The sequence below is a fragment of the Protomyctophum parallelum genome, assembly GCF_964188405.1.
Source record: "Protomyctophum parallelum genome assembly, chromosome: 17".
NCBI classification, from domain to species: Eukaryota; Metazoa; Chordata; class Actinopteri; order Myctophiformes; family Myctophidae; genus Protomyctophum; species Protomyctophum parallelum.
Genome location: NC_139719.1, coordinates 33,301,912 through 33,508,976, shown reverse-complemented (window position 1 = coordinate 33,508,976; position 207,065 = coordinate 33,301,912). Strand labels below are relative to the sequence as shown.

Here is a 207,065-nt window from a genome sequence, read left to right as displayed (position 1 = left end):
AATTGTAATGCATTATAAGTATGCTTATGCATTTACAGACAGATGCAGAAGTGTCACCGAAGTGTCACCGAATGTGACACTTCTGCTGGGTCTAGGGAAGCACAATACATCAATACATCAACACAATACAGTCAATTTTGGTTATGTATTGTGCTTCCCTAGACCCTAGGCAGGCTTCCAGGAGGCGTGTTTTCATGGAGTCCTCTAGAGTGCCACAGGTCTCCTAGCTGCTGATGTCAATCACATTGTTAGACTGTCAATTACCTTGTCAGGCTGTGCCCCCAAGGTAGAGAGAGGGGAGTGGGTAGAGGTTATCTTTTATTTTGTTAGTTTTGTTTCTGTTAGGTACGTGAGGCTATTTGTTTTAATCTAAAGCCCAAATCACACCAATGCAACTACTCACAACAACTCCTTGCAATATGCAACATATATCCCCAATGGCAGTTGCAAGGAGTTGCATTTGTGTGGCATACCTTAAAACTGTTTTATTGGCTGTTGCAAGGAGTTGTGACTAGTTGCAACTTGCAAGGAGTTGCAACTGGTGTGGTTTGGGCTTCATTTGTATCTTGTAAGCAAATATTAGAGCTTTCATCTACTCATCTACCCCTCATCTTACTGTATACGATGGATAGAAGTGTATATTTGTAGGTCTAAATGGAGGACCCTGATGTAAACAAGTCTTAGTGCTTTTCTGGTTTTATCCTCGTAGCAGTTTTTGTATTGATCTGTACTTTCGTTGAAATGTACCCAGCTGTTAATACAATCAATCAATCAATGAATACTGGATAACTCACCCCGGTGAAACTGTTGTGTCAGAGAGAGGTCACATCAGGATGAATGTCACCTCAGATGCTAAAACACCTGTTGCACCAGCCTGCTTCCTAGTTTGTGTAACTATATTTTGTCACTAAAACAAAAATCTGAGCTCTGGGAAAATGTCTGCTTTCCTCCTCATTTACATCATGCTTTACACTTCAATCCTAAACTGGTTTTCCATCCTGTTGCTATTGCCACCATCAAAACCCAACTAAATTAACCACAGTGCTTATTGTCGAACAGTGTAATAAGCATTGGTGTGGGGCTCTCCCCAAAGGCTTGCTGGGAAGTCCTCTGTCATTGGCATACCTTGGGATGCCACACAGCCCCCAACGGAACTCACTGACTGTACCCAGTATAGTACCCAGCTGAGGATCCACAGTGGGCTATATTGACGCCAACAGCGAGGACTTGAGGGTTGTGAATCATGCCTGAGCGAGCCAAAGGCAAGCTACTGTATAGGTAGGCCATATAGGTAGGCTTACCCGTGCCGTCATTGAACATTTCCTTTATCTGTAAGTGTGTGTCAAAGGAGAAGGACCCATTAAGCACCTTAAAGGGTATGTGGTTTGTGTGTCTGTGTGTTGCTGAAAATAGACCTGTAGTGCTTGGTGCCCATGCAGTGCACTGGGTAAATAATGGGAGAAGGCCCTGAACATGCTGACCACACCATTCAGGATATAGAAGCGTGTTTCTGCAAATATATGGTGCAATGAATGCTGACAACACAAGATCAATGATGTTTGATCAAGTATGGCATGACAATACCACCAACCAGAGATTCCCTCTACTTTTACATTCAGCATTCCCACTTCCAGGCTTTGGTTTGGTGGCAAGCTCACTTGCAGCACCCAGTTCTGCCACCCCTTGAAATATAGGACGGAAGATGGAGGACAATATTAGCTTGTTCCTCAAGTCTTTTCACTGCCTCCATTTCCAGACACTGAGTCCCACAGGTCCCCAAGAAATAATCAGTAATAAAATTAATATAAAACATATTGCAATCTTTCCTTCTCTCCTCATTGAGAGCTTGTAGATCTGCTAGATGTTTGGTGCGCGACACCATAGTATGATGGACGGAGCATAACATATAGGCATTAGAAAATGGTGGTTTACTGTTCTGTAGCAAAGCCACAGAGTTCTCGCCCTGATGAAGACTGTCACCTTATGCATCAATCCTGACTGTCAGATTTATAGCATAGGCCTACTATAATTTCAAAGTAACAACTATTTACAACTGTTGATGACTGATCTGCAAGTATAACTATATGGACAGAGAGAGAGAGAGAGAGAGAGAGAGAGAGAGAGATACATTTAATTGCATTGTTGTCGTTTATATTTTTTTCTTACAGACTTGTTTCATGTCTCTGCTTGCAGTTTAACCACTTGAACCCTACTGTTCCTATACTGATGAACATTCAGCAGAAATAGCAGTACAATCTCACAATCTGTCTCGATGCAAGGCGTTGTGAGCTTGTAGATTGGCTATTTTCTTTTGTAATAATGTTTTTATTGGGCATTTTGTATATGACATAACTTCAGAATATCATTGACAGATAGAGTAATTTTGTGATATAAAATGAAAGAAATTATAATAGTGACAGGTAGTGTTAGTGTGTAGAATTATTTTTGGCAAAGGACCTAGTATGGAGCCCTGGCTGGGGCACCTGGGTTGACTAAGTATAAATGGTTTAAGTAAGTTAAAGGTTTGTTGAATGGGACTATGGGAGCCTAGTTTAGCTCAACTCTTGGATGTTAATTAGATCAAACATCAGACCCTCTTAACAGTAAAGAACTTATTCATAGATAGATGGATGATCTATGGTCTAACTAAACTAAACAAAGTACCCGGCCAGCCTAACGGTCCGGGCACCTAGGCTGCTAATCCAGACTGACAGCGTGTCGTGGGTTCGACTCCCGATCCCGATGACCTTTGCTGCGTGTCACTCGGGGACGTCATATCGCAAACAAAGACAAGCGGACAGACAGGTGTGGTATCTGATGGAACCACATTTCATTAATATAGCCAAAATAATTGTTTTAAACTAAAAGTGTTACCCTGAGTCTCTTGTCTACCCTCATGGGTGAGAGAGCCAACAGGACAGACGTATAGGCACCATGTTCACAGCTTGCACTCTATGGTAAATAGCTATATGCCTACTTTGATCTAGCTTGTTGATAGCAGCATCTAGACTAGAGAGGTCTCCTGTTGTTCGATCTTCCTGTGACTTGGACCATTTGGTTTGGGTGTCAAACGACTGTCTGCTTGAGCTATTCAAATGTGTATTGAGCTTCTTTATAAGCTAGCCAGAACTGTCTGTCTACTGTCTAGGTGTGTGAGTTGCCCACAAACCGTGAGGCTGTTGGGGTGGGTGCATGGCTCTCAGGCCATGAAGCTGTATTTGTCTCTGAAAATAAATGGAACTCCGGAACAACCTTCATTTGCCTGTTTGCGGTCGACTTCATTCGACCGCAAGTATTTAAGTCAAGTCTTTATGTCTGTTTTTGGGCTCTATAGAGGTGAGAAAAACACTCTGATATAGACAGAAAGACGGACAGAGTTTGGATCCCAGCCCGGGTTAAGGTCTAATTTCTCTTTTGGGTCTTAAGCTAAAACGTATGTGAACCACTGATCTATGGTGTCAGTACTATATGACATCAGCACTGTGTGTCTGTCAGCTCTGTCTACGTATATTTCTCAATGTATCGATCAGCTTGTTCAGGTTTCTTACATGCTTGGAAGACCTGTGTATTGTATCAGTATGGTTTGTGACAGTCTGTCTATCAGTACCTGGCATTGCCTGTGCTATTGTGTGGGTGGAATAGGCTCTTTGCTCTCCCTCTCAATATGTTGTAGAGTGACACGTTGTCAGCTTGTAGATCACCAATACCTGTTGTCAAGTAGAAGAGAAGAACCATATCACTACCCGGTCGAAACAGGTTGGAATTTTGTTATACATTTGTTATAACTTTACTTCTAGGATCCTAGAAGCACCTTTTTTAAAAACAAAATCAACGTCTAGGCTAAACTTAGACCGCTATAAATCCTTTCGTTTTTAGACCATTTTATGACTACTATTGCTCAGTGGGATGTTTATGCTGCATGTGTGTTGGCTCTCATGTGGCTTTCTAGAGACTATAGACAACCTTTTTTCCATCAATGGTTGTATATCTGAGAAGCTCAGTTGAAAATGTTGGTAGGGTAACATTCCCCAGGGTTCTATCTTTGGTCCTTTGTTGTCTTTGATTTCGTATTCATGATTTGGCTATTAACTGTAAAAAGCATCTTATTATATTTTATTTTCATTTCAATTAATTTCGCTCCTATGCCACCAAAATATGGAACGCCCTACCAACAGTCATTAAGACATGCGAATCCCTTGACTCCTTCAAAACTGCTCTCAAAGGGCACCTACGGACGGCTGCAATTCGAAACTAGCCCCCGTAAAATCTGAATTACCCACCCCTTTCCCCCCTCACTGTATATGTTTCTTTTCCCTTTTTACCTCCTCTATGATGATTTCCTGTTTTGACTAGTTGTGTATATTCGTACGTCTCTAAATGTTTTGATGAATTGAAAATGGTGGGCCCTATTGTAAACAAGTGTAATGCTTTATGGTGTCTTTCCTTTGCCTTACTATCTGTTCTTTTTTCCAGTTTTTATGCAGGTTTTGTGTTTTTATGTGCCTGTGTCTTGTTCTTAATGAACGTTTTATAACTCTTCTTTCTTTCTTTCTTTCTTTCTTTCTTCAACGAACTCTTCCGTTAAGGATTCCACATAAGCCTGTATATATGGGCATCCTTCTTTTCTTGCACAGTAACTGGTATAAATCAATAGCCTATAAAAATAATAATAATTAGTTGGCCAACAAGAGATGGAACAAGTTAATCACAAACTCCACATGGCCATTATTCCTACAGGGTGGAAGAGACACAACAACAACAACAACAACAACAACAACATGTGAACAGAAGCATCATAATGCTATAAATCTGAGTTTGCTGTCGTTTCATGATAAACTATCCATGAATGAAATTAATTGGTTGAGTGATTCTACCAAACAGCCACAAGATGGCTCTGTATGCATTGAAATGCACTTACTGTATGCATAGACTATAATCTGTAGTAGACAGGAATATATCCCACCCTTTTCACATTGGCTAGTTACAGCGCCACCAACAGGTGGATCTGTTGTTGTTGTTGTTGTTGTTGTTGTTGTTGTTGTTGTTGTTGTAGTAACGACCCAGCACACTCAAACAAAAGAACTAGGCTGATGACCCCCCTTGGGCCTAACTCTCACTATAACCTCCTCCCCCCCCCCTCTCTCTCTGTTTAAAAGTACAGGAAAAATCTCAAAGTACAGGTAAAAATATAGTGTACAGGTAAAAATCTCTCTCTCTCTCTCTCTGAGAGAGACGGCTCGCCCCAAGCCGTGGATATCCACGCTGTGGGGCGAGATATCCACGGATATCCCAAGCCGTGGATACTCAGGTTAGGGTTAGGGTTAGGATATCCACGGCTTGGGGCGTGGATATCTCGCCCATGTTTATTTGACCTTATTTCTCATTAGAACATTTAGAATCAATGTTGTTTGTCAAAACAGAACATTTAGAACCAGTTTTGTTGTTGTTGGTCAAATGAAAAGTAAGCATGTATAATGAACTGGTAGGCCTATAAATCAATATAAAATAATAATAATTAGTTGGCCAACAAGAGATGGAACAAGTTAATCACAAACTCCACATGGCCATTATTCCTACAGGGTGGAACAGACACAACAACAACATGTGAACAGAAGCATCATAATGCTATTAAATCTGAGTTTGCTGTCGTTTCATGATAAACTATCCATAAATGAAATTAATTGGTTGAGTTATTCTACCAAACAGCCACAAGATGGCTCTGTGTGCATTGAAATGCACTTGTGCTGATCAGAGGCAAATACTGTATGCATAGACTATAATCTGTAGTAGACATAACTGCTTTTGCGAAGGGGGTGACTAATATAATAATAATAATAATTATTATTATTATTATTATTAGTAGTAGTAACTATGAATTTGTGCATTTCCCATCACTGTGTCACTCCTCCATGGTGGCGTGACACGTCACACCACCATATATGGCTATCTCCATATGAAGATCACGACACTGACCTCATCTAACACTAGATAACCATACATGGAGAAGACTGGATCATCAACTAGATCTGCATTAGAGCCAGCCAGCAACTCTACTGTATATCTGACCTCAAACCCTTAGATCTCCATATATGGAGTTGAGCTGTTTTGACATTCCATATGTTGATCCTTCCCACCTGTCCATACCGGTAAACTCAAGACACGCTCCATATACTGTATGGCTAGTACATAATTCATTCCATATGTTGATCTGACCCGCATGCTGGGTGACCCTGCATGTGACCCCACATGTCACCTAGCAGTCTGCAGTCTGCCGTCACTCAGGCGGATGTGTGCACGTCCTTGCCCTCGCCCTTTATTGCGAGGTCACTTCTCGTCTTACTGGTAGTAGTAGTAGTAGTAGTAGTAGTACTAGTAGTAGAATATTCTAAATTAATAGGATATACAGTATATATATATTACGAGTAAGACGCCCTGAAAGAAGCAAAAGGGCGAGGTGCACGTGCACCGTGCACGCATCCGCCTGGGTGAGAGCAGACTGCTGGGCAAGCGATGGCGCTTTGTCATGGGGGGTCAGATCAACATATGGAATGAATTATGTACTGGCCATATGTATGGAGCATGTCTTAAGTGTACAGGGTTTGATGAGGTCAGATCAACATATGGAATGTCAGAACAGGTCAGCTCCATATATGGAGATCTAAGGGTGGCAGCGGGGGCAGTGTCTTGAGTGTACAGGGTTTGATGAGGGCCCATATAGGGCCGGGCCTTCATTTTCGGGCCTGTTGAGAAACTCTAGTTTTAACGCGCGGCTGCACTAATAACTGCGCCCGTCTAGAGTTTGAATGGACAGGTATCACTCAAAAGGGAGACATCGAAGAGGAAGGACAGGTGGAGAGGGATCAACATATGGAATGTCAGAACAGGTCAGCTCCAAATATGGAGATCTAAGGGTTTGAGGTCAGATGTAGAGATGCTGGCCGACTCCATATATGCAGATCTAGGTGATGATCTAGCCCTCTCCATGTATTGCCATCCAGGGTTTGATGAGGTCAGTGTTGTGATCTTCATATATGGAGATGGCCATATATGGTGGCGTGACATGTCACGAGGCATGATGTCACGAGGCGTGACCATATATGGAGGCGTGATGTCACGAGGTGTGACCATATATGGAGGCGTGACCGACCAACCAACCGACTGACTGACGGGAAATTCTGGTTTTCATAGTAAACAATTATAAAGTACTTTGTGTAATTATAAATAAAAGACCCTTTGCTAAGATCATTGATTGATTTCAGCCAGCGTTTTACCCCCTGAAAAGGGGGGGAAAGAAGAAATCCAAATTAGAATGAGGGGGAAAAAAATGTGAAGAGACAAAAAAGGGAGACCACGACCTTTTTCACATTTTAATTTGTCAGACCAGCCTCCCTCAACGCAGCTCATTTTGGAGTAGTTAGCTACTGTAGGAGAATATCATATGGCAGAACAGAACCCACATCTCCTTTCCATTTGGGTCTGGTTCTGGTAGCCTTAGCTCTGGTAGCCTATACTGCAGTGGTTGAGGTTCCCAAACTTTGTCATGTCAAGGACCCCCAAATTGACACTAATTAGCCCGCAGACCACCATTTGAAAGGATATGCCAGGGTCCCCCATAAGAGAACATTTTTATGGTTTATGATTCTCAACCATTTTAATTTCAAGGCCCCTCAATTTGATATGCAATAGGCTATGGACCCCCATTTAATGGCATTTCTATCTCTGAGACCCCAATTTGTATTGTAATATCAACGTTAATTTAACTCTGAGAGTGTACAAATTTGGTTCCATTTGTACACTCTCAGAGTTACAGAGTAGACCCATACCGGCTTAGGGCCCATTTGGTTACAAACTATGGGGACCCCCTGGAACTGCCTCAAGGACCCCTGGGGGTCCACAGACCCCACTTTGGGAACCACTGGCCTACTGTACATTCTATTTATCCGCTCTGAATGTGCAACACTATTTCTGCTACACACGACCATACAGTAGTTTTTCTCTTCCTTGAAATTACGCCTGTGGTTTCCGAGGCTATACCTACCGTACCAAGGCAGGAACTTGGGAACAAACTGGCATCACAGTTATACTAGCCTACAATTTATTACAGGTTCCGTTTAGGGCCCCATATGTGAATGTCTGGGTCCAAGCCAACTAATTAGTGCATCCCATTTTGTACGCTGTTCTGACAGACGAGGGTGGTGGCAGGAGGTGTGGGGTTTGGGCGGAGATCTCCACAAACCCAGAATAGAAAGAGAGAGGGAGGAAGTAGCTACTGAGTCTGAGATGCAAAGCTCAAAGTGTCAAACACATTGACTTTGACAGCATTGTGTTCCTGCCAAAAAGTAAATTAAACTGTCACATGGGGGAAATGAGCAAAAATCTCTAACTGGAGGGAGCCACATGTTGATGGCTAGTACTGATTCAAGTCTCTCACTGCACTGGAAGGAGGATACTTGCTGGTTGTGGTGTGGAGGTATTGATGGAAGTAGACAGCATTTGTTGAATTCATCAGATTTGGACACAGTGAAAGGTCAGTTGAAATGTTAATGACAGAAATCTGTTCACTGAGGTTGGAGTTGGACTGTGGATCAGAGCTCCCATGAGTATAGATAGACTAACACAAATTAATTCCTGTCAAAACATTGCTAATTTCTCTAGTGTGAGACGTAATTGGACAAAGTATTAGTTGGTTTGCTGATTTAACTCATGTTTTCGCCATGCAGTAAATCATAAACTGCAGATAATTAGTGCAGTGTAGAAGAAAAGTGAAGAAACGTTAGACTAATAGCTAACGTAGGCCTATGCAAGTAATTTGAACTGTAGTTAATCAATGTGGCATAATGAGATCTCAAAAGGGGGATATTATTTGAAGGCATTTTTACAATTTATGGACAATTCACAAATGGCAAGCTAATAGTGACAGTAATATTGGTAATTTCTGCATAGGCCATGCCATCACCATCAAGGGCCTCTAAATACTGTACACATTCTCACCAAAGTCTATGAACAGGACCCGAGTCCCGAACAATCATGGATAATTAAGACACAAACATTATTTTCAAATCCCATGTAGAGTGTGGTGTCTCGGTCCGGGACCGCGTGCCACGGGTAGGCCAGGGAGAGAGAGGGAAAGACAGGCGGAGTGAAGCGCTGTCAACTTGGACTGTTCCTGGAAGGTCGGTATACCAAATCACCTCTACCAAATCAGTGACACCTGTCCTGTGTGACAACGCCCAGGCAGTATATAAGCCTCTGTCCTCCTCATTCCCTCAGAGACTCTCCCTGGTGCGTGGTGCTCGGTAAAACAAGCCCTATTCCCTCTAACACAATTCCATATAATGTGACATAAATAGTAATTGTTATTTCTCATCTTGCAGGATCACCGCTTGGATGCTTGGTAGTGACCGTTGGGCTCTGAGGCGCTTTCCCCCTATCCCCTTACCAGTGAGACTAAAGATTAATGAATGAATCTTACCTTTCCGTCTGAGGAGAAACCCCGGTAGCCCCCCACCCCCCACACCTACTGGTCGACGATCCATCTGGGCCCTGTAAGAGAAGAGACTATTAATTAATTTGCATTTAATTAATATCATTATTTTTGAGACAGAAGAAACCTAAGTTTGCTCCAAAGTTCTAAATTAAATCCTAAAGTAAAATCTACTTATCACCTTGGAGGTAAGTAGGGATCCCCCCCTGTCCCCCTGCAAAGAAAGAAAGACATTGACCTACCTAATGACTTACCTGATGCTCCATTTAACTCCTGCTGTGGTTTAATATACTGAGAAAGTGAGAACTGTTACCTGGTTTCCTTGTGTGTTCCTTGGTGTGACAACAGTGCTCCCCACAAGAGAAAGAGCAGTGTTATATGTCAAGTTTGCTGTATCTTATTATTTGTGAACCACAATTACATGAGGCTACATGAAGCAGTGGTGGACAGTAACAAATTAAATTTGACTACTGTGCTTAATTAAAAAAAAAGAGTATCTGTAGTACTTTACTACTAAATACTTTCACACCACTACATTTCAAAGATAATTTGAGAGATATTGTAACTTTGACTCCATTTGTAGAAAGGAAAAAAGTACCACTTATTACACTTATGTGTCGCATGTTATTGATAAAGAAAATTATACTATTTTTTGGGGAAAATGTCTAAATGTCAATACTATAAAAATAAATACGTAAGTATTCTTAAAATGTATGGTGCATGTATCTATATTTGACTCCAGTATTGAGGTGATTAATAGTCATGTGGAGTAAATGGCAGAACAACTGATAAAACAGAATAAAGTATTCTCTGAATTAGTTGGCTATGATGTCATGCTCGTTTGGATGGGAGTAGAGCTAGTGTTGACTCACTTTGGCGGCGGTAAAGTGTCAGCCCTGAATCATCAGATGAACAGCAGGTCGGGCCGTAGGGAGAGCATATGCAACTGCCAGCCTTATTTTGCCAACCTCAAAACAGCCCAGATCAAACAGCAGATGTGGATAACATCCTGCACTATAGGCTATGCGTCAAGTTACCATATTTTCAAGTCAATACATTGACTTGTAAAGGATTTCTCCATTCACAGCCTTTCATGGATGGCTGTCTGACAGAATATAGATTTCAGAAGAAGTCTCATGCATTCTACTCACTCATATGAACTTATGAAGAGCTCACATGCACTGACCATGCAATCGAAGTCAACCGGTTTCACCAAACTCAGTTCCATCATGTCATGTTGTCCAGATTGCACCATACACACACTGCTAGTGTGATCCCATGCAAGATGTTCTCTAGTGTTTAGCAGCATTACTCTTACATCTATTTGAATTATCCGTATAGAAATAATGTTTTTTGAGGTGCGTTAGCGCCTCCTATATATATACAGCTTTTGTCCTCACAATTGCCATCAATATTTGCCATTGACAATGAAAGGAGAAATTGGGTCAAATGTCCGCCAAATATGACGTAAATTTGTGGGAACAAATCATGAGATGATGTATAGTATGATGATGTATAAGAGCTTCACACGGGTGAAGTTTTTTCTTTTTATAAGTAAGACTCAGAACCAACAAACTTTCATTTAACCAGCAACTCTCTCTCAACACCTGTTGCCAAGGCAACCTGGCATGACATCATATATGGATACTGATCTAGGCTATGGAAGGCTACCACAGGTCTTTATGGAACTTCCATTATTCATACATTACAGTTCATAAACACATCCTACTCTCTCCATATCTAGCTTCAAGCTCACTTCTATGCCATTTCTTTGCATACTGTTGGCAGCGATGTCTTCCCAGGTGTACTGTTACCTCAAGCATATTTCTTGGCCTCATTAGCCTGGCCAGAAGAAGTGTGCCACTGCAAGGACAGAGTACTTTTCCACCGCGGGAAGGAGGGAACGCCACAACAACCATGATGTGTCAGATCACTTTAGACGTGTGCAGTACAGTTCTCATGAGCATAATGACATTCCTATGTGATAGGAAAGGACAGTATTGCATATTATACAGTGTCATGAGTGTGCTCATTTGTGTGTGTGTGTGTGTGTGTGTGTGTGTGTGTGTGTGTGTGTGTGTGTGTGTGTGTGTGTGTGTGTGTGAGTGTGTGTGTGTGTGTGTGTTTGTGTGTGTTCATTAGTAAACGCTATTTGATTTTGGTCTGTGCATATGTGCGCAAAGCGCATGCACGTGCAGTCCCCCTCCGGAGGACGATGCCAGGGTTTGACATTGATAAATGATGAGGGAAGGTGATGGTCTAATGTTCTCTCTCTCTCTCTCTCTCTCTCTCTCTCACTCTCAGTTTCTCGCAGGGACAGTGGCAGTATTCTACCGCTTCTCCACCACAGCCTCCAAAGACCCTCATCAGCATTCAACATGCATCATCAGTTCACTATATCCACTCACGTGAGCTTTCCATACTCCAGTGTGTCTCTCTCTGTGCTTGCGTGCGTGCGTGCGTGCGCGCGTGTGTGTGTGTGTGTGTGCGTGTGTGTGCGTGTGCGCATGCGCATGTGCGTGTGTGTGTGTGTGTGTGTGTGTGTGCGTGCTCTCCCAGCACAAATTGTGCCCTCTTCTCTTAATTCATCTGTTTCATTAAACAACCACATTATGGTAGATGGAAATATACAAAAGTAACCATTTCTTTTCGTTGAAAAAAATAAATAAAGTGAAGGCGCCTCTTGTGTGATCACTGATCAGAGTGCTAAGAAGAGATGGTATTTGCGGCTGGGTTTAGGATTGCAATATTGTATTTAGGTTAATGGTGACCGAGGCTTTCTGGCTGACCACCAGATGTGTGTTGGATTATCGATCTAAAGTAGTGCTCCACCGTGCTGTCATCTCCCTCACACAACTGCAGAAACCTCATTCCCTTTCATCGCTCATCGGTGGACTGGTCACATACAGTGATAATTTAACTCCAGGAGTGTACAAATGGATTACTGAATGGGGAAAGGATCCACTTGGTTCCATTTGTACACTTTGAAGTCAGATGTTTGCTGTGCACATGATACCAACTTAATTGCACGCAATATTAGCCACGTCCCCATTGTTGGAGCAACAATCCTAAAGGGTTAACTACAGACAGAGGATCAGGAGGAGAGGCACAAGTGAGAGAAGCCTGGGCACCAAGTCGATTGTTCTCGGAGGCATGTTTGATAACCAGTTGCTATGGCAACCAGCTACTGTGGTGCACCTGACCTACATATGTGCTGTATGTATACAAACACACATTAACCATCTGTTATCGTCGTTGCACGCGCTGGCTCATGGGGAGTTTCTCACTGGCTGTCTCATCACAAGATCATCAGAGCTTAAAGTTCAAACAGGCAAAGTGACAGGATGGATGCGCTGCTCTTGAAATCCTGCAGAGAAGCAAAGCAGTCTCAACCAATTTGAACAAATAACCCGCCTCCTCCCATGTGCTTTGAACACATATTGACAGACTGCAAGTCAATATGTGATTTTAATGAGTTTTCAGTTGTAAATTGTATTTTGTAGCTGGCAAAGAATCGTTATAATTTAGGATAGTACTGAGTAATATTATTAATACCATTGTTATTATTGTAATTGTGTGGTCTTGAAGATCTATATTATATCGAATCTTTCTTTTTTCAAGACCACATCATTAACTTTCATGTGTTTTTTTTACAAGCATAAATACAGAGCGTGATGAGAATAGCTAAGTGTTGTCATTGTCAATACTCAGAGGTGGGGAAACCACACTCTGAGGGGAAGTAGGCCTACAGGTCAATTTGTTTGTTCCTTTCTGTCTGCTTTCAGTGCATGCATTTATTATAACCCTTCTACACTGCAACCTTTGCTGTTAAATCCATGAATTTGTTATTTTTAACAACACACAATTTTAGCTGGTTTGGTTAGGATGCCAGAGCTCGTGGGAGTAATGCAGCAACCCATCTGTCATGAAAAGTGCCTGGTAACTCCTATTTCGTACCAACTCATACTCTCCCATGCACTGTCAAAATCCAAACTACTGTTTCCACAGTATTGGTAGTAGCTCACCCAACGTAGCCCAAGGGTTATTTATACACTACACCAATCCAGTGTATTTATAAATAATATATTTTCACCCTTCAGACTGTAAATAGCTTGTGTAGAACTATCCATTATTTATTTTAGACTGTTTCTAATTTAGGAAATAGAGCGAGCATGCTGATTGTTTATCAATAATTGATAAATGAGAGCGGGGGTACTGAATTGAGGTGAATCACAAGTTCAAGTGTTTGTTACGATTTATCTTAAATCGGACACTATAGCTGTCATGATCACTGAGGAGCTACAATTGTAAGCTATATTGCACTAAGTAGAGTGCATATACCTCCACAAACACTATTCAACTGATAGGATGTACAATTTCCACATGAGATTATTTAAGTTTTAACTTAACCTTTCAAATTGTTAGACTTTAATTAACTTTAGTAGTCTACTGATCAGTCTGCTGATCATTCCCAGATTCAAGATTCAAGAAAATACATCCATCAGTTCTTATCTCTCACCTTGACCTAATTGTTTTATGGTTGGTGAAACGCATTAAGTGTGTACTTTTTATTGCTTTACTGCTGATGTTTCCTCCATCAGGCGCCCTGGCTGGCCAGGGGGAGGCAGTTTAGAGACCAGGATTCCTTTTAAATAAACAAATAAACCTTCATTGATCTCTCCAGGTAGGATCATTCACATCATGTTTCTTGAAGATCTGGCCATATATCCATTTTCATATTATTTGTCTAACAGTATGTTTTTAGGGGGATGAGTTCTGTTGTTTATTCCATTAGTTCTTAAAATGGGTCATGGGACCGCCAGGGGTTACACAGCAAATTGCAGAAAAGTAACTACTTAAGCCTTATTTAAAAAATTGCACTTGCGACACGTTGTGAGCTTATCGATTTAATTTTATTTTTGCAAAAACATATGTCCACCAAGTGGAAAGTGGTTTATTTCACTATATAATTCCACAAGGTTGAAGGAGGTAATCCAATGAGAGTATGTATGCATACGAATGACTGTTCAGATCATAGCTTTCTCTTTCCCCACCTATAACTGTGATATTTGGTCAAAACAAAAAGTTTTTTGTTAAGCGAGCTTGCCAGTGAGAACTACTGATTTAGAAGGCATTTATAGAATCGGTCTCAGGTCTTTGTTTATATTTGTGGGTCCTTGATATAAAAACATTTGAGAACCTTCCACTGGTTTACTCCATAAACAAAATATACAGTACAAAAGATTGACCCCAAGCCTATTGCATAAGGTCTTAGTGACTATAGTCAGTATATGAAACACCTTCTTTTGCCTTCAATTTTTCAGATGTCCAATATCCTTCACAGAGTGCTGCGTAATTCCTTCTTTTTCTCCCAACACTTCTCTCCTCTCCTTGTTTCATTGATTCTGCCTAGACAGGGCAGGGTACTGTGGTCCCTTGTGGGGCATGCAGCGTAATAAATCTAATTCCTGTCTACATGGAGACTCATGGGAGGGTTCTGGCCCACTTTTCACCCAGACAAATATATCCTCAAAATGGCAGAAAGTGGGACAGAAAAGGGGCATAGAGGTACAACTGATGAAGTATACATGCCAAAAGCTACAAGGTTTTGCTATCCCAGTTAGGCTTTGTCTGGAGCCAAGTTTTCATTTTTAGGACAGTGATGATATGTCTAAATGTGCTTTTCCATTTCAGCCAATTGGCATTCTAATGCAAATTAAAGGAATACTTTACATCTTAGTTTTTCTTGCCATTCCTTTAGGTAGAAAATAGGTATCCCACGATAATAATAATAGTCCGGCAGCCGAGGTGGACGGGTGGGAAATTTAGCATATAGTCTTTTTTATTGGTCTAAAATATTGTCTATATACATATATTCATGAATCATCTTGCTGAATGGCACTATTGGGCAATTATTTTAATGGTGCTCATATAGCTGAAGTTCAGGAGCAGGCCCTCCAATGCAGCTACCTCCACCTCCTATCAAGCCACCTCCAATCGGGTCACCTCCACCCGTGTATTTAAAGCCCATCCAACCCCCGGTTCTCCCCCCGTTCTCGCTTTCGTCGTCCCACCCCCCCCATCCTAATTCTCATAACATCTCCTAACAGATCCCTAAGGGGGGTCTGACGTGCCTCGGGAGCATGCCGGATTCCTGAAGCTTCCCCACCTCGGCTCAAATCCCAGACGCCGCCGATGGCCCGTCGTGGTTCCATCACCCCACCGTTGTGTTCATAATCATGTCCTTCCTGTTTTCAATAAACCTGTTAAATCTTTCCATTGGTGGTGTGGTCCTTGATAGTGAATAGGGATTTCTTGTGACCCTACCATTAACATCCTATGGCAGGCAAAAATGTCAAACTTTCCTTTTGCTTTAAGTAGCATGTGACATGTCAAACTGGGGGTTTTCATGATTCTGAATCCATTCCAAGCATTAGTTTTGCACAAAATACACCGCTAAAAACGGCCATAGACGTCATGACAAATGTGATGAGGTCAGCTCATTTTGGGCCTGTTTTCCTATGTTTCATATTTCCCAGGAACATTCCATAACCTTTACAATCGAGAAAGAAATGATTTAAATTTCTTACTAATACAATAGGGCTGCAACGATTCATCGATTCATCGTAATCGAATCGATTATTCAATTAGTTGTCAACTAATTTAGTAATCGATTAATCGAATCGGCAACTAATCACTATTCTTTTTGCAATTTATCATAGGTGATTTCCGTGCACTTAACCATAGTTTTTCCAGTGTTAAGTGTAAGTAAAGTAAAAGAGAAGTGAGCCATCTCTCTTCTTAAACATGGGGTGTAACATGGGGTATTGTCACATTTTAACATGGGGTACTGTCACATTTTAACATGGGGTATTGTCACATTTTAACATGGGGTATTGTCACATTTTAACATGGGGTATTGTCACATTTTAACATGGGGTATTGTCACATTTTAACATGGGGTATTGTCACATTTTAACATGGGGTATTGTCACATTTTAACATGGGGTATTGTCACATTTTAACATGGGGTATTGTCACATTTTAACATGGGGTATTGCCACATTTTAACATGGGGTATTGTCACATTTTAACATGGGGTATTGTCACATTTTAACATGGGGTATTGCCACATTTTAACATGGGGTATTGTCACATTTTAACATGGGGTATTTAAATACAACGACCTACAGCAGAAAAGGGTAGAATAATAGAACTCTTCTTATAATCTCTTTCCCTGAGAATTTATAACAATTAAGAGACAGTCTTCTGTGACTCACTTCCTGCCTTGTAAAGGGTGAAAGAACCTGCCTAATGATGTCCCAGCTATCGGCATAGGCTGTTCTTCTGTTTCACATGCAACTTCCATCCGGATCTGAGAACATAAAATTCTCAAAGCTGAGATAGAGGCTCAGTATAAAGTGTTGCATTGCCACAGCTCACCTCTGCCCCCCACAACCCAGCTCTACTCCCAAACACTGAGGACAATCATGAAATGTCAGTGTCATTCAAGTTCTTTGTGAATATGTCTCCACACACTTTTTAACAATTTATTCGTGTCTGCATGCATGTCTTTTAATAGAACACAAACATTATAGGTGCAGTTACGTTACATTCACAAAATCAATATGGACGTCTCTTTCACTATACAACAAGATTGTATAACACGCACGCACGCACGCACACACACACACACACACACACACACACACACACACACACACACACACACACACACACACACACACACACACACACACACACACACACACACACACACACACACACACTCATGCCTTATTTATATAAAATATATACAGTAGGTAACATGTTGCACAATATGGAGATGCCATTAGGTTTGCAGCGTAGTGTAACCCAGGTTTATATTGTATGTTTGTATTTGTATCTCTGTTTGTATGGTCACGGTACCATCTGCATCAGTACACATGCATTTGTATGGTCACGGTACCATCTGCATCAGTTCACAGCTCATCACACCGATCACTCACTCAGTCACACCAGTTTGGAATCAGCAATCATCACCACACCCTAGTATAAAGCACAGCACTTTTGTCTCAGTCAGTGAGGTGCACATCACTGCCTGTGGCAGGTCTGTATCCCTTCTTCTACAAACAGTTTTACCATTTTACGCTTCATTACAAAGCATTATATTAACACTGATACTGATGATTGGTTTTAGACCTCCAAATACACACTGGTGAACCGAACTGAGGAGCTGGATGAGCTGTAGAACTTGAACTGAATCGGTGAGTTCATTGTTTGAAATGTTTTGTTGGAAGTTTAAAACTTAAAGGATTATTTGATTTGACATTTGTAAATGCTTGTTTGATTTGTATGCTTGTAGATCAGCTACTTTGATTATTTTGATAAGATAGGTATTTAATTTGGCCTTTTTGTGTTCAGGCCAGGGTTTTCCCTTTTATTCCATGAAACCCCATGAATGATGATGATGGAACACAATGTCGAGCTAAGTCCCAGAACGAGAACCTGTATCCCCCCCCCCTCCCCCATTACTACTCTCAAACACTGCCTCACATTACCTCTCTGACCTTGAAATGACTGACTTTGGACAAACTATGAACAAGTGATTGAGTCTACTTTTGGGTTGAATTACTCTGATTTATACCTGCATTGTTGTTTATTTTGTTTCCTTCAATAATAATATCTTGCATAATTTACAGTGTCTTGGGTTAATTATGTTTTCAATGCAAACTCCTTCCACCATACGCCTACTGACAGCAGTACTGGTCCAACATATTCTTTATCACCAAGTATATGCTACAGTAGGCTTGCATCTGTTGCCAGCTGGTGAGCTGAGAAATGGGACAGGAGAACAGGGAAATGTAGCCTGTCATGCTATAAACCCTATACTTTAATATCACTGAAGCATTTTAAGGAACACAAGTGACAGCAGTGGCCTGTTTTATTTTTCTTTGCTATTCTCTAGGGCTGGTATTGTTAGTCATCTTTTATCAGTGAGACAGGTATGAACAAAACTAAGCAATGTACGTGGAATAGGTATTGTGTACTGTACATTGTTGTGTACTGTACAAACTATATTATTTTAAGCTATGTCAGACACTATCTCACTCACTGGAGAATTGCGGCTAGTGGAAAGTGATGAGGGGGGAATGTTGTGCCACTTACAACAGATGAGTGCAGATGACTCAGTACTAAAGATAACTGGTATTGTGTGATAACTGTGACAGGTAGCCTAATTGTTATGATGTCATTCGTTCTACCAATCAAAAAGCCTAGCTCATGTCTCAGTATCTAGTAAGACCTGTCATACACACTCTCCTCTCTTTCTTCCTTCTCTCTCCACTGTGCCGTCAGATAATCCAATAATGCCAAACCCATTCAGGATGGGAACCCCTTTTGGGGTTCTCGTTGCTATCTACAGTATAGGCCTATAGCAACATTCGGCCTCAGTCTTAAATGGGTTAAAATGATCATAATAGTAGGATGTATTGCTCATTAGACCCTACCGGACCAAAGTGATTTTAACCAAACTAACATTGCCTTCCTTAGTTGAACCCCACACACCTTAATAACCAAGTGCGGCAGAGTGTCAATCCGCTTGTTCATTATCGAGCTGCATTCGAGCACGTCAAAACTAGCGGCTGTCAAAGCAACATAAGGCGCACATTTGCTTTTGCAAGATTGGCAGCAACTAATCCACTATTTCCAGCGTGTCACGTCCAAAATAGGACAGGCGCCTCCATCCTGTTAAAAGCATGCATAGCTTTAAGCATTAAAATGACAAGGGATACATTGCACCACGTAACTCCAAGATCAGCTACTTTAAGCCCTGCAAATTTGTAATTCAAGGCATTGAGGTACTCTCTTCAGTGGCGTGCACAGACATTTAGAGGGGCAGGCACTCAAGTGAAAAAGGGCACCTTGTGCAGCGCGTGGAACGGGCTGGTTGCCTTAATAGTGTGAGATTTATAGATTTTGGGGCCTAAATAATATATTAGAAGATTTTTATCAATGTCACCATGATGGTCCACATACTGTACACTTTATACAGTGTACAGTTTCAAAAGGGCACATTGCTGAGGGCAGGGCACCCCCTACTGTCTATCTGTGCACGCCACTGACGCAGTCACCCATAAGCTAAGTCACTCCATCACTTTTCATAGGGAACTGACTGTGTACAATACATGTGCGAGAGCTGCGCAGATCTGACTGCAGCCACATATGGCGTGTTGCAATTTGGTATCATTGCAAAAGTAAACAAGTCATGTACCACATTGAATGTTGTATAATCTTAATTAATATAGGCTACTACTGTATATGGCCCGATCAAAAGTTATGGTGTGTTATTGAAGTTGAAAGGCACCGGTTGTCACTAAAATCAGTATTGTTCATCCTCCTGGGAACAAGGCAGTGCTGCGTTGCACAGCAAATGCCATTGGAATCCAGCCAATATGTTTCGAGATAGGCTATCTAGTTTTGGACGGACTGACATTGCCATCCACTAGCCTACTGGGACCAAAGATAGATCAGAAATGTAATGTCCTTGTTGTGGGGTCCCGAGAGATGAATGGATATTGCATTAGCCACATATCCACAATATATGCCTGGTTTAATTCCATCTGGAGAACTGTCTCTCTTCCCTCACTCAATTTCCTATCTCTTTACACTGTCCTTTAAAAATCTTTAAAATCTATTATTGTCTCCACCAGGCCGAAGGCATGGGGAGAGAGTATGTTTTGCCGTGTGTGTGCGTCTCCAGTAACCCGGTTGATGCCCCAAATTTTCCAGAACGGCCTGTTATAGCGCCACCAGGAGGCAGACTCTCGATTCTGTCCAAAAATCCAGCATATGCCACCCTTTTCACATTGGCCTGTTATAGCGCCACCAACAGGTGGATTTATGTAAAACACATTTTTGGAACAAAATGCCTAAAATCATCAGAAGAAATTGCACCCTTTTCACATTGGCCTATTATAGCGCCACCAGGAGGCCACAACCTGACCTGCCCTGGTGGAGACCTGTGCCCCGAGGCGCACTTTATCTAGTTATTTTTCTTTTTTGGGGAGAATTGTACCTTCCAGCAATTGGTTTCATACCTTGCAGAGTTTAGCTAAATTACTTCCCAGACACTTTTTCTGGATTTATAGACTTTATAGCAAAAACAGTTTCCAGTACTGTGATTGCAGAAATTATATGAGAAGATGCCTTAATGTATGTGTATGCCAGCCACTCAGCATTAGGTCTCATTTTGGTTTCTTCGTCCACTCAAATGATATTAACAAAGTCTTAGCGGATCAAAACCATGTGTGAAAACATTTTTCCCCATTTGACCACAGCTCATTTCCCCGTTGCTGTCTCCAGGAGCACACAGCTCGTACTACAAGGCATGCGTGCATGCTACACTATGCATGAAGAGTTACTGTACCACAATTAGAATGGAAAGCCTCCCCTCTCCAAAGTGACTTTCATCTCGCTCTCTCTACCTTTGCAGTGTGCTATTTATGACTTGCACACTGGTGCTGCATGCACTGACCAAAAGACTGAAGCCACCTCTTTTGTTGGACACAAAGGAAACCTGTATTCACACTCTGTGCTGAAGTTGCCGCAATCTCGATCAATCACATCAGAATGCGTACCTTCATTCTGTATTTCTTTCCACCATGTCTAGTCATATTGCACCCTTCTGTTATCTTTGTGTTCAACCTGATGTTTTGACAGCTGGAGAGATATGCCAGCTCGCTTTGAAGTATGTTGTGATTGATGGCTGGTCATTAGCATGGAGTGTATTTCAGATGGTTAATGAGAGAATCTGTAAGCAAATAACAGGCACAGGTGTGTTGTTGTCTCCACCAGGCCGAAGGCATGGGAAGAGAGTATGTTTTGCACTCCGTCCGTGTGTCTGTCTGTCTGTCTGTCTGTCTGTCTGTTAGTTACCAGCTAATCTCCAGCACCGTTAACCCGGTCGATGCCAAAATTTCCAGAACGGCCTGATGTAGCACCACATTTTATTATATTACTCCTCCAGATTCTGTCCAAAAATCCAGCAAATTGTTACACACTATCTCTATATGTGTTCAAGACGAATCTGTCCGATATTTCATATTCCATCCTAACTGGCTAACATTGGCTTTCAAAGTTTCCCGGATTGGCCTGTTTTGAACAGAAAGCCTCAAATAATGAACGCAGCAAGCAATTTACGTGAAATCTTTCACAGACTTTCCTACTAGGCTGATGAATATATCCCACCCTTTTCACATTGGCCTGTTATAGCGCCACCAACAGGTGGATCTTTGCAAAACCCATTTTTAGCTGGTAGGCAACAAAGTATTATGCACACCTGTATGCTCTGAGGCGGGTGCGTAGGCAGGTCTCAATGTATTCAGAAAAATGCACACAAAGTGCACAAAGACCCACACACCGTCTGCACTTGCAATACGAACTTTATTGCAACAAAATGCCTCAAATCATCCACTTGCCATCCAAGGCGTAAGAAGAAATGGCACCCTTTGCACATTATTGGCCTATTATAGCACCACCCTGGTGGAGACCTGTGCCCCGAGGGGCACTTCATCTAGTTTACTCATGCAATACACGCGAGCGCGCGCACACACACACACACACACACACACACACACACACACACACACACACACACACACGCAGTAGTGTGTTTACTTACTGTTTTACCTATGTACTGTACAGCACTTTGTGGCAGCTATGGTTGTTTTAAATGTGCTATATAAATAAAGTTGAGTTGAGTAGTACACTTCATGCATATACACTAACTAAGCATGCATATGCATGAACGCATGCACAGACCACTGAAGAGAATGGGAGGACATAACCATGAAATTACCATTATTCTCTGCCGGCTTTAATGTTCGTCACCATTTGTTATGGAAAAGTCCTGTTGGATCCGCCTAACATCAAAGCAAGCACCTCCTGCAGTAATTACTAATTACTGAGCATGAAGAGGAAGCTCTTGTTTCACAGAGCCCAGCTCAAATCTCTTTCCATCAGCAACACATGCACATCTTTAACACGTTGAGGGTTTGAACTTTGCCCTTTATAGTCTTTACAAGTACATTTGTAAAACCTGCAGGTGTTGAATTGTTCTAATTAAATATTTGCGTTGTGTATTAATTTATTATTTGCCTACTGTAGCCTATCGGCTGTGTTGCTATACTCCTACTGAGACTACACATGTAAAAACAGTGACTCATAATGATATAAGGGCCAGTATGCTTTTTTAATACCCCCTCTAGTATAAATACAATCCCGGAGTTGGCGTTGTAGGACTTCTGGGGTCATTGGTAGGACTGGGTTAAACCCTAATAATACGTAGGGCAGGGAGTAATCTGGGTCTGAAAGAGAGAGACATAGAGATGTGGAGGGCAGGGAGTAGCCTGGGTCTGGAAGAGAGAGACTAGAGATGTGGAGGGCAGGGAGTAGCCTGGGTCTGGAAGAGAGAGACTAGAGATGTGGAGGGCAGGGAGTAGCCTGGGTCTGGAAGAGAGAGACTAGAGATGAGGAGGTGGAGGGCAGGGAGTAGCCTGGGTCTGGAAGAGAGAGACATAAAGATGAGGAGGTTGAGGGCAGGGAGTAGCCTGGGTCTGGAAGAGAGAGACATAAAGATGAGGAGGTTGAGGGCAGGGAGTAGCCTGGGTCTGGAAGAGAGAGACATAAAGATGAGGAGGTGGAGGGCAGGGAGTAGCCTGGGTCTGGAAGAGAGAGACATAAAGATGAGGAGGTGGAGGGCAGGGAAGAGAATGGACCCTTATTTTGCTGTGTAAGGTCACGTCTAACTCATAATCCCCCTCACACATCTGCATATTCAATCACTGCTGCCTAATGAGTTGTACAAATTTAATCATGTAAAAGGTCATTATGTACAGTAAGTGCACTTCTTGGTGCTGCTCATTAGCGTGCAAAGGAAAGTGGACTTGTTTTTCCATCAACAAAGCATCCTGGTTTTGAATTCTTCAAACCCAGGATGGTTTTTGCTAACTGAGTTAGCAAAAATCAGACCTGTCAGTGTTTTGAATGACGCGTCTGAAGTGAGTGGTGCTGTTGGGGTGTCTACTCTGTACTATTGGTTGTCGGACTATGTAGACTGTACTGTACTGTACTGTCATGCACCTGTGCATGTACTACACCGTAGTCTGTACTGCACTGTACTGCACTGACTAAAAACTCAGCTTCCCATCATGCACCTGTGCACAGTTTGAAGCTCAACAGCGCCACTTTGTCAAAATTGTCACCTATTACTGTACTCTAAACAGACATAGGGACCACAGACAGACATTGGAGTGGATGCACCATTAAAAAAAAAAAAAAAAAAAGACCAGTAGGCCTATCAAGTTTATCAGTTATATTCCAGGGCTAATGAAACTGAAAATACATTGTCAGGTTGGGATTTCAATTTGAGCCAATGACGATAGCCATGCTCACCCCGTACTCTCTTACCTGGATGAGGGAAACAGATGTGTAATGCTGTTTGTGGACTATACAGCTCAGCATTCAACACTATAGTTATTGCCAAGCTACAAAATGGTGAGAACATCAGGCCTGAAAGGAATATTCAGTGATGTGCGTGCGTGCGTGCGTGCGTGCGTGTGTGCGTGCGTGCGTTTGAGGCCTTGCAAGAGCTGGCCACGTGCATGCTCAGGTTTGTTTAAAGTTTGTTTACTTGTGTGCATGCACATGTCGTGTCCTCTCACAAGGACTCAAGCAGAGAGTGCCTCTGTCCTTGTTTCCACTCTCGCCAGGGATTGCCATGTCCTTCCCACTACCCCACCCTGCCGCATCAGGTCTGTCTGTCGAGCAAAGTGGGTCAGACAGGGATAGAAAAGCGGACTGTAAAGAGGGACACCATCCTGGATAGGATCAGATGGCCTTAGCACATTGCTTCTCAACATGTCGGAACAACAGTCAACAGTCACAGAAATGTTCTCCTGCACATAGAGCTAGCGGACTGCTCAGTCCGTTGTTTGGGACTGCACCCCAGGCAGTATGGTCTTGGGTTGGATGGGACAAGGGTGGGGTTGTTATCTTAAAACTGCCATAAAAGGTTTAGACTTTAAATTGCATTAAAGCTCTAATTTGTTTTATAGTGACTAAATGTTAATTATGTTGTCCAATCTGTATGGAAGAGTATGTTAATACAATATTACATACACAATACAATGCATGGGGTGGTTGTATTTTGTCTCCCTGCTCTTCAATTGAGCTGTCACTGTGTCTACTGTAGGTTGGACATGACCTTTGACACAATCCTGTTTCTGGTTGGAGCGTTGGACACAAAATTATATTTATCTCCAGAGCAAGCAGGCAAGCTCTATTAGCTAAGCTGGGACAAATCTGGGACAGGAAAGTTACATTCTGTAGTGCAGCTTTAAATGAATGCATCGCTTTTTACCATCAGCGCCGTCATCTTCTTTGTTCATGCTAGTTCTGAAGAAAACAAATATTCATCTCACTTCTCAGATCACAGACATGTGTTTGCATGTCATGGATGCATGTGCCACCATTGTTGACACTGATAACCATTTGAGCAACCTGTATACTGTGCCACTATCATGTATGTTAGCCCTTCCCTACGTATGCTCCCTACGTATGCTCTCACATCTGCCGTGATTGTATTTATAGTAACTTAGCACGAGTGCCATGACTCGATCAGTGTCAGTGTGCCAAGGACAGATGGTATTTTGTCTGCACAAGCCACATCACTTTTATTTTTTCACTATTAGAGCATCTTAGAAGGAGCAAAAGGAGGGGGAAAATGGAGATGAGTGGAGGAGCATATGAAAGGGAATATCATTTCCCTGCCTTTCAGGCACAAAGCTTGGATCTCCATATATCATCTTTTTATGTTTTTTCCATAAATGACTGCCCTATTTATGAGTCTTGCGTAAAATTAGTGAAAACAACCTACTAGCTCATGTAACGCAATGCAACACATTGTGAGTTTAAAAAATCTGCTATTTTCGCTACTTTTGAAAGTTTTGAAAATGTCTGTGGGTTTTATAAATGATAACCCTCCGGTTATACAGCACCTATTGCACCAGTTGTCAGAGACCCATTGCCAGAGTCAGAGTACTTATGCATGACCTATTATCGTATTAGAGAACAATCTGTGACGTCAGTACTATGACATCATGTTCATGACATCAGGGATATATAGGCCTACAATATGGGCATAAAAGGGACAGAATGACAGATCTCTATACATGGGTATCAAAGGTACACAGACAGAGTCAGACAGACTAGAGATTTGTGGATTTATCTATATTGCCGGACAACCGCCAATCTGACATCACTCCCTCGTGTTCTCGATCTGTAAGTGGATCATTCCAGGAGGTTCTCGAGTTTCTGTATGCATGCAGGGGACACTCTCACAGACAGACAGACACATATATAGAGATTCCGCACCAATTTATAGTAACCAGTAATGTAGTAACCACAGAGATTTTAAATGATAACTACATTGGATCAATTGGAACAGAACAGAACAGTACAGAATTCAACATGATACTGGTGACTTAGCAGCTATATAGTGTCAAAAGATAGTTATTAGTTAACATGCAGTGTATTAAGAGTTTAATCCTGTTTTTAAGAAACATATCTAAAATTAATAATTTGAACACCTGCTGATCTAATGACAATAATTCAATTTCTAATACATGAAGGATTCTGCTTAAAACCAGGGGTTGGTGATTGCTGAATCAAGGAAAGGCTTCGATGATGATGAAGTATCGCACCTCCAAACTCGTTTCTGTATGTGTTCACTTCTTTCCATCATTCTCTGTGCGTATACTCTTTTATTCTCCCCCTTGTATACCCTCCATCTCTACAGTATGCCTCTCGTTAGCTTCTCAATGTGGAGCTCCTCTTTTAGTTCCATTCTCATTTGTCCCATCACACCTCACACGCTGCTCCTCTTCGTGGATGACGCCCTCGGTGCTACAGTTTGTGTTGACATCTTCATGAAGGTGGTGTTTGTTGAATGAGAGGGGGAAATAGGCAATGGTGTTGTATTCAGGGGGAGAGAAAGATGGAAGGAGACAAGTGGATGGGAGTAAGAGCAAGAAGGCTGGGAGAGACAGATGGCGCAAGGGAGCATGTGGGAGGGGGGTGGATTGATGTATGAATGTTTGTAGGCAAATATATTTACCCCAACAAAATGTTTCAAATTGATGTGATGTTGTAAAAGAGACCAGATGGGGGTGGACCCATTCATATTCAGCCTCTCTTGTGTAATCTTTTCAAAATTACATTTGAGTGGATTTTGAAAAGTCACGAATATATGAACAAATTATTTTACCATTACCTCTGGGCAGCTATTTGCAGAGTGCATGTTCCCATAATAATAGCCACGAGCCTTTTTCCCCCAGAGTAACTTTGATGACTGTGGCTGAATACTAATCCACCTGCAGTCCTTCCTCTTACCACTAGGGCCCAGCGCTTCAACATTGGAGTGCCTAGCTGGCCCCTTGGTACATACGCTCCAGAGGCGAAAGGGGCGTCTGCCGTCTACCTTTATATGTCTATGGTATTCCTGGTCTCTATACTGCCGCCCCTGGCCAGCCAGGGCGCCTGATGGAGGGGAAAGGAACTGGTTGGAATAACGCGTTCCTTCCACACGCTGGCTACATGCATCGGATACTCCCCCCTGTCAGGTGAAAAGAAGTGGCTTGGACTCCTCATGCAAGGTTGACAGAGTGTAGCGCCCAAGATTACATTAGAATGTAACCCTAATTATTAGATAATTGACACTGGTAGAAAAAAAATTGGTTGCAAAAATCATGGAATAAAAAATGAAAACTGAATTGATTGATTTGATTGAAGAGCAATCCTATTTTCCAGAGTTTGTGTATAAATTGGTGCCGTAAATTCATGTTAAGTTGTTGGTAAAACCTTGGTATGTCTTACTCCCTATAAAATGGAGCCTGCACTGCAGGTTCAATAGTGTGGTATATAGACCCAAGATTCTGAACCCCTAATTGCTCCCGATGTGCAGGTTGGTGCCTTGCATGCATGGTTTCCCCTGTCATCGGTGTACTATGAATGTGTGTGTGAATGGGTGAATGTAATGCACATCGCACAATCTATGTAAAGTGCTTTGGATAAAAGCGCTATATAAATGTACCATTTACCAATTATGAGTGTCAGTTTGTTTGGGGGAGAGCCAGTAAACCATTAGGGCTTTTGGAGAAAAAAGTGAATTGCCTGTTATAGATTAGGATTGATTAGGATTGATTTTTAAAATTATTTTACTTGTCTATAAAGCTCTCAATGGTCTCGCACCTCCGTACCTCCGTAACTGCCTACCTAGATATGTCACTAACCGCCCCCTCAGGTCCTCCAATGCTGGCCTACTTGAAGTGCCTAAAAGAATGTGCACAAAAAAATATGGTGAGGCAGCTTTTTGCTTCTACGGCCCAACAGCCTGGAATAAACTTCCATTCGAGCTCAGACACGCACCCTCTGTAGACATTTTTTAATCTCAACTCAAGACTCACCTCTTCACTCTTGCTTTTAGTTGAGTTTTACTATGCACGTTCCTACCCTGCCCTGACTGATTTGCTGCATGTGGTGTTTTTATTTGTTTTTATTTATTTTATGTTCTTATATTCAATTTTGTTCTTTGCCATTGTTCTATCATTTTAACTACTTGTGTTTTATTGTATTATATTGTTGTGTCCTCTGTGTGAAGCACTTTGAGCTGCATTTATGTATGAAAGGTGCTATATAAATAAAGTTTATTATTATTATTATTATTAGTTAGTTAGTTAGCCTTCAAGTGTTATTTTCTTTTCTTAATTTTAAGTCTTATTTGTATTCTTGTTTTTAAGGCCATCACTATATAGAAGTGTTCATGCTGCACATCTGCCTTGCCCTTGAGTACATAATACCTCCTTACTAAGGTATCTTACTAATACCAAGCAAGTGGAACACATATCACTACAGACCTCAGATTTTTACACTGTCAAATTAAATATTTCAAAATACTACTTTTAATTTATAATGGATTGTGTAACGAAGACTCTCACTTCCAGTCATGTTGTTGGATCTGAGTAGTTGCTCATTAGATATTTAGTCCCCATATTTGGGGAATTACGGATATCCGACTAGGACGTTGGGCTATAATATTATGACATATCCGACTAGCACATTGGGCTATATGACATGACAATCCCTATTTTGCCCGAGGCGACCTAGTACTGATATCAGATAGATGTCATCGTGTCAACCATAGTTGGAGAATATACAGTATAACCAGGGTCTGCTCCAGGTTAGAGGGAGAAGGCTAGGCATCCTGGTTTAAGTTCTAATCGGACACCACTGCAGCGGGTCCTAACCTAGGCAACCAGCAATAGAGCTTTGAGCTATTTTATAGATTGAATGGTTTCAGGCCAATACATTTCCGATCTTGTGCTGAATCAAGAACCATCCAGACTTCACAGGTCTACTGGTACAGGTCTGTTTTCTATTCCCAGAAAACAGAAGGTCTGCTACAACTCTGAAAGACAAAGCTGAAGACCTTTTTGTTTGCCACTGCCTTTTACTTCGGTATTTTAATCATTTTCTTCTGAACTAATTATCTTTCCTTTATTCTGTTCTTATTCTTATTTTTATCTATCCAATCATTGCTGCTTGCAGCTATTTTTCCACATTAATACAGAAAAAATGATCAGTGTGAGGGCATGACACTGCTATACTCCATTTACAGAAGGAAGGATACGCTCAGATCCACTTTTTTTTTAAACCAAACACCTGGTATATGCTGACGTAGCCAAGAAATTGAGGCATGGGAACATCTTAACCTATTTAAAATTGGCTTCTGTGTAAGCATATAAAGAGGTTATCCTGAATTTAGGCTAAGTCTATGAGCTAATTGTTTGTGTCAAGTACTAGTACTTGGAGTTGTTGGAGTGCAATTTAAAGTACTCTATTTAATGTGTGTACCTGTTTCCCCTATAGGCCATGTGAGCCATGAAAAGTGATATATTATGATCGGGATTGTAGAAGTCTACACAAGATTCGATACACCACCAAGATACCCATGTACCCGTCTAAATACAGTACTTTCTTAACTCTGCCACCCCTTTTGTCAGACGTGCTTTGAAAGACTGGTGAGAAACTAGTAGTAGTAGTACAGTACTTTGGTGTGATCTTCCACAGGACAAATATATCATTTTAAGCCATTTTCAAAATATGTCAGTCTTAAGTTGACGATGGAGCTCCCCAGACAATCTTGCTGTATATACAGTAGGTTTTATTATTTCAGTTTGCGTTGACAAAAAACATACTTATTTTGAGTAACAGACCTGATTCTGCCATCCACCTACTTATTTATATCTTTCTGAATCCAGAGCAAATTTTGGTGGGTATGACTAAGTGCTGACAGCAAAATAAAGAAACAAAGATATTGCCTTTTGCTCTCTGTTGAAATATCATAAATATCTATCTGACAGGAGAATGCTGCATTTTGCTGGCCCTCTGATTCAATCAGTCTCTTGGTGTACTATGGCAGTGAACCCGGCCCCCCCCCCCCCCCCCCCTAATGTCATGGCCCAGGTTTTGATAAATGCTCCAGAATCCCCTGTGTGATGTCAGGCTCTGGTGATCGTGACCTTCAATTGTTCTCTCATGGTGACCCCATCGGCTTATGCGTGACTGCTAATGGGTGGTGAGCAAAGCTGCACCTCACTAGAACAATGTGTATAAATAGAAGTGTGAGAACAAAGTGTTTCTATACAGCATGGAAATTAACGAGCGGGTCTGTTATAGCAAGTCAGTTAAAAAAAGTTTTTTTTAAAAGCAGCACTATGTAGGCTAACTTTCCTATTCTACCCCAGATTTGATGTTTTGAACCAGGTTTCCTGCTTAAGTGATGACATTTATTGAGCTACTAGAGCTTAGGTGAGACATGACCTTTTGCTTTGACACGATCTAAATGTCTCAATAGAAGAGCAGGGAGACTAAATACAACTAACGGTACCCTAAATGTATACGTTATATTGTATTAACATACTCTACCATACAAGTACAAATTAATTTAATTAGATAATGTATGTTCTCTTTGGCTGTATGAAGGTCACAATGACGTGCACTTACTAGAGCTAAAAACAACGCTCAGAACTCAGTATTTTTCCGCAGTGTTGTGCCATCTCTTACTGCAGCCAAATTACAGTTAAATGGTTTTCTGGTCTTTCCATTTCATTCATAAAAGGGCTCACTCTCTTTAACCATTTGTGTGTGTGTGTGTGTGTGTGTGTGTGTTTTTGACTCACGCGTTCCACACCACCACAGGGAGTGCAGTGCCCGGTGACGAGTAGGTTCGACCCACGGTTCTCCAGAACCGCCACAAAAGGCCTCTGCCCGAGCATTTTCAACTTGCATCGTCCAAGTATACAGGCCAGTGCCCAACGGGCACCGCTGTAGAGGCTCCAACGCATAATAACTGGGTGGGGCATGCATTTCCAACTTGCATCATTCCAAGTAGGCCAGTGCCCAACGGGCACCGCTGTAGAGGCCCCACGGGCACCGCTCTAGTTATAATAACAATAAAAACACTTGTACCCAGTCATATTGCCACTTGTTCCAAACATTGCGATGAGTTCTGATTACCTTGGTGCAGTGGTTTCACATAAACAACCACTTCAGATTTAATTGGGCCTGATCTCATCACTCATCACTTTCAAGAAATCACCAAGGGTGTCCTTAATAAAACCTTGCAACCATGATCCAAAATATTAATAACAATTGTGGAGGGGAGCAACTTTTTCTCACACAAAAGCAGACCATTCTCAAACACAGATCCACACAATACTGTACGTATCAGAACCAAAGACACCACGGACGGCTGCAATTCGAAACTGGCCCCCATAAAATCTGAATCCCCCACCCACCCCTTTTCCCCTCACTGTATATGTTTCTTTTCCCTTTTTACCTCCTCTATGATGATTTCATGTTTTGACTACATAGTTGTGTATATTCGTACATCTCTAATTGTTTTGATGAATTGAAAATGGTGGGCCCTATTGTAAACAAGTGTAATGCTTTATGGTGTCGTCCACTCACAGTTAACAGTTGATTGTATTGAGTTGTACTTGAAATGTACTGTAATTCTGCAAAGTGTTAATAAATCAATCAAACCAACATGCCATGGAGGAAAGCAGATTTATTACACAGCTTTAGGCTTTTTACTTTATCGAGAATTATTCAGGGTTTTACAATGTATGTATGTATTACATTAAGTCACATGTTTAAATACAAAAATATATCAAGGCATTTTTTTCCCCTTATTATTTTTTATTATTTGTTTATTTATTTATATTAAGTGCCATGGTGTCAGTTTCTCTTTTCTTGAGTCAAGAGTTCTTTGTCTTTTCAGTTCAGTTTGTACACAGCTTTACAGCATCTAGGCCTGTAAAGTTCTGTGCAATGTTGGTGAGCAGTGTGCATAAGGTCAATCAATATACATTCTCTACCTCTCTTGATCTCTGTCAGGGCAAAATTTGCCATTGGGCCAGTGGGGCCGTGACCCAGGGGCCCTTGGCTCTCAGGCTCGCTTCAGGGAAACTGGACCAAGCAGTACTGGGTTTGAGGCCCTGGCAAGGGCTCCTGTCCTGGGACCCTTCATTGGCTGTTAAATTTAGGTAAAAAAACCCCAAACAAATCCCGGCCCAGGGTCCCTCGGGTTAATCCCTCCCTGATCTCTGTGGTAAAAAAAACATTCATCTGTCTTGTAGAGGGAAGTTCTCATCCTTTTTCATTGCTTTGTGTTTGAGTTTAGTACATTCCCATACCAAGTAGTAATGCAGGCAGTAATGCAGGATGCTCTCGGTAGTTCCGAAAGCATAATAAATTTAACCCAACCCTATTGTTCCTTTCTCCGGCTAGATTGTTCCTGTCTGATAGTCTGGAGGAAGGAGCCTCTTTCCATGTTCCAACATCTGAAACAGTCCGAAATTGGGATAATACGAACTTTGATGATTAAAAAAACATTGAGGGGTGTAAGTTCACATCTGCTTCGCTCGGCTGTCCACACATCCCGTTGCATTGCTTTGAGGTGAGTACAATTCCCATACTAGGCAGTGATCCGGGTTGGGGGGGGGGGGGGAAGAGAGAGAGACACTGCAGGACTCTTATATAGTTTTCTTAAAGTCTGTTTTTCCTCCAAAGAAACTATGGCAGACATTCTAGGCCTAAAACAAAATAGGACATGAGGGTTAAGACTGAGATTAGTACTTTTTTTTCACACTCTTAATGATATTCGATGCAAACTCATAATAAACCCCTGCAGGGGACAATGTGCAGTCCAATTTGCAATCAGCTCCTTATAAGTTGGCTAGATCTGAAGCAGCTGGACCTTTCTTGCTTGCTTGGGCCAGCCATCTTAACTCCTGCCCTTAGATAAACCCTTAGATAGCATTTCTGTTGGCTTAGATAGCATTTGACACAGACTTATAGCATGTTATGTAGACAGCACTATAATTGTATTGTATATAGTCATAGCACGCCATATGTGTATAGCATAGTAGTAAATATGTATAGTTTATATGTATAGTGTATGTATAGTTTCATTATATAGATATTCCACTGTTACTTTCTTAGCTTACGCATGTTTCATGATAAATGCTTTTATGTGATGTATTCCCATGCTTTTGTTCTTGCTTAAATGTAAGTCGCTCTGGATTAAGAGCGTCTGCTAAATGCCTAAATTGTAAATTGTAATTATCCAAACCGCTCGCTCTCGCTATCGCTATCGCTATCGCTATCGCTATCGCTATCGCTATCGCTATCGCTATCGCTATCGCTATCGCTCTCGCTCTCGCTCTCGCTCTCGCTCTCGCTCTCGTCATGGTCGTCGTCGTCGCCGTCTCTCTCTGGCTCTCTCTCGCGCTCGCTCTCTCTCTCGCTCTCTCTCTCGTCGTCATCGTCGTTGTCATCTTCGTCGTCGTCTCTCGCTCTCGCTCTCGCTCTCGCTCTCGCTCTCTCTCTCTCTCTCATCGTGGTCGTCTTCGTCGTTGTCGTCGTCGTCGTCGTCGTCATCTTCGTCGTCATCTTCGTGGTCGTCGTCATCGTCGTCGTCATCTTCGTGGTCGTCGTCGTCGCTATCGCTCGCTCTCGCTCTCGCTCTCGCTCTCGCTCTCGCTCTCGCTCTCGCTCGCTCTCGCTCTCGCTCTCGCTCTTGCTCTCGCTCTCTCGTCATGGTCATCGTCGTCATCGTCGTCGCTCTCGCTATTGCTCTCTCTCTCGCTCTCGCTATCGCTCTCTATCTCGCTCTCTCTCTCTCTCGCTCTCGCTCTCTCTCGCTCTCGCTCGTCGTGGTCATCGTCGTCATCGTCATCGTCGCTCTCGCTATCGCTCTCTCGCTCTCTCTCTCGCTCTCGCTCTCTCTCTCGCGCTCGCTCGCTCGCTCTCTCTCGCTCTCGTCGTCGTCGTCGTCATCTCTCGCTCTCTCTCTCTCGTCGTGGTCATCTTCGTCGACGACGACGACGAGAGAGAGCGAGAGAGAGCGAGACGACGACGAAGACTCTTTTGCCCTTCTTTTGCCTGTCTTTTGCCCTTCTTTTGCCCCTTCTTTTGCCCTTCTTTTGCCTGTCTTTTGCCCCTTCTTTTGCCCTTCTTTTGCCCTTCTTTTGCCCTTCTTTTGCCTGTCTTTTGCCCTTTTGCCCCTTCTTTTGCCTGTCTTTTGCCCTTCTTTTGCCTGTGATGGCAAAAAAAAAGCGATGGCGAAAAATGGCGAAAAAAAAACGATGGCGAAAAAAAAGCGATGCGAAAAAAAGCGATGGCGAAAAAAAAGCGATGGCGAAAAAAAAGCGATGGCGAAAAAAAAGCGATGGCGAAAAAAAAAGCGATGGCGAAAAAAAAGCGATGGCGAAGAAAAAGCGATGGCGAAGAAAAAGCGATGGCGAAGAAAAAGCGATGGCGAAAAAGCGATGGCGAAAAAGCGATGGCGAAAAAAGCGATGGCGGAAAAAGCGATGGCGGAAAAAGCGATGGCGGAAAAAGCGATGGCGAAAAAAAAGCGATGGCGAAAAAAAAGCGATGGCGAAAAAAAAGCGAGACGGTGATGATGATGATGGAGATGATGATGAGATGGCGAAAAAAAAAGCGATTGCGGAAAATGGCGAAAAAAAAAGCGATGGCGAAAAAAAGCGATGGCGGAAAAAAAGCGAGACGGTGATGATGATGATGGAGATGATGATGAGATGATGATGAGATGGCGAAAAAAAAAGCGATTGCGGAAAATGGCGAAAAAAAAGCGATGGCGAAAAATGGCGAAAAAAAAAGCGATGGCGAAAAAAAGCGATGGCGAAAAAAAGTGATGGCGAAAAAAAAGCGAGACGGTGATGATGATGATGGAGATGATGATGAGATGGCGAAAAAAAAAGCGATTGCGGAAAATGGCGAAAAAAAAGCGATGGCGAAAAAAAGCGATGGCGAAAAAAAGCGATGGCGAAAAATGGCGGAAAAAGCGATGGCGAAAAAAGCGATGGCGAAAAAAAGCCATCGCTCTCGCTCTCTCTCGCTCTCGCTCTCGCTCTCGCTCTTGCTCTCGCTCTCTCGTCGTGGTCATCGTCGTCATCGTCGTCGTCGTCGTCGTCGCTCTCGCTATTGCTCTCTCTCTCTCGCTCTCGCTATCGCTCTCGCTCTCGCTCTGGCGAAAAAAAGCGATGGCGAAAAAAGCAATGTTGAAAAAAGCGATGGCGAAAAAAAAGCGATGGCGAAAAAAAAGCGATGGCGAAAAAAGCGATGGCGAAAAATGCGATGGCGAAAAAAGCGATGGCGAAAAAAAAGCGATGGCGGAAAAAAGCGATGCGGAAAAAAGCGATGGCGAAATAAGCGATGGCGAAAAAAGCGATGGCGAAAAAAAGCGATGGCGAAAAAAAAGCGATGATGAAAAAAGCGATGGCGAAAAAAAAGCGATGGCTGAAAAAAGCGATGGCGAAAAAAAAGCGATGGCGAAACAAAAATGATGGCGAAAAAAAAGCGAGACTGTGATGATGATGATGATGGAGATGATGATGAGATGATGATGAGATGGCGGAAAAAAAAGCGATTGCGGAAATTGGCGAAAAAAAAGCGATGGCGAAAAAAAGCGATTGTGAAAAAAAGCGATGGCGAAAAAAAGTGATGGCGAAAAAAAAGCGATGGCGAAAAAAAAGTGATGGCGAAAAAAAAGCGAGACGGTGATGATGATGATGGAGATGATGATGAGATGATGATGAGATGGCGAAAAAAAAAGCGATTGCGGAAAATGGCGAAAAAAAGCGATGGCGAAAAAAAGCGATGGCGAAATAAAAGCGATGGCGAAAAAAAAGCGATGGCGAAAAAAAAGCGATGGCGAAAAAAGCAATGGCTTTTTTTTCGCCATCGCTTTTTTTCGCCATCGCTTTTTTTTTGCCATCACAGGCAAAAGAAGGGCAAAAGACAGGCAAAAGAAGGGGCAAAAGAAGGGCAAAAGACAGGCAAAAGAAGGGCAAAAGAAGGGGCAAAAGAAGGGGCAAAAGAAGGGCAAAAGAAGGGGCAAAAGACAGGCAAAAGAAGGGCAAAAGAAGGGGCAAAAGAAGGGCAAAAGACAGGCAAAAGAAGGGCAAAAGAGTCTTCGTCGTCGTCGTCGTCTCGCTCTCTCTCTCTCTCGCTCTCTCTCTCTCTCTCTCTCTCTCTCTCGCTCTCGTCGTCGTCGTCGTCGTCGTCGACGAAGATGACCACGACGAGAGAGAGAGAGCGAGAGATGACGACGACGACGAGGAGAGCGAGAGAGAGCGAGCGAGCGAGCGAGCGAGCGAGCGAGCGCGCGAGAGAGAGAGAGAGCGAGAGCGAGAGCGAGAGCGAGAGAGAGAGCGAGAGCGAGAGAGCGATAGCGAGAGCGACGATGACGATGACGACGATGACCACGACGAGCGAGAGAGAGCGAGAGAGAGCGAGAGCGAGAGAGAGAGAGAGAGAGAGCGAGAGAGAGAGCGATAGCGAGAGCGAGAGAGAGAGAGCAATAGCGAGGACGACGACGACGACGATGACGACGATGACCACGACGAGAGAGCGAGAGCAAGAGCGAGAGCGAGAGCGAGAGCGAGAGCGAGAGAGAGCGAGAGCGATGGCTTTTTTTCGCCATCGCTTTTTTCGCCATCGCTTTTTCCGCCATTTTTCGCCATCGCTTTTTTTCGCCATCGCAATCGCAAACGATTGTGGAAAATGGCGAAAAAAAGCGATGGCGAAAAAAAAGCGATGGCGAAAAAAGCGATGGCGAAAAAAAAAAAGCGATGGCGAAAAAAAAGCGATGGCGAAAAAAGCGATGGAGGAAAAAGCGATGGCAAAAAAAAAGCGATGGCGAAAAAAAGCGATGGCGAAAAAAAGCGATGGCGAAAAAAAAGCGATGGCGAAAAAAAAGTGATGGCGAAAAAAAAGCGAGTATGATGATGATGATGATGATGATGATGATGGAGATGATGAGATGATGATGAGATGATGATGAGATGGCGAAAAAAAAAGCGATTGCGGAAAATGGCGAAAAAAAAGCGATGGCGAAAAAAAGCGATGGCGAAAAAAAAGCGATGGCGAAAAAAGCGATGGCGAAAAAAAAGCGATGGCGAAAAAAAAGCGATGGCGAAAAAAGCAATGGCGAAAAAAAGCAATGGCGAAAAAAAAGCGATGGCGAAAAAAAAGCGAGTATGATGATGATGATGATGATGATGATGATGGAGATGATGAGATGATGATGAGATGATGATGAGATGGCGAAAAAAAAAGCGATTGCGGAAAATGGCGAAAAAAAAGCGATGGCGAAAAAAAGCGATGGCGAAAAAAAAGCGATGGCGAAAAAAGCGATGGCGAAAAAAAAGCGATGGCGAAAAAAAAGCGATGGCGAAAAAAGCAATGGCGAAAAAAAGCAATGGCGAAAAAAAAGCGATGGCAAAAAAAAAGCGATGGCGAAAAAAAAGCGATGGCGAAAAAAAAGTGATGGCGAAAAAAAAGCGAGTATGATGATGGAGATGATGAGATGATGATGAGATGATGAGATGGCGAAAAAAAAAACGATTGTGGAAAATGGCGAAAAAAAGCGATGGCGAAAAAAAAGCGATGGCGAAAAAAGCGATGGCGAAAAAAAAAAAGCGATGGCGAAAAAAAAGCAATGGCGAAAAAAAGCGATGGCGAAAAAAGTGATGGCGAAAAAAAAGCGATGCAAAAAAAGCGATGCGAAAAAAAGCGATGGCGAAAAAAAAGCGATGGCGAAAAAAAAGTGATGGCGAAAAAAAGCGAGTATGATGATGATGATGATGGAGATGATGAGATGATGATGAGATGATGATGAGATGGCGAAAAAAAAGCGATGGCGAAAAAAAAAAGCGATGGCGAAAAAAGCGATGGCGAAAAAAGCGATGGCGAAAAAAAGCGATGGCGAAAAAAAGCGATGGCGAAAAAAAAGCGATGGCGAAAAAAAGCGATGGCGAAAAAAGCGATGGAGGAAAAAGCGATGGCAAAAAAAAAGCGATGGCGAAAAAAAAGCGATGGCGAAAAAAAAGTGATGGCGAAAAAAAAGCGAGTATGATGATGATGATGATGGAGATGATGATGGAGATGATGAGATGATGATGAGATGGCGAAAAAAAAAGCGATTGCGGAAAATGGCGAAAAAAAAGCGATGGCGAAAAAAAGCGATGGCGAAAAAAAGCGATGGCGGAAAAAAAGCGATGGCGAAAAAAAGCGATGGCGAAAAATGGCGGAAAAAGCGATGGCGGAAAAAGCGATGGCGAAAAAAGCGATGGCGAAAAAAGCGATGGCGAAAAAAAAGCGATGGCGAAAAAAGCAATGGCGAAAAAAGCAATGGCGAAAAAAAGCAATGGCGAAAAAAAAGCGATGGCAAAAAAAAAGCGATGGCGAAAAAAAAGCGATGGCGAAAAAAAAGTGATGGCGAAAAAAAAGCGAGTATGATGATGGAGATGATGAGATGATGATGAGATGATGAGATGGCGAAAAAAAAACGATTGTGGAAAATGGCGAAAAAAAGCGATGGCGAAAAAAAAGCGATGGCGAAAAAAGCGATGGCGAAAAAAAAAAAGCGATGGCGAAAAAAAAGCGATGGCGAAAAAAAGCGATGGCGAAAAAAGTGATGGCGAAAAAAAAGCGATGCAAAAAAAGCGATGCGAAAAAAAGCGATGGCGAAAAAAAAGCGATGGCGAAAAAAAAGTGATGGCGAAAAAAAGCGAGTATGATGATGATGATGATGGAGATGATGAGATGATGATGAGATGGCGAAAAAAACAGTGATGGCAAAAAAAAAGCGATGGCGAAAAAAGCTATGGCGAAAAAAGCGATGGCGAAAAAAAAGCGATGGCGAAAAAAAAGCGATGATGATGATGATGATGATGATGGAGATGATGAGATGATGATGAGATGATGATGAGATGGCGAAAAAAAAAACGATTGCGGAAAATGGCGAAAAAAAGCGATGGCGAAAAAAAAGCGATGGCGAAAAAAGCGATGGCGAAAAAAAAAAAGCGATGGCGAAAAAAAAGCGATGGCGAAAAAAAAGCGATGGCGAAAAAAGTGATGGCGAAAAAAAAGCGATGCAAAAAAAGCGATGCGAAAAAAGCGATGGCGAAAAAAGCGATGGCGAAAAAAAAGCGATGGCGAAAAAAAAGCGATGGCGAAAAAAAAGCGATGGCGAAAAAAAGCGATGGCGAAAAAAAAGTGATGGCGAAAAAAAGCGAGTATGATGATGATGATGATGATGATGATGGAGATGATGAGATGATGATGAGATGATGATGAGATGGCGAAAAAAACAGTGTCCTTCTTTTGCCCTTCTTTTGCCTGTCTTTTGCCCCTTCTTTTGCCTGTCTTTTGCCCCTTCTTTTGCCTGTCTTTTGCCTGTCTTTTGCCCTTCTTTTGCCCTTCTTTTGCCCTTCTTTTGCCTGTCTTTTGCCCCTTCTTTTGCCCTTCTTTTGCCTGTCTTTTGCCTGTCTTTTGCCCTTCTTTTGCCTGTCTTTTGCCCTTCTTTGTCTCCACCAGCCGAACGCATGGGGGAGAGTATGTTTTGCACTCCGTCCGTCCGTGTGTCCGTCCGTCCGTCCGTGTGTCCGTCCGTGTGTCCGTCCGTCCGTGAGCAGCTAATCTCGGCCACCGTTAACCCGGTCGATGCCACATTTTGCACACACACTCCCTGGATGCCAACCATGAACCTCTGCCCCAAACTTTCCAGAACGGCCTGTTATAGCGCCACCAGGAGGCCGCTTTGTGCAAAACAAGTTTTTGCACAGTACACCTACAGATTTTGTCCAAACATCACGCAAATTGGTACACAGTCTCTCTACAGCCATTCAACGAAACCGGTCTTTCAGATTTCTCACACTCCATCCTGATTGGTTAAGATTGGCTTCCAAAGTTCACAGGACTGCTCAGTTTCAAACAAAATGCTGCAAATCATGAACACATCGCGTGATTTCCGTGAAATTGTGCACCCACATTCCCACTAGGCCGAGGACGAAATGCCACATGAACAATTTCAACTCAGCCTCAAGGTGGCGCTATAACTGGCCGAAAAGTGTTTTTACCTCTGACTGCACGGATCTGTGGATAACTTTGTAAGCGAACTCCCTAGAGGCCAAGGAAAAACCTTTGTCTGGAATTTTTCACATCTGCTCTTTATAGCGCCACCAGGAGGCCGACATATGTAAAACACATTTTCTATTATTACTCCTTCAGATTTTATCCAAATTTCACGCAAATCGGTACACATGATCTCCATAGTCATGTGATCAAGACAGGTTTGTTTGATTTCTCATATTCCATCCTGATTGGCCACGATTGGCTCCTACAGTTTTCAGGAGTAGCAAATGGCCACAACTCCTCAACGCAGCGTCCGATTGCGATTAAACTGTGCACGCATATTCCCACTAGGCTGAGGAAGAATCCTGGTGGAGACCTGTGCCGATTGGCACTTTATCTAGTTTGCCCTTATTTTCCCCTTCTTTTGCCTGTCTTTTGCCCTTCTTTTGCCCTTTTGCCCTTCTTTTGCCTGTCTTTTGCCCCTTCTTTTGCCCTTCTTTTGCCTGTCTTTTGCCCCTTCTTTTGCCCTTCTTTTGCCCTTCTTTTGCCCTTCTGTTCATCGTCGTCGTCGTCGTCATCGTCATCATCGTCGTCGTCGTCGTCGTCGTCGTCGTCGTCGTCGTCGCTCTCGCTCTCGCTCTCTCGCTCTCGCTCTCTCGCTCTCTCGCTCGCGCTCGCGCTCTGCTTGCGCAAGTAATAAAATAAACCAAAAAAGACAAATGTCCATTATGTTTGACCAACGTTGTGTGGCTGCTGGTGTGGCCATCACACTCCGACCTATAGAAAGTTGTAGAATTATGTAATGGCACAATATTTTCACATTCGGGAGTGCAGCCTAATATAGGGCCTATACTATAGGCTTATTATGGGGGTCCTTCACATGAAAATGTTTGCGAACCACTGGGATATAATAGAAACTATTGGATCATTCTCATCCATCATTCTCTTTGATGGATCGCAGCAGTCAGTACCATTACAAGACAAGAGCATGGAAATTGATGTGCACATCCACATTTGTAGTGTGTGTGTACTGTCTACCATACTAGCACATGATGGAGTAGGACATTGGAGGAGAGGAGGTGCAGAGGGTTTGACGTCAGAACTAAGGCCTCTTCATTAGCTTCCAGTTTAATGGCGCATTGAGACCGCAACCAGGGAATAATGTCTGACAACAAGAGGAAGACTAAAGATGGAGGATGTGGGCAATCAGTCATTTGTTGCAGGACCGGGTGGGGAAAGAGGACTGCTGGCTAAATCTGTGCATGTGAGAAAGGAGAACAGCTTCTCTCATCACACAGCAGAGGGTGAGAAGGAGAAAAGATAATCTGACATTGTTCTGTGTCCCAGATACTTGCAGCTATATCTTGATCAGTGTGGCTTAATTAAAGCAAACACAAATTTGTGACAGACGCCGGTGGTTTTGGAACAGAAGAAGTTTCAACTTCACGAAAGCCGGCCTGCCTATACTTTTTAAAATGCGGTTCCTTTTATTGTCTTCATATTTGTCTCCACCAGGCCGAAGGCATGGGGAGAGAGTATGTTTTGCACTCCGTCCGTCCGTCCGTCCGTCCGTCCGTCCGTGTGTGTGTGTGTGTGTGTGTGTGTGTGTGTGTGTCCGTCCGTGAGCAGCTAATCTCGGCCACCGTTAACCCGGTCGATGCCAAATTTTGCACACACACTCCCTGGATGCCAACGATGAACCTCTGCCCCAAACTTTCCAGAACGGCCTGTTATAGCGCCACCAGGAGGCCGCTTTGTGCAAAACAAGTTTTTGCACAGTACACCTACAGATTTTGTCCAAACATCACGCAAATTGGTACACAGTCTCTCTAGAGCCATTCAACGAAACCGGTCTTTCACATTTCTCAGACTCCATCCTGATTGGTTAAGATTGGCTTCCAAAGTTCACAGGAATGCTCACTTTCAAACAAAATGCTGCAAATCATGAACACATCGCGTGATTTCTGTGAAATTGTGCACCCACATTCCCACTAGGCCGAGGACGAAATGCCACATGAACAATTTCAACTCAGCCTCAAGGTGGCGCTATAACTGGCCGAAAAGTGTTTTTACCTCTAACTGCACGGATCTGTGGATAACTTTGTATGCCAACTCCCTAGAGGCCAAGGAAAAACCTTTGCCTGGAATTTTTCACATCTGCTCTTTATAGCGCCACCAGGAGGCCGACATATGTAAAACACATTTTCTATTATTACTCCTTCACATGTTATCCAAATTTCACGCAAATCGGTACACATGATCTCCATAGTCATGCCATGTCCTACATTCCTATCCTGGTGGAGACCTGTGCCCAGAAGGGCACTTTTTCTAGTTGTAAAATGTTACTGGTTCCAACTTCCAATGAGTTATTGTCTCCACCAGGCCGAAGGCATGTGGGGAGAGTATGTTTTGCACTCCGTCCGTCCGTGTGTCCGTCCGTCCGTGTGTGTGTGTGTGTGTGTGTGTGTGTGTGTGTGTGTGTGTGTGTCCGTCCGTGAGCAGCTAATCTCGGCCACCGTTAACCCGGTCGATGCCAAATTTTGCACACACACTCCCTGGATGCCAACGATGAACCTCTGCCCCAAACTTTCCAGAACGGCCTGTTATAGCGCCACCAGGAGGCCGCTTTGTGCAAAACTAGTTTTTGCACAGTACACCTACAGATTTTGTCCAAACATCACGCAAATTGGTACACAGTCTCTCTAGAGCCATTCAACGAAACCGGTCTTTCACATTTCTCAGACTCCATCCTGATTGGTTAAGATTGGCTTCCAAATTTCACAGGAGTGCTCAGTTTCAAACAAAATGCTGCAAATCATGAACACATCGCGTGATTTCCGTGAAATTGTGCACCCACATTCCCAAAATCAGCCTCACGGTGGCGCTATAACAGGCCAATTCCTGTTTTTAGCTATAACTGCATCGATCTGTATACAACTTATGTATGCACACATGGAAAAACATTGTACCTGCATCCCTCCAACACGAACCTCCGGCCCAAATCTTCCTCAACAGCCTGTTATAGCGCCACCATGAGGCCACAACCTGACCTGCCCTGGTGGAGACCTGTGCCGATTGGCACTTTGTCTAGTTTGTAAAATGTTACTGGTTCCAACTTCCAATGAGTTAAAACAGAAGGACTGACCTCAATTCTGTCAATGAAACAGGCTATAAGCCTTCTTTTTCATACAAAGGGAGGTTTTGATTATTTTGTGTTAATTTTCTCAAGATCCATTTGAAGATCCATGCTGTGATTTATCTTTGTTTCCTCTGCCAAGGTAACCACTCAGATTATCCAATCAAGATGATACGAAATTACCACTTGTGCTAGAGTCACCAGCTGGTGACTCTAGCACAACCCCTGTAATCAGTGAATTACACTGACATGAGTCATCCGATCCCTGCCTATAAACCACTGCCAGCTATTCATGTCTCACAGCTGTACGACTTTCATTAAAGAAACTCATTAGTGTATAATTAAAAGTAACGACAACTGATTATGAGAAGTTCTCTTCAACAGTTACTTTGGGATCTTGCCATTTCCAAAACAGTGTGATGACAACACTATATGGGTGCACATGCAGGCACACATTTGTGTCAAGAGGCGGCAAGAAAACCTAAACCAGGCGTCTCTTCCTGGTTTTTAAACAGTTTGTTGGACGGAAATGACACTAGTGCGCCTCTTCAACTTGTAGCGTCTGCAAATCGTTTTTGCCGACGGCGACGCTACAAGTTAAAACTGTGTAGGTACTAGTGTCTTTTCCATCCACCAGCTGTTTAAAAACCTGGATAAAGAGACGGCTGCTCTAGGCCAGGGGTAGGCAACCTTTGGCACCGGTGCCAACATTGGCACTAAGGAGGGTGATCACTGGCACACTGGCATAAGTGTGAGAGAGAGAGAGGACTTTTTGGTTTAAAATAAACTATTTAAACTTAGTTAAATAAGTCCCTCACATTTGTATGTATACAGTAAATTACATCCTGCACATACTGTAATTATACATTCATTAAAACTCTGAACTCTGACTGGGGAGGGAGTCTGGGAGATGCGTGGGTCATTGCTCTGAGACTAATGATCATCATAACAATGTGAAAAAAAATATAAAAAATAAGGATATTTCCGTGGACAATCAAAATGTGTTGGAAATGTTGATGTGGTGTCATTCAAATTAATGTTGACATGGCACACTGACTATCCAGAAAATAAAAACATGGCACTTAATTCCAAAAAGGTTGCAGACCCCTGCTCTAGGCGTTTGTTGACGCGGAAGTGTGCCTGCCCTGCATGCACCCTAACTGAAAGTTTAGCTATCCAAATTGTTGCTGCAATGTTTACTGAATTGATTAAGTCAGTGGTTTTCAACCAGTGGTCCGGGGACCCACCGTGGTCCTTGAGGAGGCTCCAGGTGGTCCCCAGCTAAATGATGGACAGTTGGTAGACTTGGTAGATTTTACACTCAAGAGTTACATTATTGTTAAACACATGCATCACTTAATTTCTAAGAAGTCTACACAATTAGATAATGTAAAATAATTGTTATTTTGTTCAATGTTTGCCAACATCATGGAATTGTGTGTCAACAATAACAATATATTCTTTAGTTTTTTTCTGAGAGCCAAATCAAATGGCATATAAATAATGGGCCTTGATATGAAAATGGTTGAAAACTACTGGATTAAGTTGTTAAGTTTTGGTTTTGTGATTCACCAATGGGTTGTGGAATCTGGAGGACTGTCTTATAGTTTCGCTAACTATTGTTGACCACAGAGATATGTTGGTACGTATTTCTCCATCGCTAAAGAATAAAGAATAATAAGTTGGAATAAGGTTAAATATTTGGCAGAGAAAAGTATGTCAAACAACAACATGCTTGCACAGCATGAAGGCCTAAACTTCCAAGTGGAGCCCTCAAACCCTTTTAGTTGAATATTTTTCACACATTTAAGGCATCGATGATGACAGCCGTTGCTGGGTGGTACAGGCAGGTCGCAAGACCCCCTCCAGCACACTGACTTCAAAAGCATAAGAAAAAAAATCTGCCATGGTGGTTATGGAGAGTTCCCTAGGCACTGGCTCATTCGGAGCCATAACATGCTTCACAAAAGGATCAAACAAGATTCTTTAGCAATCATAGCATTCGTATTATTGCCTTTGGATTCTTACAGGAACACAAGGGGCTGTATTTTGCGTGTCTTAAGTATCAGGTCTTATTCCCTAACTTGAGTAAACTATAAAGACCTGGAGGCGTGATCAATGCTCTTTGGCCACTCAGAATAGCCAAATGGCATTGATCACCATCATCATCTCATACTAGGCCCCACCCTCCTGTTTCCTCTACTCTACACCATATCTCTTCACCCGGAAATTGGCCATCGCAATTTGAGCATGTAGATCGGCTATTGTCACAGAATGTTCACATCCCAGAATAGGGATGCTGGGGCTCATGTGGTTTGTGTGCTATTTGGAATTATTTGAAGCCAGTATTTTGCAATATGCAAAATAAGTACAGCAGTAGCCTATACAGTAATGTTGCCTGAAGGTACAGTATAGGCCTAATCAATGTCATTGATTAGGTGTTAAAGGACGACTACACCCTATGTTCATAAAATGTTCAAAAATAAAACCCTCATTAATGCTCATAATAATATGGCGGCATTTCTGTTTCACTCTTTCTCAGAGGTTCAGAAACCTGCATACCAGTGACATGATCATCGATGGGGAATCCAAGCTAATAGAAACTGCATGCTTTCTATTCCAGGGAATTAGCATGCTGTAATTGAATACCCTATTATCATGAGCATTAATGAGAACCAATTATGAAGATGTCGTAGACAAATCTGAGCGTGTATCCGCATTGTAACATATTGTGGGGCATCTTCAAAGCTGATCCAAAATCAATATTCTTTGCAGAATCAAAATGTTCATAATAGAAAACATTTACATGTACGATTCATGCCACTACAGTGTACAACATCTACAGTATATTTTATAGTATTCAGCACACACCGCATCGTTCCATGAAGAGCCTGGCAAGGAGAGCTGAGACATGATGAATTGTGAGAGGCCGTCGCTCCTGCTTAGAGTACTGTCAACAAATGCAAATGCACACATACGCCTGTGTCAACAAGTAGTAGTATAGTTCTGAAACCAGCCTTTGGAACGTAATGTAAAATGGTCAATTCTTCCTTATTGGGATCTCCTTGGTTGCTATGGCAATAGTGGCAGACGAACAGACACTGCCTGAGACAATGTATGGAAAAGTTTAGCAGCACGCACACATTTGTACGTGATTTGCACACCACACATGCCATCTATTAAATCTCACGCTTAGTGTAATTTGTTTATACCATTTTCATTGCTTGAGTTTTTTTGCATTTTCTATACTAGCCACATTTGGCTAAATCCTTATAGGTTATAACAGATAGACTACAATATGAAGCAATGATGCATTTATGTGCTCTGTGTATTGCTGCTGAAGGCAAAAGCTATAACAACCTGATTACCGGGTGTGACAAACCTTTCTCAGTTTCTATTATGATTTTTCATGTAGAATCTAATTCTGCCTTGTACATTTTTTTATCGCATATAGTTAATGCTGATTAACATACTCAGCAGGTCGTCCAATGATCTTCCTGTCTACATGTCGAAGTGTCCTTGGGCAAGACACTGAACCTGCCTTGCCTCCAGTGGCTGCCACCATTGGTGTGTGAATGTGGGAAGTGAGGATGCTGGCATTGACTGTTCGCCGCTTCACCTCCCAATGTATGAATGAATGGACCATTGTAAGTGCTTTGAGTAGGCACGTAGTGCATAGAAAAGCACTATAAAAATGCTATCCAAGTTAAAATCTGGGTGACACACATGCATTCACACACAAATATATGCATGCATGCGTGTGCTCACACACGCTCACATTCACGCAAGCGCACACACACACACACACACACACACACACACACACACACACACACGTCACACACACACACACACACACACACACACACACAAAACATTGGACTCCTGCTTGATGCATCAGATTTTTGTCTGGTGTCTTTTTTATAAGCATGCTCTCATACTCATACCCTTCTTTCTCTCCCACTTGCTGCTAAAAAGACTGACACGGAACAGTATACTTTATGACCCTTTCTAAATCTAAGCCCTTTCCCCCTCTCTCTCACTCGTGCCGGTTCTCTCCAGCTGTGATCAGAGGGAGCAGAGCAGAGTCTTTTATGCACAGCCACTAACAGGCTAAGATGTGACAGAGCATGGAATATCTCTCTGCTGACAGCCCCTACCATGAAGTGTTGCTGATTCCCATTAACAGACCAAGGCCCCTGTTGCTAGGGTTTCCCCACAGTCAAAAGCACCATCTTTTTGGGAGCTCTGTTACAGTCAGACATGCAGCCTGATAGAAATGTGAAGCTCACCGTGAATAATGGTGATGCAGAATGAGATCGTATGGCAGGGAGTTTACAAGACAATGTCGGTCCATCTGTCTGTCCACCACTATTGGTGCCAAAATACTTATCTCGAAAATGTCTGGCTGGATTGCCATGGAATTTGCTTTGCATCATACTCCACAGAGAATAGTGCATTTATTTGGGTATAGCCGCATTCCCTTTCTTGTAGACCAAAAATTCTACTTTCTACTATTCAGCTATTCACAACGAAGAATTTACAGACACAGTACTGTACATTTGTGGAAATGCACATGTCTATTGATTCTGTTTACAAAAGGATTTTTTCCCCCTTATCTGGCTTTGAAAAGAGCAGTGATACAGTAATATAGTAATATTAACAGGGAGAAGACAGCAGGCAGTGGCACAGCTGGGGGGGTAGAGTATGGCAGCTAGAGAAAATAAAGGTTCCCAGTTCCATCTCGGGCTTATAAGTGTCCTTGAAGTAATACAACCCCTAACTGCTCACGATGAGTGTTCATGATTTCCTCTGCCGTCAGTGTTTGAATGTGTGTTTTAATGGGTGAATCTAATGCATTGCACATCACAAAAGATTGTTGGATAAAGAGAAAATACTACATTCTGTCTGTCAGACTACAGGTCTGACTGTCAGATATAGTGAGCTGACAGCTCTGGTTTCCAACATTAGTCCTCATTTAACATCTGATATTGTTGAGACCGCTGCATCCAGACAGATAATTTCACGTAGGTTTACACCCATCCTACTTTCTTGACCATCTACTGGAAGCTTAATTACCACCAAGATCGTCTTTTTTTTTTTTTTTTTTTTTAAGATATTTCTTGCGGCTTACGCCTTTTATTGATTTTTTGAAGGGACAGACAGTAGGCTGACAGGAAACGGGAGAGAGATGGGGGGATGACATGCAGTAAAGGCCGTGTCGGGCTCGGGAGTCGAACCCGCGGCACACTGCGACTGGATTACCAGTCAGGTGCCCAGACCGTTACGCCACGGCCTGGGCCGTCCAAGATCGTCTTAAAGCTCTGGGTTATACCCACTAGTATCTACACAGAACATGCAAACTAAAGCCAATTTATATTTGATGCCTCAGCTCATGAACCATTGCATCCATTTCTGTCTCCAGCATGAACTATGGAATGCCATTTGCAAATAAACAGTACAGAAGCCCAGTGGCAGAACTGTTCAACTGTAGCAGCCCTTTAACAGCGGAGAACAGGGTATCACATGGGACAGAGCCCTGGCTGACCTTTCGTTTCTTCTGCACTGTCTGAACTGATTAGGCTTGGCGGCAGTAAGGGTTAGGCAGCATGTCTAAACTCCAGCCCATTTATGTTCCAGCCCAAACTCCTCGACCTTGACAAGACAACCATAACACAATGAATTAGGGGTGGGTGGAGTTGATTTTTCCTATCTGCAGTGTCATATTCTCTCTGTCCTTCAACTCATTAGTTTTTGAGGGTGCAAGATAACTCATATCTACAGTAGTTTAATTGGGCTTGCAGGAGGACGTTGGCTTATTGAAGTAGTCCCGGAGGTCAGTCTCAGACAGTAAGCATGGCAGACTGTAGCTCTGGTCCATAGCGTTAAGGACTTCTTCCTTATAACGCTATGGACCAGAGCTAGGCAAACTGAAGCCTTGGGAAATTACATGTGATCTGAGCAACTCCAGCAAATATGTAGCTTTAGGGTGTCTTAAGTGCTGTGCTGGATTGACCAAAAATGAAAGCATATTTCTAATTTCAGACAATAATGCTCACTGCTCAGAAGCAGCAAGTTCAAGTACACAAATTTATTTTAACATATATTAAAACATTTTATTTCTTCTTTGTGTTAAAGACATGATACAATATTTACATTAGGCTATACAATACTTGCTGGCAGAAAAGCCAACATGTTGGATCAAGACAGGACTGAGGTAAATGGGAGGCTACTCTCTAGAGCTAAAATACTTTTTCTTTTTACATTATGCAATACTCGCAATATTCATTGATTTCTAACTTATCAGTCCATGACAAACAACATTACACTTGTGATGACTCCTAACAGTGATAGTATGCACATGGTTATTTAACAAAGCAGAGAGCTGCTCATATTAAACTCACTTGTCAAGTGGAGGGCTACATGTAGTCTATAGCGATGATATGCATCATATGCATTATATGTCTATCTACTCTAACCATGTCTTTATCTACCGATTCTACATGTACATTATTGCACAGACAGAAAGAAGTATTAGACATAAGGCAGGCCTACTTCACAATCCTACATCCTACTGAGGGACTAGTTCTCCACCAACAAAACACATCTCATGAATGAAGTGAATAGGGGTCACATTAGGAGAGTGGTAACAGTCAACATATTGTCAGGTCTTTGGGTTATGGTTAATCAGCGACCAGCGATTCTCAACCTGTGGGCCGGGGGCCACTGTGGTGGACCGGGGGCCACTGTGGTGGGCCGGGGCCCACTGTGGTGGGCCACATATCATTTAGCAAAACACTAAGATTTGAATGATATTATACCACTACTAAAAATGAATGAATGAATGGAAAACAATATGAAGTTATTGTATTCTTTCTTTTAATTGTGATGCGGACAAATGGGGACTTAAAGTATATTTCATTAGTTCCATTGATCCAAGCCACAACACAATCATTCAAATAAAAATGCCTTGAAAATGCATGCAGCCCTCCCATCTCACCACTTAACACGTTACACCTTAAATCGTCAGATTAGTGGGCCCTGATCCAGAAAAGGTTGAGAACCACTGGATAAAACAGATTGAAGATGGTGAATGATTGAGAACCACTGGATAAAACAGACTGAAGATGGTGAATGATTGAGAACCACTGGATAACAGACTGAAGATGGTGAATGATGCAGAAAAAGTATAAAAGTATAAAGTATAAAAGCTATAGCTGTAGAATTGTGTTTTTGTTTAGCACAAATTAGAATTAGACCTAATGTGCATACAATGATCTACAATACAACATGGTTATGAAACCATTTTGTAAAACACAATGACAGCAACATAAGAATAAAGTGTTTTATCACTGTGACTGTATTTTTAAACTGTGGTCAAAATAGGTCAGTTCAACATATGGAATGTCAGAACAGGTCAGCTCCATATATGGAGATCTAAGGGTGGCAGCGAGGGCAGTGTCTTGAGTGTACAGGGTTTAATGACGGCCCAGGTAAAGCCGGGCCTTAATTTTCAGGCCTGTTGAGAACTCTTCGCCGGCTGCCGGGACAAAAGAGAGACATCGAAGAGGAAGGATGGGGAAGGATGGAACAGGTTCTGACATATATGCTAATATTGATGACATCAGGGATCTCCATCCCTGATGATGTCACACGATGTCACAAGACCTGGGCACCATTTATGGGGGCTTTCCCCATGTATGGGGATTTTGAGTGATACACTGACAGGAAATGCACGATTCCATAGTTAACTGCGACCTTCAGTCGCAATTCTTTTTTTAACATAGGCAATATCTTCTAATGGCTAGAAGTCAAAATAAAATTTAATCTTTAAATGATTACATCTTCATCAAACCAATTTATTATAGATCAGAGTGAGTGTGAAAGAAAGAGGAGATGGCTGCTGTGAAACAGAGAAGCACTTACACATGTCACTACAGAAACAGAGTTGATGGAATGTCAGGGTAAGAGTGTAGAGGTAAACAGAGAGTGGGATCCTATAATCAATGCCAATACATGTGTGTGTGTGCGTGCGCGCGCACGAGCGTGCGTGCGTGTGTGCGTGCGTGCGTGCACGCCAAAATAATTCTTAAATGTGAACAGATTTGACGTAACACTTTATGAAAAGGGGCTCTTGCAAAGCACAGCACAGACGAGGATCAATAATCCTGACTGCACCATGCGCAGAGGCTTATAACAGAGGTCATTAACCCCTCCAACATATGGCTGGGCTCTGCTATTAAAACACACATGCGAGAGGTCGGGAGTGGAGGGCAGATGAAGGTGAGCAGACGTGGTGAGAGAGAAACACTGCAAGGGGTTCTCTGGCCTCCAGTGTTTTTGCCACCACTCTGCACAGTGGGCTTTTTGCTTTAATTGATGTAATTCTACTGACACGAAGGTAGAGCGGGCGGGGCGCAGCTTATTGACGACCAGGAGGCACCACTGATAAGATTCAGGAAATGGAGGTCACTCAAGACGAAGGTAATGATTCAGGGAAAGGGAGAAACGAATGGCACACACTCATCAATCAGTACAACAAGAACTGCATGGATCAATCCTGGACGTCTGCAGCTGCTACCATTATTGTACCATGTGAACTTACAGTACATCTATACAGCACGCTTTTTGTACATTTTGATATACTGTACATATTTTTGTTTTATTCTGTTGCTACATCCAATGAATCCCCCCCCCCCCCCCCAAAAAAAAAGAAGAAGAAGAATAGAAATAAATAACTCCACAGTGAAATCCAAAATGTTAATCTAGCTTTGAGAGTGTAACAAGCACATGTTGAAGCACATGGCATTGTATGCCCACTGGGCTTGCTGGCCAGTGCCATGTTCATCTCAGAACTAAATTATCAAGATTTTGCTGTGTGCTAACTCTATAACCCCTTTCCCCTTAGAACGTAGAGCTACATGGTTGACTTACCTGACATTACCGTGTACCATTAGACCTGTTAAATATTTATGGTAAAAAGCTATGCACATCACTTCAGGGTTCTGGGTTAGAAAAATGAATAGAATTGCACACACACATGTTCCAATATTGGAACATATAAGTGTGCCAATTGCATTCCTTTTTGAAGTATATATTTATAGTATAAAGTCGATGTTTTTTCTTTTCCATAACAAAATCTTGTGCTTTATCAGTTTGCGCGCGCATGCGCACACACACACACACACACACACACACACACACACACACACACACACACACACTCAGCAGGTAGAAAAAAATTCTTCCCCTCATGGTGCTTCACAGTTCACACTTCCAAAACAAACAATCCCTGTATGGGCTCCAAGGACGTCGAGATGAACGTCACTGACGGCAGTTCAAAACATAAAGAGCTTCGTTCCCGTCAGTCATTGGTTTTCCTTGGAAATGGTGGATCAGTAACTTTTGACATTTAGAAGATTAGAAGCGTGACACAGGAAGTGACCTGCTGAAATGTCCTGAGATGCTGCCTGACATCAAATGTCTGCCTCAGTCCAGACTGTAGTGGTAGCAATCAAATATCAAAGAAAACTGCTACATTAGGATTTCATTTTTCTTTTGAACTTTTATCCCTTGAAAGACATGATCTCTCTTTTCTATTCATTTTTATGCATTTGAGGCACCCATCTTTGCTGAGATATGCCACTTAAACGTACTTACAGTAAATATGTCAGTTTATCCTAAGATCACAGGACTCTTTACCACATAGTATTACCTGTCCATCTGTAGTTTGAGCCTCCCCAAGGAGTAGAAGTACTAGAATGACTAGAGAGAAAAGAGATCTAGTAGTGATTGAGATGTACTTTTTTGCTTCGAAAAGGTTATCATTGTTCCTAATTCTGTAATTATTAGTACTGCTACAGTGCTCGAACAAAAGCACAAAATGGCACCATACGTCGCTGGGAAAAAGAACATCAGTGGAATCAAACCATTAAAGGAGAATTCCATGCTAAAAGGCTTTCTTCCCTTTATTTGTAGTTGTTACGTCCCCAACAAAGAGGTCCAGGTGTTATTTTGTGCAAAAGCTCCTTATTGGCTATTTCCCCTACCATAAGCCTTAAATGAATTGCATTGAATTGAATGGGAATTGAATGGGGCTATGGGGTGTTGTGCTAATTCATTTATTTCCATCGCTCAAAATTATATGTTTTTTGTATATATCCTCTCTTCATAATGTAAATAATATCCCAAGCGGCACAGTTTACTACTTATTTCAATGGAAATAAGCAAATTAGCACAACACCCCATAGCCCCATTCAATTCCCATTCAATTCAATGCAACTCATTGAGCGCTTATGGTAGGGGAAATAGCCAATAAGGAGCTTTTGCACAAAAAAACACCTGGACCTCTTTGGTGGGGACGTAACGACTACAAAGAAAGGTAAGAAAGGTAAGAAAGCATTCTAGCATGGAATTTTAAAGTGTGTGCCAGTCACAAATAGTCCAGAATGGTGGACCATTGGGTCCACCATTCTGGACTATTTGTCTTTGTCTGCAGCTCCGGATTCGTCACTGGGCTCATCCATATCATATCAATGTTCAAAACACCTCACCACCTTACAAGACTCACAGACTCCATTGATCCTGCTGATATGCTCACACACAGATCTCAATGGCTGTGGCCATCACCATCTGGCTCTTATTCTTCTCTCGGCCTGGGGAGTGGTGCTGTCCACCAGAGTCCTCCCTCTGATGAGATAGTGGGTCGGAGAGGACGCTGCGCTTAAGTGGTGCCGGGCGCAGGCACGATGTTCCCGGAGGGGTGGATGGATCTGTGAGTCTATGAGTCGCGCGTGAAGAAGAGGAAGACGGACAGCTCCCCATACACACCCCTGAGCTTGACCTTTCTCCTCTCTTTGCCCGACATGATGCTCGCCGCCGGAGCTCACTGACCAGTTCGTATTTGACGAAGCAAAAGACATCTTTGACTCCGCAGCGTTTCTCTGGCTCAGCGGCCAACAGCCTCTGGAACATGCGCAGCGCATCGTCTGTGAAGCGACGCCATTGAGACGGGTATGTGCCCGCAGGGCACCCCGCCTTCTGCCAGCGCCGGAACTCCTCATAGAAGGCGTCAGCCGTCAGTGCCGCCTCCCAGGGGAAGTTGCCTGTCAGCATACAGAACACCAGCACACCGAACGCCCACACATCCAGACTAGTGGTCACTAGGAACCCCTCAGATCGGCTGGCGCGGCACACCTCCGGCGCTGTGTACGGGATGGTGCCACTGACGCGCTTCACGCGGCAGCCCACGCGGCGGGTCATGCCGAAGTCAGCCAACTTGACGCGGCGGCACTCACGGTCGAAGAGGAGGACGTTTTCGGGCTTGACGTCCCGGTGGACCAGGCTCTTGCTGTGCATGAAGTCCAGCGCCAGCCCCAGCTGCTGCATGCAACGCTTCACCATCTCCTCTGGCAGGCCCACCTAAAGGAAAGAAGAAAGAGAGTGAGCATGAAAGAGAGGTTTGATAAATCACAGGAAGAGAGGAGAAAAACAGGGGATGTGAAACTGGCGGAAAGTTGATGAGACAGCAAAGAATAAATGGAGGCGCACTGTAAGTATGTAGAAATAAATCCATTCAGCATTATGTATACTTTAGCTATTGAAAAATATCAGATCTACAAGCTCGTAGCGCGGCACTAGATCTGCTATTGATTTGAGAAATCATGAAAATGTTCACTGCGTTTTTAACTAAAATCTTTGCTTCTGGGGGAGTCACTGGAACAACATATTTTCAGATGGGGGTCCGTGGCCAATTACATATAATGTTTGGGGTCAAATGTTTGAGAACGACTGACATAGACGTTTTTCAGAAAACTGTTTAGAATACATTTGTAGAATCGTCCTCAGGTCTAAATGGTTAAAGGGACGAGAAGGGAGAATATTACACATTATAAATAAAGAGATAGACACGTATTGTACTGTATTGGTGCCGTTGCTTGCATAGATTGAGAATTGGGGTAAGTGAGGGTGCAGAGAGGAAGAGTGGGATGTGTACAGCAGAATGCCGAAACAAAAGGTTCTAAGATTAGACTGCTCTCATTTTTAACAAATCCGCAGGAGGACCTTGAAATCAAGGTCGAACCATCCGGAACGCACTGACGAGAGCTCCGCACCGCATGAAACTCTGGGCCTGAAACAAGGCTCCAGTCCCCTGGAGAGCTTGTTAAGCTGCAGCGCTCACAACATGGCGGTGGATTGGATGGAGCGGTTCTGGCTGAGGATGGACGGTTACTGGTGGAAGGAAGCAGGAGAATCAGGAGTGGGGGCATGCATGATGGTGGTACTACCTGGGGGGGAATGATGTCGAACAGATCCCCAGCAGGGGCATATTCTTGTCCAAACACGTAGCTGTCCTCGGTTTCAAAGAGCACATCCAGGATTTTGATGATGAATGGGCTGCAGCCGAGTGATCCAGTTAGGCTGTACTCCCGCAGGAAACTCTTTAGCTTTGTCTTGTTCTTAGTAACAAATTTGAGGGCCATCTTGGTGCCTGAAAAGTACCGCATACACAACAAAAAGCACAGACAGGCATGCATAACATTATATTTAATACTTATTTTGCAGTGTATCAATAAACACAATAAAAAAATAATTGAATGATAATGTTGCTGACATAACAGTAGTTCTACTCAAAATAACAACCTGTTGAATATCGAAACTGAGTTATCTGATGCAGAAAATGCTACAAGTTTATGTCAGCTGTTATGTTCATTCTTGTGCTCACTCACGTGTAAGTACACACACACACGCATGCACGCACGCACGCACGCACGCACGCACGCACGCACGCACGCACGCACACACACACACACACACACACACACACACACACACACACACACACACACGCACACAACCAGCTGTTCACTACCACAGCTGCTGATATACAAGCCTAGAGTGCTCACTCAGCAGTCAGCACGTTTAATCTTTAGTGCCCTCTACCTCTACTAAGACTTTACAATGCACTCTTTATAGCTCGCACTTCAACCTGAGCTAGGACTCTGGCAATTATAGTCTTACAAACATTACCAAAGTAAACCAAACAGCAGCCATTTTCATTTTACTGCACTGAAAAGGTTCTCTCTGCACTACAGTGCCTTGAGATGGGAATTATTTCAATATTGTGAGCTATTCTGATTTGTCTATTCGGATCTAAATGTACTGTATTGTATTTAATAAAATCAAAAACATATTTATTTATTTAGCCAACCATGTAAGAACAGAATAACGTACACTGTCAAAAGACATGAAAACATGGAATTAATACATTGTATGAGAACTTTCTCTCCTCGTCTGACCCGTTCCCATTTCACCCGTGCACCTCACCCTGTGTACGATGCGCCACCAGATCCACCTTGCCGTAGGTGCCTTTGCCCAGCTCGCGGATGTGCTCATAGTGTTTGGCTACGTCTGCTGCTGACAGGGTAGTGATGGCCAAGGCCTGCATGTCCTCCACAGGCACCCCTTCACAGTAGGCCGTCTTAGATCCAAGTCCACCACTGGCCACGTGACCTGGCCCTGACGGAGATAGGGACAGGCTCGCCTTGAGGCCCTTGACGCTATGGGGCACGCTGAGAAACGGGAGAGGCACAGTATTGTATTAGAATGCTACTTTACTCTATACTTTTAGTATACTGACTTTTATAGTGTAGAATAGATAAATGGCACAAATTTAAAAAAAAATATATATAAGGGAAAAAGAGAAAATAAATCCAGTTTTATTGGTCAGTTTTTATGATTTTTGTCCTGTTTTTGTGTTTTAGTTTTATGTTTGTTTTTTGCCTCCTGTTTTTGTCTGTATTGTACTTTGTCTGTTGCTCCGCTTCCCCTTTCCCCAAGAGGACCACAATGGAAACAAGCCTAACGGTTTCTTGTGACTTTATCCTTTTGAAAATATATTTTTCAATAAAGTATTCAATCTGCTGCAAAACAATAGTAAAAACGTTTTACAGAGTTAAATGAACACTGAGTAGTTTTGCATGCATCCGTGTTAGGTGATGGTCATGGGCTGTATGTCTTTTGAGTGTGCGCTTGTGCGTTTGTGCGTTTGTATATGTTTGTGCAACTTATGTTTACAGTTATTTCTGTAACTTACATGCCTATGTGACTGTGCAAATGAGAGTACATCCCACAGGGAGACTTTAGGCACAGACTACAAACCAGGAGCGGAGCGACTCTGAACTGCTGATAGTGCTTTATAGCGGCATTGTACGGTTGGGGGTCTTTGTCACTGCACTAGAGTCCTATGCTGGGCTGTTGTGGTGTCTGTCTCTGGCAGGTGAGAAAGTAGGGTACCATGGCAACACAGAATTGTGTAAAATTGTCACGTGTAGGTGAGGTAAGAACCCAAACGCAGGACAGCCAGGCACGTAGTGTTGGAAACCATTAAATGGTGTTTTAATTCAGAAGTGAACATGAAATAACTTGAAACAGACTGAAACAGGTGACAGGATACAATTGACTCAACAAACACTGACTGGGGAACAAGACTGATATACACATGAGGGTTGATTACAAAATGAGACACAGCTGGAGCAAACAAACATAGAACCATGAAAACTAGACCAGGGAACAAAACATAGCAATACAAGACCTAGACTGTACAATAAATGACAAAAGTCTGTGACTGTGACAAAAATTGGGGGACAAAAGCAACAAAAAAAAAGATTGGCTATATAAAAAAGGAAGATAAAAGAAAAAGAAAAGATTCTGCCTTTTAAAACAAAATATATTAGTGTGGATGTAGTCTTAAGTTAACCATTCTTTAACAGATGTTAATTTCCAGCATGCAATTGATGCAGAGACAGGATCAACAGGGACTTGGTTTGTGTTCTTGGTAAATGTATTGAACTTCCTGTCCCTAGACCTTGTTTTCACCAGAGCTCCCAGACACTGCTCCCTGTATGGCTATAGCTTCAGATATCAACACTTACTGGCAGAGCACTATTGGAAAATCAATAACCGCAGGAGGAAGTTTGACAAATGGAAAAAGCTGACAGAGTCGAGGTGTGTATCTGCTGGTAAAGCAAAATATGTCACAGATTATCTATGCGTGCTCGTTGCAAAATTGCCATACTGAAATGTACTTCTGTCCAATTGATACTGTGACAGCCTGAACAAAAGGCATTATTTAGTTCCGCCTGCTAAACACATTTGGCCTGTACAGTATTGTTGCTCTGATCATTTCAGTCAACTTGCTGAATTAAAGAAAAATCACAGCAAAATAGTTACTGCTGATTCAGTGATATAACCACTATTAAATAATAGGGCACACTGACCCCAATCTCGAGAAAAAGAAAATAAAAAGAAAAGAGAGGGAAATCGCAAGCTAAGGATTGGGTCAGTCACACCAGGTGATGTTGAATGATAGTTTCGTTAATTCACGAAAAGGGTTTGTTGCAATTTGTACTTGCCTGCACCAAAAAGGGACTTATTTTTAAGAAAGGTTGATCTAACGCACAGACAAAATGACCTCATCCACTGAGTCTGTGTCTGTCTCTACTGAACACATGCACATTATATTCACACCACACACAACACATACAAACATAATAACACAACAGATGACCAGCCCAGACAATTCTATCCTTTCTCTCCTTTCTTCAATCAGCCTTTGTTCTACTCTCCTCTTAACCAATAATAATTGAAACAGCAACTGCATGGCTGATTCATGAATACACAATCAGTCGTGTCTGCTCTTGTCATTTTCATTCCATAAATAGACACTGGTACACCGCTGTCTGTGTCAAAAGATTACAACGCCTTAAAATACAAATAAAAATACAAATGCCTTATATCAGCATGAGGTGCTGTATGAAGCCATTGTTCAGTCAGACACTAGAGTGTGTTACAAACTGGAATGCAATTTAAAGATTTGCACATTACTCAACTAGCTTGTGGTAAGAATATGATCAGCATAAATTACATGGGGGAAACTAAAATAGCATACAGCAGCTTTCTCCTTTGTTTTCTTGGCTCCTGCAATCTTAGCAGCAAGAATCATTAAAAAAAAGAGAACACAACAGTGCCCTGTGCTACTGTATGCGTCTTCCAGGATCATGCATTCTACAAGATTTTATCATAATAAGCCTATAGGATACGGTCGGTTACATAAGAGGTTATGAATATCTAGCCTGCCCATGCTGATACTGCCCATTTTATATAGCCCACGGCAAGTCAACATAAGTGCCTATCATTATTCAGAACCTCATTTGTGCTCCAAGTTTGGGGATTAAACATTTAAACTTGACAGATAGACCGGGACCAGATTTCCCAAGACCACCCACTCTGCTGCCTGCACCCACCTCCCCCCAATTCCTCCATCACTCAGAAATGGATGAAGCACCATTTGTTTACTGGCACTCGTCCAGCTTTGGCGGGCTGTACGTGCGTTCTGGCTCCACAGGCGTAATGCACAGCACTTTGGCACAGAGCTTAATCACATTACTCAGCTCCCAGAAAGACAAAGGCACCCCACCCCCGGAAGGAAAGAGAATACCCCCAGACGCTCATCGAAACTGATTATTCCTTAAAAAAAACAAAATAACATGACGAGTGCTCTTCTCTGCAGTTGAAGTGACGTAAAATGGGGGCTTCTAGGAGGTGGCACTTTGTAGGCGCGTGGATAAAGTTAGGACTTTGTGAAAGGCTTTGTGCAGGTTTGTGCGTGAGAAGAGAAGTTTGTGTGTGTGTGTGTGTGTGTGTGTGTGTGTGTGTGTGTGTGTGTGTGTGTGTGTGTGTGTGTGTGTGTGTGTGCGTGCGTGCGTGGCTGTGTGCGCGCGTGCGCGTTTGCGAGATTGTGTGCGTGCGTGTGTGTGTACACAGTGTATGTGTTTCTGTCAGGGTGTATCAGGCCGGCAGTGACATTCTATCAAAGGTCCTTTGTATTCCTATTTCTCCACAGGGAGCAGCTGGGACCCTCAGCATGCCTTGGTGGTTGTTTTCAACCAAAGCCAATCCCCTGAGCAAGCTAGAGTCACAAGGTAACATGGACACTCACCCCATATAAAAATTAGATTTTTTTTAACTTACTGTACTAGATTCCAAATTACCCTTTGGTATTTTAGATTTTTTTTTCAGAGATTGATTGATTGATTGATTGGCACAGATTCATACAAAAGGATTATTTCCGATTATAATCTTAATGCACCTTCTATTGTGCACTTGAGCACCAAGGTTGTTTTAGCCTTCCACATTTGTCACATTGTCTATCCATTGTTCTTGTTTCCTTACATGAGGACTATTAAATTTGAGTGCCTACTCAGCCCGGCTTAAAGGTTGTGCTGATAAGAGAGAGCCATCTGAACTTGCACATGTAATTGGAATTAAATCACCTTTGCATTACCATGAGAACCATTTCCCCAGTTAATTGAATGTAGATGGAGCCTTCAAGTGGATAATTCTCATCCATCACACTGTCATATGAACCTCTTATGGGGATTATGATGGTGTATTGCTTGAGATATCGACTGAGCTATTTGACCTCCCTAATGCAAAATGCATGAATAATGCAATCATGGTTGCTTCTGACATTCATCACTATACATAGACATCATGCAGATTGAATGCAAAATATTAACTAAATACTGTAGGAACAGAGTTTTCTTCTGTAAAGGTCTTGGGCTGTTTGTTTCAGACTTTGATATTGTAATGCACTTTCATACGTGGGCATAAGAATTATGCTGCATCTGTGATGGTATTCATGAAAAAACATGTACACATAATTTATATAATTTCAATATGTCCATTTGACAATTATCTGTTAATCCCTGAAAAGAACATCAGACACTGTACTGCAGGGGTAGGCAACCTCAGGCACAGGTGCCAACATTGGCACAGGGGAGGGTGGTCACTGGCACACTGGCATAAGTGTGTGAGAGACGTTTTTTTTTTAATATTAAGTATTCAAAAAAAGTTTAGTCTGTGAAATGAAGTCCCCTCACATACACCCTGCACATAATTCTACGTTCACTCAAACTCTGGGCTCTCTGCACACTGATTATCAAGGAAATTAAAACATGGCACTTCTTGTCAAAAAGGTTGCCGACCCCTGCTGTACTGTACTGTATGTGCTTCGATGGTTAGGCATGGGCATGGCACATCAGAACTAAAGTACGGTAGGGTATTTAAATCTATCTGAACACAAAACCATTTGAATCGATTACATCAATTTGATATGTTTCATTCATTTCAACATAGAATTGTTTATAATCGTGGTTTTCAAAGATAATCACGATTAATTGCAAATGAACCATTTTTTAGGCTTTCGCCTTTATTTTATATTTTTTATAGAGGGACAGACAGTAGGCTGACAGGAAATGGGGGAGAGAGATGGGGTAAAGGCCGTCGGGATCGGGAGTCGAGCCCGCGGCGCACTGCCAGGCTCGGTGAGCCATGGCGCAGGACTATTACTACTGTTATTAAAGTGGACATATGTTTGTTTTAAGCAAACTATGTCTATTTACTATTGTAAATCAATTGAATAACTCAAATAATGACACAACTCCACTTTCCAGAAATCCTCAAATGGTACACCATTAGCATAAAAACAAGCTGAGCAGAAGGACACAGTGATCTGCAAAATGTAACATTACTTAGTAATATGAATACTCACTACTCACACAGTTTAGTGCCCACCGTTATGCTTATAAAGGTTCATTGCATCCATTAAAAAACATTAACAGAAAATAATGGACCTCAAACAGGATTATTCTAAATAAATAAAAAATAAAGTGAGCAGAGGATATTGTAGCCTGGTATACCTGTTTTGCAAGTTGTAACTAGAAACAGTGCACAGGCCGGGTTGCCGATCTGCAGGGCCCGCAAGGACGCAAACTTTGTTCTTAGTTACTGGGAATGACTTTTGAGCAAATGAAACAGGTTTTTAATATTTCACAGTCAAACTTCTTTAGGTATTTACAAGTACGTAGCTTTGTTCGAAAATATTTCTCTTTGACAACTCCACCAAGTACTTGGGTAGACGAGTGTTTGAGTTGGGATCCGGTTGACAGGGGCATAATTTCTAGGCTATATGACTGCATTCAGAGGGTGGCTTCCCCGTCACTTGAACGTTTGAAAAGAGCATGGGAGGAGGAGTTGCGTATGGACTTACCAGATTTTACCTGGCAGATGGCAGTCTCGCTGGTACACTCATCCTCAATATGCATTAGACATGCTATAAGTGGTCGATAGAGTGTATGAGGACAATTAAAAAAAAAGTAGGGTGGCATTTCTTCATTGGCCTAGTGGGGAATGGGGATGTACACTGTACAGTATCTGCAAAGTTTCACAATTCATGATTCATGATTTGAGACATTTTGGGGGTCACAGCCAATCTTAACCAATCAGGATGGAATATGAAAGAAAACGACAGATCTGTCTTGATCACATCACTATAGAGATAATGTGTACCGATTTATTTAACGGTAATATAACATCGTCTCACAGACATGGAGAGCTGTGTCCTAAACTACGGGTACCACAAATGGCCAGAAAAGCGATTAATCACGATTAAACTAATTAATCGATGAATCATCCTTAAAATGTGGTGATCCTCTTCATCACTGAAGAGGTCAAGCCCTCCCTCTTCCTCATCCTCTTTTCTGTTCTCAGCTATTCATGAGAAATGTAAACAGGGGACTAATGAAAGAAATAATTAGATTGCAGCCTCTGCTTTGCATCTTTCCCGCCTCTCGATGCTGAACTAATGGACTGGCTATACTTTCATGGCTGTGGAGGACTCGTTCTCAGTGAAGATTGACGCCCAAGACAAGACCGGTGAAGACCGGTGTTCCAATTATGGCTCAAATACAACAGCTGACACATATTGTGATATATATTGTCTCTCTCGCTCGCGGAAACTGTCTGCATGCTTGTCTTTCTGTTTACGGTTGGGTTGCATCAGTCAATTATTGTATTATATAGAATAAAATAAAAAGCGTTGTTTTGCGTTGATTTATGTTAAGTATTTGTTAACAATAACTGTTCCAGCCTAGTATGAACATGCGGTTATGACTTATGAGTCAGCTTAGTAACAAGCAATTTTATATTTTACTTACTTAAAAATAACCTTCAAGTTCAAATACATCTTGGGATTTTACTGTGTGCCAGGCTCAGTGAAAAGCCAGTCAGAGTCTCCTCACACAAACAGTTTCCTTTGCCCTATGCAGCAGTCATCCACTCAGGGGTAAATAACTGAGTCATCCACCTTAAAGCCACTGAATAAGTGAATATCACATAAGAACAACAAGGAGGAGAAGAAGAGGAGAAGAAGAGAAGAAGAAGAAGAAGTAGAAGAAGAAGAAGAGGGGAATGAGGAGAGAGAGAGAGCTAGTGAACTCACAGCCACACACTTTGGCAAATCCTCATCCCTCCACTCCATCCCAGCTCTCCATCCTAGCAAGACCTCCTGCTAGGACTGTGCATGTTGTGTGACCACATGACACTCCCCAGCCCCCAGACACCCCACCCACCCTTGTTTTCTCGCTTTTCCTCTCCTTAGACTCCCAGCAACTCCTTCTCTTTGTTAAACACCCTGCAGAAATGCCACCTGCTGAAATGTCTTAACAGGCAGGCAGTAGCGGTCATCCATTGAGAGACATCTCTCTCTCTCTCTCTCTCTCTCTCTCTCTGTCACGCACGCACGCACGCACGCACGCACGCACGCACGCACGCACGCACGCACGCGCGCGCGCACACACACACACACACACACACACACACACACACACACACACACACACACACCACCCACCCACCCACCAGCCAGGCAGCTACGCCTGACCCCTGCCAGGACATACCAGCAGATGTGAAGCTATAACCCAAGATTAAACAACCACAGAGGATTCAAAGACAGTCAGAGAATAGGGTTTTGTTGTCGACACTGGACCATGTTTATCACAATGGCTATATTGCAAAACTGCAAAAGGGAAATAGAGACAAAACTGTATTATCTGTCATCATATACTGCATGGTTACCAGAGCCTTTGTCACAACTTCTAATTGTTAAAGAGGTGGTTACTGTAAACAATTAGTCTCAGGGACCGTGCCAAAGGTTGACAATGATAATAATTATTATTATGGTCAGAGTGATCGTGTTATTTTGTCGCAATGGAACATAAGTACGCTAAGGCTAAGCTATAGGAACATCATAACCCCCCACCCCCATCAGAAGGCTTCTAATTGGGAATATCCATGAGAGGACAAACAGAAACATAAACAGAAAAAGACATCTGGCAATAACCAAAACATCCCTCCTTAATTAAGTCACGCAGACAGCACAGGAGGCTGGCTTCCTCCCTAACTTCATGGGATGTTGAATAATGGCGAAGTACTATTAAGGGGCGAGGGGGGTGTCACTGTAACTGATACAAACTATGATACATGACCATGGTTACAGGATCCTCTACCCTATTCATACAGAATGCCCTGATGTTGATTGTTGAGAATGCTGTGCCGAGGACTGCAATCCAATCCACTCTGCTTCAATCCCATCCGTTACTCCGCTCCCCATTTCTCTGTCTCGTTCTTGCGCTAACTCTCCTTCTCTTAGTATCTCTCTCTCTCTCTCTCTCTCTCTTGTGAAGCATAGCTTCTCCTGCAAAACAACCACCAGCCCAATATGTCATCTCTTTTGTTTTCATTGTTGAATGAGCATTTTCGTGCATGCATGTCTGCATGATAATGTGTGTGCGTGACTGTTCACATAATGTTAACAGGATAGCAAGCCTTGTACAATATAAAATTGTTATTAATTATGTAGTGTGGCTATTTTCTGGCATCTGAGTGAAACAAGATGCCTTCTGTAATGTAGGACAAATATCAGCATAACTTTGTACAATGAGGTATAATATTTGGCATGTATAATAAAGGCAAGATAACTTTGATGAGGAATTTCACTTGAATTTTGGATACTCTGGAAAAACAAAACATGTAAATGCTGCTCTCACAGGCATCACTTCTAGTTATTTTGTAGCAATAAAATGTTTTCTAACCAAAAGGAAATCCATCTGTGTTGACTATCATCTTTCATTTATAGTCCATTACCAGGCAGCCACCGGTTTTTCTGACTGCTTTCATAGGGCTACCTCAATATATAGTGCTATGAGTGCCCTCACTGTTGATCTAATGGCCTACATACTGAGTTACAATTACATTTTAACACTGATATGGAGAATGTACCTGCAAGCAAGTCCAAATTATTTCCCAGTTTAACCTTCAACATAACAAAATTAATAATTTATTGGCAAATACAGTGAATAATAGTTACGGCTTAAAATACCATTTCACTTGATTGTGTTTTTTTTTTACTCATTTAAAAAAATAGTCTACCGGTATATTGACTAGCATTGACTTATTCATTGAATTAAATATTAGGCCTACAGGCTATACATTCACTTGTTACAAAATCTCTTTGCAAAAAATAGCTGATCTAGCTAACAGCTACATGAAGCTGCAAGCTTGTAGATCTGGCTAATGTCACAGAATGTTCACCCCAAGAAATGGGGGTTTTGGGGCACTATATGGCATCATTGGGTTTGTGTGGCTCAAACTTAAAAGTGTGATTGCCTCCGTCAACAGTCAAATAAAAGATGATACAGGTGGTGATGCTATTTTATGGAAATGATTTACAATTAGCAGAGAATGGCATTCGCTGCATTTCGTGTGTAGTGGGCTATAGCAGCTGACAATTGTGTAATATTATTTTCTACGGTCAACATGGAATATATATGACCTAGTTTTGGAGGAGAGGGTGTCACTCACCTGCTGGCGACCTGCTGTCTCTCTCCTCCATGGTCCTGCATTCGAGCGGCGCGCAGGTCACCTGCGCTCTGCTTGCGACCAATTGATCCACTGGTATACTGTCTGTATCTGCAGCAATGGACCGTTGTTGTTGTCTAAATATATGCTTTTTGTTTTACAGCATTTTACGCATACAGGGTAATGCGTGAATTATCGGTTTGTAGTTTTTTTTTTTTTCGAAATATGAGCGGCAGAAAACAAGATCACGTTTGCTTCAGTGTTTTCTTTCTGTCCGTGATGGCAAATCTTAAATGGCACATGTCCTTTTCATGTTTTGTGCTTCTCTTGCTTTATATCCGTGCGTAAAAGCGCGCTTCTGACTGATGCTCCCTAGTCGGTGGCTAAACGAAATGCCACTTGAATCATCAACAGCAACTCAACTCGTGCTGGATGGCGTGAACCCAAGGCATGCAATGAGGTCCCCCGATTATTCTCCACATGACCCAATTCAGCAGCGCGTAGTGAAAGGGATTTCCATTCCATTCATAACCACCATTGCACTCTCCCGCTTGCGTGGGCAAAACTATACTAGTTCTAGTCCTTTCAAATCCCTGGAGCATATCCTTGTGTCACCAAATTGTAATCTGTATGTTTTTGTCCCTTACTCCAGCGGGACTCTGGTCGTGTTTGACTCTTGCTTTTAACCGTACCTCCTCTCTTGGCGCTAGACGCTAGTCAGTTGGTTGGCTCATTCTCATTGTAAGCTTGCCTCATAGTCACCACCTTCTGGCAGTGATATGGTTTCACATGTACTGGGTCCTAGTGCCTATATAAATTATGCCCCCCCCCCCTCCCTCCCAAGCACATAAAAAAGGCCAATAAAACGTTTGCTTTTATTTCATTCGATGGAATGAAAAGGCTGCCGCCTGTCTGTCTGTCTGTCTGTCTGTCTGTCTGTCTGTCTGTCTGTCTGTCTGTCTGTCTGTCTGTCTGTCTGTCTGTCTGTCTGTCTGTCTGTCTGTCTGACTGTCTGTCTGTCTGTCTGTCTGACTGACTGACTGACTGACTGTCTGTGGACAGCTAATCTCAGGCACTGGCAGGGACAGATGAAGAATCGCAGGTGTAGAAACAATCCTCCCTGCATGGGACATTAAGAATCAAGATACCCATGTTGATCTTTCATTGTAGATCGATGAACCATCTACCGCGGTTCAGCACTACCGTCGATGGACAGCGACGTGCCAAATACTAATTACTCTTTAAACTCATTAATAGATAAAGCAGATAGAGTGGCACGCACATATATGGGGAATCATAGACGCAGTTGCGCAATTGATAAAACATTGAGTCCCATCCCCATCCGCAAGCAAGTTAATTCTTTCTCCATCTATTTGTCCTCTCCTCTGCCCCAGTCAGTCTGCAAAAGTCCATATTATGGTATATAGATAGCATTTGATTCTAGCTGTTATAGTTTCATTATACCCATATATTCTACTGTTTTCCGGATGTTTTTCATTTTCAAGTAGGACCCCCAAGGCATTGGATTTTGACAAGACAAGTTACTTGAAGTTAGTCAGGAATCAGGATTGGGATATGGGTTCGTTTCAGGTGGAACTGCATTTCCCTAAATGCAATAGGTAGGTAGAGGCTCTGGCTCGGCTCAATGTGATTGGTCAAATTATCAGGGAGTATGACGACGGCATGACGCTAAAAACATGCGCAGTTACTGAACAATACATAACCTTGTGCATTTATTTTAGCTGCCCGTGTCCCTGTAGTGCAAAATAACAATTTCCAATGACATTCTTTAGTTAACATTAGTCGAAAATAATGAGCAAATACATTTTTCCAGTTTCTGTTTTTGGATCAGTCATTGGGTTCGCTGTTTTATTGAAGTGAGTAAGCGGCAAGCACATGGGTCTACTTAGCCCTCTCTCGGCTTGTTGTTACATACAGTATGTACAGTATTTCACATACATGAACATTTACGAAGTATAATTAAATGATCACAGGCATTCTAGGTCTAGGGTCTACTCTATAGTTGGTACATTTGACTGGTGGCAGTGGTGGCATCATGCTTCATACTTTGCCCCTTTCATTAGACTGATTGAAAGCAAGGCTAATAGGCTATGTTACTGTGTTACAGCATACCCTACGTCTACGATTCATATAATCTAACTTGACGTAATATTTCTTAATTTGTAGGAACCATGTCACTGGAGGTATGTGTCCTAGCAAGTCTACTATTAAAGGGAAGACTGTGATCATAACAGGGGCCAACACTGGCATTGGAAAAGAGACAGCCAGAGAACTGGCACGAAGAGGTATGGAAATACATATATGTTAATGTGTAATGTCAGTCACAATAGGGTGGGGCGGTGGGCATTGTGGGCGCCTCAATATTAAATTAGCTATTTCGTCCAAAATGTAAAAAATAGACCTACATTTACCCATTAACTTTAATAACTTATTGTTTATGGCCATATCTGGCTAGTCACAAATCATTTATACCATGGGGTCTTCAACCGGGGGTCCGGGACACCTAGTGGGTCCTCTGGGTTTTTCATTATGTTTTATTAACCTCTTGAACCCTCTCATCCTTTTTATGGGGGGACCATTTGCCGAAGAGAGAAGATCTCACAAACCCATCGCGATGCGTTTTGAGCTTGTAGAAGGTTTATGTGGTTAAATGTCATGGCGATGAAGGTGATGTCATACGAACAAGTATGTGAAATCTATTAAACGGTTATACGTCAAAACAAAATGTAGTGTGGGTTCCCTGCATCTCTCAGCTAAGGAGTCCTTGGCCTGAAAAACATTGAAGACCCCTTATCTATACTTTACATTAGTTATTTGATATTGACATATGACATATGGTCATTAAAACACATGTTTGTATGATTTTCTCGCCCTATCTAACACACCTGATACTGTCACGGCAACAGGAGGTCGAGTCATTATGGGATGTCGGGACATGGAGAAATGTGAAGCTGCAGCCAAAGAGATACGTGGGAAAACCCTGAACCCCCACGTATATGCTTCTCACATTGATCTGGCTTCCATTAAATCTATTCATCAGTTTGCAGAGAGAGTCAAACAAGGTGAAGGCCTGACACAATTATTACATAATTGCCTAATCAACATTATTTGAGATCAGTGTTTCCCCTAGCCAGAAGTTGTGTCTGTGTGTGTGTGTGTGTGTGTGTGTGTGTGTGTGTGTGGGGGGGGGTGCTTTCATTTCCCTTGCTGCCCGCCCGTGTGGCCCACCATAATAATGCATTTACCTATAGGGGAAACACTGGAGATAATAGCAATATAACAGCTTTTTACTCCTTTATTTGTTTTTTCTTGTTGTATTGTAGAGGAGCAGCGGGTGGATATACTAATAAACAATGCAGGGGTGATGCGATGTCCCTCATGGAAAACAGAAGATGGTTTTGACATGCAGTTTGGTGTGAACCATTTAGGTATGCTCTCTGAAATTATTAGAGTAAGGATTCAAGGAGGCAAGATGTCTAGTGTACAAATGTAACAATGTACTTGTAAGGGTCCATCTTGGTTACATTTGTATATTCTCAGAGTTACAAATGAAAAAGGATTGTACTGTATGTAGACGCTTTGATAAATAAAATTAATAAAATTAATAGAATATTGAAATAAACTTTGATAAAATGTATTGAATGTGACCTATTCAGCACCAGCCTAGCTGATGAACAAATCTCTTTGCATGAAATATATTTGTTAATATTTACACATGTGTGTTAACTGTTAAGTATCCCTTTTTTATATAAACGTGTCTATAAGTAAACTCACTATATCCCTGACACCCTGTCCAACACTGGAAATGACTACTGCTGTAAATAGTACTAGTAGAGTAACAGCATTTTGTATTACTTTATTTCAGGACATTTTTTGTTGACAAATCTCCTGCTGGATAAGTTGAAAGACTCCGCCCCCAGTAGAGTGATCAACCTGGCCTCGCTCGCCCACATTGTTGGAGAGATTGACTTCAGCGACCTGAACTGGGAGAAGAAGAAGTTTGAAACAAAGAAGGCATACTGCCAAAGCAAGCTTGCAAATGTTCTCTTCACCAGAGAGTTAGCCAAGCGGTTAGAAGGCAAGTCTTGTGACTCTCAGCCATGTGGGTGTGTGCGTGTAGGAGTGAGGCCTAAAGTATATATTCCTGTTTTATAATCACAAATTGGAAGTCTCTTCATAAATATTTCTTGTGTGTGTGTGTGTGTGTGTGTGTGTGTGTGTGTGTGTGTGTGTGTGTGTGTGTGTGTGTGTGTGTGTGTGTGTGTGTGTGTGTGTGTGTGTGTGTGTGTGTGTGTGTGTGTGTGTGTGTGTGTGTGTGCGCACGCACGCGCTTGATAATAATAGGTACTGGAGTGACTGTGAATGCCATACACCCTGGGGTGGTTTCCACAGATTTGGGGAGACACACTGGCCTCCATCAATCCCAGTTCTCAAGCTCGGTACTGGGTGAGTAACCTGCTTCTTCACTAGCTGTTTGGTTTTGAGAAAAATCCACAATCTCATTGCCTCTGGGCAAATTAATTGGAAATATGCTGCATTAAAGGAGAATTCCATGCTAGAAGGCTTTCTTACCTTTATTTGTAGTTGTTACGTCCCCACCAAAGAGGTCCAGGTGTTATTTTGTGCAAAATCTCATTATTGGCTATTTCCCCTACCATAAGCCCTCAATGAATTTAATTGCACTGCATTGAATTGAATGGGGCATTGGGGTGTTGTGCTAATTCACTTATTTCGATGGAAATAAGCGAATTAGCACAAAAACCCAACCCACATTGAGGGCTTATATTAGGGGAAATAGCCAATAATGCACATTTGCACAAAATAACACCTGGACCTCTTTGGTGGGGACGTAACAACTACAAATAAAGGTATGAAAGCCTTCTAGCATGGAATTCTCCTTTAACACAACTATTCATTAAAACCTAATCTCATAGGACTCAATATTGAACATTGTCCCATCTGTTAGAGTAGTCATTTCACTTCCAAACCTTTCATCTTCCTTAGGACCATTTTTCTCTCTACTGGTGAAAGGGCCAGAGCTGGGAGCGCAGCCCAGCATCTACCTAGCTATTGCTGAGGAGCTTGAGGGACTCACAGGGGGCTACTATGACGTGATGACATTAAAAGAACCAGCACCCCAGGCCCTTGACCAGGAGGTGGCTCGGAGGTTGTGGGAAGTAAGTGCCAGACTAGTGGGTCTGAAGGAAGAGAAGGGACAGGCTAGCAAGCCCATGCCACCACCACTAGATGACAGAAGTACAGCTCCACAAACACAGGGACAGAGCTTGCAGTCAAATGGACCTCCAGTTAGTTAGTTTGTAGTGCAGTAGGCCTGAGACAGCAATGAATGTCAGACCTGTAATAACAAGACAATTGTTTGGTACTTCATATGTTCCTGCATCAGGATGATTTTGTTCAAGTTGTCTTGTTCAAGTGTGATAAAATCCCTCTTTGATATTGTTTTTGTCCTGGACTCAATGAGAATAAAATATGGCATTGATATTATTGATATTTTTAAAAGACATGCATTATGCTAGCTATCTTATCAACTCCATATCTGTAACCAATTTGAATAATTTAGGTTGAACATGAACTATAATCATAATCAAAGGAACATGGGCCAATACAGTGCAACACAATTAAGTCCTACAAAGTAACTAGTTTACCATGTAAATATCAAACCTGGCATCAGTCTGAACAACATGCCATCTACAGTAAATAGAGTCTGCAGTCCTGACTGAGTGGGCGGTCATTACATTAGGGAGAATAATCTATGATGCTTGGAGCAATGGTCAAGTATTCTGTGAGATTATCTGTCTACCAGCACGCCCATTTCCTATTTCTATTTCACCTTGGTATCAATACTCATTTAGGCATACGTGAACAGGGTTGGGAGGGTTACTTTTAAAAAGGAATCCCCTACAGTTACAAGTTACTTGCTAAAAAATGTAGTCAGTAACGTAATCCCGATTACTCCATTTAAAAAGTAACTACAAGTTACTTTCAGTTACTTTTCGATTACTTTTAAGTAAAACTCAATTTAATTAGATAATACAAGTTTTACCATTGATAGACAAGAATGTTGAGCCTATGAAATTAAGATAAGGACAACTGAAATATGGTTAAGGTCATTTCATTGTTAAGAATTTGACCTCTCTGAACAGTTACATTACTGTAGAGTCATTGTGTCAACTTATAACAGATCATAAGAAAAATGCATCTTGACCTACAGAACCATTTTGATTGTTTGATTGACAACAACCAACAACTTTGACAACCAACAACTTTGACAACCAACAACTTTGACAACCAACAACTTCATCCATGTGTGGTCAAAGTGGCAAATAAAAACTCTTTTTGACATTCCTGGCTGACACTCATTTAGATAGACATGGCATGAGTTTAAAACATTGACTAGACAGTAAAGACTAATTTATATAGTCTACAAATAACTCACCCCTATACAATTATATTTATACCCCGTAGGCTACTCTTTAAATAAAAAGCCTCATTGTATTTGACCTAAAAGAGAAGACTGCGCTACCCATTATTTATCCCTAATCCAATATATCATATGCTCTCCTATTTAGTATCTCTGCAGTGTTGCCTGGTCTGATTATTATAAGCCACATTGGTTGCTTGTAAATAATGGTAGAACGGTTGTGAGCTTGTAGATCGTCTATTTTCAAATAGCCAACATATATAAATATGCACATTGTTTAATGGACGATATATATAGCTTTGAAGTGCTCGTGTGGCCTTTTATAGTCGCTTCTTTTGGGCTTGTTTTCATAGACCTGGTTGCTTATTTCTCTCGCAAATTGGCAACACCGCCAGCAGCAGCCTCCACTGTGAGGATTTTACACAGAGTCAGAGAGGTGCGCGCTGCGCTCAACTCCAATCCATTCCGTTTGGTGTTATAATAATTTATAACTTGTTTGTAAAATTAATGAGGGGAAGGGGAGAATGTAATCCTCATGTAACCCCCGTTACAACACCCCCGTTACTGTAATCCAGATTACACATTTTAAAATGTACTCTAAGACGTTACAGTTCCTTTTTTTTTTTACTCTGATTACATGTAATCCGTTACTTCCCAACCCTGTACGTGAATATATTCACGTATGCCTAAATGAGTATTGATACCAAGAACAAGAACATATATGTTCTTGTTTCTCAGGTCATATTCCCTATATGGACCCACAAAGAAATGTTTGTCAGATAAATAAATATATTTATAGGTATAGTTATTTAAAAATCACACCAGTGTGACGTGAGGGGCGCTTAATGTTTAACTCATGTTGATTAGGTGATGTAATGGTCATGTAAAACAAACTGTACAAAACAAACATTAAATTATCTTTATTGTTAATTGCATTTAAGTTCTGTGTTAGGGACAAGATGATGGCGACTCATCATGCCTGTCTCACTTTGCACTGAGGAAAAGCCAATATGTACTGAAATGTTTGCAATCTATGCACCTTTGCACTGTTTGTAAAGCCCTGTAATGTATGAATTTGAAACATTTAAAATCCAGAATATCTGAAAAAAATGATATTCTCTGTTCTGTGTTCTCAGTCCACATTCCCTTGCATACAAACCTACACAACAGTGCCACTTGGCAGGGAACTGTGAAACTACAGTTGAGTAGGTGCAGAGGAAAGCCTTGATTCATTCTATCTACTGGTATTGTTTGTGGAGTTTCTGAAGTTCATGAACCGTGTATGAATGATATCAGTTACACAACAACTCCTGGTTTCACATCAGTTTTTTTTCAAAGAAAGGCCAAAAAGAAGTTACTAACATGTGCATTATTATCCATATTCTATCATGGCATTTAGGAAATATGCTGCTATTTCTTTTGCTTTCTGTTTTGGCTTGTGTAGCTATGACAAATTATAATAAAGGAAAGGTGAAAAAGATACAGTACGTATATACGTTTTATGACCTGTAAGTAAGCCTGTGTTGTGTTGTAAATATTATCATTAGACTACTTAAAATGGAAAAGCTTTTACACAGACCAAAAAAAGGGAAATGTTAGCATATCTGCAGGCTTTACTGCAAACTGCAACTCAAATCAACTGAGATATAGGCCTATCTCTTTCATGGGACTCCTCACTCATGTCAATAAATCCCCAAATTCTACAGCTCTAACACAAGGCCATTCGTTATACTAATGCACACAGATGAACATCGACCATGTGAAACAGATAGCTAGACTGTTTAAATTTGGGGTCAGTTTACCACTATAAGGATCCTGAGTGGTGCCATCATTGTTATTGGAGAGAGCTTGATCAATATCAATGAGTTTACCTTGGCTCTCTTGCTGGGAAAAACAGACCATTACTGTTGTAAACGTCCTCGACTTTAGATTTATTCTACATGAACAATTCCCAGAGCATCTAAGGTGCACTGGTCCCAGACGGTCAATCAATAGGCCTAAACGAAAATATTATGACTTTCAATGTTTAGGGGATATAATTATTTTCTCTAGAATGTTTCTAAAAATGAAACATGACAATAGGCTTAGCTATTTGAGAAATATGCATGCTGTCAAAAATGACCTTGTCCATGAACACCTATCCTGTATCACCTTGAACACATACATAGCCTACTACACCACAACAGAACTTCATTACCCATAATGCATCACGATTTATGATTTGTGAAAGAACTATGGTCCAAAAAGTGTCCAAAGTACACTAATGTTTCGTCAAGTGTGTTCTCAACACGCTCGTCAAGTCATACTTTAGTATGAATTTTACTTCCGGTCAATGGATTTCAAATTAAGATAGAAATTGACTAAAACAATAATGATGTGACCTTTGACCTAACCAAAAAACCTACAACAAATGTAAATAAATGTCTGTTCTATTAGGGAAATATGAATTTTAACATATGCCTACATTGTATTTGGCATACAGTACAGTAGGCCTATATATTTGTTTTTATTCCAAATCTTTATCCCACAATTTTGTAACACCCAGTGTCAATTATCTAATGTAATCCTGGAACTACAATCCCTCTGCCAACCTGGGGAGAGCAACGGACAGACCTCATGCTTTCTTCAATGCATGCGGTCCAAGCCGCTTCTTTTTACCTGACAGGGGTGAGTTTCCCCGGTTGGACGTACATGTTATTCCAACCAGGCGACAGCATTATCGACTGTGCCACTGTGCCCCCTCAGTAGCTGCGGGGGTCAATGGGTCCTACCTCAAATAGACACTATCCTAGTGTTTTAAAAAACACTATCCTAGTGTTTTAAAAAACACTATCCTGGTGTTTTTAGAAACACTATCCTGGTGTTTTAAAAAACACTAGGATAGTGTTTTTAACCCAGGCTAAAAACACAAGGATAGTGTTTTTAAAAACACTATACTAGTGTTTTTAAAATTTATCTTTTTTCAATACTCTAGAGAATACTCTTATTTTGAAGATATCGTCCACCGGAAGTCTTATTTTTGCTAGCTTAGATTTCCCAAAAAGACACTGGCTGTATGGCCAGATTGACGGAACAGAAGCGAGACAGAAGCAACGATTTGTTTTCATTGTGGTAACAACAACAAGCTGTATATAAACGGTCAAGAGTGTGTCGTCTTCTGTCGTAGTATTTGATCGTGTTTTTTGTTCTGTCAACGGGAGATTGTCGTTGTCCTGCGCTTGCTTGCAGGAGGTAAAAGTGACCTGATTTGTGCAACTGAATTTACAAGTTATACCTTTTTTTTTATTTGACCTCACCGTGTAGCATTCTACACACTGGTATAAATAGCTTGAATAGTTTTTTCCACCGAAATCAGTTTATTTCTTTTAGAAACGTAAAAATGGCAGAGCCACAAGTAGGAGAGTTAATGCCAGAGGATGTTGACACAGACGACTGCATGACTTCATACACCCACATCTACAGTCCAGATCTATTAAAGTAAGTATTTAGTGCACACAATTGCACACAATTATTGTTGGCTATGGCATCATAATGAAATAAATAACACATTTGGTCAAATGTGAAAAGGTGTTACTTATGAATTAATGATAATGTATGCAATGTAACTTTTTTTTAGGGATCAAGTTGCTTTTATAACTGGTGGAGGATCTGGAATTGGTCTACGCATAGCTGAAGTATTCATGAGGTAAGACCTTTTGCCTTTGCCTCTCTGCTGGGGCAAGTAGTAGTACTGCACTATTATTGATGATTATACCTCTCCTCCTCAGCACTCTACTTGTAGAATGCTATTTCCGTATTGCATATGCTACAGAAACAATTGACAATTGATGGAACATTATGTAGTTTTGGCTATAGTATTGATGACATAGTGACATAGATTACAAATGTCACTTGTGCATTTTGTACTGTAAAAGGCCCCTTCATCCATGTGGCACCTGACTTTGCCCCCAGGCTTTGCTATCGAGCCATGCTGTTGTCTCTTAGCTTGTACAGGTTTGAAGTTATGTAAGATAAAACATACCCCCTTTGTTAGAAATACTAGCTCACGCTGAAGTGGATGGAGATTTTTTAAGAGACTAGCTTCCTTAGAAGAAGCTAAACAACAAAATCTGCAGAGTTAATGTAACTCTGGAAGTGTAAACACCTACCATGGATTTGATTGTGTATATAGTCATTGCAAGTGCAACATGACTAATTTGCCCTGTTAACCTTTTACCGCTTGATAATACTCAACCTTTCCTGCACCATTAGCAGAAATTTCACCTGCGTGCGCACCATTATCACCTTATGGTTATCATAAATATTCACAATGGTCACCTGACCTTTATCGTGTGTGTGTGTGTGTGTGTGTGTGTGTGTGTGTGTGTGTGCGCGCACGCACGCTGTATATACTGTACATGGGCGATTTTCACAAAATTACTGCTTGTCTGTCACCCTACTTAGTACTTATCCAATCTGCTTAAGTACTACATTCCCTTTCCAGCCACTTTAATTATGCCTTTTCACATGATATATATTTATTTTTATAGTATTTACCTCTTGCCTTGAGCCTAATTTATACTTGTCGCACAGCAGTGCCACTCAACAAAAATAACTATTTTCTTTTTAATTTATACTGACTAAGTATAAATTAGTCTTAACGCATTTTAAACAGATTTATTTTATGTCTTTCAGGCATGGCTGTGACACAGTGATAGCCAGCAGGAACTTGGACAAGCTCAAAGAGGTCACTCTTACATAAATTCGGGAATATATAGGTAAAAGGTTTTATGAAGCTAGTCTGACTCATTGTGACCCTGTCCATCCCTTTAGGCAGCCAACAAGTTATCTGCCGTGTCAGGACGCCGTTGTCTCCCTTTGTGTATTGATGTCAGGCAGCCAGAGACGATTGCTGCTGCCATGGAGGAGACACTGAAAGAGTTTGGTCGCATAGACATCCTCATTAACAGTATGTAAATGTAACTATCTTTCTGTTTGTGGTAGTCAAATAATTGGGTGGGACTCTCAAGCTTAAACCCACACAGTGACACTTGTCACTAGCATGTTCTTCATTTTACAACACCCCTATAATAAAAACATAATGCTAAGGTTTCCCATATGGCAATTAGTGCAAATGTGTTTGGATCAAGGCTGACTTTTGAAGGTTTTAGTTGAATCATTAACTTTATAATCAAAGCTGCATCTATTCTTATCTCCTATCTTTACGTAATGCAGATTCTCTCTCCAGTATTACACTATAGATATAGAATAGATGCTTAATTTCAATATGACATACAGCTGATTGTTATAATTATAATATACTGTACTGTATTACATGATTTGGGGGGTTTAACTTGGTAATGATTATGATTATGTAAATTCTTTGAAAGATGCTGCTGGGAATTTCCTCTGCCCCGCAACCTCCCTGTCCTTTAATGCCTTCAAGACTGTCATGGAGATAGACACCATGGGCACGTTCAATACCAGCAAGATGGTTTATGAGAAGTGGTTCAAGGTACTGTACTTTTCATGTCAGTATACTTGTGCATGCATTACATTGTTTTGATTATTTTTATAAGCATCTGTGTGGAGATTCTCCTTTTACTCTGAGAACAAGCTGGTTCATCTCCTGTGCAACACTGGTCTGGAATTTCAACCTTTGGTGCTATTTTTTCTGATAGATAGTGATTGTCCCATCATTGTTTTGTGCAGGACCATGGAGGCAACATTGTGAACATTTCAGCAACACTTGGCTACAGGGGGCAGGCCCTCCAGGTGCATGCTGGCTCTGCAAAGGCTGCAAATGGTAAGAAAAAATAACCACTTTATTTCCATTATATTATGTAAAGTTATAACTAGAAATACCACATCACGGTTGTATGCCTCTTGCCACTTGCCATTTGCCATTTATATAATTGTATCTCTCTGTCCAGACTCAAATTCTATACGGTATGTATATTGAATAAAGGCTGAAGAAATTGAATAGTGACCATGTTTTTGTTAGGCCACAGTAAGTGACCACCTACTTCGAATCAGCGCATCCTTGAGTGCAAGTGGAAATGTATTCCAAATATCATGAAATTATAGGAAAATAAAATTGCCACATCCAATCTTGTTATTCTTGAACAGGTTGAATGCCTACAATGTACGGCGGTCTAATAGCCTAGACTGCCTTTGAACAGCCACTGCACCAACCACTAAATTGCTTGTCATGAAAATCCACTTTAAAAAGGTGTAATCGCTTGTTATAGTAAAATATTCCGAGGTGCCGATCACAACAACACTGCTAAGCACCTTTCCCATTGTAAACAATAGGGACTGAATTTCCCATAATTTGCACGCCGGCGTGACGGACCTTTTTGCAATGACGTCATCAAAACACGTCTTGACGTCATCAAAGCGCGTCTCATATCCCATTCTGTCCGGTGGATTGCCCGTGTGGATTAAATAATGAAAACACAACTCGGGCAACTCGTGAATCGCAGGGAAAGTGTTCTACAATTAATTAACTTGGGCAACTCGTGAATAGAAGTCAAAGTGTTAAATATCATGAAATTCGAAGTTGTGAGATATTGTGTTCATGAGATTGGGACAGATATGAGGTCACAGTGACCTTGACCTTTTGAGCACTTACAAGTGGACATTTCTGTTCATGAAATTCCCTCAAGGCGTTCGTGAGATAAGGTTGGGATGGACGGACAACCCGAAAACATGAAGCCTCCGGCTCCAGCTATCTGCCTGTGGGGGCATAACAATAAGATGGAGAATCCTTCAAAAATAACTCAGTTGTCCATTTCCTTTCTACAGATGCCATGACCAAGCACCTGGCTGTGGAATGGGGTCCTAGTGGCGTCAGGGTCAACACAATAGCGCCAGGTCCTATCTCTGGCACAGAAGGCTTCCGAAGATTGGGTGAGGATTTCCCCCTATATAGGACTCATCACTGTACTCTGTACGCCCTCGTGGGTTGGTATTCCTTAACGTCTCGCAGGTTGCTACATTGGTATACTCTCATTTATAAAGCCATTCTTGGTAACCTCCCACGTTACATTGGTTCTAAATTTGAACTTGTCCAAAACTCTCTCAACCTCAGATCAAATGGTTGGTTACGCTATGTCGTGCCCCCAACTAAATCTGAGGCTTGGAAAAAAAGCATTGCTTATTTCGGACCCATGTCTTGGAATGACCTACAGTCCAGACTCAAACTGGCTGCTGTGATTCCCCTAGTGAGCTTTAAATGGATTGCCATGGGCACACTTCCCATACATTGCTCCTGCTTTGACGTATAGCAACTGTCTGCTTGCTTTTTTAGTCAACTAGCAATTTCCGTTGCTTAGTTTTTTTAGTCCTTATTGGTCGCGTTCCTGTTCTCCCTTTTAGCTTCATCGGTAGTGGGTACTGTATTTATGAGCATTGTATGTCTGTCCTGTTTTTTGTTGTTATTTTTTTGTTACTGGCAGAGTTGTGTCACTTATTTTGCCTATTGTTCTGGCCAGTTCACACTTGTAAAAGAGACTTCAGTCTCAATGTGGTTTTTACTGGTTAAATAAAGGTTAAATTAAAAAATAAATAAAAAATGTGCTTGACACTATAATATATCAGTGCAGTGGAATGATTTTTACTGTCATTCATTTTACTAATGTTTTAATATGTAAAGACTAGAGATGCCAACTATGTCAGATATTGTTTCTTGACAAATGGAGAGTTACTGGTTGTAGCCTACCGTTGATACTGTACAATATACATATTCTACTTGCTTTTGTTCAGAATGGATTTTATTATTAGTTAAGTGGCTAGTAAATAAATAGACCAACTAATTAACTTAAAAGTTTAAACTTTTGTTGAACAATGTTTAAATGCCTCAAAGGCGGCCCTAAGGGTGAAGCTGCTGGTGCATTCCGGTCCATTCCGCTGCAGCGGGCGGGCAACAAGACCGAGATGGCCCATGGTGTTCTGTTCCTGGCCAGCCGGGCCTCGTCCTATGTGACCGGGGCCATCCTGGTGGCGGATGGCGGGGCGTGGCTGACTTCTCACAATGACGTGGCCATGCTGTTGGGTATACTCTCCTCTAAATCCGCTAAACTCTGAACCAGGCCCCTCCTCTCCTCCTCCTGAACACAGGTGTGTAGGAGGAGGCGGAGCTTGAGGTCTGTACGAAAAGACGATGTGAAGAATGGGAGAGAGTGTTCTGGTGAATAGCATCAGTAAACTATAAATTGATTCTGAAATCAATGAGACTATTGTTGTCCTTCCTTGCAGTCATCTTTCTTAAAGTCAGCCTAAGCTGAGGAAGTTTACAGAAACCTGTAGTTACTGTATTTGATGTGAAAACAATGTGACATTTGCTCATCTATTTGTCTTTCTTTTTTTCCTTTTAGGTTTTTGGTCAGCTGAACAAAGACACAAGTAAACAGAGAAGTTGATATTGCAAATCAGAAACCATCTGTAAATCTAATGTTCTGTTGATGGTCTTCTCAACCTAATACTCCTATTGTAAGGTTAAGGGGTTAGATAACATGAAAACGAAAGTGTCATCTACACCATAGGAAATATTTTGCATTGTGTGTTAATTAGAATGTTGGTGATGGACCAAATATGAATGAAGTCATGAATAAGTCAACTCTCACTGTACTGTCCAAGTTAAGAATCAATTCATTCTTAAAATATAACTTACTCTTCAGTGATCTAGCTTGTAATTATGCACATTATTTGTAATTATTTTACTAAAATGTTCACAATCTCCATGAATAAATATTTTATAATTACAGTGAATAATTATTGTAGTTTATTGCATTATCACAGATAATTTGGTCCGCCTGTGATAGTCATTGTTTTCTCAAATACCCAGATCAGATTGTTGAGTGAGATAAATGGTTTGACAGATGAGAGGCGCTACTACACACCCACACACACACACACACACACACACACACACACACACACACACACACACACACACACACAATAAATCATTGCATATACGATATACAGGCTTTTATTTCTCCTTTTGCAATTATTTGTTCAAAGTGACAATTTAAACAGGTGGTTTTAATCAAATAGCAGGTTATCATTATGACAACCATGGGCAATGAGCTGTGACATGCCATATCATAGGGCATAACACGCCAAAAAGGTAAACAACATGAAAGTACAGTAAAGCATTTAGGCTAAAAGGATAACTGGTCATTGTATGTGTGGTCGTATTCAATTCACCAAGTCAGGACATAGAATAACAATATCATCAACAAATAAATAAGTAGGTCTTGCAAGATACCTCTCTTAATAGTTTTGATCATTTCAAGTGATCTTAAAAGTAAGTATTCTAAAAACTAAAAGTAAGGTTGCTTGTTAGGAGCTGCCCACTGCTGCTATGCACATTATATTCCACACGGGGGAGCTATACTATAGCACTTTACAAAAATGCATTCATATTTTGTTGATCAGAATTATGCCTATTTAACATAGCTATTTAAAGACTTCAAGATGATACCAAATTCTCTATTTGTGTAAAGGAAAACTGGTACACAACCCCCACCAAGTGACCAGTTGAACTATTAACACTGTATTTGGTTCATATAGCAATTTCCAACTGTTACTATGTGCGAAAGGGACTGTTATTCTACATCCATCCACGATGTTCTTCGCGTAAAATGGGAAGATTCATGTCCTATGAGGATTGTGATGCACATATTACACATTAAAAGCTAGCTGTGTGTGTAGGGTATACACCACTCCACGCAGGGGTGTAGCTTGCGAAAAAGCAGATCAACAAGCTAAAACTGTACACAGTATTTATTTTAAAAGCTTGTAGTCGTAGATATCTGCTATTTTTGGCACGCGACACCGTCGTACCACGGAGTACGTACCGGCTTTAATATTATTATTAACCCCAGTGATACTGCGGTGTGTGTTGTGCGCATGCGTGAAACGTCAGCTGTGTGTCTGCGGCTGGAGGAGGAGGATGGGGACACTGCCGCTGCTGCTGATGCTGAGGAGAGAGGAGAGCGTTCCGTATTAACTCACACTGCCATGGAGCTTTCTGCCGCTACTTCACCGATACGATCAGTGGCACCCATGTCGTCGAGTCACATCTCGTGTTTCGGGACGAGGAGAACGTGAAGGATTCGGCGGAAAGAAGACAAGGACGGCTGTTTTTAACCCACCATAGTCGGGCCTGTCTTGTCTTGACGGACACAGGTGGATGATCCTTCTTGGAGTCAGTTCCTTCGAAAGCGGTTCACAGGAGATCAAAGCACGGCATCTAAAATGCGGATCTAGTCGTCGGACCGCGTTTACACCCAGACCGTACAGCGGTCTTGGCACTTTGACTTCACTGAGTTTAATCGCAACGCTGTGCTTGTTATTTGAGATGAGGTGGAATGTTTGGCGAGCTAGCTGGCTAACAAGCTAATTTCGCTAGCTGGCTAGCAGCTGTATTCCCGATGACAGACGAGAAGTAACGGGATGCGCGGAGGAAGAAATTAATATTTACGTATGTTTAGTTAGAAGGTTGTCGCATTGTAGAACAACTTCAGTTACTCGCTTTGCAATGAAAGATTTTCAATCCTAACTCGATCTTGACTCCACCAGCGAGCTCCACAGTGGCCGCGCTGTCTGTGAGGGATAGATGATGAGCCATTTGTTTAGTGCGGATCATCAACATTATATTTAATGTTTTGGTTCTCACCTGATCGGCTTATTTGGGTGAGATATTTTTGGTGTTATAGCAGTGCTGTTTTGAAAGGTTGCTTAGGTTTCAGGGCACGTGAAAAGCATGTTGACATCAGCTGTTTGGCAGCAGGAGAAGTTGGCACCATCCAGGAGTGGACTTGCCATGACACAGTGGAACATAGAGAGTTAGAAACAGATTTATACGTAAGTGAAATATCCATGTCGATTTTACAATAGTGGATTTTAATGTACAATAATGTTATTCCCTTTGTCCGGGTAACTGATGTTACCCACAACACCAAATTGTATAAAGTCAGGTGTATTTTTCCACCAAATTAGACAATGGTATTGGAAGTCAAACACGACTGATTTAAGATTTATTTTTAAAGTTGACCCATGCCATCAGTCATCATGACAATAGTTAGACTGAAGAAGTGGATTTTGACTTTGAGATAAAACGTTTCCAGTGTTTTCTGTGGAAAAATCCATACAAATGGAACAGACGGTACTGTCTGGCCCTGTGGGGCATACAGAGTGGGAATCAGAACCCCCGTCGCCCCTCAGGTTTGTCAGTCTGGATACAGACAAAGGAGGCTTGTTGCCTCAAAACACAACTGGTCAGACGGGACTGGATTTCAAAACTGTTGATCAGGGCAAAGCACCTCCAACCATTGGAGATGTTTTCCAGGAAAACAAGTTCAATTTAGACAGCCTATTTAGGACACCCAGGTCGCATGGAGAACATATAATGCAATTGAAGGGAGATCAAGCCAGTGACTCCAAAGGGGATTTCCTGAGTATCCATCAAGAGCAACTGCCTTTAACAGAAAAACCCACACTGGCCTGGCTGTTTTCTCCCAGTCCTACGGATTTACTCTGGGAAAATACTGCCTGTGAGGAACTGAATCCAATACAAGATGCTAGTGACAGTGACACATATGCTGCAAGTAGCCTGGGGGAGCTAATAATCCTTAGCGAACCATCTTCCTCCTTAAAGAATTCAGATTGGACTTCTGACACCAATAACACAGATGCTGCCTCGTTGTTGGTAGATCTCCTCTCACCCTGTGAACACTCCCCGGCTTCTCTCACCCCGGAACATTCAGGTGAGCTCAACCCACAGGGTGTCAGTGACGACCTGTTCCTTTTATCACTGGGGGAGAAGGACATGGGCCTCCCTCCCTCCCTGGGTGGGGAGGCTGTGTCACCTGAAACTGGGGACAAAGGTTTATTCCTCAAACCCATGACTGATCTGCCTATAACCGGTAACATGACCCCACTCGGTTTGCCTCCAAGTTGCCTCCCACACGCCACTGTCCCTGCAAACTGCATTATTACGCTGTCTGAAGTAGTGGAAGGATCCATGCCTTTGTTGGATGTTACAGATGTTCCTGATTGTCACAGCAACCTCAGCCTCTTCCCTTCTAATCCCACTTCTCTGAACTGCACAGATGCATCGCCAGCCACTCCTGCAGAAAAGTTAGAAGGGGAAAACACATTGACAACTTTCACTGAAAATCTGTCTTCTGATAACCTAGTCGAAGATGTCTTGTTGTCCCCTCTCTGTTCCTTGCTGATCTCAAACTCTTCAACAGAGCCCTCGGCCTCGACACCCAGGGTGTCCTCGGATAGCGATGCTTCTGTCCTTGGTGAATTGCCTAGTGACTGTTGCTCTGCAGAAAATGGTGAGGATTTGATGCCAAGCAGCAGCATTTTATCTGAACCCAAACATGAGGTAATGGCTTTGGATCTATGCCTGACCTCAGGTGAGCTCCACAATGAGGAAAAATGGGATGTAACACCACCCGAGGGTATACCAGACGATGCTGTTCCTGATTTCCAAACCGAGCAGAGTGACAGGGAGGTGTTGATGCACTTGAACCTGTTTGGACAATCAGATGACTGTCACGAAACGGATACTTTTGATTTCCCAGCTCAGGAGTTGAGTGATTCTTCTTCTCCTGAGCCAGGATGGACTACGGAGGAAACAGTGGATGCAGTTTCCCTCTCTAATATTGTGTCAGACCCCATGCACATGGTTTCTTCCACCAATCTGAGCGACAGAGATGTATCCCCACTAAAAGCTGTGTTTGATGCTTTGGACCAAGACGGAGATGGCTTCGTTCGCATTGAGGAGTTTATGGAGTTCGCTGCAGCCTATGGGGCAGATCAGGTGAGAATTCCCCTAAATTCTTGCGTTTGTATGTGCACGTGCAAATGGTGCATTTATATAAAATGGTGCATTTATATAGCGCCTTTATCCAAGGCGCTTTACAGAGATTGTGCATTACATTCACCCATTCATACACCGATGGCAGCGGAAACCATGCAAGGCACCAAATAGCACATCGGGAGCAATTAGGGGTTCAGTGTCTTGCTCAAGGACACTTCGACAGTAACTCTGGGGGAGCCCGGGTTCGAACTGGCAACCTTACGGTTACCATCCAGGCACTCTACCCCTGAGCCACCGCCGCCCCACAACATGCATGTACGCACGTTTTCTTTATTGCCACCAAGACAGTTATTAGATTATGCATGCTAAGTGATGTTATATAGCAGACCAAGTGAATTCCATTTACCTAAATGATTTATCATTGATTCCACTCTAACTCAGTCTTCTGAAATGCATCCCTTTGATGTCACCATTTAAGTGTATCAGCATACGTATGCAGTCATATTTATGTGTTTTGAAATGGAGATACCACAAGGTGATAAAATAAAGAAAGGAGCCATGTCAAAGTTGGTCATTTTAACTGAAGCTAATATCTAAGCTAAGTTAATATCCAATTATATTAAAATATCAAGTGCTGTTCAGGATGTACAGGTATACTAACCTACAACTTGGTCTCTGATAAAATTAGGGTCCACATCATACCTGTTTAAATGTTTATCTTCTGTTGAATAAGTGGTGTGAGGAGGGAGGGTTTATGTTACTTTGACAGATAATAAAGCACACTAGCACAGGAAACCTGATCAGTGCCAGGGCTCTCGTATACACTTATAATCAAGCTGTTCTGTCTATGCATGAGAATACACAAGGCTCAGCTCTTTATATTAGGTTTAGGCCTAATCAGTGGAAACTCTTACCAAAAACATTCTTCCCTTATGCTCACTATAGTATAAAGCAGCTCTCAACTGGTGTTTATAGGGTTTGGCTAATACTCTTGACATATTATAACCATGCTTGGATTAGTGCCTAATCTATATTTGGTTGGTGTTGAAGAATTAGGATTCAGGTCAGCATCCAGATTAATCTGTGAAAAACATATTGCCACTTGCCAGGAATTAATTATTTCAGGCCTGTTACTCTTCCATATGTCAAATGACACACAGCCATTTATCCTTTGCATATTTAGTGGGTGAGGGGATAATCGCTTGTGATCTGAATAGGCTAATGCCAACCACCCCCTCAGGCTTTCTTCATATTCTTATTTCCACATTGTGAATATGGTCAGTTCAACAGCAAATCCATGTTGAACAAAGACAGGTCGGTGTCTCTGGTGGTTTGATTTGCATTCATCCTCTTCCTGGTTAAATTGTAGGCTTTATTTGTGTACATGGCCATCGACTCATGATCCGATTCCTTAGTTCAGAGTAGAGTGCTGGGTTACATGGTGTCTTAATGTAAAAGAAGAGCTGAATCTGAACAGATTATTGTCATCTGCCACACTCTCACAGGCCCAGGGACATTTTAAATGATGTAATGTTCTTGCTGGTCAATGTGATTGTGATTATTGAGTTTACCAGAACAAACTAGACTAGTTAAAGAAAGAAAATCCACCATTTGCAAATATCAGTAAAGGACTTACATCTTACATCAAAGTAAATGTTGATGTCACCCGACTCTCTCTCACACACACACACACACACACACACACACACACACACACACACACACACACACACAATCAATCAAGTGTAAAAATTGACCTGCAAGGTCAATGTTTTGCATTGGAAGTATTTTTTAATGCTACTTTCAACTAACAATTGGCACATTATTTTTTATTTTTTACTAAAGATAATCACAGGAATGTATCGAAAATACTAATTGTAACCTGTCTTCAAAATCTGTTTTTGAGTAAAACAGTCTGAAAGCATTTGATATGATGCATCTAATTATATAAGATGTGTGTGATGTGTTTCACAAATTCACATGCTTCCAAATTTCATCTCATGGCTCACAGGTTTAGCAGCCCATTTAATTATGTCTGGTGTTCAAAACTTAAAAGCACCCATGAGTGCAGTTGACAATTTTAGCTTGTTATCTTTGATTCATTGATTTGTGTATTATGATGAAACAAGTCATGTATTGCCTACCAACGCTAGCAGATAGGGATACCAGTTATAACACTAATATTGAATGGGTTGTTTTGCAGTGCATACTAGTACATATTAGACATAGTAAGTAATATGCAGCGGAGATACCTGATCAGATCTGCCAGATTGGTCTCACAAAGTTGCTTTTCCCCCCTTTAGAAATGTGTGTAGTGAATAGTGAAGTTCCTGCACAGCAGTGCCCACCACAGAGACTAGGTGATTTTCATCTTGGATTTTCAAATGGCAAATCAGGACAATTTGATCAATATTATGCCAGGAGAACAACCAAGCTTGTGTCATATACCGTAATTTCCGGACTATAAGCCGCACCTGAATATAAGCCGCACCAGCCAAATTTAGGGAAAATCACGTATACAAGCCGCACCGGACTATAAGCCGCACCGGACTATAAGCCGCAGCTACGTTAGCTCAGAGCCTGAGATGGTTCTGCGTTAGCTGTAAAAATCCATAGATTAGCCGCACCGTTGTATAAGCCGCAGGGTTCAAATCATGGGTAAAAAGCTGCGGCTTATAGTCCGGAAATTACGGTACTCATATTTGGAAACAGTTTCTGCTATGACTCTTGTTTGCTGACTGTCTAGTCATTAAAGCCATGCCTTTAATTCCCTCATTCCCAGTTCAAAGTACCCCTGTGTCAGGTCTACCCTGTGCCCTGCCATAGGTACCTCTGGCTCCCCACAGATAGGGCATTTGAAAGGATTAAGAGTAGAATGTGTTTTCCCTGAGTCAGAGGATCCGTACTGTCTGACTCTGACCATGACCCCACTTTGCAGTGATGGAGAAGGGCTTTGCTCATTTACAGCACAGAACCATATCATTTCTATGTCTTGTTATATGGTGGGAGGTACATACAGTATGATAGGAATTTCTCTCAGTTCAGAGGTCTAGGATGCTGTATTATTTCCATGGCATTTGGTTTCTGTGGAATTTACTTGCTGCTGTAATGTGTAGTATTCAGAGCCTGATAGTTATAGTACCTTTTCTCTTCCCAGAAAGATTTGTTTTGTGTGCAGCTCTAACAAGATTGTGCAGAAAGATTACGTTGTGTATGACGTCTGGGCTCCAAAACCTAGTGAATCTGCGCTCTTACTCTTACAGTCACTGGTTCTCAGATTTCTGTCCTTCCGTGACTAAGGGAGAGACAGAGGCTTAAACTTTTTTTCCCCTTCATTAACAAATTTCAAGCAGCAGACAGACAGACTTATTTTCAGAATTTGAAGAATGCTATGTAATGACATTGGGGTGCACTTGGTGTTCATTATCCTGAGAACATCGGGAAGGATCACTCTAATCTTACAAGGTCTCCACTCTCCACCCAATTTTGAATCCCGTCAGGTACAACCGTCGAGACACAAGGAAGCTGTGGGGGGAAGTTTGTACAACAGACGCAGACAGTGGAATTTTTAGTATTGTTGTGGCCCCTATGGGGCAGAATTGAAAGCACTTTGGGGATTATTAAATGATGTGTTTGGTGTTCTGTTAATGATATTTGTTGTAAGAAAATGTTGTGAATGTAATTGCCGGAAAACGGTATGGAGTATCAAAACCCCTTTTGTGTTATTGTCACATGTTGCATGAGGACATTGTGCCTAATGTGGTGGACACGATGTTTCCGCAACAAGCTGTGGCATTTGTAGCATCCGCCTTCCCCTGGAAGCGCTGTGTTGTTTACAGACCCCTAATGTGTTTCTCGCGGGATGCAAACTGGAGACCTTCTGTTTTCCAGGTGGCCCCTCTACCTACTCATACCTAACGTGTCAAACTTTACCAATACTTGTATTGTAGGCTTTCTGCCAAATATCTTTGTAGGAAAGAGGGATAAATAGGTGTTGTTTGTAGTCATCATACCCCAGGCAAGCACTATAGGCACAGTCCAATGAGTCCATACCTGTTTCCTTCTGTACCACAGAGTGGTAGATTGCATTGAGGTGTTGATATCAGATATTTGCATGCATGTCCTGAACATTGTGTTTGCACCACTGTGCATAGCATGCAAATGCCCACCCCAGAACCATTCCAGGAAGAAGCACAGCCAGTTCAGTGAAATGGAACTAACATGCACGCAAATTAATATGTAATGCAAATTCTATATGCATATGCATTGCATCTAAATATTGCCACAGAGCAAGTATCACCAAGCAGAAGCTTATACTACTGAAGTTATGTTACTGTGTTTACTAAAGTATTTCATATCTGTGAGTAATGCACTTCCTGTGTCCTCTGAATTGACACGTCACGGGCAAACAATTATATTTCAGTTGTGTAATCAAATATCAAGCATAAACATAAGCTCAGTAAAGAATATCCCAGTAGGCCCAGGCCGTAGCGTAACGGTCTGGGCACCGGACTGGTAATCCAGTCGCAGTGTGCCGCGGGTTCGACTCCCGGACCCGACACGGCCTTTACTGCATGTCATCCCCCCATCTCTCTCCCGTTTCCTGTCAGCCTACTGTCTGTCCCTTCAAAAATCAATAAAAGGCGTAAGCCGCAAAAAAATATCTTAAAAAAAAAAAAAGAATATCCCAGTAGTTTAAATGTGTTCTACCATCAGTATAAAGTTACATTGTGGTGTCAGGAAAGCAGCCATTCATGATTTAGCAACTTATAAGTTATAAAGTATTTGATATGTTACTTGGAAGTACTACTTGTATGTCATTTTCTGACAGTTGTCTTGTAACCTTCAATACATGACCATGATCCATCAACAAACACTGTTCTATGTTTCATAAATGACAGCAATCACTGGTTCTCAGAGGTGAAATGTCATCCAAAAGTGAGGGCTCTGCTGTACAGTATCTGGGAATTCACTGGCTTGAAAGGAGAATTTCAAACTGCCACTCATGGGATTTGTCCCTGATTGTGCACAAAGCCCTTGGAACTGCATTGTGGTCACAGCTCTGTTGTCCATCCAGAGACCCCACCCCTCTCTGGCCAGTGTGGCCCTCTGCTTTTATGTGCTGCCGCTCTAATCCTCAGTGGAATGTCCCCTGGCCTGAAACCTCCCCTCTCCTGACCACTTTTGTGTGTCTGGATGCATGTTGTATTTGCCATAAAAAGATGCATGCACAAGGCCTGTCTGACCATGTAGTACTTTTGCAGACGAGTTTGGCTTACAGCCATGTGAGACAGTTAACAGCGTTTTGTTCATGAGCCATTTGGGGAGGAAAAAAACACTCCCAGTCTCCCACCAGGGGTATTCATCTCCCTGGGGTTAAGTACAACAGTGGTCTGTGTGCAGGCGGTCAGGCGTGCTCTGGCCGGCACTGATTAGACACAACGAGAGAATACAGAGAAAACAGTGCCTTCGCTGCTCCGCTAAGTAGTGGAAGGACATTATTAGTCCAAGGAGGGCAGCGCTCCAACAATTATCATCTCTTGCTATCCCTCTGTCCTGTTGTAAGAGAAGGCCAAAATTGTCTCTAGGATATTTTGTGGTTATGTTTAGAGTAGACACATGTGATGCGTTTTGGTCATTTTGTAGTTACTCAACCTAATTCAACTGACCATTACAATAATATTACTACAGAAAAAGTAAAGTATTGGTTTGCAGTCTGATTCTAAGAAGAGGAGGAAAAGTCATCCTCTGCACTTTGTCGTTGAATCGTACGTAAGGTAACAAATGAGTCCCCTAGTGTTTCTCCCCTTACCTCACCTCGCCCAGTAGAGATGTGTCTTTTGAATTGTGAGCAGAGAATGGAATGAAATTATTTCCTGTGTACCATGATGTAACTTTCCGAGGTGGGTAAATGAGAGCTATGTGACCGGCTTACAACCCCTGATGCCATTTTAAATATCTCCTCCTACCTTTGCTCAATTTAGTTTTGAAACAAGAACAACACGTTCCAACCGTTTAAACCCCCATATTTCTCACACGACGCGACCACTAAACCATAGAGCCCACCTACAGTAGTTTATGGGGATTTGCATGGCAGAGGTGGGTCACAAGAGCAGCCTTGGTGCAGAATTCTAACAGTAACGTTGTGGTGTTAACCACCATGCAGGCAGACAGAGCCATTCCCCCTCCTCTGTGTTTCTCACTACAGCTGGATTTAATTCATCGAGCTGAGATCAGCAGTCGTAAGAGTCTCAGGAAAAAGTCAATGTAAAGTTTATTAGGAGTTTTAGCAAATAAGCTGCATGAGTTGGAGCTGAGCTTTGGTAAGTAGATCAACTTGTGTGTGTGTGTGTGTGTGTGTGTGTGTGTGTGTGTGTGTGTGTGTGTGTGTGTGTGTGTGTGTGTGTGTGTGTGTGTGTGTGTGTGTGTGTGTGTGTGTGTGTGTGTGTGTGTGTGTGTGTGTGTGTGTGTGTGAGTGTGCGTCAGGCAAAAAACTTAGAAGCCCAACACAAAGTGAAAGTCTCGTGAAATGACCATGTTCACATTGTGTGCTAACTTTCTCGGGGCTCAAGTGAGTCTAAAACCACAGAAACCTCACCCCACATACTGTCAGGCTCCCACCCAGCTAATTTTGTCAATGATACACGGCTAAAATGACAGCATAATGATGAGTTAGTGAAAATGTTGCAATGTACCACATTTGGCTCACTCTGTCATTTGTGCAAACACATTTTGATTGCTAGGGGCCACCGCTAGTTCTCCAGATATAGTCATAGGTCTACTCTAGACTCTATGCCATACTACCCCCCCCCCCCCCAATTCCCATTCAAGTCAACGGCAAAAACAATCTCTATGACGTATAATAAAAATCACACCCGTGTGAAGTGAGGGGCGATCCTATCATCGTATACAACACATATGACGGCAAATTATTTGTGTAGGACGAAAATAGACGATTTGCTCGCTCTTATCGTCATGCAATATTATGACGTAACATGTCGATTTTCTCAGTCACATTTGACGTGAATTCTCCATTCATTGTCAATGGCATTAAATGTTTGTGTTAGGACAAACATCTCTATAGCTGTAGGTAGGATAATCAATAATTGGAAAATGCAATATTTGGGGTGTATTTGTATGCACGCACGCACGCACGCACGTGCGCACAGACACAGTTTGCGTTACTTCTTGTGCTGTTTTTCTCTGTGAGCATCTTCACTTGTCAAGCTTTTTGCACTGACTAATACGGTGACACACTGACTGTAACTAAAGGACACTTTATTCCTTTATCTTCGATAACCGAGAAAAAAAGATCACACTCGTGTGAAGCGAGGGCCGTTCTTAAAACCATACATCATCATTATGTGATGTGTGATTTCAAGAGCGGAATGAATGTGATGTGACATTCCGTGCTCAACCAATCAAATCATCACTATGTGGTACACACAGACACACAAAGCTGCATGGCATAGGAGGGGCCGGCGCCCCTCAAAAAAAAGAAAATCACACCCGTGTGTGTCAAACAGTTCAACACGAAAAGGCCGTCCGAAAAAGAAAAAAATCGTTTTTAAGCCTGTTTTAAAAGACTCAATGGTCTGCGGTACTGTCAGGTCCATATAATATGCTGCCCAGCAGAAGGAAGGCCTGGTCGGTCCCCCATGGAGTACATAGTTGGTATAACCTCCAGTAGGAATATATTTTCAGATCTGAGGTTGTGGGTGGTTTTTTGGAGGGTTGACATAGGGTAGGTAGGGAGGGGCAGTTGTGAGTTATAGCGGATGCCCCAGACCAACAAGTCAAAGGCACCGCTCACTTCACACAAGTGTAATTATTTTTGCCGTTTTATTAATTTGTCCGATTTGAGGGGCCCCTCCTATACACAGGTTTAATGTTTGTCTTTAGTTCAAAGTTTGTTTAGTAAACGTATTGACAATGAAAATTTACATCATGTGTCGTTTACGTCATATTGTCTCTTTATTGTTAATGGCGTTTAATGTTTGTGTTGGCACCGTTTGTTTTACATCACCATTACATCACCTAATCAACAGAGTTAGACTTTAATATATTAGCGCCCCTCACTTCACACAGGTGTGATTTTTATTATTTATATTTCCTTCTTTATCGTAGGCACGCTTTTATCATGTCGTCGTCGTTGGGTTGTTATTGTTGGTTGTCATGGCTGCCAGTTCCCACCTGATGTCGTGTGTGAGGTCCGACTGCTCCAGACCGTACTGAATAACTGCTAGCTTACATAATGTCTTGAGGCTAGGATTGAAGTCTAAGACATACAGGTCATCATAGGTGTTACATCCTCCAAAGAGGATGATACGATCTCCCACCATGCAGCAGAACAAATTATACGTTGGACATGGTCCTTTCCCCTTTGGCTCAACCTTCTTCCAGGAGAAAGTCTCTGGACTGAATTTCCACACATCATTGAGGTTCTCAATGTTGAAGCCACCAAATATGTACAGCTCTCCATTGTAGGTAAATGCTGAATGACAGTAGCGTTGTACTTGTTTTGGATGAGGCTGTGGAGATGATGTGCTCAGCCAGAGGTTGGTCTCTGTGTCAAACACTCTGATGGTGTTGTAGTACTGACCCCCACAGCCCTCAAATACAAACATCTTTGTCCCGATGATGGTGGCAGAGTGGAGCCATGTAGCAGGAGGTTGAGTTCCTCTGGTGTTAATGAAAGACCAGACCATTGTGCTGGTGTCCAACTTGTACATGTCATTAGTGGATCCAGTCAGCTTGGCCCATCCTCCATGGATAAACATGGCCTTCTCCAACACACAGGCTGAGTGGTAGTACCTCTCCTCTGGAACAGTGCCAGAAACCCTGGGTTTGAACCATCTGTAGGTGTCAACATCAAATGCATAAAGCACATTGCAGTAAGGCCTCCCTCCCCAGATGTAGACTGTATCTTCAACCAACACAGCTGTGTGGCCACAGCGCCTGGATGGAACCTCTAGGTGGCGTCCTCCTCTTGCTGGCGGCGTCCCTGGGGTCAGCTTCCTCCAGCATAAAGGCACTGTGTTGAAGACGTGAACATCAATGGTATCACTGTCTCCTCCAACGCAGTACAGCTTGTCCTGCAGCACCACAGCTGCATGGAGATATCTGCCTGGTCCTCCTTTCAGATGGACGGTCCAGCGGATCATTCTAACATCAGGTTGTTCTTCTCTGTCCCAGAATGCAGTTCTGTATCTCCATCTCTGTCCCAGAATGTAGTTCTGTCAACCACACGCTACCTCTTATATCGCTACAGTGGTACAAACGTCATGTGATGCCTCTGGCCAATCCGTGAAGCTGGTGTGTTGCGTCAGCCATACAGTAGTCTATCTGTGTCCGTCACTCAGGGAAAAGGCTCCAGTTTTCAGTGTGACTCTGTGTGTGTCTATCATAGAGTAATAAAAGGATAGAGACCGAACCGTTAGCCTCTCCCCCCCGCTATTCATTTCAATAGAAGTTGCTCAGTGGGGTTTTGAAGCACCCGGAAGACTGCTGGAAGCACAATTATAACTCATTGGCTCGAGCGAGCGGAAGTTTAGCCTAGCCTAGCCTAGCCCGGACCTCAAATTTGAGGTCAGGGCTTACGCACGTGACGTCATGAACGTCCGTCCACCTCCATGAAAGTGCTGCAATTCCACATTTCGCCAGTAGGTAATGGCAGCTTCAACGTTGGATAGCCTTACTGGGGGCTTGGTGTCTATGCCATACATGGGCAACTGGCGGCCACATGCCGCCCTCACCATCACGTAATGCGGCCCGCAGGTTAATATCCGAGGATTTCAATTCAAATATAGCAAAAGTAGCTGATCTACAAGCTCAAAACCTGTCGCAGTTTGTAGATCGGCTATATTTGCTACGACACTAATATGCAATGTTGCCCACCCCTGGTCTAGAGCAGCGGTCCCCAAACATTTTAGGCTGTGTTACCCCCTGTTACCCCCTGGCCTAGCTGACGGCTGACGCACCCCCCAATGCTCAGTCTCATTGCTGCTCTATACATCTCCGTACAACAGTGTTTACCGGATTTTGCCGCTTGTGTTAAATAACACCGTAAAACCGTCCTTACCCTTTTCATGTCATGCACCCCCTAGAGGGCGTTCGTGCACCACAAGGGGTGCACGCACCACATTTTGAGAACCCCTGGTCTAGAGCCTAGCCCTAGACTCTAGAATCCTGAATCAGTTACTCTAGAAGACCTGAATCCTGGATGCCAGATAGCTAAACATTTTCCTTTTTTCTCCCAATGTAGACATGCCAATTCCAAATTTTACCCTCAGTTGGTTATGTGGGACGCTGTAGACAACCACGTGTTGCCTCCGATACACATGAAAACGCTGACAGAGTTTGAGGAGTGTATTTGGAGAAACATTGCTATCCAACCTAGTTCTTTTTGTGTGGACTGACCAACCTGTTGATAGTTGCTATTGGTAGTACAATGACAGAGATAATTCCTTTTTTGTCCTACACAAAGGTTAAATTCCCATTGACAATGAATGGATGATGTAATAATAGAATGGATGATCTTATAAGAGCGCCCCTCACTTCACACGAGTGTGATTTTGTTCATTGTAGCCCCCCGGCCAAGGCGGGATGCACAATGTATGATTCAGAGCCTCTATCTTGCCTTATCCCTAAACGTTTTAGCAATTTTTTACTATTTTGAAAAACAAGCTCACGTGTGGCTAATTGAACAATTTTAAAATGTTTTTAAAATGGTAAAAAAGAAATGGCATTGGCAAAATAGACATAGTCTCTCTTTGGTTCGCTGGTGAAGATCGTAGGATACTTTATTCTGAAGACGACAGTGGCATAAATATTATTATTTCCCTGTACCTACTTGTCAAATCTGAAATATGTGATGTTTGGTCAGGTCTCTTATTGTTGGTACAATAAACCATTTGATTCTGATTACAGTCAAACAGTGATGAAAGGGTTCCTTGTATTCAATTATTTTTGAGCTTTTAATAAATGTAGCTGTTTTATTGTGCAGTATTTCTCAGTCATAGCTCTTCTGTTATTTATTCACTTCATACAGATTGAAATCAAGTGAGCCCTGCATGCTATCACCTTGTGTAAAGTTCATTACAGCTAGCAATCTAAAGCATCAGGCAGAAAACATTTGATCACAACTTACAAGAGAGATTATTGTCAACTCAACTGTTCACAACATGGGTTTTGAATGTTTGTGACCATATCTCTTTCAGGTCAAGGATCTGACAAAGTTCTTGGATCCCAGTGGCATGGGAGTGATCAGCTTTGAAGACTTCCACCGTGGAATCACCGCTATTAGCAATGGAGGTGAGTCATTTTAATGATGTACTTTTTTCAAAGCTGGGTGTGCTCGCTAATGTATATCTACAGTGAGCTCAGCACGTTTGCAGATCACCACATGGCACCACCATAGGACAAAATCACGGAATTTGCACATCCTATCCTGTCTCTGAACTTCAAGCTACTTGACCTTTGGCAAAAAGGGCCTTTCTGTGTGGAGTTTGCATGTTCTCCACGTGTACCCCAGGGTACACGTGGAGAACATGCAAACTCCACACCCCTAGGGCCTCTCAAAAACATGCAGTAATCCTGGTCTCTAAACTACCTCCCCTGGTCAGCCGCGACGCCTGATAGAGGGGAAAGGAACTGGTTGGAATAGCGTTATCCTTCCACACGCTACGTCCAACCAGGGAAACTCCCCCTTGAAGCGCCCAGGATTACACTAGACTAGACAATTGACACTGGGTGAAAAAATGCGTTCGTGGGAAATCGTGGGATAAAAGAAAAAGGTGGAAACAAAGCTGCTGGACTTGTCAAGCAGTCTAAAGGTGTTGTAAAGGTGTTGAGACCAGGGTCCTTAAACAGTTAAATTGTACTTTAAAAATGGTGGAAGAACCCTGGTTGAGACACTCAAGGCCGCAGGTGTCTTAACATACAGAATGCTAGCTAGCCTGAAAAGAGTCGCTCATGAAAGCAGGTAAGCAGAGAAACAGGAACCAGGCCTAATTTAGACTTGGTTGGATACCGGTGTCGCACATTGAAAATACAAGCTGACGATGCCTCTCGGGGTGAAATGTTGTGAGCTTGTAAATTGGCTCTTTTTGGCGAATGACTGAAATCAGGCATAGCCCGCTGGCCACAGAGCTCTCCTTGGAGCTAATGAATGCTATCTGGCTCCATCTTTGCCAATGCCTTAGTTCCCCATGGTGTCCCACTTGTCCACGCAATATGCTCACTACAATTTGTCTGCAGAGTCAAAAGGACGGTGTTGTAAGGGAACAGAAAGACTGACCCATTTCCTTTGTTACCGGATTCAATATGATTTCCCTTTCTAATTTCTTGCCTTCCTGACCCATTTATGAGCTTTAAATACATTTGTGAGTACAATGGGTGCTGGGTGCAATTCATCATGGTGTCCTGACAAGGTAGTCATCAGGTCTCACAGGCTTCATCTGAGCCATTTAAAATTAAGACGGAGAAAAGAAAAAGAGACCGCAGCCTGACTCAGTTTATTTTCACTGACGAGGCCCTCCCCTCGTCTCCCATGTAAATCATGGAGTCACTTTAAACTTTTAGGCCCTCATTTATCAATCAAGTGTAAAATCTGCCACAAATTCGAGTGCAGGTTTCGTAGTACACCCACGTCTCCACGGCATTTATAAAGTGATCGCAAACAGCTGACCCTTCCTTAATTTCGTTCTCACGTTAATAAATGTCACGGCTGAATTTGATCTGGCACGCCCTAAGAAATCAAGCCTCAACCTCGTTTTTGCGACCTGAACCACTGCTATACGATCTGGAAACCATGGTTACCGTGCCTTTCTGCCCGCCTCACCCCCCTCTCTCATACACACACACACACACACACACACACACACAGACGCACACAAGCTGCACGCACACGCAACTTGCAAGCCCAACTAACTGGTGTGTTGTTAAATAAATAAACAACGAACACCTGCATGAATTAAATAAAGTTGTAGGCCTACCCTGTCTGTTCCCTCTCACCTCGCTTGCCTTGCTGTCATGTCCACGCACGCACGCACCTACATGACACATTAAATAAAGCTGTCTGTTTCTCCTCTCGCTTCGTTTCCCTTGCTGCCCGCCTCACCCCCCGCACACATATCGCAATGTTTCACTGTGTGTTGTTAGTTGTATATTAAATCATTAAAGTATTTTTAATTGAATATACAACAAGATATATTAGTGAACGAAAACCTGAACCTGTGAACCATAATTAAATAACAAATAGGCACACACACGCTGCTGTTTTGCAGGTGCTCCTCCTGTCCAGTGTGTCTGTCTGTCTGTCTGTCTGTCTCTCTCTATCACAGTGGTCCGTCCGTGACCAACTGACCATGCACGTTCCGACGTTCGACAGTCTATTTAGATTGCCTCGCAGACGTTAGTCACTGCAGTGGCCGCCGGCCGGGCTGTCAACTGTCATTATATGAATGTGCAGCAAAAACCGTATATAGCCTCATGTGGCTGGTGGTTGCTTGGCTGGGTAATATACCTATATATCTCCGATGCAGTTCCCACTTGCGCTGGGAGCCTGGCACGGTACATTTGGCATTGAGCGACGCGTCGGGTTTATTATATTGCATATACCGTAAGAAAGACATCGGCCTTCATGCTGTAGATTAGGCTACAGTAGGCTATACCACGTTGGGACTGCTGCACTATACTCTCCAACGTCCCGTCATGGAAATATTTCAGCACAGACAGCCCAAATCCTCGCATGTATGCGCTCATGCAAAACACTGTTTAAATGGCTTAAGCATCTCTTGCAACATTGTTTTTAATTGCGCGATTTTATCTCCTACTAATTTCATATGACACATGTATTCCTTAACATTTTTATTTATTTATTTTTTACATGTAGCCCATATACATTATACATACCTTTTATATAAACATTTTAGGAGTGAATACATATATGTTTAGATGCCTGTGACAGCCTCTCAGCAGTTCAGACAAGGCTGCTCCGCTTGTGTAAAACAGAAAAACAGCGTACGCCAGCTGAAGAGTAGACGTGACTATTTGTCCTACTCAAGTTCAATTTCAAGCTTTGCCGGAAATGTTAAATGCCGAAAATGTCGGTAATTTCGGCGTGCGCCCATATTTTGGCGTACGCACGGTTGATAAATGAGGGCCTTAAAGAGTATTTTCCATCTCATACAACTGCTCGCAACATGTCTGTGGTGGATTTATATACATCGCAGCCACATTGCCTCTGGCCGTTTTACATCATCGCAAGCGACTGTTGCCCGGTGGCTAAAGTGACATCACAACAAAGTTTCATTTGACAGCACTTGCCTGGCAGTGTTGACACATCATGCAGGTTGTGTTGAGATCATCACAGTGTTTGCCTCGTTCCTTACTCTAGCCCCATTGCCATTGATTTGTGTAACTCGTTTCCCAGGGCTTTCTGGGTTACACAGCTCCAGTTACCCGGGTCATTAATACATAATACACTGGAAAACATTAGACCTACAGACGCATGGGCCGTAATAGGCTAGGTTTCAGAGTGGGAGTGGGGGAGAGAGATGGGGTTTGAGCAGAGTCCTATTCGCCTGAATTATTCACTGCCCCCTCTTGCCGTCTCTCTTTCCTTTTCCCTCTCTTTTTCTCTGTCATGTATGATAAATGTAATCTTAGCTATAGTATATAGTCTATACGTACGTCAGTGGAAGCTAAGCAACAGCGCCGTTATGTAGTTACTACATAACGATTTGTAGTCTGTCGGATCATCACCTGTTACATTTGCATTAAGCCACCATGATCTTTGTGTCTTTCTTGAACAATTGCAGCTAATCAGGGAATTCCAGGAATGAGTATTCATGCTTACATAAATGGAGAGGAAAGTCATAGAATTATTAGAAAAAGTATAAACTTGTAGAAGCAGAAAACCTTGCCCCCAAGCAACAAAAATATTTCACCATTACTCAGATTTCAAATAATGTCATGTTTATCTTTCATAGCTTGCTTGAATAACACATTTTCTTCTTGTGATGTTTTATATCTTAATTATAAATGTATTTTTTCTATTTAACCAGAAGTGAAGGTTGTTTTCTACCTTATTACTGTTTATTAATCTTTGGGAGGAAAACAACAGTGATCACATTTAGAAATAAGTCACTTTATATAATGTAGGTAGTGAAGGTAGTGACCCTGTGTGAAGTTCAGAACACTTGTGCAACTTCCCAAGCCTTTCACACACTGCTGCCAGAATTCACCCGTCTATAAAAGCAGTATGGAGATGTTTTCCTTGGCCTGGTAGCACCAATTCCCCCCGTTATCTACTCTGGAGTGACACAAAACCTGTTATTCCAGTTCCCAACTGGCCAGCCAGTTTCAATAGGAATTTAACTGTGCCCCACCTGAGCCTCTACCTTTATCTGCTTGCTTCCGCACTTGTTATTGGCAAGAGTGACCTTAATAAAGACAACCCCACAGGCTATGGAAATGCCGCATCCCCTGTGGTGGCTGTGGCATGTCTGGAACAACAACAGTTGATCAAGAAACCAACCACTGGACAAGTTGAATAGAACTTGTCTGAGCCATTGGAGAATCAAGCACCCCTCTGTCCTTGATTACTTTTTAAGTTGTGCCCAGAGGCTGCAGGCCCGTAGCCCAAAACGGTGCTGACGTCCTCTAGCACAGCCGCATTCAAAGCAGGCTCATAATATTCAAAATGTGCTGTAATGGCGTAGGCCTACTAGGAGTTTTGAAGCACCTCCCAGTTACGTAAGACCAGGGTGTACAAAACACTCAGGTTCCAAGTGCGCACTATTTGTGTTCCATTCCCTTTCAGCAGGGTGTTATTCACAACTCTGTTTACTAGATACAGGGCGCCGCGGTGGCTGATAGGAGTCTATCCCACGGCTCCGTCTCAGGTTTCACCATTTGTGTGCAGGTGCTCTCTTTAACAGAAGCCTTTATTGGCATTGTTTTATGTAGCCACATACACCCAGTCACATGGTGCTACTCTGCCCTTGATATATGAGTTATAAAAGTTACATAATGTTGACTGTTAACACTAAGCATAAAGTCTACCTTTACCGTTTTAACATCAAAGTAGGGCAGCAACATTAACTCTTAAAAGGATCCCTGGCTAATTATAAACATTATACTTGCCCTCTATAACTAAAAATAAATATATAATAAATAAAAATGCAAACATTTGCAAATATTTTATTTCTTTCATAAAAAGAGAATCACTCAATAGGAACTGCTCAATGTGTGGCCCAGCCCTATGGAATGTATGGAATGCACGTGCTACAGTAATACAAAGTATTTAAAATATCGCTTTGATGCTCATATTGAAGTATTAAGTTGTTTTTTATTAGCACGCCATATGGCTAGCTAGATCATATGGACATAATGACATCAACTTGCGACTTTGTGATGGGAGCAGTTCCTATTGAGTGAAAGATTATCTATTTATGAAAGAAATACAATATTTAAGGTGTTTATATTTTTAAATTTTAGTTGTAGAGTGCAAGTATAATGTTTAAGGCATATTTGTCTCATTAGCCAGGGATCCTTTTAAAATGTGCGTTGTTCTCTTGACAAAATTTAGCTGAATGCTGGTTGGATACATCCCAGCAAAGTGACCTGTGCAAAATCGTCAACTTGCCTATTCCTTCCACTTTTTGACACCCCTGTCAGTTCTGTCAGGCACATTGTGTAACAAGTATGGTACAGTACAGGCACCGCAAACATTAATCTTCTTGGTTAGTTTTTTCCTTGTTGACATTGTATGTTTGCATTGTGCACATTAACTAGGGCTCTCCTTCCCTCTGTATGTACAGGGCCAGAGCCTCAGCTGTATGACGTACACTACAGCCCAGGGGACGGAGCTGTGGGCTGCACCGAGGAGTACGATGAGGTACGATGAGACACAACCGGAATTGATACTTCCTTCTGTGTCAATACTCAAGGTCCGAAGGCCCAGCTCATTTCCATATATCATGATGCATTGTTCTTTATCAAAAACTAATCCTAACTAATCCAGGTAATATAGAAACCACAAAGACCAGACCATGGCAATCATCAAACCTAAAGAAACGGGGAAACATTTGCACTAGAGCAGTGATTCTGAACCTTTTTTATTTCAGGGATCCCCATTTTGTTAACATTCTTTATCTCTGGGGCCCCAATCTAAGAACATTTTTATTGTTGGACATGATTTGGTTCAATATGGCCTGCCGATTGGTCCAGAATTCCTTTACTACCTAGGTACTGTAGGTATAGGAGTAGCCTCGATACCCAGGCTTTCATTTCGTCTGCGCGAAAGATGAAAGCCTGGAAAAATCCGTGGGCTGAACCAGTCAACCCTTCCGGGTGGGCGTCGCTCTAAATGATGTGACGTAGCGCTGCACTAGGGGGGAGAGGAGGGGCCGGGGGTGACGGACAGATCGATGAGATCCAATCAGGGTGCGCGCATTTCTGAGGCGCGACCCGCCCCTCTAGACGAGAAATGTCTCTGTTTGGGTCAGGCTAGTATAGGAGTAACAGTGAAACTGATTAAAATATCCATTGTACATTATCTAATTGTATTTACTTATACTGTATGTAGCCTACTAATTGTGAAGACTACCTATCGGTCACTTGGTGAACATGGGGACGCCCTGGAACCACCTCAAGGACCCCCGGGAGTCCCTGGAAGCCACATTCTCAACATCATGTAGATTTATTCTAGCCTGGTGTGGTCCAGTTCTGCCCATGTTCTTTCTGTCTCACTCACAGCAGCACAGTGTCCAGTTCCCAGGCTGAACTTCTGCTGCACTCACACACGCATCCCGCTGTAATTGGCCAAGCGGCCAGCAGAGCTATCATTACTACTCTGTGAATATTCCACATGCTTGGCACACATGCCAAATGACATCTGGCTGAATTCTCTAGTTTTCTTTTTTCTGTTCACAAATATTGAATGAGCTGCTGGCCGAGTCGGGGCTGAGATTTTACATGTGCGTGGAATTATGTTTTTTCAGCTGCGGTTAGCATATCTGGAATTCCTGTCTCCTTCTGCACACAGAGGTTGTATATTTAACTATAATTTCTGCAGGCGTCAGCGAGATTGAATTGTTTCTCCCATTGTGTGCACTTGGATCACTTTAAGTGGGATTGTAGTTACAGTGTGCAGTATCAGCGCCCTCAAGTGGTGTGGTTGATAAGTGCACTCCCAGTTTTTGCAGCACATTGATGGAGCACGTTTTTCAGGATCAGCAGTACAGCTTGGCATTAACACTGGCAGGGGGTTCCGTGCTTATATACAGGGACATCCCATGCTTGGAAAGAGATGTGCTTCTGTTCTAAGCATCCTCGGCATTATTAGTTAGTTATTCAGTCACAAGGACTTGTTAATTATTTTCATTGGTTAAATATTTATGAAAACTCACAGACAGACTTAACCACTTTAGACAGCTATGTGTGTCTCTGGGTCCCTGGGTCTGTCGGAGCACGAAAATAGCGTTATAGTGTTTGTTCACCACCAAGTGTCACTGTCTAAATGGCAGAACTACAGTTCGATCTGCTATTTTCACTACTTTTGCGTGACACTTTCAAGACAAAGATATACTAGGGTATATACACACACACACACACACACACACAAGCACGCACGCGCACGCACACACACTCACACTCACACTCACACTCACACTAATAAATACATAAAAAGATAAAATGGGAAGATACAAGGTTTCTGCTCAACAGTGACGACGATATGCATCACTTGCCGACGCTGTAGGTGTTGATGAGAGTAAGGTTCAATGAGGTATTCAGGCACAAATATGGAGTGAGAACAAAATTCCAGGATTAGAATTAGAGCAGCATGGTGTCCGGAGAGACTCATAAATCTGCCAGCAGCTCTATAATGAGAAGCACTGATACAATGCTTCGTTGCAGATATGTGCCGCTACAATCTCACAGGCTCCAAAGAGAAACCTTGGTATCAGATCACTCTGGATAGAAATGAAACGTGTGTTTTACAATGCAGAATTAATTGAACTCTGAGCTAATGGTGTGTGAGTCAGTCTTGAGTTATTTGTTTTTAAATTGATATTTTAGACCTGAAACGTCCCGGTAGCTAGTCACTATTTCTTGGAAGGCATACTGTAAGCGGCATATTTGTGGAGTTGGTGGATGTGTTTGAAGTAGACACCACACCTGTATCCCTGGCCTTGTTTTTTCCTCTGGTTCCTGGCAGCGGAGTCCTCTCTCAATGGCCATGCTGTCTTAGACCTGTTTGCTTTCAAAACAGGCGAGGTGAGGCTGTTCACCGGAGGCCTGGCAGAAGAGGTACATAAAAACGCCCCGTCCAACCCGCCCCCTCCTTCACAAAATGTTCCCTCCCTTTGGGTTTGGGATATTTCTTTGGAACAGCAAACAACAAATAAGAGGCCCTCTCCTGTTCTCACAATCCAAAATGTATCTGGCAGTCTTTTTTCTTTTTCTTTCTGTCTCTAATTGCCTGTTATTATGCGCATCGCCAGGGAGTTATGACAACACTGTATGATATACAGTACTGCACGCCTTCATTCTGTCTGCTGGCTGTGCGATCCGGGACACTGGTAGAACATGGCTTAATGATTTACATTGTCACATGGCGACTAGGAACTAGAATGTACCCATGCCAGGAGACATTAAAGATTAAATAGGTGTAGGTCTAATCTTGTGTTGTGTTTTAACCTAGGGGTTGAGGAGTCACTGTCAGTGGTGGATAATAACAAAGTACATTTTCTCAAGTACTGTACTTAAGTGCAATCTTGAGGTACTTCTACCCCACTACATCTCAGAGGCAAATATTGTACTTTTTACTCCACTGCAATTATTTGACAGCTTTAGTTACTATGCAGATTTAGATAATTATTACAAAACATAGAGCCACATAAGCTCTATTTTATAGTTATATGTTTTTTAGAGTATTTTTTACTTTAGAACTTGAAGTATATTTTGATGCCAGTACTTTTATACTTTTACTCAAGTATGATATTGAATACAGGACAATTACTTGTAACAGAGTATTTCTACATTGTGGTATTGCTACTTTTGTTTTACTTAAAAGTAAAAAAGCAGAGTACCTCTTCCACCACTGGTGCGAGTGCCCCAAGCCGCCTTCCCTGGTCTTTGGACTTTCTCTCCCTGTCCCGCCCCCTGAACACCCAGCGGAGCTGAATGAGGTGTTTCGATATTTTAAAATGTTTACTCTCATTTTCTCTCACTCTCTCTCTCTTTGAGAGTGAAAGGGAGGAAGCGCTATAGGAGGGGGTTTAATCGCAGGGGTCCCATGACAGGCCAGCTTTCCTGTCGGTGAGGCCGGGCTATAGAGAGCATGGTTTTGGGAATGGTGGATAGCCCTCTGGGTCCTGCACCTCCCGGAGCTTTACACAGACAGGTAGGTCAGACAGACCTGCCATTTATGGTGGATTCATGATAATTGCAACAAGCAGTTTATTTGAGCATTCTAGTTGAGCATTTGGTGTTTTGTGCCCGGAAAATTCAGTAGCTTATGAAGAGTTGCTTGTTTGCTTGTACTTGTGGACTGAAGGTGTCGGGACAGCAGGTTTTGCTTGGCACAGGCTTCAGAAAGGCAACAGGCTGCATCTGAAGCCTGCGTGTTCTTTGGCTTTTTGGACGTTGGCGTAATTGGCATTTATACCCGCTTGCTGTATGTGAATGTTAAAAATGGGCTCCCGTTTGAAACTGGTGTCTTGTATTTCTGTTTTCTCACTGTCATTGGACGTCTTCAGCCATTATCATTTAGTGACCTATTACATCATGGAATAACAAAGACCAGCTGATGCCTGTCAATACACTTTTATGACCACAGCAGCTTTACTTCAGCGAATATAGGTAAATATATTCTCTGTGGACTGGAGACATCTATTATGTCTGACAGCAGGTCTGGAAATCTATAAGACATAAAACTATGGATATATGGTATGAGCTATGAGGTATTCCTTATTGTGTTTTGTGTTTATATTCAACAGGCATAATATATGTAGTAGTAGCATATATTGGCCTCACTACAACGTTTTCTAGGTGGTGAATTATTAACCCTTCTAACAATCGTGTATGTGTTCCCACTAACAGGCGATGTCGATATCATAATTATTGACCGTTTTTCTCCAACTCTCATCTCATTGTAGCAAAATGAGGTGACGGACAGCGCGTACCTGGGGTCAGAGAGCACCTACAGCGAGTGTGAGACCTTCACGGATGAGGACACGGGAGCCCTCGTAGCGCCCGAGATGCACGAGGAGGTGGAGACGGACAGCGGCATCGAGGCCACCATACATGATGCTGATGATAGCGGCAGCAACAGGTCAGCATAAGGTTCAGGCATACAAACTGCAGTCCATTCAAAGTAAACGTGACATGGATTGCACACTCGAGCGGTTGACTTCCTAGGAGGACCCATTCAACTGTTCATGCTTTGCTTCAGTGCTGCACACATTGGAGCTCCTCCTCAGTATACAGAGGTTGCTTATATTGTCATTATAGATGCATTCCAGGATTGGGCCACACAAGCAGGGCCGTCTTTTTTCTCGCTGTGTGTGTGTTTGTGTGCGCGATTTCTTTCTGTTTGCATTTAAAGGGGGGACTTTAACCCATTTAGACCATAGCACGTGTGGAGCCGTCCTAGCTAATCCAACCGATGGATTGCGAGGACGTGTACACGGCTCGTATCTCCTAATCTAGGGAGCTCTCCGTGGTTTTGACAGATGGATATACTAAGCTCTTCATTTCTGACTTCAACATGCCTCTCGTTTAAAATATGAACGTGAGGGATTATAATTTGATGACCAGCAGAGACTCCAGAAGAAGTCTCACAGGGGATTCACACTATGGTCCCGGGTGCACACTCGGGACCACTTGGCAGATGTTGTGGTAGTGTGAACGATGCGTACCGTTCCCGGGAGCGGATCACACCAACCGTCCCCGGGACCGCATGGGGGGCGGGTCTCTGGACCGTTGAAGTGTATTCAGATACGGATCGTTCCAATGTGAATGCATGCGTACCTAAAGAAGGACGTGGACTGTTTTTTATTTAGAACGTCACATAATCTCTAGTCGACGAGCCAAGCGTCAACAAAAATAACCACACAGACGCTGCACGATGCGCATTTCTCAACGCCGCCTATGTAAAGTAAAGTAAAACTAATAATAATAATGCTAAAGTAGAATCCATTTCTAATTTCTTGGGTGAACTATCCCTTTAAAAATGTAAATTCTCTTAAATAATGGTGGGGGTTATTTAACCACTTAGGCCCTACATGCTTTTTTGTATGACGAATAGGGAAAAAGTCTGATCTACAACCTCACAGAATCGGATTGTGATGCATTTTGAACTAGATCTTCTATTTTCACTATTTAAGACATGCAATTGGCTGTTTACCTACAATGAATGGCAATCCCAAAATGGGGATTCCAAATTGAAAGTAAGAAAGTTGGAACATTAAACATGGAATAAAAATAAAAGTACTTTACACCAGATGGCACTAGCTAACCATAATGACTACTCTGATTACCCTCCTATATTAAACCTTGCTCCAAGTCTATGAATGCACCATTACATTTAGGCACAAACTAGACCATCCATATTATATATTTGTTAGAGAAAAAAAGGGCAGAACATTAATTTCTGTGTGTTTAAAAAGAGGGGGTATTGGAACAAATGGGGCTATGAATATGGGCTTCTCTGTCCCAACATGCATTTACAGCATTACTGTAGTAATGTAAGTGCCCCCCTGGGGCAACTAGACGCCATCTACAATCCAGGTCAGGATGTAGACTCTGCATGTAGGGATGTGAACTTGATTCTGAAAAGGAAGGTTTAGGTCAAAGCTTCTAGCTGATTACCCTCGTGTTATAAATCACGTGGATCAGGTTATAATAATATGACCTTCCGGCCATAAGGCTTTCTGTACATGTGTGTCAAGTCCTCCGCTAAGAGGCACAGCCCTGCACTGGCCCTTCGCACACACCTTCCACAGCCTCCACATGCTTTACGAGCCAACTCTGGATCAGGGACTACTTGTAGACAGTCTATTTGGGTCAGCAGACGGCGAGATTAAAATGATGCGGTGGACAGCCACTGTGTTTGATCTGATGTCCCAGTACCTCCCATGTTGTTAGATTGTCTACCTGAAGGTGCTTGAGTTCACCGGATTAACCCTTAGAAATCCTTGTAAATCAGTGTATATATTGTTAGTTATTGTAAGCTTTGTGTAAGTTCTATGCATACTGTATATCAAACCCTGTAGATGAATACAAGTTAAAATGTCCTGGCGACATTCAGGGCTCTGCACCACAGTGAACTAGTTGACACTTTGTGTGATTGTTGTGTCTTTCACTGCTCATCTAAAGATAACTTGACTTGATCACTTGCTTATCTCTATAAGCAAGTGAAACGCTGTGAGACCTTGTGCACAGAGAGACTTTCTAAAGGTCCTTCTCAGTGTGTCTGAGTGGATCATTGGGTCTGTTTTATGAGAATGGAATGTTTCTATCTGTTTTGAATTATCAGGATGGGGCATCAGCCTGTACTGATTATAGTAAGTTAAGTTAATCTTTTAAATCTTAATTTATCTAATGTCTAATCATTGTGGTTTTTACTGAATTGGGTAACGGCAATGCTCAATCTTAATTCACAGTCTTGCCAAACTCTTTATTTTGCATCGTCTTGTTGTTTTCTTTCGACGCCTGACACGTTTGTTGAGTGGGAATCTGTTACTCATACTCATTAGCAGTTTGCAATGTTAACTTTGAATGAAGATGATTAACGGTTGTGGGTACTGGACCAGTTATCGTCAGCCCATGATGCTACCCCCACCTCTTAGGCTGCTGTTGTGGAATCTCTCGAGCAGCAAGGCACTTTTAGCAAGGATGACTGACCACACCGCATATGAGCATGTATGATTTCGAACAGCTATCTCTCTGACGTTCTTTAGACAGCTCAAACGGGCTGATTGGTTTAGTGTCTAATTCTGATCATTGAAATACAGCTTTCGATCATTGTTTGAGCGTTCGAGACAATGATTTCTATTTCCTCGTGCAGAAATGTTTGTATTCTTTTCAACATAAAATATTGTGTAAAACAGGTTTATTAGGTAAAAGATTAATTAAATTACTAAATTTACAAAATTTCAACACTGGGGCTGGGCCAACTAGAGCAGGGTTTCCCTGCAATTTGAGACCATTCATCACCATTAATTCTTTTTCAAAAATGGTTAAAGTAACTGATGTACAAGCTCACAATCTGGCACATTTTTTATTAATACTATTCATTTATCTTAATTTTTTAGGAATGTTTTGTGGGATAAAAGAAAAAGGTTAACTTTACCAAAGGTAAAACAAAAAAAGCTGTATATTCGCTGTCCATAAAAAAAGGGTCAGGATCTGTGTTTGGATAACACTGAATTAGAGGCTTGGAAAAGGTTCAGTGAAGTACAGAGAAATACAGTTTAAGGGCAGGCACTGGAATAGAGTTAAGTTGTAAATTGTGGCTACTCTACTGCCCTACCTCAGGATAAGGGGGGAGGGTGTGTGACACATTAATTCTGACCACTGAATAGGAAAACTTGGGTTCACTGGCCAATTTATAGCTAACAAACTCCTATGTTTCGTGGGGGTTGTGTAAGTTGTTGTAAGTGCCTTGCGAGGTTGACCTAATTGAATCCTTCCACCCGAGCGTTGCAAGCCGACTGGCTGCAGCACACCGCCGCGTGCATGTCTGAATGAACGTGTTGTTTTTGTGGGGGCATAGTTTGTGCCAGGCACGGGGGAGGAAGTGTTGAGGAATGAGGTCTTATCTGCTGACTGTGTGACCTGTCTCTTGGTCCTGATGACGGATTGGACGGCTCTGCCTGTCAGGGATGTGTTTGGACTTCCCGTTCCATGACTGAGCCTTGAATTCCAGGAAGTGTGGAGTAAGCTCTTTTAGGTATTTTCCTTCTTTTCTCTTTAGTTGGAAAGGGGCTAATCCAACCCCCCCAACCCGATTTTGGATGGTGCACTTCCTGTGATACCATTGAAACCTCTTTGAAAGAGGATTTATGTTTAAAATGTCACTCAAATTACAAGGTCAGGTGTTCATAAATGTATTTCTTCGTTGACTTTTTGAAATGAGCAAAGCCATCACTATTCTTCAGTCTTGGTAAACAAAAAAATCCACAATTCAAGCACTTGAGAATCATCTTCCAGTCAAAACAACTCTTTATTGCTTCCTGCATGCAGTGACTCAACACTGACCGTTAGTAACTGCTGACAGAAGGGCCTTTTAGGCTGTATTTTGCAATAAAGCATAGCTACCCTTACTTACCCCTACTACTGAAGACAATGGCTGATGATGCATATACAGTAGGAGTACTCCAGGGATTAGGAATCTTAACACGATTAACTAGCTCCACCCACCTATTCCCGGCCCTTTCCATCCAACCCCAGCTGGGAGAGTCAGTATTCTTGCCTATTAGCCCCTACTTAGCCTAAAATCTGATTAACACCAGCCACTCACAGCCGCCCTGTCCCGATTCAAACTTGAGTCTAACGGGTGGCACAGATGATTCACTTACTAGCACTCACACGGAACTGCACAATAGCAAGCTGTGAGGACCACAACATCACCCTGGCCACTTTTACCTTTTACAAACCAGAGAGCTGTGGGTTTATTTCATGTTATTGTAAACGAGTGAAACGTCAGGATTCCACTGGGGTTTTATGGGATTTTATGTCCGGTTTCTCTGAGGCTTACACACACCAGCTAGACTCGAGGAGTGCCTTCTCTCTCATCACCTGCCCTCTCTATGAGAGACCTAAATATGGGCCCTTACTCAGGCCTGGGTTCTGGGTAAGTGTCTCCAGATATGTTTTTGAGGGGCGCTAGCCCCTCCTATTCCTATTATACAGGTTTAATGTTTGTTTTTAGTTAAACAAACATTAAAAATCACACCTGTGTGAAGTGAGGGGCACTAATATATTAAAGTCTAACTCATGTTGATTAGGTGATGTAATGGTAATATAAAAGAAACGGTGCCAACCCAAACATTAAACGCCATTAACAATAAAGAGACAATTATGACGTAATGAGGCACATTTTGACGTACATTTTCCCTTAATTTTCAATGGCGTTTACAAAACAAACATTGAACTAAAGACAGACATTAAACCTGTGTATAGGAGTGGCTGGCACCCCTCAAAAACGCCATTGACAATGGACAGAGTTTAATGTTTGTTTAGTCACAAACATTATCATTATGTCATCTGGTGTGCCTGAAGGTACACAAGTACGCAATAGAAGTACAAGATGCATTTCTTTGCATTTGTAATTGATGGTTATTCAGATACGGTAGTTGCTAGTTAATGTACTATGATATTCAGATATTCTGCAGCTGATGCTCGTATACTGGCTGCTATGCTAATTACTTTGTTGCACAGACTTGTTTTCTCAGTACTATTTACTGTTGACTTGACTAATGTCTCTTACAGAATAGTGTCTGCTAAATGCCTAAATTATAAAATTAAATTGTAAAATAAATAAAACCACTAGGCCATCAGTGCCGGTGTTGGTAAAGGGTCATTCTCTCTGAAAAGCTAGAAATTGACCACTATTGTTGTGTGACTACAGATTGCGTTTTGCTGATTTGGACATCCTGTTATCCTGTTGGTAGTTGAGACAACTACCGTTTCCTGTAGTGTAGCAGGGAAGACAGGCTTTCCAGCTATGTACAAGAGCAAGCCGGATCAGAGCCTGACCGATGCCAGATGTTTGGGTCCGTTTACGATTTTTGGAGAGTCCTAGACCAGCGATTACAGATGTTTAGACTTTATTTTGACCCAAAACCCATTTTGACCTGAGATCAGATTCTAAAAATGTCTTCTACATCCTGACAGTTTTCTGAAAAAGCTATGTTTCTATGTCAGTCTTTCTTCGATTTTTCAAAAATAGCAGACCTACAACCTCGTAGCGCGCCACTTGTAGACCTGCTATTTTTCAATAACTAAAGCATAACATAATGCTAATACCAAAAGGTGTTCCCGCCCAAAATGGGATAAGCAAGAAATAAACCAATAACATGTGATACTATAATAAATAAAATACAATTAACTTTATTTCATATAACCTATTGACCTCACAATGCAACTTGTTGTGAGCTTGTAGATCTATTTTTTTCTTCATCATCTTTGAAACTTTTCATCTATAATTATGCCCCAAATAGAGACGCTAGGTTGAAAGTGGTGATAAAAAGTCCTGGCGTGTCAGATACAGGGCCAGTGTTGTCATTGTCAACAAAGTGAAATATTGTCCAATATATTGGTTGGGCTTTAGCAAGGATTACTATATTTATCCTCCAGTGTAGTGATTTAGTCACAAGCTAATACTGTCTGCCAATTACTAAACAAACATTGTTAGGACAGTGTGTGAACACTCTCACTTTCAACTCGGATAAGGTTATCGCTTAAGCTTAGCCCACATAAAACCCAGTGAAAGCTCTGCTCACATGCTGCTAGTGTAGACATCACATTTCCTCATTGCCAGCCAAGTACAATGCAAGACCTTTTGTTTTCACCAGGGCAGACATTTTGACATGAATGTGAATTATCAGAATACCTTTGAAGAGACTGTGGAACTTCTTTGCCGATGATAAATCACCAGAGTAAATGGTCTTGTTTGGGATTTGGTTCTTTTAATTTCCGGGCCTCTGGGTCTGTACGCCAACATCCTGCCAGCTCTTACAGACCAAGCTTGGCACACAGACACACTGAACGACTGCAGCACTTATCTTCTCAAGCAGTCATAATAGATGAGCCTGGCTATGTACACCTGCCTATGTGGTCTGTAAATACTTAGGCCCTCATACACCCAAATATGGGTGCACGCCGGAATCACTGCAATTCATCGGCATTTATCATTCCAGCGCGAACTTGAACTTTGGCGTGCACCCGGCCAAATATCACGTCAGGTCAGGAGCTGTCGTAGGCTTTGTCCTCACCAGTTGTTTGTCGTAGAAAAGCAGAGCAGCATTGACTTACAGGCTGTCATAGGCTTCTAAACCTATGTATTCACTCCTAAAAAATATATAAAACTAATAAATATCATACACGTCATATGACATTTCCAGGTGTACAAGCAATTAAAATCATGCAATTAAAAATACTGTTGCAAATTAGATGCTTAAGCCATTTAAACAGTGTTTTGCATATACGCATGCCACATAGGCCTACATGCAAGGATTTGCGCTGCCTGTGCTGGAATAGTTTCATGACATGGAGAGGCATTAGAGGGAGACTGCTGCAGCTGGATCAGTCAAGTCTCCCAACGGGTACAGTAATCTACTGCAGGCCCATGTCTTTCTGGAGTTACGGTATGTGCAATCTCGTCGTCTCGTTTAAGGATAAACCCGACGCTTCGCTCGAATGCCAAATGTGCCGAGCCAGCGCCCAGCCAGCCCACCACCACCAGTACCACATAAGGTTTAGGCTGTGCATTCATTAGATAGATAGATAGATAGATAGATACCTTTATTATCCCGCGGGGGGAAATTTGTCAGCCCAGCCGCTGCAGCTAGACAATCTAATATAGACTGTCATAAACGTGCATGGTCACGGTTTCACAGACCACAGAGACACAGGACAGGAGGAGCAGATTCAGTGTGCGGTTGTCACAGGCTGTGCACGTCCAAACTGATGCCAATGACATGTGAGCTATTTATTATTTAAGCTTCACAGGTTCAGGTTTTCGTTCACTAATATATCTTGTATATTAAATGAATAAAGACTTTAATAATTTAATATACAACTAACAACACAGTGACAGGTGCGTGCGTGTGTGTGTGTGTGTGTGTGTGTGGGGGGGGGGGGGGGGGTTGAGGCGGGCAGCGAGGCGAGCGAGGAAAACAATTGGCTTTACATCATTCAACACCCATGCTCGAATTTGAGGCAGAATTTACACTACATTGATAAATGAGGGCATTAGTCTCTTGAGACAGACTGTTGACGCCGTCAAATTCTAAGGAAAAGAGGGCACTGTTTTTCTATTATTTTTTGACGATGGGTTCTCAGATTGGTAAATATTTGATGCCAGAGCTTAGTAGTTTATTAACCCGTTTCCTATAACCCATAAGTCTTTGCGTTTGTGTGTGCATAACTTCCTCTTGCTGTGTTGCCAGAGAAACAAGTGGCCAGGTCTATGAAAACAAGCACAAATGAAAATAGCAGATCTACTGCTCACAGCGACACATTGTGAGGTTGTACATCTGTTATTAAAAAAAGAGAATCAATTAAAATATATTGAATATATTTTTATCATTTTAACAAAAAAAATGTCTGTGGACAAATTTATATTAATCTGGGGTTCCTTGACATGAAGAAATGTGGGAACCTCTGGTTTATAAAACATTAGGAAGCAATCTCAAATAAGGAAGACATCAGACATGGCACACAAGGAGCCCCAGTACCTTCCCGCCTAAACAGGTCAATACACTAGGGCTGACCTCGATTAGTCGAATAGTCGACTAATCGATCGGAACGGGTCTCAGTCGACTGACCACCTCTTAGTCGACTATTTTTGCCCCAAAAAATTGTATATAAAAATACAATATTTACAAAAATATACAAAAATATGGTATTATTCCACTAGGTCTGTGGGGGACATAAACACATTTGAACATTCTGACTGTTCAAATCTCCAATGTGCATCTGGAGTGTGTCTGCCTGTGTGGCAATGTGCCACTGCCTGTGACTTGAATCGCACAGTGTGCTGGCCTGATAGACTCCAGAATCTCAATCTCACCTGCTGTGCTCAATCTGGCTAATGACAAGCCTCTCAGTTGTTAAAAAAAAAGATTTGAACAGTCAGAATGTTCAAATGTGTTTATGTCCCCCACAGACCTAGTGGAATAATACAATATTTTTGTATATTTTTGTAAATATTGTATTTTTATATAAATTTTTTTGGCTAACAGCTAATTTATTCATCTATCAGTCGACTATACAAATCCTTAGTCGGGGACAGCCCTACAATACACTGAGGCGAAGAGTACAATCTCCATATTTGGGTCGTGCTGTCCCAGAGCTCTATATATGAGGAAGACGTGACATCCAGCACTCACACAGGCTATTGTAGAAACATCATAATGGTATACGCGCCTGGCATCGTCATGGTGATACGTACCCAGTATCCAGTAGAAGCGTATACTGTAAAAGAAGGATCAGAAGAGGTCTAGAGTTATGGCAGCAACTCCTACTATTGACACGGGAGACTCCAAACCCCCCTAAGAGACAGAATATTTGGCCTTACAACACAGATATTGTAGTGTAAGAAGCTTCGACATCTTACTAGTTTACTAGTTTGAGCTATTTTATATACACACTTACACAGTGCAAAAAACGGAGTCTTTTGCATCTATCGTTCACCCGTTTAGCATCTAAACGTAACACATTATGTTATGTCAACCTCCACAAACACTCATCCACCATCGCCTTGGCCCCCTAGGATGTATAATACAGTATTGTGATATTGACTACTGAAGTTTTCTGAATTGCAAAACAAAAAAAGTCCTAGTTACATGTCATGTACTCATTCCATTTATTGCACAGTGATAAATCAATTCAGAAGAAAAACGTATTTGCCGGTATGTGTAGCAAATGTGTACACATGGCAAACCATAGCGATTGACAATGTGTGCATATATCACCCAGTCATTCATGTACCCACTCCTTTTCAGGTTCTCATTGAACTCTGACCTCCACAACCACTCTCTGGTGACGGTCATCGGCGGAGAGGAGGAGCACTTTGAGGACTTTGGGGAGAGCAACACCTCAGAGTTGCTGCTGGAGTCCAGCATGGACGGCACTGAGGAGGACCCCTCCCTGCTGCGGACCCCCGACCAAGTCAACGGATCCTCGCTGCTCCTGTCTCCCAGGTAGAAACCCGTCACTACTCCCAAGTCCCAACACTGGCAGATAACGTGGATATTTATGGACCAAGCGTCAAATTATGTGATATATGTCTCCATTGAGCGTTACTTCCTTTAAACATCCTTAATTACACATTTCAGCTGTGAACCTACTGTGAATTAAACCAAACGAGTGGCTTCTGTGTCTACTATCTGGCCATTAACTCTTATTACATACTCAGTGGCTTGGGATAGGGTGGAGTTTCCCCACCCCGAGATAGCGTCTTTGTCAATATAGTAAATTAAAAATACATTACATTTCATTCCGGTTTGTCACCTCACAACAATTTCTTATCTGGTTGCGGTACCTAATGATAATGACACTGTCAGCTACATTATCAACTACCGTCTCCTTGGATGTCATGTCACTAATCACTTTCCAGAGTGACTGTTTGTTCAGAGAGTCTGAGGTCAGTCATTGATAAGCACTCTGTGGAGAATGTCCGTCCCACCCTGAACTGCCTTCCTTTAGTCCGGAAGCGCAACAGAAAAGGAAGTAGTCATTCGATCAAGTCTGTTTTCCTTAGTTAGTCAGAGTGAGAATATAGCAGGCTGTAGTTTGTTCCACCGCTGTGTTCCCTTTCCTGAACTCCTTAGTTATCTGAATGCAGCTACTTACTCACATCTTTTAAGTTGCTGTGGATTCTATAGCTGAGTCCACTGGGACAGAGAGAAGGTGACTGTTCCTGGAACGATAAGACAACCTGAGGACGAGGAGTGCTTAGTTGGCACACTTGGCCCCTCGACTGTCAAGACACACATTTAGGTCATCTGTAGTCGTGTGAAGTGTCTGTCAAACACTGAGGTGCACCCAAGCTCTCTCTCTCTCTCTCAATCTCTCTCGGTCTGTCACACACACTCACTCACACACACATACACACATGCACGCACACATTTTAACACATTTAATTCTCCTACTCACTTTTCCTGTGTTTTCTACTCTGCTTCCATCAGACACAGAGTTGGTTAAAGCACAATTCCACGTTGGGTGATATTCATCCCCATATATTAGCAGCTAACTCCCTAGCTTTTGTAGCCCTGTCAAAATATGGAAAGAAGCCACTCATTGATAGGACTGTCCTAAAAGCGTTTTCTTCATTGTGAGTTGACTGAATGGTCCATAAGATTTCTACGGGCAAATCTTTGAGGTAGCAGAGGGCAGAGGCCAGTCAGTTCTGCACATAGTACGTTCTGTACTTGGTTATCCCGCTGGGGAAAATAGACATCCACAACACATCGCTGCATCCCACAAAACCTCACCCACTCAGCACCCACTCAAAGCTCCCACTGTGAGCCGATCGTGCTAATTATGGAGATGCATGCATTGCATGTAGCACTAGACGTCAGTACCACCTACACACACGCGTGTGTGCACACACGTAAATTAGTTGAATCACAGTACTTGGGGTGGCCTGAATGGTTAAGGAGCCCGCCTGGGAAGGCAAAGGTCCCACGTTCGATTTCCAGCCCTCAGCAATATGTCAAACTGAGCAAGTCACTTAAGCCCTAACTGCTCCCTTTGAGTGATTCACACCAACGGCTGCTTACTGCTACTACTTTGAGTACTTTGAGTAAAATGCAGAGTGACAAAAAACACCCCAAGGTGTGGGGATCAAATTATCATATTTCCACTACAGACAGATACATTACACATGTCACATTACATCTGTACATGCATGCACAAACACACGCATGCTCTCTCACACACACACACACACACACACACACACACACACACACACACACACACACACACACACACACACACCCACACACACACACACACACACACACACACACACGCGCACACACACACAATAAACCACCAAATGCTTTGTATGCTGGCTTGAGAGTGGCATTATTTTAACTGTAAACTGTTCCCCACAATGCATCTCCCCCTGTAACCGTGTTGCAAAGTAACATGCGTACATATGTTGAGGCATTTTGACTATTGTACCATGGCACACTGATACTAAAGGAATATATTTAATTCACTTTACTGGGAAACTGCCTTCAGAGTCTTGTCACCACCGAATATTCCAGCTCACTTCCCCCTTCAAATACCAGCACCCAGCACTTCACTGCTCTCTGCTCGTTCCAACCTACATTACCTTTCCCTGGAATCCCTCCCAGAGAAGTCCTCCGCTCCTCTCCAGCCTGAGTTCACCCCTTCTTGTCCACTCACTACTCCTTCTCTCCCTCTTACTCCCCCTTTTTGCTTTGCTCCTCTCTCCAGTGCGCCCGCTCCTCTCCCTGACCGCTTTCAGAGCTTCCTCAGGGAGGAGGCGCTGGACTTTTTCTGTAGCCAGTGTCACAAACAAATCAGTCGTCTCGAGGACCTCTCCACTCGCCTCAATTTCCTAGAGATGACTAGGTAACCTCCTGTGTGTGTATGTGTGTATATGTATACACACCGCTGTGTCATTTAGGTATCATATACATTGCCATGATCTCTGTGCCTGGTTAAACATCAACATAAAATAAACACACCTTGTCTGTTCATGTACTGCATAATGTACTATCCATGTACAGAGTATTATGGCGTGTTTGCGTGCGTGTGTTTTTGGTTAGTCACTCACAAATTCACAATCATGGTGATCACTCCATCGTCACTCCTCTCTGCACGTTTTGTGTGTGACTTGCAGTGTTGTTTTTTGTTTTGTTTGTTTTTTATTCTGGCTTGTGGTCAGGAATTGTCAAACTCATCTCATCTAAAACTCGAATGTGCACGACTGCACGTAGCATTATGGAACAATGAGTCTGTTAAATAAGGTAAGTGCAAATGACTGTCATGCTTTTCTACAGAAGTTTCATAACCATTTGCAGGGTCTGCTGACTGACTCATAACTACATGAATTACGATTTGCCATGCCTACATAATACATAATTTTCATTCATTGTAATGTAGGAGATTGTGTTGTTGCATTATGCATATTTCAGTTCAAGTGTAATTACACTTTTCTTATTTTTTTAGAAGAGTATGCATTTATAAAAAGTTCTCACAACAGAACTGCTGATCTAGGATTAGTGGCCAGGATGGACCCTTTGACCCTCCCATTGATAAATCCTGAAAGCCAGCACTGATCCTAGATCAGGACTTTTTAGATGCTTGATAACTGTGGTAGACTGCTGTGACGTGATCTAAATATAGAAAACACAATTTGTGGTGATTAATGGTTATGGCCCATCTCTCTCTCTCTGCTGGGCTCCCTGTAGATGGAGGGATGAGGGCTGCATGCCAGGAGATAGTACCGTATGTCTTTCCTTTATCATTTCTGTCTTCCTGACCACTTTCCTGTTGTTTCGTCTCCCCCATCAGCGCAGGCAAGAGGCTGTCCAGCAAGAAAGTAGCGAGGTAAGTGAACACTCCGTTTCACTCATTTCAGTAGGCTGCACTGTTCATATGTTTATATGAGATGGTCTGTTCCGTTTGATACATTGGCATCTACAGTATATGGGAAATATTGTTTGGACATCTGAACTTCCCATGGAGAAGACCTGTTGATTAATGCTTCCTCCTCCTCTGCTGTAGGCACCTTCTCCAGAACAGTTCAATGACTCTGGACACCGTGAGTGATTTGACCCGCGACATTCTGGAGCTCGCTGACAATGACATCACCGACAAGGTGAGGGGTTCACCATTAATCAGCAATATTTACCGTGAAGAAAACGGATGAATCGCTGCTTAACAGTGTTCTGTAATTATCTTCGTTGATGTATACACAATATTGTTGACAAGATATTTTATGCAGTTGTCATAATATTTTCCAGTTTCAGTTCATTTTAGGGAAAATGATACCCTAAACCCTTCTCACACCTTCCTCAACCATATCCCTGTTTAAAAAAATATATACTTTACTTTTACATTACAAACCATTTATAAATCACTGTTAATGCTTCGAATGCAGTTCAAGGGAATTTACTATACAGATGGATAGACACAGACAGACAGTGTGAAGTCTGTGTGAAATGCATAACCTTAAAAAAAACATAATCTTAAAAAAAAAACATTATTGGGAGAGACCACACAATTGGAATGACCTACGTGTTTTTGCACATGATGTTTAACCTATATTATCTATATATAATTGGCATTTTAATAGTGTAATTTAGATGTAGACTGACGAGTGTCCGTTGTTGTTCGTATGGATATTGTATGTTGTTTCTATGTCGTGATGTTTTATGTGGACCCCAGGAAGACTAACGACTGCGGCAGCGGAAGCTAATGGGTATCCGAATAAAGACTAAAGAACCTGATGATAACGAAATTCTCCCCCCCCCCACACACACACACACACACACACACACACACACCACCCTACACAGGTGCTGCTGCTGGAGCGACGCGTGGCGGAGCTGGAGAAGGAGTCGGAGGCGTCGGGGGAGCAGCGCGCGCGGCTCCGCCAGGAGAACCTGCAGCTGGTGCACCGGGCCAACGCGCTGGACGAGCAGCTGAAGGAGCAGGAGCTGCACGCCGAGGAGCGCCTCCAGAACGAGACGCGGCGGCACAAGGACGCCCTGCACAAGATGGAGAGGGAGAGGGGTCTGGAGCTGGAGAACCTGCAGGCCAGGTCGGTATAGGCATTAAGAGCAGGGGGGGGGGTCATAACTGCTGGGGACACGTGCTGGTGACGCATCTGCGTTTTAACCATTATTTTCAACTTTAGCTGTTGAAGATTACCTCATAGTGCGTGCCACGCTACGAGCTTGTAGATCTGCTTTTTTTTTATCGTGCAAACGTGTCCAAATCATTGAATATATGTTCTTTCCCAGCGAACGTTTTTAACTCAAATCTTTGCTTCTGGGGGGTCCCTGGAAATCACCACTGATATAGAAACGTATGTTTTCTATAGGATAGGATTCAAGAAGACATTCTCAGGTCTTAATGGATTAACCTCTAGATACATGTTCACGTGTTGGTCATCGTGCACACACAGCCCTGTGACATGGTGAACTGCAGCGTTGTGGCTCTATACTGCCACCCGCTGGTGCAGCAGACCACCAATTCATGAATGGATTCACTCTAGAAGAAAGGATTGTCGACCTGTTGAAATCTCCTGTGATGAATAATGTACTGTACCCACCATGACTGATTTACGATACTAAGAAGTATTCCATAATCATAAAGTGACCGATTGAAAACGTGACATATTCTATTCTGTCATTTTAGTGGGTAAAATAAAATTATCTACCCTCAAACATCCATTATACTGTACCCTGGAAACTATACGGTATTACCTGATATTCTCTAGCCTCCATAACATTAATTATGTTAATTTTTTAAGTTTGCTGTGCAAATGTATTATTTAGCTACTTATTTTTGCACAGAATTAGTGTATTTGTCTTTTAACATAGTCCGTAGCATAGTACAGTAAAGTTATAGTATACTACTTTGTGTTTGTCATGATGTCACCTTAAGTCCCTAATTTACCATTAAGAGTAAAATGACCACTGTGTGAATATGGTATATTGGTGGGTATATCCTCCTACATTAGGCCTACCCACACTCCTAAGAATGGTGGGTATATCCTGCTACATTAGGCCTATCCACACACCTAAGAAACAGCGTTTTATCAGTGGTGCAGGGATACAGTTCCTTCCCACTGCCGTGGGAGACTGGTGTTCCATATAAAATATTTGATTGATTTGATTTGAAGAAAAAACTAAATCAACGAAAACTAAAACATATTTGGGACCAAATATGTTTGTATTCTTTCTTTTCATAGGATATTTTTCCCGCATCACCCAGAAGAGAATGTGAATCTATCCGCTGTGTTGATTGTAGGCGACTGAATGAGCTTTGTCCACTTGAGACCCAACATCCCTATTCTGGAGGGTCCATTAGAATCACCATTAGAATCACTGTACAAACAGACATTAAAAACACTTGACCAAAAGCCCATCCGTTACCACCATTGCCACATAGTTCAAAAGTACAACTTATTTAATTTTAACAGCTTCAAACACTTTGCAGATGCTTGTCTCATTTTTAAGATCTTAAATGGATTTGCACCTCCACCACTGAACCAGTTCATAGATCGAAGGGACAGTGGTGACAGAGCAACAAGGGCAACTACCAGAGGGGACTGTGAAGTGCCAATCAGACGTAGTGTGTTTGGTAAAACAGTCTTCTCTGTTAGAGCCTCCCATCACTGGAACAGTCTCCCTACAGAAGTAAGAGAGACTTCCAACTATCTGACCTTCAAATTCAACCTGAAAAGGTGGCTAAAAACAATTCAAATCTGTAATCATGAGTAACTATCAGCACTAATTAGTATTCATCACCGGTGTCATTTCTTCACTTCACTGTATTGTATTGTATTGTATTGTATTGTATTGTGTATGGTCATGGTGTTGGGTGCCTGCACATATGCACACATGGCATCAACGCATGGTGTTGTGTGCAGACGCCCTACACTTTGTCTTTCTTTTATCTGTATTGTACTGTGTTTTTGTATGGACGTAGTGATGGGTGCCTGCACATATGCACACATGGCATCAACGCATGGTGTTGTGTGCAGGCGCCCTACACTCGCCCATTTACATTGATGTGAAAACTGACATGTTGATTAATGAGCTTTATCCCTGTCAAATAAATAAATAAATACAATTTAATTGAAAATAGCATATCTACAAGCTTCGCAACGCCTTGGATTGCGACGCTTTGTGAGCTTGCAGATGGGTTATTTTCATCGAAGAGATTAGCTGTGTTGAGGGACAAAGGAGTGCACCACTACAGTACAGTTGTGGCTCAGGTCTGTTTTAGTATAACTAAGAATAGCGGGTTTAACCAATCGAGGACGGGAACCCCTTTTGTTGTTTTATGCATTATGTTATACTTTAGCTATTGAAAAATAGCAGATCTTAAAGCTCATAGTACGGCACTCTGTACGAGCTTGTAGATCTGCTATATTTGAAAAATCGTTCAAATGGGTGCCAATCTTTGAATATATAATCTTTCACAGTGAACGTTTTTAACTCAAATCTTTGCTTCTGGGGTGTCCCTGGTACAACCTATATTCAGATGGGGTTCGGCGGCCCGTTAAATATAATTATTGGGGTCCTTCACATGAAATAGTTTGAAAACCACTGATCTAGAAACATAGGTTTTTCAGTGTCATGATTTAAAATACATTTAGTAGAATCTGGTCCTCAGGTCTAAATGGGTCAAGGGGTTTAACCAGGGTTGTGTTCTCTACGCTGTTCAGGCTGCAGCAGCTGGATGAGGAGAACAGTGAGCTGAGGTCCTGTGTTCCCTGTCTGCGAGCCAATATCGAGAGGCTAGAGGAGGTGAGGATCCCGCTCCTCTCATTTCACTCTCATTTGTCTCATCTGGCCTCCTGCCGCTATCCATCTAGTTCACTCTACGCTCCACTCTCCCCTCTCTCATCCGTCTCACCTGGGCTCCTGCCACTATCCATCTATTTCACTCTACGCTCCACTTTCCCCTCACCAGATTTTAATTCTGACGTTTAGTTTCCGTCATAGCCTTTTGAATACAATTCAAAAGCTCACAACGGCTTTGTAGATCGGCTATTCCCGGGGTGCGACAACCGAGCATTAGCCTGAGCTAACGTGTTTCTGGTCTAGAGTGGCGGGTCGCGGCTGAGATTTGCGCACGCCCTGGTTGGTTCAACCATCTGTCTGTCATCCCCCGGTCCCCCCCCGGTCCCCCCCCCCCCCCTAGTGCAGCCGTCACATCATTTAGAGCGACGCCCACCCGGAAGGGTTGACTCCCACTTCTAGACCAGAGTGGCCAATGCGTTTACCCAGACTTTCATTTTTTGCGCTGACGAAAATGAAAGCCTGGGTACCGAGGCTACCCGAGCATAAAATGACTTGAATGAGAATTCTACTGGATCTCTTCTCCACTAGTGCCTCCATTTTAGTCTGGTTTTTATTTGTTGACGAAATTGTCTATATGATTAGTCATTGTTTTAGTCATCATAGCTTAGTTTTATTTAGTTTTGGTCAGTGAAAATAGGTAGTCGATGAACATTTTCCGTTATCGTTTTTGTCAACGACATTAACACTGCCCCCAACCTCGCTCCTTTCCCCTCCATTTTGACCCTCCCCCCTTTCACACTTGCATCCTCGTTTTCTTTTATCGACCAGGAGAAGAGGAAGCTTCAGGATGAGACGGAGGACATGACGGACAGGCTGAATGAGGAGCTGGAGGCCCGCAGGAAGATGGCTGACAAGCTGAGTCACGAACGTCACCAAAGCCAGAAAGAGAAGGAGTCCACCCAGGAGGTACAAGGTCTTTTTATATCTCTGTGTACCAAAACAACCTGTGCCCTATGTTGGAGATGAGACTGAACAATGCAGTGCAATATCATACAACAATTCATATCTGTGGTGTTTTAATGAGGATTATCCAAACTGAACGAATCTTTGGTTTAGACCAGTGGTTCTCAAGGGATCGGGACCCCTGGCCTAGAGACCTGCAAGCCCGTCGGGTACCGACGGGGCCCGGCCCGGCCCGGCCCACCAAAACGGGCCGTGGGCCGGGCGGGCTCACGCGCCGTTATATTAATTTTCCGATGTGAATTTCACCCAGACTGGACTTGCTTCAGCAGCGCGGCAGCATGCTCCATAGTGACGTGACAATAACCCCTCCGCAGTGTCCGCACACACACAAGCCACAAGGCAAGCACACTCAAATCTGGTCAAAACTATAAAGACTTTGAAACAACGTGTTTTACATTCTATCTCTCTCGCTCCGCGCCTATAAACTCTCGTCCTCTCTCTCTCCTAATTATTGTGCAGCGCAGCTGTACACACACACTCACACACACACAGTCACACACACCGAGTAGCTCTCCGCAATAAAAACATTAAATACTGCGGGAGCATTATTACCACACTAAACAAAGTTGGATTTGTACATTGCAGAAACTGCAGATACATAACGTAAGTGTTCTTATTATTGTCCGTCTACTCTGGGTTTTATAATGCAGTGTGAGTCCGCGATAGCCGATCTGCAAGCTCACAACGCGTTGCGCTGATTGACAGTGCACGTGCAGCAGCTACTGTATAAAATTATATTTAAGTAGGCTACTTTTTAGTGTGACGTCTGTGTTATTGACTTCTTGTTCCTTAATGTGGGTTTATCAGAGCGATATAGTGCAGCTGTGAGTCAGTATAGCTGCTGCTGCTGCGTCCGTGCACCAATAGAGCGACCGCGGCGGCGGCACGCATGCTTGAAATATTAAATAAAAATATGTCGGGCTTCCGGGCCGGGCCCGGGCCGTTTCTGGACTGTACCAACGGGCTTAGGGCCGGACGGGCCTTAACTCCACGGGCCCCGGGCCGGGCACGGGCCTATATTTTAGGCCTGTGCAGGGCTCTACCCTGGCTCCCTCATGATTTTGGTGTGGTCCCCAGTTAAGTGATAATTTAACATATTTATGGCTAAAAAAACGAAATGAAAAACTATACTATAAATACGGGTCAAACAAAATGTAATGCCTCAACTCCTACAATTCCAAGTGCTTGTCAGGGTGTGGGGGTCCCCAGTTCAAATAGGATTATTTGGGGGGTTATGGCCTGAAAAGGTTGAAAACCACTGCTTTATGCATATATTGTTTAAGTTACTTCACTTGTTGACATTTCTCCTATAACTTCCCTCCCACCACCCACCAGCTTATCGAGGACCTCCGTAAGCAGCTTGAGCATCTACAGCTGTACAAGCTGGAGGCGGAGACCAAGAGGGGGCGCTGTCCGAGCGCAGGGCTACAGGAGTACCAGACCCGCACCCGGGAGGCTGAACTAGAGCAGGAAATCAAGCGTCTCAAACAGGTACTCTAGCAAACAGTGTTGATTTCGTCGACTAAAACTAAGACGATGTCGACTACCTTTTTCCACTGACGAAAACTAAATGGAAACTAAATGAAAACTAAGCTATGGTGACTAAAACTAAGACTAAATATATTGACAATTTCGTCAACAAATAAAAACTAGACAAATGACTACTGGACAAGAGATCCAGTATAAGTCATTTTACGCTTGGTGGTATGCTGTTGCAACGCGTATATTTTCAACAAGTGTAAAATCAGCCATTACGACGGCATCAAGGCCCACCAAAATACATTTTAGTCGACTAAATCAACTGTAGATTTATTAGTCTAAAACTAGACTAACACTAAAACATTCCAGGTGACTAAAATGTGACTAAAACAGAATTAAAACTATTCAAGAGACTAATAGTCTGCCAAAAACAACACTGCTAGAAAACACTGAGGGTGCTTCACCTCTCAGTAGACCTTTGCTCACCTCGTATCAAACCATCACTGACAGCAACACAGAAAAGTTATGTTGACTAACGAATATTTAAGACAAATGATCCCCAAATGATCACGTAAGAGTAAATAAATGGGAATTTATATTAAAAAAGAAAGGGATTTTTTTTTTTATAATTATATTATCATTACTTTACTACTGCATAACAGCTAGGGGCCGCATGAGACATCAATTTTGTCACCAACTCATTTCGCCACAAACATCCGCATTCCTCCCAGATAGATGAGGTTGAGGAGATCTGTCACTACTTACTGTATTATACTGTTGCAACGCGTATATTTTCAACAAGTGTAAAATCAGCCATTACGACGGCATCAAGGCCCACCAAAATACATTTTAGTCGACTAAATCAACTGTAGATTTATTAGTCTAAAACTAGACTAACACTAAAACATTCCAGGTGACTAAAATGTGACTAAAACAGAATTAAAACTATTCAAGAGACTAATAGTCTGCCAAAAACAACACTGCTAGATACTGCAGACAACACTGCAGATAGATGAGGTTGAGGAGATCTGTCACTACTTACTGTATTATATGAGGATGTGATGATGATGATGATGATAATGTGATGACGCCTTTCTTTGCCCACGCAGGACAACCGCAGTCTGAAGGAGCAAAATGACGAACTCAATGGCCAGATCATTAACTTGAGCATCCAGGGAGCCAAGAACCTGATGTCAGCTCCCTTCTCCGACTCCCTGGCGGCTGAGATCAGCTCTGTGTCTCGGGGAGAGGTCAGTTTGATATGAGTAGGCTTGCATGTGATAACATCATAACATGTCAGATCAGTGTGTTACACCAGTGCTTCTCAAACCTTTTCATGTCAAGGACCCCCAAATATATCAGAAAATAATATCAGGAAATATTTTGTGCCAGATTTGTATTGTTAAAATGTTTCAGAAACATTCCAAATCTTTTTCATTTATTTTATTGCAAGATTTTCAGAATATAGCACATCTAGCAAAGCATCACATTGTAGATCGGCTATTCTGAAATAGCTCATGTACGCATATAGGGTAAAAGTGGTTCAACTGATTTTGATGATTTTGCTGCATGGGTTAACCCTCTAAAGGTCCCCTGAGGGTAACCGGACCTCACTCTTAGCACATTGAGTGCCACCTGGTGGACGAAAGTGGTGGAGCTTGTCACGTGATGAGAATATTTTCCACAGTGACCGGTTTTGAGTTCTATCTTGGATGCTAAAGTATTAGCGTTAATGCTAGCGAGCTAAAATGAGGCCAATCCTTGCACTAGAAAACGCCAATGTTCTAATTGCAATCAGCAGATAATCACAAATGACCAGTGGTGATTTTAGGGGGGGCCCATGGGGAACGTGACCCTCTGATATTACAAAAGTTTAATATATATTTTTGTCAATTGTATATTTATACTAATAATACTAATTTTCATTTATATTTTTCATTTCATTCATGCTTTGTAATGAACAGTTTGACATGACTTACATGCTCATTGGCTATAGTATGCTCCAAAATGAGTAAATGGTGTCTAGAAAAATATGTATTGTTTTGCTGCATATTTAGTTGTTTATATTCTATAACTTAGCCATTGAGTTGTCACATATGTATAACCAGATATTTTATACCCAGAAATCTGTGGGGAGAGCCAAAAATCGCCTGTGCAAAAGACCTCCAAACATCTGTAATTTGTTCAAAACCACCGACTGTAGAGTGTGCAAAGGCCGTGGCTAATACAGCAGCTAATGGCTATGGGGAAACAGAAGCAGTGCTGACGATGCCTTAGTAAGCGTCCGTAGCAACCGGAGCGATTCCACAGATGAAACACAGCAAGGCTTTCTTATAGCGATATCAAACCTTAAGGCAAGCCTACTCGTCATAGTATAATAGCAACAAATGTGTTAAACATGTACTTTACTTTATTTGTTTATTTGGTCGAGGCAGTGTATATTGATGAACATTACATTAAAAATGCAGTGTAAATATACCAGATTTAGCAAGACTTTAGCTAATTTCCATCTGCAGTCCCCAAACATCAAACAATACAAACAGGACATAGCATACAAATACCTAGTACATTTCAAACGTAATAAGACTAGTAAGAATAAGAAATAAGAAACTATTAGATAAAACTATTATTAGGGTAGGTTTACTCTAATAATCTCTCTAACACAGCATACAAAAGAAATACACCTAAAATAATCATGAATGGTTGCAGCTTTGGTTTTCAAGCAACCATTTTTTCAGATTGTATTTAAAAGAGGAAAATGTAGCACATTCCCTTATATGCAGAGGAAGTCCATTCCATTTTACACAGCCCTGTACTGAGAGGACATTTTGGCCGAATGTTGTTTGCCGGTGCGGAACTTCGCAGTCTCCTTGAGTTGTTGCTCTGGTACTGATTCCCCTATTCGTTTAATGAATTAAAGGGGGGGCGGGCACAGACCATGTAGGGTCTTGTATATGACCCCAACCTGTTTGAAGTTTTTAAGGTTATCAAAACTCAAAGAAAATAGCCTCCGGAGGATGTTACAATGATGATATGAGCGGGGCTTCCTGTCAAACACCTTGAGCGCACTCTATTATATATTTAATAGAGTGCGCATACATATATATTTATATGTATTCTATTATTATTATGTCCACTGACACATGTCAACTCTGTTTCTAGTTGATGGAGGCCGTCCACCATCAAGAAGAAATCAACTACAGGCTCCAGGACTATATCGACAAAATCATCGTGGCCATCATGGAGTGCAACCCCTCTATCCTAGAGGTCAAATAGACACCATTGTGAACAATTTTGCCTACGTTTAAGTGGAAAAAAAGCAAGCACTCTTCCCAACTCCCTTGAAATACGAATTGAAGATTCAAAAGAAGTATCTAGTTTTGGCACTGTCCGTGGCTGTCCTATGAATAAGCTATTTTGGTTAAATATCCCTTGAATATGAGCATATTTGCGTGTGCGTGCATGTTCTCTCTCCTTGATTCCCTTGGGTTCTGGTGACTTCCATGTATTTGGGTAGAGGGACCTGCGTTTTCCTGTGTTGCGTTATGAAGGTATGAATGTGTTACATGAGAATTTACATTGTGAGATGCAGAAACCTCCCTGCCCCCTTTTCCAAAGAGACTAAAACATCTTAAGGCTTGGCTTACATGTAATTTTAGACAATGATACCTGAAAAGCCTTAAAGCAAATCATGTGATGTAAAAGTACCCACTGGTCGTACATATCGACCAGAATGTTAGGGCGTGTTCTCCTGAGTCGTGCTGAATCGTGTTTTCAACACATCAAGTGTTTGAGCCGTATGAAGCTCTGGTCAGGGGGATGCAGGCGGCGGAGCTACCGGGCTTCTGAATTGTACTGTGGCACTCTTACACGTGTTTGAAGTTTGCTGTGTTATCTTACAGTGGTGGACAAAGTATATACCAAGTAAATACTCTTAAGTACAAATTACAAAGTACATTTTCTTTTTTAATACCAATGCATTGGCTGTATTGAAATTTAGAACATATGAAAACAAAAGTAAAAAAATAAATTAATGACCGTGCAACGAGTTGTAAGCTTGTACTGTACATGTGCTATTCTCACTATGTTTGAAATGGGGCTCAAGTGGTTAATTCATTCAAGTACATTTCTCCTTCCTAGAAATTTAGTGGAGTGAAAGTCATGCTTGCAAAAAATGAAGAAGAAAAAGTCCAAAAATATAAAAGTACATTACAGTACTCAAGTAAATGTACTTATTTATTGTCCACCACTGGTCATTTACCAGTCAGCGTTTGCAGTGTGGCCTGTCTTTTAGACCTAATTGGACGATCTTTCCAGTCAACCTAGTGAGGGACATTTCGAGGGTTAGAGCATGAGAAATGCCCTGAGGGTTTGTTTTGTGTGTGCGTGCGTGCGTGTGTGTGAAGTATTTTACATTCCCATTTTGTGTTTTTGTTTTGTTGCTTAAAGGTTTTGAAAATAGATTGACAGATTCTATTCTTGTGAGCCTCAATGTCTCCAGGTGAGGATCTGGTAGACCTATTATTTGCTGCATCTCCATTTGTTTTTACAATGAAACAGGGTCCCAGAGTTCAGGTGGAAATCTTGTGTTCAAAGAACTTCATTTCCCATCATTCCCTCTGTGACGGACTAATGGTCGTAAAACTTCCAAAGCTTCCGTACAGTAAGGAACTTGTGATGTATAACTGTAGTATAACTGACAAAGTGATGATCATACTGATACTTTTACTACTTACATTACTAACATTTAAATTAAGCTTAAAGGGAAACTGCAGAGTGATCTGGGAATTGAAGTCTCTTCTTTTTTTTTTTGGCTCACCTGATCTCTGGTCTCTTGATGAGTGAAAGTTATAGGGAGCCAGCTAATCCAGGTTACCAAACATTTCACTATTATCAGTGAAAATTATTCCAAGACTGAAAATGCTGGTATTTGATATCCTGTATATGAACAGAACCAGTTGTATTTTGCACTCAATTTTGTTTTGATTACAAAAATGTATTTTCTTTGTCAAAAGAGGAAAAGGGTAGTTTAATGTGAAGGATTAAATCCTACATTGAAGATGCTTAATGGAGCATAGATGAGAATATCGTTGTCGGGCAAAAACGTCACTTTTCAGGAAATGGACAAAAAATAACCTGTGTTCCAATGGAACAATGTAGTTATTATTTAGTCACAAGCTCTTAAATATTTGTAAAACCCATAGACGAACTTAACCTATTCAACCTGGCATCCCTATTTTGTGCATGAAAAAAATATATAGAAAAAGCAAAACTCTACAATCTTGCGATGTGAGCTTGTAGATGGTTTAGGGCGTAATTTATTAAAAAATATGAAATGTGGAGGTTTCTGCCCGACAGCGATATGCAAATGATTCAATGAGTACAGAGACTTGTTGCTAGAGGCACAGTCATCAGCCAATGTGCGGGTAACTGAACTTTAGCTTGCCGAACTCCCACGCACATTTACAGATGAGAAAAACCAAATCACACTAAACAGAATGCCATATAGCACAGAAAATATTCAAGAGCCGTTGGGACATATGCTCAGCCTGTGTCCGAATATTTTGCTAAATTTTCCCTCTAATATGTGTTATATTTTAACATCTTCTCCTTACAATTGGGGAGTTCATCTACTGGCTTGAGGGAGAGTTTCAAGAGGCCAGCCTCTTGTTCCACAGTGGATCTAAAGGATGATACAACATTGAAGAAACACTTTAGATTTAGCTAGCAATAATGTTGTAAAACAATGGTGGACATTGCTGGAGGGCAGAGATAAACGATGCTGATCTTTTCCCCCTCAACAAAACCTACATATACTTTTCCCTCTGTAGTTCTGGAATACAGCAACACAGACTCACGGTAGACTGAATACATACTGTACTCAATCACTGCTACCTATCCTTAAGTCGGCTCTTTGTAGACTTTTGGACACCTCTGTCTCACCTTGAAACTGGATATTATAGTCTGAGTTGGATACCGGACAACTTTTGCGGTTTTACACTGTCTGTGGTGGACAGGTAGCTTGTCCTTTGCAAGAGAGGACCAGACAGCATGGTGCATCAACACAATGTCAAAAGACTAAATTCAACGAAACGACAGCTATCACCCTATTCACCTTGAACTCCTGCTATGTATGTCACTACTATTCTTCACCTGCCATTCCATGGAACATGGCCTTGGATGTAAATGATGTGTACATGTAAAGTTTTTTTCTACCCTTCTTGTAGAGTCTAGGTATTTTTATAGTCACAAAAACAAGGATAAATGTTATTTTTTTTCCTCTTGTCTTTTGCTGAGAAACAATTGCCTGTATTCTAGCATGTAGCGTGTACAGTACATGTTGGGCTTCTCATCTGTTTTAAAATCACAAAGATATTTATTCACCATTTTCTCACAATGACACCATTTCTGGGTAACGGCTTGTGCCGTAAAAAAAAGTTTGTAAATAATTTTAGGGATTTTTGTTTGTATTTTCTTTTTCCTTACATTCACAAAAGGAAGATGGTATACACGGGAAATGATTCTTCTGAAAGATTATTTTGAATGACAATTTATCCATTTTAAGAGAAATATGTTTGGGAAAGTGAGATAGTCTTAGGTTGATTTACCATCTTGTACAAAAGCTTGAGTCCAACCAGTTCAAAGTGGCAAATAGCTTGATGAGGTCATTGCACTCTAACATTATGCGAATGTTGCGATGACTTCTACAAGGCCATTGCTATTGTTGACTTTTGCCACTGTTGTCTTCCCAGCTAAAGTCAGGTACTGCATGGAACCACTCATCATTGTTGTATATCACTGATGTAATAGTTCAGCAAATCTTTTGATTCAAAAATCTATTTACACTTTACAGCAGTATATACTGTAAAACGGTGGAGTACCTGTTTGTAGTGAGGCATCCTTAAGAACTTGCATTACTAAAACCTCATATTCTGTCTACAGTACAAGTACAACATTCTTATTGGTACAACAATCAGCACATTGCGTTTCAGTATGACTTTCTCCATAGACTTGCCCATTCGTCATTTACATTTCAACTATATGGATTTACAATGAGGAGTCACAATTTCAATCTGGCTACATGCAGATAACCCTAAAATGTAACTATTTTTATTTTCAGTGAGTCTGGCTCTGATGGATAGATGAAAACTAACATAACTGCTTACTTAAAATGACTAGACGGTTGCTGAGACCACAGACCTGTCAAAACATTCCCCTTTAGCAGGGCTAATCTTGATTCAGTGGAAATCTGTAATGCACTTTAAACAGTTCCAATTTCTTCATTTTTATCCCCTGCTTTCAAAATGACCAAAGACAGACATTTGACTTTGAGCTCAGTCTAGAAATATTTATGATCAGCTCTTGGTTTCCCAAAAGCTTTCTCACAGAAGGATTGAACTCAACTTCCAGAGTTTGCCCTGACAAACTGGTCTGCTAGTCTTAACACTGTGCCTCTGTGTGTCATACTTTGCATCTAAACTAACCCAATAAGCCCTGGGAAACGCGCTAACCACGTGACTGTCAGTTTGCTAAATTATAATGATGATAAACCCTAAATTGTGTAAATAAGAATTGTAATTTTTGTGGACCTTTGCTCTCACACTTGCTTCCAATGTCCAAAGAAAGTTTGCTCAAGGCACAAACATCACTACAGAGTAGTGCATGGCTTGCCATTTTACTGACATGGAAGGATGAAAATAGAACATTGTAGAAAACAGAAATTGTATAACTGAAGTTTATTCTTATTTTGAAAGAAATGTATAAATTATAACAGTATTGGTTACTGCTGTATATTATTTTTGAAGCTCTTGAAAGATGTATCCTAATTGTTATTGAGGAATTATAATTTCATCAAGTAATTGTTAAAAAACAAACGGTTATAGAAAACAATGAAAGTAAAATTAGGAAAATAAATGAAATAAAGTCACCCTGTGTTTGATTGTCTTATAAACACATCACGATTGTAACAGAGCATGCCAGCAATACTGCCTCATCAAAGTTTGTGTTGAGTTTATATATTGTCAATTATTACTTGCATGAGATGGTGGTGGAGTTCATTGCTTTAGCAGCAGACAGTTTGAGGGTCCAATGTTGTTGACTCCTGAGTCCTCACTAGTGTATCACTAGTGAATCATGTTTTTATTCAAGAAGTTAAGCCTGGAAGATATTTATTAATTTTATTTGACTAGTATTTTGAAAAAAGAAGAAAAAGAAACAGCACAGTGAATGATTGTACCCCAGATCATATATTATATTATGTTGGGATATTAATGAATAAAATCAATGACTCAATGATATTTTAGTTTTATATATTTAATGAGAGAGAAATACAAAAATAGAAATACATTTAAAAACTTTATACATACATATACAAAATTGATTAACCGTTGAAACCGGGAAAGCATCCGTAAGGGCAAAGTTTATTAACAAAGCTAAAGTATTGTACAACTTAAATAATAAAATGATATGAATAAATGCATGCATAAAAAATGGGAAGAAAACGATGACAATGGTTAGTGGAAGAGGACTGCTTCATAGCCACAGTGCAGTGAAAGCAAAGGCATGTTTCTCGTACATTTTATACAGCACCATGGAACAACAGAAACTGACTTGATGGCCTCAATGTCCAATACACAACACCCATGCACTGCACACTACAATGACATTATTTTGTTACAATGTCAGGTAAATGTCCTTGCATGCCAATTCTATTCCACTGATTTTAAAGGTAACAAAAATGTTCAGTTGATATTCATCCGCGTTGGAAGCCACATATTCCAAATAGGGTAAAAACAAGATCCACTGAAAAGAGAATAATAAATAGTGGCATTAGGGTTCATGTGGTTAAACTGCAAGACATTTAAAAAAAGTCTATAAGAAACAATTATAAACAACAACAACAATGCAGGAGCAATTTCCTGCAATTAAATGTATGAAGTAAATGACCTAAAGTTACTTATCACTTATTTTTCTCACACAGGTCCCTGATCCATCCCAGCAGGACGACACACTCTCCTCCTCCCACCTCAATCTATCCCACCCATCACTCCCCCCCCCTCTCTTTCTCTCTCTCTCTCTCTCTCCCTCTGTGTATACAGTTATGCTTGTAAATAGTTGTTACTTTGAAATGATAGTATGCTACACTGAGTATTATTTCTCTTTTGTTTAATAATCTGTAACAGTTGTAAATAATAGTGCTTTACATTAATAGTTTATTTCTTTGTTATTTTGTATTTGTATTTTAAATAGATTGTTGAGAAATATGTTTCATATTGTGTTATACATCAAACGTGCTTCATCCTTTATGTTATATTTAAGTTTGATTTCATAATTTTATTTTCATTACAAATAATATATTTTATTTGATAATCATATATCAAGCATCATGTCTTTATTTTCTTCTTTTAGTTTAAATATAACTAAGCTATGAAAAACTCAGCTACAACAGTGTACACTACATCTTTGACACCTGAAGTAAATATTGAAGGAAACTGAAGGAAAAAAAGATTCACTCATTATCATTTTGATTTAAGGAATTCAGTTGAGATGGTTTAGCAAAGGAAGAGATAGATTGTGAACAAACTGTTGGTCCACACAATGATACAGATGAGGAAAATCCAGTCCTGCATTGTGAATCACAATTGTTTTAATTGGCAGCAGCTATGAACATACTGTATACAAGGAATGTCTGTGTGAGGTTGGTACATTACACTGAAAGCAACAGCAGCATTCAACCTGGGACCATCAGGGCTCCAAATCAAATGAGGGTGCCACTATAATAGGCAAATATAATATAATGTAAATGTTTCTTCTCTGTATGTAGTGTTTTATGTTGTCTGTTGTTATTGGACCCTGAGTCTGAACAAATAAAGTTGATTGATTGTATAGGCAAATGTAATATAATAGATACAAATGTTAAGTTATATTCATTCAACTCTTCAATGTACATTTAAATACACACATTATTATATTTTACAAAAGCCACAGATTATGTGCTTTTATTGTGAGCATAAAAGTGCATGCATGCTAACTTGACCAAGGTAACCCAAAGAACCTGCACACATGGGATGTGTCACAGACTCCCATTACATTTGATTTCATGCAAGTAAATTTGACTACCGAATGTAGTTATTCACTACATCCACCACCAGGGGACACTACTGGGTATTTTTTATTTATAATGGTACATTATTCTATCATCAAGTGAAAGTGAATGCTAATGGTAAAATTATTATTAAATCGTGACTGGCCTCAAAACTGACATGGCATACAGACAACATTAGAAAGACTAGCTGGTAATGTAATGTACAGTATGACATTGGAAACAGACTGTATGCGGAACCATTGTCACATGACATAGTTTTCACTCCCCGCCCCGGACATATTTTGGTAGCACACACAAATTATAGGAGAGGAGAGGACGTGAGCATTGGCTATATTATTTTTAATAGCTAGAAAATTAGAGAATTTTAAAGCTATTGCGACTTAAATCTTACTTACACCACCTCTGTAACTTTATATTCGTACTGAAACGTAACGTTCTTCATAACAGGTATAACGTCATCACAACGTCACGTTAGAATTATTACAATTTACAATGTAGGCATTAGCAGAAACGAAGCGATTTACATTAATCAATAACAAAAAAGCATGGCATACATCACATACATAAAAAGTAGTTATCATGAAACATGGGTAAGCTAAGAACGTGGAGTATCTATATAATGAAACTATATATAAACTATGCATACTATACTATATTTTATTGTAGTTGACGTGACAAATCGATCAAACAGAGCTACAGTTCGCAGTTGCAGTACAATTTGCAATTTTTAACTGGTCATAGAAAAGTCATCTTAGCTTAACACCAGAAATGTCACCCCCTCCCCTCAACTGTTTACTGTACACATAATATATGTTTATTGTTACTAGTGTTAATGATGTCTTGTATATTATTGTCTTTAAAAGTCTTGATTAATTCAATTGTATACCAGTACACATGGACCACAATGGAAACAAGCCCCTATAGGCTTTTTGTGTTCACTTTTAGGTTTAGCATCACTGTAAAACCGTACCACTGAACAACTATATTAGCAAACTCTTAATAAAGTATTCAATCAATTAAACAGGCTACATTATTCTTGTCTCAAGCTGGTATAGGTTTGAGTGTTCAGTAATGCAGCCCATCAGCCCAGATCCAGGCGTACGTCTAGCAGTGGGCCAGTGTATCCGGACCCTCTCGACTTCTACAGACAGTAGAGAAGTGATGGCCGCTCTTCAGGCACTCGGCAGTTACTTGAACGACCGACCAGAGAGTACAACCACCTCAGCTCAACGATCAGAGTTCACTAACACATACTACACACAAGCACTTCAATGTCTCGTCCGCAATATCCACACCGATTGGTTCCAGGCGCTCACGGTAGCCCAGCGCACTGAGTTATGGGACGGCTTGTTCCTCAGAGGTCCTCCGGAGCAGTCTTTATTGGTGTTGATGGAGGGTGTAGGAATGCTAAGGTATGCACTTTGGAAGAACTGCTAGGAACACGCTGTGAAATAACTACTTGAACGAGGACAGTTATAAACTTATAATATAGGATGGAATACTTTGATCAATTTTTTATTTAATTGTAATTTACAGCTGAATAGAGAGGATGTGTAAATAAATTTACATTAAATGATTTACTGCACGTTTTTATTATTTGTCTGTTCACTCATTTCACCGGAAATGTCTCTCCATTGCAGTCCTAGTGCTGGACTGGACTGCCTGATCAACATCACTGAGGCCTTCCTCCAGAGCGGTCGCATCGCTGCCTTGCTATGGTCTTACTGTCAGGGGACAGGCCCCTCGGATTCCCCCCAGTTCAGAGAGATCATTCTGGGACGCCTGGTTGCTCTACCAGACCTCACATCCAACAGACTCCATGCTAACAACAAGAGCCTGTTTCTCCCTAAGCAGTACTATCCACTGCTGGCTACAGAGATCCTCACCACCCTAGAGAGGACCTGCCAGGCACTCAGAGGTCAGGGCCTGGTTGATGAGCTCTTTTCCCGTTTTCAGTGATATCACAATCATTTCGTATTTCATGCTTCTTCTCGTAGACTAGATTATTATTATTGTCTCCACCAGGCCGAAGGCCTAGGGGGAGAGTATGTTTTGCACTCCGTCCGTCCGTCCGTGTGTCCGTCCGTCCGTCCGTCCGTCCGTCCGTCCGTTACCAGCTAATCTCGGCCACCGTTAACCCGGTCGATGCCAAATTTTGCACACACACTCCCTGGATGCCAACGATGAACCTCTGCCCCAAACTTTCCAGAACGGCCTGTTATAGCGCCACCAGGAGGCCGCTTTGTGCAAAACAAGTTTTTGCACAGTACACCTACAGATTTTGTCCAAACATCACGCAAATTGGTACACAGTCTCTCTACAGCCATTCAACGAAACCGGTCTTTCAGATTTCTCACACTCCATCCTGATTGGTTAAGATTGGCTTCCAAAGTTCACAGGAGTGCTCAGTTTCAAACAAAATACTGCAAATCATGAACACATCGCGTGATTTCCGTGAAATTGTGCACCCACATTCCCACTAGGCTGAGGACAAAATGCCACATGAACAATTTCAACTCAGCCTCAAGGTGGCGCTATAACTGGCCAAAAAGTGTTTTTACCTCTAACTGCACGATCTGTGGATAACTTTGTATGCCAACTCCCTAGAGGCCAAGGAAAAACCTTTGTCTGGAATTTTTCACATCTGCTCTTTATAGCGCCACCAGGAGGCCGACATATGTAAAACACATTTTCTATTATTACTCCTTCAGATTTTATCCAAATTTCACGCAAATCGCTACACATGATCTCCATAGTCATGTGATCAAGACAGGTTTGTTTGATTTCTCATATTCCATCCTGATTGGCCACGATTGGCTCCTACAGTTTTCAGGAGTAGCAAATGGCCACAACTCCTCAACGCAGCGTCCGATTGCAATGAAACTGTGCATGCATATTCCCACTAGGCTGAGGAAGAATCCTGGTGGAGACCTGTGCCGATTGGCACTTTATCTAGTTTTTCTGTTCTTTTTTACAGCGGGAAAAGATTGTTCATTGGTCTTTGTGGCTCAGACACTTGGAAAAGTGTGTGTTCAGGGACATAGTGGTGAGTTGAGTTAAGTTTGCACTTGGCAGCAGTCTACATTGACAAATTGCATGTAGTTCTTAAATGTGTACTTTTTCCCTTTACTGTGCAGTCATTGCCTTTCTTTTCAGAGACTAGCAAATTATAGGCAAATTATAGACACTTCATGTGTTTTCTGTCTTTTTAGAGTTGGTGTTTGAAGTGATGGCTCCTCGGCTCTCATTCTGCACACAGTCAGACATGGTGTGGCAGAGGGTTTGCTGGAAGCTGCTGGAGAACGTTCCAGAGCGATGGCTGGAAAGCGTGGTCACTGGGCTTGTCCAGGCTGTCAAGGGGTAAGCACTAAGCAGTTAACCCACTTTCACCCTGGCATTCCAATTTTGGACATGCACGTTATCGCCGTAAATGTAGAAATAAAACATGTACTGTAACGGTTTTAAAAATAGCAGATTAGATATCTTTTTAATAACTTGCAAACATTTTTATGCCTTGTAAAGATATCAAAACATGCCAAAAGAATGACAAAGGAACATTTGCATGACACTGCATAAAGTACACAAAAAGAGCTTTGCAAAACTGTCTTTGTGTTGTCTTGTTTTTCAAGGCCTGGTGCCCTGGGCAGGATCATGGGGAACCTGGTGTTGAAGAATAAAAAGGCCCAGTTTGTCATCACTCATAAAATGCTGCTGCTGCAATACAAGTATGAGGTGAGAAGTTGTACTATTAGTCTGTCCACACTTACTGTACCTAGATTACCTTTTGTACCATTCAGTTGCATTCTATCTCTCCCAGACTGGGGTCTTGAGAACACTTATGGGTTACATGGCAGCTGGCACGGAGCGACGGCCACTACTGATTCAGGTGAGTTCAGCAGGCTAGCAGCATTTCATCGTCAGTTGAACATGTATGTTTCAATAACATGTCATTTTTACACTCGTTACTTACATTGTTTTCCTAACAAAAAAGCTAACTTGGCCCAATTACAACATAGCATAGTTAAATAAGCCTTGCCGAGCCATGAGGCCCATAGGGCAGAAGCCTAACTCCTCTTTCCTTAGTGTGGGACAGCTTGATATACAAGTACACCCCCTGAACATGACGCTAGTATGTCGCAGGGACTTACCCCAATCCAACCCTTGATGCTGAGTGCCAAGCAGGGAGGTGCTGGGTCCCATGACCTGGCCGGTGATCTAGGACTAGGTGATCAAACCCCGACCTCCCAGTCTCAGGGCGGACACTCTGACCACAAGGCCACTGAGCTGTTTAGAACTGGTTGGTGTCACCCATAGTGTCACCAATTTTATTTTCTTGACAACGAAACATTTTTGACATTCAAGTTTGTGTTTAATTTGCTATTCAGGTCCTACGGTCACTATGCCAGGCCTGGGCCAACCCCAGTGCAGTGAGACACACGCCTGTAGAGCAACAGCTGTATGTCAGCAGGGCCTTACTGCTGTGTGTAGGACTGCTGAGTGACACTGAACTACAGGACCTCCGCTCAGGTGCAACGCTCAGCACGTCTGACGCAACTCACTCAATATCATAATTATAATATCAGTATAACCTCATTATATGCTATCACCATAGAAATGTGCTAGATCCCAGTACCATGATGATAGAAAACTGTTGAGAGCTTATACGGTTTATTACTCCAGTCTCTGCATAAAGCAAGCCTTTCTCTCTAATATTCAATGATTGCTGTTGTTTAATTCGATTTCTCAAGGGTAAAGAGTTAATAACAACTTTAGAATATCCCTGTTTGTTTTCCCTACTTGAACATGTTGGCATGATGAAACTCTGTGATCACAATGCTCTAAATGTTCAAGCCTGCGATGTCATTCTTGTGTGCTCTCAGAGCTCCTCCAGTGCATGCTGGGTGGCATGCAGTGTCATCTGGACAGTAGTGTGGTGCGCATCAGACGTATGGGCATGGTGGTGGGAGAATGCCTAAGCTCCCGCATGGACATTAGTGGAACCACAAAGCTCAAATTTGAGGTAGAATCTATTGTGTTTAATCGCCGTGCAAACAGACTAAACCGATTAAAAGTTATACTGTATTGGTTTCTTGGACCTTAAATGGTTTGAGGATTTAAATATGCCATTTTGGAAATACCCAAAGCACAAAAATTGCATACAAATAGCTATGCATGCATTCTTTTTCCAGTATGTGTATTTGTGCTGTTTTGTAGTATGAACAAGATGAGGAATCCCAGGAGCTGCTTTCGCTGATGGTGACTCCGTTGGTTGAAGAGGAACCCGAGCCAGAACCTCAGCCTGTCAATGGGTCAGTGTTGACCCATTGTAAATATCTGCCAACCCCCACCACTGTAATTACCTTGCTCATGTACTGTATCTTCATGGTGCCCACAGAGTAAACAACCATCAACAGGCCAACGGTCTGACTTCGCTGCCACAAGAGTTGCCACCCAAAGCTACAGCAGCACCCAGGCCAGCAAACATTCACCCAGACTCAGATCTGGATAGGTAACAGTGAGCTGTCACATCATCTTTGCAACACATGACACTCATTATATTTTATTTTTTCATTCATTTAACCTCTATCTATTTTCTCGGAAATACATTGGGCCTGCTCATTTTCAATGATGAAGAAAAAACAAAAGGCACAATACAACAGTGTGTTAAAATAAGAACAGCAGGGTAAAACAAGTTAAATATTGTAAAAACAAACAAAGAACATGTATGAAAACAATAATGACATCCTAATTAAACAATGACAATTTTGATGTATTGCACAATTTTTGCATGTAGGCTACTGATGTGGTTTTAAACCCCAAGTTGCTTTCCCTTCCAGTGACGATGACCTCACTCCATATGACATGTCTGGTGATCAGGACATGAACCAATCATCCCCACCTCGCTACCTTCGAGACTGTCTTGATGGTATGGCCGGCCAGATCAGATGGAACACTATTTATATACACAATGTAGCCATTATATGTCCGCTTTTGTATTGCATGCGTGTTGAATTAGTACTGCACAAGGAATGGTCTTGTTGATTGAGATTCATTTGGTTCCGTTATTTATCGTTCATAAATTAACTGTCTACTCTACTATTTCAGCTGAGATGTGTGGGATACATTCATGATCGTTGTACACTCTCTGACCTTTGACCAATCCCTCTTGTATCTTATCTGTCAATCCATCCAGCCTTAATCTCCTCTCAGGACCCAGTGCGAGTGGAGCTCAGTCTGAGAGTTGCAGAGGGCCTGGTGAGGAAAAACATCTCCACAACCAAAGAGGTGAGTCAACAACTGGTATCTGAAAAAATATGTTGTCAGTTTCAAAATCATTACATTCAATACCAATTTAATTAATTTGTTATCACTTTTCATTGAGCATTAACAGATGCCATTTGCTTTTCTGAATGTTAATTTAATATACATTTCAATATCAGCAGTACATAGAAACCAAGCATTAGGTCATTGATTTGCTAGGTTGCAATTATAAATCATTCATTTTTCCTAACTGATAAAACATGAAGTCCTTTAATACGAATACCGTAATTTTAGATGACGACTCACATCCTAGCCACTTCATGTAACTCTGTCTTCATTCAGATCAGTGTCCAGCTGACCAAGGTGCTCCTTCACATGGAAGATAAATTCAACACAGTTGGCTTCCTGAGTATCAGACAGTCTACAATGGTGGCCCTCACAGTGACAGACTGTGTCCCTGTAAGAACAATCAAGAATAAACAAATGTTGGTTGTGGGTTCGAATCTTAGAGTATACTGTATATGAATAGAGACGGCACCCGGAGGAAACCCTGAGGCGAAATGGACATAGTGGCCGAATTTGGTATTGCAGCTCGAGCCAGCGCTGGTCCGTTGACTATCATTGCGCACGTTCATGTTATTGGGGCCATGGCACGTGAACGAATGTTTCATACGTGAACGCGCACAAACGGCACAATGATAGTCAACGGCAGCGCGTTCATGTGTTTGGGGCAAATCCATCCCAGAATGCACTCTGTTCCTACACGGAAGGAGGAGTGAAATCGCCTCATGCGCTTTTGAGCAACTTAATGCAAGTGGATTGGAGGAGGAATCCGGTGCCGTCTCTATTCATATATACTCTAAGGTTCGAATCCACTGTGGTGCAGCTGGCTTTGTCGAGCATGTATATGAACACAATTGGCCTGTTTTGGGGGGAGGGAAGCCGGTGGCGAGGATGATATCACTGCACGTATTCCTACGGGCTGGCCGACATCTGTCACCAGGGAGTGTTGGGCGGGAGGAGTAGGACAAAGGTTTTACGTCCTCCTGCCTCCCTGTGGGATGAATTAATTGGCATAATGACTAAATTGGAGAGAAAAAGTCGGTAAAAAGCACAAAAACATTATAAACAAATAACACATCCTAAAGGTGCTGAAAGAATATCCAAGAAAATCAAATAAAGATCCACATGCCAAATGCACTCCGTTAGAGTGCAGATCATTTAATAAGCATGAAACAAACATTGTACTCAAACATTGAAACTTGGCTGCCACATGACGTCACGTTGGAAGTTTTTTACGTCATTAAAAATCTATAGACTCAGCTGACGAAATATGATGTAATTACAAAAGCCAGACCTTGGAGGGGCTGCGCCCATCAAAAGATTACCCTTGATTTTACCACTGAAATTGTATTATGTGTTTTTTCTCCAAAAAGGTGACTCAGTATCTGACCACTGAGTTTTACTCCATGAACTACAGTCTTCGGCAGCGACTGGACATCTTGGAGGTGAGACCAAAATGGCGTTTCTCAGCCTTTTTATGACCACCAGCTATTTTTAAGTGGTAATTGCACTAATGTAATCATGTCTAACGTGCAGCCCATAAGGAGTATTGTAACTGACTTGACTTATTGTTTGCTAATATGTTATATACACAAGTATAGAAATTGTGGTTTTCTTTCTTTGTGCCAGGTCCTAGCTATGGCAGCGCAGGAGCTCTCTCAGCCAATCACTGATAAGGGCGGTCTGCCAAAGGAAATTAACCCCATAACCGACCTGAACCCATATCCCGGAGACAACCCTATTCATTGGCGGCAAGTAGTTGAAAGGCGGATTCAAAGCAAGACAAAGCGTCTTAGTAAGGTACTAATAGACCCAATAAGAATTGATATTTGGGTGTCCTTCATAGCTAGCCATTTTATTTTTTTACATTTATAATTTTGTATTCATCTTTGGCCAGACCATACATTAACTAGAAAAAGTGCCCTTCCGGGCACAGGTCTCCACCAGGTTATCCACAGATCCGTGCAGTTAGAGGTAAAAACACTTTTTGGCCAGTTATAGCGCCACCTTGAGGCTGAGTTGAAATTGTTCAAGTGACATTTCGTCCTCGGCCTAGTGGGAATGTGGGTGCACAATTTCACGGAAATCACACGATGTGTTCATGATTTGCAGCATTTTGTTTGAAACTGAGCACTCCTGTGAACTTTGGAAGCCAATCTTAACCAATCAGGATGGAGTCTGATAAATCTGAAAGACCCGTTTCGTTGAATGGCTCTAGAGAGACTGTGTACCAATTTGCGTGATGTTTGGACAAAATCTGTAGGTGTACTGTGCAAAAACTTGTTTTGCACAAAGCGGCCTCCTGGTGGCGCTATAACAGGCCGTTCTGGAAAGTTTGGGGCAGAGGTTCATGGTTGGCATCCAGGGAGTGTGTGTGCAAAATATGGCATCGACCGGGTTAACGGTGGCTGTTTTGCACAAAGCGGCCTCCTGGTGGCGCTATAACAGGCCGTTCTGGAAAGTTTGGGGCAGAGGTTCATGGTTGGCATCCAGGGAGTGTGTGTGCAAAATATGGCATCGACCGGGTTAACGGTGGCCGAGATTAGCTGTTCACGGACACACGGACGGACACACGGACGGACACACAAACGGACGGACGGAGTGCAAAACATACTCTCCCCACATGCCTTCGGCCTGGTGGAGACAATAATTTACAGCAGTTATTGATTAATGGAGTATTTGAGAGAATGCTTACTGACAAGAACTTGAGTAATTCTGTCTTTTCACCACAGGGTGTCACTTGTCCTCCAGCCACGGTCACCCCAAACCGTTACGCACCCGTTGCTGGCCACTTCTTCTTTCCTCTGCTCATAAATTATGACAGGTGAGTGTCTTTCAGACAATACGTCCCTCATGTATTTTCATCATGATTTGTTTTGTGGGTCATTCTAAAGCACCAGTGGTCCATCACTGAAATGTTATACTTCTCTGCAAGGCCTCAGGTGACCTTTGACCTGCTAGGCAGTGACCACCTAGTACTGGGGAGGCTGATCCACACCTTGGGCCTCCTTATGCATCTAGCTGTCAACGCACCGGTAGGCCTCAAGTTTTTTAATACACATTTATTTACTCTGATAATTCCGGTTGAGATACAACATCTCTTTTTGGACGGAGCCCTGTTGCATAAAGCCCCTCCTGATTTCATAAAACCATGGGTCTGTGAGTGTGACTGGATATACTGTGTGGACAAGACACGTTAATTTGTCCTGTTTACTTGCAGGTAGCCACTCAGATGGGTCGTGCCCTTTTGGACTTTGTGTGGACGGTGCGCTTCCATGCTGACCAGTACGTTTGGTGCATATGTTTGTGTGAGTGTGTGTGTTGTTGTTGGATTAAAGTTGATAATAATCATCCTTGAATAATGGACACATTAACAAAGCATGAATGAATGAACACACGTGAATATAACAACATACTAATCCGTTGTTAGAGTACTGTACGTTTTGCCAACTCGGTTCAGACTAATCTATAAAATGTGTCACAGGGTTGTGAGACGGGGCGTCCTGTTCGCTGTCTGCTCTGTATTTCTGAGCATGCCCAGTCAACATCTGCTGATGCAGCTCAGCGATCAGCTGTTTGAGACAAGATCTTGGCTGGCAGGTAACAACAACGTGGTGGTGAAATGATATTATGAACGGGCAACTATTCCGCCCTACTGTTTTAAACATGTCTATATAGAATCTATGTTTCATAGCTAAAAAACCTCACATCATGGGACTATCACTAATAAGAAGGAACAGTTTGATTTTATGCTTAAATCGGAGTATAGGGTGATATCCCCTGTTTATTCCCTGTAAGGAAAATATACAACCACGGTTATACATATCCTTAAATGGACCTAGGCCTGAGGTTGCACCTGCACTTTGTGCGTCAGTCAGAGATGTCCCTTCCACCCTTGAAACACACACACACACGCACACACACACACACACACTCACACACTCACACACGGACAGCCCACAGCCATGCACAGCTGCGGAGACCATTGCTGGGAAATAGATGAGGATCCAGGATGTCCGGTACTATACAGTCTATCCGTGACATGATTGGCTGATCATCATAAAAATAAAAATAAGGTTTTACCGTCTCCAAAAAATGGCATTGTTTGACTAGGCAATAGCAATAGTACAACATTGTGTGATGTTATTTACGTGTACATTTCTATGGATGAACAGTGAAGAGTGCTGCCAGTCAACTTGTCTTTGTTGTGTTACTTCACAGATGTGGCTGAAGGGGATACTGATGGAGACTGCAGGAACTTGGCTGTGCAGAGCCTGATACTGCTTGATAAGAGCCTAAAGACACAGCTAGATCCACAAGCACTGGGCCTGCAGTCATGACATGATGAACTTAAACACCTAGACCCACAAGCACTGGGCCTGCAGTCATGACATGATGAACTTAAAACACCTAGACCCACAAGCACTGGGCCTGCAGTCATGACATGATGAACTTAAACACCTAGACCCACAAGCACTGGGCCTGCAGTAGCGATGACTCAGTATAAAGGACAAATGTATTCAGTCACAGTGGGGAAATGCATACATAAATGCACGAGAGATAAGTCTCATAAATGCAGGGAAGATTCAGTTTGACTAGTGGACACTACAGCAGCCATGGTCATGGAACCCAGGGACTGGAGTATGCCACCCCGTCCCAACCCCACCGGACGTTAGGTGGCAGAGGGGCCAGCCGGATGGACATGATCCTGGCACTGAAGGATGTCCTTTCAGCTTTAAGAGCTGCTGGCCGCAGGTGCTTTCCCACTCAATTCATATCATTCATATCCTGGAACATGTGACCAACCAGAGGGGGGGGGGGGGGGCATGTGTACACATTCGTGTGAGTCTGTCTGTATCTTGGTTCATGCCTGAGCAGTTTTTTGTGTTTGCATTTTTTCTTGTAAATGTAAATGTGTGTATATAGGTGTTTGGGTTAAACATGTATATTGTGTACACACGTCATGATGTAATGTAACCCACATCTATCAGATGAAACATTTCAAGAGGTTGTGGTTATTCTTAAAGTAAATGTATGGAGGATGTCCTTTTTTTTCTCTTTTCTTTTTTTTCACCATTTCCTGTACGGGAAAATCTCTACACTGTAGTCGTTTGTTTACAAAGGACATCCTGTGAACACACACACAATACAAATGTTGCTCATCCCAGGTGATATAACTGGAACTAACTGGATATAACTGTTATTGAACAATAAAATATTTTTGAAGATATAGGCTGGCTCACTATGTTTTTCTTCTTACCAACATGTAAGTCACAAGTTAAAGTAGTTAACCTGTTGCCAGTAAGTACAGTACATTATTAATTACTTTAATAAGAGAGGCATCAGTAGCTAGCTACTGCTTTCTCATTTCTCAAATAGTTGGGGAAACCAAATTTAATGCCATTATGCCAAACATTGTCATCTTATTGCCTATTTTAGCTGTAGGAAAGCTTTCCAAGAGTTTGTCAATAAAATTTACCAAAAGATAAACACTTGGATCATACACAATGGGGCTTGAGTTTGCAATTATTAAACATTAACATATATTTCCTTATTTCCTTTTTGACTTCTGTTGAACCATTGTCGGTTTGTGAACAGAGTCTTCGGGTCTCCCCCCCCCCCCCCCCCTCCTCGGTTTTTTCCGTAGCTCCTCCTCCAGATCAGTTGTCAGGGGTAACTAGCAGAGACGCTTTTTGCTCACAGCCTCACAAGGGAGGCTTGACAACACAAAGTATGATTTAGAAATTTTGCAGTTCATTTTGTATTCTATTTTTAACATCTACCACTTAACACGACACCCGTGAAGGAGGTCCTCAGGTAATTGAACCATTAGACGCAAGGAATGCTTCGTTTTCGTTATATGGCATAGCTGGCTAGCAAGGAATGCTAATTTTACTCTGTAGAAGGGCCCTCCAAACATCAGTGGATTAGCGTTTGCTAGTTGCTTATCATCATTAGCCTAACTAATAGCGAATGCTTCGAACTGGCACAGAGTTCAAGTAAACTATATCCATGCATTTAGTCAGTAAAACAATCTAACATACTGGCTGGCTACTAATTTGTATAATTAGCAAAGAAGCTAATATTGTCTTTATATCAAAGGCAGACCACATGACACACAGTATGTATGAGACACAAGAAAACAAAACAAAAAACGTTCTCTTTACAGTAACCAGACAGTAGCCTACTGCAAGTCTATCTCAAAGTAAATAAAGAATATAAAATAAAATGAGTTCCATCTTCCTTAAAACCTATTTATTCCTTTCCCTTTCGTTACTGTAGCCTATAGTGTTTTGAATTGAATTGTGGTTGTGCCAGTGCCATGATCTGGGTAAATAATATTTTCTCTTCTCTTTAATCACAGAGCAGGGCCCTGGGAGACATGGCGGTCTACTTTGACCACCGTATTGATGCCCCAGAGTCTAGTGGGGTCCCTTCTCAGGTGGCATGGCACTCCACTCACCCTGTCCTGGCTGTGGCATCCAACCACCCTTCTACTGGAGGCAAACTTGACCTTTACCTGCAACAAGTAAACAAACCCAATAAACATATGTCATAGGCCTGGCTGTCACAATTATTACATAATTGCCTAATCTCAATTATTTGAGATAGTCGCAATTACATATACTCGTCATAATCGTCATAATGATTTCCAATATGGAAATAGTAGATCCACAAGCTCACAATGCATTGCAATTCGCGACACGTTTTAGATCGCCTAGTTGCACTATTAATGTTTTTATTTAATAAAGTTATTAAATAGGTCAGTCATTTCTTTGTATATGTAGGCTATTTGTTACCTATATTTAGGTTATTTGTCATGTCTGCCTTTTGCAACTTCAAAGCCTAAAAGCAAAACGGATGTTCCAGACACAAAAACACAATTAAATGTCACGTAACATTTCATAATTGTGACAGCCCATATAGTACAGGGATGCTGCATAGTATACATTAACAAGGTATAGAATCAGCATGTGACGGACAGTCCCTGAATTCTCCCGCACCATTACATGGCTACGTAAGTACGTATCAAACAACGTAGTACATGAACATCACTAAAATCCACCCTGTTACCTTGCAGGGGGAATTTGTGGAGAGCTGCCATGTGGAGCGTCCTCACCAGCCCACAGTGCTGCGCTGGCACCCCGTCAAGCCCGTTGTGGCGTTGGGCTGGGAGAATGGCGAGGTGCTGCTTTTGACACACCCCACTGGGGAGCAGACAATCCTGCCCAGCACTCACACTGCCTGCATTACGCTGCTGGAGTGGAGCAGCTCCGGCAGTCGACTGGTCACCGGGGACCAGGTATGTAAATGGTGAATGGTGCATTTATATAGAGCTTTTATCCAAAGCAATTTACATAGATTACATTCACCAAATCCATCCAATCGTGCATTGCATTCACCCATTCACCCATTCATACACCGATGACGGAGGAAACCATGCAAACTCGAGGACACTTCGACACTACCTCTGGCGGAGCCCGGGATCGAATTGGGAACCTTGCGGTTCCCATCCGGCCACTCTAGTACCACTGAGCCATAGACTACTGAGCCACTGCTTCCCCGTGTACAGAGTACCGGTGCTGGCACATGTGTGTTGTGTGTTTACTGCAGAAATACTTTTGCAATGTGACATTTTATATTGAGTCAATTCAGTGTCATGCATTAATCTGTCTAGTGAATGTGCAGCGAATATGAATATAATTAATATAATGTCTCTGTCGGGTGAACCTCATATGTCTAAAACTGTTACTGTTATGCTCATGATTTAAATTTGTGTAACAAATGTATGATCAAGTGGGGCGTTAATTTACGAAAACAAAACCCAAAGTCAAAATATGGAGATAGGAGGTTTCTGCCCGACAGCATGTTTTATAGTCTAGCAATGACTATAATATGAATACACTATTCATCTGTTGTGATAGATGGGAGTGTTAGCAGTGTGGAAACTGGATGCCAGAGGGAGAGTTCAGGGGAACCATCTTGTCAAGCACGAATACAACAAATCTATAACCTGCTGCATCTTCAGACCTGCCCTGCCTGGACAGTAAGTCAGTCACCATGGCTCTGTAAACGGCGAACGCTACCTCCCTGTTACACAATATGTGCTTCACTTCAGTCATTTTTCACCCTTTCACCTTTGTGAATATTATAACACAAAGTACCGTTGTTGTTGTTGTTGTTGTTGTTGTTGTTTGACGTCACATGTGACTGTGGTTGTAATTACTGCTATTCCAGGGATGTGGCGATGTTAGCCCGGGCAGCAGTGAGTGGAGATGAGAGTGCTCTGGATATGTTCAACTGGAGGAAAGATGGGAGGGGAGCTCCTCTCAAGATGGGTCCTCAGGAGGGACTTGTCTTCTACGTTAGCACAGCAGATGGTGTGTGTGTGTGTGTGTGTGTGTGTGTATGTGTGTGTTCTTTTATTTTGCATTTATTATGTGAGTCTGTATTTATGCATTTTCTGTGCTGTTGCATAACTGGATCTTAATTGCAAGTTCTTAAAGAAACCTCAATCCCATTCATATTGTCAACATCGCTATTTTGCTGCAATCCCAATCAACAAGTATAATGTCAAGGCCACCAAATATTGCAGCTAAAAACCAGGAAGGAAGTTGTAGTTTTCACAATCACAGATTTTTTTTCTTTTTTACTATAGACCCCAGAGGTCTATAGTATACTACAGTATACCCGCCTTCTTTTCCCCATCTACACCAAACCGAAAATAGCCAATCTACAAGCTCACAACGTCTCAGGGTAAATGTTCACTCCATAATAGAGACGCTAGGGTTCATGTGGTTATATATCAGAGTTTTTCAATGTGGGTGCCTTGACGCAAGTCCAGATACATTTTCCGGATACATTTTCGAATTCATCAATGTCACCACTTAGACCCTCTATACTTGTACCTTCGCTATTTTTGTTGAATGTTCCCCCCAGAATAGGAATGCTGGGGTTTAAGTGGTTAAACAAGTATAAAGGTTATTTGCAGTCTGTCCTAATGGATTCTCCAGTTTTTCCTACATACTGTATCCTTGGGGGAAAGATTTACGTACTAGTTAATATAACAAAAGGTGCTATAAGGTAGGTAACAATGTAATTCAGCACTGCGGTGGATTAAAAGGTTATTTACATAATTATAATTTACATATTTATATTTAACCTGAACCAAAAATGTTTGAGAACCACTGTTACATATATACAGTATATTTCTTTCTGCTATGAAGGCAAGGTCCATGGTGTGGATGAACACGGTAAAAGCGGAACACTCCTGAGCGTGGACGGCCCCATTCAGAAGCTCTTCTACCTGCGGAAGAGAGAAGCCCTGGCCGTCGTCACAGAGACCCTGATGTTGTCTCAGTACACCCTTGGGCCCGAGGGAGGCGCTCAGGAACTCATGAAGGTACCCAAACAAACATTCCGTTCTTTATCTCCGCCAGGTCAGACAGCCAGAGACTGGAGATGTTATCAGTCCTGTGTGTCTGTCCGTACTTCTGTCTAATAAGGGGGATTAAAACTAAACACAATTAGTTATTACAAAATAAAGTGCACCCAATCACAATATTCCCCTCGTGAAAGAGAAATAAGAGTAGAATATGATTCTTTGTTTATCTCAATAAGGTGAAATTGAGCAGCAAGAGTGGCCAGTGTGCCGATATGGTCTGGACAGATAATGGCCTCCTCATCACAGCTACGGGTGAACAGGTCATGAGGTCAGAAATCGAACACACACATACACATACACATACACATACACATACACATACACACACACACACACACACACACACACACACACGGAACACAAGCTTATGTACTGTGTAGTGCTATCATTATTTTTTTTATTTTTGTAGGTTGTGGGACTTGGAGAAAGATGACAACTATGTTCTGTCTTTGGATGAGACTCTAGGCTTTGAGAGAGGAGAGATGATAAATTGTGTTTCATATTGTCCTGGAAAAGGTACGTAGAAAATCGAAATACAGTATAACTCTGTTGGCATCTTCCATTAAGGATGTTAACATGACCTGCCATGAGTTCACTCAAGCTTTTTATGCTAGTCTAAATGTCTCCGTCAGCTTAGAATATTGTGTGTAGACACAGTTCCATTTATTTATCTATTTATTATAACATTTAAAATAATATAATATGATTAATATGAATTTGCTTCTTGCATCTTCCCCAGAAATCCTAGCGGCAGGAACGAGTCGGGGTCATATAGCAATGTGGAAGATGGTGGTCCAGCCAAGCAGCAACAGAGCAGACACCAAGGCTCAATGGAAACTACAGACTCCCACTGAGATAGATGGCAATGTCACACAAATACAGGTACTTATTTACTCCTACTTTAATTTGAACTGTGAGCCTCATTTTATTTTATTTTATCAAATGTTTTTTATTTTAAGACAAAAAACACAATAAGACACGTTAACAACATGAAAGACTCAAAGCAAACAAAACACACATAAAACAACACACAACAGCAAAAGCAAGGAACACAAAAACAAAAACAAACAACCAAAGCAACCAAATTCCAAAATGTGAGGACACTCCCACACCATATGAAAGAATGTACCTATGGTGTTTGAAGTGTAGAAAGTGCAGTTGTGATTATTTAAAATCCGCATAGCACACAATCTACGGGGGGTTAAGTATGTCCTATGAACAAAATTTAGATGAATTTGTTGATGATCAGGATTCCTAGAAGACAGGACAACATTAGACCACACTGTATCCCAGCTCCAATCTGGATCTAGATTTGGTATGTCATTCCTCCATACAGTATCGACAAGCAAGGTAACTGTGAGCCTCATTTATTTTTTTATATCCAGCTCTCTGTACAAAGCCCTTGTTTTGTTCCTTTTCCCACCCTTTTTCAATTTACAGTTAGAGAGAGCAGAAGGGTGTTAGACATACTGTATAATGTTAAAATAGCTCTGACCCTGTTGATTGTTCAGTGTTGTTGTTGCATGTTGTGAAATACAATGTCAGATACATGCTTCAGGTGTAAATGCAAATGCCCAGATCTATTACATGCTTTTAAATCAGTATAGAGTTCTACACAAACAGGACTTGTTTTTGTCTACTCCCCAGTGGGGCTCCAGTCTGAACCTGCTGGCAGCCAACAGTTTGACCACGGTGACCATCCTGAGTGAACATGTGATGTCAGCCCACTTTGGCCAGCAGGTGGCAGCAGTGCAGCTCACCCCCTCTCAGCTCAACATCTCGCTGCTCGGCACAGGAGAGCAGCTCACTTTGCGCTCTGACATGCACGTCAAGGGAGTCTCTGTCACCCAGGTAACGGAGAAGACTAGTGGCCTGGTTGTCAGCATGTCCTTCATATTATATGTTCGCTAATAACCTTTTTAAACTGCAAGAGCCATGTTGTGCCGTGAAACTGATATTTCACGGGTTCTGGACTTGTTTCCGTACGCTATATGGCTCTGTTTCAGATGAGGTTCACAGAACCTAATTTGGGCCCTGCTCAGGACCCGTACCCATAACTCACAACCCACAACATTTTTACTTTAAAATGTTTTCTAAAATAGCTAAACTAGCTGATCTACAAGCTCACAGCGTGCCCCATTGTAATGCGCTGGGAGCTTATAGATCAGGTCTTTTCGCTTTTATATTAGCTTTATTTATAAAGTAGCTCTAGTTGTCGTTATAATGATAACTTAAACAAAAACGAAAAGAGCCATAAGTTGCTGAATGCCCATCTGAGGCTATTCCCACGAGTGAATCAATGTATTTACGTCTTGTTGATGTTGTGTCCATAGGACACAGTGACGGTATGGAGCGGCAAACAGGTCACCGTGTATGAGCTTGCAAGCAAAGCACTACGCAACACAGGTAAAACTCTTTGCAAAACACTCTGTGAGCACAATCTCTGAACAGTCCTGGCAAAAGCTACCGTCCATCCTCTCTTTTAATTTAATATGGCTAATTTGAATCTCGTCTTCTCTCCATCTCATCGCATTATCACTCCTGGCCGTCCCTCTCTACCTCCACACCTCTTCTCTTGTATGTCCTGCTATTGCTGATGTCCCCAGGTTCTTTCCAGTGTGAGTCCCAAGTGTTAGCCATGAATGGGGAGAACATCTACACTGTGGAACCCAACAGGGTCCAGGTCCGCACGCCACAGGTATGTTTCCCTTCCACTATCCAATTCTCCATTCACTATCTGTCAGATTTGAGTTCCACTGCTTACATTTTTATAGTTTTGTTCATTTCAGTACAGTATGAAAATCAACTTGCAGAGAACTTGAAACTTGCTAGAGATAAATATCATTGAATGGTTATTCTTTGTGAAAGTTATATTATCTTGCCGAATGTATTTAAAGTGTTGTAATCTGAAAACTGTAGCTGAAAAGAGTCCCACAGGACACATCCCTGCATATTAACCGTGCAGTGATATTTTGTCATTATTGACTCAATTGTTCACATGCGTTTGGTAATGTTAATGAAATGTTAATGAAATCTGAACCATGTCATGTCCTTCTCTCTGCTAACCAGGGCACAGTGAAGCAGCTGCTGGTCTTCTCGGAGGCAGAGGGCAACCCCTTTCTGCTCAGTGTGTGTCAGGCTTACCTGGTGGTTGGCACAGACACGGCACATATCAAGGTGTTTGACCTCACCAGGAGGTACAGTATTTGGATCTTTTTTTTTTTTTTTTATAATTTTAATTGAACTCAGTCCACCACAAGTTCTCATATTTAAAGGGGGAAATAAAACCTTGGCAAGTTTTGTGAGATTGTCGTCATCTAAAGTTTAACAAGACAATAGGTAATGGTGTGGCTTCCTTATTGTCAATCATGCCGATTGACAATAAGCAATAGTGTTGTGTTGTCAATGCTTACTAATTGGCACACCTGTAATCCTGTATGTAAGACACATATTAATCAAGTGAAGACATACAAATGATACACCACATTTAATATTTAAAACAACAACATGTAGTCTGACGATGCAAGTGTTGCTGTTTGTTTGTTCATAGAGAGGCCAAGGCCCACTGCAATGCTAAGAGCTTGGCAGACCAGATCTCTAATCTGGGAGCCCTGAGGTCAGTCAAGTGTAACGCCAATGGCAACCAAGTCAGCATCCTCATTACTCAGGTGAGCATTATTTAGTTTCACTGTTTGAATAAAAATGCAACAGCCCTGTTTTTGCGGTAATTTTCACTCTCCCGCTCCTCTCAGGTGAACGGGCGACCAGATCACAAAGTGTACTTCTATGACGTGGAGATGGACACGGTAACACACTTTGACTTCTTCACAGGCCGACCGGCCAGCGGTATCTCACAGCCTGAAGATGGTGAAAGGTGCTGTTTTCAACCATGCCAGTACACATTTGTGCTTTGTGTGTGCATACAGAGAGATTATTGCTGTGCTAACGTCATGAGTATGTTCTGTCTTTAAGGCAACACACTCAGGCCTTGGAGCTCAATGGTTGCTGCCCTGTGTCCCACTTCTGGGACGAGAGTGAGCCTCGTCTGTTTGTGGTCGAGACGGTACCAGTCAGCTGTGAATCCATTTCAACGAGCCCCTCAGACATGGTAGGAACACAGCAGTGTGCGATTTTAGATTTAATTTATAAAGCAATGCATCAAAAACAGAGAATGTAATAGTTTCTTCTGCTCTTCCCCATGGCCCAGGTGGATGTGTCGGTGGTGACGTTCTTCTGTACTCAGGAACACGGGCTCCTTCTGCAGGACTGCTACCCCAGACCTGCCGGCCAACAGGCTCTTCTGGCTCTCGATGTGCCATACTATTACTTCACCTGCAAGGTAGGCACTGCAGGGAGCGACACAGCTCGCTATGTATTATCCCATGTTGAACTGAGATCAGATTCTAAAAATGTCTTCTACATCCTGACAGTTTTCTGAAAAAGCTATGTTTCTATGTCAGTCGTTCTTCGAATCTTTTTTAAATAGCAGACCTACAAGCTCGTAGCTTGTAGATCTGCTATTTTTCAATAGCTATAACATAACATAACCAAAAGGGGTTCCCGCCCAAAATGGGTTAATTATTCTTGTGCCTACACATACGACATGTCCTAGGATGAGTGAATACGGGGAGGGAATCAACATAATTTCTTGTTTGACCTTGCCAAAATCATATTCTCTAAACCACATTCAGAGAATATGATTATTGGCAGTATCACAGAAAGTTTAGAATATTTTGCGGCCCCGTTTAAAATGTTCACAAGATCGGTGGTTGTTGCAATTACCTGTACCAAATATACTTCACCATATCACGATATTGAGATACAAGTTCCGTAATGCAATTCCAATGGTGAAATCTGTGTTGTTTTTACCCCGGATTCAGCCACGTCCCGAAATACCCATACGTATGTGTGTCTCAAAGAATGCTTTTGAATTATACTGTTCAGTATGAGAGATTAGCCTGATACTGTAAATACTGTACGTAGGGTTCCTCTGTGGAGCATTCGTGCGATGCTGGCCACTTTGGAACTGTGACTTAATTAACAGTAACACAGCTCGATTTTGCCATATTTCACATGCTGTGAACACCTGTCAACACCCCCCCCAACAGCTGTTGTTTCGCAGGGGTGGCGTCTTTCTACCAGAAGTAAGTGTCTGCACCCTTGCAGTCAGTTCAGCACTACTCTTCCTGCAATGTCCCAACCTCCAGTGACTGTGTAGTTCAGTAAAGTACCATGTGTTGTGTGCTTTCAGCCTTAAAGGACCCTGTTTGGTCCTTAAGTGCAAGTTCAGGTGCAGTGAGGTACCCGTCATGTTTTAAGTGATAGCTCCATGTTGTTCCGTATTCGTGTTTCTGTTTCAAGGCTATAGCTGTTTTGTGTCCGTCTCCCTAAGCCTCCGTCTCCTCCACACTATCACATTAAAAGTCTTCGATTTTTGTGTTATTTACTGTGTTATCAATTTAGTCATTTAGCCATTAATTCATTGATGTCTTAAATCAGATGTATCACTTTCTCTCACCTCCCCAGCCTGGTGAGACAGATCTAGGACCAGTGGAAGTGTCTGCCCCAGCCTCCTCCTCCCCGGCCCAGGCCTTGGCATCGGGCGGTTCCCCGGCCGCAGCTGCCCCTTCCCAGAACACCCACATGGTGTCTAGACGGGCCCTCAGGGACTTTGTGGGCCTGGAGAATTGTGAGAAGCCTACCCGCGACGCCATGCTCAACTTCAGCTTCTACCTGACCATCGGAGACATGGACGAAGCCTTCAAATCCATCAAGCTCATCAAGAGGTAATGGCTTTACCTGGGTGTCTGTTCAGCGGTGTGTGTGTGTGTGTGTGTGTGTGTGTGTGTGTGTGTGTGTGTGTGCTTGTACTCTGTACGTACGTACCTCAAACTTCAGCTGTGTTGTTATATGACGTTACCCATGTCTCATCCTTTAGTTAAGGGTGCCCGGAATCCTTCTTTGAATGTGCAGCCATTGTGTGTGTGTGTGTGTGTGTGTGTGTGTGTGTGTGTGTGTGTGTGTGTGTGTGTGTGTGTGCTTGTACTCTGTACGTGCAGTACGTACCTGCAACTTCAGCTGTGTTGTTATATGACGTTACCCATGTCTCATCCTTTAAGGATGCCCGGAATCCTTCTTTGAATGTGCAGCCATTGTGTGTGTGTGTGTGTGTGTGTGTGTGTGTGTGTGTGTGTGTGTGTGACTGTGTCACGTCTCATGTCATTGCCTAGTCAACAGCGTGAGAAGAGAGGGGTTAGACGTGCAGGAGGGCATTCCTGCAGCCGGAATGTTCATCCCCCCTGCCCTGTTTGATTGCTGTCATCACTTCCTCTGCCAGGCGCTTACACCAGGGCCCTGTTAAAAGGGCTGTCATTGCACTCTGAGCGGCGCTCTAGTTCAAAGGCTCAGGAAAGGCAGGGGGAGATGAGTATTGTTGGCGTGGCCTTGACTCTTCTCCGGGAGAGCCTTAACAAACCGCGCTTTGACTTAATATGGAGAATGGGACATTGTTGTCAGTGGCTTTGTCAATTCACTCTGCACCTTTCAACTGTTGAGGTCGGTGCAGAGGAAGAAGTCATGATCTCTCTCTGACCTGAGGTCCGGAAGAAACTTCCCTTGCCTTATATGTAAGAAATTAGAACAGCATTTGACACTTATTTGGAACATTCAATGATGTGTGTGCAACTAGGCACCAAGCTTCATCTCTGCGGGTTGTATTACACAAGGACGCTGTGATTTACTCATATCCTCTTGAACAAACCTTTATGTACTTGTCGAGGATATGAGATGGATTCTTTAAACACAGGATGTGATTATGGACTACTGTGAGGTTTTTACACGCTGACGCACGTCTGCTCATGTGTGCAGTAACACTGTACATTGCAATGAAGCGATGCACCTTTCTAAACTGTCACTTGGGTGAATTCCCCATTTCCATCGTGTGTGTGTGTGTGTGTGTGTGTGTGTGTGTGTGTGTGTGTGTGGTGGGGCACACGCGTGTGTAATGTCAGTGAAAACGTAACATCACCTTTAGATTAATACATGGTTCGGGGAACTTAAAACTCTGAATCTGATGAGATACTGCTTTCCCTCACGTACGGTACAAGCACTACTGTACGTAAATAGCTCAAAACACATGCACAAACAAAAGTGGAAAATAGCATATCCCATTGTCCGGATGTTCCATACAACTTAATATGCGTGATGACAGCTTTAGTAAGTCACTCATTCACAGCTATTTTTACTGCTGCTTAATTTAAAAGGAAAAAAAAGGAGAAAAGTATTGTGTTAGATTCCCGCATATCTCCGCCCAGCGGTGTGATGCACTTCCTGGTCTGTGTCAGGCCACTAACCTCTATCTACTGGGACTTGTCTCCATGGAAATGGTCTTTGAACTGGCAAACAGTTCTCACATATCAAATTCAGGGGCTGCCAAGCAAGCTGTGTGAACTTCTAATGAAGTTCTAAAGAACTGATAATACATGAATAGCATTATAATACATTGTGCATATACCATTGTTTTGTACCATACCGGAGATAATACATACATACTGTACTGTACATCAATCCATCTTCAACCTCTTATCCGAAGTATTGTCGCAGAGGTACGTAAGTAGAGAAAGTGAATCCCAGGCTTCTATTTCCCTGGCCACATTTGCCAGGGATCTGGGGGATCCCAACTTCCAAGGCGTTTTCAGGCCAGCATGGGGATATAATCCCAACACCTGGACCTTGGTCTACCCCGTGGCTTCTTACCAGCTGGCAATTGGCATGCTTGGAAAATCTCCCTGGGGAGGCAACCAGGAGGCATCCGTACTAGATGCTGCTTCTTTCTATCTATGCAAGTCCCTCACGGATGACTGAGCTCTTCACCTTATCCCAAAGGAAGATGCCGACCACCCTCCTGAGAAAACCCATTTTTGCATCTTGTTTTGTCACAATGATATGCTAATGGTTATACCATTTCCACTGCTCCAATTGTCTGTCTATCTTTTTTTCACACTCCACAACTTACTTGAGAAAGCCCTGAGATACTTAAAACCCCTTCACTTGGGTTAAAGACTTAGAGTCCTACCTAGAGTCTGCAATCCACTGGTTTCGTGTTGAGAACTTTGGCCTCAGATTTAGAGACCATTGTCTATTCCAAGAACCGGACATTTACAGTATGTAGCTCCCAGTTCGCTCCCTCCTGAACCGGAGGAGGGAGCGTGTGTGGCCAAAACTATAGGAAGATAATATGTGTAGTGACAGAGATATTGTGCTTGTTGGAGCGCCTGGCCAAGCAAGAGGCAGTGTGAAGGAATTCTCTGTGCAAAACAGGTCACATAATTGAATTATCATCACTTTACAAACACTGTACATTGTACATGTCGTAATGTGAATCACACATATAACATATTCTTTGCTTGCTTTGGGACCCCCCGGTGGCCAGATCCCTCTTGAAATTAACTTTCATTGGCCTGGTGCCAGTGGTTGGTACTCGGTATAGTTGTTAACTTGGTAGATAAAGATAAATGGCGAAGTTACATTGCAAAGCCTTTACAGTACATTCACACAACCTAATCAAAAGCAGCTGTATCTACAGTACACTTTGGAAGCCCCCCTGAAGCAGTATGTCAATACAGAGTGGAATGTCTTTTTCAGTCCAGACCATTTCCTCTCATTCAAGTTGTCCTTGACTTCAGGTGACATTCTGCCGGGTTCTCTGTCCACATGAACACAAGCCTTCATTTACAAATGTATTTTTTACTGTGGCATTTCTATTCAAAGGGGATAGTTCCTCATTTCCCATCTGAGACAAAAACACTCAGGGAAGTCTCCAGGAGCAAAGTGGAGTCTGATGGGTGACGTTGTGGCATGCCGGAATTGGCTGCAGTCCAGGCTCTCAGGTTTTCGTGCCATTTGTTATTTGGGGAAACACTTGACTGTATGAAAACATTGGAATTAATTCCTGTTTCCTCTATTTAACCTTCCTTCTATTTAACCCATTTTTTAAGCATTATGTTATTTACTTTAGCTATTGAAAAATAGCAGATCTACAAGCACGAGCTTGTAGGTCTGCTATTTTTGAAAAATCGTGAAAATGTGGGCGCAAATCTTTGAATATATATTCTTTCACAGCGAAGGTTTTTAACTAAAATCTTTGCTTCTGGGGGGTCCCTGGAACAAGGTCTAAATGGGTTAATCAATGGAATCTATGTTTTAGCCCAAATATACATGATGGCATTTCAGTTTTTGTAATTGTTGTTGGCTCAAATCGTGTTCATAATTTATTAAAACATTTACAAAATATAAAAACGCATACCATAACCGCATGTTCCCATATTACCAAATAGTTTTTGCATGCTTCCACATTTTCTTGTAAATGTTTATTAATTCACAATGGGTTTGGGTACTGAGCATCCTCAGTAACCCAAGAAAACCAATAAAGACACTTGAATGGATCAATTCTAGTCAGTCATCCTCCAGCTACTGTATTGTTCGGAAACAAACACAAGACATTGCATAAAAGAGAGACGGTCCAAAATGCACTTCTAGTGTTTTAGGTAATATATGTTCCATGAATCAAGCAATTTATTTGATCAATACATTTCAAAAGGATACATTTAAATTTTACATTTTTAGCTCAATGTCTATAATTCATAATATACTGTACTGTACTGTTCTATGCAGTTGAAAGTGTGGAATGATTAGTCTTGCCGGAAAATAGTTAATTCAGATGTCCATGACTTCATAATGATGATACGAATATTACATACTTTTAACGAGGGCTTATCACCTGAAAGTTTTAGCTACAATATTAGGGAAATCTGGTAATTATTAAAGAAATCTGTGTATGCTTTGGACAATTGTCAGTAAATGTATAGAATTCATCATGACTTCTAGTCAATGGGATAAATATCCAATAACACTGGAATGGTCCTTTTTATATAAATGTATGTTGACAGGATCCAATGTTGTGGTAGTGTAAACATAATTAAAGTTTTTAAATCGTGTTGCAATAGTTTTCCTAAATCGTTAAGTCGTAATAGCTACAATTCCTCTATGCAGTAGAAGTTATATTTGACTGTGCTGTGGCTGCAGCCAGGAAGTGTTCCAAGTAGGGCCACTATTGAAAGTGTTCTTACCTTCTCCATGCTTGTCTGGTTTGGTCACACAACCGCTCAAGACAAATCAAAGCTGGAAAGAGTAGTATGTCGCGCATCAAAAAATATTGGATGTAGCCTCCCTACACTTTCCTCACTCTATTCCACCAGAATAATTAGGAAGGCAAATAAAATCATTGCAGACAACTCCCATCCTGCACATTACCTCTTCAATCTCCTCCCATCAGGCAGGAGATATAGAAGTATCAAGAGCTCAACATCTCGCTTACCCCGTAGCCATTAGACATCTGAACTCGTAGAAATATGCATATATGCATATAGCATATAAAACTGAATGTAATTTCCTATGCTGCTGGTTTCTGTATTGTTTTGTCCTTCTTGTTTGTGTATCTATGGTTGTCTGTATATGTTGAGTATGAACCAAGACAAATTCCTATCAACTTAATAATAAATTATTGAATCTTGAATGGTTTTCTGCAGTTTAATAAAACATGTCATTTTGCCCTTTTTAACCATTTAGACCACCTTTATAATTAATTGACTGGAGTCCTCCAGAGAGCTATAAAAATGACCTTGTCCTTCTTTTTCTCATATGCAAGAAATCTCTATTGTTGTTGGGTTTATCATCTGGAATGTGTCACAATGCAATGTGTTGTGAACTTGTGAGCTTGTATATCTGCTATGCACAGAATGTTTGCCGCAGAATAGGGACTCTAAGGTTCATGTGGTTAATGGAATTGATACCAGGCACAAAACATCAATTCAAATGGAAGTTATGATTAGTCTCTTTCTGTATTGTTGCTTTCTCCTACTCTTTGTCCTGTCAAAGTATAACACTTGAGGAACCTATACAGTGTCTAAAACAGAAGGTAGATCCCAAAAGGTAGATCGTGATCTACCAGTAGATCACAAAGGCTGTGCAGGTAGACCACATGACATCTCCCTAAAATATCTCTCTCACTTGAATTAAGGTTAATTAAGGTGATTGAATAATTGATTGATAAAAAGGCCCTGTCAGATCAAACCCAGAATGGTGTTGCACACAAACGTCAGTAGCATTACAAAGTTATATACAAGAAAACCTACCAATTCCATTTCTCCTCTCTCTTTCCTGTTCCAAGTGTGTCTTATGTAACCATTTCCAGCAAATGGATAATAATTATTTTGGTCAGTAGATCTTGTTGAGCTGGTCATTTTGAAAGTAGCTCTCATGTCAAAGTGTGGGCACTGTACTCCACTGGAAATACAGTACATTAATGTGGTGTGTTGCTAGTAGCTGCTACAGCTATAGCGGCACATACACATACAAACCCAACTTTATACATTTGTCATTCAAACCTTTGAGTCTGAGACATTGAAATTCCCCTTCATCTGTGTTTAATATCCAAAAGCTTCCTGGACACATTTACCATCGGGTCTGTTCTCTCTCTGACTGTCTCGCTAACATAAACAACTAAAGTAATTTGTATCTCAGTATTTCCACCTTTCTTTTTTTCAGTGAATTGTTTTGTTTCTTGTGAATAAGCATCCAAATCATTATTTAGCTGGCTCTGGCTGAAATAACAGTAAAAGAAGCAAAGAAAATGTTGACATCTGGATATCCAACAATATGTTTATTGAATTTGTATGATATATTATTGTATTCATGCACCCCTACTGTATGTTTGGCAACATGATAAGGTCACAATAATAATAGCAATATTCCTTATACAATTGTAGGACATTAATTTAAGTATATGTACCACAAGTAAGCATATTTTCATGAGGAAAGCATTGTTACCAAAAAATGGCCTTCGTTAATGAAGATCTTAGGTTATCCATTTTTGGTTAACCAAGTAATGGAAGTTACTGGAAAAATATTGGGAGAAGTACAGATGAGTGAGATGATGTTGCTATGTTTTGTGAATATAAGTTCTGGTGTTAATAGCCTACTGTAGTTCTTTTTCTTTATTTCAAAAGATTACATTTCTTTTTTGCTGTCTTCCCAATTCAGCATTCTTACTTTTCCGAGCAAATTTGATCAGCTGAATATCCTGCTTTGACCCACATACATTTAGTGGCAGATGCTGTTAATCTTGAAAGTAAGACAGCATGGTGAGGTATTAAGGTATTGTAATAGCTGTTTATTTATTTTATTCAAGTTTCTAATACTTTCCGGGAAAATATCTAAAATGGCGCTTTTCACTCATTTTCACTACTTCATGTTTGCAGTCCAAAGTCACTCTTAGTCTTAACCCTATCTTTATCATGCGAAAAGTATATACCAATACACAAGTGCCTTATAATAATAATTGTCAAGATCCAGCTTGATCTTTAAGCAGAGTATTTCATAAAGGGAAATTCCATTTTAAATTCCATGTTAAACCATATTTAAGCTCAAATCCAGCGTAAATTAATACCTGAAACAATAAGTTCATATCACCCTGGTATTAATAGTGATATTTGGAAAAAATATTACGTAGCTGGATATGTTTATTTATCTGTTTAAATCCAACACGAAGCAGCAATATGATGTTGATGTGTTCATTGCTCATGGCGGGACTCGGGAGGAGTTGCAAAATATAGTGCTGCACAACAGCAAGTACATGTTTGTCCTGCAACCATAGCTGCAATGTAAGTGTCCTGGCTGTCATACAGCGAATCACATCCAAGACAACTGGTTGAATGTGAGGCGAGAGTCAGAGCTCTTTTCTTTTGTGTCTGGTCCCAATTGGCCAATGAACCTTAGTTCAGGCAACGCTTCTGAAATGCAATCCGCCAGCGCTATGGCTTGCGTTTCAGAGGCGCTGTCTGTCGCGCATGTGAGAGTCCATCCTACGCCGGCTAGTCTCAGCCAGGGGGGCAGTCAGACAGATATTTTGTGAAGCCACTAAGGAAATCGGGACATCCTGAAAGTTCATATAATGGCCTGTTGTGGCGCTGTCATTGGGCCCAAAAAAACCCCATAGAGGTCCATGTATTTGGGCCCAACTTCACCTAGACTGTATTACCTTAATAAACATGGTCATGAATACTTTCTGCTTCCAGTCACTAGTTTAAAGTCATGTCATAATATTCTTTTTGGAAAATTATGGTCCCATTTATAAAAAAAATGACCATAAAGTCGCGTATGTTCTGAGGGGCGTGGCTAACGTTACAGTCTATGATCGGGAGCCACCCCCTGTTAGAGTCAAAATAAAAACCAACTAAGAAGAAGGGGGGAAGTCCCGCCTCGTTGTCTGGGCCAGCCAATGGGCCAGCCAATGGGCCAGCTGTGCCCATTGGCTCTAGAAAGATAGCGATTTACAATACAAGGACTGACTGGCTTCATCTTACGTCCATATCAGACCCGGCGAACGCTTTGTCCATATTTTTTTACAGTCTATGGTCTCAGCACACGGAGTATGAATCGGGGCTTCAGCAGGGCGACTCCACATAGTCGTTGTCCAGACGTGGGTGGAGGGGTGACACCAGAGATCTGCTGATGACGATAACCCGGGGGGCGAGACAGTCATCACGGCGATGTAGAATGTTCCAGATGAGCATGGCTGCAGCCAGCGTGGCCAGGAGGCATGCTGCTATGTCCACATAGCAGGAGTATGACAGGAATGTGTTGGGCCCAATCCTGTAGAAGGTCACAAGGCCGATCACCAGCACAAAACCTGGACAAGATCACAAACAGGAGATGGGGTTAAGCCAGTGGTATCCAATCTTTTATGGATCGAGGCCTGCTTGAAAATCTTAAAAGTGTTTGTGGCCCACCTATCTGACCACCATGAATGACTTGAGTGGTCAGATGGGTGTGCAGCATGCATTTTCATTCATTTTAATGATCAATCCAATCGATTGTGTTCTGGCTTTAATCAATGGAACTAATGTGATAGTTCTTAGTGTTAAGGTCTCCACACACCGGGTGCGAATTGGATGCGAATTCGGATTTTTAGCTGTGTTTCTCCATCGGTTTCCCGAAAAACGCAGCCGGTGTGCATCCACCTTTAGTGTGATTTGCAAATTATTTGGGGGGGACATTGTAATATCATCACTGCCCACGAGTGGGCATTGTTGGGAATTGCTGGGTCAAGCAATGAGAACTAGAGTTTTTCATTGTTATTTATTAATGAAGGATGGTTTTGGCACTGCTGTCGTGAGAGCCAATGATTGCCAAGTGAGCTCATTGAAATATGCAATTCATAATAGGACTGTTCTGTCAGTGATAAGGCTAGTGATAAGGATATCCCCTTTGCCATAGTGATGAAAAGTCCAGCAGGGGTCTGTGAATTCAGAAGTCTGTTTCCTCCTAGGGAGAGCTTCTGAGATTTTAGGATCAAAGGCCTCCACAGTGTAAAAATATCACAGTATGTAGCCTACCGAGAGAGGCCTTTCTTTTTCTACACTGCAATTTCTTTGATACACATTTCACAGTAGCCTATAGCAACTCACGCATCAAGGAAATGCAGCTTGCACGCAAAGGTGTATAAAACACGCCATCTCAAGCTTCATGCTGTTTTTTTGTTTTTTAGATCTTTACTTTCTTTTGTCTTCATCACAATGGTGGCAAAGCACTAATGTCTGCTGTGGGAAGTTATTAGATTAGATTAGGTTAGATGACGTTTATTGTCCTCGGAGAGGAAATGCTTTTCCCAGCTCACATTATGGTCAAACCTTACAAGACCAAAACATGTTACAAACCGAAACGTCTATATTTGTGGTCCCACATTCCCTCCTGTAGTTGCAGTTAAAACCAAAAAATCCTCAGTTCACTTTCTATGGCTTGTTTGTGACAGTTATGCTGTATGGCACAGAAGACAAAACTGTTGGTACCTCAGAGTCTGATACATCAAAGTGTTATGCCTGGCTTATACTTGGTTGTGCATCATCTCACAACCTGAAATTAGCTAATTTACAAGCTCACAACAACACATCGGCAGGACAACACGTTATGAGCTTGTAGATCTGCTATTTTCGGTGCTTGACACCGACTGGCCGTGCACAGCATGATTGTGTAATGAGGTAGGCCTATATATTTGGTTAATATAGCTTATCAAACTGTAAATAAACACTGTATTAAACTTCTTGTCAATCTTTATATAGTTGTACATTGTATTTCTGTAATCACCCTAGCTCTCAAAGGTGCTATACAAATAAAATAAATGATTTATGTCCATTATCCATATTCTTCTCTGAAGAAATTATGCACATTATCCCCACAAGGATAATGGATCAGGGCTATTTATTGCAATTCACACATTCTGGTCAATGACAGAGGATTGACGCCCCAATCCCTTTTTCTCAAGTGTGGTCTGGAGCCAGTCAGTAGTTCAATAACACATGTCTGAAAGCTTGTCCCATCCACACCGGTATAAATAAAGGGCACCAAAAATACCACTGGAAAGGGGGGATGTTGGCCCATTAGGATATGAATCAGTTGTGTTTCCTGCAGCAGAACTGCACCAGTGGAAGGCTTTTCTGCTATTTCTCTCTCTCTCTCTCTCTCTCGCTCTCTCCTTACTGTAATCAGTGGTGGAAGAAATAATCAGATATTTTTTACTTAGTAAAGTAAAAGTAGCAGTTACAAGTAAGACTCCTGTATTAAAAATGGTACTTGGGTACTCAAAAGTGCTTTTTGAAGATATATATATATATATATATATACATAATTTTGTTGTTGATGATGGCAGATCTTCGTGACAGGTTGTGAGATAGATCGGCTATTTTTGAATCGCTGATGTATAAATAGGGGTTTTGTAGTGGACTTAAAAGTACATTATATTTACAGCTGAGATGTAGTGGTATAAAGAAAGTGTGAAGAAATGAAGAAACAGACAGAAGTACTCGAGTAACTAAAAGTCACTCAAAATTGCACTCGAGTATACATAACTTGAGTAAATGTACTTAAGTTTCCACCACTGGCTGTAATGCAATATCTCTGCCTTTGTTAAAGTGAGGAGGATGTAGATAAATGTTGTGTATGTGTGTCATTGTGTATAACTACATCAACCTGCATTGTGTGTGCTTTCATTAGCGTGCAACTGTTTGCTCCGCCTATCTGCTCATGTTTAACCTGTCTGGCTCCTTTTCTAAGAAAAAAAATAATAATCTCCTTTCCAGGTTCCAGGGTGGTCTGCCTGTGTGAAACTCTTTTTTTTGGCATGGTCTTATCTGTTACGGCTTCCTTCCCTCTCTTCCTCTTGTCATCCTTCCTTCCTTCCCTCCTCTCCACGCCCCTTGCTTAAGGTTAACCTATTTGCTGGACATTTGACATGATCTGTCAGGCGGAAAATCTAAACAAGGCTTATCTTGGTTCTGGAAATTCACTGAGCTCCTCTGCCCCACCCTCCATACTGTAACTGTACCCTGGTATTTTTGTTCATTCTTAAGAGTCACATGGCTGATGATCAACTTGCCTCAAACTCCTATCCAATCCTTCTAAGAATCTATAAAAATAAAAAAAAAGATAACCACTGCTGAAAAATGCAATCTGAGCCAGATTAAACACCGCCCAGAGGGCTCCTGCTGCTTGAATTCAGAAACGTGTAGCCTGTAGTGAATGGCTGGCCATTATCTGGCTCTAATAGAGAAGCACATATTATTTCCCTATACATTGTTCTTTTTTTTTATGCCACAGTGTGGGCTTGGTGCCAGCTGCGCCCACCAAAACTTACACTTTCGTTGAAATCAATAGACACCACATCTAAAACCCACACGACCTGCACTCTTAACATTTGACCCACTAGAGTTCTGTCCATTCAGAGCTCTGTCCCAGGGGGGTGACACAGTCCCAAGCATCGAGCTGGCCTGGCCCATAGTGTTGAGATATAATACTGAATGAAATTGGATGTTTTTATTCCACAGTCTACAGTGTGATAACAGAGGTTTTTGGCACATCTGAGAACAAAAACATTCCTTAGATGGGGGCTGAGACCTTCATTCATTCATGCATTGCCAAGTACCATTCACTGCTCAGCGGGGAGAACTGAAGAGATTAATATGAGGAATGGATTAATGAAGGGTGAAATATGGACAGGGAAGCTACTTGCCGTCCCTGTGTAACTGTTTCTGGACCCTTTCTTTTCAGTTTCAAAAGACTAGGAAAAAGATCACTCCATTCAGGTGTTTAGCCTTTTACAACCTGAAACCGAGAGCCCCATATCCCCCCCACACACACACACGCTCACAACCAAAAGTAGACTTCCCAAAAGCCAGACCCCTGAACGATATTTGTGCTAAGTTTGGAGGCAGTTGGACAACTGATCTGCTCTGGGACCCCGAATACACGAACACCAAACTAGGCTTGGGAGCTCGCTAATTCTAGGTGTGTGTGTGTGTGTGTGTGTGTGTGTGTGTGTGTGTGTGTGTGTGTGTGTGTGTGTGTGTGTGTGTGTGTGTGTGTGTGTGTGTGTGTGTGTGTGTGTGTGTGTGTGTGTGTGTGTGTGTGTGTGTGTGTGTGTGTGTGTGTGTGTGTGTGTGTCAATGGTTTATTTTCAGTAATATTCTCCTGAGTATTGTTACTCTGGTGGGACACATCCTATCTGCCAAAAATCCATCTCATATTACTCAGGAACATTGGTGACTATATAATGGTAAGAACGAACTTCAGTAGGCGTTCAGAAAGGGCTAAAAAGGAAGATGCCATTTTTCCAAACAGGGTCACTATTTTTAGAAGTCGGGGAAATAGGTGTGTATCTTTCTCTCTAGCCATTGTCACTGTTATAACTCATGTTTGTGGCGGGCATCACTTCATTAATCACAATCAGCCAGGTTGTGGAAATGTCTAAAAACAGTCACCACCCATTTAAGTAAATGACTAATGGAATATGACATCGGATAAAAACATTTTTTTTACATATGCTTTCACCAAGTGACAAGTTTGATGTCACTGTGTGTGTGAGAGAGCTCTTTGTGAATGAGTGTTTATTTTGGTGGTTCCCTGTCTCCACACCACCAAGGCCTTCAGATAAAAGCTTTTGTCTTTGTCTAGAAGTGCGTGCCGAATAACTTGTTTTATCTCATGTCGAGAGGGGACTCTTTATTTGACTCTGTTCCTGGACATTTTGTAAACACAGGCATAAAAAGCTAGGCCAAGCTTATCTGGTCAGTGGCCGTTCCCACCCTGCATGCTGTGTATCAAAGGACATTTTTCTACTGAAACACCCTATAAACACACACAACACACACGCGCACACACTCTCCTCCCAGCAGTGCACACACAAACACAGTCCCTGTCGAACTGTCTTTCGTGTCCGCCACCATTCCCCTCCCACCCCTCGTTTTCCTCCTCCAGTCCTGGGGTTTGCATAACAGGTAGTCACAGGCATTTCCTCGTCCTGAGCAGGGATATCCTGGCGCCCGACAGTCGCTCTCTGGCTCGCTGCAGCTCCGGCCGACCAGCTCAAGACCAGGACTAAATTTAGCCCAGAAGACCCCCTTCAGGCTGCGCTGCCACACAATGCTGCCCCAGTGGCTGAAGCCCCTCTCCAAACAACTCTTTCTCTCTCTCTCTCTCTCTCTCTCTCTCTCTCTCTCTCTCCCCAAGCTCACACATGCATGCACATATTGTCACAAATGTCCCCAGGGACCACTGAGACTGTCCATGCCCACAATAAGGCTGCAACACATCCCACTGGGATAGCTGGCTATATGACTGGTGGTGGTGCGCTAGTGTGTGTGTGTGTGTGTGTGTGTGTGTGTGTGTGTGTGTGTGTGTGTGTGTGTGTGTGTGGGGGGGGGGGGGGGGGGGGTGATACGCATCTCCTCTCTTCTATTCCTGGTTGTTCTGTTTTCCTTTAATTGACTTTTACTTGAAAATGCCCATGTTTGTATGATAAGGCCCTTGTGTCTTTTTGTAGTTTCCTATTTTTTTGCAAATGACAACTAAAGCATCCTTTCAACTACTTGCATTTTGTATTGAGCTATGGCTTTCTTGAAATCATAAAAAAACCTTTGTAGATATTTTATAGTGTATTGTGTGAAGAATGGTTTTTTGGTCGCACATTTTTTTATCTACACAACTACAATTTTGGTCACGTAGCTTTAATGTTTAGGTTTGGCTAGGTCTGCAGGGTTTGGCATTGTTCTTTGGCCTGTGCAGTGGTTGCCCTGAGAGACTGCTCTGTGGGTTTTGAGATGAAAGCCTAATTTAAGCCTAATTTACACAACTGTGTTGCTAAACGTTTAATGGGTTATTTTCATAGAGCGATCACAGTCGATGCTATGACGTTTTAATTATGCCAAAGCCAATCTTCCGTCTCTGTGTTTGGTTGGTTTCCTGTTTTTTGGAACTCCACCAAAGGTCATGTGAAATGTCATCGGCAACACCATCTAGATTTATGTCTGTGAGAATAAAATGTTGTATGCATGGCTTGTAGGAGTTTCATCAATTCAGATACCATGCATTAACCCAACCAGATCTCACCCAACACAGTGAAATTACACGGATTGGCAATTCTGTATATACACTACTAGAAATCACCCAAATCTGTACATATTACACTGAAATCCTCCCCATTAACCGCCCTATAGTTTTAGACCGCGACGGAGAGGTGCCGTCTCAAGCGAACTTGAGCAACGAGAGCTACCACCGAGCGAGCTAAAGCGAGCGAGTTGCCGTGGCGAACTGGCGAACGTTGTGATGTTCGATTGAGCCAACTCGGCCTCGTCCAAGTTGCAACCCGATAGGCACAGAATCGTAAATAATGTTGTGGAGACTAGAGTGCATTTGCCACAACTGAGATAATGGGGTGAAAGCCACGCCTCCGTCGTTACTTTACTAGTAGTATATGTACGGAATTTCCAATCTGTGTTAAACCCTAGTATTCTGATGCGAATATTCTGTGAAAATATCAGATCGCACAAGCTCACAATGCATTGAGACATATTGTGAGCTTCTAGATCAGCTATTAAGAGATTTGGTGTAGAGGGAAAAATGTTGTTTAGCTTATTTGACTATTTTGAATCAGTAGTAAGGTGCCGTTCTATCCTGAAAGCATGTTGAACAAACGGAGGCCTTGTATAGTAGCAGTGGTACTCACTGGCTAGCTGGAAGAGAGCAGCGATGGCCTCCTCCCACCATTGAGAGTCCTGGGTAACGAAGGGCAGCTCCATCAGTCCCAGAAGGAAGATCAGCTGACCAGCAGTCAGGGCCACTGTGGCCATCAGGTTACAGGCCCGCATCATGTCAAACTGCACTGGAGCGGCCAAGGGAAGAGTTGCATGTTATTGGCAGCATAGTGGAGGGGATTTAGATTGATGAACACAACATTGCCCTGATCATGTCCTATGACATAGGACACGATGGTTATCTCTTACATCTACCCAAATTGTATCTCAATAATGATAAGAACATTTCAACAGATACATGTTTCTGCCTGTCATATACTGTATATACACTAGTACCATCGGTCCAAGGTTTAGATGAACAAAGTGGAGAACCATTAGATGATGTTGTCATGACCTCTGTGTTCTCAGTTTCATCATAATGGATGTCTGGCCAGCCATTAGAGAGACTCCCCAGGAAACCGTGGGGCCCAACATGTCCTATCTTATCAGTACATGCCATAAATTAGCTCAATACAGACTAATGGTTCGCAGGAGATAGCCCCTGACATTCACAATATATAACATGGCTGTCTGCTGTCTGCTGTATACAGGCATCATGCCGATATAGATTTCACTATGTTGCTGCTGGTCACTACTACATCTTCAATGACCAATTGCAATGGGATTGGCTACGTTACACTGCAGTTATCCCATTTATTCTCACACTTCCACTTGATAAATAGAGAAATATAAAAGAAGCATACGTTTCACGGTGCTTCGGGACTCCTGGTGGCCCGCAAACTCTGAGCCCCAGCCCAGACTCTCACACTGCCTCTGCGTCCCTCCTGGCCCCCTCCTCCCTGATGGGGGTTCGTCGTGACCCGCGCTGATGGGGCACATCCTCCAGAGCCCCACGCTGCGTTTGCGCCCGTCCTCCAGTTTCTGCAGCACCCAGCTGGGGGTGAAACACGCCACGTTGTTGAAGATCAGGGACAGCATGGCCACCGCCACCGCCGCGACCACCAGCCGCTGAACAGCCATGCGACGCCCGTCGCCGGCCACCTCTCCCCCTCCCTCGTCTCCCCCTCCCGCCTGCGCCCCGGCCTGCCGCTCGGCACCCCGCCTCTCCTCGCGGGCGGGAGTGTCGCTCGACGGGGCCTCTGGGGTCCTGTCTACCTCCCCCTCCTCCACTACCACCACCACCACCACCACCGCCGCGGCTGCCTCCTCCGCCTGCCCCTCCAGTGAGCAGCGGACGCTGAGCAGGAGCCGATGCGAGGGATGGGAGGGCGAGTGCGTTGCGTTGAGACTCAGCTAAAGGACATCTCCGTTCATCCTCATTCAGCAGGGGCTGGGTGCCATCCCCGCGAGGTCCTCAGCCCTCCTCCTCAGACTGCACTGCAGGCATGCAGGGGTTAATCCGACAGACACTCGGGTCCATTCCTCCGTCTCCGCCTGGATGCAGCTTGACTATCCTGCACTGACACACTCCGTTCCGTTTACTTTCCTTCTCCTCTTTGTTGTTCTCCTTCCTTTTATTTCTCCGGTGCTGTGTGCTCACTCCGCTTCTCTCTTCTCCCCTCAGCACTCAACTTGTTGCACTCAGAGAGTGTGTGTGTGTTTGTGCACAACTGGTTTGCAGTCCTGCGTGTAGGCGTAGTAATTTCTTTCTCTCTGTTGCTGCGTGGGGCTGAAAGGGTGGGGAGGGTTGGAGAAGTAGAGCAATGCAGATGGTCCAGTTCGTGTTGTAGCTGTGTGTTGGCTGCCTCACTGATGATGGCTTCACTGAAGCTTCAACCAAAGTGTACAGAACTCTGCCTTGCTGCAAACTCCCCCGCCCTCCCTCTCTCTCTCTCCCCTGCCCCCCTCTCTGTCTCTCTCTCTCTCTCTCTCTCTCTCTCTCGCTATCTCTCTCGCTATGTCTCCTCTTACTCTCTCTGTCTCTCTCTCTCTTTCTCTGTGGGAATCGGCACTGCTACTGCTACAGCTGAGGACCACAGGTCAAAGTTGAAGTGGGAGGGGGCATTCTGCCATTTGTGTCACAAGGGACATCTGTCCGTGGCTGCAGCATGCTTTGACACACATTACTACCTCCTTCTGTGTGTGTGTGTGTGTGTGTGTGTGTGTGCATGCACGCACGCACGCATGCACGCACGCATGCGTGTGCACACGCGTGCATGCATCATTTTTTTCTGTGGAGCCCCAGAGAGCCATTCGTTCAAGCTTCTTTCTCTCGTGTGCGACAAACATGTTGCTGGCTGCCATGGTCAACTAGCAACAGGATGCGTTTCCTGAGAGGAAAAGAGGATAGGAAGGGGGGTGCTCATATGTAGACCCCTCTTTCTCTTCTCTTCCCTCTGCTGTCTTTCCTTTTTCGTCTCTCCAGATCTTGCCTTTGTCATTGTGTGTTCTGTGTAATAGCCTCTCTCTCATCTTACATCTTTTCTATACACATTAAAACACTTAATTTGAACACAGTTAAGCTGGCGTCAATCTCGCCACTTGACGCTGTGTTAACTTGTAGATTGGCCCTTTCTATATTTATGTTCCAAAATATTTATGGCTTAAGTTGTTAACATGAGTATATAACGTCAGCTGTCTCCGTCTTTCTCTCAGTCCCACTCCACTCCAGTATTAGCTGTGAAGGATGTAGATTTAGTAGAGGAGTGAAATGGAGGTAGTTGCACCATAGAAAGCCAAGCTTGATCTCCAGTGTAAGGGCTCTCTTTCTCTCTGTTGTTTCTCTCTCATTCTCTCTCTCTCTCTCTCTCTCTCTCTCTCTCTCTCTCTCTCTCTGTATGCATTTGGCCTCTGTTCCCTCATACTACCAGGGCCCCCAAAGATTTGGGGAATTTCCTGTTGCCCAACTTTAATAAACAGCTCACATCTGTATCAGCTAAGGAGGCGAGGAGGGAGGAGGGACACAAATAGAGTCCAGATGGGTGTGGAATCTGAAATAGAGGCAGAAGAGAAGGGGGGGCGGGGGTAGTGTTAAGGGTTTGACGTCAGTGAGAGACAGAGAGAGGACCAGGGGCAACAAGAAAAGCATTCCTCTAGTTTGGCTTGTTATATTTCCATGGTCTCATTTGCCTGTGAAAAGTTTTTAGTTGGAAATTCATGTGGTTGTGTTTTGATGTTGAAATGAGGAGCCCGATTATGTCTCGGTGAAAACCACCAGCTATGGTTATCTATCACATTTGGGGGAGTTTTTATGTTTGATAATATCCCTGCTACAGTGGCACTTCTCTCATTAGCACATTATTTGTACAATAACCACACACTGCTTTCAAGGCCATTAACTGCAGGATAACTTTAAAGTGTCTTTGTAGAACAACATAAAGAAAATAGTGATAGGAAACGTAATGGAATGGATCTGAGCAGTGTTCTGCAGAATTCTTTGCTTGTTTCTGCCAAATTCACAATAAATGTAATGAGACCCACCCACAACAAACAAAGTACAATCAAGACCTTGCATGTTGTATCTTTTCTCTTCTCTCTAGTGAGGCGGTATGGGAAAACATGGCACGAATGTGTGTGAAGAACCGCCGGCTGGATGTGGCACGAGTCTGTCTGGGGAATATGGGTAATGTCAGGGTGGCTCGCTCACTGAGGGAGGCTCAGGCTGAGCCTGAACTGGAGGCCCAAGTGGCAGTATTGGCCATGCAGCTTGGCATGCTGGTAAGACCAATGAATTAGCTACCAGTGACGCAATGTTTTGAGTATAATCTGGTGTTACCGCTGATACTAATGAAGGCTCTGTTGAATTCTGGTGCTGCTATTGTGCATGTTAGCTCACTGGAAACACTCTGCTACACCAGTAGGTCTCAAAGTGTCTTTGAGTGAGTTCCAAATGTTCAATGTGAGTTCATCATGTGCACAGGAACAACTGATTAACTGCTCACATGAAATTATTTTGACCAAAGGGGGGACTTTAGTACGAGTTAATCTAAGACAGATTGTCTATTTAAACGTTTTTATTTTTATTTTTAACTGAATAGTTCTTAGATCGGGGTTTTTACAATTTCTTCACACAATTTTATTTTAATCACATAATTGACAACATGGCAACTTAATTCTAATGTGCACGCTACCATTTTGACTTATATTGGTGCACGACACAAACTTGACAGATTGGCTAATCTATGAGGCCGATGAGTTGGGTTGGGCCAATCAAGACAGCCGATGCCTACACCCCCCATAGAGATTCAGTGAGACAGAGATTGACAGACTGACAGATACACATCTGGTTTGGTTCGATAACTGCTGGTCCAACAGAATCCTCAATAGGCAAAAACCACACAGACCCACACGGCAAGTTTGATTTTATGTCTGGGGCAGGCACACGCACAGTCGCACACACACAGGGTTCAGGTTAATGCGGAATCCATGTGTGAAAGAGAAAGCATGGACAAGCTAACACAGGAACAATGTTCCATACATCAGAGAACATCTAATAAAATACAAATCAATCCATAGAATCAAAACTTACAAAAGTTGCCTACAAACAACACATCCCCTTGTTTTTACATCTCCACATGTTGTCATATAAAGCCGTTTTTCCTATAACTTGATAGGACGACGCAGAGAAGCTGTATAAGAGCTGCCAGCGATACGACCTCCTCAACAAATTCTACCAGGCTTCTGGCCAGTGGCAGCAGGCTGTGGAGACAGCCGAAAACCATGACCGCATCCATCTGCGAACCACCTATTACAACTATGCCAAACACCTGGAGGCCATGGGTGATAAAAGCCTGGCCCTCACATTGTAAGACCCATCATCATTAAGTGCTATGGTGTTGCTACAGTAGCCTGCCTGGTGTTGGCTGACTATGGTTGTATTTGGAGGGTTGTCCAACTGTGAGTGTGGGTTTATCTGTTTCAGCTTTGAGAAGTCGGATACCCACAGGTTTGAGGTGCCCAGGATGCTCCAGGAAGACGCGTTGTCTCTGGAGATCTACGTGAACAAAATGAAGGACAAGTATGTCTGGGAACGCTAGAGACACATTGGTGCAATCCTTAATTTACGTTATGATTCAAATGGTCAGGTGATTAATCTTCATATTATGAATGAAATGTATAAAAACGAATGATGTCTCATCAATCCAGGAACGTCTACAAGTGGTGGGCCCAGTACCTTGAAAGCCAGTCAGACATGACTTCAGCACTGCGTTACTATGAGTATGCCCAAGATTACCTCTCCTTGGTCCGAGTTCACTGCTATGTGGGGAACATTCAGAAGGTGACTCACTGGGGGAAGATTCTAAGGTGTTGAATGTGTAGCCCCCAGCCAAGACCCAGCCCGCAACAGCCCTGCCAATCGGGCTCAGCCCTATTGGCACGACAGGTTGCGCGTTGGTCTGGCGAGTGGGAGGCCCGGGTTCAATCCCCGCTTCCGCGCAATGCTACAATGCATTTAATACTTTCGAAAGATGATGTTCTGCTGCTCGTTTGAGTTCTGCATTGTGTGTAAATAATACTGAACTGAAAGGTCGAGATGTGAAATGCTTCCATGCAGTGATGTTTATGCATCACTGTATGTGATGACGCAAAGGTGTGATGATGGCCTATACCACTTATTTGCCAGGCATCTGAGATAGCCAATGACACGGGCAACAGGGCTGCTTCGTACCACCTGGCCAGACAGTACGAGGGTCATGATGAGATCAGACAGGCGGTCCACTTCTACACACGAGCCCAGGCCTACAACAACGCCATACGGCTCTGCAAGGTACACTACTAGCTAATTATATGCCGTAACGTCAACACAACGTCTAGATGTACAGTATTTGCAAAGGTATCCTGTTATTATTTGACCATGATATCTCTTGACTATTGATTTTAAAACTCACCGATATATTATATAATCATCCCATCCAACTCTTTAAAGTCTACTCAGGCTTTTGTGAACATCAAGTTGCTTGATTAAGTATTTAGATATTTTATGACACTCCCTATACAAACCCAAATTACACATTTTTACTTCAAAGTCATGTTTTGTTTTTTTCGTCACCAGATGAATCTGTCATAATTAAAATGGAGTTTGAATTAAACTGCATTTGTATAGGAAGGCGTTGTGTCTGATAAAATGTATATAAAATATCTAAATACTGAAACAAGCAACTTAAAAAATGCTCACAAAAGCCTGAGTAGACGTCAAGATGACCCCAAACATGAAAGTGAGATATCCCTTTATGCTCGCTTTCCTGCATCTGTGTCTTTCTGCGTCTGTGTGTTGCTTGGCAACCAATCTGCTAATCTACTATGTAATTGTTACTTTGTGTGAGCAGGAAAATGGCCTGGACGACCAGCTGATGAACCTGGCTCTGCTCAGTAACCCAGAGGACATGATGGAGGCAGCATGTTACTATGAAGAGAAAGGTGACCACATGGACCGGGCGGTTGCACTCTACCATAAGGTGTGTCACAAATCACAATGCTCTGCCATGTTTGTGTGTCCTTCAGAAATGCATGCATTCTTAATCCTGCCACAAGGGGGTGATTAACACCCCCTTGTTGACCAGCTAAACAAAACCACTGACCTGAGATCAGATTCATACGAGGTTTCCGCCGGACACACACTGGTCTGATGAACCCATTCTGACCTGAGATCAGATTCTAAAAAAATGTCAGTCGTTCTTCAATTTTTCAAAAATAGCAGACCTACAAGCTCGTATCGCGCCACTCGGTGGCGCGATATGAGCTTGTAGATCTGCTATTTTTCAATAGCTAAAGCATAACGTGATGCTGACACCAAAATGGGTGCCCGGTCAGAATGGGTTAAATACACCTAAGAACTTACGAACAAAATTAAGGATGCCGTCATAGTTCAGTTCTCAGCATTATCTAAATATTAAAAACAGAATGCTGTAAATGGTAAATGTCGTGGTTCTGCCTATGATTCTTGTATGCATATTCTTTTTAAACTACAATCCAAAGGAAAACAAATTGGCTGGTTTGGATTTACATGCCTCTTTTCTGTTTTAGGCTGGTCATGTGTCCAAGGCACTGGAGTTGGCCTTCGCCACACAGCAGTTCTCAGCACTGCAGTTTATAGCTGAGGACCTCAATGAGAACTCCGACCCGGCTCTCCTGGCACGATGCTCGGACTTCTTCATTAAGCATGACCAGTACATGAAGGCTGTGGAACTACTGTTGGCAGCCAAAAAGGTAGGGTGTGTGTGTGTGTGTGTGTGTGTGTGTGTGTGTGTGTGTGTGTGTGTGTGTGTGTGCGTGTGCGTGTGCACGCACAAACGTAATTGTCTAGCTCATCAAAGCTAATCATTTGTTTAGTGTTTGTTCAATAAAAGTGGTGTGTCCTCCATCTCTCCAGCTCTTTAATAAACAGAAAATACATTTTCATGTGGGTTCACCAATTTCATCCACTAAGGATATAAACCCCCTTCATTAGCTTAAACTGTATATTATTCCAATTTTGTCTGCTCATTCATACTTTGTTTCATCACTTCCTATTTCATGTATTTATCCTGTAGCTCGTATGTGTTCTCTCTCCTAATTGGATGAAATTGGTATACTGACCTGAAAATATATTTCCTGTTTACGGAAAACTGGAGAGACAGGGAGACCCCTGTTTCTGAACAAATACTCTATAATAAATTGTTGTTATTAAGCTGTATGTAACCACTTGTGGGTGGTTGTGCGTATGCATACATACAACTTCAGTCATGTCTGTATCTCTGTCTCTGTTAGTGATGTGATGTAACGAGTACAAGTAAGTACAACCTTGAACCTTGTTGTTGTCGTGCACACATGCACGTATACGGTATGTATTTATGTGTGTGTGTGTGTGTGTGTGTGTGTGTGTGTGTGTGTGTGTGTGTGTGTGTGTGTGTGTGTGTGTGTGTGTGTGTGTGTGTGTGTGTGTGTGTGTGTGTGTGTGTGTGTGTGTGTGTGTGTGTGTGTGTGTGTGTATGCGCCATGTCAGTATCACGAAGCCCTGCAGCTGTGTGTGGACCAGAATCTGACAATCACAGAGGAGCTGGCAGAGAACATGACCGTAACCAAAGAGTCCAAAGACTTGTCCGAAGACGCCCGCAAGGACCTGCTGGAGAGGATAGCTGACTGCTGCATGCGCCAGGGCAATTACCATCTGGCCACCAAGAAATACACGCAGGCTGGCAACAAGCTCAAGGTAAGATGGTGTCGTGTGGTGAATACCAGTAGAAAGGTGTGCAAAGGTGTCTCTCCACCTGTGGTACATTAGCACCCTTTCCAACATTAAAAGGTTGCGCTTAACTAAAGCAATTGATAGCCTATTAAATGTATTAGATTCCACATAGCATTCATGTGTAACATTTTTAAGCTGCCTATATGTGTACAGAAACACGCACACACAGCCACGCACGCACACACACACACACACACACACACACACACACACACACACATTTATACACGGTATAAATATATACCATGTACAAACACCATAAATATTTCTTATTTAATTTGTAACAGGCCATGAGGGCTCTTCTGAAGTCAGGCGACACCGAGAAGATCATGTTCTTTGCCGGGGTGTCTCGTCAGAAGGAGATCTACATCATGGCGGCCAACTACCTGCAGTCTCTGGACTGGCGCAAGAACCCAGACATCATGAAGAACATCATTGGTTACTACACCAAAGGCAGGGCACCGGAGCTGCTAGCTGGCTTCTATGAAGCCTGTGCTCAGGTGGGACAGCGTCGTATTCAGGACAGATTTTTCAAGTGCCTGTTTATTTTTAAGAACCCTTTCCCAACATCTGCCTCTTGTTTTGTGTCCTCTTCTAACACATAAACAGGAAATTACGTTTATTTTGGATTTGTTTATGTTCATTTCCTATTTTCCTTGCATGAGCAGCATGTTGTGACCCTTTGTAATAGTTTATATTGTACATAATACTCCTACCAGGTTTAGTTAAATCTAGTATAGAAAGCACTTAAAATAAGTGAGTTGTATACATGCTTGAGAAATGCATTTAAAATAAGAATGTTTTCTATTGTTCACCTTCAACCAGGTTGAGATTGATGATTATCAAAATTATGAGAAGGCACTTGGTGCTCTGACGGAGGCTTATAAGTGTCTTTCTAAAGCCAAGGGTCCTAACCCTGGAGAACAGGAAGCACGAATGGCTGACTTGCAGCACAAAATCACCCTGATCAAGAAGTTTGTCCAGGTTCGCAGGTGAGAGTATAAATTATTTCAGCCTTGTTTCATCACTGTAAATGTCTTTACTCTCTTTAGGGATAATTACTACCAATCCAAAGCTAGTAAAAAAAATCACACCCATGTGAATTGAGGGGCGATATTATTATCGTGCATCATTATTCCGGCCAATCAGAATTTGCGTCCTCACCTTCGTCTTCAATGTTTGTGTTACGCAATGTTTGTGTTTACACAAACACTCAAAATTGTCCATACATTGTCATTGGCATTTAATGTTTGTGTAGGACAAATTTGTGCACATACACCAAAAGCTGGACATACAGTAGGATCGCTCCTCAAAAAATAAATCCAAAGATAGTAAGGCGCAAATTAATAGATTGAGACCAGAAGTAAATGCGTAAAAGTGTAAGCAGTGGCCTCAATCAACCCAGTACTCTGTTACTTATGGACTGTTGGCGAGTTGTATTTTATTTATTTTTCTGGTTATCTCCAGATTGTATGAGGAGGACCCAGGTGAGGCAGTACGCCTGTGTGAGGCCTTGCTGGAAGAGGCAGAGTTGGACCCAGCTGTCCGGATAGGAGACGCATATGGCTTTCTGGTGGAGCATCACTGTCAGCAAGGCAGCTTCCAAGTCGTGAGTCTGTCAGAATAGATATTGAGACTAAATGAATCCAGCCCACTTCGAGTGGTCAAAGGCGTACAGTAAGTTCCAATACTCTTTCCCCCTCTGTGATCTCCAGGCTTACCGTAAGCTTGAAGAACTGCAGAAGCTGCAGCCCTCACTGGATGTGAGTTTCCACGTCACCCAGCCCAGCCTGGATGCGTTGCAGCGGGCGGTGGGGTTACCCATGGGACGGGGACACCTTCCTGGACGGGCGGATCGCAGGGACAGTGGAGGAGAAGAGGACGAAGTGGAGGAGGATGAAGCGTTGGAGTCTCACCAAGGCAATTGACTCAGAGACATTATTACCCCAGCAGCACTGTGGCTGGTACAACATCACAGCTACTAGCTAAGGTCTTTTTTAGGATTATATTTTACAAATTTATTTTTTATACCGACATTGATAGAGAGACAGGACATGTGTGTGAGAGGGCACATGTCCTGGGGATGACATGCAGTGAAGAGCCTTGGGTCATATTAAAACCCGAGCAAACGACTATAGCCTTATTTATGTGGTATGCACTCTTACCAGGTGTGCCACCAGGGATCCCAATAACCTTTTTTAACAACCAGCTTCAAATGACGCTAAACACCATCCCACAAGGCTCAAAAGGTTAATCGGAGCCATACATTTTTCATAGACTATATATTTTGTATTATTAACAAACTTTTTCTATGTGTAAAGAACAAGTTAAGCCCAAATATTTTGTATCTAGAAGAAGGAAATGTGATTTCATGCAACTATTCAGTTTCTATTCAGATTCTGTTTTAAAGCCTGCTGCTTGCCTTAAGCAGACTTGAGTCTATAATGCTGAATAATTTTCTTCTTTGCAGCTGAAATTCATATTTGATGTGCTCCCCAAATGGTGACAATTCTGTACATTTGAAGAATGTATATATTTTTGTATTTATGAACTCAACAAATTATCTATAAAAAGGGGCGGGACCAACAATTTCTATGAAATATTTTGCTTTTGATAATGTTGCATTTATACTTTTTGTGCATTTGCACAAAGTTTCCACAAAACTTTCAAGATTAAAAAGAAATGTTGTGTAGGAAGAATGGTAATGAATGTATTTATTATTATCAAAACATTACAAAGTCTTTACAGTAAACCTACAGCAAAGCTCAAGAGAATGGGGTAAGTCAAGCCACTTAGTAAGACAAGTAAGACGTGCAAACGCGGGAAGCGAACGCAGCTCGTAAATTGCAATAACAACAATTAGAATAAATTACATACTTTTTTTTTCTTTTTAGTTAGTAATTTTTTTAAGTTTTCTACTGTGTGTGTGTGTGTGTGTGCGTGTGTGGTTGTTTGTGTGTGTGTGTGTGTGTGTGTGTGTGTGTGTGTGTGTGTGTGTGTGTGCTACAGCTGCGCCCTCTGGTGGCAGGCTGGTGGTGTCACAGCGGGACACACACAGACATGATCTGCAGGGTCTCATAGTTAGTGCTCATTGCGTTCGCAATCACTGCGTTCGCAATCACTGCGTTCGCAATCACTGCGTTCGCAATCACTGCGTTCGCAATGAGCTACCCCATGTTTCAAGGAATCCAGAAACAGAAATATGCAGTGCCATTTATAGCATGCGATATTAGTCTGTCCTTTATTTTTTTCAGATTGTGGCTACGATGAGCAACTGGATTTGGGGTTAGTTGACCCTATATTAAAGTGAGAATGAGAAAATATATATTTCTTTAAAAATGATTGTACACCGCATGGCTTTGTATTCAAAACATAGTTTTACAAAATCCTATTCTATAAAGATTTTTAAATTAAATAAAACTTATTTGTTTCTCAATCCATATGTTGATCCTTCCCCACCCGTCCTTCCTCTTTGATGTCTACCTTTCGACTGATACCCGTCCATTCAAACTCTAAGACGGGCCCGCCCCAAAGTTATTCGTGCAGCCACGTCCGGCAGCCAGCGAAAACTAGAGTTTTCAACATGCCCAAAACTTAAGGCCCGGCCCTACCTGGACCTTCATCAAACCCTGTACACTCAAGACACTGCCCCCGCTGCCGCCTTATACCATATTCTATATGTTGATCATGAAACCTTGTACACACAAGACACCCTCCATATATGGCCAGACCTCATCAAACCCTGTACACTTAAGACACTGCTGATATGTTGATCTGACCTCATCAAGGGTAGGTCTACAGGGTAGGTCTACACTCAAGACACGCTCCATATAAGACTTGGAAGCAAAAGGAATGCCCATAGCAGATGTACCCATCATAGGGATGGATGCAGTGTAATTAGGAGTCCTAATTGGCGGAGACCAATATTGGAAAATGGTCACAGGAACAATGGAGAGACTGAATGAAGGACGTTTGCAAGTGTATTTGGATGGCTGGTGCAAGGAGAAGTCACCACGCTAAATATCATAACTGAAATTGTGGACATTGAAGTGATGCACATCAGCGTCGGAGAGGAACAGGCACTGTCAGATCAGTTACGCAACTTTTGGGAAATCGAATCCCTTGGAATCCACATGAAAGAAATGCATTCTGAGAAGGAAGACATGGCAGTGTATCCCAAGCCGTGCATATCCACGGATATCCCAAGCCGTGCATATCCACAGTTCACAAGCCGTGCATATCCACGAATATCGTGCATGCCTATTCCCACTATAGGCTGTGGAAGAAATGCCACTTGACAGTTTTCAAATTAGCCTCAGAAAACATCAGGTAAGTGATGACACCCATTGCAGAAATCTGCACGGCGTAGCACCTGGTAGGCTAATTATAAAAGCCTAACTTAATTTGCTCACTTCTTCATCGCAGCTCACTTCCAATATATTCTATATTCTGGGCTAGTGTGCTTCCACTGAGATAATTGGACTGCTTGAATTCTATATGGCCAGTACAGAATTCATAAAAAGTAAGCAGGGGCTCGCAACCAGTCTATGCTCGCAACTCACTTTAAGATGCCCCAAACTTTATTTAGCGACAGGCAGGAAAAATATGGTAATCATGACCATCATTTTATGCATATCAGAGAGTCTGGGACTCTGGGTCCATTCTTCATGCAGGACAAGTAGACCTAACAAGTTTAGCAACCAACTGTCGGCACACGAGGGCGCCGTTGCAAAGCAAATAAGGGCTCGGGTAGTCATCAGTGATTTCAGAAGAGGTGCACAGACTAGAAGGAAAAAGGATTAAGGAAATATTTAATATTTAGTAGCCTACGATTCTTAATTGCACACTAATATGGCTATAACCATATAGGGCCTATACCTTATGATACATGTTACAATATGCAACGCATGTGCATTGCTATACTATTAGTTTACCCATGGTTATCAAGGACAAAGAGTCATGGCAACATTGTTGGTGGTTACAGTGCAACAAAAGAAGCGGCCTACTGCAAATGATTCCATCAATTAAGATGGATTCTCTTGACCCTCGACCAGCACTTACTGACCTCCAAGAACGAATTAGGTCTTTGACTGAAGAAAATGTAAGTGAACTGTGCTGCTTCACTTGATTGATTGAAAGCTTTATTAACAGATTGGATAATTACAGTAGGCCTACATTTCAAACACAACTCAATACAAAACTGTTAACTGTGAACACCTAAAAGCATTACACTTGTTTACAATAATTGAACCATGTTCAATTCATCAGAACATTTGGATACTATGATACACACTTGAATATGGTTGAATATGGTTCTCCCTACAATGTTATTGCGTTATGATCACCTTATGAAAGATGCTGTACTAGGCAAGTCATAGTGCGCAACAAAAATACATATATTTTTTTGTTTACCGTTGTCATTGTCAAATATTTAGAAATACAGCTTATTCTATCTAGTTGTATCTACAAACTGGGAAAAAAATGTTTTGCATGTAGCCCACCTACTAGGCTTAGCCTACTGCCTCCTACACCATGTGCCAATTGTGCCATATACAAATGCTGCCAAAACTGTTTCAAACAATGTAGGGTCAGTTGCGTGACAAACATGAAGTCCTTTTTACCAAAGTGGGTTACTTGGAGAGCAGATTGGCCCACATGGCTGCATCCAAGACAGACCTGTCCTCCAAACTGGTGCAGAGCGAAGAGGAAAAATTGAAGGTAGCCTATACTATATCCTCCCTTCTTGTAAGTAGCCTATGCTGTACCATCTCACATCTCAGAGGAATTAATCTTGACAAATGTTTCAGATATCAAAGGAACTTGTGGAAGCCAAAATTGAGACCAATAAACTTAGAGAGCACTTTGAGGAAGAGACCTTTGTGTTGAAAAACAAGGTGAACATTTACTTTACTTTAGGCCTATGATTCAAAAGGCTATGATTTATTATTGTTGTTGTTGTTGTTGTTGTTATTACGATGATTAATTATTTTAACCCCCACGGTCAGATCTTGAACCAAGAAGGCGTGATGGCAGAGCTGGGGTCGGAGCGGGCCACGCTACGCAGGGAGCTCCAGTCGGCCGAGGCTCGTCTGCAGCTGTCGGAGAAGACCGGCGGAGACCTGAGGGAGGAGTACGTGGCCCTGAAGGGGAACTACCTGGCTCTGGCCGAGGCCCACGAGACGGAGGTGGCCCACGGCGAGGAGATGAGTGCTGAGCTGCTTGACCTGGCCCAGACTCAGGACACCCTCCGTACGCAGCTGGCAGTGGCGGATAAAGTACTCGCATTTTTTATGTACCAATACATACTGCAATATAGAGGTACTCTTGAAGTAAAAGCCCGGAATTCAAAATGGACCCCAGTAAAAGTACAAAAGTATCGGCATCAAAATGTACTTGAAGTAATGAAAGGAAAAGTGCTCATTGTGCAGAATGTCAGGTGTTTAAAGTTTTCAAATGTATAATAATCTTTTGAAATTAGCCGATCTACAAGCTCTTTTCAAATGTCCGAATGTCTGAAATATTTAATGTGGCTGTTTTGCAATAATATCAAAATCTACAAAGTAACTAGTAACTAAAGTTTTCAAACAAATGTAGTAGGCCTACAATAAAAGTGCAATATTTGGAGCCGAGATGTACAATTTACAATTTATCTGAAGTAAAAGTATCGGAAATTGGAAATACTCCATTACTCCAAGTACAAATACCTCAAAAGTTTGCTTAAGTAAATGTACTTGGTTACTTTCCACCACTGGTAGCTGGAGCAACATCAGCAGAGCGTGAGGGCCTCCACCCAGGGTCTGCATGGGGAGCTGGACCGTGTGAGATCCCTGGTTAGCCGCATGTCACACAACAGAGTCAAGGTATTTATATCCCTATTGTTACTATTTTTGGCATTAGCTATAGCGGATAGACAGGTAACTTTGTATGTACTGTATTTGTGGATTTGTATTTTGTAATAGAGTAGAGCATATGCCTTTCATGCGGAAGGTTGTTGGTTTGAACCCTGCCTGGGGTCGACGTCAGCAAGGGCATGCGGTCGCAACGGATTCGGAACACCAAATCAAATGCGTTCAGATCTGAGCCAAGTCTCCTGAGGAGGCGTGTCTGAAGCCTGTCCTGGGTATCCGGACGTAAAAACAAATCCACGTACTAGAGTAGTAGAATAGGAGTACAAGTATATTTGGACTAGTACTATAACCGCCACTCTGTCTGCAATTGAAATTGCAAACTCAGACTTGTTGTTGTTTGACAGCCAGAAGACCTGGCAGCATTGGACCAAGAGCGAAAAAGTATGGAGAAAAGTGTGAGTACTTTGGATATAAAACAGCTCAAATGGCACAGTAGTCACTGGTCAGTCAGCAAGCTTAAAATGTATTTTATTGACAGTGATAGCCTAGCCAAATCATTATCTTCAAGTAATGAAGCCTCTTGCTGTTTATGTTTTCATATACATTAGCTGCTTGGAAACCAGGATGAGATCAAGACCATGTTGGAGAAGATGAAGAAGAGCTATGAGGAGCAGCAGGAGAAACTGGAGGAGAAAGTGTGAGTGGGAAATAAAAGTCTATCATTTACATTTATACAGAAGACAGAGTGGGTGGCAGGGTGAGCTGAGCTGTGATTTGTCTACTATTGTGGGAACAGAACTACAGAGAAAGATACAGACAAACAACGTTCTAAATGGCTAGGCCCCTTCGGTACCATGCCATAAGAATACAAATAAACCAAGGAGCAGTCAGAAGGCATCCTCACTGAGGCCCTTCAACAGCAGTGATTGACATTTTGTAAACTCATCATTATCTTGTAATCATCATCATTCCAGTTCATCACACATGGTTGGGAAGATTACATGCAAAAGTAGTCAGTTACAAGTTACCTGCAGGTAATTGTATTCCGTAGCGTAATTTAACATTTAACAGTGTACTCTTTTGATTTCTGAGTAATCTAATGTACAGACAGTAGTCGGATTACGTTATTTAATGAAATATCTGTTTCCAATTCCATTTTGAATGTAACCTTGAACCCAACCCTGCCCACACACATCTGCTGTGCGGTTTCCTCTCCCCTTTGATTTCTGTTCTATGGCCTCTCTCTCTGTGCGTCTGATGTGGTTCTCTGTGGTTCCTCCTGTGATGTGGTTGTCGTTGGAACATGGTCACTGCTCTGTTGTGGTTCTGGTCATTCAGGGTGGCCATGGCTAAAGAGCAGTGGGACAACAGGAGAGCTATACACAATACCCAGCAGAAGCTATCAGAACAGAGCACGGTGAGTGCACTGCACGCAATCCCCTTCCACATACAAACATCAGTGGTCATTTAATGCCACGGTTGTAAATAAATCTAGATTTTAAATTAATAATGCTAGGGGTTATATTTCTACACTTGATTGTAGATGTTATCAGTGCCATCTCAGTGCTCTAAATCCCTTATGTAGAAAGTCACATTACTGCTTGGGAGAGAAGGTTGGATAGGCTACAGATAATAGTTGGCTAAAACAGCTGAATCAATGTACAGTAGGCCTAATGTGCTGGCTTGTATGTTTCCAATGTAGGCCCTAATGTGCTCTCAGAGCCAACTAAAGGAGGTAGAAGAGGAGAACTCAAAACTGCAGCTTCAAATCAAAGAGCTCAATGAGGAATACCGCACAAGACTGGTGTGCTATTTACAGGACTTAGCCGTAAGCACCACACACACACACACACACACACACACACACACACACACACACACACACACACACAATCCTGGAAATAAGCTGTCAGACCTCCAGCGTGGTTACTGGTTACATTTTCCTATACCCTAAATACATCCACATTCATCCCTCACAGTATGTCCACCACCAGTCTTTGTCAGCCCACAGCCATCCCAAAACATCTGCGTATGTCTTTCATCCAGGAGTACATGGACGGCTTTGGAGCGGAGACGAGGGGGAAGGGCCCTGCGGAGAGGGGGAAGATGAGGGCCTTTGTAGACAGCATGCTCCAGGATGTGCGCTCTTCCTACAGAGCCAGGGAGGAGCAGCTAGCCACGGCCGCTCGGTCCTACAAGAAGAGACTGCAGAGGATGACCAAGACGCATCACGCCCTGGTCATCGCGTACAGGTTTCACTTCCTAGAAACGTTGTGAATAGACCCCTCTACACAGACTGTGACTGCGTTTACATGGACCCTAATATTCCACTAATAATGTGGGTAGTAGTAGTTAGAATACAGATAGAAAAAAATGAAAAATCTGGCACCACATATTGCATGTAAAATATAAATATGTTCACTTCTGATTGGGCTATGGAAACACAGATCACTTAAGTGTCCATGTAAACCATTAAATTGGAAGTCATTCTCTAATCAGGATGATTTCAGTCAGATTGGAGAAATACTGAAATAGTGTTCATATATTTTCAGTGTGATGGGTTAACACACAGCTGAAGGCAATAACATTAATTGGGTGTTATTCTGTGCCAGCATGGATAGCTAAACTTCATACTGCCACAAAGAAACACAAATGAAACACATCCACCTTCATTACTACCTTCAGCTACGTTTACCTCGGAATACGTCCAAAACCAATCTTTTGTAGATAGTAGGTAGGAGTAGGCTACAGTACATAATCTCATTGAACACATGTACTTTTTGCTTTCTCATACAGTATGTATATGACACCCGACAGGGTGCATGTGTTCGGTCTGACGTACTAACAGTCCGACAGGCATTAGTCCAACACCCTACCCCAAGCCCTAACATAACCCTAACCTCACAGGGAAGCCACAGGTGAGCTTGAACCGGCAACGACATGTGTCGTGTCGGACTGTTGCATGTCGGACTGTACGTCGGACCAACGTATGTGCCCCCACCCTACAGTACAGTAAAAAAAGCTAAGCAGGCTGTGACGGCGCGGTCTTCTCTCTCTCTGTCTCACTCACTCACCTGTTGGGCGGCGTTTCCCCAGCGCGACACCACACTGACCACAGTATTTTAGTTTTTGCAAATGGCCTGAGTTAATTCTCCTGCCTGTCTCAGGTCAGGTCAGAGAGAGAAGGAGTAGGACTCACTAGGCTGCCTGGGCACCTATGTATTGTAGACATACTGCAGCAGAGCTAGCAACACCAGATGCTGGATTGGTGATTGTATGTGATTCGTAGTGCCTGCGTCAACAAATTAACTCATCTGATTACAAACGGCATCCCTGTCTAGAGTTTTATATGTATACAGTATGCACTAATTGTCTCCACCAGGCCGAAGGCCTAGGGGGAGAGTATGTTTTGCACTCCGTCCGTCCCTGTGTCCGTGTGTCCGTGTGTCCGTGTGTCCGTCCGTCCGTGAGCAGCTAATCTCCGGCACCGTTAACCCGGTCGATGCCAAATTTTCCACACACACTCCCTGGATGCCAACGATGAACCTCTGCCCCAAACTTTCCAGAACGGCCTGTTATAGCGCCACCAGGAGGCCGCTTTGTGCAAAAAAAGTTTTTGCACAGTACACCTACACATTTTGTCCAAACATCACGCAAATTGGTACACAGTCTCTCTAGAGCCATTCAACGAAACCCGTCTTTCAGATTTCTCAGACTCCATCCTGATTGGCTAAGATTGGCTTCCAAAGTTCACAGGAGTGCTCAGTTTCAAACAAAATGCTGCAAATCATCAACACATCGCGTGATTTCCGTGAAATTGTGCACCCACATTCCCACTAGGCCCAGGACGAAATGCCACATGAACAATTTCAACTCAGCCTCAAGGTGGCGCTATAACTGGCCGAAAAGTGTTTTTACCTCTAACTGCACGGATCTGTGGATAACTTTGTATGCCAACTCCCTAGAGGCCAAGGAAAAACCTTTGTCTGGAATTTTTCACATCTGCTCTTTATAGCGCCACCAGGAGGCCCACATATGTAAAACACATTTTCTATTATTACTCCTTCAGATTTTATCCACATTTCACGCAAATCGCTACACATGATCTCCATAGTCATGTGATCAAGACAGCTTTGTTTGATTTCTCATATTCCATCCTGATTGGCCACGATTGGCTCCTACAGTTTTCAGGAGTAGCAAATGGCCACAACTCCTCAACGCAGCGTCCGATTGCGATGAAACTGTGCACGCATATTCCCACTAGGCTGAGGAAGAATCCTGGTGGAGACCTGTGCCGATTGGCACTTTATCTAGTTCTTGATGAATCCTTTTCTTCCTATTAGGGTACAGAGGGAGCAAATCTTGTCTAAGCCAGAGACTGGACTGGACCCTGGTCCCCCAGAAGACCACTTCAGCCTGGAGACGAGTGAGCTGAAAGACGAGACAGAGAGGGAGGTGCAGCGACTTCGGCAGGACAAGGCCAGACTGGAGGGTCAGCTCAGATCAGCCCAGGAACAGGTAGAATTAAAAAAGACTGACGGACTCCTTTGAAGTTGACTGATCTCTCTCTCTCTCTCTCTCTCTCTCTCTCTCTCTCTCTCTCTCTCTCTCTCTCTCTGTTTTGTCTGCTGTTTGTTTGTGTTTGAAATGAGGGGGGGGAGGGGGTATTTGGTTTTCTTTTCAGAGAACAAAGACTTCTTATTAGGGAACAAAGACCACCTTAAATGATGAAGGCAGTATTTGTCTGGAGGATTATAGGCTTTATTGCAAAACTGTAACTCCATTTTATTTGTTTCCCCTTTGAATTAATAAAAAGTTCATTCCTCAGGCTAATGGATATTGTATATCCTGTTGCCGAACTCCCTTTGAAATGTGACCATCCCAACTGCCACTTCTATAGTTTTGGTGATGTGAGGGAGGGGAGGGGTAGAATTCGTAAATGTAATGAAGACATAAAAAAACAAACATTAACTCACTCACCATCATCGCATTCCTGCGTGTGTGTGTGGGGGGGGAGGGGTAGAATTCGTAAATGTAATGAAGACATAATTTTTTTTTTAACTCATTCACCATCATCGCTTTCCTTGATTATTATTTTTCAGCAAGTTGCCCCCAGAATTCCAGTTCAAACCGTTGGCTTTCACAAGTGAGTAGAATTTGTATAGGCCTACCTCAGTGGCTTTCAAATGTATCTACTGTGGCTGTGGAGACCAGGTTCTACTGTATGATCAATGTTTCAACCTCGTCTAGGTCAGGAAAACCTGGGCACATATGTGAGGAATCCTGGCTGGACATCAGAAAACAAGTACAGGACATCACAAATTCCACACTGGTAAATGCAAATTGTATTCTTGATTGAGTTAATTTATTCTTTCCTGTAGTGTTTGGCACTCAGCATTATAATACTAGATATATTTCATGTAAAGTGAAGCTAAGACGAGAGTCACGAGACGCAAAGTTGATATGATTTATGACGAAGACACTGTCCTTGTTCAAACAGGGAGGTGTTGAGAGGGAGCGTGCCCAGCTCATCACCAGAGCGACAGTTGCCGAGGCGCAGGTGTTTGAACTGCAGGACTACGTTGATAACCACCTGGGCAGGTAGGGATGACGTCACATGTCAAAACCTCCCGAAAGACCGCTAAGCGTGATTTATGCTTTGTTATATGACTGTGTAACTCAAAATAACAGTTTTTAACGTCAAAATAGTTTTTTCCCGATGTATTAGGGCCGTTACATTAGGGTTGAGCAATTAACCATCAATATATTAAAAATCTATATTTAGAAACAACTGACTTAAGTATGTGGTACTTAGTAGGTAATCAAGAAGCAGTTTGTTTGATATACAGTATATATAACACACACACAGACACACACAATGAGGAGTAAGATGGAAATGGGGAATTCACACAAGTGACAGTTATTATTTATTTCTTATATAGACAACGAATTGACACAACATTTCAAGTAGATTTTTTTTATAATCTACTAAATCAATTCGTCTGATTAACCACTTAACCCTGTTTTATAGTCTACTTAGTTGTACAATGGTGGCATATACACAATAGTGAAAATAGCTCACAATGTGTTGCCGAACTTGCCGTGTTGTGAACTTGTAGATCAACTATTTTCACAAATAATTATGTTATTGAGTTGATTGTCATATCGCCCCGCCTTACATTCCCACTGAGCAAACGTCCGTCTGAAAATGGGTTATAACTGGTCTAAAAATGAACGTTTTTTTTTGCGGCCTAGGCTTTCATTTTTAGACCAGTTATAACCCATTTTTAGACGCCCATTTAGACGTATTTTAGATATCTGATATTATAGCCTGAAAAATGCTCAGTGGGTTACCTGACAAAGTATACATTGGACTTTACACTGAGCATGGCCATTGGCCACTACCTGCAGGTACAAGCAGGAGATCACGCGGCTCCGCAGAGTGCACGGGGTGGAGGAGGCGGGCCGCGCCCAAAGTGCTGAGGCTGCCACCGCCTCACTGACACCACGCCGATCGCTTAAGAAATCCAGCTACGAAATCTAAACCTGCATCCTTGCAAGCAAATTGTAATGTGTTATACTTCATACTTACTTTCCAGATAAGAATCTGAATAGGAGAATATTGGAGACTATGGCATTAATTATATTGTTCTAGATCAGAGTTCCCAAACTGTAGTGTCAGTGTGTGCGTGCACCCCCTGTGGTGCGCTTTCTAGGGGTTGCGTGACATGAAAAGGCTAATGGTGGTGCTATGATTTTATTTTTATGGGTTCATATATGTGCATTATATATGCACTGGATATAGGAAATATACAGGGTATCGGGTATGTCTCTATAGCTTATGCGACATACCGGTATGCATGTGGCCAATGTCGAATAATTCATCACATATATGTTGGACATATAAAAATATATATATGTTCATATATTTCATTTCCATGTGGGGGGGGGGGGTGTCAGCTAGGTCGGGAGGTAACAGGGGGTGCACAGCCAAAATATTTTGGGAACCGCTGAATCTAGATGATCAGAATAAAGACAATAGCAGTCTCCACTGAACACAGGTTACCATGATTATGTTCAAGGTATGACTGCTTGCATTAAATGTATGTGAAAAGAAACATGCTATAATTTATTCATTAAATAAACCTGAAGACTAAACCCACTAAAAATACAGAATAAACAAAGAACAGGACAGTACTCTCTTAATATTAATAATAAGCATCATCATCATCATCATCATAATTCATTCATATTGGAAGGAATAACTTCAACAATTACAACAAGTTTAAAGATGAGGGCATTCTTATTTTTAAGGGCATCATAATTATTGTTCATGCTTGTAATGTTTAAACACCACCACTGGGTGGTGCTCATGATGCTGGGAGGCCCCATTATGAAAGGGCCCAAAGAAATCTGGTCTTGAGAAAGAAATGTCTGGAATGTTTGCAAAGCTTATGTCAATTTCACGAGCTCTGGAGAAGAAAGCACACTGACAATGAGGGGTCACCCTGGTGACAATAATGTCATTACATGTTACCCAGGCCCATGCGCTGACTGTGAATGCTCTCCCTTCTCAGTGCCGTGATGAGAACTGTGTCTGAGTGTCTCTGTGTCCCCGACAACGAGGGCGCTCCTAAAACGTGCCTTCATATTCATGACATTGGCGGTGTTGTGAAAAAGAAAAAAAATGCACGTACTCGTCCTTTTAAATCCCCTTTAACTGTGAAAGAACGCTGGCATTTGTCACAGCACCGTGGTCTCAGATTCTCCATGCCGCAGTTTACCACTGACATAACCTTAAATCAGCCTGTGGCCGTTAAAAGCATCAGTGTATTCTATTGTTAATAAAAATGGGATCTTAAAGGTCTCTCCTGCCAGATGAGAGCTGTGTTGTAACCTGCATTAACAGCGTAGTGGTGGAGAAGACTAAATGGTGAGGCTGAGAAAGCCTCAGAGAGAGAGAGATGGAAAAGAGATTCATATCATTCACATCATTCAGCCACCCCTCCCCAAAACCCCACGTTCGGGGGGCATGCCAACTGTGGGAGGCAGAAGAGGGGAGTCGTGTATGTGTGTGTGTGTGTGTGTGTGGGGGGGGGGGGGGGGTTAGGGGTGGAAAGGAATGGGAAGTAGGATTTTGTTAGTAATGTATTACACTCCCAGGACCCCTGGGAAACGGTGGTGGTTTTGGGGGTGTGTGTGCAGTCTGGGCCTGTGCCAACATAGTCACTGTGCCAAAAGAGCCTGGGCACTGGGGACCACTCCTCCTCACACCGGCAGATCTGTGGGAAAATCCAAAAGCAGGTTGTTGTTGCGCCCCACAAAGACAGTGAGGCAAGGTCCCCACACAGTTCTCAAATGCATTTGGCTGCGTGCATAAAAGTGAATGCCGTACTATAACATAATGAATAGGTAGTGGCACTATCAGACACAGACATTGCACTCGCAAATGCACAGAACTGGAAACTTTCCCACACAAGTATGAGCGCACCGATTCATTGGAAATGTTCTCATGTCCTTTCTTTTTTATTTGCGTCCACTCAGTTCAAGTTCATGTCATGACACACTGTCCTCACTGTGTTTCCGTCTAGTCTGTCACCCTCTCTCGCCAGCTCTTAACCTACAAATCAAAATAGAAGGATTGGATTATAAATTAAAGAATGTTGCACTTTCAACCTGGCATTCCTATTATGGACATGGCATGTATTTTAGTCAACCATTTTAAATAGTAATTTTCATTATTGTAATTGTTTTAACTTTCTTTTATTTTTTTTATTTTTTTTTATTACAAAAACTTATATTCAAGATCTACAAGCTTACAACACATTGCATTAAAGTTTGTACATGTACTACATTCAATATTCCTTATATAATAGGGCTTTAGGTTAACTAGTTGTTCAAATTGTTATTTGGTCTTGGTTTTCCTGGACATTGCCGACAACATGCAAGTTATTGTATGTCAGTATTTTTTCCATTTTCCATTCAGTTCATAAATAGTGCTGCATTTTGATGATTGAAGGAGTAATGAAATCGATCATCAATACTTGAGAAACATATTCTTAAATACCCTCTGAACCACAACAGGTAGTTCTATTCGTTTTATTATTATTGAACTGAAAAATGGACAGTCAATCATTAATTTGTTAAAAAGTCTAAACAAAATCGTACCAGACCAATTGCTTGTTAAGAAGAACATTCTGTTCTTTCTCTACTTTTCATTCCAGTCTGGTTTTAGGGGACCAATACATTGATTTTGATTGATTGAAGTTTGTATTGAGAAAGTGTGCATGCATATACATGAACAATGACCAAACATATGTAGATATGGTTGTTTTATCTATGTTTTTAATGTTGTTTAAACTGCTATAACACAAATCGTCCAGTTTGGGACAAATAAACATTGACTGTGACCTAGCTTGATATTTCCATTGAGGTCCTTTGAGTGCAAATATACAGTAGACCTACTGTACGTGGAAGTTGGAACTGGAAACTGGGTGCCATGTGTTGGGGGTTGACATACAGACATTAGGAAAAGTATTGTAAATTCATACATTTTTAATATACTAGTAAAGTAAAAATGCTAATAGCTGTTAATTTAACCATATAACCAAATCAATCTTATAATCTGTACTTAGTCTACTCTTTTCCCCCTCTACACCTATGAACAACAACACATCCCATTGCGACGCGTTATGAGCTTGTAGATCTGCTATTTTCGGCAAGAGTTCCCCCCAGAATAAACATGCTAAGGTTCAAATGTTTAATTCTGAGAATGTAACTTTATCTGTCAAGTTTAATTTTACTGTGTTTATGAGTTGGTCTGAGGATGAGAAGCAGGGTGATGAAGAGGAAGTGAATGAGTTGGTCTGAGGATGGGAAGCAGGGTGATGAAGAGGAAGTGAATGAGTTGGTCTGAGGATGAGAAGCAGGGTGATGAGGAGGAAGTGAATGAGTTGGTCTGAGGATGAGAAGCAGGGTGATGAAGAGGAAGTGAATGAGTTGGTCTGAGGATGAGAAGCAGGGTGATGAAGAGGAAGTGAATGAGTTGGTCTGAGGATGGGAAGCAGGGTGATGAAGAGGAAGTGAATGAGTTGGTCTGAGGATGAGAAGCAGGGTGATGAAGAGGAAGTGAATGAGTTGGTCTGAGGATGAGAAGCAGGGTGATGAAGAGGAAGTGAATGAGTTGGTCTGAGGATGAGAAGCAGGGTGATGAAGAGGAAGTGAATGAGTTGGTCTGAGGATGAGAAGCAGGGTGATGAAGAGGAAGTGAATGAGTTGGTCTGAGGATGAGAAGCAGGGTGATGAAGAGGAAGTGAATGAGTTGGTCTGAGGATGAGAAGCAGGGTGATGAGGAGGAAGTGAATGAGTTGGTCTGAGGATGAGAAGCAGGGTGATGAGGAGGAAGTGAATGTGAATGAGTTGGTCTGAGGATGAGAAGCAGGGTGATGAAGAGGAAGTGAATGAGTTGGTCTGAGGATGAGAAGCAGGGTGATGAGGAGGAAGTGAATGTGAATGAGTTGGTCTGAGGATGGGAAGCAGGGTGATGAGGAGGAAGTGCCTCACATGGTCTGTGACAGCCTGCTGGTGAAGAGGGGCCTTTGTTTTAGGAGGCTGACGCCTAATTGATATGGGCTTAATGAGAACAGGCCGGCAGAGAGAGAGAGAGAGAGAGAGAGAGTGTGTGTGTGTGTGTGTGTGTGTGTGTGTGTGTGTGTGTGTGTGTGTGTGTGTGTGGGGAGGGGGGGGGGGGTAACCTGGGGGTTGGATGGCCCAAACATAATTGGAACGGACAAGCCTTGTGTAGACTGTAGAGGAGTGCAGAGAGAAGGAATTTGTGAGAATGACAGGAAAAGGAGAGAGAGTGGGTGTGGAGCAAAAGACAAGTCGACCATGGATGCAAGGAATTCACACACAGTGGTGGAGGAATCCAGTGTGAGAGGGAAATGTTTGCAAGATCATGAGAAACAAGCGTAGTTACAAGGTCAAAGTGAGCGTGAAGTTCAATGAGGACATTCCCATGGAAGAGTAGAACTCTGTAACATTGTCCTACAACGCTGATGTATATTTTATTTTTGTTTAATTTTTTTGATTACTATAATGCTCTGTGTGGTTGAAAGCAATCATCTGTGAGTTAAAATACTCTTACTGGATATGTACCTTGAACATGAAGATATTTAGCTAGAAGCATTGTAGAAAGATTTTCTTTTTTTCCTTTTTTCTTTTTGTGAACCAGTGCCAAGAATGGATAACTGTCTCTTTTCTGCGGCACCTGTCTTTTCTTTTCTGAGGGGGCTGTCTTTTTCACCCCCTCCTTCAGTCCTTATACAGTCTGCGTCTATTCATGCAGAGGGTCTCCAGCTCCCTTCCAGACAAACGTTCAAGAAATGAAGGCTAGAGAAGCATTAAGGGGGAGGGAGGGGGGGGGGGCACAGCACTTCAGCAAGTTTCTGAGAATTAGGACTTAAAGCATGAAGAGAGAGACGGAGAGACAGAAGGAGAGGGTGACACTTATTCTGGGTGCTGGTGCATAGGGTGAGAGAGAAAGTGGAATGATGAAATGGGTGTTTGTTTCTTGAGAATTCTGACGACAGGAGTAGGGGAACATTAATGGGAAGACAGTGAGAAATTGATTTTGTAAAATAAGACCTTATAGCAGTTGGAGAGAGGCCGGAACAATGAGAGAGGGGGTGGGGAAATAAATAAAAAGCAAGGCCAGGAGTGAATACACAGGAGGCTGTGCTGAGAAACAATAGACAGTATGCTGAGAAACGGAGAGGGAAGACTTTTCAGTATTGGGCGAGAGAGAGAGTGGAGCTAGTGAGAATGAGGCTGAGGGGGGCACCCAGGATGAGTGAGGGGAACGGAGCGAGAAGGAGTGTGTGTGTGTGTGTGTGGGAGGGGGGGGGGGTCGACACAGCCCCCTCTGCTTTCCCACACTCGGGCCTGTTCCCACAGTGGACCCTGCTAATCCCTGTCTTAATTGGGAGAGAATTCCAGCGCACATGTTCCCCTGGAATGAGTGGAGAGGAAAGAGGGAGAGAGAGTGAGAGTAACGGGAACTCCTGACACCAAGAGGGGCAAAAGCAGCAGATATGTACGCAATCATGATGTTTAAAACGACGTGCCACCCAACTGTCAACACGTATGATGCTTGAAAGGCCCCTGCGGTTCCTCTGTATGTCTCTTCCAATGCAGTTTAATTTTTTTTAAATGTGTTGACTGTTCTCGCAGGGCACTTAGCATCACTTAGTCACATTCCTCTTGGTCTTAAGCATGGCTTTTACACTGGTTTATTTTTTTTTGCTAAATTAACAAATAAAGGGATCAAGTGACTTCTGTGACACTGCTACACTGACTGTGGTACAGTATACAGTATTGGGTCTGCCCCACCCCACCCACCCCCTGTGTCTTGCAGCACCAGATAAATCTGCTGAAAAATACTATCCCGAAACCACACACAGAAGAAAGAGCGAGAGAATAAAGGAGGGAGATACTAGAAGCTAAAGAAACATAACAAAAAACTGTGATTGGCAGTTTCGTTCCTGCCTTCCTTCGTACCTCAGGGACAATTTGGAACAACAGACACAGCGCAAAACGTCTCTGAGGAGGTAACATAAGACGGCGGGCCTGTGTGGAGCGAGAGAAAGCACAGGCACAAGCTAGAGTAGGCCTACAGAGAGGACAGTGAGTACTTCGGTATTACAGGATTAGAGCAATGAGGTGAGGGGGGGACACTGGAGCAAGTGGCAGAGAGCGAGAGAAGGCTTTGAAGGGGGATTGTTCTGTGAAGTTTCTGCCCTTTGTGCAGACACGCTGATGGGTTTTTGTCTGAAAACTGCCATCCTGTCTGTTAATTGCCAGGTTTAATGGCCCAGGCACGGACAGGTGTGTCTCCCTGTTGTGGATGGACTCTCTGCCTACAGGGCTTTATACCGTGGCATGCAGTGGGCACGGCTTACATCAGCTAGATAAGAAAGCCTTAGAGAGAAAGAATGGAATAGTCTTTGTATGACAAATTACTTGGCTGACAAGAGCAGTGTTTCAGTAACACTTGGCCCTGTAGGAAGATTTTGATAGTGTAACGAAAAAAGAAAACGTATACAGTCAAGAAATATACGCTTCATTACACCCAACATAGTTTATATTGGTCACTTTTCTTTAAAATGTTCATTTCTGTAATTAAAGTAATACAATTTTAAAGGTAGGATGAATATGAAAGGGGTATAGAAGTTGAAGGCTGATATTCTTTCACAGTATTCCATACTTTGATTTGATTCTAGGTATAGGCTACAGTTAAAGACATCAGTGTCTGATGATCTGAGGGGTCCAGGCAGTAAGCAGGTCAGAGATGTATTCAGGAGCAAAACCATTAACAGATTTGTAAACAATAAGTTGTATTGAAATAACTAGACCGTACGTGCCCGCCGCAGTCGGCCACCGGCCTACTTGGGAACCTAATGATATACGTTGTCATAGCACCCGTTTTAACTGTCAGCCGGTGTCCCACATGGAGATGTGTGTATGTGCCTGTGTGTGAAGACTGCAAACTGAAAAGTGTACTTGGCAATCAATTCGGCCCACTGGCAGAGCCTGATTGGTTGAGCCAGAGGCAGAGGTTGGAAATTGCACAGTTTTTGGCCTCATTAGGCCCACTGGCAGAGCCTGGCCCAGGTGAAAGGAGTTGGCCTCATTAGGCACACTGGCAGAGCCTGACCAGAGCCTTTTGTGGTGGTTCTGGAGAACCGTGGGTCCGACCGACTCGATACCTGGCACCCTGTGGGGGTGTGGAACGTGTGTGTCGAATGTGAAGTCGGTGGGTCAAACGGTTCTCTTACAACCATACACACACACGTACGCAGAGACGGAGGCCCAGGCCTGGAACATGTTTCTTTCATTGTCTGTCAGCATGTCACACTATATGCGTAAATCTCCAAATCCCGACTTTCTCTCCATATAATTTACTTTACCATTGCTCTGGCGACTTGGCAAGTCCTGCACAGAAAATAATAGCAGAGTCAGACCTACAGAAGTGTCGCGTCCACAACCAGTTGTGAGCTTGTAGAGTGGCTATATTTTCCAGGTGTATAATAAATGTCACGTTATAATGTAGGCTAATAAAAGTTCACGTGCGCACATTGTCGGCATGCACTGTGCAGGCACAGTGACAACAGAATGCAGTCAAGGGTGCGCCCTTTATTACCTAAACAGGAGAGAGATCATGTTCCATATAAGCGCACGGCGACCCACTGTATACTTTCGTCACACCAACCACGCTATTTGATGCAATTGCATTCACAGATCTCTCTCTCTCTGCACCCCCTCTCTCTCTCTCTCCCTCCCTCCATGACCATGACCATGAAATGGAGAGCAAAATACAGCATGAGAATATAGTTCCACGCTATGCACACACAACGCATAGACTTGTTGGTGTACTGCGCGCAGTGGCATTTGGCCTGGGTCCTTATTGGTAGGTTAATATCCACAGTTTATCTGTAGCGGTCCGCAATTAACCTATATTGTTCAAGCTTCGCACTCGGCACCAATACAAATGAAATCACCAGTCCACACTGGACTAGTAGGCTGATATATTTATTATTGGATGCAGCAGAGCAGAGCCTTCTCAAAAGCTCCGTTTCGCATGACTACACAGATCCACTGATCCGGATATTTTAGAAAATCTTCACTTATTTATCTGTTTCCAAAAAACCTCCGTTTGAGTGGCCGAAAACGCCATTTTGCGTGTGGCTGAAAGGCCCAAACGCACAAAAAAATTTGCCTTTTGCAAAAGATCCATATATGTGTAGCCTGGGCCTAAGAGACACCCTGACCAACCTGTAGGAGTATCTAGTGCAGTGATGCTGGGCTTCTTACCCTCGAACACAGCCAATTTCATTGGAGTGGAGTTCCCAGCCAAGCTGGATGAACTGCAGAGGATCAAAGAAGAACTGATAGGTGACTGATAGCTGAATGGTTAAGGCACATACAACATGTGCTCTAATAGTAACCGGTTTCAGACTAAACTAGAAGAAGTGCCCCTCGGGGCACAGGTCTCCACCAGGCCAGGTCAGGTTGTGGCCTCCTTCCTGGTAGCGCTATAATAGGCCAATGTGAAAAGGGTGCCATTTCTTCTTACGCCTTTGATGGCAATTTGATGATTTGAGGAATTTTGTTCCAAAAATATGTTTTGCAAAAATCTACCTGTTGGTGGCGTTATAACAGACCAATGTGAAAAGGTGGGATATAATATATTCAGTCAATGGGGATTGAATATGGGGAAGTGGACACACAGAGATGGTGTATACCGATTTGCGTGATGTATGGATCAAATGTGTACGAGTATTATAAAGAAATGTGTTTTGCAAAGGTCTGCCTCGTGGCCGTTCTGGAAAGTTTGGGGCAGAGGTTCGTCATTGAAATCCAGGGAGTGTGTGTGCACTGTGCAGTGTGGCATTGGCCGGGACAACGGTGCCGGAGATTAGCTGTACACAGACGGACGGACACACACATGGAAGGACGGACTGAGTGCAAAACATACACTGTCCCCATGCCTTTGACCTGGTGGAGACAATGATAATAGCAATAATAGCACACTTGAGAGACCAGACTGAACGGAACCATTAACAATATTCAATACGTCATTTGATGAAAAATCAGAACCTACTGTGTAATGAGTGGAAGAAAAATGAAAGAACACTTTTAATGTTTATTTAGGGCAGCAGTTAAACAAACATTGACGACGTGAGACGTGTAGAATCTGCTTCACAGAAATATGAATATTTTTTCTTTTATGAATTTATTGATTTAATCCAGGCGGATTTACAAGCACTTGGCACCATGTAGTGTATGGTCAAAGGGAAGCACGCACATCTAAAAACATTCTACAGGTGCAAAAGATACGTACACGGTACACTTGTCTTGATCTCCCAGGCACTTTACTGTATTTGCAATGAAAAACCTACGTTTCAACCCTTCAGGTATCATCCCTGACGAAGACCAATAAGGGACGAAACGTTATTTCTCTGCAAATAATGTGTGCGAACTGCGACGCTCGAGAGGCATCCTAACCAGATGCCCGAACCAACTAAGCTGTCTCCTTTTCAAGCGAAGAAGCAGCGACTACTCCGAGTCTCTCTCGCGTGACTGAACTTCTCACCATATCTCTAAGGGAGATGCCAGCCACCCGTCTGAGAAAACTAATTTAGGCCGCTTGTATCCGCAAAACGTATACTTTCTTATTCTTTCTTCACACTTCATGAAGTGTGGGTCATAACTCATAACTCACACTTCATGATCATAGGTGAGAGTAGGAACGAAGATTGCTCGGTGCAGATCTTTGCCTTCTGGCTCAGCTCTCTTTTCGTCACAACAGTGCGGTACAGAGACTGCAATACCGCCCCTGCCGATCCGATTGATCCGGCTGATATCTTTCTCCGTCCTCCCCTCACTGGTAAACAAAACCCAGAGATACTTAAACTCCTTCACCTGGTGTAATATCTCATTCCCTACTTGGACTGCACAATCCATCGGTTTCCTGCTGAGAACCATGGCCTCAGATTTGGAGATGCTGATCCTCATCCTAGCCGCTGTACACTCGACTGCGAACCGGTCCAGTGAGAGCTGAATTTCTTGGACCGATGGTACCATCAGGACATCATCTGCAAAATGCAGTGAAGCAACCCCTGGCTCACCGAGCTGTATACGATCTCCACCACGACATCGCCTCGAGTTCCTGTCCATGAAAATCACAAAGAGGATGCCTTTCATGACAAATGCAAAAGGAATGCCTGAGGAAGGTCCGGGGGGACCTAAACGTTGCTTCATTAAATAGGAAAATACTCATGTACCGAGCAAATGCACAGTGTGCCTTATTGCTTTCATTGATGTCCACAGGCCTACGCAACTGTGCATAGTACGCCTGATTTCTAGGTGTGCAAACGTTTTCTCCTACAAATGCAAAAGGAAGACATTTTATGACTTGTGAGAAAGAGAAGGCGGAAGGGAAGTTTGCGCTCTAAACTCAAGGCTTACTCTAGGGCTGAAACAGGTGCGAGAGGCCAGAATGAAAACATCATCAACACAGTGTTGATGATGGTCTCAGGACTGAAATGTCACTTTTTGCACTTTTTAAAGTTAAGACTTTTTGTTGTGTGCAAGCCCCCTTTTATTTGCTTATGGGCAAATCAAATTCACATTTGATATAACGCCTGTCTCATATGTTAGGTATACAAATGTCTATAAGATAACTTGCAAATGTCCTACAGTAGCTTAAATGTTCTGTCTATTATCTACGGCCAAACTCACTTCAGAGTGCACACTTTAATCTCTCCCTCCCTCGCTTACGCTGTACGATTCTGATCCCACACACCCTGACATATTTCAATGACACTCATAGTGGTCTAGTATGATGTCATCGTTTGGAAGGTTTTCTGTCCTTACCCCCTACAGGGCTGTCTCAACACTGGGATTCCTTCAGAGGATGGCAGCTGTACTCATTTGAAATAGACGGATTGGCAGGGCCTTCCCTGGTGGGGGTCGCAATTCATTCCCTCTGTGTTTCCTTTACAATACCTTTTTTTGGCGGGAAGGCACCAAAGACGCTTGCATTTCCACTAACTCGTGTTTCTTTGTGGGAACCCCCTCCCCAAGTCGTGTCTCTCCCGCCTTTACACTGGTGTAAACCATGTCCACCCTGCCTTGATTGATTTTCAGTGCACTTTTTGGAAAGGGATTACAGCCATCTGCAGGCTCTTGAGGAACAAAGGGGCCTCGTCGCTCGCCTCTTTTCAATACTTCAGAGGGATAACATGGCCACATAAACATGCTCTCGCCCCACTCTACCCTCACTCCGCATTCTGCCTTGACCTCTCATCTTACCCACACCGCCAACTCTTATTAGAAGCTGACCACAGGGTACTTCGTGAATAGAGGCTACATCACTGATAATTATGAAAATGCTAAAAAGAAAAAGAAAATGGGCTGCTCTGAAGTGTCATGCAAAGTGTGCGAGTTCTGTTAGAAAATTAGGAAGAAAATGTGACACTTTGTATTTGATGATGCCTGTCGTCATCTGTCATTAACAAGTTGGCATGATGTTCACACACACTTGTAAATGTACTGTACAGAATTTCCATGTGGGAGTGGTTATGCCCAGCTGTGCGTGTGTGTCTGTGGGAACCAGAAATTGTCAGCTGGGAATGTGGGATGTCTGAGAGTAGTCATGGGTCTTTCGGCCCACTCTCAGCTGGTTTTAAGATGACTGAGGACCAGCAGCATGCGTGGCCACTCAGTCACTGAGAGAGCCATGCAGGCTGAAACACTGTCTGACACATATGGACAGTATAGCATTTGAATCCATAACTTAACTTACCCTCGTGTCCCTATTCTGTGGTGAACAGCCGCTGAAAATAGCAGATCTGTAAGCTCACAACATGGCGTGTTGCGATGCATTGTGAGCTTGTAGATCGGCTATTTTTTGGCAAAGATATATTTTAGTGTAGAGCAAAAACATCACAATCTCTGGAATAGACCAGTCCAGTCAATAACTATAGGGTTTAAGCGTTAATCCCTTCATAGGACTGTGCGTTCATCAGTATATGAAGGCATACTGAGTACTGACACGTTTTGTATGAGTTTGTCTACCAATCGTATTGACACTACATGGAAGCAAAGCGACCAGGATAAACATTTTTATTTTTGATCTTTCAGAATACTTTTGCAGTTCTTTTGATTAAGCATAATTTAATCGTTAATATTCATGCTAACTGCAAAAACAAACTGCAAAAACAAACATTGAATTGAAGAATTTGATTATATTAATGATAAAACATACAATTTCAACACACATTAACATGAGTTTGGGAGAAGACCAGGTTACATGAACCATCTTTAGTTAACGTTTCCCTTACTGTGCACTTAAGATTTCCTCAATACATTTCTAGGATATTCAAAATAACCTTAAATGTAATCTCAATCCGATGAAACGGAAGGAAATATCAAGTCTGTATGTATAATGAAACAATTGAAGTAAATGATCTGAATATCTTCCCTACTTTAAAATAAAGCTGGTTTCAGAGGATACGGTAAATAAATCTTAAATACTACAGATTACTTCCTCTCTTTCTGATTCTCTGCTGTGTACTGTGTTGGCAAATCATGGCAAACTTTTGGACAATCTAGATTTTTAAACACTAATCCCTTTATTTATTTATTTTTAAGAAGAAAATCTAAAATTGCACATCTACTGTACAAGTTTGTCTCATCACAATGCATTGTGAGCTTCAGAAATGTCTGAAAATGTTTGAGAACTTTGGATTTTCTAAACTTTTGCCTATCATTTCTGTACATGCCGAAAATAGGGACACAGGAGTGACATGCCCAAAATAGGGACACCAGGGTCACCTTCCCAAAATAGGGACACCAGGGTGAAAGTGGTTAATGACAGCAGCATTTGTCAGGTCAGTTTCAAGCCACCGATGCTCTGTCTGGTTATACCAACTGTGTGTCTGTAAATAGTGTCGTGAACGTTTTTTATGTGTTTTGATCCGATCCCTTTCCCTTCCAAAACAATAGCGTATTGAAACAAACCAAACTGTGTTGAATTACAGGCTTGATTTAGAGCCTGAACCCATTCTGTTTATATGGGTGTATAATAGATGAGAGCCACTGCCAGGAACACAGGACCTGTGCTTTGGGCGGGGGGGAGTTTGTTATGGTGGACTTCAAGGGAGTGTCCTGGTCCTGGAGCACTTTGCCCCTGTCTGCACTCTCATCTCTGGAGCTTGGGCTATGGCCATTTCCCCTGGTCTCCCTCTGGGGCCTACGAAGGTCCACACCTCTAGCTTCTCTCTCCCATCCCTCCGGATTCCCCTTTCCTGGCTGCTTCCTGTTTTGCAGCCTCTATACATCACCTAGATATAAGGCAGAATAGAAAACAGTGTATGTGTGTTGGGGGGAAAGACTTTGTGGTAATCAGCACACAGACGTTATTGTGGTGATCAGCACACAGACGTTATTGTGGTGATCAGCACACAGACGTTATTGTGGTG

General features: G+C 42.4%; 9 protein-coding genes and 1 long non-coding RNA gene across 15 annotated transcripts; 6 read left to right on the top strand and 4 right to left on the bottom strand.

The window, feature by feature from the left end:
* Positions 1-53,684: 53,684 nt before the first annotated feature.
* Positions 53,685-66,428, bottom strand: sbk1 (SH3 domain binding kinase 1). The gene is made up of 4 exons (XM_083787075.1): positions 65,948-66,428; positions 56,513-56,757; positions 55,474-55,676; positions 53,685-54,607 (listed from the first exon to the last, which is right to left on the bottom strand). Exons 1-4 carry the CDS (start codon positions 65,986-65,988, stop codon positions 53,783-53,785), a joined length of 1,314 nt encoding a protein of 437 aa, XP_083643201.1. The 5' UTR covers positions 65,989-66,428; the 3' UTR covers positions 53,685-53,782.
* Positions 66,429-67,670: 1,242 nt separating this feature from the next.
* LOC310874197 (retinol dehydrogenase 13-like) lies at positions 67,671-71,832 on the top strand. The gene is made up of 7 exons (XM_083786903.1): positions 67,671-67,821; positions 68,132-68,250; positions 68,872-69,027; positions 69,289-69,393; positions 69,831-70,043; positions 70,310-70,411; positions 70,970-71,832. Exons 1-7 carry the CDS (start codon positions 67,757-67,759, stop codon positions 71,278-71,280), a joined length of 1,071 nt encoding a protein of 356 aa, XP_083643029.1. The 5' UTR covers positions 67,671-67,756; the 3' UTR covers positions 71,281-71,832.
* Positions 71,833-75,440: 3,608 nt separating this feature from the next.
* Positions 75,441-81,153, top strand: decr2 (2,4-dienoyl CoA reductase 2, peroxisomal). Of its 4 annotated transcripts, none has more exons than XM_083787100.1 (9): positions 75,441-75,638; positions 75,777-75,884; positions 76,024-76,092; positions 77,082-77,133; positions 77,220-77,355; positions 77,777-77,901; positions 78,099-78,192; positions 79,194-79,298; positions 80,254-81,153. In XM_083787100.1, exons 2-9 carry the CDS (start codon positions 75,787-75,789, stop codon positions 80,472-80,474), a joined length of 900 nt encoding a protein of 299 aa, XP_083643226.1. In that variant the 5' UTR covers positions 75,441-75,638; positions 75,777-75,786; the 3' UTR covers positions 80,475-81,153. The 4 variants fall into 4 exon arrangements, with proteins under 4 accessions (XP_083643226.1, XP_083643227.1, XP_083643225.1 ...); XM_083787101.1 differs by having other exon boundaries at positions 75,763-75,884; XM_083787099.1 differs by having other exon boundaries at positions 75,441-75,884; positions 80,254-80,442; positions 80,765-81,153.
* Positions 81,154-82,380: 1,227 nt separating this feature from the next.
* rab11fip3 (RAB11 family interacting protein 3 (class II)) lies at positions 82,381-133,911 on the top strand. Of its 2 annotated transcripts, XM_083788284.1 has the most exons (13): positions 82,381-85,230; positions 96,450-96,543; positions 102,057-102,133; positions 106,398-106,573; positions 115,974-116,171; positions 119,524-119,559; positions 119,737-119,830; positions 120,531-120,775; positions 123,413-123,494; positions 124,320-124,457; positions 125,850-126,005; positions 127,103-127,243; positions 129,156-133,911. In XM_083788284.1, exons 1-13 carry the CDS (start codon positions 83,551-83,553, stop codon positions 129,267-129,269), a joined length of 3,231 nt encoding a protein of 1,076 aa, XP_083644410.1. In that variant the 5' UTR covers positions 82,381-83,550; the 3' UTR covers positions 129,270-133,911. The 2 variants fall into 2 exon arrangements, with proteins under 2 accessions (XP_083644410.1, XP_083644411.1); XM_083788285.1 differs by lacking the exons at positions 82,381-85,230; positions 96,450-96,543; positions 102,057-102,133 and adding an exon at positions 105,521-105,643.
* Positions 93,369-94,394, bottom strand: LOC310874078 (kelch domain-containing protein 3-like; the record flags this gene model as incomplete). Its single annotated transcript, XM_083786753.1, has 1 exon — positions 93,369-94,394. One exon carries the CDS (start codon positions 94,392-94,394, stop codon positions 93,369-93,371), a length of 1,026 nt encoding a protein of 341 aa, XP_083642879.1.
* A 3,245-nt stretch (positions 133,912-137,156) lies between the features above and the next one.
* telo2 (TEL2, telomere maintenance 2, homolog) lies at positions 137,157-146,800 on the top strand. Its single transcript, XM_083787299.1, has 20 exons — positions 137,157-137,510; positions 137,739-138,016; positions 139,076-139,144; positions 139,311-139,458; positions 139,728-139,830; positions 139,916-139,984; positions 140,484-140,625; positions 140,979-141,118; positions 141,313-141,407; positions 141,494-141,607; positions 141,936-142,024; positions 142,292-142,383; positions 142,702-142,818; positions 143,796-143,867; positions 144,052-144,222; positions 145,155-145,246; positions 145,358-145,457; positions 145,643-145,707; positions 145,907-146,022; positions 146,644-146,800. The coding sequence occupies exons 1-20, from the start codon at positions 137,170-137,172 to the stop codon at positions 146,760-146,762; spliced, it is 2,532 nt and encodes an 843-aa protein (XP_083643425.1). The 5' UTR covers positions 137,157-137,169; the 3' UTR covers positions 146,763-146,800.
* On the bottom strand, positions 146,641-147,223 carry LOC310874483. The gene is made up of 3 exons (XR_014570573.1): positions 146,884-147,223; positions 146,781-146,832; positions 146,641-146,729 (listed from the first exon to the last, which is right to left on the bottom strand). It is a non-coding gene; the product is annotated as an uncharacterized lncRNA (long non-coding RNA).
* Positions 147,224-148,128: 905 nt separating this feature from the next.
* ift140 (intraflagellar transport 140 homolog (Chlamydomonas)) lies at positions 148,129-182,957 on the top strand. Its single transcript, XM_083788034.1, has 30 exons — positions 148,129-148,239; positions 148,787-148,951; positions 149,504-149,725; positions 150,348-150,469; positions 150,661-150,803; positions 151,650-151,825; positions 152,044-152,135; positions 152,277-152,383; positions 152,607-152,749; positions 153,515-153,718; positions 154,201-154,273; positions 154,474-154,565; positions 154,937-155,064; positions 155,418-155,535; positions 155,620-155,741; positions 155,840-155,975; positions 156,075-156,206; positions 157,394-157,653; positions 175,488-175,665; positions 176,562-176,752; positions 176,870-176,965; positions 177,094-177,226; positions 177,572-177,715; positions 178,275-178,403; positions 178,972-179,154; positions 179,930-180,136; positions 180,460-180,672; positions 180,998-181,164; positions 181,640-181,781; positions 181,888-182,957. The coding sequence occupies exons 2-30, from the start codon at positions 148,805-148,807 to the stop codon at positions 182,098-182,100; spliced, it is 4,413 nt and encodes a 1,470-aa protein (XP_083644160.1). The 5' UTR covers positions 148,129-148,239; positions 148,787-148,804; the 3' UTR covers positions 182,101-182,957.
* On the bottom strand, positions 163,572-173,846 carry tmem204 (transmembrane protein 204). The gene is made up of 3 exons (XM_083787927.1): positions 172,752-173,846; positions 171,981-172,136; positions 163,572-165,614 (listed from the first exon to the last, which is right to left on the bottom strand). Exons 1-3 carry the CDS (start codon positions 173,026-173,028, stop codon positions 165,370-165,372), a joined length of 678 nt encoding a protein of 225 aa, XP_083644053.1. The 5' UTR covers positions 173,029-173,846; the 3' UTR covers positions 163,572-165,369.
* Positions 182,958-184,405: 1,448 nt separating the features above from the next.
* Positions 184,406-193,905, top strand: ccdc78 (coiled-coil domain containing 78). 2 transcript variants are annotated; one of them, XM_083786827.1, is made up of 16 exons: positions 184,406-184,501; positions 185,157-185,273; positions 185,759-185,890; positions 185,980-186,066; positions 186,178-186,447; positions 186,928-187,032; positions 187,425-187,475; positions 187,629-187,717; positions 188,359-188,437; positions 188,723-188,848; positions 189,067-189,272; positions 191,364-191,538; positions 192,123-192,166; positions 192,271-192,352; positions 192,521-192,621; positions 193,432-193,905. In XM_083786827.1, exons 1-16 carry the CDS (start codon positions 184,460-184,462, stop codon positions 193,562-193,564), a joined length of 1,839 nt encoding a protein of 612 aa, XP_083642953.1. In that variant the 5' UTR covers positions 184,406-184,459; the 3' UTR covers positions 193,565-193,905. The 2 variants fall into 2 exon arrangements, with proteins under 2 accessions (XP_083642953.1, XP_083642954.1); XM_083786828.1 differs by lacking the exon at positions 188,723-188,848.
* Positions 193,906-207,065: the final 13,160 nt, after the last annotated feature.

Coding starts and splice junctions, on each gene's coding strand:
- sbk1 (XM_083787075.1), bottom strand. CDS start 65,988: ATGCAGGACCATGGAGGAGAGAGACAGCAGGTCGCCAGCAG. Junction 56,758..65,947: donor AGACAGCAGGTCGCCAGCAG/GTGAGTGACACC, acceptor CCCGTTTCTCAG/CGTGCCCCATAGCGTCAAGG. Junction 55,677..56,512: donor GGTGGCGCATCGTACACAGG/GTGAGGTGCACG, acceptor GGTACTTTTCAG/GCACCAAGATGGCCCTCAAA.
- LOC310874197 (XM_083786903.1), top strand. CDS start 67,757: ATGAGCAAATACATTTTTCCAGTTTCTGTTTTTGGATCAGTCATTGGG. Junction 68,251..68,871: donor CAGAGAACTGGCACGAAGAG/GTATGGAAATAC, acceptor TCACGGCAACAG/GAGGTCGAGTCATTATGGGA. Junction 69,394..69,830: donor GTTTGGTGTGAACCATTTAG/GTATGCTCTCTG, acceptor ACTTTATTTCAG/GACATTTTTTGTTGACAAAT.
- decr2 (XM_083787100.1), top strand. CDS start 75,787: ATGGCAGAGCCACAAGTAGGAGAGTTAATGCCAGAGGATGTTGACACA. Junction 76,093..77,081: donor ATAGCTGAAGTATTCATGAG/GTAAGACCTTTT, acceptor TATGTCTTTCAG/GCATGGCTGTGACACAGTGA. Junction 77,134..77,219: donor ACTTGGACAAGCTCAAAGAG/GTCACTCTTACA, acceptor CCATCCCTTTAG/GCAGCCAACAAGTTATCTGC.
- rab11fip3 (XM_083788284.1), top strand. CDS start 83,551: ATGGAACAGACGGTACTGTCTGGCCCTGTGGGGCATACAGAGTGGGAA. Junction 96,544..102,056: donor CACCGCTATTAGCAATGGAG/GTGAGTCATTTT, acceptor CTGTATGTACAG/GGCCAGAGCCTCAGCTGTAT. Junction 126,006..127,102: donor AAATCAAGCGTCTCAAACAG/GTACTCTAGCAA, acceptor TTGCCCACGCAG/GACAACCGCAGTCTGAAGGA.
- telo2 (XM_083787299.1), top strand. CDS start 137,170: ATGCAGCCCATCAGCCCAGATCCAGGCGTACGTCTAGCAGTGGGCCAG. Junction 139,459..139,727: donor CTTGTCCAGGCTGTCAAGGG/GTAAGCACTAAG, acceptor TTGTTTTTCAAG/GCCTGGTGCCCTGGGCAGGA. Junction 142,819..143,795: donor CAGTGACAGACTGTGTCCCT/GTAAGAACAATC, acceptor TTCTCCAAAAAG/GTGACTCAGTATCTGACCAC.
- ift140 (XM_083788034.1), top strand. CDS start 148,805: ATGGCGGTCTACTTTGACCACCGTATTGATGCCCCAGAGTCTAGTGGG. Junction 152,384..152,606: donor TTCATATTGTCCTGGAAAAG/GTACGTAGAAAA, acceptor CATCTTCCCCAG/AAATCCTAGCGGCAGGAACG. Junction 155,742..155,839: donor CAGCCTGAAGATGGTGAAAG/GTGCTGTTTTCA, acceptor TCTGTCTTTAAG/GCAACACACTCAGGCCTTGG.
- tmem204 (XM_083787927.1), bottom strand. CDS start 173,028: ATGGCTGTTCAGCGGCTGGTGGTCGCGGCGGTGGCGGTGGCCATGCTG. Junction 172,137..172,751: donor GTCCCGAAGCACCGTGAAAC/GTATGCTTCTTT, acceptor TGGCCGCTCCAG/TGCAGTTTGACATGATGCGG. Junction 165,615..171,980: donor TGCTCTCTTCCAGCTAGCCA/GTGAGTACCACT, acceptor GATCTTGTCCAG/GTTTTGTGCTGGTGATCGGC.
- ccdc78 (XM_083786827.1), top strand. CDS start 184,460: ATGCCACTTGACAGTTTTCAAATTAGCCTCAGAAAACATCAG. Junction 185,891..185,979: donor GCGAAGAGGAAAAATTGAAG/GTAGCCTATACT, acceptor CAAATGTTTCAG/ATATCAAAGGAACTTGTGGA. Junction 191,539..192,122: donor TCAGATCAGCCCAGGAACAG/GTAGAATTAAAA, acceptor ATTATTTTTCAG/CAAGTTGCCCCCAGAATTCC.